The sequence below is a fragment of the Centropristis striata genome, chromosome 3 (assembly GCF_030273125.1).
Source record: "Centropristis striata isolate RG_2023a ecotype Rhode Island chromosome 3, C.striata_1.0, whole genome shotgun sequence".
In the NCBI taxonomy this organism is placed as follows: domain Eukaryota; kingdom Metazoa; phylum Chordata; class Actinopteri; order Perciformes; family Serranidae; genus Centropristis; species Centropristis striata.
The window spans coordinates 9,165,052-9,451,735 of NC_081519.1; the positions used below are offsets into that span (position 1 = coordinate 9,165,052).

At 38.5% G+C, this 286,684-nt stretch overlaps 19 protein-coding genes and 1 long non-coding RNA gene across 33 annotated transcripts; 8 read left to right on the forward strand and 12 right to left on the reverse strand.

The window, feature by feature from the left end:
• Window positions 1-21,781: 21,781 nt before the first annotated feature.
• ccdc174 (coiled-coil domain containing 174) lies at window positions 21,782-27,020 on the reverse strand. 2 transcript variants are annotated; one of them, XM_059328720.1, is made up of 12 exons: window positions 26,903-27,020; window positions 26,581-26,688; window positions 26,365-26,465; window positions 26,215-26,273; window positions 25,978-26,134; window positions 25,345-25,440; window positions 25,113-25,249; window positions 24,913-25,007; window positions 23,748-23,895; window positions 23,474-23,626; window positions 22,424-23,042; window positions 21,782-22,213 (listed from the first exon to the last, which is right to left on the reverse strand). In XM_059328720.1, exons 1-11 carry the CDS (start codon window positions 26,942-26,944, stop codon window positions 22,468-22,470), a joined length of 1,671 nt encoding a protein of 556 aa, XP_059184703.1. In that variant the 5' UTR covers window positions 26,945-27,020; the 3' UTR covers window positions 21,782-22,213; window positions 22,424-22,467. The 2 variants fall into 2 exon arrangements, with proteins under 2 accessions (XP_059184703.1, XP_059184702.1); XM_059328719.1 differs by lacking the exon at window positions 21,782-22,213 and having other exon boundaries at window positions 22,324-23,042.
• A 2,135-nt stretch (window positions 27,021-29,155) lies between these two features.
• On the forward strand, window positions 29,156-30,922 carry ghrl (ghrelin/obestatin prepropeptide). The gene is made up of 4 exons (XM_059328724.1): window positions 29,156-29,518; window positions 30,183-30,260; window positions 30,334-30,448; window positions 30,546-30,922. Exons 1-4 carry the CDS (start codon window positions 29,405-29,407, stop codon window positions 30,563-30,565), a joined length of 327 nt encoding a protein of 108 aa, XP_059184707.1. The 5' UTR covers window positions 29,156-29,404; the 3' UTR covers window positions 30,566-30,922.
• A 1,711-nt stretch (window positions 30,923-32,633) lies between these two features.
• Window positions 32,634-39,041, reverse strand: tatdn2 (TatD DNase domain containing 2). 2 transcript variants are annotated; one of them, XM_059328717.1, is made up of 7 exons: window positions 38,764-39,041; window positions 37,143-37,453; window positions 36,639-37,028; window positions 35,308-36,312; window positions 34,250-34,377; window positions 33,678-33,861; window positions 32,634-33,197 (listed from the first exon to the last, which is right to left on the reverse strand). In XM_059328717.1, exons 2-7 carry the CDS (start codon window positions 37,440-37,442, stop codon window positions 33,057-33,059), a joined length of 2,148 nt encoding a protein of 715 aa, XP_059184700.1. In that variant the 5' UTR covers window positions 37,443-37,453; window positions 38,764-39,041; the 3' UTR covers window positions 32,634-33,056. The 2 variants fall into 2 exon arrangements, with proteins under 2 accessions (XP_059184700.1, XP_059184701.1); XM_059328718.1 differs by lacking the exon at window positions 38,764-39,041 and adding an exon at window positions 38,193-38,529.
• Window positions 39,042-45,293: 6,252 nt separating this feature from the next.
• Window positions 45,294-49,292, reverse strand: vhl (von Hippel-Lindau tumor suppressor). Its single transcript, XM_059328722.1, has 3 exons — window positions 48,827-49,292; window positions 47,853-47,966; window positions 45,294-47,358 (listed from the first exon to the last, which is right to left on the reverse strand). The coding sequence occupies exons 1-3, from the start codon at window positions 49,011-49,013 to the stop codon at window positions 47,165-47,167; spliced, it is 495 nt and encodes a 164-aa protein (XP_059184705.1). The 5' UTR covers window positions 49,014-49,292; the 3' UTR covers window positions 45,294-47,164.
• A 1,841-nt stretch (window positions 49,293-51,133) lies between these two features.
• LOC131967844 (oxytocin receptor-like) lies at window positions 51,134-52,805 on the forward strand. The gene is made up of 2 exons (XM_059328721.1): window positions 51,134-52,026; window positions 52,505-52,805. Exons 1-2 carry the CDS (start codon window positions 51,183-51,185, stop codon window positions 52,711-52,713), a joined length of 1,053 nt encoding a protein of 350 aa, XP_059184704.1. The 5' UTR covers window positions 51,134-51,182; the 3' UTR covers window positions 52,714-52,805.
• A 7,953-nt stretch (window positions 52,806-60,758) lies between these two features.
• On the reverse strand, window positions 60,759-74,881 carry crbn (cereblon). Its single transcript, XM_059328963.1, has 11 exons — window positions 74,789-74,881; window positions 74,383-74,495; window positions 73,036-73,238; window positions 72,695-72,844; window positions 70,922-71,084; window positions 69,918-69,980; window positions 69,735-69,819; window positions 69,484-69,599; window positions 67,819-67,883; window positions 65,347-65,478; window positions 60,759-64,371 (listed from the first exon to the last, which is right to left on the reverse strand). Exons 1-11 carry the CDS (start codon window positions 74,859-74,861, stop codon window positions 64,188-64,190), a joined length of 1,347 nt encoding a protein of 448 aa, XP_059184946.1. The 5' UTR covers window positions 74,862-74,881; the 3' UTR covers window positions 60,759-64,187.
• Window positions 74,882-78,616: 3,735 nt separating this feature from the next.
• LOC131968197 (uncharacterized) lies at window positions 78,617-80,535 on the reverse strand. Its single transcript, XR_009394027.1, has 4 exons — window positions 80,436-80,535; window positions 80,311-80,337; window positions 79,853-79,875; window positions 78,617-78,946 (listed from the first exon to the last, which is right to left on the reverse strand). It is a non-coding gene; the product is annotated as an uncharacterized LOC131968197 (long non-coding RNA).
• A 6,996-nt stretch (window positions 80,536-87,531) lies between these two features.
• On the reverse strand, window positions 87,532-95,857 carry pa2g4a (proliferation-associated 2G4, a). The gene is made up of 13 exons (XM_059329781.1): window positions 95,698-95,857; window positions 94,492-94,620; window positions 94,209-94,314; window positions 93,365-93,434; window positions 93,175-93,267; window positions 92,428-92,491; window positions 92,205-92,283; window positions 91,218-91,296; window positions 90,963-91,096; window positions 90,748-90,842; window positions 90,535-90,662; window positions 90,364-90,417; window positions 87,532-88,013 (listed from the first exon to the last, which is right to left on the reverse strand). Exons 1-13 carry the CDS (start codon window positions 95,777-95,779, stop codon window positions 87,951-87,953), a joined length of 1,176 nt encoding a protein of 391 aa, XP_059185764.1. The 5' UTR covers window positions 95,780-95,857; the 3' UTR covers window positions 87,532-87,950.
• A 2,492-nt stretch (window positions 95,858-98,349) lies between these two features.
• erbb3a (erb-b2 receptor tyrosine kinase 3a) lies at window positions 98,350-132,210 on the reverse strand. 2 transcript variants are annotated; one of them, XM_059329414.1, is made up of 29 exons: window positions 131,890-132,210; window positions 122,045-122,196; window positions 119,124-119,310; window positions 118,672-118,797; window positions 118,135-118,200; window positions 117,394-117,512; window positions 116,600-116,741; window positions 116,319-116,432; window positions 114,863-114,980; window positions 114,285-114,358; window positions 114,098-114,188; window positions 113,908-113,931; window positions 112,156-112,370; window positions 109,583-109,715; window positions 109,341-109,434; window positions 107,447-107,604; window positions 106,712-106,765; window positions 106,459-106,600; window positions 106,264-106,383; window positions 106,074-106,172; window positions 105,052-105,237; window positions 104,780-104,935; window positions 104,542-104,617; window positions 104,288-104,434; window positions 104,063-104,160; window positions 103,364-103,558; window positions 103,131-103,199; window positions 102,531-102,792; window positions 98,350-100,139 (listed from the first exon to the last, which is right to left on the reverse strand). In XM_059329414.1, the coding sequence occupies exons 1-29, from the start codon at window positions 131,981-131,983 to the stop codon at window positions 99,364-99,366; spliced, it is 4,287 nt and encodes a 1,428-aa protein (XP_059185397.1). In that variant the 5' UTR covers window positions 131,984-132,210; the 3' UTR covers window positions 98,350-99,363. The 2 variants fall into 2 exon arrangements, with proteins under 2 accessions (XP_059185397.1, XP_059185398.1); XM_059329415.1 differs by lacking the exon at window positions 113,908-113,931.
• Window positions 132,211-139,172: 6,962 nt separating this feature from the next.
• LOC131968387 (ADP-ribosylation factor 3) lies at window positions 139,173-147,769 on the reverse strand. 4 transcript variants are annotated; one of them, XM_059329228.1, is made up of 6 exons: window positions 147,680-147,769; window positions 142,789-142,837; window positions 142,585-142,702; window positions 142,376-142,486; window positions 142,164-142,288; window positions 139,173-141,260 (listed from the first exon to the last, which is right to left on the reverse strand). In XM_059329228.1, the coding sequence occupies exons 3-6, from the start codon at window positions 142,679-142,681 to the stop codon at window positions 141,099-141,101; spliced, it is 495 nt and encodes a 164-aa protein (XP_059185211.1). In that variant the 5' UTR covers window positions 142,682-142,702; window positions 142,789-142,837; window positions 147,680-147,769; the 3' UTR covers window positions 139,173-141,098. The 4 variants fall into 4 exon arrangements, with proteins under 4 accessions (XP_059185211.1, XP_059185210.1, XP_059185209.1 ...); XM_059329227.1 differs by lacking the exon at window positions 147,680-147,769 and adding an exon at window positions 146,747-146,778; XM_059329226.1 differs by having other exon boundaries at window positions 142,585-142,837; window positions 147,680-147,758.
• Window positions 147,770-153,470: 5,701 nt separating this feature from the next.
• Window positions 153,471-157,540, forward strand: fkbp11 (FKBP prolyl isomerase 11). Its single transcript, XM_059329555.1, has 6 exons — window positions 153,471-153,882; window positions 154,001-154,063; window positions 155,905-155,992; window positions 156,140-156,173; window positions 156,351-156,421; window positions 157,298-157,540. The coding sequence occupies exons 1-6, from the start codon at window positions 153,784-153,786 to the stop codon at window positions 157,504-157,506; spliced, it is 564 nt and encodes a 187-aa protein (XP_059185538.1). The 5' UTR covers window positions 153,471-153,783; the 3' UTR covers window positions 157,507-157,540.
• Window positions 157,541-158,770: 1,230 nt separating this feature from the next.
• Window positions 158,771-160,886, forward strand: LOC131968402 (small ribosomal subunit protein eS26). Of its 2 annotated transcripts, none has more exons than XM_059329254.1 (4): window positions 158,771-158,841; window positions 160,101-160,278; window positions 160,384-160,514; window positions 160,790-160,886. In XM_059329254.1, the coding sequence occupies exons 1-4, from the start codon at window positions 158,839-158,841 to the stop codon at window positions 160,823-160,825; spliced, it is 348 nt and encodes a 115-aa protein (XP_059185237.1). In that variant the 5' UTR covers window positions 158,771-158,838; the 3' UTR covers window positions 160,826-160,886. The 2 variants fall into 2 exon arrangements, with proteins under 2 accessions (XP_059185237.1, XP_059185236.1); XM_059329253.1 differs by lacking the exon at window positions 158,771-158,841 and adding an exon at window positions 159,049-159,114.
• A 3,329-nt stretch (window positions 160,887-164,215) lies between these two features.
• Window positions 164,216-170,512, reverse strand: LOC131968400 (zinc finger protein Eos-like). 4 transcript variants are annotated; one of them, XM_059329251.1, is made up of 8 exons: window positions 170,408-170,512; window positions 169,228-169,285; window positions 169,018-169,122; window positions 168,357-168,611; window positions 167,328-167,495; window positions 167,083-167,232; window positions 166,656-166,787; window positions 164,216-166,028 (listed from the first exon to the last, which is right to left on the reverse strand). In XM_059329251.1, exons 2-8 carry the CDS (start codon window positions 169,265-169,267, stop codon window positions 165,142-165,144), a joined length of 1,737 nt encoding a protein of 578 aa, XP_059185234.1. In that variant the 5' UTR covers window positions 169,268-169,285; window positions 170,408-170,512; the 3' UTR covers window positions 164,216-165,141. The 4 variants fall into 4 exon arrangements, with proteins under 4 accessions (XP_059185234.1, XP_059185235.1, XP_059185233.1 ...); XM_059329252.1 differs by lacking the exon at window positions 170,408-170,512 and adding an exon at window positions 169,952-170,203; XM_059329250.1 differs by lacking the exon at window positions 170,408-170,512 and adding an exon at window positions 169,971-170,202.
• Window positions 170,513-172,847: 2,335 nt separating this feature from the next.
• On the forward strand, window positions 172,848-178,325 carry rhebl1 (Ras homolog, mTORC1 binding like 1). Its single transcript, XM_059329924.1, has 8 exons — window positions 172,848-173,249; window positions 174,714-174,785; window positions 174,908-174,975; window positions 175,258-175,340; window positions 175,683-175,739; window positions 175,841-175,888; window positions 176,394-176,475; window positions 176,575-178,325. The coding sequence occupies exons 1-8, from the start codon at window positions 173,198-173,200 to the stop codon at window positions 176,665-176,667; spliced, it is 555 nt and encodes a 184-aa protein (XP_059185907.1). The 5' UTR covers window positions 172,848-173,197; the 3' UTR covers window positions 176,668-178,325.
• An 888-nt stretch (window positions 178,326-179,213) lies between these two features.
• On the forward strand, window positions 179,214-185,819 carry prkag1 (protein kinase, AMP-activated, gamma 1 non-catalytic subunit). The gene is made up of 13 exons (XM_059329599.1): window positions 179,214-179,321; window positions 180,817-180,868; window positions 180,953-181,053; window positions 181,148-181,229; window positions 181,305-181,363; window positions 181,571-181,616; window positions 181,712-181,766; window positions 181,943-182,069; window positions 182,296-182,461; window positions 182,538-182,575; window positions 183,006-183,152; window positions 183,372-183,471; window positions 183,657-185,819. Exons 1-13 carry the CDS (start codon window positions 179,313-179,315, stop codon window positions 183,665-183,667), a joined length of 993 nt encoding a protein of 330 aa, XP_059185582.1. The 5' UTR covers window positions 179,214-179,312; the 3' UTR covers window positions 183,668-185,819.
• A 2,968-nt stretch (window positions 185,820-188,787) lies between these two features.
• LOC131968083 (activin receptor type-1B-like) lies at window positions 188,788-202,418 on the reverse strand. Its single transcript, XM_059328825.1, has 9 exons — window positions 202,258-202,418; window positions 198,734-198,979; window positions 195,629-195,895; window positions 194,817-195,047; window positions 194,504-194,671; window positions 193,469-193,625; window positions 193,184-193,308; window positions 192,935-193,065; window positions 188,788-191,971 (listed from the first exon to the last, which is right to left on the reverse strand). The coding sequence occupies exons 1-9, from the start codon at window positions 202,322-202,324 to the stop codon at window positions 191,846-191,848; spliced, it is 1,518 nt and encodes a 505-aa protein (XP_059184808.1). The 5' UTR covers window positions 202,325-202,418; the 3' UTR covers window positions 188,788-191,845.
• A 1,951-nt stretch (window positions 202,419-204,369) lies between these two features.
• On the reverse strand, window positions 204,370-208,249 carry ankrd33ab (ankyrin repeat domain 33Ab). The gene is made up of 4 exons (XM_059330363.1): window positions 207,938-208,249; window positions 207,699-207,828; window positions 206,897-207,037; window positions 204,370-205,214 (listed from the first exon to the last, which is right to left on the reverse strand). The coding sequence occupies exons 1-4, from the start codon at window positions 208,193-208,195 to the stop codon at window positions 204,370-204,372; spliced, it is 1,374 nt and encodes a 457-aa protein (XP_059186346.1). The 5' UTR covers window positions 208,196-208,249.
• A 9,970-nt stretch (window positions 208,250-218,219) lies between these two features.
• On the forward strand, window positions 218,220-248,349 carry arhgef25b (Rho guanine nucleotide exchange factor (GEF) 25b). Of its 2 annotated transcripts, none has more exons than XM_059328823.1 (16): window positions 218,220-218,756; window positions 231,168-231,481; window positions 231,574-231,672; window positions 236,903-237,030; window positions 238,825-238,891; window positions 239,090-239,193; window positions 239,404-239,473; window positions 241,649-241,738; window positions 241,832-241,924; window positions 242,265-242,315; window positions 242,500-242,577; window positions 242,670-242,861; window positions 242,937-243,117; window positions 243,200-243,405; window positions 243,503-243,643; window positions 246,527-248,349. In XM_059328823.1, exons 1-16 carry the CDS (start codon window positions 218,663-218,665, stop codon window positions 246,614-246,616), a joined length of 1,998 nt encoding a protein of 665 aa, XP_059184806.1. In that variant the 5' UTR covers window positions 218,220-218,662; the 3' UTR covers window positions 246,617-248,349. The 2 variants fall into 2 exon arrangements, with proteins under 2 accessions (XP_059184806.1, XP_059184807.1); XM_059328824.1 differs by having other exon boundaries at window positions 231,171-231,481.
• A 3,063-nt stretch (window positions 248,350-251,412) lies between these two features.
• On the reverse strand, window positions 251,413-266,930 carry b4galnt1b (beta-1,4-N-acetyl-galactosaminyl transferase 1b). Of its 2 annotated transcripts, none has more exons than XM_059330102.1 (12): window positions 266,435-266,930; window positions 264,551-264,652; window positions 262,544-262,766; window positions 262,284-262,460; window positions 260,263-260,369; window positions 258,798-258,835; window positions 258,536-258,716; window positions 258,281-258,373; window positions 257,978-258,165; window positions 256,176-256,316; window positions 255,205-255,442; window positions 251,413-253,521 (listed from the first exon to the last, which is right to left on the reverse strand). In XM_059330102.1, exons 3-12 carry the CDS (start codon window positions 262,756-262,758, stop codon window positions 253,304-253,306), a joined length of 1,596 nt encoding a protein of 531 aa, XP_059186085.1. In that variant the 5' UTR covers window positions 262,759-262,766; window positions 264,551-264,652; window positions 266,435-266,930; the 3' UTR covers window positions 251,413-253,303. The 2 variants fall into 2 exon arrangements, with proteins under 2 accessions (XP_059186085.1, XP_059186086.1); XM_059330103.1 differs by lacking the exon at window positions 266,435-266,930 and adding an exon at window positions 266,207-266,424.
• A 600-nt stretch (window positions 266,931-267,530) lies between these two features.
• On the forward strand, window positions 267,531-285,506 carry os9 (OS9 endoplasmic reticulum lectin). Of its 2 annotated transcripts, XM_059329551.1 has the most exons (15): window positions 267,531-267,728; window positions 268,143-268,325; window positions 271,267-271,330; window positions 271,409-271,485; window positions 273,932-274,030; window positions 274,216-274,417; window positions 274,646-274,801; window positions 275,536-275,651; window positions 276,432-276,492; window positions 276,668-276,750; window positions 277,001-277,204; window positions 277,636-277,837; window positions 278,605-278,772; window positions 279,562-279,671; window positions 283,637-285,506. In XM_059329551.1, the coding sequence occupies exons 1-15, from the start codon at window positions 267,531-267,533 to the stop codon at window positions 283,772-283,774; spliced, it is 2,061 nt and encodes a 686-aa protein (XP_059185534.1). In that variant the 3' UTR covers window positions 283,775-285,506. The 2 variants fall into 2 exon arrangements, with proteins under 2 accessions (XP_059185534.1, XP_059185535.1); XM_059329552.1 differs by lacking the exon at window positions 278,605-278,772.
• Window positions 285,507-286,684: the final 1,178 nt, after the last annotated feature.

A 286,684-nucleotide genomic window follows, 5' to 3' on the forward strand; every position in this document is an offset into this window, starting at 1 on the left:
AGATTAATCATTTACTTTTTCTTTATGGATTGATCATAAATCTTTAATAAGAACAGCTTTTGGCTTGACAGACTACCAACATTTATAAATGCAGACTTTATGGATTAAACATTATTTATTAAAGATACAATGTGTAAGATTTGGCCAGAATTTTAGTTAAAACATCTAAAATAAATAAATAAATAATAACATTATGAACAGAGTGGGAAGAAGTAACAGCTTTGACATTATATTGAAGATGTATCTGTGTTACGGAAGAGGATTAGGGTAGGAAAAAAAATCATTATGCACTTTGAGAAAAAAAGTTTAATTTTAGAGAATAAAGTCAACATTTTTCGAGTTTGGTAAAGTAGACTGCAAGCTACAACCTGATTTATCTCAATTCATCTAATATATGTCTTTAAAAATCACCTAAATTACATAAAAGCAGATTTTCACAACAATAGTTGTAGTAACCTTCTACCAAGAAGAGCTCATTAATGGCAGGAGGATTTTAGTACTACTTCACCCTTAAATATTGTGGCTATTGCTCATTTTATGACATTGATGAAAATCATGTTGTATCTTGCAGTCTACCTAACGCGCCGGATAGACGTGCCATTTAGGGCTTAGTAATCATGTTTTAGGTATAACCAGTTAGTGGCACAGTGAACATGAAGATGGCTGAAGCTCTTAACCACTAGCCAAGAGAACTGGAGACAGCTCTTGGCAGGTAGAGGGATGAGGTTTGATGCTGAACTTGCAAAGTTTCTTCAAGAGTGAAAGTAATGACAAGATAAACTGGAAAACATTCCAAAATGGCATTGATGCATGGTTTTGATGTGACTGTTTTCATGCTAAAACTAAGCTAAAAAAAAGCCATAAAATAAAGTATAGGCTAACAGAACACATGAAGATTGTAAGACGGCTCAAAGAGTTTCAGCAGTTTGGTTGAATTTTGCGGATTCTTCACAGGCATTTAGTTAGTGTCTTTATGGTAAATGGTAAATGGACTGCACTTAAATAGCGATTTTATCCAAAGCGCTTTACACTACAGACTGCGCTCATTCACCCGCTCACACACACATTCATACTGGTGGCCAAGGATACTTCGACATCTAGGCTGCCACGGTCAAGGATCAAACCACCAACCTTCTGATCAGTGGGCGACCGCTCTACCAACTTTAGACTGTATGGACCCAGTAACAGACCAACTGAAATAAAGGAGTAAAGAGAGGTGTACAACAATGAACAGACGTCAGATGCTTCCTCCTATTTGTTTCGAGCATGTGACCGAGCATTACACCTAAAACATTTATATTAGCACTTTCAATGGCTCATTAAAGAGTGAAAAAAAAAGTTTTGATGAATTACCAACTTTAATTACTTCAGTTTTAGGAAATAGGATGTATAAACATATAAAGTTGTTCTCACTAATGTCTTAAAAATGATCTATAAAGCATTATCAAATAATCTATTGACCATAAACAAAGCCATTATTTAAAATGTATATACCATTTGTTAAAATTCTGACCTTAAAAAACACAACATAGGATTACCTCCTTTAAAACAAAGCCTCCCTTCATGCTGTTTTTACATGTCCGGCATCAGTTTAGATCAAGTGAGATTAGGTGGGAACAAAATTATTCTCAGTTGTTAATGTATGATATGGTCATAAAGCTACATATCTCAGTGTTACTGATCACGTCTCATTAAAACAGTTCAGTACATGTGATGTTAAATCAACTCTCCTTCATCGATGAATCAGCGTTGTTTCCCTGTGTGATTAGTTCACAACAGGCTCTTTTCTACATAACAGGAAACTGCTCTCCCTGTTTCCTGCACAACCCAACTTCACATCCTTCAGCTTATGGACATCATTCTCACATTTAACCCCTCGGTGAATAAACTGTGACTCACTGCGGGTGAAGTAAGGGAGGCTATTTTTATGCTCGACTTGTGGTCAGCTGGTGGAGATTTATTAGACTGAAAAAAAGATCTGTGCTGCGTGCGGCTCTGAAGGGGTCCTAGCTGTTTTTACTCCTAACTAACAGTGTCAAAGAAGTGGATCAAGCCTTCAGGTCTGAAACGTGAAGCCAATGAAGAAGTGGTTTAAACCTGCATACTTTCTAATGGCCAGTGGGGGGAGACTCCACTGGTTGCAAAAAAAAGTCTAATTGTCTAATACTTCTCACTGGATTTATTACCTCAGTATGAGGTATTATTAAACTCATAATGAGTTTATGATCTCACTCACTTGTTTCAAGTCTTCTTTAATCTTCTTCTAGACTACTAGACTGAGGAATTATGTGCAATATATAACACTATCAAGCAGATCCCCAACTGTATGTGCAATACTCCTTCTTACTGCTTATACTTTTATAGTGTTTATACTTTCTATTTATCAATGTAATTTCCTGCACAGTAATATATTGACTTATCTTATCTTATCTTATCAGCATGATGTTCATTTTTTAAATTATGGTCTGATTTAGAGTAAAATATACAATAAAACAGGGTATGCTTTAGGGCGTGGCTATCTTGTGATTGACAGGTTGCTAGATTAAAGGTGTAGCAATGTGTATCTCTGGCACTTTGTGAACTTGTTTTTGATATAACTCAAATTATGGACTGGATCAACTTGTTTCTGACAGTCTATGCTCCAAACCAAACACACCACCAACACATAAATCCAGTTTCAATTTGCACTGCTAAATGGACTGACCTCACAACTAAAAATGACCCTTTTCAGGCCATGAAACATGATTAGATATAATCCCAATAAAAACACACCGTGCATTTTACACTGCTGTAAGAGAGGCTGATCCTGGCCAAACAGCACAGAGAAGCATCGTCCTGGTGAACTGAAGCTTTCTGCCATGCCGAGGCTGATGAGTCCGTACACCACCATGATGAACGGTCTCCCCATATTCTTGTGCGTCACACTTTAAGGTCAAACACCAATACACAGCTACATGGGGAAATCTAAGCAGTCCACAGCCTCTGGCCGGGGATTGTGAATTGTCTGTTCCCACTGTCTCCGTCTGTCCTACGTGACTCGATGCAAAAGACAAAAATAAACACACTAACTCTTCATAATTAGTTTAAACCGTAAAGTACCAGAATGCTTCTCTCAGTGTGCAGCTCCTGAGACTAAAAACAACACGGTCACTAACAGAGCGTTCGGCTCATTGAAAAACATTATGTGGCTGCACCTTTGACCACCTCTTGGTCGGTGCAATAATTGTGTTTTCATATTGAGTCAATAAAGGGGAGGAAGGTGGCAGATGACAGATCGTCTGAGGAACACGGCCGGTATGAAAACATGTTTTGGGATGAGGGGATGTCCCCATGCACACACACACACACACACACACACACAGATACGCACGCACGCACATTTAAGGCTGCCAAAATGTTGATATTGTCAAGAAATCCAATGTAAATACTTTGGGAAAAAATGTGTTTCTCCTGAAATACTTTACGACTTCACCCCTCTGTTGGTGGCTCTCAGCAGTGAAATGGATAAATATCGCTAAAAAGAGTGCATTCACTGAATGTGCCCATGTTTTTGATGAACAGTGAACCAAATGTATCAGTTTGCAATTAATGAATGTTAGGTTTAATTGAAGTTAGTTAGTTAATTAAGCTCAAATGTGTGTAACGGCACCCAAAGATTTATGGCACCCATCATGCTGGTGTCGAAGACTGTTGACCCATCGATTTGTGTTTCATCATGCCTAAATCTGAACTAAAACTGGGGTAGCTTACTAAAAAAAAGAAATGAACATAAACTAGTTCTTTTTTTGGGACTGTGAACTAAGTTCAAAATGATTAACAATGAGAGCGAACTTGTTTATTTTAATCTATGTGAACTGAACTTTTAGCTGGCTAGCTCTCAGCCCATTTGTTCTTAGTGAAGGCCAAAAAAAAAATCCTCATATATAAACTTTCATTTTTAAAAGAGTCTTTCCTAAAACAATGTTCTTTTTACTCAAACAGGAGTAAATTTTGCATTTGTTTTTATGCAATCACATTGTTACAGTGTATATGTGCTGTACTCATAGACTTTATAAAATATACATATATAATAATGTACTACAGTGAAACGGACTGAGCCGCTCCTCAAATAAAAATGAATGAGTGTTTTCATTGATTAGGAGTTCAACACATAATCAATAAAATGCCCGTTATCTATGCAGATCTCTGTCATAAAGGGCTGGGACGTATATGATCCAGGGCAGACAGGTTCACAGCCCAGTGATATATTGGATGTGTACAGTAGCAGTGTTGTACAATGTTTTTTTGGTAACGGATTAGAAAAACAAGGCGAGCAGTGTGCAGTGTGAACCCTGAGGTCCATCTCTGTCTGTGTGTCACCTGTTTGCGTCAGGCGAGGAAAGAGTGCGTCTCCTCCTCTCTCCTGCTCTGAGGTGAAACAATAAGACTGGGGCTTAAAAAAGGAACTCCATCTTGATATACTCCTTCCTGTGACTGTTTTCAAGTCTTTCAGTAAAACTGGAGCACGCAGGGCGTAACCACCAAACTTAAAGGATAACTCCAGTTATTTACAACCTGGGCCTCATTGTCCCACTTTCTGACATTATGGAGAGTTTATAAAGTGCTTTGAAAAAATGGCACTTTGACATTTTCTGACTCATTCATGGGCTAATTTTAATCACATTATTTTTATATGTAATAAATCAGAAGAATAAGGGTCCATGAGAAGTCTATTAGACTTCCCTTTTTGCTTTTGTTTCATCTTGTTGTTTCAGATTAGCTGCAAATAAACTTATTTAGTGTTTTCTATAATGTGGTTTAAAACATGTCAGTGTATATCATCTCATTTGTGTTTTCTTATTTAGCAGTAGTTCAGATTGAAACTACTTTCCCAAACAAAACTAAATTACCCATTAGAGACATCTTTTGGATTTAATGAGGAAAAATGAAATAAAAAAGTTTCTGTTACTTTCACAAAATATATCAGCAAACATAAAAGAGAAAAATAATTTGTGTATCCTTGGAAAATGTTGTTTTCTTTGGCAGCATTGAACCCTGTAAACTGTCGAGTATTTGAACCAATAGGATACAGGAACAATTTCTTGTGTCATGGCTGTCTAAATTTAGTTTGTCGTCACATCGTGACAAGGAAGAAAACACAGCTGGAGGGTTGTTTTTGTTCTTCTGTGAGAACCTTCTGACAAGTGCACAATGGGACGTGTTCTGACAAAGAAAAGCTGTAAGAAAAAAAATTATGATGTAAAACTGGAAAATAATGTTGTTTGTGTTAATGAATAATGTGATTATAATTTGTGTTCTTATTTTAATGTGTTTAATTCCTTGTACAAATGTGAATATGTGAGCTTTTCTGAATAACAAACCTTGAAAGAATATTTCACAAAAGACTAATTTTTGACACAATTGATCAAAATTGTTGCAGCAGTTACATGTATCTATTTATTTCTTCCATTTCAAAACTGACAGCTTGTTGCACCAGCTGTGTGTAAGTTATCTCTTTAGTTTGGCTGTAACACTGAACGATACGCTGGGACATGTTAGGTTGGTCCAACAGCTGTGTCAATGTTTGGGTGCACTAAAGATTAATTGTAACTACTCCCTTAAAATGTTAGTAGCTTGTAAACACAGACCTAAGTTAGAAATTACATCCAGACCAGGCTACATTAAAACTGGTGCTGACAGTGGTAATGTAACCAAGCTGTTAATTTATCAGATTTCACAACTTTTGTTATATAAATTATATATGCAGAAGTACTCCCCACAACGAGTCCGACAGATATATCGGTTGACAGATATTATCGGCCGATATCGGTCTATCAAAGGCATATCGGTATCGGTGTACATGCTGTTGGATATGTGCCACTATAAAAGCTGATTTTACACAATATATATTGCCGAAGATGTTGCTTGGCATGATTTAGAAATGTTGTTAACTATTTTTTTTGGTAATGCTTTATAATAAGGTCCTTAATAACCATCAATTAACAAGTAATAAGGCATTGTTCTCGCTTTAGATCCGGTAGTTGCAAAAAGCATAGTCAACTTATAGTTAACTTATAATAGATGAGCAATAAAGTATATTTTAATATCAATAAGCAAACAAAATAAGATTAATAAAGGCATGGCAAAGACATAATGGGTGGGTCATGGGTGTTTGTAATGCCATTATTAACACTAATATAAGCTTATAAACACACAATAATGTTAATAAGCATCTTGTAAGGACTTACAAGGGCCTTATTACTTGTTAATTAATGGTTATTACAAGGACCTTAATATAAAGTGTTACCCCTATTCTTTTTTTCCCTCAGTTCTCATTTATAGAACTGGCTGACAATGTAATACATCGTTCGTATATTGCACAATCCACATAAAAAAGGTCTATTTTCATTCCGGCTCAAATCATTACTATATCAATATTGGGGACCGTTACAGGATCACTTGCTTAGGGACTGTTTTTGTTCATCTACCTGTCACTAACTCTCCTGTCATTGCAGATCTAGCCACCCTCGTCTGCCCTGCAATCACCTCATTCCCCTCACCTGTGCTTCCCATACCCATTTCCACACCCGGCCCTCATTCTCCTCATCCTCCTCCTTCTGCTAGAGGATTTTTTGGCCTCTCTCCCTCAGTTAAGTTAGCTTTTTGTTAGCTGCCTAAGTTGTTTGCTGCTTTCATTAAACTTTGTTTTTGGACACTCTGATTCGTGCTTTTTGGATTCAAAGCTTCCTGTGATACGTTAACCAATGAATTTCACCCCTCTAAAATCTGTGTCAGCATCATTCTGGCTGTATTATGTTAAGCGTAACATTGGTGGAGTTCCCTTTTAATCTTTTGCAGTCGGAGTGAAGGTAACAAAAAAAAAAAGATATGGTATCTGAAATATAAACAATTTTATATTTATATATACATATATTACATATACATATATATACAACTGCGTAAGTGAAAAGTCCTTCAGAAAACGAAAAAGTTATGATGTCTTCCACTAGCACATTAAAATGTCCAACGTTGAAACCTGAGAATAAACATTAATATTAAACTCTTGACCTTAAACACATAACAATATGAGTATAAAGTTACTTAACACACAGCTGATTGTTGTGCAATAGGCTAGTTTACAGGCCATGGGGCTTAACTTACTTAATTATTTTTACACAGATATTATAGAATGAAACTGACCAAACATGTAACAATATCATAAACCATCGACTGAGGAAATGTTGGAGGGTTTTACTTGAAGTTTCTGAAGGGAATCCAGTAAAGCTTCGACTAACTACAACAAACAAAGGATTATTTGACTAAGCCCTCTGTGCTGTAAGGAGATATATTGACTAAATAGGAAGTAACAGTGTCCATGTTTGTTAACATATCTGTACATTCAGTATTCATATGGTGGCTTCAACATTCTCTGTGCTGAAGGAATTCATAATGCAGCATAATGCACATTAAAACACCTGCTGATTTATTCATTGACTTTGGCTTTGAGCAAATTAATCACTGTTGATTTAAGTGACAGCTTTTAACTGAAACTGAACATTAAACATCCATCAGGTTGTTGTCATGGGAAGCAATAAATCTAATGACCATATTAATGTGAGCATGGATCACACATCGCCATAAAACCACACTGGATTAACCTGAACCGACCTGCGGCCATGAGTGTGTGTGTGTGTGTGTGTGTGTTTGTGTGTGTGTGTGTGTGTGTGTGTGTGTGTGTGTGTGTGTGTGTATGTGTGTGTGTGTGTGTGTGTGTGCGTGTGTGTGTGTGTGTGTGTTTGTATGCAGTTAAACACAAGAAAATCACAGCAACAGCTCAGGAAAAAACTTCAGGATTCATACATGCAGCGAACTTGATATTCCATTGAGCAAAAAAATATTACTATAAAGAATCAGAGATCAATTTTCAGGAATATGTCTTTAAATTCTTTATGCAAAGACAAGTTTCTGTCTACAACAACATGTATGTTAAAGCACAGTCATTTATCAGATGTTAATGACTTAATGTAAAACAATTACTTAGAGATTGATGAAATAACTGATAACAATATTCTCATCTCATCTCAAAAATAACTAATCAGACTATTACTTTAATCACACTTTGATCACATGTACTTCACACTCATTTTGTTTACATAAATGTGAATCCTTCTATCACTATTTGTGCTCGTCAGTCTTAATTTTCTGTGTTTAAAAGTCAAATGTTTATTGTGGCAAACTGCCATTTAAGTTTCATTAATAATGAAGAGAAATGCAGCAGGGATAGAGTTGGTGTTTTTTTTTATAGAGGCAACATTAATCTTCTACTGCAGGACACATTGAGATGCAAGTAGCTCCTTAACAGCCCCTGGATCTAACAATCAATACTGACCATGTGACACCAGAGTGAGCAAGAGTGACATCGCTGCTGCTAAGAAACATCGCCTCCTCCCTTTAAAGCAACTAATCCAGTAGGAAAAGTCACTGACAGTCACATTTCACCATTAGAGCTGATCGGACAACACTGAGCACATTTTGAACTCTTATTATCAAGGCTTCTTCCTCATGTGTGTATCACAAGACTTATAAATCTACCCAAAATAGTTTTATTGATGTAGGGTGTAGTAAACACAGTACCTGCTGATTTGCACTTTATGGATGGAGCCAATTGGGATTTGAAAAATAAATGAAACCAGACGATCTACTGATATCTAACACAAAGGAGTAGGGTTAATCAAGAAAGTTAAAGAGGCATCAACATTTAAAAACTCATCGGATCACAATAATCCCGCCCCCAGCCCCTGAGGTTAGCGATATGTGGTTCTAGACCAGCAAAGAGTTGGTGCCAAGGGACGTTTTTTTCGGCTGTTGAAACGCGACTACGAACCATCTCTTGAACTGCCTTTGTGGCAAAGAGGAAAAACAGATGTTGTATTGCTTGGTACATCTGTCTGGATAAGTAAGGTTGTTTTTAAATTAAACAATCAAATATCATTATATTCAATATCTCTGGTTTGTAGCAGGCTTTAAAAGAACACTTAAGGGCAAAACATTGTGACTTTAACATTATGGCTGGCCAAAATATGGTAGTCCCTGAGCAAGTTGCAGTGCCACTAGGGTTGGGAAATGTCTACCAAATTGGCATATGATGCTGTCCACAGTGAAACATCACAATGATCAAGTCATCCAAACTAATCAAATCATAAGGACAGAGAGCCTACTACAGGGGCTAAATCGATTAATCGATTAAGAATCATCATCTTATTAATTGTTCTTTGAATGTTTAATGGATGTGCTCAATAAAAACATGAAATATTGTAATTGTTTGTGTGGTTAAGCACATTGTGTTTGTCTATACTTGGGAGTTACATGCAGATCAGATCACATATTATGACAAATTAATGCAGAAAACCAGGTAATTTCAGAGGGTTCACATACTTTTTCTTGCAACTGTACATGGACATGAAGGGGGTGTGGCTTATGACCTATACTGCAGCCAGCCACCAGGGGGCGATCAAGGTGTTTTGGCTTCACTGTTTTTGGGAGCAGTCATGTCATTTTTACAGTCCATGAAATAACCATACAAATGCAATAATCATCACTAATCATTTTAAGTACTGAATTAACTGATTAATGAATAGTTTTGTATTACAGATGTATGACTAAAACATAAAGTGCTTAGCTGTATCCTAAATTAATCATCAGGTTCCAAGCTCTCAGATGGTGTACACCACTTCTATGTGGCATCTACTGTAGACCTGCCACCTTCCTCTGAAAATCCCGTCTCCCCCACCGCCTCTATAAAAGGGGGCGTAATGTTAAGGGGGCTAGCTTTGGCAGAACACTGTGTCTCCATGTAGGACCCAGTTGCTGATAGAAACAGCCCGATTGAGAAAATATGTTAAATATGTTTTCAGGATCTTTAAACATCATTTAATGTGTCCACCTGTGCAGCCTGTAAATGCAATATTTTTTACTTTCTGTCGCTTGTTAATGCTCTCCACCTGCTACTTAATGCCCCTCACACACAGCTGCTTTAAAGAAATGTAGAATTTGGCATTTTCAAAGAAACGGACTACATGTCATGCTACTCCTTATACTGAAAGATCAGTGGGGAGATGATCGAAAAGAAATTACTTGGGGCAAAATGTCTCTTTGTTAATAAAATCTCCATTAAATTACACTAAAATACTTTATCTAGTGTATTTATCACTGTGACATGAACATTTTAAATACATCTTACTCAAAGAATGGCAAAATCTGGGTGATAACAAGGCTTTTATCGTTTTGTTAATCGGTAACTTTGAGTTATTTCACTAAATATACTGTATATAGTTCACAGTTATACACTCTGAAGTGTAATGTAAACACAAACATGAAATTCTGCCTGTTTGCTGCAGGTAGGGTGCAGGCTGGCTGGTTTAGAGCAGGCAGAGGGTGAGAGCGGACTGCCAATGAGTCCACAGTCCCTTTCCTTCCTTTTTCACTCTCTTTCTCCCTTTCACACGAACAGAATTTATGAGGCCATTACGAGTGTGCATGCAGTGTCAACAGTGCCCAGCTAATATCTTTGTCCAGCACGGTGAGGAGCAGGAGGCCTGTCAGACAACCCGTACACCGCCCAGGAGACAAACTGCCCTCCCAACTCACAGTTCAGCCCAACACACACGCAAACACTTAATACATTTAACATGCCTCAGCATTTCAAACACATTAGCTGGCTTCTTTAAGGCAGCCAGCAACTGACATAATGAATTCAGCCCGAGCCTCCACTTATTATCAACAAATCTGTTCATTAAAAGGTGGAGACTGAAACCTGGTCAGATGCCCGGAGGATTAAAATCAATGCAGTGAACCTTCCAACACACCAACGTATAAATTTATATTCAGGCATATGCTTAATAATGCTGAGTGTTTTTGTTGTTGTTGCTAAAACCAAAATGTGTCTGTAGCACCTAGTATTGAAAGCTGAATAGTGAATAAATTAAAGAGATCGTTTTTTTGTCCATCAAATAGTTCCAGATTTTAATTACATTTTTGCCAGTGTAGACTGTATTATTTAGGCAAGGTGTGTGTAGACAGCAATTCAAGGATAAGTCTGTGGTTATTCTACATACTTTCTTATTGACTACAAATCCGACGAAATGACCAAAAAGAAAAACGTGTTAGTACTACTTTAAGACTTCCCAGCCCTGTGTGTAGCTCTTAGCCTCTGTTGGTTCAAACATAAGTTGTTTTATTTAAAACTGGAAAAAAAATTCATAAAACTGTTTTTTAGTAAATGTTACTCAGAACAGAGGAACTTACAGCAGCAGGGATTTACTCAAATATAAACCACAGTAACCGTGTTCATCATCCTAATAGAGAAACACGACAGCCAACAGTTGTGGAAATAAACTAGCGGCATTTACTCACATATTATACTTCTGCACAATTTTGAGGTACTTTTACTTGACCTGACTATTTCCATTTTATGCTACTTTTTACTCAACATTTATCTGACAGCTGCAGTTTCTAGTTACTTTTACAATTAGTATTTTACATTTAAAAAAGTGAATAATAACCTCATACAATTAAATGCCTTGTTAAAGATCCTATCTTTAATAGGTTAGGATCTGGTGGTTTCCATTCTTTTTTTTGGCTTGTGACCCCTTTCAACGATGCAGTGTCTGAGGCTTCTTATCACATTTCAGAGGTCTACTGCCAAATTTCTGCATGGTAGTCCATGGAGCCACTCAACTCGACTCGTTCATCTCTCTTTTTTCATTAGCTGAAGTACCAGCTACCCCTCTTGGTGCCCCCATTGTAGATAAAACATGATGAAGCGCCCTCTAGGGTGCCCTTCTAGAGAAAACATGATTAAGTCTAGAGTGGCCTTAACACTAAGAAGACGCAATGTAGTGCTAGAAAACTTTCCGTGCACTGGTACACACCATACAGCTCGTGCCCTTTCCACCCCTTCCCCCAGACGATCTAAGAGAGCATTCACACCTATTTTGGTTGTTTGGTCCGCTTGAAATGAACCCTGGTGCATTATGTCAGATAGTCTGTTTGGTTTATGCTGGTGTGAATGCTCAAACAAACTTTTGTGCGGCAGAGGTCGGTTTCGCATTCTGGCTTGAATTTGGGCGGACAAGGTAGTATCAGGCTTGAAAAATGTCTCGTGGTCTAATGATGAGGTAAAGGCACTTATCGAAATATGGTCAGACGATAACATGACACAGTTCCTTGTGGCTACAAACAAGTCCTCAAATTATTTAGTAACAGAATGGCAGCTAATGGATTCAATCGTACAGCGGATTAACGCTGCATAAAAGTAAAAAAACAATACAATATTACATTTAAGTCCACAACTTGCTTTGAAAAGGTGTCAGCCCTTTCCCCTCACGTTCTGTCCAGTAGACGAAGGACAGCGTCAACAGCGTCACATTTTTTTACAGTGCTTAGTGGGCTTGATAAAGCTCAGTGTGAAAGCAAGCAGCAGTCCACCAGACTTTATATGTGTACTTTTTCTGTATCACCTCAGATGAGGTTCCAAGCAAGCTAAGCCAATATCACAAGGCGAAGTTAAAAGACCACTGATTGGTTAATCATCACTAGTGCGACATAGGAAGTCCTGCACAAACACACAGCTAATCACAACCTTTATTGTTGAGAGTGTCAGCTGCTTTTTCTAAATAACAAAATGGGTTTTGTGGAAAGCATGCTTATATTTCTCAGAGTAATGTATCGGTATCAGGACCAAAAGTCTGGTGCGGTCTGAGAGAGTACATACTAGCTTTAAACAAGTATGTAAAATTTGACATTTTCAAAGAAACTGACTATATGTCATGCTACTCCTTATACTGAAAGATCAGTGGGTCGGGGAGATGATTGAAAGGAAATTACTTGGGGCAAAATGTCTCTTTGTTAATAAAATCTCCATTAAATTACACTTAAATACTTTATCTAGTGTATTTATCACTGTGACATGGACATTTTAAATACATCTTACTCAAAGAATGGCAAAATCTGGGTGATAACAAGGCTTTTATCGTTTTGTTAATCAGTACTTTGAGTTATTTCACTAAATATACTGTATATAGTTCACAGTTATACACTCTGAAGTGTAATGTATCGGTATCAGGACCAAAAGTCTGGTGCGGTCTGAGAGAGCTGAAACATTTCCAAAGATACCAGGCTCTAGTGTTAACAATATGTAGTCAACGCAGATCAAAGGTGTTATTTACAACATAAATTTAGTCGCCCCCAGTTGTGAGCTGAACTTCAGCCAAATGCTGTCATTAGAGACTCCACGGGGCCTTTGTCCCTCTTTCTGTGATCCATCTGCTTCCGGGGAGACACTGCGGCAGGCCTGCCATCACGCTCACTGGCACCAGTCTGTTTTGCATGTGTCTGTTTGACACAACACAGCGGGAAGTGGTATTATGACCTGGTGGCAAGAGCGGCTCAGTAGCTGTGGCAGCATTAGCTCTCATTACACACTCACCAAGTCATTACAGCTCACCGTGGGGCGATGCTGACAGAGGGACCTGGGCCGCCATCTGAACAACATCGTCTCACAGTGTGGAGGTGGCGATACACACCAGAGGAAGATTCTATTCACTGACGGACCATTAGAGAAGCCCACAGCAGCAAAACAGTGCTCGTGTTGAGCAGTGTGGGGTGTTGAGGCAATAATGTGCTTTAATTGTCCGCCCTGTGGACGCTGCTCTGATTTGGTCACATAAGTCTGTCAGATGTTGTGTTATATATATGTTATATCTCCTTCTATTACAGGTGCATCTCAATAAATTAAAATATCATAGAAAGTTTATTTATGTCAGCAATTCAATTAAAAATTGGAAATAACTCATTATATAAATCCATTACACACCGAATGAAACACTTCACGGCTTAATGTATTTAATTTCTTCTAATTATAATGATTATGGCTTACATTTAATGAAGACCTAAAATTCTGTGTCTCAAAAAATAGTTAATATTACAAAAGACAAATTTTAAAAAGTATGTTTAATATGGAAATGTTGGCCTCTGAAAAGTATGTCCATCTATATGACTCAATACTTGGTTGGGGCTATTTGACTTGAACTACTGGAAATGGACTTTTCCATGATATTCTAATTTATTGAGATGAACCTTTAAGTGCATATTTTGTCCTCCAAATCATGAAAAAACGTGCTTTTAATGATGATTTTTAAAATTTGGGTTATAAGGTGACATTATTCCTTTTAATGAGTTGTAGCAGCATGAGTTTTTACTAGATTTTTTTTTTGTGATTACTGTAATCGTAGCAGAAGCAGTTAAAGTCGTAAAGACAGGGATAAGACAGGCTCAGAAACTGTCTGTCATTCTTCTCTTTGTATCTTTATATTTCAGTTCCCCGGTGCTTTTCATTTAGTTTATATCATGTGGCACATCTATGAGGACTCTGGCAACAGATAACAAGTTAAACTCCTGCAGAGCTACGCAGCTGAGATAAGCACACAGTAGAACAACTTGCATCCCAAAGCGAGAATCACATCACGTAGCAAGAAAAATGAAACCAACCAGCCGTCCATCTCAGGTGCAACAGAACAGAAGGTGAAATTAATTTAGATGGATAAACCTGCTTACCTATCAGGAATGTTATAAATGTAATAAGCTCTAATGAATATTCGATTTTCCGCTCGTCTCTCTTTCAGTCTTGCTGGACCTCACAAAAAGCCCCCCTATTGTTTTATGACTTAATTGAAAAACTAATCTGAAAGTTATTTAACTTCTTGTCTTGCAGTTTTCTAACAATGATCTTTTTATTCTAGTATGTGTATCTTTCTTTTACCTGGATTCTGCACGTTTTCAGACATTTCATGTTTAAAAAACTATTTCCTCACAGTCTGTCCTGAACAAATTCTTTGTACAGTGCTCTGCTGTCTCAGTCATGTTTTGGTTTTGGAGCGTCCCAGTAATGTGTAGTGCATGCAAACATCACATCCTGGTTTGAGCAGGAAAACTATGACTTATATATATTGTTGTTTCCTTGTTTCTGAGAAACACTCCTGCTGTAGTAAATACAAAAATAACACATTTACATTTCTGATCAGGACTCAAAAATGTTATTTATGTTTGAGTGTGTGAGAAAGTTTTACATAAAAACGGCAGTAACCTCTCTCATTATCCTGTAGTAGTTTAGCTTCTTTACTTTGTTTGTTCTGATAGAGCCTTAATGGCCTATTACCCTTAATGAAGCCAGTGGTATTCCCTTTATTCCCTTCACTTGTTTTTATGTTAATGCCAGTAATTTAAAGAAGAATACTAAAGTGATCCTATAAACTCAAAATCCTGTCTCTTTGGGCTATTTTTATCTCTTTTGTTGCATTGTAAAAGTGTCCTTTTGTTTAGTAACCCTCTCAATATCAAAGATTCATTCAGCTGAGTTGCAGAATCTGTCCTGGGACTCACAGTTTATGAGTTTGATTCCCTCTCGCAGTTTGTGAGTCCAGTCCCCAGTTGGGTCTTTGAAAAAAACCCTCTTATAGACAAGTGTCTTATCAGATTCTGGGGAAGACCTGTGTGCTGTTACAGTACAAGAAAAGAAGAAAGACTACAAGGAGGGTAGAAAGAGTTTTAGCAGGTGCAAACCAGATTTTACAGCACATGTGTTGTACCCCAATGATATGACACCACTTGACCCAGTGACTCTTCTTCGAGAGACAGATTAAAAAAACAAGTTATACCGTGTTCATTATTAGGGCCACAGGGCAATTGCCCCGAGCACTGGCCAGTGCTCGGGGCAAAGCCCAGGCAAAGCGCCGGCAGCCTCATTGACAGCCATATTAAAAACGCAAGATTTCTGTCAGATCAGATCACTCTTACAAATCTAAACATATGTAGCTGTTCAGGAAGAACTCAGGACGCTCAAAGTGAAGTCGGATCAATGATAGGTATTATGGTTTTGCCAAAAATGCTTTCTGTTTGAGGCCAGAAATTCCAGTCTATTGATTGCCTGTGATGTGATTACAGTTACAGGCATAGGTTGCTGTATAAATAAATACTTGAAAAGGAATGCTTGTTGTAGGTGTGCTCCTTGTATATAATATAGTATCATAACATTACTAGTATTAATTGTTTGAAATCTCTGAAGAATCTCATCATAGTGTACACACACCGGCAGTAGCCCCCGTGGCCCTTTCAGAATTTCCCCAGAGGAAATTTTCTAGTTGGGCATTATGCTACTGTTGGATGGATTTGTTTTTTCTTTGGACCCAGCCAGGCTAGTTGTTTTCAGTCTTTATCCTAAGCTAGGCTGACTGACTCCTGGCTTTAGCTCCACACAAAATATTTAACAGACAAATATGAAAGTGATGCCAATCTCTCTGCTAGACAGTATGGTTGGGTGAATATTTCTATTTCTATACAACACATATAAAGTTACTTGAATAGACATTTACAAAGGAGTTTAACCACATATTTAAACAGTAAAAAAATGTTTTATTCAATAGCAATGTCTCTTCTATTTAAACATCGGTCTCTTTTTCATAGACTGTGTGCCTGTGCTTGGTGCAACACAAGCACAGCATCAGGTTCCGTTTAACATTATTATCTCTAATATCACAATCCGAATCAAATCCATCACGTTCACTCCAATTCCATCATGTTAACTATTCCTATGGAGACCAGAGCAAAGTTTTGATGAGTGAAAATTGGGAAATGTGGATGTGGGTAAAAGAGACAGCAAACTTTTCTTAATTTAAATAAGGTTTAAAATTCACTCATTGTTAATGGAGCTCAGCAGGTGGACATGTTGCTTAACCAGAAACTTCTTACTTAATTCTGATAGTAATTTAGTTAAAATCAACCGAATATTGGTGTAGAAGAAAAACAGGGATCCCTTTGTTGATAAATAATCTGATCGCCAATCAGCACAAGCCCCCTAGAAGTTGCATCAGTATACTGCCAAAATGTCAAACTCTTCATTTAATTATATCAATGCTTCAGTGTCACTTAAAAGCCAAACACCATTTTATCCTTCTACTTATAAGAGCAATTTCAAGAAGGCTTTCCAGGGGAGGTAATTAAGGTTAATTTAATTAATTGGACTAACTTGATCAGTTAGATTGATTAAAGACTTTTTGAGGACAAGACTTGTTCAAGACTCATTGTGGTATCTCAGTGGAACCATAACATTCTGAATGGTTCCTATATTGTTTAAATGTATGCGTGGTCCACACCTACACAGGTATTACAGCTATTTTTTCCCCCCTTTCGTTCCTCTGCTTTGTCATTCTCCATCCAACTGAAAAACCACTTTGCGCTCAAAATTGTTCCACCAACTTGAGGTGTCAACCAGTCCTCGACCAAAACTGGCAATGTTGGTGGTGGGGTATGTGTCATCTAAATGTTGGATTTTCTACTAGTGTCTTCCATAGTGTTCAATACGCCTCTGACCCATAGTGGAAGAGAACATCTACATGTATACATAAATATGTAAATAGTCCCCAGAAAAGGTCAGAACCGACACTATTTTGGCCAAGCCGCCATTGCACGAAATGTTTCCTCATTTGTGATCCATTAAAATGGAGATGACGGCGCATACTCTGATGTTACAAATCAAAATCTCAGTTTTTCCCTTATACGTACACCAACACTGAAAATGAACTCGGAACATCTTCACCCTGCAAACAATTTTACAAAAGCATCATTTTCACTTTTTAAAAAACACCCCTAACCCTTAAAAGATACTCTTCTTTCTTGTATGTGTACATTACATTGTCTACTTGTACGCTACACTTGAAACATTTTTGTTTACTTTGTTTATTTGTGTTAGATGGTTACAGATGGATCAATACAGACACAATAAAAGGCAGATCAAGAGTAATAAAACAAAAACTCAAAAACATGAAATCTCTATACTAGTGTGTATCTGAATATATCTTAATATCTTTCAGGTCTGTGAAGAGATGCATTGGATCTTACCATGTCCAAAGCTTCCTTCTGCTTGTAGAGATGATAAACATTGTCCTGGCCCTTCCTTAGTCGCCTTTCATCCCAGTAAAGCTGCATTAAGGGGCCAGACCTGCTCCTCTCACTCTCTGGATCAAGGACCTGCAGAGCCATAAAGACAGCATTGATTGTCTGCTCAGGACATAAGACAGGATTACTGAGGAACAAGTGTCAGACCTCATAACCTTCCTCATAAAGGCTCCATTAGCTGCTGTGCTATAGTGGCTTTATAGCTGCACTGCAAGAAATATCAACATTAAACTGACACCTACACTGTGTGACAGTAAATCTGAACTGTGCACACGTGACTTCTGGTTAAACAGATAATGTTTTGCAGGAAAAAACTGAATTAAAATAAACTACTTAGAAAAATCGCATTAGATCTGAAGCAGTTTCCACATTCTGAAGGTCATTTAATTTCTATTATGAAAACAGCAGGTTGCCATTTTCCTCCGCCGCAGCAGGATTAAACTGCCACAACTAAATGCAGAGATCATTTGTCAGTGCAGCTAGTCCCTGCAGAGCAGGGCGGATCTGTCAATGAGACACTCCTTCCTGTCCCTAATAAGTGATTAGACTTATGAAAGTGGTAAGTCAGCAAGTCAAATTAAGCTGAGAAGATGCACATTTTTCTAAAGTCTGTGTTACTTATTACTTATTTGATGTTTCTTGCTCTTCTCAGTGCCGGGTGGATGGTCAGTATAGTGACTGAAGCAGCTCTGAGCGCTACAACCACTGTTTGTTTAATTGTTTGTGTAAATGTCAATACATAAAGAGTCTAAAACGCTGATGATTAATTATATTAAAAAAATATGTATAATTTACCATGTTCACCATTTAGTTTACCATTAACATTTAGCATGGTAAATTTGGACTCTTGATATGGAAATATTTGTCTGTACCAAACCTCATGGTCATCTATTTACACTAATTTATTTTCTAATTTAAGTTGTTGTTGCATTTAAAGGGATAGTTCTGATTTATTGAAGTGATGTATGAGATGCTTATCGCACAGCCCCAGTTTGGAAAAGCAGGCAGGAGTACAGGCACATTTTCTGCCTCTGTCCACAGTGATACATCACGATGGAAGATGATATTGTCAGCGAAAGTCATCCAAACTGTATCACATAGACAGTAAAAATAAGTGCGTTCTTTACAGTTTGAATCAATTCTTCTCTACTTCTTCTCTACATCTTTTGATGTGACAGCCAGAGTGTGCACCCTCAGTTCCACAATTGTTAACTAGACGTATACCTGGATAATAAGTTGGACTGGTCCCTAAACACAGACGCTCTCTACAAAAAGGGGCAGAGCAGCCTCTTTTTCTTAAGGAAGCTCAGATCTCTTGACATCTGTAGTAAGATGCTGCAGATGTTTTATCAGTCTGTGGTGGTAGTGTGTTGTTTTATGCTGCAGTCTGCTGGGGAGGCAGCATCAGACACAGAGATGCAAGGCTGTTGGACAGACTGGTCTAAAGAGCTGGTTCTGTGGTTGGAGCCAGGTTGGACACACTGGAGGAGGTGGTGGAGAGATGCACAAGATGTTTGAGGCCATCTTGAAATCCCTGGATCATCCACTACACAAAACCTTTATGGACCAAAAAACAGCAGTGGACGGCTCTAACAGACTAACTGAATTTGCCCTTGAGGACACAGAAAGTAATTTTGGTGACACTTTACAATAACCATCATTTATAAATGGTAAACAGATAGTTTATTAATGGTTAATCATCATTTATAAACCATATATAGGCCATTTAGAATGGTAAATACATAATTTATTAATGTTTAACTAACAACATAATTTATAAATGGCAAATAGATGGTTTATTAATGTAAGTTTAATAGTTTATCAATATTTGCACTCATTTTGACATTTTTAACACCATATTAAGTATGTTTAAATGATTCATATACCTTTAAGAAATTGGTTTAAAACATTTAAAGACTAAATATGTATATAGCACTTTGGAAATGGTTAATAATTGGTTTTTAAACCATCTATAAACATCACTTAGTTGTTATTGTAAAGTGTTACCGTAATTTTGATTTGATTTGATTGATTTGATTTGATAAGCAACACCGCAAACACCCGCACAGGTGTAGGTGTGGATTGTGGGTGGGGCTTTAAATCACAATGCTGGGTTGATATATGTGAGTCATTGCAATGGACGAACCCTTTAATTAAAAACCACAAATATCAGCATCATGGCTGCATAAGAGAAAAGTCCGAAAAAAATGGATTCTGTGAACCATGAATGTCTATTAAAAAACCTCCATGGCAAATATTTCAGTCTGGATCAAAGCATTGGATTGACCAACCATGGCCAAAAAAGGCCTTACTGCCTCTGTGTTATTAGTGCTGAATTATTTTGTAGTAAACCTCATTAAACAAGGCCTTTCTTCATTGTCTGATTGACTGTACAAGCTGACACCCTTAAAATCATACTGTATTCACGCACGCAAGCACACACACACGTGATTTTAGTTACACACACACACACATGCACGTGTAAGCGTGCACACTCCTCCAGATACACATGCTTCTCTCTCTCACACACACACACACACACACACACACACACACTGGGCTGGTCTAACATGAGGCTGCAGGAACAAATAGGAGGAAAAAACACCATGTTTAAGGTCACAGTGGGTCAACAGTCCACAGCAGCAGGAAGAGAACCACCTCTTCATAGAAACTGTCTTTCCTCCGGCCTGAGAGAGGAAACAAGTGAGCGAGAAATCGAGCCAAATATCTAATTAAGAGGGTAATGGGGTGATCTGGTCCTTGATCTGTGGTCAAGTTGTAATTCCAGTTGTTATTAATCAAACTCCTCTGAATAGTTTCCCTCCTGTTTCCTGACGCGTTTCAGGTCTCACATGGTTCCTGTAGACCAGGACCGGAGCGGAGCTCGAAGACAGACATTTGACTGTGTCTGTGTCACTCTTCAACACATGGAAAGTAGCATAATCCACCAGTAGACATTTACCAGCCGTGATCTGTGTGGCTTTCACCTTATGAGTCTGTGTGTGTTATCATCGCAAAATATGGTCCTGGAGACACCCAATATAGTGGGATCTACCACAGAAATGCTTTAGATTTCTGTCTACAGCCTAATTTTCTTACAATAGCGTCAGAAGAGCTATTTTTGTTGCTTTTATCCAATGTGTGATGCCCAAAAACATCCTGAATACTGAAAAAATAAGAAAAGCCAAAATACAGAGGGCAGGTGCCACCACACTTGAAGAGGGCCATACGTGATGATTCAGAGGGATCAGTTTTGTACAAGTCTATAAGTTATTTTTATGAAGATCCTGCATAGTATGTCTTTAATTAAAACATGGCACATGCAGAATCCCATTGTGTATTTAAAGGCAGTTTTACAGTAGGTCTTAATGGTACAAATCTAATAAGACTCTGAAAAGTTATTAAATCATCTTCTGCTGCAATAAATTCTACCCACACGTTGCACAATGCTCTTTTTTTTAAAGATATTCACCAGCCAAGTGGTAATACATCACCACAGAAGACCTTGGCCTTTGAGTTTGTGGCATGTAGCGGAGGATGAATGTGTGCCTCCCTAGCATTAATTATCCCACTTCCATTATTTGGGTACCACTCTGATTATACTGAGAGAAGCAGGAAGGAAGGATGTGAAACTGTTCAAACTGCATTAACAATCTTCCCTGGATTTAGGGACAGAAATTGTTAGGTCTGAGACTCACCAGCTCACGTACTGTATGCATAGGGACTGGAACTGATAGGGATGAGCTGCAGGACAGAGGGAGGAGGTGATGCATAACACCAGGAACTGTCCAGTCAGCCATGAAGAAGTACAGTAGAGGCCTCTTGTATTAATTTCACAGAAAAGACAATCCTGAAATGCACTTATTCACAACTGACTTAACAGTTTGAGAAGTGAGAATACAGATTATTTTACTCTCAGTTGTGAAAGTCTTCCCACATGATAATAAACGTATTATCTTTAGGTTTTGTAGTAGTAGTAGTAGTTCAAGTACAGTTGGACGGACAAATCAAGACATCTGAAGACTAACTGTGATGTACATTTTTCACTATTTTACAACATTTTACAGACGTAGAAATGAATCACTTAATGGGAAAAATAAACAGCAGATTAACCAATGATAAAAAAAAATAATTGCAGCTCTACAACCAGTGTGGTCCCTTGCAGAGATCTTCTCAACATGAAGGTGTACAGCATCATCTGGTGGATGTTTTATAAACTGCAGCTCTATGTAAAAACAGGAGGAACTGCTTCATTTCATGTCCTCTTGCCATAACACAAATGCTTCATGAGATGGTGAAAATAACAAAATAACAAAAAGTAAAAACAATATCCACTTAAATTCTATTATTTATTCAATTCTAAAACTCTAATAAAAGAGTTGAGGCATTGTGTTAATATCTTTACTGTGATTTACTAAAAAAGAGCAGTATTTACACTCTCAGTATGAATGAATTACATCAAATATGATATTTTAGAAATCAAGTAGTGTTCCTGTAGAAGGACAGCATGTCGTCCAGATTCTGTGCAGGCTGGCTGACAGGCTGGGGGGGCTGCTGAGGCTGAGACTGGCTCTGCAGCTGAGGGGGGTACTGGGGGGGATACTGGGGTGGATACTGGGGTGGATACTGGGGTGGATACTGGTTTGGGTAATGTGAAGGAAACTGGGGAAGCAGGTGAGGTGGTCCAGCAAACTGAGGTGGAGGAGGAAACGGAGGATAAAATGGTGGAGGGTGATACTGTGGATTAGAAGGAGGAGCTGACACAGGAGCTGGATCTGCTGGGAGATCTGCTGGTGATGAAGTCTGTGGCTGTGAAGGAGGTGGAGGACTTTGTTGAGGCTGAGGAGGCGAGGGAGCAGCTTGTGGTTCCTCCTTGCTCTCAGACACGGCTTCTGGGGCTTTGGTCCACTTGAAGGACATCTTGGATTTATTCTCCTGAGTTTTAACCTTCCCCAGTCTTTCTCTCTTGTACTCGGCAAAGTACGCAGAGGGAGGTGCAAATTCTGACTCTCGCTCTTCGCGACGCCGTGATGTCCACTCACTAAACATAAACTCTGGAAGAAACAGTAAAAAGGTGGAGTTAAAAAAAGTCACGCATTTAACAACATATTGAAAGAGTAACTTGAAACCCCTAAATCACATCTAGAAGCACTTTTATCTATGGCAGATATAATATAGTTTGAATCAGCCGATTTTGGTCACAGGCCGATCAATCTGTGCATCACTACATTAAACCCAGAGGGCATGACAGTAAGTCAGCATGAACAATACCGGGACACTGAAAATGAGTCATTGTTACTTTTTATTTTATGTTGTCTATTTTACTCAAGAAGCTTTTGTGCCACTGCTACTCCATTATAAAAATAGCAGTAAAGTACATGTCCTGCTTGTGCTGGACACACACTTTTTCCCCAACATACTTTCATTGTAGTAACAATGTCAGGAGATTCATTTTTAATATACTCCTTGAAAAATTACAACTTACCTTTGCCTCTGTCCCATTCTCTGACATGAGGAACTCCTGGTTTGGTGTCCTTCCTTTCCTGGATCTCCACTTCAACCTTCCTCACTGTGCTGACCTCCGGGGGATCCACTGATGGAGGCAAGGGTCCTATAAATTCACCTTCATCCTCCCCTCCTATGACAAAAGATTCACAACAATCCCTCATTAATATTGCATGCAAACACATGTTTATAGGCAAACAATATTAAACCGAGGCCATGGCTGCAATAGGTGTGAAGTAGTTGTGGATTCTAACCTTCATTCTCCTCCTCTCCCTGCTCGTCCTCAGTGCCATCCAGCCCGGACTTCTTCATCTTCCTCTTCCTCACTTTGGCAAGTCGTGCCTGCAGGATGGCCTGCCTCTTGTTCTTCAGTTGTTCCCGCTTGGTGCGCTGCTCTGTTGTCTGAATGACAGGAGGGATGCAGAAGAGAAGAGAAAAATTAACTATTTGTTAAGACTCATACAGAGATTTTATTCATCAAATATAACAAGTGCACAATGACTTTAAGCATGTAGCAGCAACGGCAAAACTGAGAAACAATAATGATGAACTAAACAAACAGCAAAGACGTCACAAAGATGCATTTGGACAACACGTTTCTGTCAGTCCAGTACAGTGGATGTATGTGTTCGATAAACATTACACAAGTAGCAGTATGCTTGTAGTGTGAAGTGATTGGTTATCAAGGGAACTTTTAAAATGCACTGTTATGACTGTGGTCATATTATAGTTATTGTTTAGCAAACTGCATTTGTATGTGTGCCCTGTGTTTTTGTTTTCCTTTTTATATGCAGATTGGAGTGTGCCATAGCCATGGTGTTATTGGTGGAGAGGTTCCACGCCTCAATATTATGCAGATTGGGGGGTGCCATAGCCACGGTGTGATTGGTGGAGAGGTTCCACGCCTGGGCTGGGATTGGCTGCAGCCGGAACCACCTGGTTTAAATGGAGCCAAGATGGCGGCCGTCGGTGGCAGCAGGCTTTTTCCTCATCCTCCTCTTCTCCCAACCGGTTCACACCTTTTGAGTTAACTTGTGGTTTTGGACTTAATTCCCTTGTTTTGAGCAGTAAGGGTGGGTTGCCAGGTTTTGTTTCTCGTTTTCTCTTGTTTAAGTAGGTAGGGAGGTAAGATTTTGTATCTTTTGGTTTTTCAGGTAAATTTCCTATTTTTAAGATAGAATTGTTTTGTTTGTTATTTTGGCTTTAGTCCACCCTTAAGTTGAAGAATATTTGTATTTACCTAAGTTCTCTTTGTAAATAAATATTTACCCATTCTTCAAACTCATCTTTGTTTGTGGCTACTTGGGAGATGGGGAAGATGGGGCCTTTTCATGTTGTGCTCTAGGCCCCTAGACTGGGGCATAACATGCACACATAAATATTTCTGTGTTGATATTTGTCCACTGAAGTGTAGCTCACCTGGTCTCTCAGCATATCCAGAGTTTCTCTCTGCTTTCTGCGCTGCTCTTCATCCTGACCGAATGCAAAGTAACCCACACCAAGATCCCGAGCCTCTGATATGAACAGACACACAAAATGCTTACTACAGAACAAGACTTACAAACCAAAACCCTTTATTAATGTGTGTAGAAATGTTATAGAGATGCTTTAACAGTAACCTTGTCCCCTGATATCCTCGTAGTGGATCGGTCCAACGGGCCTCTTCATAGCCTCCTCTTCCTCTCTCTCCCACTCCTGCCTCTGCAGCTCTCGACGCATGTCTTCTGATAGTAACGTCTTGTCAGCTGAAGCTTTGCTACATGGAACAGTCATATTCAAAAGAGTTGCAGTTCAACGGCATGACAGCATCATCTAGAAACCATCATCAGATTTTATTTCTAGAATATTTACCTATTTCCTTGAAGGTCTAGGTCCATTCTCTTAAAACCTGGCAAGTCTTTCTTCATGCATCTTCGAGATCGGCCCAAAGCGTCCACATAATCCACCCTACAGCACAAACAAGGCAGCAGAACAGTTTACTAACAGGATTTAAATTGTTTTATGCATCCCTTATTCCAAAAAAGATTAAATGTTGTGTGAAACATAAATAAGTGAGTGTATGTATTTACAAAAATATTTTTTGGGGAATCGGGGTTGTACTTCAAACATTACCATCATTATGTTTTCATTATGAAACATTTTCACTTTTTTTTGTTTTGTTGTCATTATAAGCAGTGTTTTTGAGGTTCTTAGTACTATAGTGGTGATACAGGTTTAAAATGATACCTGGGATTGGTCAGTGGTTTTCTTTTTATGTACATAGTTAACCTTTGTCATTTTAAAACAACATACTAAATACTAAACTTTCCTATCTCAAACCCTTGAGCTATTCAGCACACACTTATATTAATTACTTCTACCTCTGCATACGCAATTAGTAGATTACTGTTTGCATTCACTAACATTTTCATTTTGCTTTTAGTTGTATGATTTCCTTTAATATATGTTTAAATGAGCATTGTTGAAATGAATCAGAGCCATTACCATTCCTCATCTGGGTTTTGAGGAGGAGGGACAGGAGACAAGGAGATGTCTCTTTCCTCCTCATGTCTTTCCGTTTCCTTCTGTGCAAGGGTTTCTCTCTTTTTGTCAATTATCTTCTGGGTGAAATCAACCAGGAAAAGCCCCTCCGTCTCTTCATCTGAGAAAAAATGATTACAAAGTAAATAAACTTTGCTCTACAGCTAAATATCAGGAAGATATTATAATTACGACACCAACCTGGAAAGTCTCCTTTTGTCATTTGCTCGTAGAGTTTGGCCTTCTCCTCTAACTTGGTTCTGTTACAAGAAGATAAATGAAGAGTCAGCAGTTAAGGTCACAATTGTATTAAAATGACAGAAGATATCCTGTATAATGTGTTGAACTCACCTTGATTTATCCAGGTTGCTCTGCTCCTCAGACAGCTGCTCTGCATCTTTCTCAGCTCTTGCTGAAACACCAGCGTTTTGTTTGCTCCAGACATTAGGTTTCTACACATGACCATGAAGACAAGACACCCTGCTTAGTGATCTTTAATATGTAATTAAATCTACAAACGGGTAAGAGATGTGCGCCAAAAAACACACAATATATATACCAATATACCTTGTCTTTGGGTTTTGATGTAAATCCAGCACCGGCATGTTCATGCCCAAGTTTCTCCTGTTTGAATTGTTCCTGCTTTCTGTACAGCTCAGCTTTAAGGTCCACCAGCTGAAAGAAAAAAAAACACATTGCCAAAATGTGGGTAAATAATAAACTGCAAAGATTTGCTTTCTAGCTATAAGTCACCAAAACAACTGTAACTCTGTGTATGCTAGAAATATAGCCTGACAGTTAGCTGGCGTTAGCAGGTAGTATCTTTGAATTAAACGCAACACAGCGTATCAACAAAATGTTTGTAAATCTGCTTCACTATACAACTCACCGATGAAGCTGTCACATGAAAAGGTTTCTTCTTTTTATCCATATTTATTGCTTTTTACACCACAATATACCATTAATGTTCCCGAGCTACTGCTGAAGTGTGCCTGACTTCTTCGTTGGTGGTTTTCTCGGTAGTAATGTCGCTTTACCGCCAACTAGTGGCGTTTGGATGTAAACACAGTATCCCATCAGGCCTTGTACTTTTTTGTTTCATGTGCAACTTCTTATTAAGATGAGATACGGTTGTTTTTTTCATGCACTTCTCAATTTTGAGATATTGTCTTTTTTTCTTTTCTTTGCTTCCATAACATGTATGATTGGCAATCACTACACTATAAACTCTATACAATATTTCTATAATTTAATTTATATGTGCAATATGATATGGTCCATATCCAACTGCTGACTCTGTCTACATTTAATATAATGTTCATAAGTTTTTATTTTATTTTTGTTTTAATCGTTAATACTTTTCATATTTCTAAGTGTTTATACTGTAAATTGTTAATAATTTATTATATTTTTTTACTTGTTTATTTGCAAATGTCTTCTATTTCTAGTTTATATTGCTGATTACTATTTATTGTTTTTTTGCTATCCACTTTGCTGAAATTCCTGAAATTTCTCCGTTGTGGGACTAATAAGGAAATCTTAAGCTTAATCTTAATGTTTTCTTTCAGGCTAGAAGAAAATAACACATAAAAAATACACGACTTACTACGTAGCTAATGTTTTATTTTCATACTTAAATCTTTTTTTGTGTGCTAAAAGTTTTTTAAAAATGTTATGTTTGATGTTATCTGTTGACGTTTCATGGTGACATGTTAGGTAAAAAACATTCAACCTATTGGCCTGTAATGTCTTGCAAAATGTAATTATTCCTCCCAATCTGCTCTTCTTTATGATCTGTTCATTTACAATTCAAGTGCAACTTTGTCTTGGAAATTCAGGTGAGATGAAGATTAAGGGTTTTTTCATCCACTGGTCAAGTTTGAAATTTCAGGCTTTTTTTCATCCATAACATGTCTTTTTTGAGACTATAAAAAGTCCAAATTTTTCGAAATTCGAAATTTTTATCTTAATGCAAGTAATCAACTGGGGAGGTTTCATGATGACATTCGTATAAAATGTTTACCCTATTCACCTATATAGTCTTGAAAAAAATGTGGGGACTTGTTTTAAGACATATTTTAAATCTCTGTTTCAGTTGCACTTACACATTTTAAAAGTTCCAGTATAACGCCTACTTATATTCTGACGGTTTTTACACAGATGTTTGTTCATATATTATTCATAGCTTGGCAAAACAATGGCAAAATATATATTTTTTAAATTGTATTTCTTTAGCTGTTAGCTGTTAAAAGGTTATATAGAAAATAACTAACTCCAATATGTCAAGAAAATAAAACTTTTTTACCTGGCTTTATCAAATGTTCATGATTCTGTTCTGGAAATGTTTTCAAATTAGCACATTTAATGACAGAATGGCTCATTTTCATGTTTAAAACATTTCAGGAGCGCAAAGAGCCCTTCTGCTCATATTAGGTCAGGTTAAAATGCTCTGACCTGCATCTCTGTTCAGGATTTAGGAAATTATAGCACTTTCCTTCTTATTTAGTACAAAGAAAGGAAATTAATGCCATGGGGGGCATTCTACTAGTGAGACTCTGGGCTCTAATCTGCTTCCAGGCAATTTGATCACACCCTTCAGAGGGCAGCAGTTCTGCTAAAGAGTTAAAATGATGTTTTAATTGTGTTAAATTACTGTGTGAGGTTTTATCTTCCAGACCGCATACTCATATAACCCAGCATGTACACCCTTAAGCTTTTTGTACGAAAAGATTCTAAAAGGCTTTTAGAGTTTTACAGTTATAAGTAACAATTTCACAGATATCACAAATTCTGAATAGCATTCTACTAAATGCTTTTATGATCAGAATGCTCCATTTACAAAAAATAAGCAATCTTTTGAAAATTGTTAGCATGACCAGTTGAAAAGTTTTACAGTGTAATCTAATTTAATACACATTTATGGTCTCAGAAATCAAGTTTGATGCACTTTAGATGCATTAAAAGTTTACTGTGTTGAAAAAACACTATTTTAATGGTTTCTATCTGTATCGTTTTTATCCACGGGAATAATAGCCCAATATTGTCATTTCTGTGGGCATGTGGTCTCATTTATTTGCAGATCTATCTGTATCTCTATGACAGCAATACTATTAAACCTCCATCACCCCACTGAACAGATAAGACGATCAGCCGGTCTCAGCTTACAACAGAGAAATGCCCACTTTGTTATCAATTTAAACATTTGAACAGTTCAATGCTACCAAGATATGACAGCACAAGTACCTGTTACTATTATATTTAATGGATTTTTAAACCAATATGAAAGGTATATAAAGGCATGAAGCCAAAAGCCCAAACAAAGAGGGCCATTTGATGGAAAGAGAACTGAGCAGATCAAATTGCTTCATCATATTTTGACGTTGATTCAATCATGGTTTTGAAAAGAAACACCCTTTTGCTGGTTTTTGTGCTGTTTTCTCTGACACTGTGGTGCAAGTCGACCAGCGCAGGCTCCAGCTTTCTCAGCCCTTCACAGAAGCCTCCGGTAAGATACTTTCTGTCTGACAACCCTTATTATGCATCCACAGAACAATGTCACCAACTACTGCCAATTTGGGCTTTTTATTTTATTTCAATCACTTTGGTTGTGTTGCATATACAGAAGCAGCCTTCAGTTTTTATGCACCGCACATCTGGAATAAACTTCCAGAACCCTTCGATATGCCCCAACCCTTTTCTTCTTTTTAATCAAGGCTTAAAACTTTTGTTTTCCATTACTTTTCTTGAGGTCACCTAAAGATGTTTACATCTATTATTTACTATAACATATTATTTAAGTCCCTTAAACCTTTAAAATCTACTGTTTTTCATATTATACCGTATGATTTATTTTATGAATTGTCTTTTTACCTTGTTTTTTTTTTTTTTAAATTATGCTAATCTAAAGCTCTTTATAGCCTTTGTGTCTACAATGTGCTATAAAAATAAACTTGGTTTTCAATCTAGAGTCCTGGCTTCAAAATTGTAGTTTTTACTATTTTCTGCCAGATTGAGACATTTTCTCATGTAAATTATACAGAAATAATTTAAATGTTTCATAAAAAACAGAGGTATCATGGAACGGTAGGATATGATGCAGTATTGTGGTACTGTATAGTGGTATTACATAGACTTGTTTTGAATGATGTCTGATCTGGGTTAAACCACAGAACAAGGGGAAGTCTTCCAGAGTCGGCCGTCAAGCCATGGAGGAGCCTCGTCAACCGGCTGAGGACAACCACATCACAGTGAGTGGAGTCACACTCATGACGACAACACACCTAAAATCATTACTATAACTTCTTTCTTTCCTCTGCGTAGATAAGCGCCCCCTTTGAAATCGGCTTCACCATGAGAGAGGAGGAGTTTGAGGAGTACGGTGCAGCGCTGCAGGAGATCCTTCAGCGTCTGCTGGGGAACACAGAGACCGCAGCAGGTTGGCCTCGATGTTGTGTTCACTTCAGACAATTTGGTAAAATAATAAAATCTATAATCTTTAAATATTGTTTTAAACATGTTTCTTCTTGTTTCAGAGAAACCATCACAACTTTGAGGATCACGGACAAGAATTTTAAATTGTCTGTCTCAATGCCTTCAAACTTTATTAGATGGTAAATAGATAGTGAGGATTAGCCTGTAGACATGTTGGGCTCATTTCTTTCTAAACTTATGTTCTTTAGCTCAAGCCCGGTACAACATTGTTACTCAGACTGTGGAGAAATAAGGAAAAATGAAACAGCTTGAAAGCATGTGCAGAATTTGGTAAAATTATCTTAACTCTTGATCTTTAAGGAGCTTTCAACCCCATCCCAGGGTCTTCATCAGTGACTGAGTCAGTTCAGCTGTCATCACAACCTTTGTATGGAGCTCAGTGGAGTAAAATGTGGTAGAAAATTAGTTCAATATAATATAAAGGTTGATATAAGTTGATTTTGGTTATATTTGGATCTTGAGTTAAAATGGTTTTGCTAAACTGCTGTTTTGAAGGTTGATACTATGCTCTCAAATGTGAGAAACTGTAGTGAAATAAATGTCTCATCAGGTCTGTAGTTTATAGTTTTAATACATCTTGATTTTAAAACTGTCAGCAGATACGTCACTAATCCAATGTTCATCAGCACAAACACAAATATCTTGTAATTTATCTTCAGAGACCCACATGTGCCTTTAAAAATAAAGCATCAACTAATCTTTTGTCTTTGTCATTTTTGAGGAGTCTGAGTCATCGTTTCTGCAGTAGTTCCCACTTCAGTAGACTTCTCCAGGGCTGAAGTACTTGATCCCAGTCTTGGCTTCATAATTGTCTTGGTGTCAGGCTTGGCTATTAATCAAGTTATTCCTGGTTATTGACTTGGGATCAGTTGTACAGGACGTGTCCTGATTGGCTGATTTGACTAACAACAGATGAATCTGTCCCCTACCATCAAACTAATGCAACTGTTGGATTAGTTTGATGGTAGAAGACAGACCAATCTTGTTTATAGACAGATTATTTGTCCACCCTAACTCAATATGATCGCTATATTAGCAATGGAAAGACAATATTGCCTGTTATGGTCTTCAAAGGGACTCAATTTACTCAGGTCTTGGACTTGCCATGATGACGTGTGTGTGTGTGTGTGTGTGTGTGAGTGAAAGAAAACCATGGAAAATGGATAGATATCAGCTCTTAAATTAAACTCATATGAGCAATTTTTGTTGTTATCATTATATTTGTCCAAACAAATGTACCTTTACTTGTACCAGGCATTAAAATGAACAGGAAATTGAAGAAAACAAGGGTGGTCTAATAATTTTTTCCATGACTGTGTGCATATATATATATATATATATATATACACACACACACACACACACACACACACACAGGCCATTTTTCTCCTGCTAAATGACATAGCATCTTTGTGTGAAAACAGAAAATGGACTTGAAGATAATAACTCTGTCCACAATAGTATTGACAGTGTTGAAGTCTGCTCTTGAGTGCAGGTTTGACAGCTTAGAAGTGTATACCTCTACAACTGTAAATGTTGTTATTCTATTAATGGAGTAAACTCACAGAACAAGGCTGGAAAACTTCCTGTCCAAGCCAAAAGAATTAGGTCAAACACACGAGAGAGCACATCCTCTGAGTCTGTCCTGCGTTCCACCGTCGCGCTTTTAATAAACATTCATTTACAACCAACAACATAATGTGCTCTGACCTACTTTGAGTAGAGGACATAAAACTCAAAACTACGCTTTGATAAGACCCTGGCAAACAGGAGCATGTATGTATTTTAGCACCTCCTGTTGTCAAACTTGATAAAGGAGACACATCCATTCATCTTCCTCAGACAGCCTACTCTAACCACCAGAAAATGTCACAAGTAGACCAGGATGATCAGTCTCAAAATAAAAAGCACTCAAGCCTAATGTGTGTGACAAACACAGTGCTATCAGAGCAAGCTAATGGACTTGTGTCACTGCTGCTTCCTTTCTCCAATAAGGACTCAGCTGTGCTCACATAACATCCTTCCATCACAGGCTATACTTCACTCTCCTCCATTTCTTCATGTGGTCTTCACTCACATTTATGTGCATTAATGACTAATTCAACAAACCATACCTGCAGCATAAGAAAAGCAGGATCAAAGGCTTTTAATATGTCTTTAGTGTATCAAACCAAACAAACCACACAGCAACCACACACTACCAACATCCAAACAACAATTAATGGATTCAAACACTGCAAAACAACAGCAAACCTAAAACCAAACATGTTCAGGAATTAATTTCTATGATGAACAACAACATCAAAATATAAATCAGATAAACAGTAATTCAAAGAATCCCTATCAAACACGAGATATTTTAATTCCAGTCATTGTTTTTTCCTCTTCTATTTGGATCTAGAGTCTTTCAGGTTGTTTAACATGAGACTGCGCCTCTATATTCCCACATCTTTCCCTGGAGAATTGATCAATCTTAAACAAAAAGGCACAGAAAACATTTGTGTCACAAACCAGCTCCTGAAACTGGTTTTCTTATCCACCGCCTCTGAAGCTCACACGCCGTAGAGATGCGTGGTGTTGGTTCGGAGGGTCGAGAGGACTGTGGCCATGTCTTCTCCCTTCAGTAGGCTCAGCTCCTGCACCGTATGGATGCCCATTCCAGGGTGTGAGAACTGGCAGACTTCTCTACTAACCTGTGAAAGAGATAGACACACTTATCAAACGTATGCAGTCAAAATGTACCCCCATTTGTTTGAGTGTGCCAGTGCTGTCAACTGCACAATACTGGCCATTTTGTGGAGAGCACTTCAAATCTAATAAAAACGTGTTCATACATTTTTTTTAACACAAATAACATCTGGCCAGTTGTATTGTCTATTCTTGACACTCAACATTTCTCAGGCAGTCCACCAATGTACACCAAAACTAAGGCTGGGTCCAAAATACTAAAATGCTGTTTAGTACACTACAAGAATATGCAAGATTACATTTGCATGTCAGAAACCAAATAAAGCAAGAAAAACTAATGAATTGCATAATATTTCCATTCACAACAGACCATAGCGGACAGTGACGGCAGCTCTGTGCATCACTAATGTTTCAATTTCAGTTTAAGTATAAGGTTTCACTGATCACATTTGGGTGTTTTTTTGGGTGACTCAATGGAAATGTACCTGTCTTGGCAGGAAATAAGGCGCGTCTGTCTCTATCACAATGCGGTTCAGTGGGATCTGGCGGACAGCATTTCGGGCCTCTGCGGCTCTGTTGTAGGTGATTAGAGCTGTGAAACCCACATACAGGTTGGGGAACTCTGTCAGGAAGGGCTCAATCACTGGATAACCGTTTGTGAAACAGTGCCTGGAAACCACACAAATGTCCAAGAAATAAAGTTCACAGGTTAATTGCAAAGCATTTCACACTTTGAACGTACTTCAAGTTATTATTCGTAAGATTACAGTCCTTGCTGATTCAGCCATTTCCAAAAATCACATATTTTATTGCAGTCAGCCCTAATCACAACATAAAATATACTTTCCTGAGACTGCTTCACTAAATATATTAAATGGCTAATGGAGAAAAACACAAACCATAAATAGTATCAAAAACAGCGTTGAATTTCATCATCTTAATGATTATAACTTTAAACTTTTATATTATTATTTATTTTAATTTTTTTTTTCATGTTGATAAAGAATAAAGGAATTATATATATTTAAAAAATTAGTCCTCACTTGTCGTCACATACCTGTGAATTTTGTGTTCCCTTGGGACACACTTCTTCATGATTGTCAGCAGGTCATCATCTGCGTCCCTGCAGTGGATCACCAGAGGCTTCTGCATGGCCACAGCCAAACGCAGCTGACGCTCAAACACCTTCACAGAGACACAAAACACAGACCATGCCATAAAAATTAACAGAGATTAATCATTCCCTATGATGCCCCGAGCCTCCATACGTCACTGATCAGACAACCATCAACAGTAGCCTTGCAAACATGATGGAAAAAGCAGAAGATAAAACAATGTTCGGCCCAGTAAATGGAAAAGGTTCCTGATGGAATGCTTGATAAAAGCTCCACTCTGTGTAATTTCTACAGTAACACATTATTACACCATCAAAGTACAAGCTTGAAACACAAAGCACTTTGCCGGTAACTCGGACGTCAGACCTAGCAGAGCGCTCTAACGTAGTAAGGGACGATCTGCGTAAGTCTACCTGCGAGAGATTAACCACCTCAATTACTAAATGGATTGCAATGGACTGTAGGCCAATTTCAGTGGTAGAGTACAGGTGGTTAATGGAATTCACTTTTTAGATTTACTCATCTACAAAAATCCATTTGAACACTTTGAATGCTTCAGAATTGTAGAATCGACTTTTTATTTTATTTTATACCTTTTTCTTCTTATGGGAGTAATACATGTTATTTTCCTGGCTTCCACTCAGGTGTTTGCTGCTGTATCATGGAGCACTGCAGTGTTTGGTGCAATGCTTCAAAATCAGTGTTGCTGCTAATAATTAACATATCCCATACAGTGAGAAAAATAAAAATTATTATACAGAAAATAATCAAAATATTGAGTATTTAAAAAACGTTGGCATTATGTAAGCAAACTGGCATTTAAAACGGTTACTTTTCTGAGAAATAAATATTATTTAGTAGGTTAAAAGATTTAACAAAATGAAAGCGGGGAATAATATTAATATATAATGTTATGAAGGTTTTGGATGCACAAGGGTTAAAACAAACCGTTACCAGACTACAAGGTCATATTCACAGACAATATCAATCTTGACCGTACCTCTTTTTGCTTGGAGGTGTTGGTGGAGTTTTTGTGGGAGTAATCCAGGCCCATCTCACCAAACGCCACAGCTTTCGGATGCCGCATGGCCATCAGTATGTCGCGTTCACGAACACTTGAGTAGTCCCTGGCGAAGTGCGGGTGGCAGCCAAACGCCCCCCAAACCATGTCTTCAGCCAGCAGACCTTCCCACAGGGCGTCCTTCACCATGATCCCGGGGTTGCAGAAGTTGGTAATACAGCCTCTGAAGTGTGGGGGAAAGCTGCTCTGGTAGTGCCTTCGAAAGCTGTTGAATGTCCCGCAAAAACCGAGCTTTCCATAGAGCATGTCGATATGGCAGTGTGTGTCTATAAAACCAACCTGATTGTCCAGGTTGGGGTAACTGGTCCAGATAGGTTCTGCCCCCGCGGATAACCTTCTTAAAGGACTGCCACCATGAGTAAAGGAGGAGGGGGACTGACGCATGGAGGAGCCAGCATATGAGTTTCTGCGTGTGGTTGTGGAGTATAGATGATGGTTTAATACTCCTCTTTTTGAGTGCAGTGGCAGGGCAAAGGGATCCGATAAACAGGCCATAATGTTGGGGGAGCGGAAACTCTTAGTCTCTGCTCTGGATGCGCTCCATGGGGTCGTGCTTGTTGGGTGGGGCTGCTTGAGTGAGACAAAAACTGTCCTCTGTGACAGCGAGAAAGGCATCTCCGTGTCCTTCAAGGCTGCTGCTTCCTTAAAGGCCCCATTGCTTTCATTGGGGGAGGAAAAGGTGAAAGAGGGAGTTGTAGCTCTCTGACTTCTCCACTGTCGGCCGTCAGGAGAGTCTTTTTGATGAGTCGTGAAACAAGATGAAGAATCTGGGATATACTCCAGGTCTGGGACGGACAGGTCACAGCACTCAGCTTCTGGTTCATCTTCTGTAGCAAACAACTCGTCTTGAGAGGCTGTTCCTACTAACACAGAGTCCTGAGCAATAAACGTTTTGGGTGAATCTTCTCCTTTTAGCAGGACTCTCTGAAAAATGTTTAAAAAAAATATATATTTAGTTATATTTTTGGAGGTCCAAATAAACATTTTAAGTCAATTTAAACATTAGCTAAATGAAAAAAATCCAGAAGTGCATATTTGCCACATGTCCCCCAAGACAAAATATCTAATGCCAAAACTGAGAAACTTTTTTTTTTTGCAAACATTATTAGCAAACATACACATGCATAAATGCACATATGACAGAAGTCCTTACTCCTGGAGTAGATAATTACAGACAAGAAAACTAATGATTACATGGAACTGTAACTTTAGATATGAACTAAGAAAACTACAAGAAAAGATAGACTTGCCCTTCCGTCTGTGTTCAGCTCTGAGCCGTCATCTTGGGCATCAATGTCCTGAAGAGGGGACCACTGTTCTTCCTGGAAAGTGAGGTTGTCCTCAGATTTATTGGAGGAACACTGAATATTCAACTCTGGACTGGGAGCTTCAGTCTTCCCTGGTGAAGACACAAATGGCAAAGACTGGCTGTTAGTGCAGGTCCTGGGGATATTTGTAGTGCTGTCTCTTGGTCTTGTGTTTCCAAAGGCTGCAATCAATGCCATCCTGCAGATAGCCTTTGACCCCTCCTCGGGTGTCCTTTGTTTCTTTTTCATGATGAAAGAATGGGGTGGAAATGGTGACATTTCCTGGCTCTCTGTGGATTCTAGCTGCATTGATGAGTTGTCTGTAGGTTTCTCCTAATTGTGCAAATAGACAAATAGAGCATTCTTTAAATGGAACATGATGCATGAAAAACATCTGAGACTCTAGCTTTGATAAAAACACTTCAGATGTATCACTGAAAGATTTACCTCTGAAGTTTTGAATTTTTCCATATTTGTTCTTGAAAGCTTCCTCAGCTTAAGTTTGCCGACAGAGGGCGTGCTTTCACCGAGTGCCTCAGCTTTTCTCTTGGGAGTGTCCAGACTCAGCGCCCCCAGGCCGTCAGGTCCCGGAGAGTCACCGAGAGGCAGAGTATTTGAATCTTCACTTGGTGATGTATTCCAGCGAGAGGGTCTGGTTGAGCCATGATCTCTCTCCTGAGGATATGACGGTGAGGTGATCGTGGTCCGAAGCCACTTAAACGACAACTTCTTTCTGCTGCTGTCCATGTCTCAGATTTCTAATCCAATACACAGTAAGAAAAGGAATGAACACATGTGTATGACCATCTAGTACATCATGTGAGAAACAAAGGTAAAACATTAAAACATCTGTTTTTCAAATACTCATGTTGACATATGCAGCATTCTTTATGTACAACAAAAGGATATAGATGGAGCCCAACTGAAGATTAGACCTCAACAATGGCCAAAATAATTAAATATAGCCTACTGTATGGCATGTTGTGTGGAAAATGTAATTCTTACCTATAAGTTATTCTCTAAGCTTAAACTTTTTTTTAAATTTCAGCTAGAATTGCACCTTTAAACTACCTTCAAACCGACTTATATTATTTATTAAACCATTTTGTAACTACGTTTACAAAAGCACTATTAAAATATAGATATTAGCATTTTCTATAATCACACAGGTGGTCTTTATTTTCAGGTGATGGAACATGATAAAACCCCCAAGGTGAGTCTTTGTTGATTACTTCATATAGACCCGGTCTTAAAAAAGGACCCAGTGGCTTTTATTTTGCTTAAACGGTAGATTTTCTTCATTTTAATTCATTTTCAAACCGCCACTGTAAACCTGGGGCCAGAAGGTATTTAAAGAACAGTGAACCCCAGTAAAAGTTTTGTCCACATAAAAGCCCATCAGCGCCACCTACCGAGGCTTTCATCTGCACCAAATAATTGCAGGAAACCCTCAATAATGTGCCGGTGCTGAGCAGCCATGAAATACTAATACTTTACCTGCTCAAACTGATACTTCAAGGATCTGGTTGCCCGGCTTGCACTGCATATTATGAGCCGTGCGTTTACTGAATTAGTTTTTTATTGCTGTGAAATTTCAGAAAAGGTTAACTACCTGGTGCAACACGCTATGGTCACCATTTATTTTTAATATAGCTAGCGTTAGCTGACGCTACACCTGATGTATGTCAATCAAGTTAAGGTGCTCAGGTTTTTGCCGAAATAAAAAAGTAAAACCTAGTTTGGCTTCAGGTATTTGGAAACCAGCTGAAAGTTACAAGTGTTTCAGGGTTTTTCGGACCTCAGTTAAAAAAAAAAAAAAAAAGACAGAGAGAAGCGAGAAGCAGAAAACTTTTTGGTCATAAATAAGGCCGTTAGCTAGCACCTTTATTAGCCAATTAACATTAGCTAACACTAATTATTTTCACGTGTTACATCAAAAGCACAACTGAAAGCAGCTATCGTAATGTTCTGGTTTTCATCGTGACTTTACTCTTCTTTATCACGCACATGGACATTAGCTACTGCTAAACGTATTTAAGGAGCTAATGTTGAAGAGTCGTCCAGTTACCTGCTCATGCTCGGCTCAGGACAAATGGAAGGAAGTCAAAGTAAAGTTTCACTTTATCCGCCTTGGTTCGGTCGGTCCATAGCTAACACGATGTCCAGCTGATAACATTTCTGAACAAATTCAGAAGTTTGATCGACGTTTAATATCTGATTGAATTAAAAACGTTTGTGTTTAAATTCTCCGCTAGATGGTGGTGAAGTTCTGTTTTGGACCGCATGAACGCGAACAAGCTGTCGACAAAATTAGTCAACATCTCGCGAGAACGGGTCTACCAACGAGACTTCACTAATGAACAGTCACCTTTGCACCTTTTTATTAGGGGCAACGACCTGCGAGGTCCCTATTGTATTTCGAATGATTTTTTTCTTCTTCTTCCCAAATGATCACATTTTTCACTGTCTGAACATACCCCAAAACTCATGAAACTTTAAATATAAGTCACACCTGGCGAAAAATTTTATAATCGATTGTCATCCTGAATTTCCACCACTAGGTGGTGCTATAATAAAGGAAAGTGCGTTTTGGCTAATAACTCCCATATACTTTATCACACATTGAAAAACCTAATATGAAATTAGACTGCCACCACAGTGCCACCTAGGGGCCGATCAATAAAACCTTAAAGGGTTATCCTCAGGAGGGCATTGACAATAATTGTACCAAGTTTTGTATAATAATGCACAAACTATCCCTTTAATCCTCATACAGTGTCTGAAGGAGGACTCTTAACTGATATGTATAAGTTAGAAGAGGCAGGTAGCAATGGTGGAAAGTAACTATGTACATTTACTCAAGTACTGGACTTAAAGAACAATTTTGAGGTACTTTTATGTACACTTTATGTAACTTTATACTTCTACTCCACTACATTTTGAGGCAAATATTGTACTTTTTACTCCTCTACATTTAGCTGACAGCTTGAATTACATTTCAGGTCAAGATTTAAAATGAAAAACATGATGCATTTAAAATGATTACCCATTTAATAAATTATACCACTTAAAAGTTTATTAGGTAGTTAAAATGAGTGGGGTCATTTCACAGTGTGGTATTAGTACTTTTACTGAAGTAGAGGATCTGAATACTTCTTCCACCACTGTCATTTTTACTTCTTTAAATTTTTTTTAATTTTTTTTAATTTTTTAATTTTTATTTTTGTATTATTATTTTTTCATTTTTTTATAATTATTTTTATTTATTATTATTATTTTATTATTTTTAATTTTAAATTTTTAAATTTTATATTATTATTATTTTTTTAATTTAATTAAATTTTTTATTTTTTTATTTTTATTTATTTTCTGTGCAATGCGCATGCGCGGTTTTTCCTGGCTTCTGCGCATGCGCGGCCTAATTGTGCTTCTGCGCATGCGCGGCCAGAATACGCTTCTGCGCATGCGCGGGGCAAATACGTTTCTGCGCATGCGTGGTTCAAATACGCTTCTGCGCATGCGCCGCCTCTCCGCTTCTGCGCATGTGCGGCCTAACTACGCTTCTACGCATGCGCGGGTTATCTGCGCATGCGCAGAAGCGTATTTAGGCCGCGCATGCGCAGAGGCGTATTTTAGCCTTAATTAAAAAATTAAAAAATAATAATAATAATAATAATAATAAATAAATAAAAAATGAGAAAAAAAATAATACAAAAATAAAAAATAAAAAATAAAAAAAAATAAAAAATTTTTTAAAGAAGTAAAAATGACAGTGGTGGAAGAAGTATTCAGATCCTCTACTTCAGTAAAAGTACTAATACCACACTGTGAAATGACCCCACTCATTTTAACTACCTAATAAACTTTTAAGTGGTATAATTTATTAAATGGGTAATCATTTTAAATGCATCATGTTTTTCATTTTAAATCTTGACCTGAAATGTAATTCAAGCTGTCAGCTAAATTTAGAGGAGTAAAAAGTACAATATTTGCCTCAAAATGTAGTGGAGTAGAAGTATAAAGTTACATAAAATGTACATAAAAGTACCTCAAAATTGTACTTTAAGTCCAGTACTTGAGTAAATGTACATAGTTACTTTCCACCATTGCTACCTGCCTCTTCTAACTTATACATATCAGTTAAGAGTCCTCCTTCAGACACTGTATGAGGATTAAAGGGATAGTTTGTGCATTATTATACAAAACTTGGTACAATTATTGTCAATGCCCTCCTGAGGATAACCCTTTAAGGTTGTATTGATCGGCCCCTAGGTGGCACTGTGGTGGCAGTCTAATTTCATATTTGGTACCGTGGCCACACTATAACACTTAAGGCAATGAAATTCATAGGGGTGGTATAGACTGGCTCCTGTAACGCACACACCCCGACGGCAGCATGCCCCGACACGCGTGTACTGCGAGGGCCCTTTTAGTACTGCTTGTTTTATATTTATTTTACTGCAGGTGTGTGTAAAAAAAATGTCGAAAATAAATGCATAAAAAAATTTTTACAAAGAAAAAAAAGAATTTTTTAACGTACTTTACAGGCAACACACTGTTTTATAGGTTTTTTTTTTAATTTGGTTAAAATATTTCATAGTTTTTAAGTATTTTTCAAAATCTTTGTTGAAAGAAAAATCAGCCTTTGGCTTGAAAATGTATGTATATATATTTTGCAAGAATAATCTATACAGTTATAATATAAGCATTTTCCTCAACATGGTTGTAAAATATGTCAATATATATACGATAATTGTTATAAAAATTTGTATTAATCTGGGGTTTTTCCAACGTTTTAATCATACTAAGCAAATGTGATCCTGTCTGCTGTATGTAGAGGCACTGGCTTTTGGTTACATCAGACCAGTGCTTCTGCAAAAGGCTGGCAGGCTAGATAAGGTTAACTATATGTTAAGATAAAGGGAAGTACACATGACTGGGGGAGTCAGACACGGGTCAGACGTATTTCTGCTGACCATACCTTTGACTTTGGGGAACTGAGAATAACAGCATCTGTGTGTCAGACAGGTCAACTAGGCGTTGGAAACCTCCCACTATAGGAGGCATATAAGCCAACAGTTTTGACTATCATATTGAGCCTTTTTCTCTGTAACCTTACTCGCTGTGTTGCATGATTTAAACGCTCCTCTTGTACAAGACTTTAATTAAATTCAACTTAAACTTTGATACTTTGAATCCAACTGTCTTTAATGAAGGGTCACTCTGAAAAATTCTTATAACATTAATGATAATACATTTAGAAATATTTTTTCTATAATGTTTTAGAGTACTTTAAATGACAGAAACAATGACTCTTCAGATTGATTTATGCAAAAAATACAATTTCTATTTCTTGAGCAAATGCTTTGCAGGCTTAAACTGGTGTATGATTTTAACCAAAACGTCTCTAACCTTTACATTTAGAAGCAATTATGATAAGGGAAAATGCAAATAAAAACATCAAGGCAAAAATGAAAACAATGAACATTAAGAAGGCAGCAGAGGATATAGGATTCTATCTTGCTTTAAAAGGAAGTATTAAAGTGTTTGGTGCTATACAAAAGTACCCATAATTTTCATTATCCTTTCTAGGTTTGTACAAGTTCACTTCAAACACGTCATAATGTTTTACTGTCTATAACAGCTCCCAAAAATATGTCTATAGAGTTTGATTTTTTTTATTCAGCATACCATAGTCAGTTTTATACATGAAAGTACATTGGTTCTCATTTTGAGGCAATACTTGTTGCTTGCAATACATGTAGAGGAATCAGAGGAATAGCAAACAAACAAATACAACATTGAAACAATCGATATTATAAGGGACATACTGATAATAGCATTGGTCAGAAGGATATCCATCAAACATATGATGATATTAATTACTATCAACAGAGACAACATTCAGGTTTAAGATCCTAAACTGGAGGAGGTAGGGTATTTTACACAGCAATAACACTGAAAGACAAATTACTCTTCATGTAGTGGAAATGGTATCTTAACAACTGTGGGCATGTTCTGGTAAAGTGATAGGGAATTTACATTTTACCCTCAAAATCATATTGTTTTAAGTGATTGAAACTAATTAGTCACACTTTATGTTAGACTTTTGGTAATCCCAGAGAGGTCTTGTAGGCACCAAAGCTGTAGCCCTTACCTGTAAGGAAGGAATGAAGATGCATCAGCCCTCTAATATATATAAACCAATCATTATGTAAAGACACAAAGACACCTCTTAAAATATTGCTTGTGATAGACATTTAAAAGTATTTACATTGCTTGTAAGAAATACAGAAATGCTAATTGTCAGTCCACTTTATAACATAAAATGAAATGTGTGCAGACACAAATGAGGATTGAAACAGAGCTGTATTTATCAAGTGCACAGTGAGAAATCTGATCAGCAGGATCTGCCTTGAAAGAAAGATTTAGGGCGTGTGTGTGTATACGAGAATGTCACAGCAAGCTGATACTTCTTATATAGGTGACATTTAGATCAGTGCTTACATGCTGGGGCCTTTTTTTCTTTGACCCAGTAACAGAAGTCTCTCCTGGCACGATCATTGAACTCATTCCTGTACTGAGGCATGTTTTGAAGTGAGATTTTTGGTTTGACACCTAAAGAAATAAAAAAAAAAATGGTGAAACAGCAGGTAAGTGCATAATAAAATGAGAGATGTTTATGTTTTGTGGGACCTACTGTGTGCTTGTACCATGACAGGAACAGGAACATTAACTGCAGTTTCATCCAGAGTCAGAGCAGGTAACAGGCTGCTGCTGGGGATACGCTGTACAGCACCTTCATGTGATTCTGGGTATTTAATAAAGCCAAATCATGAGAAACATTTTCCTTTACAACATGTGTACAGAACTCTCCGTGCTGTACAGGGTGCTCTTCTGTTCATCATCAGTTTTATTATCTGTGAATTGGATGATTTTCACAAACCTCTGTCCTTCAGTAAGGCAGCTGGAACTAATGCAAGATAAACTGGAACCTATAAGTGGGAATAAGGGTTCATAGTATAAGATATATAAGGAATACAAAAGTAGTTTTGATGCCTTCATTATTAATCAATCGTCATTAGTTTTTGAGTCATTCTGTTAGTAGAAAGGGGTTTTTGTTTCATTTGTTCTTACCATTGTTTTCATTTTGCTCCAATGGTCTGTATGGAGATGCGGAAACGTGACTGGGTGACTCCTCGGCCAAGATGTCATGCTGGTGAAGAATATCGAAGGATTGTGAATATTACCAGCAGTACATAACTTCTGTCCAACAAAGTGATCAAATGCACAACACTGCTGCAAAACAAATGTGTGTGAGAGAAAGAAAGCTCTCAGCAGTAATAAAGTACTTACTTTTCTAACCTAAATCGGCCCGAGTCCCATGTTTTTTTCTTTTCGCCTGCCTGCATGTTGCTGTTTCTGAAGCCAGCTTTCCTCTACGGAAACACACAGAGATGGGTTGTGTTGCTTTGTTGCTTAGCAACATGTTTGGCAACAGTACCTTGCTGTGGTAAACTGAAGCAGGTAATAATTTCAGATTGTGACATGTCACTTGGAATGGACATCATTGCTTTTGTCTGTGAGTTTATACAGTCATGTTTACACAAGATTTATTACGGATTAAACCTTTCTACACATCTATGGAAGTTTGTAGTTGGCAATTTAATATTAAATTCAGTTTGAATTATTTTTGTTTAAAAATTGTAATGAAAGTTCAGTCAATTGCATTCATGGCATTGCTTTAATGTTTTATAATGCTGCTCTGTTGCATTGTTAAAACAACTTACTTGCCCTTGACAGCACTGAATATTGTAATAATACATAATTAATTCAATAGTCCCATTCACTAAAGGCAGTAGTCTATAATCATGGTCTACATGCAACTGTATTTGACTGTTAATATTTTTAATTTTCATCAGTTTGCACAGTCGTACACTAATTTGCACAGTTTGCACTAAATGTATTTTGCACATGCTGCCCTTAGAATTGCCTTTTTTGTTATTTTATCAACTCTTAACTTAGATTTTTTTTATTGTTTGGCATTCATTGTGGACAGCAATGAAAGAATTTCAGTGGACAGGGAAACATGTTTCCTTACTGTGCACTTGACAATAAACTTTTTTGGACTTTGAACTTAAATACACTCCTACACACACAACTGTACAATTACAATTATAGGTATCTTTGGGGTGTCCCCGGGGGCACACCTGGTAGAGCACATACCACAGAGGCTCAGCCCTCATCAAGTGGGCTCGATCCGGTTCAGAGGCATGTCCTCCCCTCTGTCTCCCCCTTTCACTCTGCATTACTGTACTATCAATGAAGTTATAAAATGCCAAAAATGTCTTTTTTTTTTTTTTTTTTTACAATTTTAAGTATCTTTGATGCTGCAAAACACTTTTGACTTTTTTAAACTTTTGAATGCATATTATTTTTTGTATTTGGTAGTTGGAGTGGTCTTGTAAAGTCATCAGACTTAACAAAATAAACAGCAGTAACGTTTCAGTTCTCCACCAACGTAATAACTTGTTTTGGGACCTCTTGATCATAATAGGTCAAAATCAATCACTGAGCAACTAAAACAGTCTTCACAGCTTCCAACCAGTAACAAATATATCTTTTATTTATTTATTACACAAATAAACAATGAAGATATTTGAGATACAGTAGCAACATATAGATTTAAAACATGGTGACAGAAGAACAAAATATGCAAAGAATTACAAAGTAGGCAAAAACAAAAATATAAACTCCTCAATCACAGTGTTTCAAAGCCTAGTCCTAAGAAAAGGTACAATTTAATTGTTTTTTTTTCCTATTGGAAATCAGCTGCAAGACAAAATTTATGATGGTGGGTATATTCTGAAAAAAAGAAAGAAAAAGTTTACATTTAAAGGAATTGGCCAACTTGAAAAATAAACCCGTAATCACTCCATCTTTTTTTCCAAAATTTAAAGTGCAAAAGCTTTCTGATAACAGTTCAGTCTGAGCGGTTTTTGAGGGGGGATTTGCAGGGAACCAAATTAGTGAAAAACAATCTAATCTCAGGCAAACACAATAAGAATATTAATCAATTTGTGCCCAAAGAGTATGAGTGGGAAATGCCACGATATTTTGTCTGATTGAAGTCTGAGATCTGGTACCGACATACTTTAGGTTAGAATCTATCAGTACAGCTTTGAAATCACTTATTGGCAGTAAAATTCTGGAGCATATAGCTTGTTTTGAGTTCCTAGATACCAAATATTTGATTGTGCTCCTTGTGGTTTCTGCAGCCATTGGGACTACTGTATTTGCAATATACTCCAGTATATTTTAGGAAACAGCAGTCCCCATTTGCAGCCAAAGACTAAATAAGATAATATTAATTTTAAAAAATACTTTTCAGCCAAATTGTTGGATAGATTTAGAAATTTTCTTCAGATTAGATGAGCCCAGAGAACACTTCTAAAGGAAATGCAAGATCTTAGTGGTGGGCACAATTGGGTTAAGAACACACATCTCTCTTAAATTCCTATCTAATGGGACAATATACTTTCTTATTTAGTGTCCCTTACATAAACTGTGTTTTAGAACAAAAGATCAACTATAACTCCACATGCATGACAAAAACATTCTTGTACTTTTCTCTCGCTTTCATTTGATCAAACATGACCGAATAGGGAGTTTACTTATACCAGAACCTGGCTGAATGGCAAAATAAAGTAGAGAGTAACGTAATCAGATAGGCAGCAATGGCTCGGGAAGACATTTGTCAAGATCAATGAGGGAATATAACAGACAGCAGATCAAACTCCTCTGAAGCAAATATAAGACATCTGGGGAAGTATTTGCAACTGCTCTCTCGTCCAAAAAGTTTAATCTTATATTTCATGAATTCTGGCTTCTTTGCTTTTGAATAGAGTGCTGCAGGAAAAAGTCCTAAAATGAGTTAGCATTTTGTATTTCTGGTTCCTTTGTCTCAAAGTCAATGGGTTTGTTTTTTGTTAGATGCCTGAAAAAAAGTCTGTGGTAAACACAAGCTTAATAGATTTCACGTTTTGTTCCATGTCAGTATATACCTCACTGCTGAATTTTAAAGCTTCAACGTGTCTAAAAAAAGGCGGTTGCTAACAAGTGGCTGAATAATACTAGAGATTTTCGCTGACATTAAACGTCATCGTCAGCATAGTGGTGGTGATGTTCAAGTCAGGTGACCATGGTGTAGTTTCTTTATAGCCCAATGTCAACTTCCTACTTCTTGCAATTGCATTTATGCTTCAAAAATAATAAAGTTGGTGTTCATTTGTGAAGATTAGAGTTTATAATATGCAAGTGAAGAATCCCATTAGCTTTTTGTCGAGGGAACTAGCCGCGATGCTATCTTCTGGGTTGGCCCACAAAAATACATCGCTCCTGCGGCACTCTATAGTTTGGAATACAACACTGCTGTTCATACATTATTATTTTCCATCCACTTTCATGCCTCATTCCTCCTGGCTTTGGATCCTCTCCAGCAAATGCTGCTCTACTCGCAGGTTCATGCGACGGAGATCTTTCTGTACAGTGGGCTTATCATCCAGCTCCTCCTGGAGACACCGTGCTATTTCCAACCTCCTGAAGTCTTCTGCTCGAACCAGACGCCGAATAATCTGAAGAGCACGATCCTTCAGGCTGTAGACTGTGTAAAGCAAACAAATGTTGAGAAACTCTAAAGCAGAGACTTTCTTTCTTCAACAAAAAAGAAATTGAATGTAAATATAGCCCATTATACTTCATTAACAAATATTTCTTATGTAAAAAAAAAAAGAAGAAGCTTTAACTGAATCAAGATTAGTAATGTAGTACCTACCAATCAATGTATTTTTTAATGGAATATTGTGATTTTGAGCAGCACAAGCCAAATGCCTTTCAGTTTTTTTTGCAGTTTGGTAGAAGTATCAGTAAAAGAAATCTAAAAATCACTGACTCTACCTGATTACACTAAAGGCACAAAGTGGAAAACTATTAGTACTAATTTTTTCCCTTAAACCATTAGACTGAAAATTGTTCACAGCACTGTAACAACACCAGTTCTATGGCCTTTCAAAATCAACAAATACAATTTACTTTGGGTGTTGCTATTTATCAGGGAGTAGTAATAACTCATATTTGAAGTAATGTAGCTAATCTTACCTGGTAAAGTGATATTAGCAATTCTACCCTCTTCTGGTTTAGGAAGATACAGTTCTTTGCCGTTCACTTTCAGGGGCTCATCAGTCTCTGCATCTCTGAACATCCAGGGGTGACCTGGGTAAACATAAACACATAAAACATTTTCCCAAAATGAGTATGTGTAACACTACACCAAGTTATACCATTGCAAAGAGTATTTGTAAACTATGTTATTGCTAATTTTACTTACACGTCTTCAGTGGTGGAATGTAACTAAGTACATTTACTCAAGTACAATTTTGAAGTACTCCATTTTATGTAACTTTATCTTCTACTCCACTAAAACTTGAGGCAAATATTATACTTTATGAATGAAAACAATTCTTTTAATTACTTCTCTGACAAAATAAACACAATATTTCTGAGGTAGGGTGTAACTGCAAAACACATATGCATAAATATACAAAAACTACTAAATTTATCCTCTCTCCCTGATCTTTAACAAGTTAAAGAGAATCCCTTTATATTACTAGGGTAAACTGTGCATACAAAAATGAACAACTGAAATGACATATAATGTTAAATTACAAAAAAAAAAAATTTGATTTTGAAAACAAATCCCACATCAAAATAACTTAATGAATAACACAAGTAAATAAAATACCTTCAAATAAGGCTTGCATAATGTTCCTAGTATTTCTTTTCAGGAAGATCAGCATCAGCTGAGATCTCTGCAAATTCACAATGTCCTCAGTTGGCAAGCTAGCTATATGTAAACAAGCTAATGTTTGCTACATGTTAGCTAATAATCACTTTTGTCCTCTTAAAAGTTCAGTTTTTGGGTTTGCCAGATTGAAACACTTAGTTCTGGTTCTTTAACTTGTTGGTAGAGCATTTCAGCATACAGCAGCTGTAGCTGTTCAAAAAAACAGTGTGGTATTGGTACTTTTACTGAAGTAAGGGATCTGCATACAATATTGGAGAAGCAGCCTTACCGATGAAGGTGTTCATGTCTTGTCTGGTCCCTGGCTGTAGATTGACGTAGTCCCGAGGCTCCCCGCGGTAATCTATCCATAGTGGCCGTACGACACGGGGGCTGCGGTTATGAAACACGGCATTAATGGGTATCCGACTGTTCAGGGAGCGGACCAGGGGCAGAGACTGCTCTCCCTCTTGAGGCATAATTAACGTTTATCTGTTAGCGCTGTGAGATTAGCCGTTTAGCTGGAGCTAGCTAGCAGCAAATTGGCAACATATCCATGTATGTGACAAGTTGTCGACACCCGGAGATTGTAGAATCAATAATGAGTGTATTATTTAGTTTCTACAATTGTCTTACATCGTCTAGATGTATAAAAAAGGACTACGAGCAACTATTTTAGTAACAAAACGGTTAGCTAACCGTCGACTCAACTTTGTTTACAGTCCCTCTTCCTGAGACGTGACGTAACACTGTTATGAGCTGTGATTGGTCGAGAGGCATGATGACGTCTAGATCTCGCTGAGGATGTTTTATATATATATACACACACACATATATATATATATATATATATATATATATATATATATATATATATAGTTTTATCTGTAACAGAGATTAAGACAATACTTTATAGTGCTTTAAGATGAACGTTCAATCAAATATGTTTAATCAAGGTCAATATAAGATTTTAATATGAGGAAAATTCTATAGAAAAAAGGGTCTTCCTATGTCAAAATTGTTATGTTCTTATGTTAAAAACAGACCAAAACAATGTTAAGACCTTTAAGTAATCAAATAATGTTAAAATATAAAAGATATGCTCTATACAATTAAATGTAATGTTACGATTAATCTGCCCCACTATATAAAGTTATCTTAATGACTACCTCTATCAATACGATTATGCACGTCGTGAAATAATATGAAATTAATGCACTTATAATATGTTTAATTAAACAACAATTGAGGTAATTCTATCCTGCCTAATAATCACTTATCCCTTAATCAGTTCTTGTACTGCCACCGTACTTTTAATTTTCACAACTGTTAATATAGGCTACATAATAAAAGTGAGTAAACAAAGAATATTATTATTATCTAATCACCTCACACCCCCTTCAAACACATTGCCCGAATAAAAATCATTATTTTTTCATTATATCAAACACAATGAGCTCAGGCTCTTTTTTTTCCACCTTTAAAGAATAATAAGACTTGCTCAAAACAACAGTAGACACATTTTTAAGATTATTTCAGTTAAAGATTATTTATAATTTTTTATCTACTAGGAAAATGCTTAAAATGTGGGGTATTGTTGAGTCGGATGGGTATCGTTTTTGTTCAATGGAACCTGAATCAACAATACATCTTTTTTGGTATTGTCATGTTGTCTCTGTCTTTTGGAGGGAGGTTCAGAGGATGTGTACTGGATTGAAGTTGAGTTTTGAATGTGATTTCTTTTCTGTTTTACTGTTACAGAGACAAGCAGTTATTTTATTAATTCAATTTATTTATTTTTAAAGCTGTCAATGCAGATTCTTTGAATAATAATCAATTTAGGATGCTTATTAAACGCTATTTTTGTTTTGGAAGGTTATATTGCTAATAGGAATGGTGATGTTGGACGGTATTTGGAAAGGTGGGAAAGGTTTATTGAAGTCGAAGGCTGGCATTTAACTTAACCCTTTATTATTTTTCTCTTAGGTTATCAAGTTTACTGATATACTGTATGTTTTATGTGGTAATTATGTTTGATGTTTGTTTGTGTCTTGTTTAGATTTAATGTGTTAAAGTTCTTATTTATTATTGTAGTTTTATTTATTTATTTAGGTTGGTTTTGTGATTTTGTTGTTGTTGTTCTTTTTTTAATTATTATTATTATTTTACTGTGTTTGTCCATTGGTGATTTATGTTGTGTTTTGTTTAAATTATTTTTTTTTTAAAAAGAAAAAAAAGAATAATAAAACTTATTTTCCTGGTGGTGATCACAGTAAGCTCCACCCAGTTTCATCCTCATATAAAACACAAGGGCACAGCTGTACGGCCCTCCTCCTCCCTTGAGATTATTCCCAACCTGAGCTCGACCACAGCAGCATCAATTCACCTCCGGCAATATTTGAAATAGAACATATAAAAGGTAGGCAGAAATACCTGTCATTATTTAACTTATAGGTAATTTATAACAAGTAAAACTTTTCTCCAAAATTAAAAGTGCTAAAAACCTCAGTTATTACGTGACATACTCACTTCTTACCTGGCAAAAGTTTTCAGATTAATTTTGTTTTGGAAAAATTACGAGTTTCAATATTATTTTGTTCCCAACCATCCTGTTTATCGCCCAGTTGGCAGGTCTCGACCCAAACACAATGTTTCCTCTGAATGACAGTAACTTTGTGGACGCGGAGGACGTGCCGAGAGACGAGACTCTGGCCACGCTGGAGATCGCCCTCCTCAGTATCATCTTTTTCAGCGCCGCCATCCTCAACACCTCCCTGCTGCTCGTCCTCTGGAGACAGCGCAAACAGATGTCTAGGATGCGCGTCTTTGTCTTCCACCTGTGCGTGGCGGACCTGGTGGTCGCTTTCTTCCAGGTGTGTCCGCAGCTCATGTGGGACATCACTGACAGATTCGTCGGCCCGGACCTGGTGTGCCGCCTGGTGAAGTACCTCCAAGTCCTCGGCATGTTTTCATCCACTTACATGATCGTGGTGATGACAGTTGACCGGTACCAAGCTGTGTGCAACCCGATGGTGAAGTTCCAGCGGACAAGTACAAGACTTAACATCCCCGTGTGCTTGGCGTGGGGTGTTTCTCTGCTTGGCAGCCTGCCACAGGTGTTTATTTTCTCCCAGGTCGAGGTTGCACCTGGTGTGTTTGACTGCTGGGCTGAATTTATCCAGCCGTGGGGGCTGCAGACTTACATCACTTGGACCACGCTGGTCATCTTCATTTTACCTGTTGCCACAGTTGTTTTCTGTCAAGTGCGCATCTGCCGAGCCATCCAGATCAACCTCTACCAAAAGACTCAACAGCAGAGCAACGTGGGTCTCCCTCTGCCATCCAGAGCCAGCGGGGTGGCCGGGATGTCCAAGGCCAGGGTGAAGACGCTGAAGATGACGGTGGTCATCGTGCTGGCTTACATTGTCTGCTGGGCTCCTTTCTTCACTGTCCAGCTCTGGTCCGCCTGGGACACAAATGCTCCCAAAGAAAGTAAGTAAGCAAATACAGTCATGGAAAAAATAATACACCATTGTTTTCTTCAATTTCTTGTTCATTTTAATGCCTGGTACAACTAAAGATATATTTGTTATAATAACCAAAATCATTATCAAGGAAACCATGGAAAATGTCTAGATATCAGCTCTTAAATTAAACTCTTATGAGCTATTTTTGTTGTTACCATTATATTTGTCCAAACAAATGTACCTAGTTGTACCAGGCATTAAAATGAACAAGAAAGCAAGGAGAAAACAAGGGTGGTCTAATAATTTTTCCATGACTGTATGTGTAGCTTGTCCTCGGTGTGCTGTGGTTTTACTGTGCTTTTCTTTCTTGTTTTCTTTCTAAAACATGATTAAAGCTATCCGGGACGTGCGCATTTACGCACAAAACCCATAAGATATTCAGAGGTGCCAGATGACACATCTTTGCACTCACATGATTATTTGCACTTCTTCTGTCCTTCCAGCTGCCACATTCACCGTCCTGATGTTGCTGGCCAGTCTGAACAGCTGCGCGAACCCCTGCATTTACCTCCTGTTCAGCGGTCAGCTTCCCAAGAGGCTGGTGTCGCTCCTGTGCCAGCGGCAGTCCGACGGTAAGGATTTGATCCATGAAGACGCGACGCTGGTGAGCACGCTGTACATGAGCTTCAAAAACGTCTCTGAGTCAAAATGAAGGAACCGCGTTACAACCTGGGAATGGGAAAAGCCGGTCGGTGCTCCAAGCAGAGCTGCGTCTGAGCCCGGTGTGCATTAGAAAGACTGTTTGTTCTGAGCAGAAGACATGGAGATAAGACAAATAGTTTATCTATCAGGGTCTCTGACAGATGAAACTGTGGTATGTCATGGGGGCATTCAGCAAAAGCACACCTGGAATGTGTGGCCACGAGTGAGGACTGCGCGCCAGATGTTGCTGGATGTTGACAGATAATAAGTGCTGTTGTGTTGGACTGCGGGGCCAGTGGGCTCTGTAGAGAACATCATTATGATGTGACAATAAAAAAAAATAGTAGAAGCTGTATTTGGACTTCAGGGACCCTTTTCCCTTTCATACAGACTGAATGATTGGATCTCAGACAATGCTGTTAAAGGTATATTATGCAGGATTTTGTACTAATACTTATAGGAGTAATCCCTCTCAGTCATCACTTATGACCCAGTAGAAGGGTGGTCTGCTGTTTGTATTCAAGCAGAAAGTGATGATTCCTGCATAGTATGCCTTTAAGGATAAAGAAAAACTAAGAATCCAGCTGTATTGTTGTTTTGTGTGTAAGAAATACTGGTATTTCATGAACTTTTGAGCAAAATGCCTGTAATTGTACAATATATCACATTATACGACAGTCTTTTGAGTTGAGCTAAGAGACCTTAAGGGATACAAAAGACTGTTATTATATATATATATATATATATATATATATATATATATATATATATATATATATATATATATATAAAACAGCTATAATATAATATATATAAAACAGCTATAATATAATATATATAAAACAGCTATAATATATAATATATATATATATATATATAATATATTATAGCTGTTTTTCCAAAGATTATTATTACAACTTTTTAAATCATGAAATACAACTATTTGTGTGTTTGCCTTTAAAAAAACTGTTGCAACATTACTGTATAAAAATAATTTAATGTTCTCTGTGGTGAAAAACACTGGGTGTTTGTAAAATATTGTTCAGGCGATAACCAAGTGAGGAAGTGAGGAATAAAGTCATATTCTCACAACTGCTTTGCCTTTTTTTTTATGTATAATCTAATGACAAAGTAAGAATATAATTATGACCAATATTTAAACAATATGAAGTAAAAAGATAACTCTGTTTTTTTAATTTATATTCCAGTTTTCAGTGTGTAATAAACAGATTTAAACCAAGTGTGCATGATCTGCTGGTATGGGCATCAGGAGATTTTCACATTGAAGTAGCAGCATACCAAACCCCTGACAGCCTGAAAAATGTCACACATGTTCACATAATACACATAGAGGGAATGTGGCCCATTTATTTTCCACTTCACCTAGACAGTATAAAGCCATCATTTCCTTCCAGCCATTATTTTGAACAGCTAGGGAACAAATGCTCCATCATTAGTGCAGGCTGATGGCAGTTAGTGTCATTAGTGTCTGTTGCAGTGTGACTTTGCTTTGGTGGATTTTTTGTTACTATAGCTACAACAGTGGTTGAACTGAGAATATTAATCGCTCAGTACTTTCTTGACTTCAGGCCGGAGTTTCTAGCTTTTGCTCGTCAGCAGTTATGTAATCTTATTGTGTTTGATGGTATTGTATTTTATCATTTGTGTTGTTAGTTAGTTAGTTAGTTAGTTAGTTGTTGCATCACCTGTTTAAGGCAACATTTGTTTCTGCCATATTATCAGCAGGATAGTGTGACAACATGTAGTTGGGGATTTCTTGGACAGCCACCTGGTGTTTTTGAAGCTTTCTGCTCGTGAGGATTTTTTTTTGGTTGTCCCTTCCCAGACCTTTGGTTGCTTTTAGCCCTAAAGTTTAACAAAAAAAAAAAAAAGGTAAACTGATAAAAAAAACTGAGTTGGCTGAGTTGGAGCCTGGTTGAACACACTGGAGGAGGTGGTGGAGAGATGCACTGTCAAGATGTTCAAGTCCATCTTGAAATACCCGGATCATCCGCTACATAAAACCTTTATGGACCAAAAAAACAGCAGTGGGCGGCTCCTCTCTCTCCGTTGCAGGACGGAGAGATATAGAAGATCTGTTAGAGATTAATAAAATTAGGAATAATCTGCATTATGACCTTTAGCAAAATGTTGGTTAGAAATGTATTTAGCAAAGCATAAAACACACATTTTATATGCCAGGCACAGCGCACAGAAAAAAGAGGTATGCACAGAAAGGACATACTGATAACGCTTTGCACATAACCACATATTTGATCAATTACATGAAAAACTGAAGCAGTCTGTGCTGCAATTCAAGGTCATGAGCCCTGGTGGAGATAGACACTGACGATCACTAGACAAGATACAGAAGTGTGTTGTTAGCTTTTTTCTTCCACAGGGCGGTGACCGGAAGCTGAAACACCAAGAGGCTAGGACTAGCCTGCGTGCCAACAAAATAAGCAGGTCAAAGTTTAAACCAGGGTGCTGCCCCAACAGTTTTTGACCAATCAGATAGTTGCACATTCTCGTTAAAAACTGTGTAAAAGTAAGAATGGGCATCCTTTTCTGGGAGGTAGTTACAGCTTACTGCTTAGCAGCCTGTGATTTCTGAACGGAGATAGTCCATGTACATGCTCACTCTTTCATTATTGTCTTAATAAATAATCCTCTCATCTGTTCTGCAAAAAAACTAACTCTAGCAGATCCTTCACTTCTACATCAATCAGGGCTGTCTAATTATTCAAGAGCTAACAGACTAACTGAAATTCCCCTCAGGGAAAAATAAAGTAATTTTGATTTGATTTTTGATTTTGCTTGAGGACACTTCGGATTTTTAGAGCTACTTTAAGTCATTTACATTAACGGTGAACATGAATTTAAATGCTAAAAACTCTATATATCTATATCTCAGTACTTAATGTCTATTTCATTGCTCTCTTGTTCTCCTCAATTATTGAGTTGTTTGTTTTTCCATGAAGCGAGTTAACCAAATAACCCAGGCTTATTTCTGTTAGTCTGACTCATTTTCAGGTCATTCGGTTCCATAAAGCAAATTCAACTTGAGTTTCTCAGCATGACTTGCCATAGTAACTAAGCCTGAACTATGCTGAATTTGCTTTATGGAACCAAATAAACTGAAAATGAGTCAAATTAACCACAATAAGTCTGGTTTTAGGGATCAGGTAGACCCTGTAGAAGAAAATCTTTTTTCTCTTTTAATTTCAATATAATAGAACCCCTCTTGTTTGATGTTTGAGTTAGACTGAGTTAGATACTCTACATATTCGTAAAACTATTCCCTATCTTGTTTTGTAAATATATATATATTGTATATTTTGCTTGTGGTTATAATAATGAACAAATACATTTACAGAGGTCAGTTGTTTTGCCACAAAGGGTTTTAAAAATATCCTGCTGTTGGAGAGCAACAAGCTACAACTGTACATTAGCCAGCATTTAGTTTCTCTGCCAACATGACAGTTAATCTTTCTCCTGTTGCAGTAACGCTGTACAGCAGAGGAAGAGCGGTCCTCTTATAAATAAAATGAAGTCAAGCACTTTAATGTTCCACAAGCAAAGGAAGTGTTAGAGAGTGACTTCATTCCCGATGATCTCGTGGTTTGACATGGTTGAGGTAAACATTTCTGATATGAACCATACAGTCACCATGTATGTATGTTTTTTTCAACACTGTCATAGAGGTGTAAATTAAATTAAATGTTAAACACTGAGGTCATAGTTAAAGGCAGTGTTATACTGGACTGTTTTATATTCAGAGGTGTTTCAGTGATTACGTTCACATACACAAAGGAGGGCAGAATATTAAACACATCTCTGAAAACCATCACTAACCTCAATGCCAAAATGTGAAAAATCAAACATTATAGGTATCAGTCTTTATATCTGAACAGCTGTATTGGATTACATTAGACTCAATTAGGCTGTTCAGGTGTTCCGATCATTGAGTGTGTGTGTTTAAATGTAAAGGCTTATTTAAAATATCTAGAAATAACATCTGGAAGGAAATCGTGGCTTCGTCCTCACCTCTGTTAGCCTTTAATTTCGAACCTCCAGGCGGTCTGGCAACCAGGGAGGTTTCTTAGCCCTGTTTTAGGGATCCAATCACAGAGCGGGGAGGGACGGCAAGACGATGACGCGTACTACTCAGCTTGTAGTTTTCCGGATCCAACATGGCTACTGCAGACGCGAAACTTTCTTTAGCTGTAGACGGTGTTTTAAATAGTTTAGAGCGAAAGTTGAAAGGCGAAAGGTCTCTCAGCGGCTCCGCTGTCCCCCGGCTCGGAGCCAGATCACCGGTAGCGATGGCTAGCGGCGCTACATAACGCCAAGCCGGCGAGACCGTCGGTCACCGCCGGTGATCTCGCTACGAGCCGGGGGACAGCGGAGCCCCCAGAGACCCGCAGCAGCTTGTTTATTGCCCATAAAATCAGTGGATGTGTGTGGCTGAATGACATGAGGGAAAAAAAAGCGTGAAAATAAATAATCTTGCAGAAAGCGAGAACTGGAGAAGCAAAGCAGCAAGCAACACTCTCTCACAGACACACACACAACAAACATCCATTTCTGTTGCTCTACTACGTCATCTGGTATAACTGATACAATTGGCTAAGAGCTACCTACAGACGCTTTTGATAGACATTCTAAGCGCCCAATAAACGGCTCCGGAGGATCGTAAACCACACCTCCTCTACGGAGAAATGAACGGCAGGTGTCCAGACCAAATCTCAAATGAGATTTGGTCTGGTGTTAGCCAGGCTACACCTCTGTGCCTTTTTCAAATGATTTTGGGGACTTTTTTTTACTGAAAATTTAATCAAGATTGTGAAGCACAGTGGTGTGTTTTTCGTCAAGTTTTCAGGGTTTTGTTTCTTAATTGACTGAAAAAATAAATAGAAGTAGTAAAATTGAAAGTGTGATAAAGGTAACAGGTTTGTGTTTTTGTTGAGTTGCTTGCAAAACTGCTGATTTGAAGGTCTGTGTTGTCCACTGCCACCGTTTACTCTCCAAACAGAGAGAGGCCATAAACACATAATCATTTTTACCAGCCACAACAGTGACGCTGGTGTTTTCAACCGGCGAGTCTATGTGTGTGTGGGGGTCATCATGGTAATTTTTTGGAGTAATTTTGTTTCCAGACACAATCCTCTGTTAATCGTGATTTCTTTTTCATTGTGATATAATTGGAAGAGATTGATTAATAAAGTTTTGATAAGATATACACTTTATCTGTCATTAATAAATCACTGTCACAATCATTCCAAGGAAAGAGGTAAAAAATGTTTTATTCCAACTTTATGAGTGACCGTGTATGTGGTCCTAGAGACACTTACTGTAGCGGGAACACCACAAACAGTGGTGGTTCTACACAGGGGCCTCCAGGGGCCACTGCCCCTGTGAAGAAGCCCTTGGCCCCTGCTGTGGCCCCTGTGTCAAATTAATAATAAAATGATCAATTTATAACAATGAACGACAGAATAATTCTTACCTATTTTTTGTTCAAACAATATCTCATTGTACACAAAAGGAACCCAGAATGTGTACACTGTATAATAGTTTAATTGTGCAATAAAAGCTAAATATAAAGATCATTCTCACTGTACTGCACTTTCAAAGTAAAAAAAAGTAATTGTGCACAAAAATGAGAAATGTCATTGTCGTACAAAAATAACTGTTAATGTTGGTAAGTCTCAGTGTTTCAATCAATGTAGTTCTTCCAAATATGATATTTTAGCTAAAATAAAGGTTTTGAATGCTTAAATATCATTTTTGACGATTTTTAATGTGCCCCTCTGATTAAACACTGGCCCCTCCTTGGCCCCCACAGTAAAATTGGTCTAGAACCGCCACTGGCCACAGAAGTTTGAAAAGTGTAGTAGTCTGAGCAAGAACACGGGAAGTGGCCCTGGCCTGAGTGATGTCGTGGCTGGTGTGATGCCAATGCAGGACGGTCTTTGATTAAAACAAGCAGCACTATTAAACTCATAACCATAACACGATATGCATCAGCGTAAACAGATCCTCCATTTATCAAATGGACCAACATTTAATTCATAACAACAACTCCTGATGATGAGAAATTGAAATGCAGACAGCAGGCATGTTAACTGCTCATGTTTAGAATTATTTTTCACTTATATCAATTAGTCTGTGTTCTCCAACAAAATCAAACATTTTATATTCCTGGAGGAAATCGTCACAAAACAAGTGTAGCATCTAAAGTCTTACTGTGGCCTACTTCAGAAGGTAAACTGTTGCATAACTAGATGGAGATATATTGTACTTTCTGTGCCTAAATACCAAATATAAATTTAGGCAAACAAAATGAATTAATCATTGATGATTTTGATAAATGGCTATTTGTTTTATGTCATTTATCAAGCAAAAACATTCACTGGTTCTGATTCCTCAACTGTGACAATTTGCTGATTTTTTCTATGATCAAAGAAAACTAGTCTTTTGAAGAGTTCATTTTGGGTTCTGGGAGACGGTGATATGCATATTTCTCTGACGTTTTTCCCACTAAACATTAGACGTGGGGGGAAAAAATCGATACAGCATACTTTCTGTGGCAATATTATATCGATTCATGTTCGCCAAGTATCGATATTTAGCATTCCGTTCATCAGTATTTTCGCCTTCCTCACTTTTAGGGATATACTGGAGATACATATGAAACTAGAATATCTAATGAATCTATAGGCACCAGGTGCGTCAGGATATCATGTTGCGAAGTTGTCGAAATAATGCTGCAAAAAATTTGAGAGCAGTGAAGCTTAAAGTTGAGGAAAGTTTGAGAAAATACTGCAGTTGTTGTCGTCCATAAATGTTTGATATCAGTTCAGTTTGACTGAACTTTGTTGGTCAGTCTGTGGGTTTGACTCTCATTGTGGAGAAATAAAAACACTGAAGTGAGATGATTAGACTGAGAATTTTCTCTTATTTGACAAAACAACTGTTGATTGAATTTAATTTTGTCCGTGCAGTTAAACAGTTAAATCACAATATATTGTGTTGCAAAACTCACCATATCGCAAAATGCTTAAAATCACAATAATATCGTATCGGGACTCAAGAATCAGGATAAAATTGTATCCTGCGGCCTCTGCTGATTAACACCTCTAAAAACATTAACTGAACAATAATTAAAGGATTATAATGGTAGACTTAAACACTTTTCAGTGGGTAATAGTTCAAGGTTAAGCAAAATTTTAGAAGAAGGCCAAAACACAGTACAAAACAGATTAATAATACAAGGAACTTTACTAGAGAGAAGCTGGGAGGCACAACGACTGGTCACAAAAACAAGTCAGGAACAACATATTGCATGTCCCAAACCTCGTCCACATCATTACTATGTTGTTCTCAGCAGGACACACACGTGGTAACACGTGACTCCTCTCCCACTCAAGAGACTTATTAGCCTCGTACTGTGCCTGCATGCCAATTTTGGCTCTGCTCATGTGTATCTGCATGATAATTAATTCACTATAAAGTCAATATATGCAGACTCACGGGAGCACACAAACACAATGAAGGCACATGTCCACTTGCCGGTGATTGTGAGGATCTAGATATTCTTGGAGGACAGCACACAGACTTTTACCTGTTAGTTCCTGCTTATTTCTTCGTCTCAATATGGGGTCTTTGCACGCAAACACACACGCACACACACATTTCTCAAGTGTCACATTGATGGCTCTCGATGCACTCCCTGATCTCAGAGTCCTGATCAAACAAATCAGAAAACAGTCACAGCATAACTGCATGAATATTTTATTCTGTGGTACACCTGAATGTCATGGGAAAACAAACAAAAGCCTTCTTTGGAACCAGGACATTGATTTCTTCAGTGTAGCATCCATTTTATTGGTAGGAGGGGGGATAAAAGTCTGATAGCCTGGCGAACATGATATAACAGAGAATATGATCAAGAGGCATAATACGGGATTTTAGATTTTACCCGTTATTCTCAGAGAAGAAACCTTTCTTTTATGAAACAAAATGATATGACACTGATAAGGGGTTTAACAGAGAATTATAAACAAGATGAAAAATGTTATTTAAAAGAAAAAAAATTGTGCACTTTTTTGAGGAAGTTCAGATTTCACAACTCGGATTTTACACAACAAAATCTGTTTCCAGGCCAAAAAAAGTTGTGAAAAGACCTTTGTGGCTGCAGAGGGAGCTGATTCTGAGTCAACATCAGTTGAAAAATAAAAGATTGAAAATGAAAAAGAGGTGTGGAGTTAGAAAGAATTCAGCTTACCTCTGCAGGCACTAGCCCCAAGCAGGGACGAGGAGCCCAGCACTCCCAAATCTCTGTTCTGACAAGGAAGAAGTATGTGTGGAATAAAACAGATGATATCTCTCGTTCTGCTGCTTTGATATTTTTTAACTGTTCATTTTGAGTCCGACAGTTGGTGGAGGAAAGACTACAAAAATATGAAGATAAATTAAAAGTTTCATTCAAAACAAACTGCATGAAACCAAAAAGTCAAGTTCTGTTCTCACTCAAACCTGTACACTCATGACATCATGCTTAAGCCGTAAGAATAACAAGAAATCCCTTTAAATTGAAACCTATCATCTTTAAAGAGAATTCATGACATTTTGAGAATTATGCTAATTTGCTTTGTCAGACGACAACGTGATAAAAGGTCAAGATCCCACTCTCATATCTATACAGCCTGCAGCTGGTTAGCTTAACTTTAATCACTATAAACAGAAATCTGCATAAGAATACAGATATCTGTAGACAACAGGACAAGATTTTGGTATTGTAAACAGTCCGTCTTCCGTTGGTAGCTCAAGTGGTATTGACCAATCACATTTTAGCGGGATTTGGTTGCAAGAAGGCAAAACACCCTTCAGCTATCATCTGATGACATTTAGCTTTTTATTCGCCCACAGACGTTGCATTTCAAATCAAACTCTTTTTTTTTGGCATTTGAAGTTGTTTATCAGACTGTCAAGAACGACAGCCGCATGGACGATGAAGTCTTGGTGCTGACAGCTGTATATCTACACCAGAGCCCCAGAAATACTGGCCCTTGCCCACACATGCTGAATGGTTGTGTGATCGACAGCTGATTGGTTCTGAGAAACTGAGTTTAGGGATAAAAACTGAAAACTGGGGGAAAACAGCTGGCCTGGCTTTGTTTAAAGGTTTAAATCTCACTAAGTTATCACAAGTTATATGTCTTTTGTTTAATCTGTACATTGATGTAAAAACTGGGAACAGTAATGTTGTGAAGCCTCTGCATCCAGGAAATAGCCCACATCCCTGTAAAACCTCACATTGTTGTTCTTGCACTGCAGTTTTGTATAACTTGAATGAATGAGATAACATGTGTTTGTTAGTAAAATTTAGGAGTGCTACACGGTAAATTTTGTTACCTTTAAGACCGAGCCAGGCTAGCTATTTCCCCAATTTTCCAGTCATGCTAAGCTAAGCTAATCGGTGGTAACTTAATATTTTAAAATCCTCGGGCATGAGAGTGAAATCTCCTCCTCTAAAACTCAGCAAAAAAGCAAAATTTCAAACTTCCTCTTTCAAAAAATATTCAGAAACATTTAAATAGACAGACCATTGACTGTATATAAAGATGGACGACATGACGGCTCCCCACAAGTGAGGCCAAAACATCCTGATCGCCCCCTGGTGGCGGGCTGCAGTATAGGTTATAAATTAAAAGCTAAAAACTCAAAGTAGACGTCATTTTTTTCTATAATTTCAGGTGGTTCTTTTCATGCTGTTTAGGTATTAATCTATTCTGAAAAGTTTGGTTTTAATTCGTCATTCAATTCTATGAAACGGGATGTAACCTCATGACTGACAGCTGATATTAACTCGTGATTGTTCAGGCAGGTGTTTAGGCAGGAACTTGACACTCCACTCTTTGTCACTGCTCTGCAGACTCTGGCTCCAAATGATGTCACCAGCACATGATGGCAGCGGACATATCGGGGATATTTTTGCCTCATTGTTGTACAGTGGGAGGAAGTGGAGACACGTCGTCCAGCCTTGATACAGTCTATGAGAGAGACCAACACTTTCACAATCTAGATGATTTCTTATTGCGTCGGATGAATTTGCTCATGAAAATAATATTTCCAAATGTTTTTCTGTGCATGAAGAGAAATGGGAAATAAGAGTCAGATACTACAAACAGCAGAACGCCAGTTATATCACACAACAAATGCTGTAACTGCCTCGTATTTACAGCTACATTTATACAAATATGAGCCAGCACCTTGCAACAAAATTGCAAGAAGAAAAACCTGAAAACTCCAACACCTACAAACAAACAACAAACAAACTTTTAATTAAATCTTAATCATTAATCACTAAATCTTCATTACTTTCACCATTTACAATCTTGCAATGATGTCTGTGGTTCACTGATTCGTCAAACTTATCAAAATACTTGAGCTGGGGCATAGGCACACCATTTTAACACGCCACACAACATGAACAAACTAAATGAAGACGGGTAAATGCTCTTTGCGCTCTCGCTGTTAATTAGCTTTAACCTTTAGAGGAAAACAATCCTCCATTAGCCACAGAGACGTCTCTTTTTTCACTGAAGCACATCGTGACAGGACAATGAGCCTTGGCTGAATACAAAACAGACACTGATTATATCAAGTATATTACACTTTGTCGTTATTGTCACCTCAGTTTTTGTTTATTGCATAAAAAACTGATGTGATAATAAAAAAGCACACATGGATGAGCATTTTAAATTACTTTCCAATCTTCTTGCATACAAAAATACATCCACTTTAATTCCTAGATTCAAAATATCCCCTAAAGTGACAGATCTACACATACGAGAGTGCACTTCCATTCCCTCCAGTGACCTACAGAAGCTGAAATAACACCAGAAGACAGATCTGAGAAACCCACAAAGGATCTGAACGCTAAGTGGTATTGTTTTACGATAGATTAAAGTGGCTGACTCAGCCTGTTTGCCGACAATATCTCCATCTCAACTGCATGCATTCAAACCCTCCATCATACAGAGGAAATTAGTTGAAGGGAAATTATGCATAAAATACAGCTTTTGTGTGTCTGTGTGTCTGCAGCTACCAAAGAATGAATGAGGGGTGCAGATCAGCCAGCTGCATGCTCGGATGTTACAGCGTGTCGCGGAAGCAATCTGTTCAATCTGTTTCGCACTTTATCAAAATGCACTTTGTCGTCTCACTGCTGCCTCCACTTCTCAAGAACCTTTAAGAACAATCACCACCTTCTCCTGTTCACATTTGCTCAAGAGTGCCTTTTAAAGGCCCACTGACCTTTACACTAATATGATGGATTTACTGCCAAGGGTGACAGGCGGCGTGTGATGCATTGATTACTGGAAATAATCACAGCCAGAGAGTGCATGAAGATCCAGGCTTGGGGGGGTTTGCAGGGTTTTTTCGTTGTTGTTGTTGTTGAACGATTTAACGACGTCACAGGCAGAAGAGGCGAGAGCCCTCTCTCCCCTCCTCCCCCAAGGCCTGGGGGATACGGGGGAGCAAAGCTGACCGGGTCAAACCCCAGAAACGCGGCGGAGACAAGTCCTTCTTGGTGGCTGTGAACTTCCAACCCATGTGAGAGCCGCAGGTTCGGCACTGAGCAATCGTCCAGGCGTACCTGAGAACAAAGGAAGAGGACGACAATTTACTAAAGACACTCTTCAGACATATTTTAAAGGTGTTTCCTGTCCACACTGTCAACGTTTCACCTTGTGTAACAACTACATGATTAACTAATTACAGCGATGAAACTCTTGAAGATTGTGTACAATTACAAACATGTAGGGCTTGGTTATATGGTCAAAATCTTCTTTCTCCATGTTTTCTGGTAGCCCAAAATACAAATAACCTTTATAAAATTAACCTCAATGGTTCAGCTTTGCTCTCACGTCAGGATCAGAACGTAAACCGTTGTCCAATTGAATTAAATATTGCAGAAACACAGTTCAGTTACTGGTTGTTTGATATCAGAATATAAAATCCATTCATTTTTTTAATATAGTTTTTGATGATATATAACATCTTATCGACCAGCCTTAGACACATGCAAGAAACCTGCGATGTCCTAAAACATATATGGTGAACTTTCCAAACGGAACCTACACCCGACATCTTTGTCATAACAACAACAATGTGACTGCTGATAATGTTCATTTTTTTAATGTTTTAATCTTAAAATCGGAAATATTTTACACATTGCACTTTTACGATAGAAAATAATCTTCTGAATATATTTTTTTTTGTCTCAACATCTCTCCTTCATTCTGTTTAAAAATCCAAAATCAATCAAAATGCAAATATTGTTCATTTCCTACTTCCCTTTAAAAGTCCATTCTTAGTGTCATTTGCACCCGAGGTTTCATGTTTTTTTTCCTCACACTTACGTAAGCTTTTTATTGAACCAAGATACAAAGCAGCTGTGATGTAACATTGTAATTAGATTTGATACAAAGACAAATCTTATACTTATTAAAAAAAAGACACAGTGAGGAATCTGGGTCAGTCTTTTATCTGAGTGTGTGAAATGTATTTTATCACTGACTTGTCTGAGGGGAAAAGAGCGACCTAAATGCCATAAGTATTGAAAAGTTACCCAGGGAACCAGCTGTGCAGTGTGGATGGCCTGCCGACCAGGTTGAGGTTGTTTGCTTTGTAGACAGTCAGGGTTTCATGGACGTAACCGTGAGGGTTAACGTATGCAGCCATGGGGCCGTACAAAGACAAGCTGCAGGGAGACGAAAGACAAGTGGATTATGTCACCAACAGTGATTACGATTAAAAGATTTGGTTGAGAAGAAAACATCAGAAAAGATCCTTCTAAAGAAAGAATGAACCAGCCAGAAACTGATTACAGGCTTAATTAAAGGTATAAAGGGAGGCAAATTCCTAAATTGTAGATTTATATTCAGCAGCTTCTCTAAAGCCAACAGTGAGTTCAACACAACAGACTCATCTAATTAAAATGGAAAGGAGTCTCAGTCTGTCTGTCTGTCAGCTTTCTCAACAACCATTGATCTGATTAAACTCATACTTGCTGGGTGTTTTGCTGCAGACCCAGTGAAGTGCAGCTCGGGTGCAAGCTCTTGAGATCTACACGACAAATATTTATAAGCAGTGCATTATGTGATGTATTGCATGTTGAGAGGGGACCCCTATTATCTGTGCTGCAGAAGGGCATGCTGGGTACGAATTGCTCTCCGTTTCAGTACATTGAAAGAGATGTTACATAATGCATCAGGCATCTTTGTCCCATAAATAGGCTAGCTCCAAATAGCTAGCAAATGTTGCAAATACGCTGGCATTGCAAAAGAGTAAGTGATTTTTTTTTTTTAAATATAGTGGCTGTCTTAGTGCAGTAGTTATGGAAATACAAAACAGAAACTACATAGAGACCTAAAAACTAAGAATAAGACTTTCAATTTTATAAGATAATTATTTCACCCCACATGCCCTTGTAAACAATAAAACCACAAAGTTAGATATATTTTGAGTCAGTTTCTAAAGCAGCACCTCACTGGTTTGTGTCCCTAATTGAAAGTGCATTAGCAAGTGCGTATTTATGCCTGTCAGACAGTCAGTTAGTCAGAGGAAGTGTCTAACATCAGAAATCATATTAAACACACACTCATTCATTCAGTCAGACTATCTGGATGTCCTCACATAAAATAGTTAATGCACTTTTCCCATAAACACAAAGTGAAGGTCTGGACAGTGGCATTAGTGTTCGGGGATCAGTCTGTGACTCTTAAACAAACACATTAACTATCACACATCATAGACAGTTATAAAATTATGTTACGTAACTGTGTGTCTGTGTGTGTGTGTGTGTGTGTGTGTGTGTGTGTGTGTGTGTGTATTCAAACTGTGAGTGTGCAGATACACTTATGTTCATGATGTAACCCCAGACGCAATGCAACTTCCACACAGACAGACAAATCAGCCCTGCCTTTGTCACGCTTAATTACAGCGATTACAGTGATGAAGGTAAATAGAAAAATTAGTTACAGGGATCTATATATAGTATGTAATTAGTTACTGCTGTCAGAGTGTTTTAACATGTTTTCTTTATATTAACCCAACTGCAGCAGGAGAGAGACTCTATTTCTCTTATAAAAATCTAAAAAGCGGTGCAGCCACGACTTAAATTTCTGCCCCATTTTATAGAGAATTGGAGGGTGGATGTCAGTGGATTTTAAATGGGAAATAAAAGGTCAACAGTTGATGCCACATGGATCATCTGAAAGGTCTTTAATTTGAGGTCACAGCAGCTCGTTTTTACACAGCGAGGTTCACAAAAAATGCTCTCACTACAATGAAATGCTGCTATGAGGACTTGAAATTGGGCTCATTGAATCCACAAGAGTCTCAGATTTCCAGTGATACCCAATGTATACAATTCCAAGACTGTTTAGGGACTCTAGTATGCAGGAATATTAAAAAACAATATGCAGAAATAACATTTTTTTATGCATGACAAAAAACAATGCATGGTCGTTCCCTCAAACTGCATGGAATTTGCATAAAGTGGGCATGTCTGTAAAGGGGACACTTGTTTTTACCTATAGAACTAAGTTTCAGGTCAAGAAGACTATGTCAATTTTTTCCCTCCCAAAATTGTAGCCTAACTTTGGAGCATTATTTCACCCCCTTCCCAAAAAGATATCATGGCATAGTTGGTACTAATAGAGTCATTAGATCTTTTAGATTTAACAGCCTCTGAAAGTCTGCAAAAAGTTAAGGGCTCAAGGGGTTAAAAGCATAAACGGTGAGCAAGAAGCACTTCAAAGAGAGACACTTGTGCATCTAGGTGATTTAAAAATGTTAAAAAAGCTCCATTAAGTGCTTACTCCTGCATCAAATGACCTCCTTTGATGTTGCTAATACTGCTTATTAGATTGTAATATATGCAGCTTTCAGACAGTTTTGGCTCCTTGTTCTGGTTACCTGCCAGGCAGGGAAGATCAAGTGTAATATTCACAGTGAAGATGAAATTAAATGTTTTAACACTGTGCTGAAAATCATTTGTGAACCGAGCTACAACACTAAAAAGTACCAATGTCCTCACCTGAAGATCTCATTTTTCGTGGTGATTTCTGTGTCCTGGCACTGCTTACAGCACAGTGATGTGCACTGAGGAGGAGAGATAATCATGTGTTAAAGGATGTATGCATATCAGATGTTCTCATATCATTGTTGAGGCTCATTAAGGATCCTATAACAATCCACTTCATCCTTTATGCTCCCAAAGAAGCAACAAGCTGGATGACATAAAGGTCTGCAGTGTGTGACATGTGACACTATGTACATTCAGGAGGATTATTATCTAGAACATGGCTTTGAGTGAAACCAACTGAGTTATTTTTCTGAGGTGGACACGAAAAGGATCAAATGCATTTATTATTTAACTGGAGAAGTTTCTATACCACTTAGTATGGCGTTAACACCTTAAATGTATCCTATACCGATGCCCAGTCCTAATCATCACTGGGTTTAGTACGTAAATTAGGGTCTTACTATTTAAAAAATCTGCAGATGGATACAGATGTCAAATTTTAGAAAGCAAAAATAGCAACAAGCCTAAATATTTATCAATAACAGATTTCTGCTGTTGGAATGACAGATGTTTAGTTATTAAAAATCCACCATGTACATAGAACAATGTAACAATTAAATTTAGCTTTTATCAAAAATGACAGACATCTGAGATTTCAACACAAGCAAAAATCTAGTCAGAAAATAACACGAGGAAGTGCCATGGGGTTATGTTTGAATCCAATAGGACGTAGGTGCTATAGTGCAAGTAGAGCACTGAAGGTTATTTTATATTAATTCCCCATTAACTATGTATTTTTTGTGTAAAGATGTTCATGAAAGCGCTGGGTCTTAAGTCTCTTCTTAAAGATTTAGAGGGACTCAGCAGTTCAGAGAAGAGTCTATTGAGACTTTGGGCCCTGCAACAGTGGAGGAGTCAGACATCTTTCACTGGGAGAGTGTAGTGAGCGTGAGACTGTGTGGACCTAAATGAAGGTGTTCAGGGTAGGCAGGAACTGCTTTAGTTGCCATTTTATTCGCAAGAGTCAGGGTTTTGAATTTGATGTGGGCAGCAACTGGGAGCCAGTGCAGAGACATGAGCAGTGGGATGACGTGCTCTTTTGGGATGGTTGATGACCAGACACACCGCACCGTTCTAGGTATTTACACTACCTACTGCTATCTGCTGCTAAAAAAAACAACAACAAAACCCCAAACTATTATACCCAAAACCAATTGTATTTATTTATATTACATTTATATATATTACTCTACATATGCATTGTACTGCCTTATGCACTTCTGGTTAGATGTTAAACTGCATTTTGTTGTCTAAGTACCTGTACTTTTTGCAATGACAATAAAGTTGAATCTAATCTAATCTAATCTAATCTGCAGCGGTTTGAATGTGCATGCAGGGAGATCTGTGTCATTAAAGGTCAAATGTGACAAACATTTAATGTATACTTTACTACAGGATTGTTGTTAATATCCTAAATATGGCCTGACATATCACAGCAACATCTGTTAGCTGCTAACAGGCATCGTTAAATATATTAAAGAACTTCAGAGGGAACAACAGACGCAGTACCAGATCCAGATCTTATCGCACCATGAGGGATATGATGGCTGCTGGGGCTGAGGAGAAATGCTGAGGTGTTTGGGCTGGGATGAGGGCTAAGAGGAGACCTTTGCTTACCCGATCCATGATGTCAAGCTCACAGCGAAGTCTCTGGATGGCACTGCCGATCTTCAGCAGCTGGAGCCGCAGAGCGTCGTCTATGGGCAGACAGGCCGCCACTCTGTAGGAGAAGTCTGACAGAAACCAGGCAGAGGGAAAAGACAGGGATTAAAGGAAGGAAGGAAAGTAAGAGCACAAACAATGAGACGTACGTGCGCATGTGTGCATGCGTCTGCGATCCATCTGTAACACACTGAACACAGGCTGACCTACGGCGTTCGTAGGGAGCGAGTCATCCTTAAGGTTCTCGTCCCATTCATGGAGCTGTTTCTTCACTCTGTTCATGAGCGACTCCTGCGAGGAAGCAGGTTAAACATGGTTTACATTCACTCCTATGTGATGTTTATCTACGCGGGAAATTCCAAGTTATGCAATCGGTCTGCAGCACTCACAGAGTCATAGAGTGCGTAGACCCAGGGTGGCCATGGCGTCAGACTGGCACAGTGAAACTTCCTCTGTGATGAACAACAGACACACCATTAACAAATTAAATGTTAACAAATATTAATGAAATACCCACCGTTTCTCTTCCCTTTCCTCTTCAGCTGTGTACCTGTTGTCATTGGATGTTATTGCATTTTAATGACTGATTGACTATTTGTCATGGCTGCAATTACGTACCCCATGAACTCTGAGTGTTTGTGTGTAGTGATGGGCGTTTGGAAGAAACCTGCCAACTTAATTATCTATAACATTAACGATCAATTAGTCGATTAATGCATGCATACACGGGCAAAATAAAAAATAAAAAAAATAAATAATAATAATATATATATATATATATATATATATATATATACTGTGTACTGTGTATATATAAATATATATATATACACAGTACTCTGCAAAAGCCTGTTTTGATAACGGACGCTTTTATTTTGAAAGGACGAAAAGTGACTCCCTGTCAATTGTAAAACTAACTTTATTGTACTGTAAAGTTAACGTGAAGGAGTTCAATGTTATGTTTTAGCCCCCGAAGAAGCATGAGGTTAGTTTTCACAGTTATTTTGCATATTTAAGTGAGTTTTGTGTTTACATAAGTTTTGGAAAAAAATAAAACTAGTACTTCATGCTAGCAAGGTTTGATACAGTAAGACAGTTTTGCTCAAATAAATACTCTTTTATTTCTCTGTGTTTTATAATTGTTATTGCAACTTTCAGTTTGCAATCTGTAGCTTTATCCAACTTAATTCTCAGCCCAATGGCTCTTTCAAGTAGAATTGAACTGAACTCTCGGCTGTGTTTCAGTTCAGTGAATACTGATACGCAGTCATAAATAAAATTCAAATTTAAAAAACATGCAGATCGATTAAAAATTCCACGTGATCAACCAAATTCTTAACGATCATTAATCGATCATCGACAAATTATTCCCATCCCTATTTGTGTGTCAGACCTGTTGGTAGTTATTCCACCAGCGCTGAGCCTGTTTGCAGCTCTGAGTCGGGGGTTTGGAGGAGGGGTGCATGTGGAGCCTGGAGAGGGGCGCAAGCTGCACGGCAGAGAGGGGATCTGGAAGTATTCGTTCTGGAAGGATCTGTACTTTGGCTTGTCTGATCCTGAGGAGACAAACAAAGGGATACAATAACACAGCTCCTAGAAGAAGAAAAAAAGACAGGCAACGAGAGAAATGGAAAACAGCAGGCGAGTGAAACCGAGCGGATGAATAACAGATTAAACAAATGGTGTGCTGGACAAATGCTATCAGGTGTTTGACAGGATGTTTGTAAATCTGAGAAGATCATAAAAAAGAAAGAGTCATCTGTACATTGTCAGAAACAAAAAGTAGTCCTCAAGCTCTCATCATTCAAAATACACTCCGTGAACTCCCTGGAGCTCAGACAAACAAACACTCACTAAGCAACACCACATGAGCATGAAACACCTTCAGGTGTACACATGAACCAGAACATTCACCTAAAATGGGACTCAATGGGTTCTATCCTGACAAAACACTATGTGCAATGTTTAATTTCTACTTATTTAATGCACAGACTGCAAATAAAATCAATAAAAATGCTGCCATAATGTGATGGCAGTGGCAATGTCTTTCAATATGTTTCATGTTCAGCAAAATTTAAAAATGGTTTAGAGACAGGAAGTGAAGCGATTGGAATATACATCAAATGCTAAATGAATATATATTCAGTACCTCAGCGAGCACATAAGCAGATTTCATCAAGTGGGCAATAATTTCAGTTCTTTGCTTGCTCTGGTCACTTGCAGTGCAACAAAAGTTCAACAGAGTTATTGCAACCAATTTATGTGCATTACACAACAGCAAGAGGGAAATGTGTCTGTATGAAAACACAGTTTAATAGACAATAATCTTCAATGACTTCCTGAACAGTGGAGGATGTGCTTAAACATGATCTATCGGATGACCAAACCAGTTAAATAGGCAGCTTTTCTCCATACATGCTTCCGCTGGTAACTCCAACCTTGAACAAGAGAATAAGCTTTGTATCTTCTAACTCATAAAGATGATAATTAAAAATAATGTAAATCCTCTTCAAACCATAAGACAACCACATAACCTCATCTTAAAAGAGCAGAACCTATAAATCTGGTGCAAAAACCTGAATTAATGCATACATGTACATTTTGAATTCTCCAAATACACAGGTCAGTTCAATATGTCCTCAGTTTACTTTTTGATGACTGTGAATAGTTAGTCTGCCCTCTAGCTGTGAACTAAGAGAGCACCACTTGAGTCATTCTGAACAATAGTCCTGCCTGTACGTATATATCTGATGTGGTCATCTTCTTTGCATCATGTATGATGCATGTAAAAAAGGGATATTTCAAAGTTTGATTTCATTGTTAAAATTGACTGGAAACATCTGGAAAAAAAGTCATACTAATACAAATGAAGGGTGAGGCTGTTCAGAGCACACACAAACACAAACAGTATAGATGATGCACTGATCTGCAGGCCAGAGTGCTGTTGCTTTTCTATCTTATCAGGTGGTTATTAACAGATAATCACATTCAGCTTATATTCCTGTTTGAATCCCTGTCTAGATGTTTTACTGAAGACCACCACAGGCTCACTCATGTGAGGACCACGACTCAATGTTTATGTCTTAATTCACAGCTCTCATTCAAATGTGCACGTGCATTTAGCCCTAACCTTTAGTTTAAGTGTTTATGATGTAATTAAACTCACCCGTCTGCTTGAGTTCTTATCTCATGGACCTTAAATCTCTGCCTCCCCACAGCTTTCACTTTGACCGTTTCAATACCATACTCCTGCTCTTCTCGGTATGCATAGATTTCAGCTGTTGTCCCAAACTCTGCTTCCGGCTCACCAGCATCACTGCAAAAGCAAAAAACAAATAAAACCATTAAAATTAAAAGGCACTATGAGTAGGATCCCCCCAAAAAAATGCATGGACTCATACAAAAAGTAATTCCTCTCAATCATCACTTATGTATTACACTATTCGACTCCTGCCTGCTTTACAAAGAAAAGTCTGTGATGGTTTCCAAAAGCTACAGTCAATTTACCCGTGTGCGAGGACAGCAAAGGTGCGGTCTTTCTGGATGACGCTCCGCATCATGCTGACCTCCTGAGGCCTGAAGAGCTGCAGAGGCAGCGTCTGACCCGGCACAAGCATCACGGCCGTGTGCGGCAGCACTGGGATGCTCTGACAGCTGTCGTCATCGTGGACTGTACGGCCGTGAAACTCTTCCATGTCTGCACCCAGGTACTGCCAGCACACAGAGCAGAGTCAACACAACACAGCACTGCAGAAAACTTACTATACAGCTCCCCGACAGTTAAAAAAACAATGGGAAGGTTAAAACACACATGTATGGTAGCCAGAGGTTAAATGTAACTAAGTACATGTACTTAAGTACAAATTTGAGGTACTTGAACTTTACTTGAGTATTTCTGTTCTTTACAACTTCATACTTCTACTCCACTAGAAGGATGGTATGATATACAATTTTATTGTGGACTGCAATAAAAGATACTCACAGGAAGTTGATAGTGGTGAATATCCATCATCGGAAAATTGTGAATGACTTGGAAAAGCCTTCTAGTCAGCTAAAGTAGAATCCCATATTGAGTTCCTGATTTATTTTGAATTTTGACCATGGGGAGCCTGCATTCATTATCTTGAATCGCTTATCTGAACTTGCGTCACAGGGGCTTGAGCCAACCCCAGCTGACATTGGGCAAATGGCAGGGTACACCCTGGACAGCTCTCCAGACTATCACAGGGCTGGCACAGACACCCATTCATGCTCTCATTCACTCATACAGCCAATTTAGAGTCACCAACAAAACTGATGTTTTTGGACTGTTCCATCTATTCCATAATCCTAAGCCTGTAATAAGTAATATATTTTGCTGATTTGGTGATATGTATCTCCAGATGTGTTGATTTTACATTATCAGTTTGTGATAAGCTGAAAGACCTTTGTGGGTTGAGTAAGCTCTCCCACTTCTTAGGCTAAATGAACTCTTTAAACCCCCTCTTGACTGAGCTGGAAAATGCATTATCACCGAACTGAAAAACAGGGCTGATGACACATGATGATCTTATAGAATATGATGCAGTTAAATGATCACAACTTTCAGCACCAACAGCAGTAAGATCCAACATACACATTAACGCAGCAGTAACATCATGTATGATAGTAAAACACAGATGGAACATTTCAATGCACAGTAAGTACTTTGACATTCAAGTAAGGTTTTGAATGCATGACTTTTAATTGTAGTGGAGTATTTTCACAGGGAGGTTTTAGTACTTTTACTGGAGTAATATTTATTACACCACTGATGGTTGTACATATGCAGAGAGCCATTATCTGAGGGATGAGAGCGTTATTGGCATCACTCACAGCATGTGATGTGGGCAGACTGGGGTCAAAGGTGATGAGAGTGGGCTTCTCCGCCTCCTCACTGTCTCGGTCTTCAGTCTCCATGTCATCTTCCTCCTCCTCTTCCTCATTGTCTGTGATGGCACAGCAAGCACAGAGGCTCACACCGTCAGATCTGTCAGTGTGTCCTATCCAAACTACAGATGCTACTCTATCATCTTAATAAGCCACTCTGACGGTGGCAGTGGAAAGAAAGTGAAAGCAGAGGTTCATAAAATATGTCAGTGAGGGTGTGATGTCTGTCAGTGGCCTGTTGTGGAGAAATGTTAGCTAGCTAGCAGTTAGCAAGGCGCAGAGACAATAAACGCTTTTCTTGTTTGAACAGCGAGCAGGCCGAGCAGCCGCTCAGAGCGTTTAACCTGGTTACCTGGTAAAAGCTGTAACTGGTTTCCCATGTTGTCGTTAATGTTGTCTTCACCTCCACCCCTCTCGTCAGCCATATCCTTGTGTTTACAATACTCACTCTTCTTCTACGGCGTCTTCAGCGTGCAGCGTCACGGCGGCTCAGCAGCGCTCCCTGGCGGTGTGACGCAGCTCAAACAATATCATGTAGGGGAGACCATAGACATATATACATATGTATGTATATATGTCTATGGGGGAGACAGTCCAGGATATCGTCACCCTGTTAAAATAATCGCCTAACTCATTTTTTCAAGTTTTGCAGGAGACACAAAAAAACTTCACTAAAAGTGTAACATATGACATTTATTGATAATTTCATTCAAAAAGGATGTAACAAGGGATGGCTATTGGCATAGTAATAACACTGTGTGTAAATTATGTAACTTAAGAGAAATAAATGACTTAGGCAAATTTTTGAACATTCCTTTGTGACTTGAGCAGGATATGGTAACACTTTATTTTGAAGGTGTCTACATAAGAGTCACACAAGCCTGTCAGAAACATGACATGACAAGTATCATGAGCATTAATGTTACTTCAAAGTGTCATTAATGTTCATGACACATCCCATGTCATGTTTATGACACAGTCATGTCACTCTTATGTAGACACCTTGAAAATAGTGTTACCATATCTTGCTCACAAAGGCATGTTCAAAAATTTGCCTAAGTCACATTTTATTTGAATTTAGGCATAATAAATCTGCTTAAGTCACATACTTGACATAGGCCATTATCTTAAAGGGGTAAAATCACATGATCTGATCAACTGAGGATGTAGGCGATTTTACCATAGGTGGCCGGCGTCATGAGGAGATGATTTAGGGAAAAAAAACAATTTTGACAAAAAATGACGTAGGCGAGTGTGACGATGTGAAACTTCCCCGTTTCTTATATACATTAGGACAATTTTTTTTTGCATTATAAGTTTTCTAAAGATTATGTTTAGATATAGACTACAAATGAAGCTCTTTAAATATGTGCTTATTTGCATATAAATACATGACATAAATCTGAACATTGAATAAAGCAAATTTCAAAGTTATTATTTTTATTTTGTTAATATATTAGATTCAAAGATTGTTACAGGAGGAAATCGGGATATTCTTTTCATAAATCAGAAAATACTGTAAAAAGAAATTGGAACAAAATGACATACTAATCAGGGTATGAATGATATATAGACAAGCCCCTCTGTAAAAACATTCCGAATATCATTGGGAATAAAACTGGTGAGTTTGATGTGTAAGTGTGGCTGAGGTTGAGATTTGTGGATTTAAAGTACAAATCCTGCATTGAAAATGTTAATTAACTCTCTTAACCCCACCAAAAAGTGAAAAGTATGTTTTCTTTTTAAATTAAATAAAATAACTTTATTCTTCATGTCGCATTTAAACCATTGCCAAAAAGAAACCGTTTGGAATAACTAGATCCAGTTAAAAGCATTAAATATTGCGCTCCTCAGCGACACTATGAAGCCATGATTGTTTTTTGGTTGAGACAAACAGTCGTGTAACAAATATTCACTGAAAATCAGACAGTAACAGTAGTCTGTTCACACACAGCCGAAAGGAGAGGCTGAAAAATGCAAATAGCTCAATACATATGTGGAGACCTTATGTTTCCACAATGTTCATAACACTTTGTGTATATATAAACTCCATTTTATTCAACTTGCGTTTATAATGCATAACTGTGACTTCTTTTTTTTTACAATTGAGAAAAAGTGTTTACAAGAGAGTGCATACATTTATCGTATCATCTCAATCACAATAGTAACTAGAAAATTTCCTCTGGGGAAATTTTGAAAGGGCCACGGGGGCTACTGCCGGTGTGTGTACTATGATGAGATTCTTCAGAGATTTCAAACTATGCCCTTTAACCTCAAAATGGTTGTGTGTGTGTGTGTGTGTGTGTAGCGAAAATCGCATAAAGTTACCTGTGTGTGTGTTTGAAGCATACGTATGCATGTGTGAGGAGTGTGCGTGCTTACGCGCATGTGTGTGTGTGTGTATCTGTAACTGTAATCACATCAAAGATCAAAGGCAATCAGATCAAAGCAATCAACAGAATTAACTGGCACCTGCTCCGGCTCAGTGACAGCAGAGGTAGAGAGACTGGAATTTCTGGCCTCAAACAGAAAGCATTTTTGGCAAAACCATAATACCTATCATTGATCTGACTTCACTTTGAGCGTCCTGAGTTCTTCCTGAACGTCTACATATGGGTTTTTTTTCAGAAAAATGAAAAAATAGCTTTGTTAGAGCGATCTAAAAAAACTGTTCCATATCCCTTTTTCAAATATCGTCCTGCGTTTTTAATATGGAAGCCAATGTGGCTGTTGGTGCGTGTTGATTGCGCATCTGTGCGTCCTACTCCCAAACTATAACTCTGACAGCTTTACCAGAGGATTGTGAGGGAGAAGACAAATTTTCCTACATTTCTATGTATAAATTATTTCTGTAGAGTGGAATTTGTGGCCTGGAGCGCAGTTTACAAATTTATTTTTTGACAATTTCTTCTCTCCCTCTACACTCTTGCGATGATGTCACACACTGTGACACAAACATTCCGTGCAATACACACCCATTATAATCTCAGAATTTCTCCAAAAATGATCATGGTCTTTGAACACGGATTGATAAAAAACTATATGACCTATCGAAACGTGGATTAATACACCAACACACAAGACTCGTGTCTACTGTTCAAAGTTTAAATGGAGTCTCTAGGTGAAATTATGCCGGAGAGGTAGACGTTTAAAAATCTCCAATTATTGTTCTTTTTCGCTCATTTTCTTCCGGCTGTCCCATTCATTTCAATGCAAAATTTTGGGCAGTTCATTCATTCATATTCTGTAGAGAAAAGTAATAGCACACCGATCCCGATCAAACCGCACCTTTTGATATATAATTTGTCCTGCAAGTCTTCAAGTTGTAGGACTAGTAACGGGACGAAATTGCATCCGGAAGAGGAAGAAGAAAAAATCCACAGTATAACAGTGTGCAGCATTGCCCTGGTCTAAAAATAAATCCCCTAATCTATGGCCCTTTTTTATATTCTACCCATTTTGCCCACTTTGATTGAAATTTCCCCTCCTGTACCCTTCATAACTGTTCTTTACAAACATGAGTTGTTCCAACATCTAGCCATGATTGTACAGATTCCATAGAGGTGCAGGACTTGTATACTGCAGTGAAATTCAAAGCCATTGTGAGTAAAATGTAAGTTAAAAAAAAAAAAATAAAAAAAAAAAAGAACACCCTGAAACAGCTTGAGGTTCAAGGGGGCAAATAAAAGGTTGTTAGTATTACCAGAAAAATGTACTTAATTTAGAATTAGAGTACTCAATGCAGGGAAAAAAATCCTGTGTATACACAAGATTCAATTGGCATTGCTGCTTGACTAAAATCCCAGTTTCTCACTTGAAACACTTTCTTGGACTGTTACTGAACAAAGTGAAAATATTTATCCAATATAGAGCTGACACTGTGCTCCTCTTAAATTGGAATTTGTATGAAGGCAGACAACTCCTTCCCTATTAATTGAATTCATTTTTAGTTGCAAATTATTTGCACTCAATATCCATCTGGGGTCTGAGTGTACATGTTGTATACAAGTGCCATTTAGTTTATTATGCTTTATACAGCATAAAGACTGAATTAAAAGCAGAGCTACAGTTCATCTCACCCTTGATACGGAGTAATTTTTACATTAAAGTTAATGCCATTTATACAAGACATCCAGCATAATCCTGTAATGTCAATGAAATCAAGAGGCTGAAACTAGTGTTAAATTTTTAAACAGTGTTCATTTATTGTTCAGTGCACCACATGTCAGTTGGTAAACAAGATGTATTATGGTCCATGAACAAAACAGCTGCATTTCTGATGTTGAGAGATCATCCAGCATCTTCGCCTCTTCCACTCAGACGTTCACAGCAGCCTCGGAGAGATGCGCAGTCATCTGAAAATCAGGGTTTAGGCCTTTGTTCCACTGATGGAAGGCTCAACTTCAGCCGCATGTGTCGGTCATCTGTGGAGGCTCTGACGGGATCACAGCTGTCCAGGATGAGGGCTTACTTTGACCTCTGCCTCATCTTTCTCCTTTTACGCTTCAGCCTGTTGAAACAAAACCACAGCAAACAGTCAAACATTTAATGCTCAGTAGCTCCAACATGTGCACAAATCTGGGTGGAGTAAAAACAGTTTTTATTGGCCAATTTGCAAAAAAAAAATTAAAAAAAAAATCTGTAATAAGATTGATTGTAAAGGTATAAATATCAGTCAGTGTTAACAGTAACTGTAGGGATCAAATCTGCCTTCTGACAGCTCAAGACTTCACTTGTCCATACACAGCAAATCCAAGTGTCCATTAGATAATTACACACTGCAGCCAAGTTTAACATTAATCCAACTTTATTTGGCATCACAGGCTAGGTATTGAAATGGTTAAACAGCAATTAGACTCCTTTTAAGTGTTAAGACAGATTCTCCCTTAACACTGCTGAATGGTTGTCTATCAGAGCCATGTGGTGGAGACCTTTCTCACAGATTGATTTCAAGGGAATACAGCATCTGTAAATTCATAGGCTTCAACTTCCAGCAGTTTATTAATTGTAAATTATGTCTGCCATGTAGGCATTTATGAATTGGGGCCACTCCTGCCATTAGTACCAGACTGAGTGGTGAAATACAGGTGAGCATTTAAAAACATTGATAATTTACAGCATGGGTATGATTTTTCCTTGTCTGCACCACAGACAGCAATGGCAATTCCAGCTCCACTTCGTATCAAAGCAATGTTAAAACTAAAAATTGTCCTTAGATATAGACTAACTTCCAAGAGGCATTTGAACTGGAGTGTATATGGAGGGTGTAAGTGAATTATGGAATATAGATTACGAAGTAGTTCAACAAATTCGACCATATCAACCATTCGTCTGTTACATGCATGTCTGTGTGCTCCAAAACTCCTCAGAGACCATTTGGAATTTCTACAAAGCAAAGTTAATCAATAATGCTTACCTGCGCATACGCTTCTTCCTCCACTAGAAGACAAGAGGGATATTTATTAGAGTACATTAGTACAATAATTCATTCAAATGAATGCAATTCTGCAATGAAGCCTTCAATGGTACTTTAATAAAAACAGTAATGTCTAAACAGAACTAGACCTCTGATCACAAACACATAAAATAGCGGAGTGGTTTGCTAACATTTGAGCATGCACCAAAGCGGCCTAGCTGCAACACCTGCATTTACTTCACACTGTGGCACTTTCCGCGTTTATTAAATTAAGAGTGTAATATTTTTATAGGTTATTATTGTAAGAATGACTGGAGCACAACTAGTTTGACGATAAATGAACATTTTCAGACAATATACAGCAGGTAAGTGGTTGCTTTCAGATGCTTGCTAGCAGCATTGACTGAGACAGGAAGAAGACATGAAACATAAAAAATAACCCAGGCTGGTCAACTCACCTTGGCTCTCATCGCGTGGAGAAGTTTCTGTGAAAACAATAGAAATAGATAATTAGTAACTGCGGATGATTTGTAATAATTGATGATTAGTTTGGATTCAGTTAACGGCGAAGCGGGTTGCTTACCTCAGAGCGAGGAGAACAACGGAAAGAGGATGTGACGAAGGAAGAGGGCGGTATTTATACAGGTGATTACGTCGTCATGTTCAAGCGCCAACGGTTGTTTTCTCGGCTCATTGGGAAATGTAGTTTATGCGGTCCGGGCCGCTTCTATACGATGTGTGGTCTTTTCTGCTGTAAGTTATTTTATTGGGATGTTTTGTTTTATTTAAACGGTATACGGTAAACGTATATCTAATTTTTAAGATGCTGTTTTAGGACCTTTGACGAAAGCCATTATCCTGGAAATAATAATTATAATTCATTTGTTTTAAAAGGTTAACAGTTTTTTCCATAGTACTTAGCTACATATCTAATTACTGAATTAACCCAAAAGAACCCAGACCCAGTTATTCTTAAAGGATGTGTTCTATAAGTGGACCACATAGAACACATTTCTGATGTTTTAAAAAAAATATATACTACCCCTAAATGTCAAAGATCTGCGATGTGGCATATACGTTAAATTGGGTGTTTATGGTATTTATGTTTATGATATTTTTTCATTTTAAAATAGAAAAAAACTAGACACATTTTCTGCTTACAGAGACACAAATTTGCCTTTTTATTTAGAATCTCCATAACATATATCAAAATTGTGACTTTAATTTGTTCAAGAAATATGGTCAGAACAAGTTAAATGCAACACAGGACGCCCTATTAACAGGTTAGAATTGTTAAATGGGTTTAAATTTAGCCTCGTAACAAAAAATAAGCTTTTTAAAATTAGCTTCTTTTTCACATTTCTGTTTCCAGTCACACACATATTTTGGAGAAGTCACTTCTTGTCAAAGTCACATGACCACCACACCAGGGTGTTGAGTATGTGTTGCTGAGGGATTTAATGAGTTAAGGTCAAGCATAAAGCTGAATATGGGAGATTATAGAAGATTTAAAGTGTTTGTTACACGGGTGTCACCAGTGGTGTAGTCCAGGGTATACGCCGGTATACGGCGTATACTTACTTATTTTTCAGTCAGCATTGCGTATAGCCACTTCTAAATTTTCACCAGGAATTGCTCGACTACCAATCTCTCTGTAACCCCACTTCATGTCTCTGACCACTACTTTGTCAAGTTCTCCCTCCCACTCTCCCGATCGGACTGTCTGTCCTCACCGACAGATACCGCACTGGTCCGCCGCAACATTCGCTCTCTCTCTCCTCCTGCTCTGGCCTCAACTGTTCTCTCATCCCTCCCTTCATCGGACTCATTCTCACTTCTGCAGCCCAACTCTGCAACCGACACTCTCCTTGCCACCCTCTCCTCCTCTCTTGACTCACTCTGTCCTCTCACTCCTCGTAAAGTGCGCAAGTCCTCCCCTGCCCCTTGGCTGTCGGACTCTGTGCGTGCCACCAGAGCTCCCCTACGGGCAGCAGAACGGAAGTGGCAGAAAACTAAACACCCTGATGACCTACACAACTACCAATCTCTTCTTGCTGCCTTCTCATCTTTAATCTCAGCCGAAAAAAGCTCTTTCTATCAGACCAAAATCCAATCCTCATTCTCCAACCTCAAGAAGCTCTACTCCGTCTTTACAAACCTCCTGGTCCCTCCAACTCCCCCTCCTACCTCCTCCCTCCTACCAACCCACTTTGTCAACCATTTCCTGAAGAAGATTGAGGACATACGCTCGTCATTTACCCATCCAGTCTCACAACCTGCCTCTCCTCCCTCCCCATCAGTGTCTCCCTCCCTCTCAGCATTCACTCCACTGTCTCCTCCTCAAATGCTCAGCCTTGTAACCTCTGCCCGTCCTACCACTTGTCAGCTGGATCCTATTCCCTCCCACCTGTTTCAGTCTATTGCTCCTGATCTCCTCCCGTTCCTCTCCCATCTTGTCAACACTTCCTTGACTACTGGCTGCTTTCCTAACTCTCTGAAGGAAGCAAGGGTGAATCCTCTCCTAAAGAGATCCACCCTCGACCCATCCTTAGTGGACAATTACAGACCCGTCTCTCTCCTGCCGTTCCTCTCCAAAACTCTGGAACGGGCTATCTTCAATCAGCTGTCCTCCTATCTGCATGGGAACAACCTCCTTGACCCTCACCAGTCTGGTTTCAAGAAGGGCCACTCAACAGAGACTGCCCTTCTCGCTGTGACTGAACAGCTTCACAAGGCGAAGGCGGCCTCTCTCTCATCTGTTGTGGTTCTACTGGACCTTTCTGCAGCTTTTGACACTGTGGATCACCAGATCCTCATCTCCACCCTTCACCACCTGGGAGTATCTGGCTCTGCCCTCTCTCTGCTCAAATCCTATCTCAAGGACCGCACCTTCCGTGTAACTTGGAGGGGTTCTGTTTCAGAACCCTGTCTACTCACCACCGGGGTCCCTCAAGGCTCGGTCCTTGGTCCGCTCCTCTTCTCGATTTACACCAACTCCCTTGGCTCCCTCATCCACTCGCATGGCTTCTCCTATCATAGCTATGCCGACGACACCCAGCTAATCTTCTCATTTCCCCAGTCTGAAACACGTGCAGCAGCACGTATCTCTGCATGTCTGGCCGACATCTCCCAGTGGATGTCCTCGCACCACCTCAAACTCAACCTGGGAAAGACTGAGCTACTTTACCTCCCAGGGAAAGGCTCTCCCACCACTGACTTCCACATCACTGTCCAGGACACAGTGGTTGCCTCCACAGAAACCGCCAAAAACCTTGGCGTAACTCTTGACAACCAACTGTCCCTCTCCACAAACATCACCGCCACCACCAGATCTTGCAGATTCTTGCTGCATAACATCAGGAGAATCCGCCCGTTTCTCACCCAGAAGGCAGCTCAGGTCCTGGTCCAGGCACTGGTCATCTCACGCCTGGACTACTGCAACTCCCTCATGGCAGGTCTGCCTGCCAAAGCCATCCGACCTCTACAACTCATCCAGAATGCAGCTGCTCGATTGGTCTTCAATCTTCCCAAATTTTCACACACAACACCTCTCCTCCGCTCCCTCCACTGGCTACCAGTGGCTGCGCGGATACGCTTCAAGACTCTAGCTCTGGCGTACTCTGCTGCTAACGGTTCAGGTCCTACTTACATCCAGGACCTTGTCAAACTCTACACCCCTGCCCGTCCTCTCCGCTCTGCATCAGCCAAACAGCTGGCGACTCCCACCTTGCGTGGGTCAACTCGCCTCAAAACCACTTCCAGACTTTTCTCTGTCTTGGCTCCCAAATGGTGGAACGAGCTCCCCACCGACATCAGGACCTCAGACAGCCTGTACATCTTCCGCCGCAGGCTGAAGACCTATCTCTTCCAACAATACCTCGGTTAAGTCAAGGTCACCTAACAGATATATATATTTAAAAAAAAAAAAAAAAAAAAAAAAATTCTTCTTCTTTTCTTCTTTAACATATAGCACTCCTTAGCAATGACAGTTAGCTCTTAAAGTTATGTACTTACTCGATTCCTATGGTCTATGTCTAGTACCATCAGGTTGAATGCACTTATTGTAAGTCGCTTTGGACAAAAGCGTCTGCTAAATGACATGTAATGTAATGTAATGTAATGTAAATCCCCCAGATGCGCACCATTCAGTAATATCTGTGAGCCAGATTGCCCATTTTTTCCTCAAGGATGGTGAAGCCATGACCCGCCCTCCTCTGCCCCTAATTGGCTAGTACTCGCTGCCTTCACTGATTAGATTGGTTAACTATAGAGCATGATGACTGATGAGCCAATCAGAGGCAGAGTAGGGCGGGTCATGCCGAGGAAAATATTGCTAACACCTCAGTGCCACCCCAGTTGATTGACAGGTCACTGCACGTATCCTTGAAAGATGCGCGATTATTGGAAATGCGAACGAGAAAGGCAGAATAAACATCTTTCAAGTGAGAGAACCAACCGTTACTTTCATGGAGAACATAATTCAGAGGTAAGTTTCAAAGTGGTTTCCAAATGAATCATTGTTTTAAACTATTGGCAATATGACTGTACATTTAGAGGAGAAGATATTTTGTCGCCAATAGTTAAGTTAAACTGTGCGAGTCTGCTAACGTTATGAAAGGCTAATGTTATGCTAACGTTACCCTGAAGCTAGCTAGATTGGGATAATGTGGGGAAACCGTGTCATTGTTGGTTTTCAGTAAGTGTTTAATCAACCCAGTTTGCAAGAATTTCATACCAGACTGTAATGTTAGATTAAACTGATTATCTCAATGTCTATGAAGCTTGTTTGCTATTGTAAAGGTCTAAATTATAACGTTAGCCAAGTTACTTAGCCCTAACTAGCCTACATGATCTAGTTTAATTTTATAGTAGCTAGGCTGGTAGTTCATTTTTAAGTAAGTTAAAACACAAGAATGGGGACAAATAGTTTAAGATTCAGCCTAAAACGATATTGAAGTCTTACCAGGCTGTCTTATTTTGTATAGGGACAGATAACAATCCTGTCCTGAAACCAGCAGCGCTGGCAGCTCCCAACCTGAACCTGGAGCTAGGCAGGCCAGTCAGTGTGAGCATAGACCAGGACCCAGTCTACCACCACCAGGTCACAACATACACAGGCAATACATTGCATCTCCAGTTTATTGAAAAGTGAACCCTCACACTGTAACAAAAGGTGATTTTGACAGATTAAGCCTCATTTCAATGTTGATTTAGCTTGTAACAATAGATTAATTTCTGTGTGATGTTATTTCTGTTCTATTTATTTTGTCTGTATCTGTTTTTTTACAATGCCACTGTTATATAACATTTTGTACATTTTTTGTTAAATTTTTTGTTTTTTGTGAAATAAACTCTCCCAAGTATTTCACTCACTAATCTCCTGAATTGCTTCAGCTTTACTTGGTGAAAATATTTCCACTTGGTGATGCAGATTGTTAATGTAAAGAGGGGGACCCATGTCTTGCTGATGACTATTGTGATCACAGTAGTGTGTGCTGGGTTGAGATAGTTCATCTCTGTTGATGTGTTGTAAATGCATATATTTTTTGTTCATTGTTAACTAAATATTTTGTTGAATGATTTAAATGAACATGTTCAAAACAAAGCATTAACTAAAAAATGATGACATTCAATATCTGTAATGATATGTATATATTTATCTATCAAAGTATGTTAAAATAGTGTTCAGCTATTGAAAACCAAAAAATGTATTTAAATTTTTTTGACACTTTTGAGTTCATTTGATTGGTTTTGATGTGTGGAAGAGAATGATTTGTGTGTTTTATTTAAGATGAAATGTGAACAGAGATGCATTGATTACAAGTATTTTATTTAAATAAATGTTCAAAAAATAACTGAAACACCATGTTTGCCTCATGATAAATACATTTTATATTCATCCAGGCTGCTTGTGTAACCAGTAGTAACTACAAACTGCTCCTAATCAAGTCATGATCATTTTATAATACTGAGCAAGTAGAAATGACGGATTTTTGGGTAAACTAAACAGGGTCTCACATGTTACTCTTTCTAAAACGGCTTTTTCTCTGGACTACTTTAAAAAAATAAAGGTGAAAATTGAGAGTATACCCACTTTATCAGGGACCACTACACCACTGGGTGTCACCATGGGTTAACTTTAAAATAATAATAATAATGATAATGGAATAGTATGGTATGATTAATGGAATGTTATTAATCCTAAAAAATATTTTATTTCCAAATTACATCAAAACAACTGGAAGGTTACGTGGAAGGCTCTTTTTAAATCTAATTCAAAGTCGAAAGTGGCTCTATCTCAAAGTCCTCATTAGCAAATAAAGCCTTAGACATGCTCACAATCACTGGAAGGCAATTGAGCAACCTTATGATTGTGTGATATTCAATCGATAAATTCAAAAATCCAATTCAAGTTATTAAACTTAAAATGAAAATATATTTTTTTCTAATTGATAACTTTTCTAATCCCCAAAAGATAATACACACAGACCATCCAAATTCTCAGGAGAGGGCAATATAGACAAAATATGTAAGTGTATTCATAATATCTATCATGAGAAGGTAAATAAATTAGAAAATCAATAAATTAATGAGCCAGAAAAGTCAGTTAAATTCAACAAATTGAATACCTAATGCTGAATAAGAAGTTCTCGGCATAGGTCCCCAGTGATCAATAACAGCAAGCAAAATATCAAATTTATAAACATATATTGGCCAGTGCTACCAATATTTCAATACTGGAAAAAACTTGGACATAGAAAACCAACAAATGTATGAAAATGTTTTTATTTCATCAGATGTAAAGTTCCATCGCCCATTGATTGAGCTACAAAGCAGAATTTTACTTTTCTCAACATATTCAACTGTTGACAAATCTGACCCAACACTAACCCAGCCCTCGAAACGAAACCTGAAATGATGTCTAACTAGTCCAATTCAACTGAAGACACCCATAAAACCTTTTTAAAAGCTTTGCCAGCTTTACATTTCGTGCTTCACAGGAATAATGACATAGTAAAGCAGGTAACAGGTGTCACTAATAGAAAAGTTTGTCAAAAGTGTTTCTATTTTTTCCATAAAATTCATGGGGAATGGCAGTAAATGTAGCAGTTTTGTTCCTAAAGTCAATTACACTCTTTTCTTTCGCTTCATCTTCTGCTCAGGTCAGCGCTTTAAAAAAAAATCTAGTACATCTTTAGTCAATTTTGTGGTCACTTTGATGATATAAGAGTAACCATGAACCCTCACTACATCAACTCTGACAAAAGCCAATTTTGATATTACAGTCCTTGCGATTACCATTATTTAACATCAATTGTGTTTAGTTTGTTCAAATGTATAATTTAACCCTTTACTGCATAGGCTAGTTGAGAAAAGTTGTTTCTAAATTCTAATAGGTCAGCTTTTTTATAATTCAAAGGGTGAGTAAACTCATCACTTATAATTCTCACACTGAAGAAGTGGACAAAGTGCACATGAACCTTCCCATAGAATATCTGAAAATCAATTTTTAATAGCAATCTTTGTTTATATATAAACAACTTGTTGCAACTTTGCTGCCAAAGGGAAAAGACATGTAACAATTCAGTGGAACCGTCCAATTCAAACAGGACAATCCATGATGGCCTCAGATACACAATGCCTTAAACTTTACGAATATGATTTTACGTTTCTTCACCTGCAGCTGGATGTCAAAATTCAGACTGATCCACTCCCATTAATGCCCACGGTAAGCCTCAGTTTTACTTAAAAGTAAAATTTTAGCTTCAAATAATACAAACATGGAGAGGATCGAAAAAATTCATAAAAAACAGGTAATGAGTCGCACACGTACCATTTGGCAACAAGTCTTTTCAAAGATGTAAAACTACTTTCAAATATAGTTTATTTCCTAGCAAAGTTATGGAAGAGCAACATGGTTATTTCAATGAATGCAGTAAAGGGTTAAGCATCCACGCAGGATCTAAAATTCATCTGTTGAATCTATGAAAACAAAGGTGTGTAATGGGCAGAGAGTTGGGGGCAATTTGTCATGTTTTCTCTTGCTTCTCTTTGGGGTCTTGCATGTGTGGAAAAGGCAGTATTAAGTATTTATTATTTATTCTACGGCTTCTGTGTCCTCCGTTGGCTGTCCAGTGGCATTTTCTGCCGTCTTTGAAGCCTGTGGGATGTGAAAAAGGGAAGAGCAGATCAGTGAGGTGACAGAAAACACAAGGAGGTGAATGGAAGTACAGCCTTAGGGTTCATGGTTTCCTTTTTGTTGTTGTCGTGTAATATTTCATTAGAACCCTGAATCTCATAGGCACACAACATTTTGAGTCTTGATGATAAAGATGCAGGAACACATAAAAGCAAGTGAAAACTAAATTATAAGCTGTAATTAGTACTTGTACTGAATGTCCAACTATTTAAATCTAACTTAATAAAGATAAACTTTGCATTTTAATGGTTCACATCAGGGTTCATAGAGTGAACCTAGCTTGGTTTGTGCTCTGAGTGGATGTTAAACATGCATTTAACCATTTGCCAAATTCTACAAATTTTCTAGAATGTGCTGAAAGACATTAAGGATAATTTTGTTGTGTAAACTCAATTCACATTGGCCCTCATTTATCAAACGAGCGTAGAAACGAGCGCAGATCTGAGTGTATATTTCGTCTTACGACAGGGTCCACGTGAGATTTATCAACAGTCGTATCTCGCCAATCACAGCATAAGAACGATCGGCTGTTGATAAATGTGGCGGCTCAAAACAAGCGTAATTTAAATACCACGCCCTAATATATACCCGATTCAGATGACTCGCCTTCAGAGTTTACGACACCGAAGGACGCAATACGGCCAAAAAGAGGATTTTTCCACCCCCTAAAGTCAACTTTATTAGCAAAGTGCACTGTTCCAAATGACAACAGGGGCATTATAGACATTAAAGAAATACGCAGCGACGGAGGTTTATGAAATAAAAGTACTTATAGTTATAAACTCAAACAAGTTCACAGAATATTTTACATTTGGAGCACGGACTTAGAAGTTTTCACAGCTTTTTGGTTTAAGGAGGTAAACAATGTTTTAAAGTAAGTTTTAATTCCAAAAGAAGAGAAACTTCTCAGAGGCAGAAAATGAAACGCTGACGTCCAACAGCAGCAACAGAACAAACTAGTTTTGTTTGGCAGCATAAAAAGTGAAAAAGAAGGAAATCAGTGGTGCTGTCAGCAGAGTAGCGGACTATTAAACTCCCAACGAGGTTTGAGTAATTACATCGTTAAATATAAAGCCTAATAATCTATATAATATCCAAATATTGCTATTATTATGTTGGAGATATATTATTCACCTCTTTACATTTACTAATAATGATGTCCTAGTCAGAGGAGCGTGTGACGGCGCTGATTGGAAATATTTCTATTCGGGCAGCACCGCTGGTGAAGGAGACGCTGACGCTCCGGTGTCGGAGCTGGATAATAATAATAATAATAATAACAGTAAACAGCAGAAGACAACAACATTTAAAATCCTCGGCTGGTATGTTTAAAGAAATTCAGTCGCAGGGTGTATTTATTTTTGGATTATGTTTTAATGATAAATGATGTAGCCTAAACATGTTTTGCTTTGTCACCATTAAAACACAAAACACCAAAGAGTTTTATCAGCTCCAGGCATCGATACAATAGTCTCAGATCAATTTTCCGACTCAGACGTGTGGACTTCACACTGACTCAAATTTGCGTACACGAGCTGAGAGCAAACGTGAGATCTGATCGTACCCTCCGCTCACGTCCAAATTGATAAATGCAGAGGCTTGCAGAGAAATGATCTTACGCCTACTTTGCGACGTATGCTCGTTTGATAAATGAGGGTCATTAAGTGCATGTTCGGCACGGTTATCATCGATCAAATCCTCGACACACAACCATTTCTATCAATATCTTTTAAGTCAACTACAAAGAACTTCAAGTTGTAACAGTGATATTGCCAAATGTTTAAAATAATTAAAAACCGTGAGCTTCATGTTGCAATTAGTTCTCTACAATTGCACTGATTTAGGACCTGGAGATCTAGCTGAAAGATGAAGTAACAGTCATGGGTCTTGCAAGTTGGTATTTTTGCTTTTGGTACATACAGTCATGGAAAAAAATATTAGAGCACCCTTGTTTTCTTCAATTAATTGTTCATTTTCTGGTACAACTAAAGGTACATTTGTTTGGAGAAATATAACGATAACATCAATAATAGCTCATAAGAGTTTAAGAGCTGATAACTAGCCATTTCAATGGTTTTCTGGATAATGACTTTGGTTATTGTAAATGGTGGTTGTTTTCCTTTTTTCTTTATTAATTCAATTATTATTTTACCAGTTTATTGAATTATTGTTAATTCATTTTTCATAATCGCTGAGAATGTAAGGGCACTTGGTTGATAAATATTCTTTGGAATGCTAAAAAACTGCATAAAAAACCCAAATTGCACTGATGATGCAGTTAAGCACAATTAGTATTAAAATGATGATTTACCTTCTTTTTCTTTTTCTTCTGTGTTTTACGGCTTGCAGAGCTCTGTAGTAAAGTCTGAAGAGGAGGAGAGAGATGTGTGTCAGTATTAAAAAAGAAAGAAGATGTTTAATGTGGTCAGTTTCTGCGTGATGAAGGACCCTGACGTAAAGTAAAGTGAATTCACAATCTTACCCTCAGCTCTGGATCCTGAACTTCATGCTCTGACTTGTAGAGCTCTGGGTCGAAGGGTCCGTTGGTGATTCTGTGAGGCCCGTTGGCCATCAGCAGCACTGTGAACTTAAACTGAGCGACACACTCTCCTGAGAACAAACAGATGGCGGTAAATAAAAAGGGAAGTCTGTTAAAAAGCAAAAATTTGCTAAAAAGGAGGAAATAAACACTCACCCTCTTTCTCGTGTAGCACACTGAAGGGCTGTAGCAGCTCATGTTTGGCACACTCCACCACACCCAGGCGGGCTTTGGCCTCATCCTCGAACGCTCTGAGGGAAAATGGACGCTGGTTTTAAGTGCTTGAGGCACAGTTTATTCATATTCAACCAGCTGTTAGCTTGAGCAGGTGGGGGACTATGTATAATAGTAGTGACACAGTGTGTTAATACCGGAGAGTAAAGGGCATGGCATCAAAGCGTCGTTCCACTTCGCTGAAGAACGTACGGGAAGTTTTCATCTTCAAGCCGTACTGCTTGCTGGGGTCCCTCTTATAAATGGTGGTCCTCAGACCCCCATCCCTGGCCTAATTGTAAATGACAGACAAGAAAAACAATAAGTGTTTGTTCTTTAGACTAGAGTGTTTATCAGCTCCACTTTTGGTAGCTAGGTAGGTAATAAATAAAGCAAGAAAAGAGCACACTGACCTTCCCCTCTCCGGTGCTAATCAAGACGTCCACAGCATAGACTTCATGTACCTCAAACTCTGCCTTCTCATGGTCCTTCCTGAAAATGAGCGACAACAACAGCCAGTGAAAAACACAAGCAACATATTTTGCTCTCTGTTTACACAGTACATGACTTATTCATTATAGTGTTCAGCTGGAGACAATTTCTCGTACATTTTCCAAATGTAGTTTGGGTTTGTTGGTTTCATCACCACAAACCAAATTCCATTCATTCCCACTGTACTGGGTCTGTGATTCGAGTCTCAGACATCACCACATCAAACTGAATCTTACCGCCTGGGCAGATAGGGATACGTGGGCTATATGCATTTTTTGTGCTTTGGTTGACCGGCCCTTAATGTGGTCAAGTCTGCAGTCATTATGGTTATATAGTAACAGCTTGTCACACAGTAACCAACTATGCGACATTCCAACGACATTACTCCTGTTTGTAAACGTGATCACACAACATGAGGTTGTTTTGACTTCTAAACGTGTGACAATTTTGGACAAAAAATATGGACTTTGTGTGCAAAGGCCTTTAGACATTACAGGTTAAACTAGTCAACTGTTCACATCCTGCTGAGTGTTCTATCCAATCAGCAACCAGGCTTTTTTCAGGGGAGAGAAACTGCCCTGCTCTTCGACAGGGACAAAAAAAATTCCGGACAAAAGACTGCTTAGGGCGGCTCATATTCAAATTAGGGGCTTTTTCGGCTAGTGAGACCCGCTTCATTCCAGGTATTGGACTGTAATGGAAACACCCCTAATGTGTCTGAACCTTTATACAGTCTATGGTCTGAACAAACAACCAGTGAAATTTGATATATTTGATTGACAGGACTGAATCACACTGTGTATTCAAGCATTATCCATAATATAAACTCAATATGGACACAAAATGAGATTCCAGTTTACTATAATTCAAAAAAGCTCAGACTTCTCTCCCGTGCCTATTGAATGTACCTTTGCTGGTCTGATGGGTTCTGAATGATGGTCTTCTCTCCATCTATGACATGTTGCTTTAGCTGATGGGACAGCATACCTGTAAAACACAGAACCAGACAGAAAAACTAATATTAGAACGGGAAGACTGAAAATGTCCCAATGATTCCGTCATTGCATGAACATGTGGTTGCCCTGAAAGTCTTTTCCATGACACGGCTCACTGAGAGGCTCAGACACTCACCCTCTATAGGCGAGCATTTGAATGACTGAGCGATCTTGTTCCAGGCTTCTGTCACTTGAGTGTTCTGAGAGACAGGAAGAAAAGTACATTACCTTCACATGCAAAATACAGCTTTCAACTGACTGACCAATTCAAATGATGCAGGAGCAACAGAGAAGGCCTGTTGGACATGGGATCTTTGTGTCCAATACAGATATGGAACAATGGAACAGATATGGCAGCTGATATTACTTTTTGAGCTGGAATTAATTTGTTTGTGGATTGTGTACCAATATTACTTTGCAAAGGTACTCAGAGGCTCTCAAACAAATAACGATTTATATCTACCATTATTTAACAGTATATTATATTGTCAACTAATTCTAGAAATAAAAACAGGGAAGATAAAGAATAAATTAAATAGCTATCCCTCTCATTTGTAAATCACCCCAGGCACATGATTATTATTAATTTACATTATATATTGTTTAAAAAACTTTCCATATTGGAAATATCTACATGTTAGACAACTAATATAGTGATACTGATTAATACCATTAGGTTTTTGATAGGCGTGTGTTGGCAGATAATATTGGTCAATCGATAAATCTGTTGAGGTCAGCAGAGGGGAAAAACTACAACTAAGAGAAGCCAGAGTTTCAACTCTTAAGAAATTTTAAAGCCTTAAATGTTGTCATGAGCTGTAGTGAAAAGAACTCATTACTATGGCCGACAGGGAGAGGACTGTAAGGAAGTGGATCCATGTACCTGGCTACCCGGTTTAACAAGGCGAAGAGCTGCTTCTGCACACAGATGAGCTGCTTTGACTACGTCAGCTTTCCGGCCTGTGATGGGGTTCTCCTGCAAAAATTAGACACAGTGAGAAGGACTCCAGGGTGGACACAAAATGGGGACCAAAGCAGCTTCAAAAATATAATTTAAAAAAAAAGGTTGTCACCTTACTGGCGCCCACCACAAAGCTGTGAGCAACGTTAGCAATGAAGCCGTCAACATGAGCCCCGAGATCTCTACACAAAATAAGGAGAAGAGATGAGAGTATGAATTAACAATAAAACAAGCTTTATTTATCATGTGTCAAATTATTAACAAGTTTAACTGCCACCCAGCTTTCAAGGTTACTAATGTTGATACAGGAACCAATCAATCAGATCGACTCAAGAAGGACGAAATGTTAACTATCATCCACTTTGGAAATTGAGACTAATAAAGACTAAACAATAAAACAAGGTCAGACAGAAATAAAACCGTTTAATCTGTTATGGCCATTAAACAGAGGATATACTCCAAGGTGAATTTCTTTTTGGCTGTACATCAGCTGGAATACAGTGAAGGACTTATTGTGAATTTAAGGGAGCAGCATGACACATTGTGTTAGATTGAACGGACAAAAGGTTAGGCTGCCAGCATGTGAAAAGTGAGAAACATACAAACCTAAAGAGCAATCACTTCACCACGAGCAACAAACACTGCAAATCAACACGCAGCACAGAAGACGATACAGAAGACGAAAAACACACAGCAAGTGGCAAAACAACAACAAGGAGAAGATGAGCAGACTTCCTTTTTTAAAGCAAATCACCTTTTAAAAATGTGATAAGTTTACCACACAGGACAGACATGAAGACAAGATCATAATGATGAAGCAGACAATCCACAGCCAAGAGGAAACCGACACATACAAGCCAAGATGTCACAAAGACAGAAGGGAGGACAACACACTGAGAGACTCAAGACACACGAGGAAGAACAAGAGGGTGACATTACTGCAGAGCGGTGCCTACATTTTGACCAGATCCCCATCTTTGAGTGTGTAGTCAGGGTCACTCTTCAGGGGAGAGAAGTGGCAAACACAGTTATTGACTGAGACGCTGGTGGGAAAGGCAATGCCTAGAAGAGGGAGAAGAGAACCACCAAGTCTTCATTTGGAAATCATCCACAAGTTTAGTAAGAAAACTACACAAGGATGTGGAGTGGATCAATAAGACTGCATCTAGACTCTTCTTGATGGGTCCTCCTGAATTCACCAGAATAACAACAGACTCACTACTATCGTCTTTGGCTCACCTTTCTTCATTTCCTTTTCCTTCTTGAAGACCTTTCCTGTCTCAGCCATGATGTAGGCATCCCCCTTCTCACAGAGGCTGAGCACCGACACCCCCGGCTTGGCTGCTTCCACAACCAGGCGGAGAGCCTCTGAGTGACACAAACACCAAATGATTAACAGGCACAGAAGAGGAACTAATTTTGCTTTTACATTCATGTTGTACTGATAGGCCCAGATATTATATTGCCTTTAAGTGATGCAATACAGTTAGTTGACTGTTAACACGGAATGAAATAAGCACTGAATAGCTACACTTAATGATCTTTTTTTCAGAGAAATCATATTAGCTGCGCTAGTTTAAAACCATCAGTTGTCAGGGAACTCACGCAAGAGTGTACTGCCAAATGATATAAAAATACCAATCGTCTATATTGTTTCTATTGCCATGTAAAAAGTAAAAAGGCATCAGCAAAACGGCGTTGCAGCCATTTTTAAATAATTTGACAACATTTCATTGTATTGGATTGTCCCAAATAACATGGAAGTCTTTAACTCAAAATAGTTCCTGAAAATCATTAATAAGTTATCCATGATTAGTGAATGTACAAATATTTTCATGAGGATTTTTGAAAAATTCCCCCAAAATGTCAAACAAATAGGACTGCAAATACATGAATCAAGGCTAATGTCATCTGAATAACGTTACAGCGACATGAAAGCTGTGACTTAAACCTTACATTGTTCCTGTAGTAGACACATCAGCTTGCCAGTTAAATGTCAATTTAACAGATAACCATCAAAAGTAAAGAATAAACTAACACAAAGTGGTGGTGATATAGGGAGGACAGCCGTGAACTAATAACTTACACAGCTGCCTGCTTATCTTAAAACGTTTGCTTATCATGTTGTAGTTCACTGTGCTGGGCAACAGGCTGAGTTAGCAGGTTAGCTCGTTAGCTTCCCACGTTACCTGAACGGACAGACAGCTCCCTCCAGTAAAGCTTGCAGCGTCAACGTTAACCAGCAGTAACAGAGGAGCTAGCACTGGCTAACACTGACCCAGCTGTACATGTTAGCTCGCTTGCTGGGTAGCTAGGGCAGCATATGTGTGCCTCGCATGTGAACCACATGGCTGCTGCTGTGTGTGGAGAGCTGGCTGCACGACAGGCCGACTACAGCAAGTCGCCTCCCGAGACACCAGCCGCCACTCGGTAACAGTTACTTACGGTTGGCGATGTCACCACCCATCTTGTACTTGGTGACCACCAGGTCCTCGGCTATGGTCTGCTCTTGCTCATCGTCGGACATCTTGGCAGTGAAGTTTCAGTCGCTGGTCGTCGGCCCTGAACAGCGACAGCTCCCAGAAGCTCCGCTCCGCTCTGACGGCTGCTAACACCGGCCCTCCTCCCGCTGCCCGCAGACCCCGCCCACTTCGCCGTGACGCTGACGACGTCACGGCGACCGCGACCCGCCAAAATGCCGCTCACTATAATATTCTGTGAAGCTGGCTATAGTATCATCTGTTAGTCTCTTAAGTTTTTTCTACAACGATTTAAGAAAGACATAGGCTTAAACTGCTCTTTCTGTGAAGGACACCCTGAAGATGTTTTTCATTTATTTTGGTCTTGCCCTTTCTCAACTAAATTATGGGAAGATATTTTGTAACCTGATTTCTTTTTCGATTAAACCTCATTTGTCCCTGTGCTTTGAACATATACTGTTTGGTTTCACTGACTTTCCTTTTGCAAAAGAAAAACAATACTATATCATATCATCTTTCTTGTCATTGAAAATGAAACCAAACAATGTATTAAGTATATTAAGAAATCTACCAACATGAAAGCTATAAAAACTTTGAATTTATGTACACTTTACAATGTTTTTGTATGAAAGCTTGCCTCTGTATTGTTGAAACCCCCTGGCGGTGTTTTGTTGGTGTATTGTCTTGTATTGCACCATGTTGCCTTAGTTTTTCAAAGAAAAAAAAACAGCTGTTAGTCGTTATTCTAAAATTTTAATGATGTATTAATGGGCAGGTTCAAAATTTTGCATTTTTTTGTCTAAAAAGTAAGTTATGTGCTCATTTGATCCCTCCTCCTGTGTGCAAGGCAGGCACAAGGGCATAAACTTATCTCTCAACTTGTGGCGGTTCTAGATCAGTTTTACTGTGGGGGCCAAGGAGGACCCAGTGTTTAATCAGAGGGGCACATTAAAAAACGGCAAAGATGATATTGAAGCATTCAAAACTTTTATAATAGCTTATTTAAAAATGTTATTTAAATATATTTGGAAGCTACAAATACATTGATTGAAACAATGACACCAACAATAACAATTATTTTTGTACAACAATGACATATCTCATTTTGTGCACAATTCATTTTTTTTATTTTGAAAGTGCATTACAGTGAGAATGATATTTATATTCGTATTTAACACCATCCAACCCAACTTGCTCAAAAACAAGCTCACAGAGATGGGAGTGGATCTTTCCTTCTCCTGGATCACAGATTACCTGACAGGAAGTCTACAGTACGTCAGGTTGGGGAGCTGTGTTTCTGGGACATTAATGAGCAGCACAGGGGCTCCACAAGGGACTGTTCTGGCCCCATTCCTGTTCACACTGTACACAGCGGACTTCAAATACACTGCTATTGTGGCATGTATCAGGAATGGACAGGAGTCTGAATATAGGGATCTGATAAAAGCTTTCAGTGACTGGAGTCTCAAGAACTATCTCCTACTGACCACTGGTGGGGGCTTGGACGCAGGTTCAAGCCCCCTCTTCAGCCAGTGAATACCTGTGGGGTGGACATCGAGGTGGTGCCAAGTTATAAGTATCCTCGATAAGAAGTTGGACTGGTCCTAAACATAGACGGTCTCTACAAAAAGGGGCAGAGCCGCCTATTTTTCTTAAGGAACACAGAGATGCAAGGTGGTTGGACAGACTGGTCTAAAGAGCTGGTTCTGTGGTTGGAGCCAGGTTGGACACACTGGAGGAGGTGGTGGAGAGATGCACTGTCAAGACGTTCAAGGCCATCCTGAAATACCTGGATCATCCGCTACACAAAACCTTTATGGACCAAAAAAACAGCAGTGGACGGCTCCTCTCTCTCCGTTGCAGGACAGAGAGATAAAAAAAGATCCTCCGCTCCTACAGCCATCAAGCTGTCTTATTCTTCCAGAGATTCTACCAGACTAACTAATTTACCCTCGGGGATAAATAAAGTAATTTAGATTTATATATATATATATATATATATATAAAACTAATCATTTATAATTTTCTTATAAATTTGTCACAGGGGCCACAGCAGGGGCCGAGGGCTTCTTCACAGAGGCTCCTGTGAACCGCCACTGCTCTCAACCGTCTGATTTTCTGGGGAAACTCACGATTTCATTGCAGAAAAGGGAGAAGCCTTTTCTCCTGATTTATAACAAATTTTCCTTATGAAAACCTGTTTCTGGCACTGTGCAGCGTAAGTTTACTGCGTTACACCTTATCCACTGGGAAGTGTAACTGTATTATTATTGGCCGGCACCATTTAGTTTTGAAAAGGAATGCATGAATAAATTAATGCAATGGAGCCATCAAAGTGATAAAAGTACACCACCAAACTCCAGAGGTTTATGATAGAAAGGTTTATGATTCAAGGTTTATGAGAAAGCTGTTACAAACCAGGAAAAGTCTGGCAGAAACTATTTTTTTAAAGGCGTAGAGATTGTTTTTTTGTTTTTTTTTGTATTACCTGTTCTTACATCATAAAGGAGAGAAAACACTTTAGATCAGACTTAGAAAATAGATCACCAGATTTTGCCACATGCCTCTCAGGGCTCCACGTTATATAGGGTGGGTAAAATAAAAAGTTGATGCTTCATTATAGTTATTCAAAATATTTTTATTGAGTAGAAAATGTATTTCAAACTGTATATCATCATTAAAAGAGGTCTCAAGAAATTAAAGTCCAAACTCCAAACAAACGTATTTGTTCTCAAGAGAAAGCTTTGTTCATTTAAAAATGTAAACAGGAAAATATAGCTTGTAATCTGTTCATGTCTGTCAGTGTTTTAAACACTCAGTGCCATTTTTTCTGGAAATACCCCCAAAACATCAGCCTGAATACAAGACATAACGTCAGCCTGTAACAGACAACGAAGCTGTAAAAAAGTCACACATGTTGGGTATTTAAATCTGTCTCATATAGGCTACATTATTGAAGGTGCAGTATGTGATTCTGGAGAAGGTTGTCAAATAATTGGGTTAGTAGGACGGAACATCAATGTAAAGCATCAGTATTAACAATCTGGGAATGAGCAGACAACTCCTTTTACAGAATTGCATACTGCACCTTTACAGGAATACTTCACATGTAACATGATATATTAATGACTCACCCTGTGTTACCTTTAATTCTTAAAGAAAACTTTTATTCTTGCATGCCTCCAAGGAAAACAAGAAAATAAATTAGATACATTAAAGTAAATGGAGTAATAGTCGTATTTTCACTTATTCCAATCACATGCATTTCACTAAAACCTTACTATGTAAAATACTTTCATTATAAACTGTCTCGCGCCTGCACAAGTGTTTTTAAATAGTATTATTTTAGCAAAAATGCGTGTGTTAGGGAGAAGGGAGTATACGACTAGATAAATGAGACTTGGATTATATTGCAAAAGTTGTATGAGAAATTGTAAACAGGTACTCAATTCATCAAGGATTTACTCTGTTTTGCAGACAATGTTTTCTTCAAGTATTCCATGTAACACCGGGTGAGTAATTGATCATTTTGCAAGTGAATCACCTTTAAAATGGCTTTTGATTGCATTTCCAGTTATGGGTCCTTCATGAATACATCTCAGAGGTGAGTTCTTGAGATTTAAAAAGTTCTTCATGTGGGCACTGCTTTGGGCTTCAGAAACATTCTGCTGTGCCAGTAGTCTGGATTGTCAAAAGATCTGTCGGCACCTGCAGGTTCCCCCACCGTGACTCCAGCTCGCACTTTTACATACGGCTCAAACCCGGATCGATGTGGCCCCATGCCCCCGACCGCTCCCTCCCCCTCCTTCTGCAGATTGTGGTACACCACCGTGTCTCCAGGCTGCAGTGCAGCAAAGGAGTCCATGTCCTCATACTCATAAGCCTCCTCCTCGTCCTCGTCCCTTCCCTCTACCTTCAGCTCCTTCCTGTCTCTGAGAGCTTGACGCAGCTTCGGCTGTCTGTTGGTGTAGTGATAGTTACTGTCTTCCACATATTCATCTTCCTCTTCTTTCTCCTCCACCTCCGTCCTCGCTGGTGTCGGAGGAGGGTCAGGCGCTGGAGGGCTTTCATCTTTCTCACTGCCCCTGATGTCCATGTATTCATATTCGACTTCATTAGATCCCTGCTGCTCTGAATCGGAGTTGTTACTGCTCCTCGTGTGACCTCCCCTGACCTCTACATACGGCATGGTGTCGCTTGAGCAGGCTGTTGCTTGTGACGATACCGAGGAGGTGCGCTTCATGTTTGGCTTCAGCCACTGGCTGCTGTGCCGGGTCGGGACAGGTGTTACACTCGTCTGCTTGTTCATGTACTCATATTCTTCTTCATCTGGGTCATCCAAGAGGTTTGACGAGTGAGACTTGGCCATCCTGCCGGGAGCGGCTCGAGATGAGGAAAGTAGGGTCTCTGAAATTTTTTTAAAAAATTGATAAAGTTAATGAATTCTCAATGACATGTTCATATCATATCTTATATATGCACAATGGTTTCTTTGACATCCCCTGAAATATGACTGTTCTAAACCAATTCATTAATGTTGAGGCACAAAAGAACAGGGTTTGTGTTAAAAATAACTTCTTCCCTTTGTTACTACTAAACATGGTGGCGTAGGAGACATACAAGGTGATGTGTTTATTTGAAAGTAAAAGTTCAAACAACAAGTTGACTTGTACTTTCAAACAGGACACAAACAATAGTGTCCTGGGTCAAAGTCCTGTATTTGTCCATGTCCCTGCCCTAATAACCTTGGCAGAGTTTTTTATCTACTGCGTCACCTGCTCCTGTCATAACAACCATGGCCACTAGAGGTCGCCACCTGAAATCAAATAAACAGTTGTGTGGGTTTCCTATGAATTTCAGTGCAATATTTTTTGCAGGTATACCTATGAACAGCGGATAAGAGCAGCCTGATGAAGTGAGGTTTGAATAAGAACGATGTGTTAGGTAGTAAGCATTAAGAAAATATTAATTAACTAATATTAATATTAGAATTAACCCCGGTGCATAGATAGCCTGGCTGATGCCAGACTATATCACAAACGAGATATAGTCTGGAGACCACCTATTCATTATTCCGTAGAGGCGTGGTTTACGATCGTCCAGAGCCGTTTATTGGGTGCTACAAATGTCTATCATAAGCGTCTGGACCGATCGTATACTTATACCAGGTGACGTATGAAAAGCGACAGAAATTCGACAAGGAAGCATCAAGAAAGAAGACGACTGATGTTTACACGATGGTGCCGCATCATTAGCCATTTGTGCAAAATATATATGAAGGAAGAAGGACGCTCCACACTCAGACATGCACACTCTTCAGACATATATTTTATATATGAAGGCAATCAATGGCGAGACGACCATAACGACCGGGGTCTTGCTAAACCCCATTAGCTTATCCACTAATGGGGCTAGTTGGTAGATTAGGCTTTTGCCAAATCCTGTTGGAAGCAAGGCTAAGCTTTTTGGTGGTGATAAAGGAGTGTAAAGCCCATTGTTGTTCTTCTTTTAAAATAAACTTTCGCTCTAAACTATCTAGAACACTGTCTACAGCTAGATCGAAAGAGAGCTTCACGTCTGCTGCAGCCATGTTGGATTCATAAGCAAACTACAAGCTTCCATCTGAATAGTACGCGTCACCGTCTTGCAGTCCCTCCCCGTTCTGTGATTGGATGCCAAAAGCAGGACTAAGAATCGGCCATGGACACCATGCCGCCTTCAAAACGAAATCGAGCAAGCAAGGCAGCATGGGTATACCCAGGCTAGTGCATAAACCCATTTTCATTTAAAGTACAGTCATGGAAAAAGTTATTAGACCACCCTTGTTTTCTCTAATAAATTGTTCATTTTAATGCCTGGTACAACTAAAGGTACATTTGTTTGGACAATATAATAACAACAAGAATAGCTCATAAGAGTTTAATTAAACAGCTAATATATAGCCATTTTCCATGGTTTCCTTGATAATAATAACCAACATCTTTATCAAGAAAAACATGGAAAATTGCTAGATATCAGCTCTTAAATTAAACTCTTACGGTGTGTTCAGACCGGACACGTAGCGAATATTTCGCGCGACAAGATTACATACAAAGTCAATGCAAACACGCGAATAGACGCAAATTTTTGCCGGCGGCGCGAATCGCGGGTTTCGCGCGACGCGAATGCCGCGATTGACGCGAATGTCGCGGCGCGAATGAAACAACGCGAATTCGCGTGAGTTCAATAAATTCAACTTTGGCGAAATATTCGCGTGACGCTGTGTCGGGACAGCCTATCAGCGTTGAGATTCTGGACAACAGTGACGTCATGCATCCCGGGAACCCGTCTATTCCGGAAAAATGGAGGAGAAACTTATTGTTGCGGTCTGTGGGCTTCCCGAGCAACCGGAACCATAAAGATCTTGCCTGGAGGAGGGTGAGTGAAGTCACCGGTCTGCCTGGTAAGTTGTGACAATGTGATTTCAGCTATCTGTTGTGTCATGGTTGATGACAGAATGAAATGGAGGGAATTATTTGGCGCTAAATAGTCTTGGGCGAAAATTCGCGAGTTATTTACTCGCAAGAGTGACGCGAGTAAATTCAACTACTAACGCTAGTAACGCGACGCGAAAATTCGCTACGCGTCTGGTCTGAACACACGGTTATGAGCTATTTTTGTTATCATTATATTTGTCCAAACAAATGTTCCTTTAGTTGTACCAGGCATTAAAGTGAACAAGAAATTGAAGAAAACAAGGGTGGTCTAAAAATGACACAATGTAATTTCAATAGAAAACAACATAAATAAGGCAGTCACCTCTCTCTGGGCTGTCTCCAGGAAGCACGTATCCATACTGGTCCTCTTCCTCGATTTCTGGTGATGGAGTCTCTGGTGGACCTCCAGACGAGCTGTCCCTCTGCGACATGTAGGCGCTGTCCTCGCGCTGACGTCGCCTCTTCAGGCTCCCTGACAGAGAAAAGTCCTCACTGATCTCCAGCTCCACTGCTGTGCCGCAGCCCTCCGAGCTCTCGGACACAGTGCGGGCTGAGTTTAGTCGAGAGCGTGACTGCCACATGGCCTACATGAGACAACACAAACAGGCCTGCATTAGTAAAATAGCAAGAGTAGGAATGTCGAATCGGATGATGTTGATAATATCTTTTATTTTTTAAAGATTCTTTTTTTGGCATTGTGCTGCTTTATTAGATAGAGACAGATAGAAAGGGGGAGACAGAGGGGAAGACATGCAGCAATGGGGCCTCAGGCCGTATTCGAACCCGGGTCTGCCGCAGCAAGGACTCAGCCTTAATGGTACGCACTCTACCAGTGTGAGCCACCAGGACGCCCGATAATATCTTTAAATAGTTTTTCACACACATATATTTGCATGCAGAAATACAACACAGTTTTAGTTACCTGTCCTGGGTTGTCAACACCTGGAGTCATAGGCAGGTAACCAGCCACGTTTGATGGATTCAAAGTCACCTTTACAAGAAAAGACAAGACCGAGATTAAGTTCCAGGACGTGACAGAAAAGACATCTCTATGGAAATAAATCTCTATGGAAAGACATCTCTATGGAAGCCCATTTCTGGCAATGTGTTGAAAAAAAAATGGCCATAAAATTGACAGAAAGAGACATCTCTTACTCTGTTGTGAGTTTCCATCCTGGAGAGGCGACTGTGGCTCCTGGCGGGTGACAGGTAGTGGGGGGCTGGAGTCAAACCATCGACCACTACCTCCTCCTCCTTCACCAGCTCAATGTCCAGATCGTCCAGGTCGTCCAGATCTGCACTCCGCTGGGCGAGTTCATCCGGAGCTGAGTCCTGTTGGCTGCAGTCCTCCTGGTGGAATATAGTGAGACATAAATAAGCATATTGCATGTGTGGTTATACTTAAGCCACAGCTACTTTATGTCGCCAGTAGCCTTAAAAAACAAGTGCTGCTACTGACTCGCGCGACCTAAAAGCACGGTCACTCAGTTTGTGAGGGCGGCCAGCTCTAGGCAGATTTAAACAAATGCTACACTCCTTCTATTTCTTAATGACGGATTTAACTGAACTCTGTGCGATGTCCAGTGAGTTAGTTGGACATTTTTTTGTTGCCATCTCCTGACTTATACTTTTCAATTGTCTTTTCTGAGTTGCTTGGAGTGTTATTTTTTCTTTATGTTGCAATTGTAGCAGGAATGGCGATGAGACTGGACCTCTCAGACACTTTGTATGTCCTAATGGCCCTTATACTTAACCCATGGCACTTACTCTTGTGCTGTTTTTTGACTTCATGTTTGCTTGTTTTGTATAAACTCTCAAATGTAGAATTGTAGATTAAAACACAGCCTTTCTTACTTTGATGACCAGGTAGCGAGGCGGGTCTCTAGCCATCCTGGTGAATTCATTTGCCAGCTCTTTGAACGTTGGACGGACATTCTCATCGATCATCCAACCTGCAGGTTAAAAACAAGAGTTTGCCATTCAATTCTGAACTAATACTCAATAAAGACCATCTGTTTGTATTACTGCTGCTATTTTGTATTTCTGTCCAGATGTAAAAGAAGGATGGACAACACTCACACTTGACCATGACCATGTAGACGTCAATTGTGCAGATTTGAGGCTGGGACAGACGCTCGCCCTTCTCCAGCAGATCAGGAACATCCTGCGGACGCATCGTGGTGTACGGCTCTGCCCCGTATGACATCATCTCCCATACCGTCACACCTGAATGAAGGTGACAGGTTAGCATGGCATGAAACAGAACCTCCGGCACATGTAAAACATCCATACTACGACCAAATCATTGACGTGTAAGCTGGTTCACAACTCACCGTAGCTCCAGACGTCGCTCTGATGTGTGTATCTGCGGAACAAGATGCTCTCTAAGGCCATCCATTTGATTGGTGTCTGCAGATGTAAATAGAGAATGTTACTTTGATGAAAATGACAGAATAAGAGTTCAGTGCATGTGAGTCAACAGAAGCAGAGTGCAAAAATATATTCATGTCAAAGTCTTGGTAAATGGACTTTGATCACAATACTGAGTATCTTTACTGATGGGCTACGGACCTTGACCTCATTGTAAAAGTACTTCTTGTCGTCTGGGTACAGTAGATCTGCAATGCCGTAATCTGAGATCTGGGCGGTGTAATTATTCTTCAAGAGTATGTTTCTGGCGGCAAGGTTCCTGTGGACCATCCTGTTCTCCTCGAGGTAATACATACCCTGATGAGAGAGGACAACAGTGTCTTTAGGTGTTTTGGATACCACTTTAAGAAACCAGACAGCATCTAAAAAACAAGTCTCAACACACAAAAACAAAAAAAGGGTTGGTCCCTTACCTTTGCGATTTGAACACACCAGTTGAGCAGCCTCTGCGGGCTGAGTTTGTTCTTGCAGTTCCTGACGTGCTCCAGCAGGGATCCCTGACTGCTGAGCTGGGTGACGAGCTGCAGGCTGGCTCCGGGACAGATGCCCAGGGTCCTGACAACGTTAATGTGGTCCATGCTTCCAATGGTCATCATGTGCTGCAGTGGACATGTAGAATAAATCATTATGGAGTTTTAAAAGAAATATTAACCTGTCAATCTGGATTTAAAGGAATACTCCGAATGCAAATCTTAAATCCTTAAGAAAATGAATCTTTTAAAAAGGATTTAAGATTGACATCAAATTGCCCTCTCTCGAGCCAGTATTTGTTTTGTCTGTTCTGGACTATGAGTCTAATACACTAGTGAAAACATCATTTATTTATCATTATATTCCCTTTCTCCCAATAGGTCTCCTTAAATCCTCCCCACTGCTCCTTTCAGAATCAAATATTCACTTCTTTTGCTCAGAAAACTTTGCAGATCACTTATTCATGAAGACTCCACAGTGAAGGGAAAGATTTAACAATAAATCCACATAAACCTCTCACATTTCTCAAGCTACTGCAACATAATAGACTTCTCTGTATGTTCAATAAATTGCAAATAAATAATACTCAAATTGCCAATAAATAGTGGATTTCACTGAAGGGCAAGAATCTTATAGAAAGAAACATTATACAGGGGTTATGATAAAACATGTTGCGATAACGTAAGCAGGCGATATATTATGATTTTTAAAGTAATTTACAGAAAACTCTTATAGTATGAGTTTGCATAACATCTGAATAAAAAAGTTACATTTTTAATGCAATTAGAAGAGTGGGATCTGCAGGAGTGATTTGAGAAGTTTCTATAGAAGAGTTGCCAGTTGTATACTTTTTTATTTATTTTGCATGACTCTGGGAACCCAAAGAAAGGCAAGCACCAAGCTATAAATCTTTCAGTGCCACTTTTTCACGAAAGCTGTTTTTCTTTAAGTCATATTTTCGTACATCAGTCAGCTCATAGAAAGTCTGCCGTCCGGCGCGATCATGAATCGTCTTTATGGCCACAGGAAGCTTCACTGTGTCGCCCTCTGGGATCCAGATGCCCTGTGAGGTAACAATAAGAGACAGATTTGTTAAATGCATATCAAATGTGCATGAGTAGGATTGCATAAATCACTGGCACAATCACCATTACCTTATGGACTGAGCCAAACACTCCGTTACCCAGCAGCTTGATTTTACGCAGCTCAGTGGGCTTCAGGATCCGAGCGTGGACTTTAGCACCTTTCTCTCCAGGATCCAGAGGCTCAAAACTCTGTGGGCACACAGACCATGTGTTACCTTTAACTGAAGCATAACAGCATCATGAAGACTTCAGACTGTGACTCACCTCTCCGCTCTCCATGTATCTCCTCATGGCTCGCTTGCGACGGATGGCGAGACCTCGGCGGTACAGAACAGTGAGCACGAAAACGGAGAATGAAACAAAGAGAAGGGCGATCACTCCCAGCACGATGGCTGTGGTCGCTTGTCTGATGAAAGAAGAAGAGATAGAAGAGATGCCATGATTTGATGATGGATATGTTTAAACTAAGAAAACAACAAAAACAAACAAACAAAAAAGATTGAGAAGAGAAACTAACCCAGTAAGGTACCGTGATGAAATCCCACAGTCTTCGATTCCTGGGCCGAAGCACCTAAACACACAAAAGATTTTACTTTTTTTTTTACATGAACACTATCATGAATGATGTAGTGACCTAATTGGGTAGTAATGGATTACATGTAATCAGGATTACATAATTGCAAAAGTGCAATGAGATTGTAGTAACATTTTCAAGGATTACTTGATTACAAAACATATGGCAATATTAACATTATAAAACCTTTTCTCATGCTAATGAATGCAATAAATCATGAAAAGTGCATCTGACACACTAGCCCTTGATTTAAAAAGCAACAGCAACAAAATCTTCCACAAAAGAAAGAACTGAAGAATTCCCAAAGCACATCTGTCGTTTGACCTGTTTTTCTAAGGGTCATTTAATTTGACCAAATGCTGACAACACAAAATGCATTTTATTTGCAATGAAAATGTTATAAGATGTTTAAAGAGAAAAAATATATATTGGATTTGAAAAATATTACTCAATTTCTTGCAACTGCATCCATTTCCTTTTCATAAAAGGTGCAGTATTTTATTCAATATTCAAAATATCCCAAAAGTAATCAGATTATATGACCTATTTTGTAATCCAATGGATTGAGTAACTGATAACAAAAAATGCCACATAATTTGTATTCGGTAACTGACTACATTTCAAAGTAATCTGACCCAAACCCTGCGTATGAAAACACATGCTCTGCACATTTCTTACCCTTCGGTGCAGTTGACGTGGCACGGTTCACAGAGGCCTTTTTTGTTGGCGAATTTATTATAGATGATGCCCTCCTCATCAGGAAAGCCTTGAGGACATGAGGAGACACAGTGAGGACCGTCCTGCATGGTGGCACAGGCTACACACTCATCCGCTCCCTTTAAAGACAGACGGACGGTTTAGTTAGTGGCAATATGATAAAGAAACAAGTAATGACAAAATAAAATGAATTAATTTCCGAACAATCATAGAGAAAATGGACTAAAAAGTGTTTAGAATATAATTTATTTCCCTTTAATATTATACTTTTTTTTCAATATATTTTGAATTATTTATTTACTTACTACTATTTTTTTTTCTTCTTCTCTCAAATATAACAAATGTTGATATTGATGGTTATGCTATGTTTTGTCTTGTTTTATTTATATTGCGTGGTAAAAATGAGTTCATATCATTGTGAACAAGGTACATGTATGGGTCAATAATGAGTCATTAAATAAAAAGTAATTTAACCCTCCTCTTATGTTGTGGGTCAAATTGACCCATTTCAAAGTTAAAAGTATTTTTTAGAAAAATAAAACAAATAAAAAATGTAAAATAAAAAAACAAAACAAAAAACAAAACAATGTCATGACTGTCATGTAAAACCATTGTATTTTATATGTAGGTCTTTCCAGTGTACATATAAAAAGTTTTAACATGCATTTTTTATGAAAAACGAGTGAATTATCCTCATTGAACCATGATCAGTGAGAGGTAAGTAACACCATTGCATTAGATATTGATTGAAATGGTTAGTAATGGAGTTATTAATGAAATGTAAACAATGTTTATTGGGATTTTTTTGTTTCTGACACTTTTGGATAATTAAACATGCCCCGGGTTATTGCTGTTCCTGAAAAAACGAACATAACAGGAGAGTTAAAATATATGATGTGATGCGCTTTTCTAGATGTGTTTGAAAGGTAAGATAGTCGAAGAGATTTGAGTTCACTGCACAGGATTTAATGCACAAAACGTCGGATTCGTTTCTCATGCAGCAGAATGAATACAAGTACAAAGATGTTGAGGATATTTATACAGTCGTGGCTCACTGCCAGATATTTTGGGTACATTGACAGCCGCTTCACATCATGCTTACATGGTAAAGTTGTCAACACACGTAATATATTACTCTGGTGTGGTCATCTTATATCAACCTGTTAACATAGCTGAAACATCTAACTCAAGTGGTCAGAGGCGCCACAAGTCTTCTTCCTCAAATACAGTACAGGCCAAAAGTTTGGACACACCTTCTCATTCAATGCGTTTTTCTTTATTTTCATGACTATTTACATTGTAGATTCTCACTGAAGGCATCAAAACTATGAATGAACACATAGGGAATTATGTGCTTAACAAAAAAAGTGTGAAATAACTGAAAACATGTCTTATATTTTAGATTCCTCAAAGTAACCACCCTTTGCTTACTAGAATATAAGACATGTTTTCAGTTATTTCACACTTTTTTGTTAAGTACATAATTCCACATGTGTTCATTAATAGTTTTGATGAATTTACAATGCCAATCCAAACTTTTGGCCTGTACTGTACATATCAAGTTTGCACTGAGCTTATGAATGAAAATGTTTAATTTATCTGCACATTATTTTTATTTAAACGGAATTTAGATTTAAATCTATCTATGAATACATGCTGAGCAGGAACATAGAAACACAGAATAACAGTATGGAGTGTAGTACATATCAGTAGGTGGCAGCAACACACACAAGGATATTACAACACAATTAAGCTGGTAGAACTTGTTTTGTGAATGTTGCTGTAAAGCACGCAGCTATTCAGCTTGTTGTTTGGCATCGGTTAGTCAGTGAAAGAAAGTGAGAGAAAGACATACTGGGCCTGTGCAGGTCTGCTTCCCCTCCTGCACCTTACAGTCCTTGTCACACGGCAAACACTCCCCTGATGGAGAAGCAAACTCCCTCCTCTCCCTGCAGTCAGAGCCAAAAGTCAATCAACATCTTTCAAAAGACTTCAGATAAGATTGAACCTCTTGGCACACAGCAAACATTACAGTCATTAAGACAAACACTGTGAATAATATTATTCATTCCATATCTTATTTTTATAAAGACTCACCCAGTTAAGAACATGCAGTCTGGCACGCACGTCCCTCCTCGGCTGTACTTCTTACAGGACACACACTGGTTGGGCCCCGGGCCCCAGCAGCCATCAGAGGAGCACAGGGGGTCGCACACATGGCCCTCACGAACTACACAGTGATGGAAGAAAATCCTTTACTCAAGTAAAAGTAATGATATACATTTAACCCTCCTGTTATGTTGCGGGTCAAATTGACCCATTTCCAAGTTAAAAAATAATAACAATTAAAAAGAAAACAGTAAAAAGTATTTTTTCCAAAAAAGAAAAAAATTGAAAATGTAAAAAAATAAATAAATTAATGTCATGTAAAACCACTGAGTTTTTATGTAGGTCTGACCAATGAACATATAAAAAATTTTAACCTGCATTTTTTAATGAAAAATTAGTGAATTATGCTCATTGAACCATGATCTATGGGAGGTAACAAATACCATTGCACTAAATATTGATTGAAATGGTTAGTAATGGAGTTATTGATGAAATATAAACAGCCATTTCTCAACTTATTCTAAAATCGAAACCCTCCACCTGTTCGCTCGATCCACTTCCCACTACTCTCGTCAGAACTTGCCTTCCTTCCCTTGCTCCCCTCATCACCAACATCATCCATTCTTCACTTACTTCTGGAACTGTCCCCCTCTCACTAAAAACAGCTACTGTCACACCCATTCTGAAAAAACCTGGCCTGGATCCCACAAATTTTAATAATCTGCGTCCCATCTCCAATCTACCATTCATCTCAAAAATCCTCGAAAAATCTGTTGCCTCTCAATTACACAACCACCTTACCACCAACATTATCTACGAGCAGTTTCAATCCGGTTTCCGTCCCCTCCACAGCACCGAAACAGCACTCCTCAAAATCACAAATGACCTTCTCATAGCCTCTGATTCTGGTTTACTCTCCATACTCATCCTTCTTGATCTCACAGCCGCTTTTGACACCATCTCACACAACACCCTCCTGGACAGACTTTCATCCATAGGCATTACACACACACCCCTCGCCTGGTTCACTTCCTACCTTTCCTGCCGCACACAATTCATCCAACTGAAATCCCACAAGTCCCACACTTTCCCTGTTCCTGCCGGTGTGCCCCAGGGATCTGTCCTGGGGCCCCTCCTCTTCATTATCTACTTACTCCCTCTCGGTCAGATTTTCCGCAAACATAACATACTTTTCCACTGCTACGCGGATGACACCCAGCTCTACCTCTCTACCAAACCCTCCTCATCCCTTCCACCGACCTCCCTTACCCTCTGTCTTCAAGAAATTCATTCTTGGTTCTCATCCAACTTCCTCAAACTTAACAGCTCTAAAACTGAAGTCCTCCTGGTAGGCACCTCTTCCACTCTCTCCAAATCTAACAGCGCCCCCATCTCCATCAACAACTCCATCGTCCCTCCCTCCCCTCAGGTTAAGAGTCTGGGTGTCATCCTCGACAGTACTCTCTCTTTTCACTCACACATCAATAACTTAACCCGGTCTGCATACTTCCACCTACGCAACATCTCTCGTCTCCGTCCCTCTCTCACTCCACACACCACTGCCATCCTCGTCCACAGTCTTGTCACCTCCCGGATTGACTACTGCAACTCCCTGCTCTTTGGTGTCCCCAACAAAACCCTCCAGAAACTGCAGCTCCTCCAGAACTCTGCCGCACGCATCATAACCCGGACTCCCACCCTTCATCACATCACCCCCATCCTGCAAGAACTCCACTGGCTTCCAATAAAACACCGGATCAACTTCAAAATACTCCTCATCACCTTCAAAGCGCTTCACAACCTGGCTCCACCATACATCTCGGACCTCCTCCACGTCTCCACTCCTGCCCGCTCACTCCGCTCCTCCTCCACCCTCCAGCTCTCTGTCCCTCCTGCCCGCCTCGTCACCATGGGCAGTAGAGCCTTCAGCCGCTCTGCTCCCCGGCTCTGGAACAATCTCCCTCCTGACCTCCGCACCATTGACTCTTTGCCACTTTTCAAATCCAGACTCAAAACTCATCTGTTCAGACAAGCATACACCACCTAGTCACCCACTCACCATCTCAATACTGTTCGATGTTTTATTTTGTTGCCACTGTTTTTAAATTATTTTATGCTTTTTTGTAAAGTGACCTTGGGTGTTTTGAAAGGCGCTTATAAATAAAATGGATTATTATTATTATTATTAACGTTTATTGGGATTTTTTAGTTTCTGACACTTTTGGATAATTAAACATGCCGCGAGTCAAACTGACCCACGAACATTATTGCTGTTCCTGAGAAACAAACATAAGAGGAGGGTTAAATACATTCAAAACCTTATGTACTAGTAAAAGTATTAAGTTTTACCAACTAAAAGTACTCACTGTGCAATACAATGTTACCTGTCAGGGTATTACTGTTAGACATGATGTTTTTTTTAATTAAAATAAGGCTGCATTAATGTGTATGCTGCATTTAACTGCTGTATATGTTTAAGGTAAGGCTGATTTTAACTCCTTTAAAGGCACGTGCAGAGAGGGTTCAGCTGAAAATGATGATAAACACTGTCTGATACTCACCACACTGACTTCTGAGTTTGTTCTCTTTGATGTTGATGAGCTTCTTGGGTGGCGCAGGAGGAGGGCTGGTGACGATGCGTGTCCAGTTCACGGTGTCATGGTAGCAGAGATTCTTGTTTCCCATGATGTAGACGCCGCCCCCGTTTATCTTTCTCAGCGACCGTAACCCCAGGGTGGTCAAAGAGCGGATCCTCATCACCGAAAGAGCGTTGCCCCTAAAATAGTCAGTAGTGAATAAAAAGTTTAAAAACTCATAGTTGCAAATGTTGGGATTGTGTTTTAAGATATTGTGGAAGCAAAGAAAGCGCTTTATAATTTGGATTTGGGCAACTGAGCAGAGACGGCATTAAGTCTTGTTTTTGCAAGTCACAAGTAAGTCTCACGTCTTTGCCCCAGTCCTAAACTTTAGTTTAGAGTAGTAAACAAGTCGTAAAATGCTCTTTATCAAATGTAAAGGTATTTTAACAGCAGTGAAACTGGCACCAACTGGTCCTCAGTAGTGCTTCATGGTTCTCTACTTCAACTTGATTGGCTGCTGTTAAATTTAGGTTCAAACAAATGAAGTGTAGACTTGCTGGGACTGAACAGCATTAGTTAATTCAGTAAATTAGAGGACATGAATTGATTCACGGTACACTTTTTAAAAAACATTTGGCTTGGGGAAAGATGTCAAGTACACGGTCGCCCATAAAATTGGAATAATTTTGTTTTCAGACACAATCCTCTGTTATTTATGGTTTCATTTTCAACTGTTTTGAGAAGATATACAATTTATCAGTCAAGAATAAATCACATTGTCAGAATAATTTCATGGAAAGAGGCCAGCAATATTTAATTCCAACTTTTCGGGCGACCGTGTATTTGGAAGTCAAAAGGTTCAAGTCCAAAGTGAAGTCAAGTTGAGCCTCAAGTCATCGAATTTGTGTCTCGAGTCCACACCTCTGCAACTTATCATTTTACTTTGACAGCAATGTCTGAATTTTTATCCTTTTTCAGAAGCTAATATAGTTTTGCAGTTTCAAAAACATGATATTAGGTGCATATATATATTTTAAGGTTCACAAAGTCATACAAACAAAATAATTAAAAATAAGTGACCAGCACCTCATCAGAACCTGCTAGTAGTAGTAGTTTAACTTTGGGGTCTGAATTTCACCAAATCAATTTGAGAAACCATATTTTTTATACATTATTTGAATTCAGAGGACTTTCAGTATAGCTTCTCTGATTATTTTTTAACCCCAATAAAATATAGGACCTCTAATGTCATGTCTTTGAGACTGCATAACTTGTAATGCACCTGAACTTGTAACTGAACCTGCTGAAAAGGTCATAGAGGAATACAAACCACATAAACTAAAAGCTCAATGCTACATTATTAACTCTGTGATACAACAGGTATACATTTCAACATTTTGTCATTGGTAAGAAGTGATTAAACTTTGCAATAAGGGGTTCAGTTGCTTACAGATTTGAAATTCTTGCTGTTTTTCTTTGCGACCATAAAATACAACCAGACATCCCAAATTTTCCAGCCAAATACAGATCAGTTTTCAGAACGAGCATGCAAGAAAACCATTTAAACTCTTTTAAGAGTTGCACCCACCACCAACTCAGTCACACACCACAGTGCTGAATATGCCCTGTAAGAATAATGTGGTATAATAATATCTAAACCAGGGAAAATAATTTAAAACTGAGATGTTTATGTGCACGAAGAGGCGGCTACAGTCGGGCATGTGACATCTTTACCTGTGCTTCCTCGAGTTCACTCCTCTACACGGGGAAAAAATGAGATATAACAAGAAAGCAAAGAGATACAAGACAATCAGGTTCATGCCAGTCAAGGTTTAGTGATGGAAACAACAACATGATAGTAACACGTCAGCAAGTAAAAACAAAACAACGGTACAACAAAGAGAGAAAAACAATTGCTGCTTACTTGAAAATTGTTCTGCCCTCAATTGTTTCCAGGTTGGAGAAGACTGACAGGTCAGACATGTTTTCAGGCCAGGACTGGATGCTGAGGAGGTCTGAAAATAAAGACATTCCATAAGCTTTAACCAGCCTGAAATCACTGACATGACAATAAAAGAGTACACACAGAGTTTAAACACACACACACATACCTGTGATCTCCCTCACAGTGTTGAAGATTTTCAGTTTCTCTGGATCAAGGGCTGGCACACCATTGTATTCATCACTTTGAGGGAAAAAAGGTGAAAAAAATAAATGCAAAAAGAATCCACAAAGCACAGACAAAAATACTTATTAACCTCCTGGATAGAGTAAAATATACAGGTGCATCTCAATAAATTAGAATATCATAGAAAAGTTTATTTATGTCAATAATTCAATTTAAAAAGTGGAAATGACACATTATATAGATCCATTACACACAGAATGAAACATTTCATGAGTTAATTTATTCAATTTCTTCTAATTATAATAATTATGGCTTACATTTAATTAAGACCTAAAATTCAGTGTCACAAAAAAAAATATTACAAAAGACCAATTTTAAAAATTATGTTTAACATGGAAATGTTGGCCTCTGAAAAGTATGTCCATCTTTATGACTCAATACTTGGTTGGGGCTATTTGACTTGAACTACTGGAAATTGACTTTTCCATGATATTCTAATTTATTGTGATGCACCTGTATGTTGTATTTTAATAAAACTAATAGCAACTTGTAGAGGTTTACCCTTTGATCCCGGTCACCAGGAAGTGCAAACTGCCCATGATCTTAGTGCAGTTTATGAAACTGTCGATGTTGTGAGCGTCGACAGTCTGTCTGTCCGGACTTCCTGTGCCAATGCAAGCTGGTGAGAAGATGAAGAAAAAGACGAGAAATTAAAGGTTAAAAGCATATGAAGTTATTTTGATCAGTATAATAACAGGAAAGTTAATTATATTCAGAAATATATTGAGAGATGAATGTGGACAGATCTTGCAATAGCCTCCTGCGTCACCACGTCAGGCTTTATTTCACAATAATGACCCTCTCACTGTACATTACCATTTATGTATTATATTTTTGTATTCAGATACATTTATTTGACAGCTTTATTCACTTTGCAGATTTCCAGAAGATTTTACATATAAAACATGACATTGACAAATAAAATCTGATACTTTTTTGTAGATTTAACTACCAAACAATATAGTAAAGCAATTAAATCAGATCCATCTCAACCAACTAGACAATATATCTATAAAAGCAAAAAGCGTCTGTGAGTGTGTGTGTGTGTGTGTGTGTGTGTCTAGGGCATATCTCGTATATTTCGTATGTGGCTTGCGCATGGCACAAAGGTGTGCATCCTCAATTTTGAAGATTTTTTAATTCATTTTTCAAAACATCATTATTTATGCAGGACGTGTTGCGCCATTGGACTGTTTCTGATTGGACGCCCCATTGTGTGATAGGCCTACACCTGGTCAGAAACCCAATTCGCTTTGGATTTCCACGGCTGACTCATCTCATCTGTAAGTCTATTTAGCCTACTTATTTTTCAGAGTTTGATGTGCGCTACAAAGTTCGATTTTCCAATAATATTCAAATAGTTTCCAGCGAATATCCCTGTTCAATGTGTATGTGCTGGATGGTGTGCGTGTACCTTATGAAAAGTAAGTGTTTTATAGAGTTGCAGACGTTGTCATGGTCTGCATGTAATGTGCAAATTCTGTTATTCAAGATTAGCATGCTAAGCGGAGATTTAGCTTTATTCACTTCTTATGTTGCATTACTATGTAATTCAGGTATGACATTCATGTTGCTTAGCGTAATGCCCATAATCATTCCATATTAGATACGTACATGCAATATAGTATATCAGCTAACTGGGTTCATGTTAATGTACTTTTAGTGCAGCATACTGCGTAATGTGCTATCTCAAGATTAGCATGCTAACGAATACATACTTCCTAAGGGCACTGCACTAGTATATAATAATATAATGCACAACAATACAAAAAAAATATAAAAATTTTGCACAATGCAGAACTCCTACTTGCAAAACGTATTTTTACATTCTTTAACATTGTAAAAGATAGTTCTGCTGTCCAATGTGGGACACTGTTAGCTTAGCTTATCCCTCAGTTGCATAAAAACAAACAGCCTTTAGTGAATTGTGAACAAGTTGTTAAATGATCTTAAATACCTTTTGGACAGAGGCCTCCACAGGGTTCACATCTTTTCACTCCGTTTTTCGGCACTTCCATTTTTCCAGCCGGGCAAGTGCTGACACATGAGCTGCCGTCCACAATAAAGTTAGCTGTAAAAAAGGAAAAAATATTTTACAACTGTGTACACTACCAACTGCTGCTTTATGAAAAATCATGTAGAAACATACAAACTGCATTGGTTCTTTGGAGATAACAGTAACTGTATACAAACTGTGAGTGTGTGTGCATGTATAAGGCAGCGTTTGTGAGGACTCACGTGGGCACTGGGTCACACAGATGGAGCCATACTGGTACTTGGCGTTGGGGTTAGGCTCCAGCTTGAATGTGTGCTTGTTGTAGATGAGGGTCTGTGGACACAGAGGCACGCAGGCGCCCGAGTTGTTGAAGTTCCTGCAGGCCTGTAAAATGTCACAACATCAGCAACACAGCTCATGAATTTGTTTTGTCATGAATTTGTCATAATCAGAAAACTGCAGATGTGTCTAATAACATTAACCATGGCTCTGTTCTATACAAATGTCTCAGTACGTCATGACAGTTTGAGTCAGCATGCACAATACCAGGACACTGAAACAGAAGCAGCTAAATGGAATTCAGCAATTATTGATTGTTATTATTTACAGGTGCATCTCAATACATTAGAATATCGTGGAAAAGTCCAAGTCAAATAGCCCCAACCAAGTATTGAGTGCATATAGATGGACATACTTTTCAGAGGCCAACATTTCCATATTAACTTTTTGAAATTGGTCTTTTGTTATATTCATTTTTTTGAGACACTGAATTTTAGGTCTCCATTAAATGTAAGCCATAATCATTATAATTATAAGAAATTAAATGAATAAAGATATGAAATGTTTCTTTCTGTGTGTAATGGATCTATATAATGTGTTATTTCCTCTTTTTGAATTGAATTACTGACATAAATAAACTTTATATGACATTCTAATTTATTGAGATGCACCTGTGCACCTCCAGCTGTGCTTTTTCCTCCTGTGACAAGTCAAAGTGTCTTCTGTGTTAAAAGGCCATATTAAAGTGCAGACTCACAAAGCAGTTTGTTTCCAGCGGGCCGTTGCAGCCGCCGGCACACTCGATGTTACAACACTCGCTCGGGCTTCTGCCGAAGCATCGACTGTTACACTGAGGGGCGCACACAGTCTTCGTCACTGGAAGAAAAGAGTTAAGAGTATGTTCATCTGCATTAATTCATAGTGATTTTACCCTCCATACCCGCTCTTACAACATCAATACAGGTGCAACTTTTTCAGCTAAAAAGAAGGCCATGGTTATAAGATTTTAAATGCATGTTACATATATGCACTGACATTAATATCATACGTTTCATCATGATACAATATTAGATAGATTCTTTAGACAATGATATCCTAAAGTCTGCCAAAGACAATTGAATTCATATTAATTTATGATTTATATTAACTCACAAAAAGCAACTATAATATGATTGAGAATTCTATTTCTGATTTGAATGAAAAACCATCTATTTTTAAAAATAAATAGTAAGTAATACCAAGTGGAAATTTCAAAATAAAGTAATAAATCTTAAAGTTCATGCAGATATGTATCAACAATTTGACTCTGCATCACTGATATTGATCCAGATTGATTTATTGTTCATCTGCTAATTAATATTACATTTAAATAAAAATATTACAGGCCTCAGAAAAAATGTATATATATATGTACATCATGTTACTATAACAGCAACAACAAGAACAACTAATAATAATAATAATAATAATAATAATGATAATGATAATAATCACTCACAGATTTGGCATGTGTCATTTCCTGGACCCCAACATAAAGGGCCTCCACATGCTTTGTGACAAGGCTCTAAAACAAAAAGTGTATCATTAGCAGATGCATTTTCACATTTTAAATATTTAAAATGAAATGTCCAGTCATGGAAAAAATTATTAGATCTCCATTGTTTTCTTCAATTTCTTGTTCATTTTAATGGCTGGTACAATTAAATGTACATTTGTTTGGACAAATAAAATGATAACAACAAAAATTGCTCATAAGAGTTTAATTTAAGAGCTGATATCTAGCCATTTCCATGATTTTCTTGATAATAACCAAAATCATTATCAAGAAAACCATGGAAAATGGCTAGATATCAGCTCTTAAATTAAATTCTTATGAGCTATTGTTGTTGTTATCATTTTATTTGTCCAAACAAATGCACCTTTTGTTGTACCAGCCATTAAAATGAACAAGAAATTGAAGAAAACGAGTTGGTCTAATCATTTTTTCCATGACTGTAATTGACTCTCATACATGTATTTATGCTATTCCACTCACTTTCAGGCCCATTGTCGTCAATCATAATATCAGCTGATGGATCCTTTACTATATCCAGCCACTTCACCTGCGGGGCGTAGCTCAGGTACTTATTCTGGATGATCTTGACTCCTCCCCTGAGTATCTCTGTGGGCGGCACACAAACATTTAAATGGGGAAAGATAATTAGCAACGCAAGCCCAAACAGGTCCATGACTCATGCTATCGTACTCCGCCATTCGCTGTTTACTGGGGCTCAAAAAAACTCTGTACAATGTGCTGGAGCTCATGTTACACTGACAGTTGAGACATTCCAGCGACTTCACATCACTGTGACCGGTACTCTGAAGGTGTGGCCGCGCTGTGTGGGCGTGGGAGCTCCAACAGTCAGTAACCGAGTGTCACATCCTTATCTGCTCCACTCCGGCAGCCTCCCACACTTAAACACACTAACCCAGTGATTTCCTGTGTACCTGTGAGGTGTGTCAGGCCCAGCTCCCGCAGGCCATGCTGCCCTTCCTTTATGTAGTTGACCGCCACAGCCAAAGCGTACTGGTCCTCGTACAGCGTGGTGCCTCTGATGACACGCAGGTGGTCCAGGGGCAGGTGGCTGAACTCGTTGAGGGCGAACAGGATGTAGCCCGTCACCTCTCTGATTGACTGCAGGGGTATAGAATAACGATAAAAAGAAATTAAAGGACATACAGGGTCTGTGTATCTTTTGGTTATTGGAATTGTTGTTCACAAAAGTATTAAATATTTAAAAAATAAAAAACGAGTGGTTATTTGATTTTCGATTCAAAATACAATACATCAGGGTCAGAAAGGGACAGGCGGATAGATAAAATGTATTTGATTTTTTAGTTTCTAGTTATGATAACAAAGATTTAAATAGAAAAAACGCTTGTTATTTCCAGGCGGCAACCTCCGGGTCTGAGCAGGGAGGCAAGCCAGGAAGTGCCTTAGGCCTGCATTCTGCCAAAAAACTTCTCACTTGATTTATTACCTCAGAAACACTATGGTCAGAAAAGCTAGTAAAAAAATCTTCTTCAAGACAATATGATGTAGAGAGGCGTGTAGTCAGTGTCGTCAGATCCCTCCACAGTCCAAATATGGTCTGCTCCTCGTATTGGAAACAAGATGAACTCAGGCAGTCAACAAACCAATGGGTGACGTCACGGTCACTAAGTCCATTATTTATACAGTCTATGATTATTTCATATTCTGCGACCGGAAGTTGTCATTTACAGTATAAAAGCGCGAATGGTCGGTAAATAAAGTTTATTCCTCTTTTCAAATCTTAGTAAATATGCATATTTGTTTTCTCGTTGTCTGAGTAAAAAAGCTCAAAACGTAAGTTTGTTCGATTATCTAAGTCGTATGATGAAAACTGAAAAAGGAAGTCCAGAGTCGGTAACAGGGACCACTCCCCTTCAAAGTAAGAGTCACAGGGTCTTAAGTGAGCTGGCTGCTTGGCGATGTTTTGATTTCAATTTTTATTATTATAACTACAAAACAAAATAAAATCATGTTTTAAATACAGTCTATCCCCCTCAGATCCGGATGAATCAAAAAGCCTTGTATTTCAATTTTAATGTTTGTATTTTAAAACGAAAATTACCACTTGTTTTTTACTATCCTTTTGTGGACCAAAAATCCAATGACCAAAAGATCAATACAGACTTTCCTTTTGATTTTGTTAACCGCAGTGACTTATCAGAGTCACGACCTGGCAGCAGAGGCGTGTTTTGCTTGTGTTGTTAGTCACCATGACTGTAGTGCCGTGATTGATTTACAAAAGGACTCGGAGGGCGACATAAATGAGCTCATTGTGCATCTGAGACAGAGGATGATGAACAGCTCAGATGTGGGATTTTGTTTTTTTGGCATCAGGTTAATCCATATCCCTGTCTAGACTGGTTACCATGAACTTTTTCTCAGTGACACATAATCTCTCTGACTTGTTGTGATGTCTCCATCTCACTACAGTGGAAGAAGTCTCTGCCTGTCTGTCCTTTTTTTCTCAACAACTGTTCATCCGACTTTGCACTTAGCAGAGTCAATATCACTAAAATAGTGCCCTTTGGTGTCCTCATCGGAATCGCTCAGTCATCATGAAAATGTACCAAAATAATGAAACTCTGTGGTCTTATTATAAATGGCCAAGCATTTAAACACATATCAGTACAATGATAAGTCTCTTCAAATGTGTTTCCTTCATTTAATACTGTTTTTTTAATTATATGTATGTGATTTTGGCATGGCCCACACATTGCTTCGCTTACTACAGTGTGTGTAATTATTGGTTAAATTGTACAAATTCAGGAAAAAACAACAACAAGTAATTTGTAAGACCGTTGCGCTCTTCCAATTATTTTTTTAAATAATTGCTTTCGTTACTAGAAATAGCCTGGTCCCAAATAATTAGCTGTTAGCAAATGACTAGGGCTGCGATTAATGATTATTTTCATTACTGATTTGTCTGCTGATTAATTTCTTGATTAATCGTTTATAAAATGTAATAAAATGTGAAATCTTAGAGTTCAAGGTCTTAAAACGTTTTGTTTTGTTCAAAAGATATTCAGTTTAATATGATTTAAAACAGACAATAGCAGAAAACCCCATATTTGTGGGGCTGAAAACAACATTTTCTAGCCTAGAACTGACAGGTCAAGGACTGAAGTGCCTTTGAGCAAGGCACTTAACCCCCCACACAGCTCCCTGGGTGCAGTAACGTGCTACCCACTGCTCCTTAGCATGGTGTGTTCACTGGTGTGAAAAAAGGATGGGTTAAATGCAGAGGTTGAATTTCCCCATTAAGAGACTAATAAGGGAATCTAAATTAATTAAAGATTTATTGATTATCAAAATAGGTGGGAGAAATGTTTGTTTATCAATAAGTCAACTAATCGTTGCAGCTTTTCAACCATGTTACGACAGGTGTATTACTCAGGACTCAAGAAAGAAGTTATTAAGATGAGTGTTGCAAATGCCATCACACTGTACAATAACAAATAATAGTCTGGTTCATTACATACTGTCGCTATGCACTTTATGTGTTTTTTATGCACACTGTTCATTGCACCTTATTTGTTTCATAGCACCAACATTTTTATATTGTATATTCATATTTATTCTGCACTGGAATTCTATTCTATTCCTTAATACATACTCCTTCTTTAGACACTTTATTTTTTATTGTATTTTTATTTACAATAAAACAACCTAGGCATACTTGACGTATGCCTAGTATCTAACTATCTATCTATCTATCTATCTATCTATCTATCTATCTATCTATCTATCTATCTATCTATCTATCTATCTATCTATCTATGATCGGCCCGTTTTGAACAGACACGTTTTGAACTGGTACTGCACTGATGTGTGTTACCCGCAGAAAGGAGAAGTCTCTGGTGTGATCCATCATGGTGATCTCCAGGTTTCCCATCACGATCTCACAGCCGGTGTACGTCTCCTTCATCTGGTTGTACCGTTCCTCTGGATTTCCTGTATAGCTCAGTAAGTTCTGGGTGCCGAGACAAACTGAAAAAGTAAAGAATGACTCTCATTAATGACCGTCTTTATCACATTTCATGTTTTTTTTTTTTGGTAGACAAATCAATTCAAAACACCAACAATGAATTATGCCTGCATGTTTTGGCATGAATATGCTACATATGATTATACAGCAATATATTGTGATCCTACAAACAGGTGATATATCATGATTTTAACCTAATTTTAGGAAAGCTGTCATAGTATACAGAACACACCACCATCTGCATAAAAGCAGAGTAGAAAAAGTTGGGATCTGAATTTGCATTTATCACAGTCCCTGTAAGATCATTGCAATATTTTATTGTGCAATCTGACTGCAAATAATTGTTGCACGTAAACTTTAAATTAAAAACTGATATGGTGTTTTTTAAAATCAGTACAGTATTATAAAACTATACTCAATTGTACCAATATTTTCTTGCACCCCTTCACCTCTATAAATGGGTTTTTATTTTTAGTGTTGTTTGTGTAGTTGGCTACTTGTAGAGCTCATAGCTCTACTTTCATCCAAAAGATATCACTAAACACACACGAGTCTCACTGTTACACTGGCATGGCCCATATCTTCAAATACAGTCGAGGAAAAATTATTAGACTACCCTGGTTTTCTCTTTGCTTTCTTGTTCATTTTAATGCCTGGTACAACTAAAGGTACATTTGTTTGAACAAATATAATACAAAATACAAGAAAATATGAGAGTTTAATTTAAGAGCTGATATCTAGCCATTCTCCATGGTTTTCTTGATAATGATTTTGGTTATTATCATGAAAACTATGATAAATGTCTAGACTAAATTAAACTCTTATGAGCTATTTTTGTTGTTATCATTATATTTGTCCTAACAAATGTACCTTTAATTGTACCAGACATTAAAATAAACAAGAAATTGAAGAAAACGATGGTCTAATATTTTTTTCCATGACTGTATGTATCAAAAATAATTCCCAGCAAATACACGATTTACTCTTGCTTTAGTCATGTTTGATACAGTGCCCAGCAGGTTAAGGGAATTATGCAGCCCTTAAAAAAACATGAAAGTATATAGAGACACCAGTGGAGAACTGGAAGTCCTAGGTTCTGTTCCAGCAGCAAGAAATTCAATTTTTTAAAACAATAATAACAAAAACTCACATCTTGGAGTAAACACAGTAAGTTGTACGGCTCATTTCATGACTTGATGATGATAATTTGATTTGTTGTCAGTGAGAAAAATACACAATAATTTCTTTCACTCACTGCATACAGACAATGTTGCAGTATCATCATGTTGCAGTATTTTTTATGCATCTTTGCCGCATGTGAACGGGTAAAGTACAGGTCAACAAGAAAAGCTTTCACTGATGTTTACACACTGGTTTCAGAATACAAATAAAACTGTGCGTATTCTGTTAAATCATTTATGAAGCAGCAGAGTATGTCCTTTATAAAGACTGTTTTATGCTACTTACTACAAACCACTGTGTTCTGCTCGCACAATTTCAATGAATGTACTGTAACAGTGCGAAACAAGCTGAGGATTGTACGTCCTTCTTTGAGACAAACATACGAGGCCTTGTTTATGGTCTGTGGGAGTTCAGCGTCACTCGAAGGCTGCTTTGCTATTCAAATGTCAGGCAGCAGAGAAGCAGCAGAGAGGACAGAGAATTAAACGTGACTGTTGACCTAAAACATACAAACACCAACTTGTTTACTGTACATATTGTGACAAACACAATATCCAATGCTTTTGGTCTGGAGATGTTTTTTTTTAAATGGTCAGGGCCCTCAGTTTTACTTCACGTAAATCTTAAAGGTTCAGCATAAAATTATATTTTTTTAATAATAGTGTGCCCGTGGCAGTTGAGATCTGCTTCATAAATAAATGGTTAAATGGTTAAATAAATGGGCCTCATTACCCAGCATCAGTGTTACACCTCACCAGTGGTTGAATGTAACTAAATACATTTACTCAAGTGCTGTACTTTAGTAAAATTACGAGGTTCTTGTACTTTGAGTATTTCCATTTTATGTAACTTTATGCTTCTACTCCACTACAGTTTAAGGCAAATATTGTACTTTTTACTCCACTACATTTAGCTTTAGTTACTTCACAGGTCAAAATTTAACATAAAAAAACATGATCAGTTTAAAGTGATTAGACTTTTTTTTCATAACAGTTTATTAAGAAGTCAAAATGAGTCCTATCTTTAAACAATAAAACATTGCTTTTATAAATGCATCAATACAAATATTCTAATAATGTATTTAGAATACATTTTCTTTAAATGTTGTAACTTGTCACTTTTTATACTGCTTTCTTGGCCAGGTCTCTCTTGGAAAATAGATTTTTTAAATCTCAACGAGACTTTTATCTGGTTAAATAAAGGATATATATTTAAAACAATCCGAGTGGATCCATTCTGCATAACGAGTACTTTTACTTTTTATACTTTAAGTACATTTTGATGCTGATACTTTTCTACATTTACTTCGGTAAGTTTTGATTTCACAGTGTGGTATTAATACTTTACTCAAGTAAGGAATCTGAATACTTCTTCCAACACTGAATCTCACAAATTGCTGAATGTAAGTAAATCACTCAAACAGCCTCCAAAATATTGTGGAAAGGCTTTACAGAAAAACAGAGGCTTTAACAGGCACAAATTAAACTCCAATGTTCAACAATCAAATCCCTGCAACTATACAAATTGAATGTATAAAACAGACATTCAAATAGCAGGATGAGCAGGGTGGCAGTGTTTTTCATGTGAACTGCTGCCATTGCAAATAACTGTGACTGAACTTCTGTATAAATGACTGTATAACCTCAAATGCAGCAAGCCTCGGACTCACTGAGGTGAGTTTTGCCAGTAACAACCAAACAAACAGCTGCTTGAGAGGAATTGAAGATGACCAGGGGGGGTCATTCCCACCCTGTGGCCCCCCCTACACATGCCAATGCTGATAGGATTTCATGTGACAAATGAATCTTTGTGCATCACACATAAATAAATCCTGTTGGCCTCCATTTTCTTTGGTGGTGGCAGAAAACTCAAAGACTAATGTCTCAAAACCTGAGTGGATAAAAACAAAAAGTATCTCACTAAAGGCAATAAGGATTTTTCTTGGTTACTGTTGTTGGTATTTGGGTGAAGTGACCCTTTGACCTCAGTCTAAGCACCACATGAACTCTCGTTGAGAATTGACTTGCTTGTTGATCTTGTTGTTAGGATCTGAGGAATGTTTTTGTTAAACCCCACACAGGTCAGACCAGGAAGTGCTCGACACACATTCACATTCCTTCTGCTGACATCGGAGTCCAAATAGAGCCCAGTAGAACAACGGGATCAACAAGGGCATAAAAAGGCTAATGATTATTAACCTCACAAGGCCCAGCAGGGGGGTCAAAGCCCAGTGAGTGTGTGTGTTTGTGTGTGTGTGTGTGTGTGTGAGAGAGAGAGATGATGCAACCAACATGTCTTACGTCCATAAAGTCCTGATAAGAATCACTTAATTGTGTTTCTGGGAACATCGGGTTCACATGAATTGACTCTGTGCCAAATTATCGGTCACTCAAATCACAAAAACACATATTCTCATTTTGGTTTTATTTAGTTTAAGTCCTGCCACCACTGCAGTACAACAGAGGAATCTTGTTTATTCTACTCGAGGCATTCTTGTCAGATATAACGTCTTAGGATTTCTTTAAATGTAATTTTTCAGTTTTTTGAGCACCACAATTCACATTCAGTGTTCTCAGTGACTCAGAAGTGGATATCCACTGGATTTTACCAACATATGCTCATCAACGGTCCGTGAGATAGTATCTTCAGAAGGAAGACCGGAGATATACTCGCTGTTAAATACACGTTCACATGTGCACAATATGCTGCCTCGCATGTCCTGTGTCTGTTTGGAGTGTCACTTATGCATGTCACCAGAAATTAACACTACATGTCTGCAAGATGCCACACATACATGAACAGTAGAGGCAGTGTAGGAGTAGTACTCTTTTTTTCTATTTTTTCTGGCCTGATTTCAGAATTAACAATAGAAGTGACAGTTTAGAAACTTCTATAGTATCTTTCGAATATAGTAACCTCCTGGTGTGTTGCCATGTTTGTTATTTACATCCTTCAAATCCAGTATACGGCCTAATTTCCTGGAGTGCCCTCTAGTGAAGACCTCCAGTCACACGCTTTGTACACAGGGAAGAATGTGAACAGTTCAGTTGTGTTCGTGACAACATGGTTAAACAACAAGCATATCTTCAGCCTAATGCTGTTACGTGATCACGCACTAACTGCAAACGATAAAGAGACAAGACATCTGTTCCACACACACAGTAGTCCAGTCCAGTGGTTCTCGACCTTTTTAAGTCTTGCAGAATAATCACTTTGATGTTTGAGAGAGAGAGAGAGAGAGAGAGAGAGAGAGAGAGTTGCAAACCTGGTGTAAACAGCCGTTGCATCACCCTGCTGAGTTTGATTGATCATTTTAAATCAAAATAATTATTTTGGATGACAGTTTAGTTTTACGTTGCCAATGTGCTCCAAATATAACACAGTGTCCAAAGTCAAACATTATTGTGTGTTTTCTTCAGAACCATCTGGTGTCCCACACAAAATTGTCTTGTGACCCCCCTCAGGGGTTTAAACCCCCAGTTTAAGCACCACTGGTCTAGCTGAGAGGTAATAAAAAGCATTAATAACTCTCTTGAAATATTAAAAGATGGTGATGGGCCTTAACCTTGGCTAAAAGTGAAACTGAAGAAAGCTGCTTTTGACAACTGAACTAATCTGTTTATCCAATTAAGAGTTGTTGTCAAAAATCACAGCAAGATTCCTAACGAGTCGAGATTATAAGAGGCTGAAGAGTACCCGCAGATCTAAATCTTTTTCTTGCAAGTCAGTCAACTCCTTAAACCACACACGACATGATGTCTTTAAGAGTTGTGCATGATGTTAATCTTGTCTTGGTTATCACAGTGACTTGCAATGACTAATTTTCTTTCAGGAACTTTTGCTCATTAAAAAGCAGTTCAGTTGAAATTATGTCAGTTTACGAGCTGCTCAAGGGTGAAGCTCTTTATCTACCCCGCCTTAGTTAAGCTATCAGTGGAGGACTGGAGCTGTTGACTCTGCACCGTTTGAATTACCTGTTGGGAAATACTCAAGAACCTTCCACAAGCAACATGTATGTACAGTATGCATACAGTTCAAGCATAGCCCGCTGTAGAGTGGGGCGAACCGGTTTGCACACATGCAGCATGTGTCGGTCATATAGACAATGCACAGGCTGCTGCTGAAAACCTCAACAGGCTGAGTGGGTTTTTTCTGTCAAAGGAGGACTTTCAGTGTTGGCAGATGGATGATGGGGAGAAAAAAAGGGAATGGGTGGAGGGTTTAGAGTCAGAACACACACACATTTACACACATACATGCACACAATGGCCCTATTTTGAAAGTGTGCAAAACTAGTGCATCAAGATGTGAGGCCAAGCTTGTCTGTCGTCTGTCTGCACTGACACTTTACTTTATGTCTGCTCACTCTTCACACACTCTGCAGTATGCCTGCCTTCCTACTTTATTCCATCACTAACAATCACATACAGCACATGAACTCATAGAAAATGCCCCCATTGTCCTCTGCACCAAAGTGTAACCCAACACATGACGAAAACACAGATCAGGTTCTGCTGTTATTTTCATTGGTCTGCTACCAGGGTTTCAAACAGATGAGAGGGAGAGAGAGAAAAGAAAAGAGGGAGGAGGAGATAAACAAGCTGAATAAAGCAGTTGAGACGATGACTGAGGTAAACAGAAACTTGGCACACGATATGCCAGAGATTACTGCATACCTCTCAAGTGAGCGCACCCACACATGCACGTTCACAAACACAAAGACAGACACCTGATCACATTAACTATTTCATTTCATGGTGCATTCGTTGGTCCACAGGTTGAGTTTGGAAGATTTATTTTCTGCGTTTCCAACATGCTCAAACTTTAGTGAATGGACTGAAAGCGACTCAGAAGTGTTGCAACACAGTGTGCTCTGCCAACAGGAGCGGCAGCATATTTGCATTTTGACACATCAGTTATTTAGACGTCACACCTGCAAAAGTACACAAGATATTTAAAAAGGCAACACCTATTGTTGTTTTTACTTTAAAAATAGGAAATCAGATTTAACAAAGAGGTGCTGTGCACATACAATCTGAGTCACATATTTAGCATCTGAGACATTAAACTGATTTAATGCACTTTATCATATTTTTGTCATATATTAGGATACATGTGGACATTTTTTTTTACTTCCTCTTGGCACAACGGCTGTATTTGAAAATGAAAGTGCTGTAAGTTGGCAGTACCTGTGTTGTTCATTACAACGTGAACATGTTTGTGTTCATCTTGTGCTTTATAAGCATTTCCTTGTAATAATCAGCTTGCTGCAGGAAAAGTGCAGTAAGGATCTAAAATGACAGCCATCTTTAAAGGTTAACATGGCCCTTGCAGTTCACCTCACATATCACAACTGATATGATAAAACAAAGGTTGATGTACAGGTTGAACATCAACTGCATCAACATAACAACAACAACCACTTTCCTAATCAGCGGTGCAAGAAGTGCTCCGATCCTTTACTCAGACTAAAGTATTCATACCACACTGTGGAAATAAATAAAAGATTTAAGTAGGCAAGTATTAACAGCAAAATGTTCTTAAAGTAAGAAAAGTAAATGTACTCATTGTGCAGTATAATTGTTTTACTACTATATATATATATATATATATATATATATAAATATATTCTTGGACTAATATTACTCCTGCATTAATTTGTACAATACATTTTCCTGCTGCAGAGTGTTAGGTTTTGCACGTTTTAAGTCCTTTATACACTGTAGAGTAGTCATTCATTTATTCTCCTTATCCGCTTATCCGCACTCGGGTCGCAGGGACATTGGGCGGGGTACACAGGTCGCCAGACTCTCACAGGGCTGACATAAAGATGCAGACAATCACACTCTCATTCACACCTAAGGGCAATTTAGAGTCACCAATTAAACCTAAGTGCATGTTTCTGGACTGTGGGAGGAAGCCGGAGTACCCGGAGAGAACCCATGCTGACATGGGGAGAACATGCTAACTCCCCACAGAAGAGCTGCAGGCGGGAGGCGACCCGGCAGCCCTGTTGCTGTGAGGCGAGAGTGCTAACCACTAGACTAGACTAGACTAGATAATCATATGGCTGTAGCGTCACACTCCAGTGAGAACCAGGTATCTCTAAAAAAGTGTTCATGGTTTCAGAAAAACAACTGTTTGCAGGTTTGTGTCAATGTATTTTGTATCTATTTGGCTTAAGAAGGAGGATCATTTTTCGACACATAAAGGAAAACTTTATCCAGTTTATCATGAGAAGTCACATTCAAAGTCACCATTTGAGTAATAAGGGTATAGCAAATTGTAATTTGAAAACTTTCAGATAAATGTAGTGGAGCAAAGAGTACAGTATTTGCCTCTGAGATGTAGAAGTATAAAGTTGCATGAAATGGGGAAAAGTAAAGCACAAATACTGCAGATTTGTAATGAAGTAGTGCTTGAGTAAATGTACTTTGTTACATTCCAGCACTGTTCATAACTGCCTGCTTACTGCACAACAAAATCCCGTTCAACAACTGGCTCAAAGAGCAGAACTGATGAGAGAAAAACATCAAAATATACTGAAATTACTGAAAAGTTCTTTTTTGAAGGACTTGACCAGTAACTGAACAAAAATTTAAAATGTAAAATTAAATTCTAAGGTTTGCCTCACTGCTCCTCTTCAATGTAAAGAATGTCTTTACACAAAGCAAACATGGTATATATGTGCTTTGTTATGTTTTTAAAAATGTAGGAATAGTAGTTAAAAAAACTTTTGGCTGAAGTAAAGACTCTCTTTCAAACAATCAAATGTTCCTTCTCGTGTGATCAAACTGTTTTTCCACATGAGTGTTTTTGTTGTTTTAGTGTTCCTGATCGAGGTGCCAGAGGCTTTGTCACCTGAGCATCAGCTGCCACGTTGTTGTTCTCAATCTCAGAGTGCCACTCGACTCACCTGCGGCCAGGTGACCGCAACTGGAGCACAAGGTCAAAGTTCACTCTGGGATTCAAATCACAACTCTCTCTGCCTCAAACACATCACTGAGTACATACAAGTTAACCTCAAGACATTTGTTCAAATGTAAAAGTAAACCTTTGAGTTACATGACAAATATTATACCTGTAATGGATGAAGCATAATATTTTTCTGACATTTTTGTACATTAATGCTTTAACCCTTATGACAAACAAAAAGTGCACACAATGTTATATTTTGAGGAATTACTTGACCTTTGGCTACCTTTTAAAAAAATATATTTAATGTTATATTTACAAGTAATTTTACCCAGGTGCTGTACTTGAGGATTTCCATCTCATACTTTTAACTGCATTTTTTGTAACCTCACCATATTTATTTAAATCACAATTAGCAACAGCAGCAGAGTTTCAACAGAAAATGAATCTGCAGCTGTTGTGATGATCTGTTGATCATTTTTCAAATAACAAAATAAAAGTTGCAACCTCTTAACTGTGAGGATTTGCTGCTTTTGCATTCAGATCACCAACCAGTACATTTAAATTGGGACCAATAAATGTATTTGACCGGAGAACAGGTGAGCTCAGCAATAAAAGTCATATAAAGATAAGACAAGAATAATAAAAACAAAATGACAAGTATAAGATAGAAAGACAATAATAAGATAAAATGACAACAAACTATAAGATAACATGGTTATGTGTTTGTACTTGAAGCAGGACTTTTATTATTTTAACAGATATTTTACTTATTTTGCTTAATACATCAGAATACTTCTTCACTGACTGCAGTGAGAAAATGGATATTTGGACACATCAAAGGTTTCCATTTAATTGGAAATGCCTTATGGGCTGACAGTCGGTCAACAGACGGTGTAAGGTTGGGCTCCTCTCTCGCAAAGCCTTGAACAATTGAGACAAACATGATAAAGTATACACGCACACGCACACACACACACACACACACACACACACACACACACACACACACACACACACACACATATCCTTGTACTTCTATCTTTATGAGGGCCCTCATTGGAATAGTGAATTCCCTAGCCCCTTACCCTAATTCTTAACCTAACCTTCACCATCACAACTAAATGGCCCATCCTAACCCTAACATAAACCTAATTGTAACCTTAACCCTAAAACAAAGTCTGAACTCTCAAACAAGCCTTTAAAGAAGTGAGGACCGGCTTAAATGTCCTCACTTCACAAAAATGTCCTCACTCTGTTGGTTAAAAACCTGTTTTGGTACTCACTATGTAGGACGTACATGAACAAACAAACACACACACAGAAAGAGAAAGAGAGAGAGAGAGAGAGAGAGAGAGTCGTGGGAGAGGTGCTGGTGACTCATTACAAACAAGTTTTACGTGTGCGGAACAGGTTCTCGTCTCTGCGGTTTGGGAGGGTAGACAGGTGTTTCCCTTCATCAGAGCAGCTAATGTACTGTAGGTGTTCAGGGGGAAACATACTCTGGGACAGTCGTACGTAATAAAAAAAAAAGAAGTGATGGACAGAAAAGTTGATCGTGTGTGTGTGTGTGTGTGTATGTGTATGTGTGAGCCCACCTCCTTCTGTCTGCGCGCCGCACAGTTGCAGAGTACACGGCAGCAGCAGGACGCACAGCACCTGCTGCACCCTCCTCCTCAAGAGAGCCTTCATCCTCACACTGATATCCTAGCTGGTGACGCCTTAAACAAACGTGGCCATCACAATAATAAAATCCAAGTTTGTCCTTTTTCTCTTAAAAATCTTCCTCGGTCGTTTCAATCCGAGAGAGTCCATTTAGAAACAGTAGCTGTTGAGTTAATCCAGATGTTTATTCCTTTCCTTCGCGTCCTTTTTCGACTATTTAAATTAAGAAGTAAATCCGCCCTGTTGTGACAACCTGTTTGTGTTTTCTCTGTTTGACTTTTAACTGAGCCCTAACATTACAAGCAGGAATCACTACAGCTCAGTGATTGGAGCACAGCGCGCAGCCAATCAGCGGCCGGAGCGTCTGTTTCTCTGGCACTGATTTATGTGGGCGGGGCCAGCCTGCAGCCGCAGCGCTCACTGTCCTCGGAAGACTCAAGCAAACCCTGAAAACACCTGGAAAAGGTGGAGGAGCACGTAACTTTCATTTCCTCACATCCACATGGGAACATATGGGAATGATTTTTGCCATGAAACACGTGGATGGATGCATTTAGCAGCAATACAATCTTAACATTCTTCCAAAAAAGTGATTTTTCTCTTTGTTGATTTATGTTTTCTTGCAATAATTTCGTGTGGAAACATTTTTAAAGAACTTTTTTTGTAAAATAAAAAATATACATACCTATTTCTTTATATACAAAGTCAAATAGTTTTGGTGTAGAATAATTTATTGCCTAGTGCGCAGTATGTCTGTAGAATTTGGAGTTAAGTAAGTTATTATACTGCAGTTTTCAAAACAAAAAATGGCCTACAAAGTGTTTCACAATAAAATTATTACACATTAAACACAGGATTAAATTTAACTGTTAGATTAAACAGAGGAATATGAGCTCATTTTTATAAAGTTTTTATTGTTTGTTTGTTTTGACAAAAACAGAACAGACAAACAGACTGGGTCATAATAGTTGAAGGTGAAATGCTGTGATGAAAACATTGTAACATTGCAGTTTCGGGGTCCGTGGGTTGTTTATGTCCATGATTGTAAAGGTCCTCATGTTCCATAGCTTTGGTTAATACAAAGCCAAAATATTTTTAACTAAATACATTCATAATAAATGAATCACTTCCGATTAAAATTAGGTTTCCAGTTTCTCAAGTATTTCCGACATTTTCAGTGGCATGTCTCAGAAGAAAAGTAATTTGTTCCATTATATACATTTCCTGAACTATATTTATCCATTCAGGGATTGTAGGGGACTCTTCACTCAGCCATTTCCTGGTGGTTGCTTCTTTTCTTTTCTTTTCTTTTCTTTTTTTAATCCTACCTGCTGTTTGCAATAGATATTTGTCCTGCTTTACAGCTCAGTTGGCATATTTCCCAAATACATAACACTGAATCTAAAATCAAACTCTGAGCTCATTATTGATCTGATATCTTTCAGGACACTCCCCGAAACTGTGAAAATGACCGGCAGACATATGACCACACACTCTCCAACACTGGCCAAGTTCGGAGTTAGAAAGAACCTTGTTCTTGGTGTTTTTCCAGGTGAATTCACTCAACACACCTTAGCTTGAGGTGGTCGACTGTGACCAACATACAGTATATCACAAAAGTGAGTACACCCCTCACATTTCTGCAAATATTTTATTATATATTTTCATGGGACACTTTGATACAATGTGAAGTGTATAGCTTGTATAACAGTGAAAAATTCACTGTCCCCTCAAAGTAACTCAACACACAGCCATTAATGTCTAAACTGCTGGCAACAAAAGTGAGTACACCCCCAGTGAAAATGTCCAAAGTGTGCCCAAAGTGTCAATATTGTCTGTGGCCACCAGTATTTTCCAACACTGCCTTAACCCACTTGGGCATGGAGTTCACCAGAGATTGACAGGTTGCCACAGGTCGACATCACAGAGCTTTGATTGCTGCTTTGATTGTTGCCAGCTTTGGTGCAGCGGTTGAAGGGAGGGGGGTTGAGCCTGTCAGTGCTCAGACTATACACCACACACTGCATCAAATTAGTTTGCATGGCTGTCAGAAGAAAGCCTCTTCTAAAGATGATGCACAGAAAAGCCTGCAAACAGTTTGCTGAAGACAAGCAGACTACTGTACTGTACTGGAGTACTGGAACCATGTCTGTGGTCTGGTGAGATCAAGATAAACTTATTTGGTTCAAATGGTGTCAACCGTGTGTGGTGGCAACCAGGTGTACAAAGACAAGTGCGTCTTGCCTACAGTCAAGCATGGTCATGGTCTGGGGCTGCATGAGCGCTGCCAGCACTGGGGAGCTACAGTTAATTGAGAAAACAATGACTGCCAACATGTACTGTAACATTTTGAAGCAGAGCATGAGCCCCTCCCTTTGGAAACTGGGCCATAGGGCGTTATTCAAACATGAAAACAACCTTAAACACACCTCCAAGACAACCTATGCCTTGCTGAAGAAGCTGAGGGTAAAGGTGATGGACTGGCTAAGCATGTCTCCAGACCTAAACCCTATTGACGGGCATCCTAAAAAGGTCTCTAACATCCACCAGCTCCGTGATGTCCACCTGTGGTTACCTGTGAAGCTCTGGTGAACTCCATGCCCAAGTGTATTCAGGCAGTGCTGACAAAATACTGGTGGCCACAGACAATATTGACACTTTGGGCACACTTTGGACATTTTCACTGGGGGTGTACTCACTTTTGTTGCCAGCAGTTTAGACATTAATGGCTGTGTGTTGAGTTACTTTGAGGGGACAGTGAATTAACACTGTTATACAAGCTATACACTGACTACTCTACATTGTATCAAAGTGTCATTTCTTCAGTGTTGTCCAATGAAAAGATATAATAAAATACTTGCAGAAATGTGTGGGGTGTACTCACTTTTGTGATATACTGTATGTTAAACCAGTCATCTTCTGTAAACATTGTTTTTTTTAATGTAAAATTAACGTACATTGTGGGATGTCCCACCTGTAAAGACAAATAAACCCTCTTTTACCTTATGTGTGTCAATAAATATATAAGTAATACATTCAATTTGATGTTATGGTAAGAGGTAAACTATACCAAAGTTTAGAGGCAAAGACAGCAAATGCTTCATCTTACTTAAATTGAAGTTTATCTCTAGAAGGATCCAGAAAAAAACAAAGAACAGAAAAGAAGAAAGAAGTTCATGTTACAAATGTACAAAAATATAGGAAATGATTCTCAAAGTGAAATTAAAAAGTAAAACTGCAACATGCTGTGTACGGTCTAAATGCACCATTGTGTCCATTTACACAACAGAGCTCATTCATAACAATGTTGCCAAAACCTGTAACAATAGAGATGCAGAATTTTTAAGCCTTTCTTTGAAAAGTTTGACAATTTAGACGGATGGGGGCAAGTGTGATGACCTGCAATAAACGTCCCCTGTCACATTCAGAGCAGGAACATTAGGATTACTGGGCACTTTGTGCTCCAAGGCCTCAGCAGAGCGACATGTCTTATGTGAAGAGACTAAGAGCTGTCAGGCACTTTGACCCCTGTGACACAGTACCACATTTCAAAAAATGTTCTCAAAACCTGCACTGATTCTCACAGCAGTGTGTGTGTGAAGCTGTGCAGAGGTGACATTTCTGCACAATTTGTCACACATTTAACAAACAATGGTGTGTTCTTACATTTCACATTTTTGTGCTCAATCACTGTGAAAATGCAAACACAGAGGGAACATATTACAGTCAGAACAGGCGAGTCATTTCCTCTTCCCCCCTTGTAACCTTTTATAATTAATGGACCATTTTTACTGCCCTGAAAAAAATCACATCCTCTCCGTATCTTCTAAAACAAATAACCTCCCAAAATCAGCTCTCCTCGTGCTTCCCTGTGTGTGTCACTCTGTCACACATGATCCTCAGGAGCATTTCTTACACCTAAGTTGGGCTTTGACCCGTCCACTCCTTTATGGCTTTGTGCACAGGAAATCTAAGATTATTTTATTGCTTTTTCATTCTATTGCTGCGTGATTTTACTGATGTACTTTGGACTAATTTGTGTACGAGTTGCACATAGCAGCATTGGCTAACTGCTTGACAAATGGGTGTTATTATAAACAAAGTCTAGTTTCACATCAGGAAGTCTTGAAGCCAATCTAACTACAGGTTTGGTCAGAAAATCTTATCTCTTGACATCATGTTATTTTTTGTCACTCAAGCTTCATGCAAACATCGGCTCTAAGAGTGGGCGAGCCAGCTGAACTGCTCCACATAAACTGGCTCTGCCTGCAGCCCCAGTCTCTCTCTCTCTCTCTCTCTCACACACACACACACACACACACACACACACACACACACACACACACAAATCAGGTCTAATTACATAGAATTATATATCTGACAAAAAGTCACCAGAAAGACTTGTCTTCTCTTTTTCCCGTCACTTGAAATGTCAAAAGGGTTAATATTTCACCACTACCAGGAAGTTTTTCTCCAAAGTATTTCCTCACAAAAACAGCCTGCTGAAGAGTGCTAGAAGTTTAAGGAAAGACAAAAAGATTGTAACATCACAAGAGGTGCTGGCAGGAGATCACCAGAGTGTTACCTACAAGAAGAAGATAGTGGGGAGCGGCATAGCTTAATATATTATACCAATTGTTCATTTTGTGATAAAAGCACCAGATTTGGCAGATAATAAATATATTGGGATCAATCATTGTTGAGTAAACTCAAGACTTAGGTACTCACCAGTCCACAGTTAGACAAATTGTTCACAAATAGAGGCGATTTAGTACTGTTGCGACTCTTCCTAGAAGTGGGCGCCCAGTCAAGGTCACTCCAAAGGCCCAACGCAGAAAGTGAGGAAAATAAGAACTCCAGAGTAACAAGTAAAGACTTGAAGGAATCATTGGAACTGGTTAACATCTCTAGACATGAGTCTATTCTTATATTTACATTTAGTCATTTATTTAGCAGACGCTTTTTCTTCTTCTGGGAAAATGCTTCATCAGTCCACAAAAAAAAAAGGCTGAATTGTTAATGAAGAACACGCAGCACTATGTATGTTTTAAAAAGGAGTCTACTACACACACAAGATTGAAAAGGTATAGTGTCCTTAGGAAAACCAGGAGGAAGTCGCTGATTTCCAAAGAAACATCACTGCACACCTGAAGTTTGCCAAAGAGCAACCTGACACTCCATGACACTTCTGGGAGAATGTTTAATTAATCCACAAAACAAAGGCTGACTTGTTCATGAAACACATGCAGCACTACGTATGTTGTAAAATGGACCCTGCTTTCCAATATGAGAACATCATCCCAACTATAAGTATGATGGAGGGAGCATGACTTGGGGCTCAATCCAATAGAGATGCTGTGGAATGACCTCAAGAGAGCCATTCACCCCAGACATCCTAAGAATATGGCTGTGCTGAAGCAGTTCTGAAAGCAAGAATGGTCCAAAATTCCTCCTGAACACTGTGCAGGTCTGATCAGCAGCTATCAGAAGTGTTTGGTTGAGGTTATTGCTGCCAAAAGAGGTTCGAACAGTTGTTAAATCAGGGGTTCACTTACTTTTTCCACCATCACTATGAATGTTTAATGGATGTGTTCATAAAGACATGAAAAATTATAATTGTTTGTGTGGTATTAGGTTAAGCACATCCTGTTTGTCTATACTTGGGACTTAGATGCAGATGAGATCACATTTTATGACAAATTATTGCAGAAAACTAGGTCATTTCAAAGGGTTCACTTAATTTTTCTTGCAACTGTATCTATCAACACATCTGCCAAATCTGATGCTTTTATCACAAAATTAACATATTTTTTATGATATATTAAACATCTTCTGAAAGCCCTTCATGATGCTGTGATTATCCTAGAGGTCACAGTAGCTCATTTTATACTGTACAGTGAGGTCAAGATTCAAGAAATTCTCTCATGGGCTCCTCTGGGGACTGACATCATCTGACATGAATTAAAGTAGGCTCATTGAAACCACAAGGGTCTCAGCTTTCCAGTCATAGCTAATTTATGTAATTTAAAGGAGCCCAGTATGCACACATATTCAAAGACACGGTGCAAAAATGAAAATGTTAATGCATGAGAAAAAAAACGTGGTTTTTGCCTTAAACTGCATGTTATCAACATACAGTGGGCCTCTCTTTATGTCTGTAAAGAGGAGACTTGCGGGAACACAGAGAGCCCATTTTCATACAGATATCATGATGTCAGAGGTCAAATGACCGCTTTGAAAATCACTATGCCAAATGGCTCACTTTGTACTGTATTACGTCAACTTCCCGATATGATATCCTTGCATGCTTTTTACCAAATGATTCCTTAGATCTTCTAGTTTTATAAGATATACATGATGTGAAAATTAAGCCCACTACAGCCCCGTGAGCCGGCGGCTGGCCAATGAGTCCAAAGTGCAGCGGACGGAACATCGGAACGCCAAGGAGCCATTTATTACTGTACCATGCAAAGGAAATCTCCGCAGGCTGTTTGCTGCTTAATTGTGTTCCAGCAAACTTAAGAAAAAAATAAGACTGTCATGACTTTTACTTATTTTGAGAAGCTGTTAAATCTATAAGCAGTCATCTCCCAGAGATTTTCTTTTTTTTTTTTAATGATTTACAAATTTCCTTCTTTAATGCCGCAGTGATTCTTACAAACACTGGTATTTCCCTTTAAATCCTTGAGTTTTGTTAACAGCTTGACATTGGCTTTACTTCCTCGTTGTTTGGGGTCCAACAGACTCCACTGCTGTATGTGTAAAAAATAGTAATACCTACTAATACAACAATTTAATATTCCTTCAAATATATATCATTTTTTTGGACTGTAGTGCTGTGTAAAAAAAATAAAAACAGAACTGCCAAAATGAATCACAATATTTAAATCAGATAGAAATATTTTGTATTTATCCAGGATTTACGACCTGGGCCTCTAGGAAAAGTCAGGAAGTATGAAGATTAGAAAACAATGTCAGTGTTGATGTCTTTGTGCTGCTAAAGAGGGTCAACAAGAGAAATTAAGAATGATTAATAAAATGTAGACACACTAATATCCATAGTTTGAACGACAACAGAAACTGTTGCCACACACTGCCTCCTTCTGGTGGAAACTTGTCATAGAATTCCTTTTTACTTGTAGACATGGATATAAAATATGACGTGTGAATAAGAAATCCACCAGAAAGACTCACTCACAGTTGATGAGACATGTCATACAGAAAATGGGTTTATTTGTAATACAGCAGGATTTTGTTTGTTGTCTTACATCACATACAGATGCCTCCTTGCATTCAGCATTGAAACATGGTCTTCACCGTTTTTAAATCTAATTGTGTAACTATAACGGTACAGAATGAATCATCAGAAGTTTTTTTTTTCTTTTTCTTTTAGTTCGCACTGATTATCATTGTTTCACAGACACAGTCTACATCAAAGTTTCTTTACACCCCAAATAAAAAAACAAAGAAATCTACCACCAAATATGAATCAAGTAAACAGGCAGAACAAAAAAGGACTAAACCTTTGCTGAATCATCTAGAACTGTGGTGCAAAACCCGCCTTCTGAGGGCATAGAGAAATAAATCTGTAAATCATTCTTTATAGATAAATATATGTGACTCGAAGTGAGAACCGAACAAGCTGAGAGGAAATCAATTAGAAGTCATCACTAAATATATAAGGCCACAAAACCCAAATGATTAAACTGATTTAACATAGATGCTGATTATGAACAATGCACTCATAACTTTGTGGATTTACAGTATGTTGTACTGTCACTGGTATATGAGTAGTAGTACCTATGTATGGCACACGAGAAGTGTTTTATTGAGTGATTATTAGTCTGTGGAATCTGCTGGTATCAGTGGTGACGCAGTCATGGATGTGCTGATGAGTGAATTGATCCGCTTACCCTGCTTTCTTTCACATAACAATCACTGAAATAAAGGAATATGCCTGTCAAATAAATATTACAGCCATTTATAGATTCATCAACAATATTCACATTCAGTAACACAGAGTTATCAACCCCGGATATGCAAGTCTGAGACAAAAACACACAAATCGAGAGCAACCTGATGCAGTTTGAGTACTCATACGGTGGACACACATGGAGGCAGACGAGCAGCAGCTGTGCAGGTCATGTGTGTCGTATTTAGTATATTACGTTCACATTTTAAAAAAAGACCATAAAGCTGATTATACTGTATGTAGCGCGATTTGGTGGTTCGGTTAGTTTCTGCATCCTACTGTTAACAGCACGTGTACACAATGAGGGCAGTTACAAACAGCGTCAACATCCATGCAGCTCTGAGGATAGAAAAGTATGCAACAATGTCAGCAAGATCTACCGGGATGCATGCAGAATGTGTTGTGCGTTTGAAAATATTTAAAAAGGCCGGCTTCGATGCTCCGGGTTGCCACGCAGGGAGTAGAAACACGCCACAGATATCAAAAGATTCCCAAAAGTAAGAGGACGTGTGACAGGGGAGACTCCAGTCCCGGTGTCTCTTTCATGATTAATACTGACTGGCCTGCTTGCACAAAGACATACAGTATCTGCACGCACTTTATCTGAGTATCAAAGTGCCTCAGCATTGCTCACAAATCAAAAGGTAGAATTATGGTGACATGAATCTGCCAGCTATGATTGTTCCCAAACGTGGCTCTGTTAGGAAAAAAAACAGGAAGTGCAACTTCCACAGAGCAGTTCTTGTGTGGACTGACAGTCAAAAGACATCAACAAAAAGTAATATCTGACTCATTGCTGACTCAGTGGAGTCACACATGACTTGGTACAGCACCTAGAGACGAACATACAGTACATTGCACCTAAGGACAAGAGGTGGACACAGGAAAAGCAAGTGTCTGCTGTGATTGCTTACGGTTAGTGTGCATTTGTGTGTGTGTTTGAGTGGTTAAATATGAAGTACATGATAATCTGTTTTTAATAAGCATTGAAAACTATTAGGAACCTCAACAGACTGAAAATTAAAAGCCTAAAATCTCCTCCCTGAACCCTGAATCTTGCTTTTCACCAATTCATCGAAACCCCTGTACCTAACTCTCGCCCCCCGCCCACACATTCCCAAAAGAAATAAAAAAGTTGGACGGGTGTGGCTGCGTGTCCCAGTTTTCTTCTTATTTCTTGTTCTTGAGTTGATTGGCCAGCCAATCAAGACCCTCATAGAGGCCGTCGCCGCTGGTGGCACAGGTGGCCTGGATGTACCAGTTACGGTGGCGCAGGGAGTGTAAGCCCAACTTGTCTGTGATCTCGGCAGCATTCATTGCATTCGGTAGGTCCTGTCGAAGAGACGAGAGCTCAGTAAGGAGAGAGTATGTAGATTCAGTTTGACCCTAAAGACCGCCGATGTCTTCTTTCATTGTTTGGGTAAAATACTGTATGTATGTATCCTTACTTCAGTATTTATTTATTTTATTAACTTTTTTTAAATAAACAGCTGTGTAGGAGATCTTTTAGATGAGAGGGGACCAAGAACTGGTGTGGGTGACAGTGGGGTCTGCCATAGACAACCAAAGAATACTGTAAACACACCAGATTTGAATTTTTTTCAGCATAGACCAGCCTATTACACAGAATATCTAATGTTAAGTATAACAGAAAACATGAATGCTGACCAGGGTCCAGAGCTTGCTCAACTATTACAGGAGCACAGAGTATAAAAAGTCTTAGGATCAGTCAACATGGTCAGCTGCAGACTAAGTGAGGTGGCTACAGATATACTGTGGGAAATTAAAAAGGTAAAAACTAAATGAATCATTTTTTTATTTTGGGACTTCACTTATTTGCTTTCTTGTTGAGAGTTTGAGGATGAAACTGATACCATTTCCATAAATGTATGGAGAACTTTAAACTACAGCCAGCCTGCGAACAGCTTAGCTTAGCATAAAGACTGGAAACAAAGGGAAACCGCTAGCCTGGCTCTGTCCAAAGGTAACAAACATCTGCCTTTTTGCACCTCAAATGTACAGAGGGTTATAAGCCAAAGCAGGCACCAACAGTGTTTCTTAAGCTTATATCGTGATTTAATTTAGACACAAAAAAATACACCAGCTTAAAGTGGAGTTTTATCTCAGAGATACTGTGAGGTGGGTTTAAACTTCACCACAATGCCTTTGTGAATTAATTTATATGTGCAGTGTATGACATATGTGTGTATATGCAGATCAGCTGTGGTTTCTTACTTGTTTGTTGGCAAACACAAGGAGGACTGCATCTCTCAGTTCGTCCTCAGCCAGCATCCTCATCAGCTCCTCTCGTGCTTCGTTCACACGCTCTCTGTCATTACTGTCCACCACAAAGATTAGACCTGAAATAACGAGAAGAACAAACACATTTTTTTTCTGCAGCAGGAGAGGAAAGTTGCCGGTGTTCCCCCTTGATTAGCTCTTCTCACCCTGTGTGTTCTGGAAGTAGTGTCTCCAGAGAGGGCGGATCTTGTCCTGTCCACCCACGTCCCACACAGTGAAGCTGATGTTCTTGTACTCCACCGTCTCAACATTAAACCCTGCAAATAAGAGCAGTGTCATAAAGCACAGTGGTCCACTCATTAGTGTGCATGACAATACTTTTAAAAATAATGTTTAATTTTGACTGTGTACTGACCAATAGTTGGGATGGTGGTGACTATCTCTCCCAGTTTGAGCTTGTAGAGGATTGTTGTTTTACCCGCAGCATCGAGGCCCACCATCAAGATCCTCATCTCCTTCTTCCCTATGAGGCTCTTCAGCAAATTCCCAAAAATGTTCCCCATGATTCAGATGAAGTTGTTAAACTTCAGTGTGTGGCTTCAATCGTGATAACAGATACCTTTTTGCAAAGTTTCACTCGTCCAGTGCAGATAGATTTTAAAGGAGGGCTGAAAAGGAAACACAACAAATAACACGCTGAAGGATGCTGGTTGAAATCACAAGCATGTTGGAATACTGAGAGGATTATTAAACGTACAATATGTAATTTTCTGACGCTAAGGCTGCGTTCAGACTGCAGGCGAATCTGATTCCAATCAGATTCCTACTTAAATCTGATTTTTAGGGCTGACTGTCCACACTGTTTTTAGCAAGTGTCCAAATCGGATATGGCTCTGTTCAGACTGGGCCACATTATTGACTGATCTGACAGGTTGCTGTAGTAACGGCGTCAGAGCGCCTGACGTCATATAATTGCAACAGTGACAAGAACAACAACAAACATGATGGAGGCAGGTCACCTCAGTATATTGGCCTTATCACTGTCCAGTAGAGGTGCAGAACATCTCAGACGCACCAGGGGAGAAACCGGGCGGATGGACGCCCCCATCGGGCCCGCATGATTCGGGGGCGGCTTCCGGTCAGAACCGATCTGAGCGCTTGGATCGGTTCAGACTGAGACGCATCTGTCCAAATGCGATATGAAACTACCTCCTTAAGGTGGTTTCGATCCGGTCTGCAAAAATCGGATTTCATGTGATTTGTGACTGTTCAGACTTCAAAAGAGCCATCCAGTTCCAATCTGGATGGGCTAAAAATCGGATTTTGGCTGGCAGTCTGAACGAGGCCTAAGGGGCTAAGAGACAGATTTTCAATATGGTCCAGCTGCGGCCTGTAGCACCTGCACACAGTTTTTACAGATTCTCTAAGGATTCCTTTAATGTTCATCGTTTAAGGAGGTTTTTGCCGGGAGCTGAATAATCCAGAGGTCTCATCTCTCCAAAACAAATGAACCAAAACCAGTTAAAACATTGAATGAAGAAGTTCCACATTTAAAAACAGTGTTTTTCTAATTGTTTGGCGGACACAGGACATCCCAGAGGGGCTGGAGCTGAGCTGCTGCTTAAGTCTCCTCAGCTTGTTTCTCTGATAACTTAAAATCCAGATATTCAGGTGGCGTTTTACTTGGAGCTCAATTATACAGAGAGGTGTCCTCCTCTCCAAAGCAATTGCAGCAGGTGATTCAAATCGGTAAAATAACGGAATAAAGCAGTTTCACGTTAAAAAATAATTGTTTCTCTGATGCTGTTTAACAAACACAGGACGTCCCAAAGTGCACAATGCTGATGCATTCAGGCAACCAAATTAAACAGACAGGTACCTTAATTGAAATAAGGTATTTCTCTACTCAGTTTGAAAATTTAGATTTTTTTTGACATTTTAATGCAGAAAAAAATAACATACTATTCCTTTAATAACCTACACTGTCAGTAAGGCCTTTGTCGAATCACAACAACGGTAATGCTCCAGCTCAAGTTCTTTCACATTCCTGAAAAAAAAACAGCACAACCTGCTAGAAACTCTCACTTCTCCATGCACACCCCAAGACAGGTGCAAGCTATGCTAATTGCCCACAGTCATTATCACAGAGAGGGTGAAGGAGATGCATGTCAGTGCCATGACTCCAGGCTGCAGCACAATCTGTTCAGACCCTTCTCGCTGTTTTTTCTCCTTCAAATGTTATCCTGCAACAACGCCAAGCCCTCAGAGCACATGCAAAATGTCCTACATTACCAGGCCGGGCTCAAACACACTCAGTTATACTTCAACCAAGAAGCCACCTGGACTAAAACAGGGACAGAAGAGCACGTTTTCACAAGTCTGCAGTCTAGTTGTACATTCTGCATATCGTAAGAGGCCAAAAATGTTTTGCAGACAGTCAACAGAGCATGGGAGTAAAATACTACTCCAGTGTCCAAAAATACTCTCTTAAAGTGGAACTGCACAAAATAATCTCAGCTCAAAGATCCATTTTCAACCACATATTTCTAGCCTGATCAGATTTCAGATTTGAGCAATATGGCGATATGTATCGTCAAAAAGACATAAACATAACTATTATATATATATATACTTAAAAAATGTCAAGATGCTTGGTGAATCACTAGAAAACATGCTTTATCAAGAAATACCGGTTTGGGATAGAGGATTTTGCCCATATTGCCTCGCCTTATTTCAAATTGATTCATTAATTTAATTTTCATCATTTGAAATACTGAACAGGTTGGACATCATATAGAGATCTGAAACCAAATGTAACTATAAAGAATGTGTTGAATGATGCTACCAACTAATGTCTTCCAAATGTACAAGTATTTTGTGGTTATTCAGTTCACTCATTTGTAAATGCTGCTTACACAATTTACACTACTTTATTTTTAGATTCCATTTATGTTAATTTTTTAGCCCTAATTTAACCTGCAGTACTTTATCTCGTTTTAAATGCATATTTCATGAGCATTGTTGGAGGGAGCATGAGGTGAAAGAGTTTCATTGCCAGTGACTGCTTCTTTTAGTTGTTGTGTGCATAATAATAATAATAAATTAACGTGAACTATATTTTAGGGTATGTGCTAGGTGAAATGTCGTAGTGATTGATGAAATATAACGTCACACTGTTAAAATAATTGCCACATCATTTTTTGTCAAAGTTTTTTTTGCCTAAATCATCTCCTCATGATGCCGGCCACCTATGGTAAAAATCGCCTACATCCTCAGTTGATCAGATCATGTGATTTTACCCCTTTAAGATAATCGCCTATGTCAAGTGTGTGACTTAAGCGGATTTATTATGCCTAAGTTAAAATAAAATGTGACTTAGGCAATTTTTGGAACATGCCTTTGTGACTTAAGCAAGATATGGTAACACTTTATTTTGAAGGTGTCTACATAAGAGTGACATGAGCATGACATGGATGTGTCATGAACATAAATGACACTTTGAAGTAACATTAATGCTCACGATACTTGTCATGTCATGTTTCTGACAGGCTTGTGTGACTCTTATGTAGACACCTTCAAAATAAAGTGTTACCATATCTTGCTTAAGTCACAAAGGCATGTTAAAAAAATTGCCTAATTCATTTATTTCTCTTAAGTTACATAATTTACATATAGTGTTATTACTATGCCAATAGCCATCCTTTGTTACATCCTTTTGAGTGAAATGATCAATAAATGTCATGTGTTACACTTTTGGTGAAGTTTTTTGTGTTTCCTGCAAAACTTGAAAAATGCGATTATTTTAACAGGCTGACGATAAAGTAGGCTACATGTAATTTCAATGTGGAATAGAGGTATCATCATGTGCCTTGGCTTGATCATCTAACGACACCGGTGAGTGGTTCAGAGACTCAATTTATGTGGAAAAATGGGAGATAGAATAGAAATGAATAAAGTGTTTAGTAGATATGAGGCTCGCTGCAGCCCTGTCCATGGTGCTGAAGAGGATCACCACACTTGTCACAGCCTGACACCAGCTCCTGTCCTCTCACAGAGGCGTTCACAGATTTACATATGAGCTCTGAAAATGGTGATTAATGCGGGAGCAGGGCCACGGTGTGCCGGCCTGGTGATGTACATCCAGCTCCGGGTGACTCTGGTTCCGTTAGCCGGGGATGCTATCCGGTAGGTAACGGCTATCCTGCCGTTATTAGCCGTTAACATCGGCCCTGCACATCTCCCCGCTTTAGCTAAGCATTCACGCTTAATTTCAGCTACAAAACGTCATAGTTTCCTCATTATAAAACATGTTGTAGAGTCGTTTATCAGTCTAGTTTAGTTTTAATCGCTCGTATCGATCAGACTTAACGGTTGCTAGCGTATCTGCCGTTCCGATCCACCCCACTCATCCATCAACTCAGCGGGCATCCTGCTGCCAGCGAGCCGCCCGCCGCTGCCTCAGCCCGGGCAACACCGAGGCTACACAACCGTCACAAAGTCAGCCATCAAAAACAACATCATTTTATCACCTGCGTGGATATTTTCGGGGTGATGGTGGTGCCAGTATCCTCACTTACCTCAGCCGAGTAGTCCTCTGCTAAACGTCTCACGGTATTTTCTGGGGGACAACTCAGCAGTAAATGAGATCTCGCGAGATTTGAGATTCAAAGCCAAACTATAACGTTTTGAAAGGACGCCTGAGGTTTGTATTTCTCAGTTTGTTTAACATTTGGAAGATTTCTGTTGCTTAACATTTAAGTTTTTGGAACATTGTCACTTCAGTTGTGATTTTTTTATTTTATTGTATTTTTTAAATGTAGAACAGTGTCGCAGTAAAGAGTTGCTCTGCACAGGTAAGTGACGTTGGTCTCCCTTGTTTTAACTGTTAAATTAGACTTAATTTCACGTTTGTGTTTACACATTCACGATTCATATACTTTTTTTTTTTAAACTTAATTTCAGTGATTAGTTATGGACACATCTAAACAAATACAGCAGGTCTTAAGGGCCTAAACATGATGTCATGACCATCGTTTTTGCCCTTTAAAGTACGGGATACCATTTGACTCAATGCTAAATAAACACAAAAAATTAATATGGCTAAATAAAACAAAGCAAATAAAAATTGCAATAAATAAATGAGGCAACAAATATTTAAATGCATAAAAATATAGTTTAAAAATTGTATTGTTTTTATTTTTAAATAATGTTTTATATAGGGGACATTTCATAATTCTGAATTTATTCCTATTCCAGTCCTTTGACAAATGTATTTTTTGATTATTAAAACCTATTCATTTATGTTGACAAATTTATATATTTGTATTTACATATATTTATCTTTGTATAGCCTCATTAACTAATTTCAGGATTTATTTCACAAACATATTTTATTTCATATTCATATCTATTTATTTATTTCAAAGGCACATTTATTTAATTATTTTTGTATGGCATGTAAAGGCCAGCACAGGTGATTTTCCTTATTCAGGCTAATAAGACCTCTATACCTCTCAGGACTTTGTTGATTGGCAGCTCCCTCACTCTCTTGTTATCTTGGAATAAATAATTAATTAAATCTTTACAATCTTATTGGTATATGAAGTTCAGGGACCTCACTTCATTTGCAACAAAGCTGTGCTCGCCGACATTCGGAGCAGAGAAACTAATCAACCAGATAAAGTGAAGACACCTGTGTGGATGTGCACGGGCATTAAATCTCCCTAGAAAAATTTTTGCACTTGTTTACACGTACAAAAAAATGTGTTTTCGCTTGTCTTAGCTAAAACAATGCTTATCAGTGATATAATAAAGTTTGTAAGCAATTATATGAATTAACACATTTACATTTGGTGTTGTCTAAAGGCATCCCAGGTCAGACATATCCCTCTGTTTTGGGCCTGCGCCCCTCCCATTGTACACAGCAGAGGAGCAACCGGTGCCAGATTAACAGCTTAGTGGGGCCTGTGGTCATAGCAGGAATACTGCAGGTGGAATTTATGGTAACAATGGACGCCCCTGAGGGTCTGGGGACTTGGTCTTTGCCTGCTTAGTAATCCGGCCTTGGTAACAACAGATAAATCGTGAACAAGCTGGTGTACCCTATCAATAAATGCTCCATGCTGGCCTGTTTAGTTCTGCTTTAAATGTGCTACTTCATGAGATAATTAAGTTTTCATAAAGTTGGAATGAAATAGTTTACCTCTTTCTATGAAATGATTGTGACAATGTGATTTATTATTGACAGATAAAGTTTATATCTTCTCATAACTTTATTAATTAATCTCTTCTGAACATATCACAATGAAAATGAAACCACAACTAACAGCGGATTGTGTAACAAAAGTATTCCAACTTTATGGGTGACCGTGTATTTTTAATTATTGTCTACGACACTGCAGCCATAAAAAAAAAACCTTTTCCATATTGTAATGTATAATTGTATATTTTTTTTAAATAAAGAATATTTGAAGAGTTTATTTGCAAAAACAGCTATAACCATTTTTATTATTTTCCTAAACAATGGTTGTTGTTGTTGTTGTTGTTTGTTTGTAGTTTGTTAATTTTATTAAATCATCATAAATTATTTATCACACTGGTTTTGGTTTATTCATTTTAAGAATGGCATTTATCTGTTTTTGCAAATGAACAGATGCATGCAGGATGTGATCACACAACAGTCACACTGTAAACAGGCTCAGGAGGTTTTCAAAGAGATGACCACTAGCTACACATTTCCCTCACTGAATTTTAATTAGCATCAAGTTCAGCTCCAGTGTGTTAACTGGAAACAAACCGAAATTACAAGAAGTCTTTTGGAAGTTGCAATAATAAATGTAACTGAGCCTGACATCCTGTTATATAAAGTTCTTGTTGTATGTGTGAAGTTTTCAGGAAATGGTGACTTGCTCTTCTCTGTTGCATAACACTTGTGCAATATTTTTTATCCACAGATGGAGAACAAAGTAAAGTTATTGAATTGAATTACTTTAAAACGATCATGCAGTCATTAGTATAAAGTATTATGTAGATGGTAGGGAACATTTCAGTCCTGATGTATGATGTCACTGTAATCTGACTCATAATGACAGATCAGATCATAATCACATGTTTTAACAGCTATTACCACAGAAATCTCTCGCCTATAAATCTTAAAACCTAAGAGCATTTAGATGCAGCATTGAAGGAGGTGATGGGGTCAAACCAGGTATTTAAAAACAAATACTGTGGTTTTAACAGTATATATATCTACTTCTGTGATCTGAGGGAGGAAGCAGGTTTCATCTCAAGTTTGCATGCAAAGATGAGTCACCTATTTCTATTTCAGTGCTGCACTGTGACACCGTGTTCAATGCCTTTGATAATTATCATACTGCTATTTGTACACGGGGAATCTATATTTCCTGTAATTACAGCCAGGTAAATTTATATTGCTCAACATAATCAGACATGAAGCTGCACAGTAATTTAGCTTAATTATTTTTAGATGAGGTAGATGGTTATTGAAGAACAAGTAGGTAAACATGCCTATATTCCAACATTTTTTTGGTTGATGGGTGGGTAAACTGCCAGTTAAATTGTATATCTTCTCAAACCTTTATCAATCAATGTCTTTCAAATATATCACAAAGAAAATGAAACTGCAATTAACAGAGGATTGTGTATGAAAAAAGGTGGTTCTACCTGTGTATCCCCTTCACTACACCACTGTTAGCACCCTCTGTCATAGCTTATTACCAGACTAACTCGTCTGCATGAGAAACTATCCTTTGTCTAATACATGAGCATGTGGCACAAATACTGCAATCTGTGCCAGTGATACTTCCACAATATCCTGCTGGCAAACAGAGGACTTGAGTCAGTCGGTGTTTCAAATTATTTTAGTTTTGCAGTTCTGTCATTGTTGAGACTAAAGCGAATAGAAAATGCAGAGTTGATGAGGTGAAAAGAACAGAGTCCCTGGGAAATAATGCTTTTCTGCTCTTTCGCAGATTTGAGGTTACCCTGTCAATCTATTAGCTATTTGGCATGTATGACTTTGAGATTTTAGAGGGTGACAGAATTATAATGTTGCATATCTGATAAGACCGTAAATGAGAAAATGTTACATTTATATTAATTCACATTTTGATTATTTGATCTTGAATAGCCATTTTCTTCTCCTTCTAATATAAATGATGTGATTTGTGAAGAAGAAATCAATTACTGTTGAATTTACAATGTGTGAACAGTTTTCTCGGTTGTTACTTGTACTTGTAATTGAGAGAAATACTGTTAATTAAGTTAGGTCTATATTTAATCTTCTTTTGATTGCATCTGTGCTTCATATATGCAACTCGCTGACATTTCATGACCTTGTTAACAAGTCACTGAGCGATTCTGCCTGACAGGATCCGTGACTGCACTCACTGAAACGAAATATCAGTGATGAAAGTGAGTCATAGGTGAAGAAAATCTGTCTCAGTGTCAATGGCAGTTTTGGTAGCATCTCCTTTTCTTACTGCTAAATAAGAATCATACTGTATGTTATTGAATATAATCAACTTTGTATGTGACTGTGTGTTTTTTGTACATCTTTATTTTATGCTGTTTAAAGGCCCCCAAAACACATTTTCTGATTGCTCAGATTATCACACTCTGCATCGCGACCCTGCATGAACACAAACAGTTTGGGTTGTTAGATTAGATTTGGCTTCACATTTCTTAACGGTTTGAAGCCAGCTCATTTGGAAAAAGGTGATGTAATGCAGGCCTATTGCCAACATGCACTAATCACAGCTGAGCAACATTTGACAGATATGGGGCTGTTTGCTTTTGTTGTTCTGTCAATGCAATCTGATAAAAACACACCCACACAGTCCTGATGAAGCAGATCAGATGACTTTTCGAGTGTTAAATTCTCTTTAAACAATCAAACATGAAATAATTGCTGCCTTTTAGGCATAAATACTTTATGTTACAAAGCAATGCTTTAAGAAATGTTTTTTTTTATCAGATATTTGACATAAAATCTGGGCTGAAACTGTTTTGTTTTCCTAAATATTATGATACAAATAAATACATACACAAATAAAAATAAAACAATAGTCCATGCATTTTTAATGAAAATAAAGGCATGCTCACATCCCAGCAGTCAATGTAAATGTCCTTAACATTTCTGCACATAACCAAACATTCATTGCATCTCACCTAATTTATATTTTGAGCCCTTATCAACATATCATATAGTCAACCCACATTGCAGCAGAGCCAATTAAAAACATAAACAATACAAAGCAAACACATCCTATCTTGGTAAAAACTCCAGAAATCGTGACTTAATTTGCATGTTTTTGTATAAGCTGGTGTATATATTGTTATATTAATAGAGAAAAAAAGTTTTTCTTCATTTATTACCTAAGTTAGTGAGTGTTTCTGATTACTTAAATTTGATATTTAATTATAATTATGATGATATTGACCATATCAGATATTTCTGATTTTTTTTTAAGTTATATTTGTATATGAAAAGTTGGTGTGCATCAAATGGTGTGACATTCAAGCTGTGATGTGACTGGACATGAACGAAAGAGATGATCAGTAGGTTAAGGTTTAACGGTGACATCACACATAAACATAAGAATTGTAATATATATATATATATATATATATAAAGCTCAAATTTTCTATCATAGCGTCTTGTTTTCTTCAATTTCTTCTTCAATTTTTTGTTCATTTTAATGCCTGGTACAACTAAAGGTACAGTTGAAACCAGCAGTTTACATACACTATATAAAAAGACACATATGCTTTTTTTCTCACTGTCTGACATGAAATCAGACAATCACTTTTCCTGTTTTAGGTCTGTTAGGATTACCAAAATTATTTCTATTTACTAAATGCCAGAATAATGAGAGAAGGATTTTTTTAGACAATTTTTTATTACTTTCTTCAAAGTCAGAAGTTTACATACACTAACATTATTATGCCTTGAAACAATTTGGGAAAGCCCAGATGATGCTGTCATGTCTTTGGAAGCTTCTGATAGGTTTATTGGCAACATTAGAGTTAATTAGAGACACACCTGTGGATGTATTTTAATGCACACCTGAAACAAACTGCTTCTTTGTGTGACATCATGGGAAAGTCAAAAGAAATCAACCAAAATATCAAGAAGAGAATTGTGGACTTGCACAAGTCTGGTTCATCCTTGGGTGCAATTTCCAGATGCCTGAAGGTGCCACATTCATCTGTTCAAATAATTATACCCAAGTATGAGCACCATGGGAATGTCCAGCCATCATACCGCTCAGGTATCTCTGTGTCCCAGAGATAAACGTGCTTTGGTCCAAAATGTGCATATCAACCCAAGAACAAAAGCAAAAGACCTTGTGAAGATGCTGGCTGAAGCTGGTAAGAGTGTGTCATTATCCAGAGTGAAACGAGTACTGTACCGACATGGGCTGAAAGGCCACTCTGCCAGGAAGAAGCCATTACTCCAAAAGAAACATAAAAAAGACAGATTACAGTTTGCAAATGCACACAGGGACAAAGGCCTTAAGTTTTGGTCTGACAAAACTGTAATCTGTTTTTTTAATGTTTCTTTTGGAGTAATGTCTTCTTCCTGGCAGAGTGGCCTTTCAGCCCATGTGGGTACAGTACTCGTTTCACTCTGGATAATTTGATAATTGTTTCAAGGCATAATAATGTTAGTGTATGTAAACTTCTGACTTTGAAGTAAGGAATAAAAAAATTGTCTAAAAAAATCCTTCTGTCATTATTCTGGCATTTAGCAAATAGAAACAATTTTGGTAATCCTACCGGACCTAAAACAGGAAAAGTGATTGTCTGATTTCATGTCAGACAGTGAGAAAAAAAGCATATGTGTCTTTTTATATAGTGTATGTAAACTTCTGGTTTCAACTGTACATTTGTTTGGACAAATATAATATAACAACAAAAATAGCTGATAAGAGTTTAATTTAAGAGCTGATATCTAACCATTTTCTTGATAATTTTCTTAATATTGATATATTTTGGTTATTATCATTCATGACTAGCAAGACTGTATGTATATATGTATTTTTTATAGTTTTAATCGATTCAAAAAGCATTATAAATTGTTCCTGAATGGTATAAAGGATGGCGAGTTTTGGAGAATTTAGATTTATGGGTATGAAATGCCTATGTCCAATGAGGGACTGGTGAGGGACTAATCAGCAGCGACGTTGCGTCCGTGCAGCAGACAGAAAGACAGACAGACAGATGTCTACTACTGTCTGCTGATGGTCTCCAGCACGGAGCAGAGCCGAGCACGGAGCTGCACTGCACCGCCCCCCAGCGCCTCTACACGGCGCCACTTCCGCCTCTCACCCCCGGCAGTCTGATGGGATGCTGGCGGAATGTTTGAGGCGGGATCTTCAGGGAGACCCAGGTGTTGGGACAACGTCCACGGGCCGCGAGTCCTTATCGCTACAGTATTATAACACATCAGCATTAATCGGAGCTGAGCCATTTTGAACGCAGGGGCATACTGTGCAGCTCTCTCTCTCTCTCCTCGCTGCTGCTGTGTGAAGAAGAAAGCCCACACGGAAGTTGTTGTTGGAGGGCAGCTGCTGTTTTCCAGAAGTTCACAATGAAGAGCAGCGTTTTCTTGCTGCTGCTCGCGGCTCTCACCTGCGGGCTCGCGCTTGGGCAAGAAAATGAAATGGAGGAGCTGCAGGTGGAGACCCTGGTGAGTGAGACACATGTGTTAGCTACACAGTCACGCTGCACTAATACAGCACAATAACACACACAGTGACTGTCAGATACATGCAACAGTGTTAACAGTGAACTGTTCTGACCCAAAGGTGAAGCCCGAAACTTGCTCTGTACTTTCCATGATGGGAGACACGCTGCAGATACATTACACGGTACGACACACACACACACACACACACACTGATTAAAAAAAAACAACCTGCCATGTGTGTGTTTTATTATAAAATGTGGAGCAAGTGGCCAAGCTGCTGACGACAGCAGTTGTTGTCTATGTGGCACTGTGTGCACGCTCCGCGGTGCTTTTATGAATAATAACACAGAGAGCTGCGGCCAGCAGCTGGCAGTCATGTCTGTTTAAACGCGGGGCAGATTGTGGTTTTATTGTCTCTTAGTGTGTTTTATTTGTCTTTATCGTGTGCTTTTATCTCGCCCCTGCTTTTACTATGGAGTGATGGGGGCGGTGCAACACGTCAGCAATAAACCAAGCCACTTCATTCATGCATGCACGAGACAGGAGGCTCGTGGGCTTCACAAACTCAGTTTTACGATATGTTTTGTTAATGTTTAGGACAGCAGGAGGTGTTGTTGGACTACTGTCCGGGTTTTTGAAATGTTGCCGGATATGTACAGCAATACAAAAGACACACAGCAAAAACATAAATAGTAAAATATGCCTTATGTTTCGATCATTGTTTATTCAGGTCTCTTATTAATTAACTCTTCATATTAAATATATAATGATAAAAACAAATGTTAACATGTACATTACGCTTCTTACAGTAAATAATGACGTTATAGTTAGTTAATAACACAACTTGATGATCGTGAAAAAAATAATTCAAAATAAAGGTCTTATTACAATATTTATAAAAAAATATTGAACAAAATAAAATAATATATTAAAAATAATAATAATAATAAAATATTTTAAAACATTTTTTTCTTTGTTTATTGTGTATTTTGTATACAAGTGTACAAAGGATTAAAATAAAGGATTTTACGGTCACTGGATTTTTTGTTATTTGATTTATTCATATTTAGACTGTTATGTTACCAGTACTTAATATTGAAAAATATTACGGTCACAGAAAATATCACAGTTTCACAACACACACCTTATTAGGTCCACTAGTATCACCTAATGTGATACAATACAACATCTCAATCCATTAATTCTGCCTTTACAATAATAATAATGTTCAGTTTTGATTGGCACAGTCAGAGAGTTAATAATTTAACCACACCTTCATTATGGGGGTTGTAGTTTGCAGTAGTTTTGAACTGGAGTGCATAATATTAAGAGGTTTTTCGGCCACCCAATGTACATACATGGTAGTGCCAGAATATTAGAAACACCTGTCAATATAATTCACTCCAGTGAACCACCACCACTGTGAGCTCAATGATAAACATAAAGTAGAATTATTACCTTTCTGACAGTGTCAACAAAACCTGAAAAGCTACAATCTTTGTAACTGTAGAATTAATGGCAGAGCTGTTGTATTACATTGTAGTGGTGTACCTAATGAAGTGGCCAGTCGTTGTGTGTGTGAATGTATATAATATATGCCTGTTGGCACCTTTTAAAGTTTAGTAATTTATACATTACATGTCATTTTGTTTCATCTGTACTAAAATATTAACAGAGAGGGTAGGCAGATTTTGTTTGTTTCGTCCTGTTTCCAGTCTTTGTGCTATGCTAAGTTAACCTTCTGCAGACTGTCACTTTAATGTACAGACATGACAGACTCTTGAAAAAATGCAGATATAACAAAACTATTCCTTAGATATGCACCATAAGTGTATTTTTTATTTATCAAAAAATCTAATACTGCATAGATTGTCCACTAAAGTAATATTTGCATGTATCTTTAAGGTAATAAAAGAATACATCGAACAACAGTCAAATCCACCTCTATAAAGCATGCACTAAATGCACAAGTGACTAAAATATGACTGCATTTCCCCCCATGTTAAATGTTTCACTGTGCAGGGTAAGCTGATGGATGGGAAGGTGATCGACTCATCACTGTCTCTGGACCCTCTTGTGGTTGAGCTGGGAAAGAGGACGGTTATAGCCGGTAAATTAACAGTATACCCTTTTGTGTTGCTCAGTCACTGACACTATGACTTGCAGACAATAGAGAGATAACTGCAGCCTGTTGTGTGCCGGTTGGGGAATGAGTTCACTTTGTTGATTGACTATCTGTGTGTGATTTGCTTATCAGGTCTGGAACAAAGCTTGGTTGGCGTGTGTGAAGGGTAAGTGAAAAGTGAAGGTCCATTTGGAAGAACAGAGTGCAGCAATAGAATTACTTTTGAATAGCTGCATGGAGTCTTGAATCAATTAAAAAACTACCACAGTAAATCGTTTTGTGATAGAATCTGAGAAAAGCTTCCACCTTAAAAGTCCTTCTTATTTCTCTTTTTTCCATTCAGGCAAAAAATCAAGGCCACTATTCCATCTCACCTGGCTTATGGAAAGAAAGGTTACCCTCCAACCATTCCAGGTACTGAAATCATGCAAAAACAGACACATGAGCATAGGGCTTGGTGATAATCAACATCACATTTTTAACCTCTTCCACTCCATCTCTCCCTACCATAGACCCATTTTGTCTTTTTACGAGGAGACAGGGGGTCTTTTGGGGGAGATTGCAGGTCGGCATTAGATCTCACATAGAAGTGATGTACAGATGTCCAGGATGTTCTGGTCATAAATCTGTAATAAATATTGTGTCATGGTGCGGCATCGATTTAAACCTTGAATAAAGTGTATAAGGGCGGAGAACAGAAATGGCATTTGTTACACAGATTTTGTGCTATATTGAACTATTTTAAACATTTAAGAAGTGATGAAAAATTGTCATAAACCCTTCTCAATATCACATCAAGACACTTCCAAGAAAAATAATGCTGTGACATTTTGGAGATTTCTGCAAGAATTGCATTTTTGGTGATTGGATGGGAAAAGTGTTTTCACTATAATAAATTGCAACTATGGGTTGGGATGACTAACGTCATCACACATTGATAACAGTGAGCTCATTCAACCCACAAAATGTTAAGCTTATTTAGGGACCACAGTATGCAGAAATATTCAAATCCATAATTTTTAGAATATGTGAAAATAAGACATTCATACTGCATACAAAAAAATGCATGTTTTTCCCCAAAAGTACAGGGTATTAGTGTATTAGCATAAAGTGGGCACAAATGTAAAGGGGAGACTTGTCGTGTGTGCAACTAGAACCTATTTTCATTCACATATTTTAGGTGGGAGGTCAAAGGATGCCTTTGAAAATAGCAATGTCAGTTTTCCCTCTCCAGAATGTAAGATACACCTAAAGTGACAAAACACTGAACATGAACTTGATCTGTCGTAGGTGATGCTGTCCTTGAGTTCGAGGTGGAGGTGGTTTCTCTGATTCAGCAGACACCTTGGCAGAAAATGGTCAACGACGTGTTCCCTCTTGTGTGTTTGGCTCTGGTGCCCACCCTGCTCGGCCTGGTGGGACTTTACCTCTACAGAAAGGCCAACGCAGAGAAGCCGAGCAAAAAGAAGGCAAAGGATAAGAAGAGCAAGAAGAAATAAGGACAAGGCACAGAACTATTTAAATAAAAAATGTAATTGTAGTTTGTGGTCTTTGCATTTTATTTAATATCAATGCATGTTTTTTGTATCTGTGTTGAAAATACAACAGGTAGTAGAGTTCACTGTGCGGGGTCAATGAGAGTGAAACTTCCCGGTACTGCCAGAAAAGCTTTTATTCAAAGCACTTTACAATTTTCCTCTCATTGGCTCATTCACACAGCGTGCAAGGAGAAATTTGGGTTCAGCGTCAGGAAACTTCCACATGGAGACAATACGAACTTGCTATTAAACCATCAACCATGGCTCTTCCTCCTCAGCCACAAGCGGCCCTATTACAGTGCGGCCACAATTACAATAAATAAATAAATCAACCCATTATTAAAGCAGGGAGATTACAGTGTAACTTCATAACGTACCATTTAAGCAACAGTTGTGATGCATCGACAGAACCACAAAATTACAAGCTGTCTTCGTCATTTAGATGTGGATTAATGACACAAAAAAATCTTTCCATTAGGCTACAGTAAACTTTTTTAACAGCTCAAGAAGAGATTGTGTTTAAGTCCAAGGACACTTAACCAGCCTGCAGAGAGCTTCACAGACGCTCAGTCTCTTTGTCAGTCTCTTTGGTTCTAAATTATTGCTTGAGCAAGATGACTCAAAAGCAATGTGAATTATCCGTTACTACAACTCCAGTCTTTTGAACCTGATGCAACAGGTGCTAAAGCATGAACCAACACTGCATCACAGTGTATTTCTTGAAGGATCTTACTTTACTGGTGTTTCTGCTTGACTTGACCTAGTCAATATAAGTGTACTATAATCTGGGCTACAGAAAATAATTCTTGTAAATATAACACACCCATAATATTTTAACCATATAATTTGAATTTTTGATTTATTTATTCTATGCCATTATTTAAACAGACTTTATCTCTCCTGTTGATTCTGTTTGTAGAGCTAAGAGATCAGTCGGTGCGCTTGTTTTAATATACGGCGCGGGTCGACGGCACTGCCTGGGTTATTCGTTTAATAGCAGAAATATATAGCTCCGCTCACTCGGGTGGCGCTTGGACAAAACCTTGCCTACCATGATATCCCTCCGCGAATAAAAGTTATCAATGATATTTTCCTGCAGTCACTTGGTGTAATATATATATTTTTAATTTAACAACATTTAAACACGTAATTTCTTTTTTTTTTTGAAAATAAGAATAAAAAAAGACACCGAACAGCTTGTAATTCGGATAAAAATATTTCGAGGGCGGAGCGGAAGGTACTACTTCTCGGGGCACAACCTCTTCCGGTCCTCTTTCCAGCTTCCCGTGCAACATGGTGAGTGTGTTTCAGCGGCGGCCGTGTGGCAAAATCAGAATAAACTGTCATTCTATTCGAAATATCACACATAATTAGGTCTTAGTGGGTGTTTTAATCACATATATAATCAACAACGTGTAGAAGACTGTTTGGATGTTATTTAATCGTATTAAAATATAAGCTTGGGCCTAATGCTAGCTGTTAGCAGGCTAGCCGTTTTGTGCATGTGTTCCTGTGAAGATGATTCTGCTCTTAATGTTCCGAGAACAACAGAAAAGCCATCTGAGATCGGTATATCTTAGTTTCTCACGATGGTGTACACGAACCGGTCCGTTAAATGAAACGGGGACGTTTTTAACTATACATATTTTTTACTCATATTACAATGGCAGCCGGTTCGAGACACCGCAGCCATTAAAGTTGGTCCACTGCCTTAAATCAGGTTTCCAAGCTACTGAAAATAATGCACAGCAGTCACTCCACCAAACATTTGATAAAACGTATAAATCATTTCAGGTCTTCATTGATGTGATGAATTTGAGTACTTAAGAGTCGGGTTTAGTCTGGTTAATATCCTTGAAATGTCTAACATAAATCGTGATGTTGGTGAACTGTCTTTTTTTGGAAGCATGTGAGGTGAACATGTACCAGAAATACTAGTCACATTTCATGTGATTTGCTCAGTTGTTAGCATTAAGGAATTTGTCCAGGGTAATTTACTGTATTATGGGGTACATGATGAGGATAACGATGCACCACTGTTTGAGATGGTAGGGACCTGTTTCCCTAAAAAAAGCTAATTTATCAAATTAAGTTAAACTTCTTAAATGTTGAATTTTGTCTTAACACAAAGAGCCATGTTAAAACTTTGCAAAACGTTTAATTTGATGTCAAGGTTTTAAATGCTTGGATTTTAAAGAAGTGTGTTTAAGTTGTATTCCTTTAATTTTTCACGCTTCTGTGAAGGGAATCAGACCAAATTAGTTTATTGGACATTTAATTTAACATGAGGACAATAAACTGTATTCACTATGTATCGCATATAAATATGTATTGTACCACAGCTGTGAGATGGTTTAAAATTCTCCCTGAAAGCTGTTTGAATTTGACTTGAAAAAGTATAAAATCCTTGTTGGTAGATGCCAAATTTTGGCACTTGACAGTTGTTGATATTTAATGCTGCCAACCCTTTGTTTTGCAACAAAGAAGTTTTGACATGAAGTTGTCAGGCTGTAATTTTTATCTTGTCTTGTCTAACTGTGGCACTTGTTTTCCAGACCAAGAAAAGGAGGAATAACGGTCGTGCCAAGAAGGGCCGTGGCCACGTGCAGCCCATCCGCTGCACCAACTGTGCCCGCTGTGTCCCCAAGGACAAGGCTATCAAGAAGTTTGTCATCAGGAACATTGTGGAGGCGGCGGCTGTGAGAGACATCACAGAGGCCAGTGTCTTTGACTGTAAGTGCTCTGTCTCATGTCATGCATCAACATAAGTTGTCGCAATATTTTGACTCTGGTGGCTCATCCTCATCCTCATCTTTGTCCTCTGCGTTCACTCTGCAGCCTATGCCCTGCCCAAGCTCTACGTGAAGCTGCACTACTGCGTCAGCTGTGCCATCCACAGTAAAGTGGTGAGGAACCGCTCCTGTGAGGCCAGGAAAGACCGCACCCCACCACCCAGATTCAGGCCCGCTGTGAGTATTATCTACTGCACTGACCTATCTGTTTAGTGACACTCTACAAAGTCATATTTCGTAGCAGATAATTTGATTTGTCATAGCAGCAAAAGCTCAGATGTAACTAATAACTTAAGTTTTGTCACCTACGTCAATAAGCAAAGTGATTTAACTGGCACACCTGAATGCAATGCAACCATTAGTGTTACACAGGTGTTTGACATGTGACATTGTACACAGTGAGAAGGGTCTATCTCAGATATTAACCTACATCTTTTTCTTTATTTTCACAGGCCAGTGCACCAAGAGCCCCTCCTAAGCCCATGTAAAGCAGAATTCGAAGATGCTGTTCACTTGATGAATAAATTCAAAGTCTTTACAAAATCTTGACTGTGTGAAGCTCATTATTCTCAACTAACTCATTAATTCTGTAGTTTTAGGAAAGACAGGCCTGTCAAGTATTTTATTTGGAATAGACTTTCTTACAGTACAAAACTTACAGTAGTTTAAGATCAAATACGCAAATGCGTAATTACAATATGATACATTTAAAAAGGCTCTGCAGTTATTTAAAGCGATATCAGACCATATACAGTATGGGTAAGTTAACAAAGATAGTAAAACTGAAGGAAAATAAATAGTGCAAGAAAACATTTGAACACAAAATACCACAAAACTAGAGTTTTCTCATCTGAAGTAGAGTCTTGAATTGGAGTAGACAGTTTATTTGGTTGTCCTTGTGTCTGAAACAGGAAGGTGGCTGGGGTGTAGGTTGAGCAAACGGCTTTGCGATCACATGCATCAGGTTTAGAAGCAAATTACTGTCTAGTGTTGCGCACACGAAGAAAATCCAACCCAAACTTTCAAATTGTGTACAGGAAAGGGATGAAATCTGTAGGATTGTGAGGTGCTTATTTGCAAAACGTTCAACTTAAATACAAATTATGCAGCGTTGTCAAGTCATAAACTACTTCTGTACAATATTTGTCACACTTGAGGTCAGGTTTATACATTTGCCGCGTTCCAAATGGCAAAGTTTTTTCCCGTTAGTATGTACTGCTACATGCAGTATGCAAATGATTGGGACATACCACTTTGTCATAATTCAACATCTTGAACTTTGACCCTCTTGCTCATATACTGTGGTGAGGATTTGTGTGCCAGAAAAGCATGCTGTGTTGTAAACTGCAAAATATGGTGGTATGCAGTAGGACCTCCTGGTATTCTTGGCATACTGCATCAGAAATGCTATGTATAGGGAAGTCTTTTCTGGCATACTAAACAGTGGTAGTATGGGTATTTGAACGCATACATGGTTTTTCTCATTAGTTCTTTGGCTCCTAGCAGTCTGCAATACCAAAGTCCTTCTGAAAGCTAATATGATGTAAAAAATAAACTTAGTTCTGGCAATTGTCACTGATTACTGGTGGTTTTAGGCATACTCTATACAAATTTCAAAGATGATTAAAATGTGTAGACCTTTTGTAACCTGTAGTACTTAGACAACATGATTCATAAGCTTGATTTTGCTTTAAATGTGAGTATTTTAACAGTTGAGAGAAAACAAATGCAGGAAAGACCTCAGGCCAAAGGCACAATTGTAAAATCTACTACACAGAAATCACACCAACAAGAGGAGAATCACACCTGGGTCTTTGTGTAAATACAAGCTGTACGCTATATCAGAATATACCCAGTGAAGTAAGATGGACTCAATTGATCAAAGCATTTTTTGTCCATGCAAACTGACACTGACAATTTCTGTGATTTGCAATGACAACTTTGGTGTCGAATCATTTTAAGTCACACTGTTGATATTTTCTTGATTAGGTTGAAGGAAACTACATCTCAAGACAACAAACCTCAGTCCCACACAACCTAACAGTCTATATTCTTGTATTAAGGCAAGATAATTTGATTATTAAATAAAACTACAACTTTGGAAGAAAAATATTAAACCACCTATGTAAGTGTATGGGTTTTCAGTACTGGTGGGAAGATTGCCACAATACATTTTTTCTTGTCTTTAACATGTCATACAACGATGTGCACCAAAGCCAATTTTCTTACCACCAATCAAAACAAATGCAACTTGTAACAATTCTAAAATCAAAAGTAAATTAGGTAAACTTTTACAATATTTATTTTGAAAGGGAAACCCAAAATGGTCTTTTCTTGTCTCCTGCAAAACGTGTTTTAAAAAAGAAAAAAAAAACATCTACAAGGTTTTACTGACAGCATGGAAAGAGAAATATTACCCCACAGCTTTTTCCTAATTCAAACTGTATGTACAAATATATTCATTTATTTTAACTAAATTTCATTTTGCAACTGTAATAGGGAAAGTGCTTAACAGTAGAAAGTAGTGGTTCTTTGGTTCAGCCATGGGGGAACCATTATTTGGTACTATACAGAACCACACTCATGGTGTTCTAAAATAAAATGAAAACCATGTACTTTTTTTATTCCTCTTCATAAAACAATATTTAAGAGCTTCTGTGAGTCTAGACCACTAAAGGTTTAAATTCAGTTTAAGTACATGACAGAACCAAAGAACCATTAACAACACTAAAAATGACCTTCAAAATCAATTTTTAGCCTTGAATGGTTCAGTGATTTCTGTTTTAGCCTGCAAAAAACCTCCAAAACACAACATATTTTGATAAGAAATAATGTTGAAATGCCAGTTATAATTAAACAGGGGCAATCATATTCAATATGTAATTGTTCTGCACTATACAAACATTAATGGGCTCAAGTCAGCTGATGTTTTTGATATTTTTCCAGCGTTTTTGGACATAAGTGTATCACTGTCTCCCCCCCGCCCCCAAGCGTATTTTCGCGACTTTTCATCATGGGAGTACATTGAGATAAATATCACCTACAAATGTTCTTTTTATCAACCCAATTTAGGTATTTTGTGCCCAATTCTGAAATTTAAACTTAACAAGTCATCCTGCTTAACAGTCTAACTTATTGTGCTTAAAGTGTATAAAGTCAAATATGAACAAGGAGTTTCTACAACAACTACCTATTGACTTAACATGTAAACAGTTAAAGACAGAATCAAGGGCTGACAGTTTTCTTTTAGCCGACACATTTCTCTTGACATACATTTCATTTCTGCACCATATTTCTAAAAACAGGATGTATTATAGGTCACAACGGTTGGTTGTGACTGAAATGTGTTCAAAGATAATTCAAATAAAATATATTTTTGGGATTTAACCAGTGAGGACGGTAGTAAACTGCCACTCCACATTGCACTCATTCATGTCATAGCAGCATGTGCCAAATGCCATGCACATTAAGTCTTTGATAAATGAGCAGAATTGGTTCTTTGCCAACATATTTTTGTTGAATAGGAGAATATAAATATTGTGCAAAGCTATAAGCCAGAGACTAAAATTATTTTGTAACTTATCTCTAACATCACCCACAATGATCTGATTCAAGATATGACGGTTGGTCAACAAGGTGTGATCAGGGTGAAGAAAGGCACAATACAATGATATAATGACACCAAAATCATTTTTAAATATAAATAGATTAGTGTTGGTTTGCAGTTTGATGCGGTTATGGAAGGGAAAATGTTAAAGACCCTAACCTCATCAGTCATCTCTAAGATTGTGGCAGTGATACTCGTACTCCTTTCCTAGTGAGAAAAAAACATTACAGAAGTTTTTCTCACATTTTTAGAGAAATGTGCAGGTCATTAATGTATTCCATAAAATAGTTTAATATAATCATAGTATTCTGGCAGGTATCAGTGCAACAAAAGCAGTCATAGAAAAGAAAAAACAAACATTTCATACACCACGCCTCACAGCATTCACACAAAGGCCTTCATTTTCCGTTTTACTTATTCAATTGACTTCCATAAGACACACAGACACACAGACACACAGACACACACACACACACACACACACAGACACCCACCCCTTTCCACCCCAACCCCGCTAAAAACAAAAAGTGCATTTCTAATTCACAGACAACCCCCCAAATACATCTATTTGACTTGGACCTGGTTTGAGTTTGGTCTGCACTTCATTTCTCATAAAAAAGAAAGGAAAATCTATTACAGTCAACCCTAAGCGAAAAAAACCAGAATGTTTTTTAGGGAATCATTTCATTGAATAAGTGCTTTTAGAACAAGGCATAACATCTTCATAAATTCCATTGTAGGTGAGCCTATAAACTTCACATTAAGATTTTATACGTTATTTCTGTTAAAGTGCACAAGAAGGGACAGTTTTCAGGTGACGGACTAAAGTCAGATTTGTCTACTTAACTACAATTTGTGCATCAGGTTTGAATCCTGAATTTTGGAGCAAGGCACATCTGCAGATGATAAAGTGCATTGGCTCTTCATCTACTTTAGAATACATTGAATTAAAAGTGCATTTTAAGTTGATTAATTGTTCAAAGTGCATTAAAAATCACAAGGACCACAATTTTAGTTTTAGAAAACACACAAATAAGCTTGCTGGTGCATGCCTCTGTGCTAGTGACCGTTTAAAATATTTATATCAGGATCAAGTCATCAGTGTTTCCTATAGCTTGTGTGCAGACCAAACCCAGCCAGGTCCTTGTCTCAGTGTAAAAATAGCTCTAGGTGAAACAGGTTGGCCATCCTTTATCCTCAGTCAAGGATGTGCTCCCCGCGGACGATGTGTGACGAAAATTCATAGCGGTCCTGGCTGCGGTGGCCACAGATGTTACACTCGAAAGGCTGGCGAAAACCGTGGCAGCCCATATGGATGGTAAACATGACATGGTCCAGGAAAAGCACGCGGCAGTGCTCACAACGAAAAGAGCGCACAGCTCGCCCCTCCCCGTCTACAACCCGAAAAGCCTCCCTAGAGGTGGAGGAGGGAACTGTAGGTGAGCTTGGAGTTGGCGCGAGGGCAGGAGGTGGGAGGGCTGAGTGGCCTCCATCCTCTCTTTCCACCTCCCTGTCTTTGGCGTGGCTGGGACTGTGCCTATCCCGACTCCTGTGGTGTGCAGCGGGAGGAGGTGCTGGGTGATGGTTGTTGGAGTGTTGAGGATGATGGCCGTTGTTACTGTGCAGGGTCGGAGTTGGATCGGTGCTGTTGCAAGGCTCGTCTGGCATGCTCTCTGTGTCTGTAGAGTCCTGGCAACCGTTGCTCGGTGAGGGTGCGTGACTGCGACCCGCAGGCAGATCTTCGTGACCCTCTGCTGCCTCCCTCCCTCCCACACCTGCAACTCCCAGCCCAGCTCCAGTCCCTGTGCAATCCAGCCTCGGGCCGAGAGCCACAGAGGTGTGGATGGAGCTATGGATTGGCCTGAGTTCTGATAAACATGAAGGGTGAGTGGTGGGAAGGTGTAGAGGCCTCAGGGTTTCTGACACCCCTCCGCCTCCATTACCTGCTACACCTGCGTATTCTCCTCCCAGACCAGTAAAGTGCGGGGTGTCGAGGTCCCCTCCGTGCATCTCACCATCTTTATCCAAACCAGTGCTGAGCTCATAAGGTGCATCTGCAAGGTTGAGGCGTATGTGCTTCTGTCCTGCAATAAAGAAACACAATCTCATGATACTGCGCTGTGGAAGGCTATGGCAGACGTCAAAATTTTATTTAAAATATGATATATGGGCAGGCAGCTTGCCCAGGTATGTGAACAACAACAAGCCAAGGTACTTTGATTCATTGTAGGTGTCATATTTAAGTTGGAGGTTATGATGATTGAGTTCTAATCGCTTTTGGCAAGTCATGAAGCCGCCAAACTTTGTCAAAGTCTGATTCACCATTTGGTTACAGCCTGCTAACTTTTGTAAAGTTAAAACTAAAAATTTACAGGTTACAGTTGCAGGACAAAAGAAAATCTTCACTTTGGAATCAATGTCAATACGCATTTGTTATGGTACTTTTGTCCATAATAAGGTTAATCACTGCTCACTTGTGAAAATTTGAATTATACTGTTAATAACCCTAAAAAATAGCACAGAAGCTCCTGATTCACTTTTTTTGTTAGAATCAAAGGAAAATGATTTAAGTTGGAAACATAAAGTTGTGAAACGCCTTGGTCATATCGCTCTCACAAAAAGGTCAGTACTAATGTTTGAGGTATTTAATTCACCCAATTAATGTGGCTTTGAGTTTCTTCAACCTGTCCACACTGAGACCAAATGCTCACCTACAAATTTTTGGGGCGTGGATCTCTTGCGTTTGGTGATGCTGTTGGTGAGCCGATCAATAAATGCCATCTTGTCTGAGGAGGGTTGCAGTAGAGAGTCTGGTATAAACTCTAGCTCTCTCATCTCCTCTCCTGCACAAAGTACAAACAAATTGTAATGTTATTTTGGGGGTTTTCGTATTACTCGGACAGCATTTATCTCAAGTATTTAAGTTGTATGTTTGTTTTCAACGTTTGGATAGAAAAAAAATTAAGTGGGGAGTTGTGTGAAATACCTTGTTATGTCGGTAGACTACATTTCTACACTAGATGCCACTACAATCCCTTTGGAAATTGATATTTATGACACCAAATTGTGATGTAAGTTACTGTCTTTCTGTTCTTTATTGCTGAGATATCATCTCCATCCATGCCATAAAAATCGTACCTTGGTTCTGTGCACTGGATGGCTGCTGTGACTCCAGACTCTGTAAGTAGCTGTGACAGCGTTCGCGGTGCTCCTCCAGGGTGCTCTGCTGTTTGTAACTACGGCCACAGTAACTGCATTTATACGGCTTCCCTACAGTTGGAGAGGACACTGGGGACAAAGAGGAAACGTAGCATTATTATCGTCACATTATTACACACTTAGATAGGAAAAATAACACTATCATCAGGCTTGATCTGTCCTACCTGCATGAGTGCGAAGGTGGCCAGTGAGCGCATCTCGTCTTCGGCAGGCGTAGCTGCAGAAGGGACATTTAAAGGGCTTTTCCCCCGAGTGCAGCTTGATGTGGCGGAGCAGGTTACCCTTTTGAGTGAAGGAGGCGCCACACTGATTACACTGGAATGGTCGCTCACCTGGGGATAGATCAAACCTGTCAACCAACTTCTTTAATTACATCTGTAGTGTCTGGCTTCATCCAAGAATGTATGGACAGACTTGAATGGCAACAATTTGTGGCATTCAGCAATTTACTCAGACAAATAACCTTTTCTAAGGTATGAACAAAATTGAAGAGTGGTCCAGACATCTCTGACTCTCTATGACGAATAAAAACACTTATTTCACCTGAAATCATAATGCCTTTATCTGAATGAATAGGAAGTTTAAATATACAAGTGATATTCACAAAAAATAACTTAGATAACTCAGAAAAACTTTCATTTTCATTTCATTTCAGGATGCTAGTAATATCTTCGCATTCTGACAGCAGGCTCCTTATACCAATCATGATTTTCCTCTGCTGCACCTAACAGTGAAGCATCACCTACTGTATCCTCTCATCTAAAATATCTTCATGACTGTTACATCCCCTTGACCCATTCATCATTTTTTTTCATTTAAACCATTCCCTCTTCATTTCCATCACAGTATGTGGACACTGCTCTGATGACAGCTGTATTATCAATAATAATCACTAAAAATAGCTTTGTTTTGGGTCCTCTAAAACAATTACTTAAACTGCTTTATTTTTTATCTTTTTGTGTGCTGATTTCTGTCATCTCAACTCTTCTAACATTGTGTTCAGTACTTGTGTCAACCAGGGAATACAATACAACCAATGTGTGCAGAAAAAGATGTGTAGGTTTCATCATAAAAACTTCAATTCCACTTAGATGCCAAAACGGTCCTGTATCCACATAACCTCTTTCACACAAAAGCAAAGTAAATTAATATCTTCTCTCAGAGATCTTATCTGAACTAAACTGTTCAGTCACCTGTATGGCTGCGTTTGTGCACCATGAGAACATTAGGCCCGATGCAAATCATTCCACAGATGTCACACTTGAGCTTTCCATTTGGCAGCCTGGTGGCTCCAGTTTGCATGGTTTCGGGATTGGTGAGCTCTCTGTAGCCTCCAACAGCATCAGATCCCTGCTCTGGACCTCCTTCCTCTACACGCTCCCCCCTTTCATCTTCAGTGCTGCGGCCTTGGTCTTCATCACTATACAGCTCCACTTTAATGGAGTTTGCTACAGAAGCAGAAGAGTAAACATAAAGTTACATACACATACAAAACTTAAATTATATAATCTGTAAAACAGCGTGTTGCCAGGCTGAAGACAAAGATGCGACAGTGTGTATTAGCTTATATGACATTGCTTTTGTAATAAAAGCAGTAATGTGCGAGTAATTATTAACTAAATTGATACTATTTCAGATATAATGCAATCTATATTACAAAAAAAGAATCATAAAACACCTAGGAACACCTTTGCACATCCTTTGAAAATATATATTATATTTTACTATGATATACAATGTTATATATTTTGAAATTAAAAAAACAAGAGAACTGTGGAATAATTAAGATTTTCAGGACTTGATTAATCATTACATAATATATGTTGTAGGATTCACATTTATTTTCTCACTGACCACTGAGGGAGCGACTAGGAGACGTCTCCTTGCTGTTTGGGGTGCTCACAGTTGGACCTCCAAGGGCCCCAGAAAACTCTCTTTCCATTGAAGAGTCTCCACTAGCTGCAACCAAAAAGAAAACAAAATAAAGATTTGTCATTTGAACAGCATGCCAAACATTGAAGGTAAGTATATCTGTGATGAAAAGAAAACAAACATCAGTTCTACCTGATATGTAAGACCGGCCATTGCAGTCATCAACATCCATACTAGTTCAAGCTGAATACTGAAAAGACAGTTATGTCAGATGTTAGGATTAGATTCAATGATTTCTCTAACACATTCATAACTAAACATCACGTCAACTGAATGTGCATGCAGTAGTTACAGGTACTGGCCCAATTTGACATCCAATTATTAAATTTTAAAAAACCCTGATGCACATCACGTTCAATTGGTAAAGCGTAAGACCTAATTAAGACCAAAATAAGAATACTCAAATGTTTTGATATCACACACTGTCAATGACAAAACCCAATGAATGCTAGCTTGAATGCCAGTTAACTACCATTAACTTGTCAATGCAGTTAAAGTAAAGCCATGTTTAACTAACCATTTCCTCCTAATTTTAACAAAAAATTCGCTTAAGATTAACTGATGTATACTAATTAATCGTACCAAAAGACAGTTAACTAGCAGCTAAGTTAGCGCCAACTCTAACCTCAGCAGCCAGCGATCAGCTGATTGACTCAGTTACAAATAGCTTAGGCAGATCCATTTAAACACCGATAAAGCAAATGTCAGGCTAATCTAACGTTAGGCTCATCTCAGACAAATGAGTCTGACGCCCAGAACAAGAAAAAAAACAAGAAAAATGGTTAGCGTTTACATAACGGTGGCGTTGAGGTAGCCTAAGTTAACGGATCGGCCTTGGTGGCTAACGTTAGCTTACTGTATGTGATGGAAATTACCGTTAGCCGAGTTAGCTAAACTCAACACAACACCGTTACAACAGTCTGTCATCCCCGACAGCTTCAAATGCATAGCAAAGTTACAGCCATGTAATATGGGCGATGACGCAAGGTAGATAACACGGACTTGTGGCATTAACTGGCTGACTGGCGCTAAAATGGACATTGAAGCCTCTGTGACGTCTTGTTTATCGCTAGCATAACAAACGTTAGCATGAACTGTCTCAGCCAGCTAGCTTCAACGGTCAATGTTTCCTAAACGGTTGCTATGGCACCCACCCCCTCCCAAATGCCACGGCTAGCCTGCTAGCGGTTAGCCTGCTAGCTTTCTCCCACTGAAGCCTTTAAGCGGATTTTTACAACACAACACAGTAAAAACAGTCAACTATGAAAGTACTTTGAAAGTTGACCGATTCTTCAAGTAGCGGTGGCAGTACCTGTCCCTGTCAGGGCCGTTTCACTGAGGTTATTCTGTATTTTCATCTGCCTGTTTATGACGGCAGCATCTCCCGGCAGCGTTTACCTCCAGTTCCAAACAATTTCCGGTTAGACCACCCGCCCCTCTTTTTATTATTTAATTTATTTCTTGCACAATTAAAAGGGACATGCCATATATCGTCACCCTGTTGACCCTGTTTTGCAGGAAACACAAAAAACTTCACCAAAGGTGTAACATATGACATTTATTGATCATTTCACTCAAAAATTGTGTAACAAAGGATGGCTATTGACATAGTAATAACACTGTATGTAAATTATGTAACTTAAGAGAAATACATGGCTTAGGCAATTTTTTAACATGCCTTTGTGATTTAAGCAAGATATGGTAACACTTTATTTTGAAGGTGTCTACATAAGAGTCACACAAGCCTGTCAGAAACATGACAAGTATCATGAGCATTAATGTTACTTCAAAGTGTCATTGATGTTCATGACACATCCCATGTCATGTTTATGACACGCTCATGTCACTCTTATGTAGACAACTTAGAGTAAAGTGTTACCAATATTAGTGTCAACAATAAAACACTGATAAACTAAACTGATAACTAAACAATCTCCCTCTAGCTCTTCTTTGCTGGGTTCTTATCTGATGCCTATGAATGTGGCAAATTGTCAAAGAAGTGATGATCTTAAAGGGGTAAAATCACATGATCTGATCAACTGAGGATGTAGGCGATTTTACCATAGGTGGCCGGTGTCATGAGGAGATGATTTAGGCAAAAAAAACAATTTTGACAAAAAATGACATAGGTGATTATTTTAACAGTGTGACGATATATAAGAGAATACAGTTCTCAATATCAAAACATGAATGGATCTTTCAAATGCAAGACTTTAAAAAAAAGACTTATGTTGTTTTTAAAGTGATACAGTCCCAAGTGTTCTTATAGGGAACAAAAAGATCTTCACATGGAAAGGTAACCAATATCATTGTAAGGATATACATGGAATACGCTGTTACTGTCAGGTTACAAATAACATTAATAATTCTATCAGACATTTTTGGTCTTACAACACTGACTATAACAAAACTTTTAAGATATGTAAGTCTGGTGCTATACTGTGTCAACAAATCCAATGAAAGGAGCATATCCAACAATAAATTAATCCTTAAACCCAGATTCCAAAAGTTGGGATGTTGTCTTAAATGTAAAAAAAAAATATATATAAATCCTTTGCTGGTAAAAGGCACGTCATATTTATAAGACAGGTATATAAGAGAAATATATAAGAGAATACAGTTAACAATTTCAAAATGACTGATTTAGCATCAACAATAAAAAGACAAAAATAAAGAATAATTAAATTAAAACAGCCTACGGGTGGTAAATTAGGAATTAAAGTATATTAAAGATAAGACACACACACACACACACACACACATACACATATATATATATATACATCTGTCATATATCATATATCATAGATATGCAACAAATATAGGAACAGGTTAAAAAACATGTGTACGAATTTTTTGCTATATATTTAAAGAATAAAAAGTCTAAGTCTTTTTGAGCATACAGGTCATAGTTTTATGCTGAATTGTGTGCACTTATAATGCTCCTCTTTGTATTTCACCTTTATTATCAAGAGATTTAAGTTACATTATTATATTATTTCATTACATGTTGGTGCAATGTGATAAGACGATGATTAAGCTCAGGGTTCTCACCAAATATATATACAATATGTATGTGGAGTCATCCCAGTAGATGGCAGGCAGAATATACTAATTTATTTATTTAGCTTCCTACACCAGTGATACTCAATTTACACCAAAAAGAATGGTTTTCTAATTCACAATCAAAATAACTTGCTTCACACTCTGATTCACTGATTTGTTTTAAAGTAGTCTTTGTGCATAAAAAGCATAGAATTGGAGCTTGAACCCTTTGTACCCCTAACCCTTGTGGTGCAGTTTCAAGTTAATTATAGCCCTTTTCATCTTTTGTGTCTAATAAATATTAAGACATCAGACATATGAATGTCTCCAACCTTCTGTAGTGTCGTGAAAGAGGCCCCTGTGCAAAGAAAATTGAGTATCCCTGTCCTACACACTAATCCCAACAGCATCTGCTCCAACTGAGCGTCTGTCTAGGTTATTTACATTCAGCCCCACTGACAAACATTTGCCACACTGCTGCACGCTGATACAACGGAAACACACACTTGTTGATATGAAGGACTGTAGACTTTTTTTTTAGATTGTGCGCTGAAGGTCACGTCTGGAAAAGTCTAAAAGGTCTGGCTGTCAGAAAAATGCTGGGGCGCACAAAGAGTGACCTCTACTGTACAAAATGTCCAGAATAATGCACGTCCATGTCAGTTATGACGTATTCGCTGGTTTTACGACGGTGTGCTTACACAACGTCAATTTCCGTCAGTTTGACTTGCGAATCGTAACCGCGTTGAGCAAGCGTTTTTTTCTTTTCCAATTTCAGCTGGAACGACAATTTCCTAATTCTAAACCACCGATCGACACCGATTACACTCCCAGACACAGAAAGAGATCGTTGTTTGATAAAAGTACAAGTTGTACTTGCTCTACTTAAACTGTGAACTTCCAGCTCGCGGCCCAGCAGAGAGCTCGAGCGGCAGCTCCGAAAAGTTTGTTGTTGTCACGTGATGCAAGACGAATGTGGCGATAAAAGTTTGTTTAGATAGTAAAACTAGGTGGCGAACTACATCATTACAACCTACTGAACACCGTTTTCACCAAAATGCCTCAACCAAAACATCGAAAGATTGCAGTTATAGGTTACAGGTCTGTAGGTGAGTAAAGCACACGAGCACGGCTAATGTTAGTCAGCAGCTAGCTGGCTAACAGGCTAACGTCCTGGCTTTGTTTTCTTCTTCCCTGTATCCGACCAGCACCACTAACGACAAATCACCTGTGTTCCTGTTTCATTGTGCTGCGTGTGTTTGCCGAGCATCTGTTTACTAAACCACACTAAAACCAACATTATCGCGTTTTATAGCTGTGACATCTGTTACTAGTTGTATCGTGTTCCGTGAAAACAAAGTTAGCTGAGCCGGGTCACATCCTGGTGTAGAGCCAAGTGGTGTATCCCGAAACTTTTAGTATAGCATATCTAATATAACAAGCACGTTACGTATGGAATTAAAGAAAAACAACCTGTAACCATATTCGACCTGCTACAAAATGAATACTAGTTGTTTACATTATAAAATCCTTGTGTGGCCGGTGTTGCGCCACATTATATGACACGTCTGATTAGCCGTAAAACAAACCTTCCAGCTGTACTGCCTTTGCAAACGTTTTCAAATAACTCTATCACTCAATTTATAATCTGATAGCAGCCATGATGAAAAATGATGCATTCATACCATATAGATGATGTAAAGATTAAAATGACTCCATAGATGCACAAATGTTGATATCTGTGGTAGCACAAACTGTTTATCCAAAGTGCACTATCCCCTCACCTGTCAATATGCATAATCTATTCCAAAGGTTATTAATTGTTTTTCAGCCAAGGACCCCTTAAAAGAAACTTAATCAGGGACCCCCTCATGAATGTCCCTTGGAATATTTTGATGTAGCCTTTGTTTTACACTTTTATAGTGTTAATTATGCGAAAGAGCAACTCAAGAGAAACATGTTAGATGGATATCATACATGCATTAAATTATTTGCACCACCTCAACACAAAATAGCCATAAAACAATACAATCGTGATTTAAACCATGTAATTCGCTGCACTGTACCTACCTAAATATAACATAAAAGGCAAATTTAAAGAAAGGGCTCATTTGGGGTGCCTTTCATAAAACATACGCACATCAAGTGTGAAGTGTGTCACTTTTACCTGTACTTTTATACAGGCTTCTGAGTATGGTATTTAACGTTTTATATCATGATCATTTCACCAAAATCGCAACTGTCGAAAGTCCCTATCCAGATACTACAGAGGAATCATGTGTGGTTATGGCTAGTGCGTGATTTAGTATGATGAAAGCATTCACTGTGGCAATATAGGTGAAATTCCTGATCAGGTCACATCATTTACCTGGTTATGGAGTGTGTTTTGTCCAGTGTAGGTTTTAATGTAAAAGCTTAAAGGCATTAATAAGCCTGCACACTGACACAGTATTTGTGAGTGTTTGTGACAGTAATACTTTTTAATGTGGAGGATTGATATAAAGAAATAAATTGTTTTAAAATTCTATTAAAATGGTCATAAACTACCATGTAATTTTCTCTGCCCTGCACAGGAAAATCATCTCTTACAATACAGTTTGTGGAAGGACAGTTTGTTGACTCCTATGATCCCACCATCGAAAACAGTAGGTGCCGCTATTTTTAATATCTTTAAAATATTTTAAAGATATTGCAGCAATGAAAATCACAATTGATTTGGCTTTATGTCAAGAAATGTTTTTTAAAAATAGTTCATGTCTCTCCTCAGCCTTTAACAAATTGGTCAGTGTGAACGGTCAAGACTTCAATCTTCAGCTGGTTGATACAGCTGGGCAAGTAAGTTTTTCTTCTACCGCAATATCTGACACAATCCCGACATTGTCTGTTTTAAATTAACATTTTTGATCTGTCCAATGACCAATTTAGCTTTAGTCAGCCAGTTAAGGACACAAGTCAGACTTTTCTATTTAACATGTAACTCTGATGCTAGTCTGTTGAATTAAAAGAGCCAGTTATTCCAGAAGCTGTTGTCTTGTATGTGTGACTCTATTTAATAATATGTTGTGTCTGGCAACAGTCATAGCCAATAAGATTATAATGCCTCTCCTCTGTCTTTAGGATGAGTACTCAATTTTTCACCAATCCCACTCAATGGACATCCATGGGTATGTCCTTGTCTATTCAGTGACTTCCAATAAAAGGTGAGTGGATGGTTGTGTTTTCATGTCTGAATAACGAGGCACACACTGTTAGAATTCTTAAAAGACTATTAAGTAGAGTGATGCTAACACTGTGTTCCACTATCAACTGACTTTACTGTTCATAACTTCAGATGTTTACAAGGCTCAAACCCATTGTTGTGTATACCACACTGTTTTCTAATGCCATATAAAAAAAAATTCAATTTTTGAGAAGTTCATGTTTTGTTTTTGAGTGTAACTTCTTTTGGTGACTGTTGCAGTTGGTAACATACAGGTTAGAGTTTCATACTGACCACTCTCAGATCAGTATCTACAAGTACTTTGATGTCTGTCTCTGTTCAGTTTTGAAGTTGTGCAGGTTCTACACGACAAACTGCTAGACATGGTTGGGAAGATTCAGTAAGTTTAGTTGAATCTTTTGAAATGCAAAACTTTCAAAACTGTTGCTTTTTTGTTGTTTTTAAGTATTTTTTTTTATGTCAACCATTTCTTTCTTTTAGAGTTCCAACTGTTCTTGTAGGGAACAAAAAAGATCTTCACATGGAAAGGTAACCAATATTATTCTAAGGATATAAATGGGCTATGATGTGACTGTCGGGTTACAAATAATACTAATAATAATATCAGACCTTTTGGTTTTAGAACACTGAATATAACTAAACATTTAAGATATTAAGTCTGGTGCTATTCTGTGTTTTCTTTAGTGTCAACAAATCCATTGAAAATGGCAAAACCAACAATAAATTGATCCTAAAACCCAGATTTAAAAAAAGTTGTGATGTTGTTTTAAATGGAAATGAAACAGGGTGTTCATTTGCTAATCCTTTGTGACATACTGTATATTCCAATTATGTATAAATATATTATGTTCAAACTGATAATCTTGTTTTTATAAGCATGCACTCAGAATTCTGAATTTGTTCTGAATGTTAAATGTATTTACATCTTTCATACCATCCCAATGTTGTATAAATATGTATTGCCTGTATAGCAAAGTGCAATAAAAGTGTTTTCTGTTTTCAGTAAGTGAGGTTTCCATTTAATTTTTCCCAGGGTTATCAAGCCAGAGGAGGGAAAGAAACTTGCTGATTCCTGGGGGGCTGCGTTCATGGAGTCCTCAGCCAAGGAGAATGAGGTAATGACAGATGACATCTTCGGACACCAACTCATTGATGCAGTCCAAATTAATTCTGAGACAGATTCACACTCTGATGACAATGCTCTTGCAATGCAGACTGCTGTGGAGGTTTTCAAGCGGATCATTTTGGAGATGGAGAAAGCTGATGGAAATGCACCCCCAGAGGAGAAGAAGTGTGCTGTGATGTAAAAGTGTTTCCAGGACACCAGTAAGCTCTTTTGCTGAAGACAGGGGGCACCACTTCACCAGCTTGCCAATCGTGACCTCACCGACACCAAGACACTGCAGTGGAACGTTTCTGCTCCATTGTGATACCTGATTGATTTACATAGCAAGGCAACTGCCCAGACAGTTGATTAACTATCTCACTAATTGTAACCACAGGGAGAAGTTTCTAAGAGCAAGATTAATCTTTGTTTTAGACAAAGAAGCACCGTCGGTGAACACTATCTTTAAATAATGAAATGTAATTATATCTGGGTAGAATTTTGACTTTGAGTTCAACCAAATGCTCAGAAAACAAAATAATATTTCCAAACATATTGGTCCCAATTATTGCATCTTTTTTTTTGTGAACGTATTATTCTAATTCCTACTTGTGAATTTGATGTTTGAGACATCATTGGCCCATGTCTCATAATCTTTGAGTAGTTGAATTAATGTACAGGTAGGGATGGTTAATAACCTTTTTAGAGACTGGTATTACTTTCTTTTTATTTGACAGTTGACAGGGAGTGAGAGTCACAGTTCACATTGCTTTAAATGTGGTGTTAATATATCAGTATCTCTCACAAATGGTTGATTTCCTTGAATACCCTGGAATGAGATTTCAAATGAAATTTCACTGGTCTCACAGCTGTCACTGTAATTTCTATCAACTCATCTTCAGGTACCTTTCACCAATGAACTCTTGAACTGTGTCTTCACGATGGAGGAAAATATTCGTTTATCTAACAACTCACATTTTCAGCTCTTCTGCTAAGCAGTTTAGTCCTATTTGATTGTTTCTACGGTTTAATTTCTCCTTATTGACTGTAACAAAGATGTTATCTTATATACCGTCAGAAATTTAGTATAGATTGCAATAGATCTTTGGTATTTACCAGTTATGGCCTTTTTATACAATATAAATAGAATCTTAGAAATTGGTTTGATACTATGGGTTATATTTTGAGTGGTGCAGGTTTGCTCTCCCCTAAATACTCTAAGTAGAGTATATTCTCAATAGTGCGTCATGAACATTGAGTTGCAATTTTTAAATTGCATTTTAACATTGTGTAAGACTATTTAAGTGGCTGAAGGCTACAGAGTTAGCTTAGTAATCTTTTTGCTCATGGATTTGATTTGGTGATTCATACAGGCCTGATAAAACCAAGCCAGGGATGACATGTAGTCCATTTAATTCATATTGTGGATCTGCATGATCATTGTCAGACGCTTGAGATCCTTAATGACTTGTTTTTCTTAGATCATGTAACCTTACAAAGACATGACACATTGTGGACCCCCCTCTCTCATAATCCTCATGTTTTACCTGTAGTGGGTAATTGTAACTTTTTATCAAGTGCTTTGCTGAGTAAGTAGTTTATTGATTGATGATGGCTGAACAGAAGCTGGTGATGCTGTGTCTTGTGCCTTACAGTTCCTCAAACTCCCTCATCTGCTTCCCTTCATGATTTAAGGTGCTCTTGAAGGGTTTTTTTTTCTCCTTTTCCTTCTGTTGACTTGATACCATGGTGCAGGTGGTGTTGTGCACCTGAACACCAATATCCCCTTGTGGGTCAATGTTAATTCAGAAATCTTGCTGTAAACAGTTTTGTATATAAATAAATCTGTTACTCATTTGATGTGTTGTGCTGATTTTGGCTGGATTATTTTGGTAGCTGAACATGGCAAACACAAGGCCGCTTATAAAGTACAGTTTACAGTGGTTGATGTACTACAAAAAAAACGGTTGTCAGTTGTCAATGGGCTGTCATGTAACTTCACTTTCACTTCTCCACGCTACATTACTGTATAAAGGTATTTAGTCAAACGGCATTATATCATCACACTGTTAAAATAATTGCCTAAGTCATTTTTTGTCAAAATTTGATTTTTTCCTAAATCATCTCATGATGCCGGCCACCTATGGTAAAATCGCCTACATCCTCAGTTGATCAGATCATGTGATTTTACCCCTTTAAGATAATGGCCTATGTCAAGTGTGTGACTTAAGTGGATTTATTATGCCTAACTCAAAATAAAATGGGACTTACACATAAGAGTGACATGAGTGTGTCATAAACATGACATGGGATGTGTCATGAACATTAATGACACTTTAAAGTAACATTAATGCTCATGATACTTGTCATGTCATGTTTCTGACAGGCTTTTGTGACTCTTATGTAGACACCTTCAAAATAAAGTGTTACCATATCTTGCTTAAGTCACAAAGGCATGTTCAAAAAATCAGAAGTCATTTATTTCTCTTAAGTTACATAATTTACACACAGTGTTATTACTATGCCAATAGCGATCCTTTGTTACATCCTTTTGAGTGAAATGATCAATAAATGTCATGTGTTACACTTTTGGTGAAGTTTTTTGTGTTTCCTGCAAACCTTAAAAAATGAGTTAGGCGATTATTTTTAACAGGCTGACGACATTGTGGGGGTTTATGGTTGCCTCAGACACGAAATCCTGATGCGGTAACACTACACGTACTACGGTAAGACTACAGCTATTCAAGTTGCTCATTGCAAGTTGCAGCGGAAGACCTGTGCGTTTCGGCAACATCCTGCTAGTTGTAAACGAAGCCGGCTACAGGGAGGCGATACGGCGAATGGAATATGGAGTGTGTAAGTTAAGCTAAATGAAGTGTGTATAGATCTTGAGCTTTCTAACAAACCTTCTTTACTTTGTCACTTTAAGTAACGTGGTTTTCCAAAGCATGCTAACGGTAGCAGCTAACTAGCTAATTCTTGGCAGTAGTTCAGAGGCTAGCTCATTTGTTAGTAACGGTAGTCAACCGTCACACATATATGTATATAAATATATTTACCTGTGGTTTCAGAACCGATATCAGTGTCCATGTGTCAATTTACTCGTAAACAAGACAATATATAATATAATGCCCCACCTGGGTAAGCGACCTTAAAGCCAGAGCTGATATGAAAAGTCACCTCGACTGGCTCGTTAATGTCAACACACTGTTTCGCTAGCTAGCTTCATGCTAATGCTTCGCTAGCGTTATTGTTATGGATTTATTATTAATTTAAGTGGTGTTATTCAGTTTACACAACTTCAGTGGCGATAACACGGCCTGTCGGTTAAATTGTAGCAGCGAGTTACTGTCAAATATTTTGAAAGAACAATGGGTAAAACAGTAACCATGTTTAAAATGCTAAGTCAGTCAAAGTGCTGAGCTGAGCTGAAGTTCCTCAACTAGCTGACTAACAGTTACAGTATAAGGCTGCCCTTTAATCCTCGTTTTGGTCTTATTCGACTAAGATTTATTTTGTTGAGGAAGTTTTTTTCATGCTAACCGAGTCATGCTCCCAAAAAAGCAGCATACCTTTGGTAGACAAGGTGTAAGGTTTTGCTTTTGCCTGATTCTTTGTGGATTTAAAAAAACATTTTTTTTTACAGATGTATCGATTAAATTAACTAATCGGTTTGTCAGCAAATTGTATACGTGTTAGTTGACAAATCATTTCTTAAGTTGTGGACAGCCCTGCTGCATTGTACATCTATAGGTTGCTACATCCTGCAATTTAAGTTATGATGTAATGTATCTTTTGTGTCATATATTGTGAGTAATAATGCAGTGGACCAGCTGTCATTGAGACCATAATGAACACAACCTGACATCAGGTTAATACATAACGTTAAATCCGGTTTAGGGATTCATGCAGATCTACACATTCCTACAGTAACTGCTTAACTCATGGGTGTTAAACTGGCCCATTAAAAGGCCATGTGGCTGCAGGTATTTGCTCCAGCTAAGCAGGCTCACACCTGAACAATAAATCTGAGTGAGATTGAGTCAGCCACTTGCAACCAAGTGGCCCCTAAATATAACAGCCTTGTAACAACATTATACTTAAAAGTAACAATGTCTTAATGGTTGACCGAAATGCTAATCACAAACATTTATACTATATGACTATTTGGCCTCACTTGGCAGCCAGTCAGTGTTTCTGCACATAATCCCTTTGGGATCAGTGAATGAGCAAGGATTGGGATTATTTAGCCATATTATGCAGGCTTTTAAGTAAACACTTGAGCTTACAATTACCTTATTTTGAAGGCTGTCTAGACAAACCGACAATGACCTTTGACATTTTATTTCAGATTCCAGTGACCATTGATGATCTTGAGGGCAAAAAAGAACCAGTCATAGAGGGTAAAGGACTTAAATATCACGAGAGAGCAATAGTGATGTTTATACAAAAACAAGTGTCCTCAATAGTCTCTCTCATTCCTTCAGACCCAGAGCACAATGTGTACACCAGGTTTATGAAGTCCCACCGGTGTTATGACCTTGTACCCACCAGCTCCAAACTGGTTGTATTTGATACATCACTTCAGGTAAAACAAAAGACACATTGATTTAAAAAAAAGACATCTATGTCTCATTATCTTATTTAGACTGATACATTTTCTTTATTCATTCATTATTCAGGTCAAGAAGGCATTCTTTGCTCTTGTTTCTAATGGGGTAAGAGCAGCGCCGCTGTGGGACAGCAAGAAGCAATGCTTTGTTGGTAAGGGCAATTTTCATTTGGCACACTTTCACTCTGTGTAAGACAAAACTTCATTCTCCTTATGCGTCTCTGTAGGTATGCTGACCATCACAGACTTTATTAACATCCTACATCGCTACTACAAATCTCCATTGGTAAGATGGTGAACACCAAATGTTTATAGTTTTTGAATTGTAAGATAAAGTGTAATGTATTTAATCTCAAAGCAGATTAAATTTAGTTATAGGCAGGGTATGAGCTAATATGTTGCTGAAACTGCATTCATTTGTATATACAACTTGTCTAAATTTTCTGTCTTAGTCCCTTTTAATGTGTCAGCCTTTCCTTTTGTAATCTTTCAGGTTCAGATATATGAGTTAGAAGAACACAAAATTGAAACATGGAGAGGTGAGAAAGTTTAATTGACATGTAATGTGTTTATTTTCATTGACTCGTGTTATCTTGAAGGCGTGACTACATTGTCTGTTCTTGTTTTTAAATAGAGTTGTACCTTCAAGACTCTTTTAAGCCCTTGGTTAGCATATCTCCCAATGCGAGGTGAGTTATTTATTTTTTATTAACGCTTGGTTGTGCAAGGCAGTCTGGGTATACCCAGGCTAAAAGTCAGTAGGAAATTTGACGATTTATTTGTACCCACAATATTTATCATAAAACATCACACGTCCTGAATAACTTGATTAACTTGTTCCTCTCTTAATGTCACTATGTCACAGTTTGTATGATGCAGTATCATCTCTGCTGAAGAATAAGATCCACAGACTGCCTGTAATCGACCCTCTGACAGGGAACACACTCTATATCCTCACACACAAAAGGATTCTGAAGTTCCTGAAGCTTTTTGTAAGTCCCTCTGGTATCTCTTGTCCTCACTACTACTACATGACATACAATACTTCAAAAATATTTTTATTGTGTTTGAGTTTGATAATTACATGGCAGATGTCTTGTACAGGAGTAAAGACTGTTGGCAACAGTTAAGAAAAACAGTGAATTGTAAAACTCAAACATCCATTCTCCTATGGATTTATGGTACTAAGTGTTCACAATCTCTTGCTATTGTTTTCAGATATCAGAGATGCCAAAGCCCTCATTCTTGAAACAAACCTTAGAGGACCTGAACATTGGAACATTCCAGAACATTGCAGTGGTCCGCACAGACACACCGCTCTACACGGCGCTGGGGATTTTTGTTGAGCAGCGAGTGTCGGCGCTTCCTGTTGTGGATGACAAAGGTTTGTGGGCTGGCTGAAATGAAGAGAGACTTCTTGAATTTTGTTTGTGTACTGATATGCTGCCTCTCTCTTGCAGGTCGAGTGGTGGATATATACTCAAAGTTTGATGTTATAGTAAGTTGTTTTTATTTAGTTTGTTATAATTTCCAATGCCCAAGACGATCCATTAAAATGTCAGTTGACCAGTTCAGTTTACAAACAGATGTGACAAAGAAGCATCAAATCATCACATCTAAGAAGCTTGACCAGCAAATTTTTGGATTTTTTGTTTGAAAATGAATAATCTATTATCAAAATAGTTCAGTACTATAGTTAGAAGACAACCAACATTTTTTCAACTTGTTTTTTTTATAATCTCTATAAACATGTATGTCAATAATGGTGTATACAGTTCCATATAGCCTAATAGAAGATTTATCCTTATGATCCAGTTTACTTGAAAGGTCCATTTGTACAGGGATTTTAAGATATGAATCTCATGGCAAAATTATTTGATTGTATTTCTTTTAAACTATTTTTCTGTGTAATTTCTGTGTTTATGCAGAATCTGGCAGCCGAGAAGACGTACAATAACTTGGATCTGACAGTGACCAAAGCCTTGCAGCACCGCTCTCAGTACTTTGAAGGAGTGCTGACCTGCAACAGGCATGAGACCCTGGAGGCCATCATCAACAGACTGGTGGAGGCCGAGGTGAGAGTTGGATGTCAGCATGTGTCATGAAGTAGCCATCTCTTGTGGCATAATTGCCCTCCTGTTGCTTTTGGCTATTACTGAGTGTAATGAGCTATAACCTATGATGAACAATGAATGAAATGTTCCTCCACATGACTCTATGCATTCATCTGGCCATGGAAGAAATACTTTTTTACAGAGGTAAAGCTAACATTGATGGTCCTGTGTGTCCCTCAGGTGCACAGGCTGGTGGTGGTGGACGAGCAGGAGGTGGTGAAGGGAATCGTCTCCCTTTCAGATATTCTCCAGGCATTAGTGCTGACTGATGGAGATGAGGGTGAGTACAGTTGTGCGGCTGTCTTTTAGATTTCTGGAGCTTACAGAATCTTAATAGTAGCGACATTATATTATGAACACAGATGGTACTTAAGTCGGATTGAAAGCAGTGTACGTATTGCACGCTTTCCAAAAATATTTTCATGGTAATAAACTAAGTGATGGATTTGTTTTTTCTGTCCACAGGCACAGCTTGAGGATGGAACTTAAACAAGGAAAGGCTACACAGTTTTAAGAGGAGCTCAAAGCAAAGGGAGAAAGAACAGGCATGTGAGAGCAGAATTTTGACAGTATATTGAAGCATCATCAGCACATCTCCTGTAATCAGACTTATTATAATTACACATGAAGACTTTTGCCTCCCTGCAGAAATATGAAGCATTGGCAACACAGCAATAAACAATTGTAGTAGCACAATACATACAGGAGCTTCTGCAAATTGAGCTAAACTCATGAATCACAAGAGATGTAAAAGCACAAGAGAGCTCTGAAGAGGAGCTGCAGCCCCCAGCATTATCAGGCATCATTCCCACCTCAGTGTTCACTGATCTTTGTAAAGGATGACCTTTAACTATGGCATTGATTACAAATGTATTCCTGATAGTATAACATATGTAATCAGTCACGAGATGAAGGAAAACTGATTGACCTATATTGCCTTTGTGTTGGCAGCATTTCATTTCTATAATAAGGCTAAAATCGAGAAGTACATAAATCCGATGTAAGAGTAAAACACTGTTAACTTTGTCAGATCAAGATTTGGTGTACGTTGTTGTTCTGGAGCGTTCCGACATTTGCTTTAGGCCTGTTTTTTTTTGTACATAGAAGTAGTATTTTTTCCAGCTTAAAATATCTTGTTATCCAGCTAATTTGATTATTTAAAATTGAGGTGGAGGATTGATCTGTAAATCATTTTTATCTTGAACTACCAATTTGCAAAAAGCATATTGATAGTTGTATGAAGTGTTTATCTGTATGTATGCGTCATACATACTGAACATAAATACAAAAGCTTCTTTTGTGTGAAAATTATAAAATGATAAAGAAATCATCACTGAAACACCAGACATTGGAGACCTCAGAGAGCGAGGCAAGCCATCTGTACTGTCTAGTAATATTTGGGAACGATTCAATTAATTATCCATAGCCATTATGCTAACTCTGGTCGCTGAGGGGGGCTGGAGACAATCTCAGCTGACATTGGGCGGGGTACATCCTGGACAGGTTGCCAGACTATCACAGGCTGACACATAGAGACAGACAACCATTCACGCTCTCATTCACACCTACGGGCAATTTAGAGTCACCAGTTCCCCTAACCTGCATGTCATTGGACTGTGGTAGGAAGCCGGAGACACTGGGGCGCAATGACATGGGGAGACTCCAAACAGAGAGGCCCCAATTCAAACCCAGATCCTTCTTGCTGTGTGGCAACAGTGCTTCCACTGCACCACTGTGAAAATTATTTCACAGATTTAAAATTAAAAAGACCTGGTCATGGTTTTACTAAATTTGAAATAAACTTGGATTTTTTAAGGTTTTAGCTTCAGGACCTGTTGCTAAAAAAGTGGAATTAATCCAAGCCACTTTTGATGAACTAAAAAAAAATGGATTTATGTAAATTTGGTAACTTAAATCCAGTAACCACAGTTACCAGTGCGCAAAGAATTCAAGGGCTCAGGTTTTAATGTGTTGTGTAGCCGAACAGCATCGTAGCAAACCTGAAAGAGCACTTTAGGCTCTCAAGACAGATGCTGCTATTAGAGACGGCCGTTTATTGTGCACACACTCTGGATAGTTATGGATTTTATGTGTGGCCATTCTGTCTGTGTTGTCATGTATAACAAAATATTTAACAGCTTGTACATGTTACTTAAGAGACATGTTTATTCATTTTGTTACTCACACTTTTCGTTTTTGGCATTATTAACGTTAAAGGGACTTGCTTATTGCTTTAATGCTGCAAAATCAGTTAAGTTTTCTGAGAAGTGGTCCATTGCTTGAAAACAGATTGTCGAAGCATTTCTGTGGTATTGTTCGTTTTCTGATTTCTAGCTTTTTTTTGTGTGTAATGTTGATGGAGTTTCAGTCAGTGATGACTTGACTGAACATCAAGTCTTGTTTATTGAACCATTTTCTGTTCATTGTCTTTCGGGGACTTTATCAAAATCACTCAATACCAGCATTACCTTTCCATTTTCTGAAGAGGATGGGCCAGGAACGTGTCACAATTCCTGTTTTGGTATATATGAGATTGAATGTGTACAACTGTGTGTAAATGCAGTTTTTGTAGTAATGTGCATTGAGATTATGCTTGAAAGGATGAGCAATAAAGGTTATTTGAGAGTCTGTTTTAAATGGTATTGTTAAATGCATGTATCTTAGACATCACATACAGTAGTGTTCAAAATAATAGCAGTCCAATGTGACTAACTAGATTAATCCAGGTTTTTAGTATATTTTTTATTGCTAGATGGCAAGCAATTTACCAGTAGGTGCAGTAGATTCTCAGAAAACCAATAAGACCCAGCATTCGTGATATGCACGCTCTTAAGGCTGTGCAATTGGGCAATTAGTTGAAAGGGGTGTGTTAAAAAAAAAAATTGTGTGGCATTCAATCAGTGAGGTCATCAATTTTGTGAAAAAACAGGTGTGAATCAGGTGGCCTCTATTTAAGGATGAAGCCAGCACTTGTTGAACATGCATTTCTCTTTGAAAGCCTGAGGAAAATGGGTCGTTCAAGACATTGTTCAGAAGAACAGCGTACTTTGATTAAAAAGTTTATTGGAGAGGGGAAAACTTATAAAGAGGTGCAAACAATTATAGACTGTTCAGCTAAAATGATCTCCAATGCTTTAAAATGGAGGGCAAAACCAGAGACACGTGGCAGAAAACAGAAGACAACCATCAAAATGGATGGAAGAATAAGCAGAATGGCAAAGGCTCAGCCAATGATCAGCTCCAGGATGATCAGAGACAGTCTGGAGTTACCTGGAAGTGCTGTGACAGTTAGAAGACGTCTGTGTGAAGCTAATCTATTTACAAGAATCCCCCGCAAAGTCCCTCTGTTAAAAAAAAGGCATGTGCAGAAGAGGTTACAGTTTGACAAAGAACACATCACCTGGCCTAAAGAGAAATGGAGGAACATTTTGTGGACTGATGAGAGTAAAATTGTTCTTTTTGGGTCCAAGGGCCACAGACAGTTTGTGAGACGAGCCCCAAACTCTGAATTCAAGCCACAGAACACAGTGAAGACAGTGAAGCATGCTGGTGCAGCATCATGATATGGGAATGTTTCTCCTACTATGGTGTTGGGCCTATTTATCACATACCAGGGATCATGGATCAGTTTGCGTATGTCAAAATACTTGAAGAGGTCATGTTGCCTTATGCTGAAGAGGACATGCCCTTGAAATGGGTGTTTCAACAAGACAATGGCCCCAAACACAATTGAGAACTTGTGGGGTGACATCAAAAATGCTGTTTTTGAAGCAAAACCAAGAAATGTAAATGAATTGTGGAATGTTGTTAAAGAATCTTGGAGTGGAATAACAGCTGAAAGGTGCCACAAGTTGGTTGACTCCATGCCACACAGATGTGAAGCAGTTATATAAAAAAACTGTGGTCATACAACTAAATATTAGTTTAGTGATTCACAGGATTGCTAAATCCTAGAAACAAAAAAGTTTGTACAAAATAGTTTTGAGTTTGTAAAGTCAACGGCAGACACTGCTATTTTTTGAACACACCCCTTTCAACTAATTGCCCAATTGCACAGCCTTAAGAGCTGCATATCACGAATGCTGGGTCTTGTTGGTTTTCTGAGAATCTACTGCACCTACTGGTACCTTGTTTGCCATGTAGCAATACAAAATATACTAAAAACCTGGATTAATCTGGTTAGTCACATTGGACTGCTATTATTTTGAACACTACTTTACACTCAACGGCCACTTTATTATGTAGACCTGTTCAACTGCTTGTTAATGCAAACATCTAATCAGCCAATCACATGGCATAAACTCAGTACATTTAGGCATGCAGACATGGTGAAGATGACCTGCTGAAGTTCAAAGCAGCAGAGTGGGGAAGAAAGGTGATTTATATGACTTTGAATGTGGAATGGTTGTTGGTCCCAGACAGGCTTGTCTGAGTATTTCACAAACTGCTGATCTACCAATCATCTTTAGGGTTTACAGAGCATGGTCAGAAAAAGAGAAAATATCCAGTGAGCGGCAGTTCTCTGGGCCAAGATGCCTTGTTGATGCCAGAGGAGAGGCCAGACTGGTTCGAGATGATAGAAAGGCAACGGTAAGTCGTTACAATCATTCAAGGAACGCTAGTCCATCTCTGACCACACAACACATCCAACATTGAAGCAGATTGAGTACAGCAGCAGAAGACACCGCCACTTTTTTAGGTACACCTTGCTAGCTAATAAAGAGGCTGGTAGGTGTATAACCTTTGTCTTAAGATGTAACTAGGTAGCATTTATGACATTCATGATATTCTGACCATTGTTTTCTTCAATTTCTTGTCTATTTTAATGCCTGGTACAACTAAAGGTACATTTGTTTGGACAAATATAATAATGTCAAAAATAGCTCAAAAGAGTTTAATTTAAGAGCTGATATCTAGCCATTTTCCATTGTTTTCTTGATAATAGCCAAAATCATTATCAAGAAAACCATATTTGTACAAACAAATGTACCTTTCGTTGTACCAGGCATTAAAATGAACAAGAAGCTAAAGAAAACAAGGGAGGTCTAATATTTTTTTCCATGACTGTACATGATTAATCCATAGACTGTATAGATAATTGATCACCTTGTATTGTCAGTATGTGAATGGATTGCAACATAAAAAACGGACACCAGCTCCAACTTTTATGGTAGCCTATAACATGACTGATTCTAATGTGAAGGACTCAGGACTGTTTTTCAACAAAACGTGACATTTCTGTGTACTCTTGGGTGCCTACACTCACCACAGTGTGAAACATCAGCTTAGAAATGGAGTCTACTAACATCAACAAGTGACAAGCATCCAACAGTCAACATAAGCACACACAAATAAGTTTTATATAGTGAAGGCTGTCTGGTTACATGAACATGATATCAATATGTCAGTTAATCATGTTCAGTCTGGTGTTTGTCACCTCACCTTTAAGCTCTTCATTAAACCAGCATCAACTGAATTTTGTGGCCACAAGGACCAGCGAAGACACACTCTAAACACTGACATATTATCACCTGAAAACTCCAAACAATTACATTTTTTAAACACAATGTTGAGATTAAAATAAAGAGACACCACATAGGAAAACAATTGCTTTTATTACTCTATATTAGATGGTACACGATTGGAGCCCTGAAGGGGTTTTTACATGGATGCCGTTGTCTCTTTGCCATGACTGGACAGAGACATAGGAATTGTCACAACATGTAGGATAAATCATGTTCATTTCTTTCATGGGGATACTTGGAGGAACGTATTAAAACCATCGTAAGGCAGGTACAATTTTACAAACGTACCCCATTCAGTGTATAAATATGGTCGGCACTCAGCCACCTGTCAAACAGTAGAGCTCCCCGGTCTTTTCAGCCCAAAACAACAGCATCTGTGCAATCTATTCGTTCTTACATCATCCTGTAAGACTTAAACTATACGGTGCAGTGAGCTAATGATTTTAAGATAAAAAGTATTGGTCAAACACATTTATGAGACAGCACTGAGACATTTCAGTAGTATTTAGTTTAAACATTTTTTCTCCCAAAGAAAAAATCAGATTCTCTGTACAGTTTCCAGTCAGACGGAGTGTACTGGGGCTGGTTGGCATGATTTGTATAAACATTCTCATTTTCAGTGGCGTGATCTTAAATAAACACTCGAGGCCATGACCAGAGATGATTCTGAGAACAGTTTGGTTTAAATGCTGCGAGGTCAGTAGTAGTGCACATGTGGCCTTTCAGGCTGTTTATAGGGACTCACAGCATATAAAACATAAATAACATGGGAAAGGCTAGACACAGTACCTGTTGAATTTGCATACAGCTAAAGACAAAAGTGCATCTATTTCCTGAAAACATAAAAAATGTAGACAGTGATTTATGACAATGTTAGCTCGACGGACACAATCAACATATAATTTGCACATTGAGGAGGTATTATATGGTTAACAAAGGGAGCTGTGAGGGCAAACATTGATTGAAAATTAAGTACCTCTGCAGTAATAGAGGGCTATAGGAGAAAAAGTCAACACAGACAGTGTCTGACACGTACAGTGATGTCACTTCAGAGGTCAAAAAGCAGATTGGTACATAATTACAGTTTACAAGAAAAGTAATTTACTTCCCACCAACCAAAAAGCCGATATAAAAGACTCAACAATCTAAAAAATGACCTAGGTATCAACAAAATAATGTCATATTTACACAAGTATCACATTAAAAAGCTAGTTTATGTGCAGTAGTTATACTTGGCCAGGGAAAATGCACCCTGAGGGGAAAGAACATTGGACATGCTTTGACAATATTAAAAAAAAGAACATTAAAACAAACTCTTATTCCGATTCCTGGAGTTAGTGTATTTAAAAGGGATTAAAATAAAACATTCTGCCCCATATTTTAAGTGCAGTGTAAATAGGATTGACTGCTGCAAAGGGCGAAAGGTTTATCTGAATGTCGTGTATACCAGCTTATCTGAGGGGCTGGAGCAACGGTTACTCTCCTGGCAGGTTACAGTCTGAGGGTGGACAGAGAGACAGCCGCTGCTTTCAGACTGTAATACTCGCATTAGGACTGTACCTCATAGTTCAAAGTTTCCAGGCTTCATTTATAACGTTCAAATTCTGAATCAACATTTGAATGCTGTGCAGCCTTTTTTCCACCCATGTTTTTGCATGTGTATTCATTCAGCACAGTTTGAGATAAATATTAGATTCCCATAGTGGCTGCATAGGTTTGTTTCTCATTCCTGTTATTCAACAATTATTTCCAACATTCACAAGATGTTTTTATCCAACAAAATATTCTGCTTTATTCCATTTTAGTTGGCATTTAGCCTTTGAAAAAACATTTTCACTTCAGTATAAAACCTGTATGCTCTCCAGCTTGCAGCACACAAAGGCAGACTGACACCTGTACAAACAGGGTGATCCGCCAGCACCTAACATGTACTTATGTTGTCAAGTTGATTTATTATTAATACTAATAAAAAAGTATTCAGTCAGATGAATCACTTTTTTAAATTAAGGATTTTGTTGAAGGATATCTTTTAGGGTGATGATGACAGAAATTTGAAGCTTAATTTTAAAGCGCAATAGAAGCTTTGAATATAAAAAAATAAATAATTTGGTACAGCCCTAACGGCTATTTAAATATTTGACGTGTTTTGTAAGAAGTATCCCAATCTGAAGCCAGCGACTGTGTCACATAGAAACAAATTTCTGCTTAATAATTCCTAAATGTGTATTTTTGCTAAATATGGTTCTAAAACAGACAAAAAAGTGTTGATTGGTAAGCATAAGAAAAACCTGAGGTTTACGACAGCTTATGGGAAGGGCTCCAGGCAAGTGGTCCAAAGGCTAAATCATGTTTGGCAGGTTGCCCTAATGCTCCAATGACTTTGAAGTTTTAAACCACCTTGTTGAAAGTAAATGGGCTGCACTAACACAAACTGCCTCAGCTGCTTTGTACATGCTTACATAGTAATCAGCAGACAACTAAACAACACAGTTGTAGCAGAACCAGATGGATTATTGTCTTTGAAGGGTTTCTAAGCAGTTTGTGATGTGCCTGTATGCTGTAGGTGGCACAGAGAAACCTGCACAGTAGCCTCACAAACACCATACATTATTAACAAGATCTAGGTATTTAAATAACAGAACAGGTAAAAAATAAGTTAAAAACACCCCGGCCCCTCCCAGCTTGTCCCCTTTCAAAGACAAAGGAGCTAATGATTAACTATTAAGCGACTGTGATCAAAGAGACTTTGAGGAAATATCTGAAACTGATTTTCAAAATTTTAAATAGTTAATTACATATCCTGCTATCAATTGCATACAAGTACACAGAAAATCCAAGGATCCTTGTTAGTGTAGAGAGGAACAAAAAGGGCAGCAGTAGCTGAGGACCAGACAGGAAAGGTGTTCTTGGTAGTTTGGCTGGGTAAGCGAGGTAGGGTTTGTCAGAAATCAAGTGGCTTCAAAACTGGCAGGAGTGTCAATGGAGGAATATTTTACAAAGTGCCGCTCTCCATTGGATTCTCTTACTTTGTGCGTTCTGTGTAGAAGGCCCGGCTCCTTCTTCTCAGTGTCCTACAGTCTGGAGTCGGATCCTACCGAGTGCTCTTTCTCAGCGCTCTGCTGACTTAGCTCAGACTTTAATGTCTTCTTGAATGCTGAGCTGGGAGAGGGTCTTCTTGATGCGCAGGGCCGTCAAGCGGGCAGCTCCATTCGCATACCAACACTCCCTCATGATTTTGCCCATAACCCGCAAGGCCTGAGACAGCAAAGGGAGGAAACAAAAAAGGATTAAGAGCTTACAATACAGTATAAATGACAATGATGATACAAATTTAAAGTATGTTTCGTGTTCAAGGCCAAATTTGATCTACAGTCATGAAAAAAAATCATTAGACTACCTTTGATTTCTTCATTTTCTTGTTCATTTTAATGCTGGGTACACACAAAAACAACTCATGAGAGTTTAATTTAAGAGTTGATATCTAGCAATCATGGTTTTCTTTATTATAACCAAAATCATTATCAAGAAACCCATGGGAAATGGCTAGATATCAGCTCTTAAATTAAACTCTTATGAGCTATTTTTGTTGATAGCATTATATTTGTCCAAACAAATGTACCTGTAGTTGTGCCAGATATTACAATGAACAAGAAATTGAAGAAAACAAGGGTGGTCTAATAATTTTTTCCATGACTGTATAACTTTTTATCTACTTTACTCTAAAAAAAGAAATAAAGGCTACAATAAAGAAACTTGTCAAGCTCTCTGGTGGACAAACTATGTAGGGGGAAACACTGTTTCTAGATTACATAAATCATATTCTCTGCATTTACACCAATTATCAATCACCTGACATGCTCCTCTAGTAATTCCGGTTGATACAGCTGGCTCTAGTTGTAAATAAATTGATCAGCCTGATTAACTGAGAGTGAGCACAGGAAAACAATGAATGGAAGACAGTCTGTAGTCTGTTGGAGTAAAACAATGTGACCATATTAAAATAATTTTGCCCTAGGTGATAGACCTGATAACATCTTGGACTTCTTTTTCATGTTTTTAAAGCGTTCCTGTTTCTCAGCAATTAACTTAAAGAGCGTGATGTTCTGGTTGCACAAATTAATGAAATGTGACTTGTGTCGTTATAAACTGGAAGTGCAGATCTTAAATGGGAACAAAACTTGAGCTGTAAACAAATCTTATTATTATCATTTTTTTAACCTCATAGCTCTGCCACCAGTTGGGGATGTTGGGTCGTAGCTTTTGGTCACACACCAACTTTCTCATCTCCTCTATGGACGGGTCAGAAGGTACCAGGTCATAGTAGGGCAGCTGGTACTCTTCATGGATACCTGATAACACAGGACAGTGTGGGGGTCAGATAAGTGCTGAGAACTCAGTTGTTAACGTCAATAATAAAATCAAACAACACAGGTTGAGTATCCTGAGTAAAAACAAAAGGAGTCTAACCTCCACTATTACAGCGGCGTGCAATCTCCCAGTAGACCAGCCCCAAAGCATAGATATCAGCACATTTGAATGAGTCAAAATGTCTCATGTTGATAGTTTCATCCAGAACCTCTGGAGCCATGTACCTGAGAGATGGAAAAACAATCCCAGTTGGTAATTAGGTGCAGAGTTAAAAGAGTTTCTGGGAAAAGTGTCAAAGATATCTGTGAGAAAGGACAGTAAGCATCTCCAGTGTGTGTGTATGTGTATGTGTGTGTGTGTGTGTGTGTGTGTGTGGACACAGACCTCTTGGTGCCCACCCTCTGATTGGGCGCGATGTCGATGGTGTCTGTGGCAGAGTCGTGACGGACAGCCAGGCCCAGGTCAGCGATGGCACAGGTGCAGTTCTTCTTCACGAGGATGTTCTTGGATTTCAGGTCCCTGTGTGCGATGCCTGGCTTTCCTACCGAAACATAATGTACACAACAGACACTTGTGAGTTCTCATCTCTTAAATGAGCTTTTTAACATTTCCATGTCAACTCTCTTTTATGAAAAAACTAGAAACTTTATCAAGTTATCCAATTTTCATTTTCTGGGCATCAGTTTGGTTGATAAAAATAGATTGCTTCTCCCTTTGTGCAACAAAATGTCCTCAGCTGCACTTCAATCTTCCATGATGGGTAGTTAAGCAGATGATTCGGTAATGATCTACTTTCACAGATAACCAGTAGATTACAGATATAAGCTCAGATGACTGAGACATGAAAGCAAAAAACTATTTCCCTTTGCCCATACCAATGTTGTAGATTCCTGTCATGATAACCGCTTTTTGTTGGATGATATATTGTCCAGCAGATATATTGCAGATATGTCGGGAAACCAAAAGTCGTCATGTCTGGAATAATAATATCATCCAGAGGTGCACACAGTTCAGAAAATTTCCAAGCAACTGTATGGCTGCCGGTACAGTGCTACTACAGAGGTATGTGCCAAAAATGACAGATATTGGCTCAATTTAACTGCAACAAACTGATCAAAAGTATGCCGAAATAACTACAACATGTTGCAGATCTGTAAAAAGTCAGAATTCATGCTTTATTAGGTGTGTCCACCAACAGCAAGCAAACTTTTAAAATGCTTCTTTTTCTTAACTGAGTTCAGATAAATCAGGGCTACGCTATGCAGGACATCCTTAACGCTGATTGGGACACTGCGTCACACACATTTTTCGTTAAAGTGAAAAAATTCCAACCCATTCGAGGTTGCTCTCTTTGCATTAACTTTGCATGTGATTGCCATTAATATGATGAGTGTAAATGGTGAAAGGTGTTGATGTCACCTTGTGTTCCTAGTATCTCCATGTGCAGGTGAGCCAGGCCGCTGGCTGCTGACAGCGCCAGTTTGATCATTCCTTCAGTCGTGACAGAGTAGCGATTCAGGTAGTCAAACAGAGAGCCGTGCTCATGGTAGTCCGACACCAACCACAGCTGGGTCCATGTGCCGTTGTCTGAGCAGGAGACAGAAATATAGAGATACACAAGAAAGTTTACTTAAGAATGATGAATAATTACACAAACCCACACACATCAATAAGCCGAAGATGTGACTTAATAATCCATTCTTTAACATGTTGTGATGTCGCAGGTGTGCACCTTTGTTGTCAGCAGCTATAAAGCCCAGGATGTTTTCATGGCGGAGCATGATGGTCTGATAAATCTCAGCCTCACGGAACCAGGATCGCTCCTCTCTAGATGAAAAGATCTTCACCGCCACGTCCCCGCCCCTCCAACGTCCTCGCCACACCTCCCCGAAACGCCCTTTGCCAATGATCTCTTGGAGGACAATTGTCCTGGCTACAGTCCTCTGGACAAACAGAGGCAGGCCTGCTTAGAAAAGATGAGAACAGTGATCAGCAGTGTTCTGATAGATAGATAGATAGACAGACAGACAGACAGACAGACAGACAGACAGACAGACAGACAGACAGACAGGCAGGCAGGCAGGCAGGCAGGCAGGCAGGCAGGCAGGCAGGCAGGCAGGCAGGCAGGCAGGCAGGCAGGCAGGCAGACAGACAGACAGACAGACAGACAGACAGACAGACAGACAGACAGACAGACAGACAGACAGATAGATAGATAGATAGATAGAGATAGATAGATAGATAGATAGATAGATAGATAGATAGATAGATAGATAGATAGATAGATAGATAGATAGATAGACTTTATTTATCCCAAGCTGGGAAATAACAGTGTAGCAGCAGCATTACACACAGAGACAATAACAACACAATTAAATAAAAAGAACAACCTAGGCATACTTCAAGCAATAAAATATAAAAATACAATAAAAATACAATAAAAAATAAAGTGTCTAAAGATATGAGATTGTATTTAAAAAAAGCCCAAACTAATATAATGTAAACTGAAATATAAGTGCTCCATTATGAGGTTTATCCACTGACCAGAGCCTGAACCAGACGTGGACAGATCGTAAATGAGGTCCTGCAGGGTCCTGTCTTTGGCCATGTAGATGTGGTCACAGGAGGGGTCCTCCACCTCTAACCTCTGCCTGTGGCTGTAGGCTCTTTGGTGGTACTGATACAGGAACAGAGCCATGAGCAGCAGGAGACACAGTAGGAACAGCGGACCTGCGATCACAGCGACCAGTTCCACCAGCCCCCATGTTCCACCTGGGCCGTAGCCTCCCCCGAGTCCTGACTGAGTCGTGACTGAAAAGAGAACAGTGAAAGATATGAAATCATTCATAGAATATACTATAACCCTGACAGGCTGCACAGCATAAACCCTCAGGACTCATTGTATATGTACATACTCATGGAAGTTATTGCTTGTATATGAAGGTATGTGTGGGTGAGATGTGTGTGTGTGGGGGTGTAATGGGGGGTGTGAGGGGTGTGTGGGCTGATCTGACATGTATGTAATGATGCTCTTGTACATTGTTGCTTTATTCTGCTGAAGGGCTGAAATGTTACTTATAAAATCAATAAAGATAATGTTAAAAAAAAGAAGAGAACAGAAGAAGAGTGCGAAATTTAATTAGAGTGCAACATCTGGCACTCACACATTAAACCGATTCTCCTCGCTGTGTCCACGAGGGATGACAGTATAAAGCTTTTGGCTCAGCAGATGATTAGAAAACTGAGTCAACGTTTGACTCTTGCATTAACTTCTATTGATTATTTCCAGTTATTTAAGTAAGACATGCTCAGTTCTCAACACTGAAAGGCTTTTACTGTGAAAAAAGTGTTGGAATTGCATTAACAGCATACTAACACTATAAAAGGTCTTCTTATTCTGTCTCTAGACGATGCTCATATTTTTCAGCATCGCTTTGACTGCGGTGAGGCTCGTGTTTTTTCCTCAACTGCACCCTCTATTGAGAAAAGTTAATGATTTTCTGGATCCTTGAACGTCTAGCACATTTTTAAAAATTAAATAATCAAGATTATACAACACGCATACTGTGGAAGGGAAAACTTTGTTGTCTTTTACACCAATTTTTCATACAGTTCACAGTTTTGATGATCACAGTTGGGATTTTTGCTATGTGAGCCAGCGAACCAAGGGGAGCATCTTTGAGTTAAAATATCAGTCTCTTTGATTATACCGGCCTCTAACAGTGCTGCTTTTTGGTAAAAATCTTTCTATGAATTTGTGTTTTTTTGCCCATGCGGGGGACGAATACTGTTCCCAATTTCTTGTCACAATAGTTTCACACTGAAACTCTTCTCTGCACATGCTCTCTGCAAAATATTTTTTGGACACTGCACAAGACACCATAGGAAACACGTACTGCATCTTCCCATCAACTATGAGTCACAAAACTGTGGAAGAATCAGGAGACATGTTCTGGCTTTGGGTTTGCAGACTCACTGTATGCTAGGAGTGGAGGTTGGAGCTTGTGTTACTCCAGGTAAAACTTTTTTTGTATTATGTATTTGCTCGAAGTTGTATGATGGATAATTTTTTTGATAATGTTTTAATTTGTCAGAAAAATAAATAAAAGGGGCGGGTTGCACAAACCACCTGAAGCTAAGATTTTCCTTAAAGTTCTTAAAATAAAACCAGTTGCACAAAACACCTTTAAGTCTTCTCCTGGAGGTTTTATTAAAATGTTCACTAAAGTATTTAATGTTTTGTCCTTATACTTATTATCCCTTAAAATTATTAAACCGATGCACAGAAGACCTTGTGGCAGCCAAAGTAAGGGAAACAAATTATGACTATAGAATAAGAAAATGAATGTCTAGTTTAACTAAACTACTTTAATGTGTAATAAAATCCACAATAATAAACAACTCTTATCATTATTATGAAAGCTTTCTTTACAGAGATTCTTTCACTGTCAGCCCTATGAAAGTTAGTTACCTTAATGGTTACTTCAAGTAAACATTTAAGTTATTCTCATCAGAAACATTTTAAGGGATTCTATGCAACACTTTTAAGTAAGTCCCTCAAAACAAATGAGAAATAAAGCCTTACGTGTCATGCTTAACCCATTGACGCCGGGAAAGCATTACCGCATTTCTACCATTAAAACCGGGAGCGATGTTGTGTCACTCTACCATTAAGGCCGGGACAGCGGATATGTCCTTTTGTAGTATTTGTACTTTTTTCCACCTATTTTTGGTCTCTTGGCCAATGAAATGCATCAGAATACATGCGGGAGTGTCGCAATGCAACATCGGACATTTCCAGAACTTTGAAATCATGACGGAAGACGACTATATCGGAGGAGCTCAGCAGTAAGTGACAGAAGAGATCTGATGAAAACAGCGCCGATGATTTAATTGCTGATCCGGACTTTGAACCCTCGGAACCAATCGACCGGGATTTATGGATGAGGAATATGTTTTTAGACGACATATTTTCACCAAAGAACAGACAGATTTGTGGCCATCTGGAGATAATAATAATATTATTAATAATATATTAATATTAATAATAATAATAGGCTAATTGATTGTGATGATGATATAAGAAATCATGACTGTTTATGTCTTTTATTACTTTATGTGTCGTTGAGTACCCTGAAAAGTGCAATATATAAAATGTATTATTATTATTATTTATTATTATTATTATTATGATATTTATTATATTTTTTTTATTAGAGTAGGCTAATGAGAACTATGTCTTGTTCTTCCAGTGGTCATATCATGTTTGCATCTTGCTAATGGGCATGTATTAGTATTATGCATAGGATTTTTTATTCAGTCAAATGTAACATTTGCGGAGTTTGTTGATTTTTTAAAAAAATGTATTGAAGGTTTGGACAAATAAACTCAACTTCGTATGAAAGCCACGGGTATAAGCTCTCAAATACTTTTTGAATTTCATTTTTATCTGCTACAGAGGCTGAAAAATCTATTATTTAGTAGGTGTTGAATTTCCAGAAAAACTTCAGGTTTTAGGGGGTCATTTGAAAATCGCCCATAGGTTTTCCAGGCATTTTTTTCCAGGCGCTTTAGGCCTGAATGGGTTAAGGCGAAAATGTGAGGTGTTTCCTGGTGACAGCAGCACTAAATGTACATCCCATTTCTCACCTGAGGGAACTTTGAGGTCAATGCTGTTGCAGTAGTCGGTGTAGCAGCAGTGGATGTTTAGCAAGCCCTCTGCACTGAGGCAGTAGAAGGGTTGTCCGGGCGGCACAAGCTTGTCCCGTGTGATGCAGATACGGATGTGCTGCTCTTGGCCGTCGATGAAGGAAGTGGAGGCCATGCAGGCTCCATCGGTCTCACACTGGGAGCCAGTCTTCTCACACTGGGCAGTGGTGCAGTTACACCGCAGAGCTGCACAGAAGAAGAAACAAAATGTGAAACTTGTTAGCATGATTTAAAACACTGGTTAAACAATAAAATGTATGAACAATGTACTTTATTTTCTTCTCAGCAGTGCAGGAACATACAGTAAAGTAAATATAATTTGCAGTAGAGGGAAATAATAGTAACAATATGTATAAGAGTATGAGCTATGGACCTACAAACTTTATGCCACCAACTTAAAACTCCCAAACATATATTCAACATTTTGGTAAACCATATTCAACACATTCCAGTCAGTAACTCAGCAGAAATGGGCGAAAGTGCACCAGTATCAAGGGAGTTGTTCGCCGAATTTATAACAAAAGCATCATTGTTAATCGTTTCTCGATTAACTTGTTTCCTTATTCATTGGAAGCCAAAAATAAAATTCAAAATATTGATTAATCTCCCGGCGTTAGGCTAGAAAGTAAAATATTCAGCAGCAGCCCTTAAATATTTAAAGTATTAATGGAAAATTTGCAAAGACGAACTGGAGAGGGTAAGGACAGATTGATGGAGGATGGTTCTGGCGGGGTCAGGAAATAGAGGAAGCGTTAGTGGGGCGTTAGGCTGGCAGGGGCTTTGGGAGGATGGGTGGAGAGTTTATGTGAGGGCATGTCGGAGATTAAATGACCAGCTGTGACTGTGATTTGTCGCACAGGAGACGGAAACTTCCTCTGTGAAATTGAGTAATATCATTAAGACGCAGACATGATGTGACATTCCAGTAAATCTGAAAAAGTCCCCAGTGGATTCTCCGTAGAAAATGGCCTTGTTAGAGAGCCTGTGTGCTGGATGTGTTTGTTAGAAAACCCCCACACATGCATCCTGAACTTCAGTGTCATCTGCGTCAAACGGGAAATTTAGAGTTAATGTGTTACAACATCTTTTGTGGCGCTGACTCATACAATGCCAACACCTACTTGGCAGATGCTGGTGGTCAAATACGCGAAACCAAATAAGCAGAGAAGAAATAAGGAAGATAAACACTGACTTAACATGAAACAAGCCTGACAATTCATAATTTCCACAGCTATAAATGTCACACAACTCCGATCCACATTATGCTGACTGTTTTAAAAACACTTCAGAGGAAAAATACAGCCAAGATACTGACCACCGCAGTTCAACTGTGATAAAAAGGCAACAGTAAAAACATGTGTTTAAGTCTAAAACAAAAAAAATCAGTGGTTGAAATAAAAAACAATATAGAAAACTTACATAGCAATTCATATCACTACTGTAATTCAGCTGCTTGAGTATTGAAACATTTTCTTCTGTTTTCAACCAGATGAGATTGGAAGTTTTATGAAACAGATAAACAACTTTATTATATTATTTTGATAACATAGTAATAGTGGTATTTAACTTATACTGCTGGTTTTATGCTTCTTAAATGTGAGAATGTGATGCTTTCTATGTTGTACATGATAATAAACTAAACAGGTTTGATTTTTTTCAATTGGATAAAACCTTGACGCTGGGAAAATACACAGGATGTGTTTCACTATTTTCTGACACTTTATTGACAAATTGATTAATTAGATTAGCAACTACTTTGATAAATGACTAATCATTTCATCATTCTTGAAGCAAAAACACCAAAGCTATGTAATTTTTGCTTCTCAAATGTGAGGATTTTCTGCTTTTCTCTCGAACATTGAAAATTAATGAATAATCAGTTCAAATGATGATGAAAATGACTGTAAACTGCGGCCTTGGCTACACTGGACATACAGGGTTTTTGCATCAATATGTTCTCCCATCTGCTTATTTAAATAATATGGATGATGCATAACAATATTACACATATCATCCACCTCTACTCTGCCCCATCAGATAACAAGCCACACATATTATCTTGCTGCTGAATACTTCCTTATCTCTTTTACACATAAGTAAAGGTTGCGAAAAAACAATACCAAAGAAATCACTTGTGTCACTGAGTGTACCCACCAGACACACTGTGCGATAACATTTACAATTCGGAGGTATTTGAGTATTTTCATTTTATGCTACTTCTTACTTTGACTCCACTACATTTTGGAGGTAAATATTGTAGTTTTTGTTCAGCTGCATTTATTAAGCTAATACAAAATCAATTATCAAAATCAATTAAAGTGATGAACACATTAATGTATCAATAATTATAATCCAATGATATAATATATATTGTTCTGCATAATGAATGCTTTTACTTTTGGGACATAAAGTATACTTTTGTACTTTTACTTGAGTAAAATGTAATGCATGACCAAGCAAGTATTTCCACATTATAGAATTGGTTCTTTAACTTTAGTATTACCACTGGTAATAATCTACTATCAGACACAGGTATACTGGTTGTCATAAACGATGATAAACATCTGTTTTCCACACTTATAAGACACTTAAAAGAAGCCTGATACTGTCGATATGAGACTACTAATGTCTGCTATTTGAGTACATCCGTTGTCATTACATCAACATTCAGGCACTCTGAAATATTGACACCAACAATAATATCATCATGCCATCATTATCTTTGTCAGGATATCATTACTATGCTGTAAAGAGATAATTATTATTTTCCATTTATCAAGTTTCAAAAGCAAGGGTGTGTGTTTTGGTGCATGATAAGCTCCAGAGACATAAACATAGAAGAAAATTTCAATTAATAAGAAAAAAAACTATAAAAATATGTACAGCATATGTAATTGAAATTGTATGAGCGGTGTAGTATGTAGAAGTAGTAGTTTTGTACTGAAATGTGCAAAATTGTCCAAGAAATGTACAAAGATTCACAGTATGAAGTATTAAAAATATATGCAAACTAATTAAACGCTTACAAAAAAATATTAGGCAAAGGCTGTAGGCCTACACACCAGAAACAAGCATCTCTTTAGTTGTGCACGTTTAATAAATAAGCATTACTACACAAAGCTAAGTGAGGCTGAGCAGACTAACTCTGTTTACTGCAAAATAATTCACTGAGCTGTCACTACCTAAACACACCTTTAACTGCTGCTTCAGACCTGCGTAACTCGCTCGACAGCGACAGAAAGACGGTGAGATATCATGTTTTGTCACATTTAAATGAACAAATAAGAAAAAACACCCCGGTTAAAAGAAATAAGGGGCTGACCTGGTTTTATGTCAAATCTGTCAGTTGAGTTTGTCGCCCGGCTAGGCTAGCTGAGCTAAGCTAACGCTAGCTCACAGCTAACTCCACATCGATGATGGCAGCAGCAGCAGCTCATGAACAAAACAAACAATAAGTCACTCACCCTCACTGCTTCTGTACAGGACGGCCTGGACAACCACGACGGCTATCGATATCCGCAGGTTAGCCATAATCAATGAATTCCCGGTTCATCGCATTAAGACGTTGAGTTACCTAACGTTAGATGTGGCGAGGCGTGATGGGGACAGCTAACCAGGCTGTCAGTGCACACAGTGAACAGTTTACTAACATGCTCCACCAGCAGGCTGCAGCACACACACGCTCACTCACTCACTCACTCACTCACTGGATTAAAGAGTAATCTATCTATCTATCTATCTATCTATCTATCTATCTATCTATCTATCTATCTATCTATCTATCTATTTATGGTCACAAAAAAACATGCATATCTGGTCAGAAAGGTCACTCACACATGGTGATTTATTAAGACTGAGCCAGGTCATTAGGCTCTCAATACTGATTGATAATCCACAAATTAAATAGAGGAATGAAGAAAAAGTTGCTTCTACAAATATGTTTTTGTCAGTATTAGCCTATTGCAGCTCTATGAAACAGGATTGTTTGTTATCGTTAGTTATAATATTCAGTATTCACTGCCTTCAGCCTTTGAACATTTAAGCTGCATTGATTGAATTAAAAAATAAAAAATAATATATGTATGTATGTATGTGTATATATATATATATATATATATATATATATATATATATATATATATATATATATTTACCTCTTAGGGACAGCAGAACAGGCTCAAATGAAAATAAGACACTGACATGAAGGCATTGTCACCTTATAAAGTTAACTCAGAACTTGTTATCAAAATAAAGCAGATATTAACAGCATTCATTAGAGAAGTCCAGTGTTCACTTTTCTTTCACTTCTGGTTTGGTCTCCACAGCCCTCTAAAAAAACATCTACACCAGCTATGGCTCAGAAGCATCAACTCCATTGACAAAAACAGTAATTTTACTACTGCTGCTTTTAGCAGTCAGTTTGTTTGTGTTATTTGTGACATTGGTGTTTAAGTCACAAACTAACCAATTGAAGCAGCAGTAGGCAGCAATTGAGTCTGGTTGCTTTGTCAAGAGCATAGAACGGCTAAAGTTACCACCCTGTAAACTTAAATAGGGCTTCCTGATAGACTGAGATATAGTGTACACTTAAACTGATATAGATTTTTTTAAGGTGGCTAAAAAACGTTTTGCCTCTGCCACCGTCCACAGCAGTACATTGCTTAGGTCCTGCTTCTCCAAACTGGAGGCATGTCGACTGTACTGTAGGTTATACTGACTATGGATAAATACTTCATACAGCCCCACTTCAATACATCTGAACTACTATAATATACAAATATTGACTAGTGCAGCTTCAAACACCAATGAATGAACGGATCGAATTAAAACTTTCACTGTCCTATATTTATTTGTTATTTCTCACAGAGGTAATAAAAGCAGGACATATCATATGAATATATTGTTGGCAATATCAGAAAATGGCAATAAAATTGAACTAGAGGATTCAACAGATCATTCATTGTGTTGGATGTTTGCACACTGTACAGTATTTACAATTGATTACTGGCTAGCTATTTACAAAAGTATATAATACATAAAACAATATTACATAACTAAGCTTTGACGTAGCTATGTGCTTCTATATTTACATCTTTCATAGTTAATTAACATGCAGGCATACACATAGTATGTTTTTATGTGAATGATGAGGTAGATACCATAAAAGCTTTTATACTGCATCTGTGACGCCGTATGGGTTTCATGCCTTGTCATCATAATCATTAGAAAGGTCAATTTAGTCTAAATCTATGCAGTTTAAATATAGTCATGGAAAAATATTCTTTTTTTTTCTATCCTTACTCAAAATATATATAACATTTGTCTCAACCTTTAGACATCAGAGGCTAAAAGCTTCAAACTTCTCCAAAATAGTCTCTGTAGTGTTCGTTTGAGCTCCTCTGTCACTCAGATTGAGGAAGAAAAAAATATCTCCTCTTTTATTCGTTTTCAATTTATTAGTTTGGTATTTGCTGAATAATTCCCAGATATTTAGTTTGCAAGTGTCATGCCCTGAGTTGAACACATCTTTAAAAAGCACATTTTCTCAAAAAGGATGATTCAGGAGACTGAAATTGTTATTTTTTGGCTTTCTTGCTTTCTTTCTTTTTCTGCTTTTTCTCTTTCTCTTTCTCTTCCTTTTCTTTCTCTGCTCTCTTCTGCTCCCTCTTTTTCTCTTCCTTGGCCTCCTTGTACTTCCAAATAGGTGGTTCCAGGAAGCGCTTGTCCTTCTTCTTCTTCTTCTTTTCCTTCTTTGGAGTTGCCTCTGTTGGCCTGATGATATCGATCTTGGGGATGCAGCCAGAGGGGAACACGCTGTTCCTTCTCGCCATATTGCGGGAAATGAACGTAGGAGCGACTTTGGTGGAAGTCAATGAGAGCATGCTGCCTCGCCGCTCGGCCTCTGCACAGCACATTGTAGAGATGGACTCTGCAGACTGGATTGCGGGAATGATGTGTGATACTGAGCCGTTGCTGTGACAAACTGAGCTCTCTTCTAATTTCTTATCTGGGTGTTTCTTCACCAGCTCTGGCACAGCCATGCGCCTCTTCCCCAACTCAGGAGGACTCGTAGGGCAGAGTGGACGGCATCCAGTTGCGATTAGGGGACTGTGGACACTGGTGGTAATGCGCACCATGTGGTCCAAGACCCCGTCGTCCTCGGGGTCACGAGGAAATCTGATGACAAATGTGTTTTTGATCCGCTGGGTGATTTTTTCCCTGGCACTTTTCTCAGCTGTGGCCTTGGCAACCCTTTCCTTGAGCTCAGGCCACTCAGGGACGTAACTCTCACAGAACTGCTCGGCTTTAGGCCGCAAAATAAGACGGCGGAGACGATTAAGGGTCTCATAGCGACCTGTCTTCAGTGCCCAGTCCTTAGCGCATTTTCCTTTTGTGGTGTCTACTGCATGTATGTCAGCCCCTGGAAATAAAGACAGAGCAGAGGAATTAGAAGAGCAAGGGTTATTTCAATTAAAAAAATAATTAATTAATCAATATCATCTTTTTCATGCCTGGCATTTTGGCTTGTCATCGAGGTTTACAGTATCATACTCATTAATGATGTCTGGACTGCAGTTCACAGGTAAATGTTCCAATTAGGACAATATAGAGAAAATCAAATATATCCATAATAGTAATTATAATATCAAATTGGCATATGACGATGTCCACAGTGAAACATCATGATGGATGATGATATTGTCAGTGTGTCATCAAAACTGATCAAACCCCACTACAGGGGCTAAATCCACCATCAAGAATCATCATCATCTTATTAATTCTTTCACCAGAAAGAATTTAGTGTATTACATAGATGGTAAAAATAAGTGCGTTCTTTAATTAATTCTCATCTACTTTGGATCCATTGTGCACTTGTGAAATCAGTCTGCGCACCATTAAATAAATCAGAATTCTCACTTATGAGAAATAAATAAATATGTTCCAACGCAAACACGCGCCCAGGTGTAGGTGTGAATGGGGGACGGGGCTTTTAAATCACGACGCTGGGCTCAGTGGTCGATGACTATATTTGTCCATCAGCCCAACCCTATCTAATATCTGTATCAAGTACTGTAGCATAGAGATGTCCTGGCCGAAAAATGCTATTCTGTTGACTTAAGAAGACATTTTTGTTCAATATATATTCATGAAATACAGATTCATTGAAAGCGTGATGTTAAAATTTCCATTTTGTTCAGCCCTAATTGAAGACGTCACTGTGTATCCTGACACCATTGCTTCATTACTTTTTAACATTTCACAGAATAATCAATTAACCAAGAAAATAAACAGCAAATTAATCAATACAGAAAAGTCACTATTTTCAGCCCTATTGAAATGGTAAACAATAAATGATGATTCGCAGAGACTTTAAGAAATGTGTGCTGTCTACAAATAGCCCTGCAAGACTACTATGTTAAGTCACAGGTGACTGCAGGGTGTACTAAGATGGTATAATGTCCCGAGAATGATCCCTTAAACCGGGCTCGCGTCACTGGCACACTCACTCGCGAACAGACTTAGCTGGCTTCAAATATGGACGGATAAACCGTGGGCTCAGCTATTCTCGCCACCAGAATAGATGTAACTGTTCATTTAGAGCTGTAAGAGTCCTGGCTAATGTCAGGGTTTCAAAAAAGACCAGATAACATATTACAGCAGCTCCTGTACGGCTTGTTTGGGTAAACTGTACTATTAGTCATCTTAGTATTATTTTGTACATCCTTTTAAATATGCATTTATTTACTCACGATTCAAACATGATTACATGATGTTTTAATATAGAAATCTATGAATATGCAATATAAAATTACATCTTTGGTTCAATTGTTTTGCATTAGTAAACATGTGATATTTAGCTTTGATGCCAACAAAGTCCTAATACATAATTTTCCAGAAATTTTGCATATGCAATAAACTTTTCAAAATTAATGACAAACGAAGAATCCATTTGCAAAAACAGCTACTTTAGTTTTTATTTATTTTCCTAAACGAAGTTTTTAACTTTTCAAAAATATCAGATTTTCAAGACACTATTACATTATCAACACTCTAATCAAAATAAATGGGAAATCAAGCAAACAAACGTCGAAAAACACATACCAGCCATAACAAGGGCGGCCATGACGTCAGTGCGGCCGGTCATAGCAGCTTTGATGAGGGCGGTGAAACCTCGACAATCCATGATTTCAGTGTCTATGCCAGGGTAGTAGTTTAGGAGATACATGACTGTGTTGACATGACCTGCAGATAAAAAACACAGAATGTCAGGAAATGTGTAGCATTTGAAAGCTGGACAGTTTGCAGAAAGATCAAAATAAGACATTAAAGTTTACCATGATCTTTTTTCTTAAGCTTAACTACCTACCTTTGCCAATTTATATGTAATTTTTAGGTTATTTTAACCCAACCACGATCACTTTCTCCAAGTGCCTGAACCTGAGGAACTTGAAAGTGAAAGCTAAAGAAAGAGCGACCAGCCATTCAATGTGCTGATAATGCCGTTTTGGACCTACTTGTAGGTATAGACTGACCCATATGTATTGGACTGAAAACAACTGATAATGGTCATTTATTGGGCCGATAACATTCAAAATGGGTGACTTAAAGCTCATGAACACACAGAAGTTGAAAAACCAACTTCCGGACTCGGGACATGGGACCACCTGTGGAGCACGTGAAAGCACCACATCGTGTTGGAGGTCTATGCTCTCCAAGGGTTATACTGTATGTAAGAGGTAAACATAGATTTGTGAAACTCTCATGACATGGTTAAGGTTAGGCATTGACCCTAAATGGTTACGGGCATTTTTCCCAAATCTAGGGTCTTGTAGACACGACCCTTTTTGAGTGCCATTCTAGTTCTGTTTGTTTTGGTCATGGTTGTTGTATGGGGACGACTTACCTGCTTGGGATGCAATCATCAGAGCAGTGTTTCCTTCATTGTCTTGGTGATTTATGTCCATATAGGGACAGCTGTGAAGGCCATATACAATGTCCACAAAACCCTTGCAGCACGCCACCATCAGGCCATTCTGTTGGTTAAAGTCAACAATAAGGGTCAGTGATGATAGGAATGTTTCAGGCATTATGAGATATGATTTACAGGTTCTCAATTATCATCAACATGAATGAGACTCTCACCCAGCCATTGATATCCAGCTCGTTGACCTCCTCTTTCGTTACCCCTCTTTCCAGAACTTTCCGCAGAGAGGTGAGGTCATTACGGACGCATGCTCGATACAGTGTTGATGCCGTCTGTCCCCCACTTGTCTCCGGTATGTAGTCTGGAAGCACCGAGTCATCAGAGAGGATGCTGTCTGAATCGGAGTCTCCCTCTGACAGATCATCGTCCTCACCGGGGCATGAGCCCAGGTGGGGGTCCTCCGCTGCAGTGGCCATCTTCCAACAGCAGAACAGGTGAGACGGTTTTATATCCTTGCCTACATCTACAAGAACATTTTAAAAAGTTGGGCAGAGACTACTCGATGTTGTCAACCACAACAAAGTTGCAATCAGGTTTGCTTTAGAGATGCAAGAGATCCTCTCTGAAAAGTTCTCTGCACCTAACGCCAAGTTAAAATCATCTCCTCCCTGTAGGCAAATATCACAACATGCTGTATATAAAAGGCTTCAGATCTGCCACACTGAGAGATCAAAAGTTTTCCTATTGTCCGACTGACGAAGGGAAACACGAGTCTGTCAGTCAGGGATTATGACTGTGTCTTGGAGTGGGTGTGGTTGTATGAGCTCAGTGTGCCTTTACGGTTGAATAACTGGATCAGCATCTAAAAGCCCTGCTGAACTTACAGGGGGGCTAAATAGGGAACAACCCACCTCAGAATAACTTGAGTCACATGCGGCTCCCGTCAACTCATGTTTTGGTTCTGTAACTGCCTCCTGAAGCCAGCATGACAATTGAAACTCATGTCTACTGTAATGTAGTTTTATATGTCACCACATACAAATGTTACACTTATACTCAAGTGTACCTGACACTGTGAAATCTGAATATTCAAAATGTCTAAAGAGGATGAATGACAATGGTTTTCCAGTTATTTTTACACTTTTTACTTTAAAAAATGTTTGAGGATATTTGAGTTCAGACATGTACTGCCCAATGTGCAACCACAGTTCATGAAACAGAGAAGTAAAGAAGTGAAAATGCAGAACTGCAGCATCTACCATCCCTCACCAGTACAGACAACAACAAATTAACATAAAGAACACATACTCACCATAAGAGTAAATTAATCAGCTGTAAAATGTATCCACATGTGTCGGTCTGTGTTTGTCACACCTCTGCGACTTCTTGTTAAGACGACTTCTGACTTCCTCCTAACGCTCCTACAGGGCTTTCAGAGCAGCCGAGAGGTCACAGTTTCCTCCCGGGCCTGTAAATAGAGGTACTTTACCCATTTCCATCCCACATATTGTCATGATGACATAAAACTGAGAGGAGGAGTCTTTGCAGAGTCTTCACAGAGACGCTGTATGTTCAGCTCCTGTGCTTAGCTCATCCCACTTACAACAGCTTTATGGAGGATTACTTTCTGCTCGGGCCACTGTCATCTTTGAACACAACACCAATGGGATCCATACTATCTGGTTCTTATACCTGTTTTTAGTTGGATAAAGTAAAGATAGTTTCTTTAAGTAACATGATTTTTTTTCTCCAATTTTTGTGTCTTTATTGTGATATTTTGTTGATCATAAACCGTCACAAGTACATTTGACCCTAAATTAAATGCACAGTTTAAAAAGTAAAGATGCACAGTACCTTATTATAGCTTCAAACTACTTGCTAACACAATAAAAAACAATATATATGAGAACATAAACATAAGAACATGAAAGAAAACATTACAATCACACATCAACAACAACCACATCGAATTTTCTGTCAAATATGAATAAATATACAGTCATGGAAAACATCATCAGACCATTGTTTTCTTCAATTTCTTGTTCATTTTAATGCCTGGTACAACTAAAGGTACATTTATTTGGATAAATATAATGATAGCAACAAAAATAGCTCATAAGAGTTTAAGTTCAGAGCTGACATCTAGCCATTGTCCATGGTTTTCTTGATAATAACCAAAATCATTATCAAGAAAACCATGGGAAATGTCTAGATATCAGCTCTTAAATTAAACTCTTATGAGCTGTTTTTGTTGTTTTCATTATATTTTTCCAAACAAATTTTTAGTTGTACCAGGCATTAAAATGAACAAGAAATTAGAGAAAACAAGGGTGGTCTAATAATTTTTTCCATGAGTGTACATGCATCTTATCAAAACAAAGAAACAGCACACAGTATATTATATTCCATCTAAAAATGACCATGTAATCCAATTGTAAATGTATAAAATGTTAACTTTAAGCTGCTTAAGCCAGAGGAATCTAATTAATTGTTAAGACTTACAAGCAGACGATCAAATCCCATCAGAGGTGACTGACGTTCTCTAAACAGATGGGACAGATTACATTCTCAGCAGTTAAAACAGCAACAAAAGTGAGTTCACAGAACCGTGGCTGATGTTTCACAGATGAGCCACAGGATGGGGATCTCTCGCAAAGTTCACAGGCTCTGATCTCAGACTCCAGCCTTTATAATTTGGTCCTTATAGACTGAGACTGAAGAGTAGCTATGCATGTGTACTAAATATTAGGAATGCATAAACAGCATTTACACGATTTAATGGTACAACATAACAATGTATTAAAAAAAACAAAAACGTGATATCTAAAATTTTTTGAGTTTTGTTCCAACAATGCACATACAGAGAAATACATACTTTTATTTAAGTAATGGTGCCTTTTATTTGATCGCCTGTCAATGGTGTAACCCCATAGTTTCTCTAAGTTCAGGGAAATTTGAGAAACATCAGATGATACTTCAGAGAGTAACTGTTAATCATACAGTGGCACAGAATTATACTCCTTAATAGTAATACAGCAGGTTTTTTTGCCACATCAGATAGATTTTTATCAACATAGTGGTTCTTTAACAATGAAGACAACAACTCCCACAATCCCACGCTACTTTGAAACATCATGTCTCTACTGTCAATCAATATGTGCTGTGTGTGTGCGTGTCTATGTGCATGTGTGTGTACATACAGATGTGTGTGGGGATGGGAGGGGTGGGTTTTGTCATTTTTATTGTCTGTTTTTATCCTTATTTTTTGTAAAGCACTTTGTGTTACATTTCTATGTATGAAAAGCGCTATATAAATAAAATTTGATTTGATTTGATTTGATTTGATGATCATTAAAGTCATCTTTTGTAACTGTTTTAATTTAAACCCCCCAGTTTGAAGAAATTACATACTGTGCATTTAAATCTGAAATGCATCTCTGTTCTCAGAAATGAGGATTTAAATATACTTTTGGAACATGGAAAGGGTGGTCCGCTCTTCTAAATGACAATCATAAAGCGCTTGTGTATATGAAACTATTTTGAGTTAGTGAGAACAGTCCTGCTTGAGGAATGGTCACAGACTAAAGTTAGCCTATGGGACCTATGGGACATGGCTGGACCTGTCTGAACAGATTGACTCTCCTCTTGTCCAGAAGGGCCTGAGGACAGATCCCACTACAATTGAACAGCTGTCCTCATCTGCCTGAAGGAGAAAAAGATCTGGTGAAAAAAACAGATTGTCCATTTTTGTTCTTCTGCTGGACGTTGAGCAGGACAACAGGGATCTTCTTCTGAAGCTTTTCAACTTGTTTTCCGTATTTTGATGAAAAAAAAAATCTATCGACCCATCCTGGAGGCTTACATAAAGGGAGAAGACTGAATTTGAAAACATAACAGTAAAGAGAAAGGTCGTGACATTCGGACAAAGGAAGAGAAAGGGATGCAAAATGAAGACTTTGGCAAAAGTGCAAGGAAGGACTGAACAACTTCTGGGATACAGGGTTGATATAGTGAGTGTCTTTGGTCCATGAGGACAACAAAACGACGAACTTCACTGCTAAAGACATATATCAATTTGGAATTACTCCTAATTATTGTACACGTACACAAGTGTTGAGTTGTGTGAATCGTATTGTAGAAAGACACATTATTAATAACAAGAAGACACCTGAAAGTGAAACTTAATATGCATTTGTTAATGCCAGATGATCTTAACTTTGCTTTAGTCAAATCTTTCGCTCTGGGCAGATTAATAAAGTGTAGGTTTTTATGCATTATTGTCAACTGACTTACAAAACGAGAATACATTTTTCCATTATTTGTGAATTTGAAAGTAAACAAACATTGCTGCAGCTATAATCTGAGCCTTGTCATATCTATTTGTCTTAAAGACAGGGCTGATTATAAGTCGATCTTTAGATATTTCTTTGGCTCACGTGTTGACAAAATTTTGGAAAGGTTTATGTGGCAGGACTTCCTATTTGAGAATGCACAAACAACCAGATGCAGACGAGTGTGAGTCCATAAAAATTAAACAAGATCTGGAACTTTTCTCAAACAAATTCTCCAAACCTTTTCAGCTATCTTGCTTTCATCAAGGTGATCAATATTGTATGCGTGGCAATAATCAGAAGGGGGGAAAAACATGCCCTGATTTATGTCTTTCAGCGTTTTATAGGTTATAAATCACTTTTAAAATGAAACTAGTAACTTATTTCCTTCACAGAATCTCTGGTGTTTGTTGGTGTTCTCTTTATCACTTTAGTCCTATCTGGGAAATTCCTTAGATAAGATAAGACACCACTTAGGCTGAAGCAAAAATAGGAAAGAAAGACGGGTGGAGATGGATTAAATAGGCTGGAAAATTGGTAAATTAGTTCAATCTCTCTTTATGTTCTGTTAGGTCCTACCTACCCCTAAATCTGCCACACAAGAGCTACAGATAATTGGTTTAAAGATGAAGGGGTTTTTAATTCAGCTTTAACTTGTCTAGCTGTTTAATCTTTCTTTTGTGTCAGGGTTCAGACACCAGCTTGGACAAACTGCTGTTGGATGAAAACAATCAGGAAATCCAGAGGCAGTTCAAGTGGGCCAGGAAGTCCCATGTGGCTGCAGGATGCAAAGGTAACACAGTGTATTTGCTTTTCTATTTATTAGGGTCGCCATTAGCTGATGCGGATACATCTACTCCTCCTCCTGGGGTCCACACATAAACATAACACAGTAACAAGAATACTCATGAAACAAAAAAACCAGGACACAAGATAAAAGTACAACCATCAAGCTTGTACAATACACAAATTACATAGATTTTCATGAGTGATATACTCTTTATTTACCTTGATTTATATGGAGTAAGACCGCTGTCAAAAAGACGTGTCCATGTTATAAGCATTCGTATTTGTAATGATAAACATTTGTGTGTAAATAAAAAAGTTGTACCCAAAATTCTGCTGTCACACACATGAGTCTGATAAATTATTAGGGTTAGGATTGTTTTTATGTGAGTATGAATCTAAAAGCTGTGAGTGCAAAGTCTTGTGAATACAACTCTAATTTCTACGACTACGAGTCTTCACTGTGAACACGAATTCAAGTTTGTGGGTACAAGTCGAAAAACTGTTGAAATGACGTCACAGGTAGGTCACAGGCAGGTCACAGGGGAAAGCAATCGAACCCCGAAAAATGCGCCGAAGGATGGCTGACAACATGGACACCGTCGGGGAAGCATCATCATCATCATCACAGGTAAAGTAAATAACACATCCAACATTATTTATTTTTATTTAGTTGTTTCTTTCATGAAATTGTACTGTTTTAAATAATATGAAGTTTATGGACGTTAAGACATTCTGCTTTAGCTTACAAGCTAACCACATGTCAGTTACTGCTTGTGTAACCAAACAATAGAATTAGTCAGAGTCCTGACAGCAGTTTACTATCAATCCAGAATTTATTTATTATATACGTGTATATCTGAGATCAGACACACAAGTGTGGTTTGCATAGGTCCAGACTAGTAATATTAATTAATAATTTAATAATTGATATTTGTTGTATTAACTTGCATGCTAATGATTGGCATACATTATTTTGCTAAAAATACAAAATTATTTTTTATGTCTGTCCAGCCTATGTGGGATAGAGTACTGTATGTTGGTAAATGACTATGTTAACAGTGGCATTTAGCCTAATGCATCAAACTTGTTGTTTACAAGGACCAGTAGCTGCTCGGTTATTGGAACGTCTGAAATCAAGGATTACAGATGTGTTGAATCAACCACACTTGAATTTGGACTATTTACAATACATTATAAATCAAGAAACATTCATTGTTGTCCTCTCCCTGCGTTTGTTTGCGATATTGACGCGAATTTCTCCACTTTTACAGCAGCGGAGCGGCGTAGGTGCGTTCCCTCGTTTGATTCTCCGGTCGTTAGCTTGTAAGCTAAAGCAGAATGTCTTAACGTCCATAAACTTCATATTATTTAAAACAGTACAATTTCATGAAAGAAACAACTAAATAAAAATAAATAAATGTTGGATGTGTTATTTACTTTACCTGTGATGATGATGATGATGCTTCCCCGACGGTGTCCATGTTGTCAGCCATCCTTCGGCGCATTTTTCGGGGTTCGATTGCTTTCCCCTGTGACCTGCCTGTGACGTCATTTCAACAGTTTTTCGACTCGTACCCACAAACTTGAATTCGTGTTCACAGTGAAGACTCGTAGTCGTAGAAATTAGAGTTGTATTCACAAGACTTTGCACTCACAGCTTTTAGATTCATACTCACATAAAAACAATCATAACCCTAATAATTTATCAGACTCATGTGTGTGACAGCAGAATTTTGGGTACAACTTTTTTATTTACACACAAATGTTTATCATTACAAATACGAATGCTTATAACATGGACACATCTTTTTGACAGCGGTCTTACTCCATAGATTTAGGCCCCCCTCCCCCCACACATTTTTGGATGTTACTATGAGTCTGTGGTGCACATTAAGATCTCAAATCTAATCCGGAACTTGCTTTATTTTGTGTTGTGTTACATCTGAAATTTTCAGGAGAGTACTGAATTATGAGCAGTCGTTTTGAATCCTGAATCCTGTCCTGTTTGTTCCAAAAATTTAACTAAACATGAGTTTTTTAACTTTAATAAAACATTATAAATGGATCGTTGTGAAACAGTATTTTTGTGTCCCAGTTCTATCCATAACCTATGTAAATTACTGTACAATCAATGGAGTCGCCCCCTGCTGGTCTTTACAACAATTGCAGATTTAAGGCACTTCCCCATTATCTTCACTTTTCAGAGCCAGAGGTTGCCGCTTGGCTCTAGAGCTAAGTTTAAGCTCATTTTATAAACAGATTTTCATCTGATCTGTTCTGAACCAGCATTCACATCAGGGATTTGGCTGAAAATGTTTCACAGAATATGAGTGAATGAATTTGAGATTTTAAATACTAAAAGCAACACCAAAAACAAAAAGCATTCATTATCCAAATGATTAAATACTGGCTAATTAGGTGTGTGCACGCACATACACATGCATGCACATACAGTAATCCCACATTGTGGAGAGATCAGTGCTTTACAGCTCACATGGATCATCATGTTGGCAGAGTTTTTAAAAGCTTAACTCGATGGCCAAGAGAGCAAAAGCATTTTGATTTTTTTATAGCTGTAATCTGTCCTCACTGGATTGAGATTCCAGGGTTGTGTTGGTCGACCTGTGACGTGAATGTATGCTTATCTATCTGTGTGTGTGTGTGTGTGTGTGTGTGGAGCTCTCTAATATATGTGTGTTGCATAGAAACAGCAGCAGCAGCAGCATTAGAGACACTTCTTGTTCTGACTTTGTTCTTGTTTGGGTTCGTATGAGTTTCCGCATAAATCCACACACTTGCGCTGTCTCCACACTTGCGGCTGCCACAAGCCTGAACAGCTGTGCTCAGAAGATCATCTAGTCGTGAATACTTAATCTTGGCTTTGAGATTAAATCGGTCTGCCTCCATCCTACCAGCTTAGTGTGCTGTGTGTTGGATATTTCCACATGTTGGTTTTTCCACAGCAGAGGAAATGCTTCAGTACCTGTGATGACAAAGGAGAGCAGTCAGCTTATTGATTAGAAACATGAGGTTCTTTACCAGTTTTTAAAAATATAGGATATGTCATCTTTGCTTATCTGACTGGATTCAGGATTTATCTGAAAATACATGTTTTTATTGTGACAAAGCGACAAAGAAACTGCCAGCTTCACAGTGGCAGTGTCATGGTGTTTGTGTACACATTTGTGGTTTTTGTGTTTTATCTGCACTGTATCTGCTATTTTCATAGGTTTGTGCCCAAAGGCTGATACCCGGAAATAAAAATTCAGCGAAATGAAAAGAAAACAGAAAATGCGGGCAGGGGGCAGGTTCTCTGCAGATACAGACATCTCCACACATTCCTAGTGGGTCATAGGTGATGATTGAGAGAGGTTACTATGGTCTTGGTCTATACATTCTTTTTTGTTTTTATTTTTTTTAGGAAAACCCTGACTTATATTTCCTTTGAGAAGAAAAAGTCACTAAAAGAACATTTTCCTACACTGTTTATCATCTAATGACTCCTTAGGCTACGACTTCGATTCAGTTCAATTCAACAGCCAGCGATCGAGACAATATCATATACATATCATATATCATGTCATATATCATCTGCCCATTTAACAACACAATTTGTTACATTTATCAACTCACAAGAAAATGTTTTCCAATGCAAAAAACTCTCAAAATCTTGGTGACGCTGCCTGAAAATGCTCAAGACAGCACTATATACTATTTGCACAGCCATTTGAAAACTACAGTAAAGTTACACATTACTGTATTTAGTGAGGTAACTGAGTACAACACACTGAATATGTATGTTTCATATTTTATTGCACATGCTCTTTGCAATTCTAATTTGTTTACAGCATTGTGCAAAAGCAAAAAAAACACACCGTTATTTACAACAAACATAAAGTCCCTTTGGGTAGAGCTGTGCAAAGTACAGTGTCACAGTGTTGTAGAAATGGTCCACATTATGTCCTCAAATTGTTCAATTTAGGAGACATTTTAAGGAGGAAAATTATTTTATTTTTTAAATATATAAAATAAGCTTGACAGATTTTGACAGCTAGTTCAACATTTTGTATGTAATGACAATGAACTTAGGACTGTTAGTTTTATATGGAATGACTATTCAGCATTCACAAGTATAGTTAATTTTGACTGATATGACATAAGCAATGATAATGTTATAAAATAGCAGAGAGTTGTATGAAAGTAATTGATGCATGTCCAAATGCATTTGTAATTTGTTATAAGGAATGAGAAACTGCTACTCTGATGAGCACAAATGACTAAATGTTGTGGAGGTCGAACTAACTGCTGTGCAAATGTTAATATTGATGTGAGAAATGCACCAAAGCGACTGAGAAAAACTGTAAATACAAAGAATAAAAATTGACCTGTTCACTATAAAGTGCCACATTGCATTTAAATGCAAATGTTTTTCTATGGGTTAACTTAAAGAGCCTGTGATAATCTTTCAATTCTATAGACCATTCCCAAGATGGGTTCTGTCTGTGTGATCAGTTTACTTCTCGAAACAAATCAGGGAGATTGTCAAAATAAAAGCGTATATTAAAGAGAGCGATATGCATCATTGTTTGGGCACTGCATCGATGCAGTTAGATTGTTCTCCCATCAATCTATAACAATGTTTGTTACACCCTTAGATGATAATGCTGTCACTCAAATAATAGTCTGCGTACTACCTATGAAGGGCAGTAGTAGCAATATTGAATGCAGAATTTAACTGCACAACAGCTGCTAGCATAAACAACAAGGTTAGCAACGGCTGTTATCTGTTATCCAAGCTGAATTACTGACTGGTCGTCAAGGCTCGTGTTTGTTTTTATCCCAGAAAGGGTCAGCTGATAGGGGTGTGATAAATTAGGAAAAGACACATCCTGACTGATTAGAGCCAATCATGAAGTAACAGTGGGTGTCTGTGTCATTGTTTTCAGACGTTTTAAACAGGGTCAGCATCATTTTCAAGGATGCTGAAACACTGGAGTATTGTGGAAGCTGGATGTAAACAGCAAAGTTGTGCATTTTTAACAGAAATGTATTAGTGTTGATGTTGGTTGATTTTGTGGCACCCTGAAGGATTCCTGGGGCCCCATCATTGCCTTAAAATCTATAAATGTGGATGCTCATTCTGTTCAAGTTTGCACATCTGCAGCTTTTGGCGTGTTAGTGGGTCTTTGCTTGTAACAATGCATAGCTTACATTTCAGTTAAATTCTAGTAATTTAGCTTGTTGTGTGGCTGAAGAGAAAGTTGTTTGCAGTTTGATTATTTCATATGAAAAGGTCATGTTTGTCATTGTACTTGAGGGTCCCACAGAGCGAACACTGAGAGGAGAAGCTGCTGAGGGAGGTGTGAAGAGAGAGGGGAGAGGAAGCAGAAGGGGAGGGCAGAGGAGTGAGAGGAGGTGGGACTGGGAAACAGATGCTGGCACAGCAGTGCAGCATGTAAGCCCCCACCCCCTGCCTCATCACAGCCCCTCCCACTCCCTGCCTCTCTGTCGCTCCCTCACTTAGTTTTGGTCCCTCTCATAATCTTTGCCCACTATCTGACCACACAGAGAGGTTTGAGAGCGCTGTCTCTCTCTGGGTTCTTCTGCTGTTATTCTTCGAATCATGGGATAGAAGCAGCTTTTTATTTTCGTCCCAGGGGTTTCTTCTCAGATTTGGACTATGACTGTGGAGCTCTCTGTACACTTTTCCTCCCCTCTCCTCTGGGTATTACCACAGGAATAGTGCGTGTGCTTCTGTGTGTGTCCGTCCAGCATGATGCCTGCTTCTGATAGTCTTGATTTGAGCAGCAGGATTGGATCATCATGAGAGGGGGCCACCACCAGCGAGGCTGTGGGTGTCAGCACCTGTTCAGAAAACTGCTCAGCAAATGTGGCTGCTGCTTTGTTCGAGTTAGAGGTATGTGGATGCTGTAGCTGTTCTCTGACTGCAGAGTAAAGGTTTCAAAAGACATGTTGGAAAAGTTATTTTTGATGCTTGTGCACAGTGTTTTGTAATGTTAGAAGATTCACTTTGTTTTTACTTATGCATCGAAGTTAGTTCCTCTAATTCAAAGTAAAACACATTTTGCAATTTGCAATGTATATGAATTATATTCTGCTTTTTATCTGTTCACTTGCCAGTCTCATTGAGCTTGTCATATTGAGAGGACAACGGCATTAAATGGCCAGAAAACAAATGACGGCACTTTGTACAGTGTGGCCTTCACGGTCATGGCATATTTAAAGTAAAAATAGTTAGAATAAAAGCAAGTAATATATAAAAATCAATGAAATATGCATGGATGGAACAGAATTATTATTTTCTTTTTTTTTTAAATCATTTTTTTATTGGTTTAAATACAAATTTCACAATAGTACAAATTGAGTATTGAACATCACAAAATATATTTTATAGAAATAGAACAAACATCCCCACTCTCCCCCAACCCATGTCGACCCCTAATGATCTCTCTACCTCCACCGATGGATCAGAATTCTTAAAGGCAAAAAAAAATACAGTTTCGGGCAAGTAAATCTAGCAACTCACTGGCCAGATTGGGCATGAAGTAGAGAAACAGAATTAAACACACAGTTCTTTCCAGAGCTCATGGTGGAAGTAGCTAAGGAGTGAAACATCTCGCTTTCTTCTCATCTCTGCTGAGAGAGTTGCACATGTGCAGTAATGGTACTCGCAAGAAAATGTTGGCGATTAAAAACAAAGTTTATGAGCATTTCAACTATCCAGGATACAGCAGTTTAGGTGACTTTACAGAATTTGGGCGAAGCAGTTGAACCACCAAACTGAAGATGACAATTAAATAGCCTGCACTTTAATTACGCTTTTATAGTCTTTGCGGTCACTCAAAGCACTTTACACAACAGACAGCGCTCATTCACCCATTCACACTGGTGGCCGAGGCTAATCTAAATGGTGCCACCTGCCACCATCAGGAATTCATTCACACACTGATGAACGCAGCAGCTTCAGTATCTTGCCCAAGGATACTTCGACATGTAGGCTGCCATGGTCGGGGATCATGCAACCACTCGACCAGCTGAGCCACAGCTGCCACTTTAATCTTGTGAGTTATGGGATAACCGCTAATAAATGAAACACTTTATATAGATGCAGATAAAAAGGACTTCAGTCAAGAGAAAAAAACAATAATGTGGAAGATATACTATTCTTAAATAACTTTTTTGGCTAAATTTATAGATGCAACAAAGGCTGAACTAAATAGATAATTTCGCCTTCTTGTGTCAATCTGAACACACCATGAACACACTCCTAAGCATATATTCTTTATTCATATTTTAAATCCACAAAGTGGTTGCCAGTCTCCTGAGCTACCAACTAATACTACCATCTTTATGTTTGCTTTTTTATGTTTGTTTCTATTTGTTTATTAAGACTAAAATTGTGCAGTTACAACATTGTTTGCATTGTTGTGGTGCACAACAACAAAAAAAAATGGCTACCTTTTTTTTTTTTTTTTACAGTAGGGAAGATTAGCTGACTATTTTAACTCTGCTAACTACTGTTAGCAACAACTTTAGACAGTTTCGTGGACTACTCTGTTTCTTCTCCCTATATATTGCTTTTTGTTGTGTTTGTCTTGTTGACAAGTGGCTGGGCAATATGGAGAACATCAAATATCACAGTATTTTTGACAAAATGCCTTAATATTACGACAATAATGCAGGGTTGACTATTGGTGTTTCACTTCGTGGCTGAGTGGGAAAAGACAAATAATCGAACAGGTAGAGCTAAGTCTTATGTTTCTTTTAATGCTCCGTTTTAACGATTTAACCAACAATATTGTTTAATTTTTGACCATACTGTTAATCTTTTACTATATTTTGTCAGTTTCGGGTTTCCATATGTGGCAGATTTGTGGATTTGAATACCAGAAACTTACGGTGAGATGAAATCATAAGCTTATATTAGTAAAGACTTTTCTCCTTTATCTGTTTGTTCCTGCACAGTTTTAGTTACTGTTTTCATATCAGATGCATTTTTGGCTGCATGTAAAAACGAGTGATTGTCTTAATCTGTACCCTTACAATACTGTGCAGAGGAGGAGGCAGCTGCACACACATACACACACACACACACACACACACACACACACATTTGAACATCCATAGACACACAAACATGTCCCATTACTGCCCCGACCCTTAAATCCTCTGTTGTTCCAGTTGCCCGGGGAGTGATTACAGAACAGCTCTCCTGTGAGCAGCACTGCTCTGACAGACCCTGCAAATAGACGTGTTAAATTTATAAAAATGAACACAGCCCTAAGTGGAGTTGCCTTGCTTCTCTTTTTGTTCTCTGAGCTTAACCCTTTATCAGGCAAAGAACTATATTTGGTAACTTCAGGTAATATTTTGAAAAAAAAGTTGGAAATTTACTAGATTAAAGTAGCAAATCTTCAAGAAAAAAAGTCGCAGATTTAAGAGATTTAAAGTGACAAATCTGCGCGAAAAAACGGTAAAAAAAGTCAGATTCACCACTTTAACCCTTAATAGGGCACTCATTGAAATACTTGCAAATGTCAAATTTTAACCCTAGAGAATATTGGAGGATATTACATACTGCCAGAATGTGTAAAAAAAAAAAAATATATACGAAAATAATATTTTGAGAAAAAAGTTTACAAGATTAAAGGGGCATATCTACGAGAAAAAAATGCACAGATTTATGAGATTTAAAGTGGTGAATCTGTGAGAAAAAAGTTGCATTTTTCACCACTTTTTTCTCGTAAATCTGCGACTTTTTTTCTTGTAGATTTGCCACTTTAATCTAGTAAATTTGCAACTTTTTTCTCAAAATATTACCTGAAGTTACCAAATATAGTTCTTTGCCTGATAAAGGGTTAATAGAACATCTCAGACACTTTTCTTTGGGGTACACATCGCCTGATGTGGTGTGTCAGTATAGCTGTTATACACGGTGTTTTCTTCCCATCTGACTCTAAAAAAACCTTTCTATCTGTTTGTGGGTGTGTGGATGAGTTTGCTTTGTGTTTATATAAAGCCGAGCATTCACAGATTGCCAGCTCTTCTTTTTTAATCAGATCTGTTTGTCTCTTTCTTTAATTTTCTTTTTCTATTCTTTTGGTTGCTTCAGAGCCCTTTCTTTCATTTTCAAGTGTTGTTCTAATGTGGTTTGGGGCCTTCTCCTTTTTGTTTTTGTGGCTTTCTGATCTCCCCCTGCTTCCCCTGAAGACTTTATTCTTATGACTCCTTCATTCTCTTACATTGAGTGTTTCATTTCATTTGGCACAATGTCCACCAGCTATTTATAAAGGCAGAGAAACACCTCCAGATAAAGTATGTTTGGGGGAAATTACTTGGAAATCTACTTAAACGTTCTGCCAACAATCTCACTGTCTCATTACACATACTTCACTGAGGCTCAGAAGCTGCCATGACTAACAGTCCATTAGTCCACCAGTGTGTGTGAAGTCATCGCTGCCAGTATGTGAAGAAGTAAACACAATGAATAACAAGCACAAACGTGTTTATTACCACAGAGCACCTACACATGCAGAAGCTTATCAGTCGGCTCAGCCATGTTGCACTTTTGCATTTGGTTTTTGTGTTGTTGTTGTTTTTGGTTTATTGTTGCTGAACCACTGGACTGCCTGACCTTCATTTGAGCTTGGTTTGCATTATGCACACAACAGGACAAGTAGACACGGTGCTGTGTCCTTACAGGACAATCATCCAGCAGACACAAGACAAATCAAAGTGCTATAAAACAACACACCAAACAGGAAATATAGATTCAAATATTATAGTAGATAAGATTTTCATTGTCTGTTAAGTCACCATCTATTGCTAAATGAGGTACCACAATGTTGATTGATCCCACTGATGAAAGCCCTTCCATTTACAGTATTACCGAGTGTGTGTCCGTAGTGACCTTCTCAGGAAAAATCACAACCGGCGCACAGTTAGTGACCGTTTTCCATCTACTGCCACACACTCTTCTGCTGACATGTGTGTGAAGCGGTATAGTGTTTTTTCTGGTCTCTGATATTTTTAATGCAAATAATTGGTCATTGTGGCCAAATGAACAAAGAGGAGTGTGGAATACAGCTGTGAAACTGCCAAAAAGTAAAAACAGGTTCAAACCAGTGGTGGAAAAATTAATCAGATCCTTTACTTCAGTAAAACTACTAATACCACAATGTGAAATTACTCCACTACAAGTAAAAGTCCTGCATTCAAAACTTCCTGAAGTAAAAGTACAAAAGTATCAGCATCAAAATGTACTTAAAGTATCAAAATGTAAAGTGGACCCACTCAGATTAATATATATTCCAAATACATTATTGGATTATTAATATTATTATTATTATTGATGCATTATTTAAACAGTGTTTGAATCTTCTCAAGGTAGGACTCGTTTAAAATACTTAATATACTGTTATGAGGTTTCATTTCTTTTTAAATCTTGATGTGAAAAGTAACTAAAACTGTCAGCAAAATGTAGTGGAGAAGAAGTATAAAGTTACATAAAATGGAAATTCTCAAGTAAAGTACAAGTACCTCCAAATTATATTTAAGTACAGTGCTTGAGTAAATATACTTAGTTACTTTCCACCACTGGTTAAAACACACTTTGGCAATATTTGCTGCCAAAGAGAACAAAACAGAAATCTTCAAGATTATAACTTTAATATGCAAATTAAAAACATTTTAAAAGATGAAAAAAGAACAAATAAATACAAGATATGTAAAGATGTTAGTGCAAAGTGCACAATAACTGATTAAAGCTACTATAATTAATATGGTTATATTAACAATATATCAAATGACTGATTATATAAGCAATGGTTGTTTGCACAGAGAAATATCAACTCAGGCCTTCAGCTCTACAGGTCTTTTTTAAAGCATTTTTTGCAGCTTATTATTTTGACATCATTTCCTGAAGCTGTTTTCAGCAAAAAAAAAAAAAAAAAAAAAAGTTTAATATTTTAACTTATTCTGTTTTTATACTAAACTCAAGCCTAAACTCTGACCTTAACCAGATCCTCATTAAAGGGAGATGGCGTAGACTTTTCTGTGTTCTGTGCAGCAAACAAAACTATGAGGAATGACAACAGAGTACGAGTAAGAAGCCACATCAGCAGCCTGCAGTGCCGTGGGAAAAAGGAAGTGGTGGCAGGAAGATTAAATGTCCTGCTACACTGGGGAAACTGAAACTGGGCCAGTTGTCAACACGCAGGATGTATTTGCATGTGATGTGAAGGGACATTAATCATAATTATTCCTGTCATAGTTTATAAGCCAATACAATCAACCTAATAAGCTCAGGTCACAGACGCCAAGAGCAAAGTGAGTAAACAAACCACAGACATGACAATTATATATCCAGTATATACTGATATCTGTGCACATATGGCAGCAGAGAGGATTAACTCTATATTCAACTGCCTGATGTATGTCAGTTTGATATGAATTACTGAAGCGTTCTGTGATGCAGCGGTGGCAGCTGACCAGCAGCAGCAGCAATATTTAATCCTTGAGAAAAACTATGGACATGTTTTATTTTTAAATGTTCCCAATCATTCACTTAAAATTCTGAATATTTGGTAGTTATCATCAGTCCTGATGTTAGTTAAAAATAATCAACAGTGGAAGTTAAACACTGCACAATTTAAAAATAAATACATTTTGTAGCTAACCCATGACATACAGTATCCTAGACTTTAAAAAGCTATTCCCCTGAGAGTTTAGTGTACAGAAAATAATATTTTTTGTGGGCGTTTTTATTAAATAAAAAAACACATTGTATTCAAAGGGTTAAAATTGTAAAATTTGTGAATATTCTGTATATTATTATTATTATTATTATTATTATTATTATTATTAAAAATGCATCAAAATCAATGTTGCTGCTAACCATATATATATATATATATATATTTATTTTCATAACACCAGGGGCATTATGTCAACAAGCTGGCATTTAAAGGGTAAAAATACAGTAGTAGTTAGTAATTGTGATCAGGACTGAAGTTGGTTAGATTAATTAACTACAGTGCCAAATAACATAATCTTTAAAAAGTCTTTAAAAAGAACCACAACTGTAATATTTTTACCCACATGTTAAAAGTCCTCTCCCATGTTTAGTAATGAAACAACTCATCAGTTTATTGCGGTGCAAAGAAGATGATTAATTAATGTGTGTGTGCATGTGTGCGTTTTTAATTCTATTAATCTGTCACTCTCCTGTATTGATGAACTGTGTATCAGCTCTGTTTAGGACTGAGTGGATATATGAGACGTTAAAGTGTCTGATTTGTAGTTCTGGCAATGACAGCGGTGCGGCCTGAGAGGTATTTTCATTGGCAGTATTTCAACAGGAAGTGGAGCAGGCCTTTTACCCTGAAAAGACTAGGCTTGATTACAATCATGATATTTATAATAATAAAGCACCAACAGTAATCAGCTCTCAAACACATATAAATACCTTCCTGGCAGTAACATGTGCAAAGCTTTAGTCATGAAAGTGTTATCATGCTGTTGAAGCTCCAACAACTTCTCAATAATTCCTGCTGCTGCTGCTGACCATGACCATTTATGGGGTTTAGTGGGGGAAGATGTAGTTAACTGTCTCCCAACCATCTGATTTAGCAACGAGAGGGACTTGGTTGTTAAATAGGTCATGGAGGCCTCATTCAGCACAGTATATACTCTTCTTTTCATGCAATAAATTACATATGTTGATATACCATTACCATAAGAGAAGAATGATCTCATGATAATACCGTAGGGTTAGTTTTGTTCAAGGATTTTATACTGTTGTTGCAAATATACTAGCTTGTTTTTAACAATAATATGAAACATAAAGTTGTTAATATGGACTTTAGGCAGCGACAGTTAAAAAGCACAGCTACTGCATTAGAAAAAAAAGAGCCCACTGTCCACTACTTGTTTGCCGTACTCACTTCTAATGGCTGTAGTGGTCCTTTCAACAGCCGCTTCTTATTGTCCCAGTTATTCACTCTTCTACCCCTGCAGTTCAGAGTATTCTATATCAGATTACGTCATATTGTCCATTGATGAAATGCTACTGTCATGTTTTAATCAAAGAATTAAACAGCAACTTTACTGATAAAGAACCTGAAATTACGCTAGGGTGAAAATAAAATGAGCTACTCAGAGAATGTATAAAATACTTAATCACTTTTCAGAAGAATATTGCCTGGACATGGTTTTAACAACTTCAGCAAGCCGAGAGGACAGAGCTTAAACTGTATTTATTGTAAAACAATTTGCATGTCTCAGACAGATGAATAAAATGTGTGTCAGAGGTGAACTCCTGCACGCTGTCATCATATTGATCAGTAAATTAACTATAGGAATAAAGAAAGTGTGAAGAAACACTTATTTTAAGTGTAAATTACAAAATAAAATGAGTAAACAAAGTTGAATTTGATTTCCTTTATGAACTTACGGCTGGATATGAACGACTCAGTTGTCTATTTGATGATGCTTTGTAGCTTTGTAATCATTGATGAATGTTCAGTAAAAGCCAAAAACTATACAGTGCTACAGTGCAGTGCATTTTTGCTGACAGTGTTTAAGATGCCGATGTCTCAGTGCAACACACAGGATTATTGTTGAAGAGACAAACCCTTACGCTGGTGTTTCGTTCCGGTTTACAGCTATCTTTTTCCATCTGGTTAGGTGTGTTGTCTGAGCAACTGGGGTTGCTGCGACAATCAACCCTGCCCAACCTTAATCCACCCATCAGTCTGATTGAAATAGAGAATTTTAGTGTCAGATAAAGCCACCTCCATCACAAGTTACATAAATATGCCCCAGTTATTTGTAAAAAAATTGTCACAAAAGGTTGTTTTCTTAACATTTAAATGTAACTCTAACATCTGTCATTTACTGTTTCAGGGACAGAGGGTTAACACAAGAGGAAAATGTTAAGTAAAATGTGGATGTCCATGAAGCCTGCATGCAAGGATGCGTTCACAGCATGCATGCTTGCAGGCAGACTGCTGACACTCCCTGCAGCCCGGCTGGTGGCCCAGCTGTTGCTCTGTGGGAAAATGACACATTACATAAGTGTCTCAAACAAACATGACAAGCTGAGTGGCCCAGCTCAGCGGTGATTTGGACGTCACAATGACCATTACGCACCATTAAGAGTCAGTTCATAGAAAATGTTGATGTGTTTTTGGAAAACGCTGCAGTAAGGGGCACTTTTTGTATCATTTCGACAGATGGCTAGGTGGTTGTTGGTCCTGTATGACCTGATCTTGATAGATAAAAAAAGGAGACCAGCTGTCTGTCTCTGTTCAGGATCATGACATGAGTGTATGTGTGTGTATGTGGGCATCTGGATGTTTGCACCAACTGATTCTGTTGAATTTTGTTTCGTTAGGTTATGTTCTTATAAGAGTCACAGAGATGAGGATCTGGTGTCAGAAAGTAATATTTAGTAAAGCCATTCTTATGGTTAATTGTAGGGATTTTGTTGGGCTGTCTTGGCTGATACGTCTCTTCAGTGTTGGACGGCGGTCAGGGACAGTGTCAGTGTGACAGTGAATGGAAGACTGGGGTGGTGGTTACCAGTTTTAAAAATGCCAAGGAAGCGATTGTTGAACCTCAGATCTAGGAGGATTAATGTGGATTTATTCTGGGGCACTGGGACCATTGCTATGAGCCCTCTGGTCCTCATATAACTGGAGTTTGTCCAATGCTTTGATTAAAACCAAATACCTGCAAAACTAATGACATACCCAGCATCCTCAGCCATGCCTTGTTTACCTTGTGCAAGTACTAGTGTTAGCATGCTAACATGCTAGAATAAGATGGTAATCATGCTTAACATCAGCATGTTAATATTGTCATTGTGAGCATGTTAGCACACAGATGTTGGCTTTTAGCCAAGAAACAAACTCCCGGTCTCAAAAATGAAGCCAATGCAGAAGTGCCTTAAGCCTGCATTATTTGTGATCACCAGCAGGGGCAACTCCACTGGTTACAATAAGAAGTCTATTTGAATAGAAGTCTATGAGAAAATGACCCTACCTTTCACTTGCACATCCATCACCCCAGTAACATTTTCCTAGTGAGTTTATGGTCTCAGTGGTTAGTTTCATGTCTTCTTCAGTACAGCATGATGCTCATTTAGTAAATGTTGGTCCCATTTAGAATAAAATAGATGATAAAGGGTAACCTGTGCAACTTCCACGTCTGAAATGTGAAGCCAATGCAGAAGTACCTCAAACTTGCATTCTTTCTATTGGCCAGCAGGACTGCACTGATCCGTGAGCAATTACCCTACATCTCTCTTGATTTATTACCTTAATTAAATGTTCTCATAATGAGTTTATCGGCTCAATCTCTAATTTCAAGTGTTTTTCTATACCACATGATGCTCATTTAATAAATTATGATCCCGTTTTGAGTAAAAAAGACAATAAAGCAGGGCACGGCGACCTGTCTATGTTTTCATCTTTGAACTTTGACCCTTCCACAATGTGTTTTCAATTCTTAAAAGGTAACTGTTACATTTATGTTGCCTAAAATATTTTTTTTGAGACAAAGGAGTCGGTTGTTCATTTTGAATGAGCTCTGAGCTCATCAAGCTAGCACTAGCATTAGCTGATTCAACATCCACCTCCACAGATCCTCTCATTCAATTATCTTCAAAGCCACAATTCATTGGATGATGTTGACTGATGCTAGCATGACTAGACTTCTAAATGAAATGTCTCGCAGATGTGCTAATTCGGTTTTCTGCCATTCTCATTCTCTCCATCAATTATTTGACTTCACTCTTTTAGATTCCATAATTTTTCTTTTGGCTCTTTCTTTCTTCTTCATTCCTAAACTGGTTGATTACTGTTGCTCTATATGGCTTTGGATTACATTAAATTGGAAGGTTGCTGTTCCAATAGTCCACTGGTTCAAACCTCGGCACTGTGCCACACAAACACTCTTTCTCACGCTCACCGACACACACACACACACACACACACACACTTGGCGATAAATTAGGCGATAAATTAGTTTAAATACAGTCTCGATTGGATTTAATCTTCTTTACTTGTCTCGATTGTTTTGTAGGAGACTAAACTTTTGTCTGACATTCAGCATGTTAACATGATAAATATACGGTACATGTAGTTGAATAGAATCACCACAAATGATGATCATCAATGTTCCCAACAGTGCACTTTATGTTTGTGTATTTTCTTATTTAAAGATTTTGAAATGAAAGGAGAAATGAAATGAAGAAGAGCAAATTATTTAGTGTTTCACTGTCAATATGGCATCTTGTTTAATGGCACTATCAGGCAGTTTGGCAAATAGCTGACCCAGATTTCCACTGGCTTCTTGAAAGCTGGTTATTATGATTACAGCTTACATAAATGTGCTGACAGGGAATAGTGGCTTCTGGAAAGAGTCCAAAATGACAAAATGAGGTTCCTGAAAGATTCTACTTCGCTACGATCAGCAGAACTGAGTGAAATGTTAATGTTAGGGTGCTTGATTAAAACAGTATGGCAGAGCATTATGTACCAGTTTCCATAGCTGAGAGACTTAAAGCTGGAAACAAAATCCAGCTGTGGTGTAAAACAGTGTCAGCTCTGGTCTTGGTCCAGCCTGAGCTGTAGAATGAGGGCAGTTCAGTGCAGATGTGACAACAGGAAAAAAAATCACTCCAGTTTATATCCTTCTCCAATCTTATTTTTGAGAGGCGGATGGTTCAACATCCATCTCTTAATTAGATTCAGAGCAATGCTTTCTTTAGAAGTAGTAAAAATTATGAAAGACTAATGTCACGTTGTCCACATGTCACAACCAGCATTGGGTCAGATCATTAAAAGTACATATAATCATAAATTGTTTTGGATTATTTCAAAATCACTCACTGAAAATAAAGGTGAAAAAAAGTGGTCACCGGTTAGTTACCTGTCAGGTCACTCGCTTGTCACTCAAAGCAGCCATGCCTTAATTATGCATACCTGTAAACCCTTAATATAATCAAAATGGGTTGGATAAAAAAAAAAAAAAATCACCCTTGTACAGTTGTCTAGCTACAGAGACCTAAGGAAGGACTTTTATTTTTAATCACATGGGTATGGGATTAGAACACTGACATAAATTGCGCAATGAGTAATGAGACCCGCACGCGCGCAAATCAAACATCCGCGCGCGCATATTGTTTTTTCGAGCGCTTTCAAATCACTCGTGAGCAATTTTCTATCCTGCATCTCTGCTGCCGAGAGCAATATTGTAGCCTGCAAGGAGAAAAACACGCGAACATTTGCACGCGCGCGGGTCACATTACGAGTGCACGATTAATGTCAGTGTTCTAATCCCATACATGGGAGTGAATGAGAATCGACTCCTATTTCTGAGTCAGCCTCAAGTGGCCAGTCGAGGAACTGCAGCTTTTGGTACATCCGTGATGGCTTCACTGTTCATCTCCAGAGGTTGCTGCTTGGTTCAAACTTGTGTGTTGGGTTTCCACCAGAACATTTTCACATATTTTAATGTTGAAAAATGTGTTGTTTTTTTAATACTGTATTCACTCTGTCTAAAATGCTCCTTTTAGTGTCTGTCTCTTTATGACTGTAGCAGAATAGTAGCAGCACTTTCTGTAAATACATGGTCACCCGTAAAGTTGGAATAATTTTGTTTTCAGACACAATCCTCTGTTAATTGTGGTTTCATTTTCATTGTGATTTGTTTGGAAGGAATTGATTAACAACATTTTGGGAAGATATAGACTTCATTATCTCTCAATTATAAATCACATTGTCACAATGCTTTCATGGAAAGAAGTAAAAATAAAATATTTTATTCCAACTTTATTATCAATCGTGTATATATAAAGCTAAGTTGTGGCATCACAAACATATTAAAGTCCTGGTGGCCGTTTAAAGGCAGTTTCTGAATACAGGTGGTTTTCTCTGTGGATTGAGCCTTTTTAAACTCTCACAGTATTTATAAAGCATCTAGACCTGCTATTCAATCAAAAAGACATGGACATTTCTCTTTTTAAGACACTGTCTAACAAATGCATGCAGTTAGCTGTATTATATAATCTTCACTTAAACTTATGAGTCCTTCCTCGTGAGAACAGATGTGTTTATAATGATTTAGGACCGGTAGGTACAGTAGCTACAGCTACTTAAGTTACAGTTAGGGCTTAACGCAGGAAATTGTCCAACATTTTTGTGCAGAAATCTGTCTGCAGCATCTGACCTGAGAGGATGTACCCCACAATTAGCTGCTGTATGTTAACCCAATCCCCCCCACCCTCTCTCTCCCCCTGCAGCAGAGTCTTACTCTGTGGCGGGCAGCACCGGCAGTATCACCCCGTCAGTGGGCCCTGTGCCCCACCAGGCCTCAGGCAGCTCCAGCCCCTGCTCGTCTGGAGGATCACGGCACCCTGTCAGCGCCCTCAAGAAATGGCTCACCAATCCCGTCCGCAAGCTGAACTCCGATGCCAGAGGAGGAGCGGGAAAAGTTGAGAAGCAGATGTGCAGGTCAGACAGGAGACGAACGCCATCGCTCCTTTCCCACAGTGAAACTCAGCCGAGGCCTCTGGAACCGCACAACAACTACACTATCCTCCCGCCTGGAGACACGGTGAGACTGAAAGACAGACGGCTACATTTAAACCTCCTGAGGAAACGCTTTTTGTTCTTGTTTTTCATGTTTGTTGTGTTTGTGTTGTACAGGTGTCGAAAGACGGACTGTTGAGTCCAGAAGCTCCTTCTCCAGCACAACCACCCTGTCAGAGCTACTTATCTGACCTCCTGCAAGGCACACGGACTCTAGTAATGTTTCTACTCTACTCTACTCTACTCTACTCTACTCTACTCTACTCTACTCCACTGTACTCTACTCTTCTCTATTCTAATCTACTCTACTCTACTCCATTCTACTCTGCCCTACTCTATTATACTCTTCTCTACTCTATTCTACTCTACTCTACTCTACTCTACTCTATTCTACTCTGTTCTATTCTACTCTACTCTGTTCTACTCTACTCTACTCGACTCGACTCTTCTCTACTCTACTCTACTCTACTCTACTCTATTCTACTCTGTTCTACTCTACCCGACTCTTCTCTACTCTATTCTATTCTACTCTACTCTACTCTACTCTACTCTACTCTACTCTGTTGTATTTTACTCTACTCTGTTCTACTCTACTCTACTCGACTCTTCTCTACTCTATTCTGCTCTAATCTATTCTACTTGACTCTTCTCTACTCTATTCTACTCTAATCTATTCTACTCTACTCTACTCTTCTCTAATCTACTTTTCTCTATTCTACTCTGTTCTACTCTATTCCACTCTTCTCTATTCTATTCTATTCTATTCTATTCTATTCTACTCTACTCTACTCTACTCTACTCTGTTCTATTTTACTCTACTCTGTTCTACTCTACTCTACTCGACTCTTCTCTACTCTATTCTACTCTAATCTATTCTACTTGACTCTTCTCTACTCTATTCTACTCTAATCTATTCTACTCTACTCTACTCTTCTCTAATCTACTTTTCTCTATTCTACTCTGTTCTACTCTATTCCACTCTACTCTACTCTACTCTGTTCTACTCTACTCTACTCTACTCTACTCTACTCTACTCAACTCTTCTCTACTCTATTCTACTCTACTCTACTCTGTTCTACTCTACACAATTCTACTCTACTATACTCTATTCTACTCTACTCTGTTCTATTTAAAGATAGTCTCAACAGACACAACAGTTGTAGGTGAAGCTGATTGACTGAAGATTGATAAACTGTAGACCTATTTATATCACCCCTGATGTTTACACAGTCCACCAACCCGTAATAAAAGTTGGGGAAGATATAGTAAACATTATTACTGCGATATTACAACTATAAAATGAGAAATTGTTTAAAATAGTATGTATTTCTGATGGGACAATATAATTACGGTACAAAGTAGTTTAGAGAATCAAATCAAATAAAAACAAAACAAACTAATCAACATTTATCCATTAAAACAAATATTTTCTTATGAATGTAGAATCTGAAGGCTTTTGTCTGATGACAATTTTGTTTTTTTTTCACATTTAAAAAAATGTATCTAGATTCAAATACAGAGAAACACTTGACGTGGATGTTGTCTCTTAACTTCAAATCCTTTCTTCTAACTGTAAAAATTGAGCGGCAGTCACTTGTTAGGTAACGCAGGTCTCATGAGTTAATTATGTACAGATGATGGAAACACATGCACCTAAACGTCAAAATAACACACAGAAACTATGAACATGCCCGTCCTTCTGCATCCTGTTCAGTTGTATTTCCATGTAAAAGGCTTTTTTCGCACACATTCTTTGACTTCCACCAATTGTGCCAAATAAATAGCAAGCATTTTCACATTTTGCATTCTACATACGACTACTTTCTAGTAAACCAACTCAGTAGTGAATACTTTTTGAAAACTGCTGCGGAGTGGAATCAATCCTGTGGCCTTTTCTAGACAACATCTGGAAGTTATCAACGAGCAAAGCAGCCTGTAACAGGCTGAAACCGGGTCAGGGTCGAGGGTGAGGAGTGTACTGTCACGACACCCAAGCAGCCTGAGCAATAAAGGGCTAATTAGAAGGGGGAGCTTCGGGGCCGCCGGCTGTACGTGAACGCTGTTAGAGGAAAGGGTTTACCTCCGCGTTCAGCTCAGCATGAACCTGTCATTCTGGTTCTCCTTCCTTTCTTGGCCGTCGACTGCTTCACTTCCTTTAGTATTGTTTGACATTGTTCTGCTTGATAAATGACTGTCCTTATTTGCAGCCTTTGTCAATCCAGTGGCCCCTTTAGGACAATATTATTCCATAGACACCTGCAGCTTTATGTTTACTCTGGCTCGTCAACCCTTTAACGCTGTCCTGCATGGATTAAATAGAAAGCCTTATCATCTCTTTAAATCAATACTGTGACAATTTGAATGTATGTTCATTTGCTTTTTGCTGAGAGTGAAGTGAGAAGTTTTTTTTGTAATTTAAAGTTTTATTGAATTAAATACTCATTGGCCACTTTAGTAGGTAGAGATGTTGAACTGCTCGTTAACGCACATATCTGATCAGCCAATCACATGGCAGCAACTCAGTACATTCAGCATGTAGACATGGTGAAGATGACCTACTGAAGTTCAAAGCATCAGAATGAGGAAGAAAGGTGATTTTAGTGACAGTGACTGTGGCATGGTTATTTGAACCAGACGAGCTGATTTGTGCATTTCAGAAACTGTTGATCTACCAACCATCTCTAGGGTTTACAGAGAATGTATCACTAAGTATGTAACAGGGAAAATATCCAGTGAGTGACAGTTCTTTGGGCCAAAATGAGGAAAATGGCCTGACTGGTTGGAGATGATAAAATGGCAACAGTAACTCGTTACAACCAAAGTATGCAGAAGACCATATCTAAGCGCACAACACTTCCAACCTTGATACAGATGGGCTATAGCTGCAGAAGACCACACCTTGGGTACATTAGGTACACCTTGCCAGCTAATGACATGGCAGGTGAGTGTTTATCACAAAACTGTTGAAGAGGTGAGCGAGTGTGGTTGGAAAATGATTGGCAAATACAGATTTATTTCATATTTGTTTCATAACAACAGTTTGAATGTCTGTAGTCCAGGGTCTAACAGTTTCCCTTTTTGAGTGGCGGGTACAGACTACCGCCACCTGCTGGTATTAAGAGTTATTTCCTCTCAAGCAGGCACAAAATGTACGTACTAGTTGGCCGCTGACTGTAGTCTCTGCAGCGTGTTCAACCTTTTGGCTCAGACAAAATTGACGTAAGGCAATGCAACAGCCTGCCTTTGTCACCGCCGATGTTGATATGGTGTTTTTGGGCCTTAAGAGATGCTATTAAGCAGGTTTTGTTATGTTGGACAGAGCCAGGCTAGCTGTTTCCCTCCATTTCCAGTCTTTATGATAAGCTAAGCTAACTGGATGCTGGCTGCAGCAACATTTCAACCCTATGCACATGAGAGCGGTATCAATTTTCTAATCTTACTCTCAGCATAGAAGTGAACCCATATCTTCCTTCTGGTTTCAGAGGACCTAATGGATTCCTAGCTAATGAGAAATTACTATAAGAGACAAGGAAAGATTTTCGAGCAACAGGCAACCCAAGCTAAGTTTTAGTGGCTGCTGACTCGTGGATCAGAACCAGAGAGGAGATGAGGTTTAAATCAGCCTCAGATGTTTCTCATCGACAGGATGTCTGCTGGGTGAAGACATGAACAGTCGACTCAGACTGAGCGAGAGAGCAATAAAGAGTGACCCTGAAAAGAAAAAGAGAAAATAAACAGAGTGCATATTTGACCTAAAAACTGACTCAGCAGAAGGATTATCATCCGATGCACTGAGGCAGAGAACAAAATGTGGTGAGACTACAGTATGTCGGGGGGATTACAGTCAAATTCATATTAGATTATAGAGCTTTTAGGTGAAGAGTGATATTTGTTATATAACATATCTCCATACTGTGGCCCGTTACCATGACCTTTATTATCTGACTGGACAAATTGTTCGAATGGAGCTAATTTTTCACCTTCAGCTGTCAGGCCTGAGTCTACTTTTCCAAATTTCTCTGCCCAACAGTCTCCTTTAGCAGCGAGGGGAGACATTAAAAAGTGATTATTACTCTTAGGTTACTTGGGATTTAGGAGAGGGCATGACTTTCCAAAAGGCATCATAAAAGGGAGCATAAAATTGCTTTACTGACTGTTCCCCACCATTATATACATCTCTATATATTCTACATATGTGTGTTGGTTGGGTCAGGGAGTGCAGTAGATGAAGCTTAATAATTTAATAATAACTCTGCACCAAAGCACTTGGAAGAGGTTCTTGGATCCTTTACTCAAGTACCGATACAACAATTTAAGGATACTTCATTAGTCCCTTAGTCCTTCAATTCCTAACTTTTATTGGTTTGACGGGTTGTGTAATTTTAAAATGCGCACATGCGTGTGGTTGTTGGCCAGATGTTGTCATAAACTGACTTTTTATACTGTTTTTAGGACACATTTTTATAATAACTTGGTCGTTTTTTAACTTTATTTTTTTGCAGATGACTGATTTTAATTATTGAACGTCTGAATCTTAAGTTATCAAAGAAACAAGCTGAACAAATGTTAGTGGCGGACCGGCTCCAGGACATCATTTGTCTGCAGAACACTGTTGGAGAAATGCTGATTTTTTTTTTATCACAAAACTGCTTTATTCAGTGTTTATACCAACATCAGCTCCCATGATCCCACACGACTTCAAGATGTCACGTTTAAAGACCCTTGTGGCAGAAAAAGTAATATCAGCAAAATTTACTTAAAGAATCAAAACTAGAAGTACACATTATGCAAGAAAAAATATATATATATTATAATTCATTATGTGGTATTTTAGTTTATGAATACTGATGCCTCAATCTGTAAGAAGCATTTTAGTGTCGTAGTTGGTCTAGTCCAGTGGTTCCCAACATGGGGGTCTGGCTCCTCCAAAGGGTCACAAGATAAATCTGAGGGGTCAGTCTGGCACATATATTTCATATATTTATTGAAGTAATGGAAAACTGAATATCTTGACCCTTTAAAAAAAGCCTGACAGGTTTAGAGATCAAGTCTGTCTTTGGTAAAACTGCTAACAACTCAGACATCTATATTTTAGCAAGGGGCCTTAGGTTTTTTAAGGGGTCACACAAGGGTCAAAAAGTTTAGGAGGCATTGGTTTAAACTTTAGCGATTTAGTGTATTTTATAAGATGATAATGTTTTTAATGAATAATCATAATCTGATAAGTAACTATTGCTATCCAATACATGTAGTGGAGTTAATGGAAATACTAGTTATGTACCTCAAAAGCAATCCTCCGTACAGTGCTTGTGAAAGTTTACTTTTCACTGTGTTTCACTGTGTTCCACTGCTACAGAGAACATGATGCCTCTCTGTCTGTCTCCTCTTACATAACATGTTACAGTGATGTTTACAGATGCTGCACTGTGTTGTTTGTGTGTTTTAGAGTCAAAAATCGAGCATCAACACTCTCCAAGGGGAAGACAGCAGCAGTGTGATGGATGACTCAGCCAGTCAGTGGTCGGCCACAGTGGACAGTGAAGAGGACAGAAGCATTGCCTTAGAGAAGAGCATGTAGGTGTCGGCCTCGAGATCAAAGAAGAAGTTTGACATTTTGGGAAACATGCTTATTTGCTTTCTAGCGTTAAAGTTAAATGTTAGATGAGAAGCTTGAAACCACTTTCATGTCTGCTTAGCTCAGACTAGGACTGGAACTAGGGGACTAACTGATTAACACATTATATCAAATCAAACGCAGTTTATTTATATAGCACATTTAAACACACAGCAATAAAGTGCAAAATAGACATCAATAAAATATTAAAATATTAAAACCACTGGGAGGAACCAAAGGCCACAGAGGGGGATAGTTTAAATGAAAGGTGAGGCTATTTCAGAGCTTTAGAGCTTCCTCCACTAGGACACGCTGTCTCTTAACCCCATTAGCCTTAATTGTTGAGCAGTTAAAAGTAATTTTATCTAAGAGGCTGAGAGTTGAATAGGTAAATGGATGGTAAATGGACTGCACTTATATAGCGCTTTTATCCAAAGCGCTTTACACTACAGACTACACTCATTCACCCGTTCACACACATTCATACTGGTGTTAGGGCCTACCAGGACACACTGGTGCCACCTGTCACCATTGGGAGTTCATTCATACACCGATGAACACAGCATTGGGAGCCATTTGGGGTTCAGTATCTTGCTCAAGGACACTTGATCAAACCACCAACCTTCCGATCAGTAGATGACCTCTCTACCAACTGAGCCACAGCCGCCCACTATACGAATAGGGGCACAGAAGTTCTGAAATTTACACAGGGAAGCCCCTGTATGGCTTTAAAAACAATAAAAAAAAAAAATTAAAATCAATCCTGTATTTGAAAGGTAGTCAGGTATGCAGCTGCTGGTGTTATTCTGTGTCTTTTTCTGGTACCAGTTACAAATCTGGCTGCAGCATTCTGCACCAGCTGCAGGCAAGATAAGGACGACTGTTCAGCCCCGAGGAGATAAGTGCACTGGTATCTGTCTTTATGTCTATCCACTCCAAAGTGGATATGTCTATACAATTTTTTTATCCATACAAAGAACTATTTAAAAACAGCAAGTTGTGTCTTACGAGCAGTTTTCCGGCTTGAAAAAGTGACTTCCTGCAGTCTGGATGTCACTGTGATGATGTCAAGCGCCCAGCGGAGACTTGAGGAAGTCACCGCGCCCAGTGAATTGTCTGTTTTTGTGCATATTAGACAAACAAGATATCATGTTTGAATTAGAGATTTTGAGAGGTGCTGGTTGGCAGATTTGATTTGTTCTGGACAAAGCCAGGCAAGCTGTTGCCTTCTGTTTACAGTCTTCATGCTTAAGAAAGCTAACTGTCTCCTGACTGTAGCTTAAAGTTACTACAAGGAGTTTAACTGGCTACAAAACTGTCTCAGTTTTATACTGATGCCTCTATATAACCTACAAAAACAGACTATGAGCAAATAGATTGACTATTTCTATATTCTTAATGCCTGTCCTCGACTCTGATTCTGTGTGCTGAGGCAGAATGTCAGACCTTGCGATTAAACAAAAGGTTTTCTAAAGGGAGTCTGGCAGCTGCAGGTCTTAACCACACAAAGCTGTGGTGCTCATGGAAACAAGACCGCTGTTGTCCACAGTGGCCGCCAAAATCATCACAAAATTAAAGTTCTTCGGAGTGACTTTAATATTTACCAGACTAAACATCACAGTGGTATCAGTCTACTTCTTTAAGAAAGCTAATAAGCATATTTCCCGACTTTTATTAGCATTTATTTACATTTCTGAAACGTACATTTCTATTTCATGATGTCCTTTATTTGCTGTTTTTAAAATCTCTCTCAGATATGTGCTGACAGAGCTGATAGAGACAGAAAGGTTGTATGTGGAAGATCTCGGACTCATAGTGCAGGTGTGTCTTTCTTCCAGCTGTTAATAATCTGCTTATGACATTTATGCACACAATTGAGATTCCTTTATCAGCAACATTCTGCAAGATTAATGTCTTTTGTTTTCCATCTGGAAACCTCTGATTTGATTGGTGACATGTGTGCATGTGTGCATGTGCGTGCGTGTGTGCGTGCGTGTGTGTGTGCGTGCGTGTGTGTAGGGCTACATGGGCACCATGACCAATCAGGGAGTTCCCGAGGACCTGAAAGGGAAGGACAGGATTGTGTTTGGAAACATCCACCAGATCTATGACTGGCATAAAGAGTGAGTCAGTCTCTTCTGTTTTTCCTCCCTCTCTTAGTTCCTCAGAATTTTAACAGTTTCTTATGGTTTACACATATTATTTTGAGCTCCTCAAATTTCATGACGGTTCAACATCCCCTGTGGCTGTTTGTTTCCTGTGCGTGTGTCTATGTGTGTGCGTTTGGCTGGATGACTGTTCCTGCCTGACCTTCTCTGCTTTGTGCCACACAGTTATTTCCTGGGAGAGCTGGAGAAATGTGTGGGTGATCCAGACAGCCTGGCCCAGCTCTTCATCAAACATGTGAGTCTACAGATCAGTGAGTTATAAATGTGGCCGAGAAGTTCTTTTTTAGTCTCTCTGTGTGGTTTCAGTCAGGTTGCAGCTGCTTCTCAGATCAGAGCTCAGTGTGTGAAGCCTTGGACCCCCGGCCCGACATCCAGATGTGTCTTTATAATGCAGTTCACGTCAGTCTGCAGGTGCTGCTGCAGAATAAACGGTCTTGTAATAATCAGCTCTCAAAGCTGACAATCAGTGTTAAAGATGCTCCACAGAGAATGCGAATTAGCTGGAATTACAGATCTCAGACCTCTTTAAAAAGTATTCACGCACACCTCAAAGTTTCATAGGTGGTGATTTAACACTGAACTTTGAGAAAACAGACCATTTAACCCTTAAGGACCCAGCGTAGACCTGTTTTTGTCTTTTTAGGCAGCTACAGGGGATCTTTAGGGGCAGATTTCAATACTTCAATGCTTTGCAGATTGCTGAGCTGCATCTGAAAATCTGCAAAGCATTGAAGTATTACAACAAAGCAGGAAGAGATGTTGAAAAACTGCAGGTACGAGATCATTACAGAATGTCCATACATATTCAGTTAGCTGCCACTTTATTAGGTACAACTCACTTAAACCAGTTCAGTGTGTGTGTGTGTGTGTGTGTGTGTGTGTGGGGGGGGGGGGGTTAGGGTTAGGGGCAATAATTAGAGCAGGGTGCATGGGGGTCCTTCCACAAGAAAAAAAGGAAAATAATCTCTCTGCAGTTTGACATAAATATATTCAAATACTTTGGGAGTATTATTTTGTGTCAAGTTTTGTGTAATAAACATTTTGTTTAGGTTAGGCACCTTTTCAAATGTTGAAAGATGAGAGTATATAAGAGTTTACTCATTATGATATGAGTATATGAAGGCCATTTCCATGCTTAATTACGTCTCATAAGCGATTGCAGCCTTTTTTGGGTTGATACCATTTGTTACACAGATTTTGTGCTAAATTTAACCATTTTTTACCACTCGAGAATTCGAGAAAAAACCCAGAATGCCACATTTAGACACCAAGACCTTGAGGAACATCATAGCTATGATTTTCTTTGCTGAGAAACCCCCTTATTGTCTACATGTCTAGGAAAGCATAATCTGAATACTCTAGGTCTCTTTTTTGTGGTTTTATGAAGCTGTGATTATCCTAGAGGTCACAACAGGTCATTTTATACAGTGAGGTCAAGTTTCAAAAATGCTTTCACTATAATAAAATGGCTACTGTGGGGTCTAACATCATCACACATGAAAAAAACTGTGACTGTTTAGGGACCACAATATGCAGAAAATAAACAAATACAAAAAGCAAAATATCACATTTTACTACATGAGGAAAACGGCATGATTCTTGCACACAATTGAATGCTGTAAAGCCCGATTTCCACCGGGCTCGTTACAGCCGAGGAATGGCTGCGCCCCGGTCACAGTTGCTGATCGATGCCACTATTAAGCATATAGTGGTCTGTATATAAAGGACAGACATGTGTCTACCCATAGATCACATTTTTATTCAGAAATCGTCAGGTCAGAGGTCAAGGGACCACTTTGAAAATGCCCATGTCAGTTTTTCTTTCGTCAAAACCTAGCCCAACTTAAGTGTTACATCAACCTCTTACTGACATGATTTATAAAATCATCAGTGCCAATGGGAGCTTTAGCAATATCTTCACTCTTTGCTCTAGTTTTAAAACAGAGCTCTTAAAGACAGCAGTGAGAGTCAGTGTGGGGTCTCTTATAAAAGGGATAACATACCAGAATTTCCCAGGGGAATTATAAACAAAAACGAATAACTGCCGATGAGACACATAGATTCAGTGTTGTTAAACATAACAAAAACTTGTACATTTCCCTTTCAGGATTTACAGTCTTGTTACAGGAGATAAATACTGGAGAAAATTTGAAAAATATTTTGATTTGGCACAGTTTTTCCAGCTCAGCTTCTCTATCCGCTTCACTCAGTCTAATTAAGCCACAACAAATTAAACCATTCTTTCTCAGCCACTGGAACTATTTAATGAGGCAAGATTTGGTTTCACAAAACTCCCCCAAAAATGGGTACATGAGAAAACTGAGGGGCTTAATAGTCCCTCTGTCTGTTCGTCACGCTGCCACTCACACATTCAATTTGAATAATTGTCACATGATTCTTTAATTTTCAGGAACGCCGTCTTCACATGTATGTGGTTTACTGTCAGAACAAACCCAAATCAGAGCACATTGTCTCTGAGTTCATTGAGACATACTTTGAGGTGAGTAATCCATAGTACTACAGCCAGTTTTACTGGAGTTCTTTAAAGACTTTCTAATGTGACCCCTTTCTCTCTTTCTCTGTCACCCGGCAGGATCTCAGGCAGCAGTTGGGTCACAGGCTGCAGCTTAATGATCTGCTCATCAAACCTGTTCAGAGGATCATGAAATATCAACTGCTGCTCAAGGTTTACAGTTTGACATGACTCTGTATTTGCATGCATGGTGCTGTGTCTGCAAGAAAGGAATGTGTGCATTCAGGGATGTCAACCATTAGAAACCAAACTGATTGCATTGCATCAAACACTGCAGTGCCCCATAATACAGCAGCATTTGATAGCATGTATTTGCCTCATAGGGCAAACATGAGAAATGGCTTACTTTGGTGGAAACTAGTAAAAACAACAATTTTGAAGCCAGGGCTCTACACTGAGAGTTTGATATAATAGAATGTATGATTTTATGCTGTAATAGCTGCAGCTGTGATTTTTTTAATGTGTTTTAATTCTCTCTGACTGACGACTCCAGGACTTTCTGAAGTATTACAACAAAGCAGGAAGAGATGTTGAAGAACTGCAGGTACGAGATCATTACAGAATGTCCATACATATTCAGTTAGCTGCCACTTTATTAGGTACAACTCACTTAAACCAGTTCAGTGTGTGTGTGTGGTGTACATAATAAACTGGCAGCTGAATGTGTAAAGTACTATTCTGGGCTTATCACAAAATTGTGTTTCCACTCCCTGATTGTTTCCCATCAGAGGGCGGTGGAGGTGATGTGTTTCGTGCCAAAACGCTGTAATGATATGATGAACGTGGGCAGGCTTCAAGGTTTTGAGGTGAGATGCAGATCATTTCCTGTCCTTCACCGCAGATGAAACATATATCCAGGGAGACTTACAGTCTGTGATGGTATTTCTGACTGATTCAGGGGAAAATCACGGCTCAGGGGAAGCTGCTCCAGCAGGATACCTTCTCGGTCATCGAGCAGGAAAGCGGCTTCCCGTCCAGAGCGAGGGAGAGGAGGGTCTTCCTGTTTGAGCAGCTGGTCATCTTCAGTGAGCCGATTGATAAGAAAAAGGGCTTCTCTTTGCCAGGGTACACTTTTAAAAACAGCATCAAGGTGATTGTGACACTACAATGTCTTTAAAGCCTTTTGTGTTTTAGTGTTTTTTCTGAACAAATCTGTGTGCTTCAGGTCAGCTGTTTGGGCGTGGAGGAGCACTCTGAGAATGATCCGTGCTCTCTGGTCCTGACCTCCCGCGGGACTGACGGCAGCGTGACGTGCTTCAACATGCAGGCATCATCTCCGGAAATACAGCAAGCTTGGCTCGACGACGTGGTGCAGATCTTAGAGACTCAGAGGAACTTCCTTAATGGTATCCGAGCTCAGCGTTTCTTCAGTAAACATTAAAGATTAAAGAGTTTGAGTAATGTAACATCTCTTCCTGCCCGATGCAGCCCTGCAGTCTCCGATAGAGTACCAACGCAGGGAAAGCAAGTCAAACAGCCTGGGCAGGAACGTGAAGTCTCCCACTGCGTCAGCACCCGGCCTGCGACCTCACTCTTCTGCATCCATGGAGCGACGACAGCCGCCCTGCCTGCTGACCTACAACACCTCCCTGCCCTCTCTGCATCCTCCACACCACAGCCCGGCCTTGAAGGTGGTGAGTGTGCAGCAGCGCCCTCCTGCACATTCCTGCACGTTTATTCAGTTTTACTTCTCTGATATCCCCTTTCTTTGATTTCTCTGTCTCTTTTAAGCTTTCTAATCCCTGTGCTGCGACACCTCGAGCAGCTCTCCCTCCACTTCCCTCCCACCAGCAGCTCAGTTTGAGCACAGAGGTGACACCCGCCCACCAGACATCCAACGGCCTGCCAGCCTGCAGCCAGCTCAGCATGCAGGTACATCAGTCTTACCTCACACAGCAGTGAAAGGTGTATTAAAATACATAAGTAGAAGTAGTAACATCACAATTATAGTGTTTATTTCACCACAAAAAAAAACACCTAATGGTACCTAATGGTATGAAATCAAATCAAAAAATCTAAATTACTTTATTTATCCCCGAGGGGACATTCAGTTAGTCTGGTAACTCTTGAAGAATGAGACAGTCTGATGGCTGTAGGAGCGAAGGATCTTTTGAATCTCTCCGTCCTGCAACGGAGAGAGAGGAGCCGTCCACTGCTGTTGGATGATCCAGGTATTTCAGGATGGCCTCCAACATCTTGACAGGTCATCTCTCCACCACCTCCCCCAGTGTGTCCAACCTGGCTCCAACCACAGAACCAGCTCTTTAGACCAGTCTGTCCAACCGCCTTGCATCTCTGTCTGATGCTGCCTCCCCAGCAGACTGCAGCATGAAACAACACACTACCACCACAGACTGATAAAACATCTGCAGCATCTTACTACAGATGTCCAGAGATCTGAGCTTCCTTAAGAAAAAGAGGCGGCTCTGCCCCTTTTTGTAGAGAGCGTCTGTGTTTAGGGACCAGTCTAACTTATTATCCAGGTGTACACCTAGATACTAGATACTACCCTCTCTACCTTTAAAAAACTCCTGAAGACCCATCTCTTCAGAGAGCATCTTCTCTCCTAGCACCACACGATAATTCTACTCCTCAAAGAATTGTCACTAGCACTTATTGATGCACTAATAGCTCTTATTGCCGTATACCTTGATTGTTTGCTTTTACTCTTCCTGTAAGTCGCTTTGGATAAAAGCGTCTGCTAAATGACTAAATGTAAATGTACTTTATCAAACCACTAGAATAGTTTTTGGTTTCATTTACTCTTAACAAGGGAAGGGAAATTTTCTTTTTCAGCCTCCTTTCACAATAATAACTTGCTCTGTTATATGTAAAACCATGAATTAATTTCGAAGAGTTTAAAAGCCAACAGTAGGTTATACTGTGTCAAAACTGGAAATAATTTTGAGTAAAGTTGTTTCACTGATTCAGTGATGCGCATTTATTAAGTTTAGGACCGATACACACTCTATAACTACCCTGTGAAGTCTTCGTTGTACACAGTAATAATAACATTAACCCTGTTTTTTATATCGGTTGGATCAGATTCTGTCTTTGTGTCAGCAGCCTGAGGCAGTTTGTTGTCATGATCACGGTGATGAGGGGAAACGACTCTCTGGTTGCCTTTGTCAAATATCCTGTTGTTGTTTCTGCGTGGATTTACAAACCAGGTCGACCTAATCTTTAGCCGGTGTCATTCAGTCGTCCAGTTTATGGAAAAAAACACTGACCTGCTGTTTTATCTTATTCTCTCAGACTTCCACCAAGAAGAGGAAATGGTGATCACATATAAGACGAGCTTATCTGGCCCGATTCCACAAAGTTGCTCTCTTGTTGTCCCTCTTTGTGTTTTTGGATCAGCAGTGTTTCCATCCTGCAGTAGGTGCAGGAGACCAGGCAGGCTTCCCATTTAGATACAATCTTTTTTTTTTCCTTATTCCTCTGACATTTCTATACAGCATGACATTTTTATTTCATAATACATAGTTTTATCTCTGCAAAATCCAGCACCAATCAGGTTTAAACATAACCTTGATGTTGTAATGTATTGTTGTGTTTTTTGTGTTTCATTTCAGAATTTGAGAACAAATAGACACTTTTGAACCTTATACATCATTTTTAAAACTACGCTGATCAATATTTTTATATCAACAACTGATCAAATGGCCAGGTGTTATATCATAGGGGTCACATGAAATAATTATCAGCCCACACCATTTCCTTCAGCTCTAAGGAGATTTTTGTTTGTCATTTCGTTCATTGTTTTAGTTTTACGCAGAGACAGTTAAAAAGAAGTGAACATAACCACCATGATATAGCTCATTGATTATTGGAGGACCATTTTGAAGCCCTGTGTTTGGCATTTTTACTGTTGCCACTTTGTTTTTTGGAGCCAGAAGTGACCATATTTGGATGAGAGGGCCAAGATTTAGAGGTTATACAGGTTAACAGACCAGTAGGGCCAAGTACTATTAGCATAGTAACCTCTGAATTACAACATAATGGTAATGCCACCGACCACGCCACGTTAATGGTTACAGTTTTGGTTACAACAAAATGTAGTAGCTGTCTTTTAGTGCATCTGAATGCTAAACAACAATTTTAGGCAACCAAAATGTTGTAATTCACTTTGATGGACTGAAAACAAACTGTGAAAGAGTTTAAAGATGAAAACACGGACAGGTCGCCGTACCCTTCTTTATCGTCTTATTTACTCAAAATGGGACCATCGATTATAAAAATGATTATCAAGCTGTATAGAAAAACACCATAAACTCATCATGAGAATGTTTAATCAGGTAATACAGTTTAAGTTGAAAGTAGGGTCAATTTCTCATAGATTTCCATACAATCAGACTCCTTTTTGCAACCAATGCAGGCCATGAGAAATAATGCAGGTTTAAGGCACTTGGTTTCACGTGGAGTCTGTTGCTTGGTTTTACACCCAAAACTTAACTGTTTTGGTTCACTCTCAGCGCTCTTATCAGCCCAGTTTCAGTCAAAGAAAGGCGGCTGTTTCAGTGGAAAAAGGAAAAAAAACTCTAAATCAGTTAGATCGGTTCATAATGCACCCCTTCAGAATGATTCAAGCCTTCTAACTGCAGCAACCTATAAGGATTTATTTCCCAATAATGACCCACTCACTGTACATGATCCTCTACTTAATCTTTTTGAAGCAATGTACAGTTGTAATATAAAGCAGGAATGCACATTTAAACCACACTACTTGTAAAAATGAACTTTTTTTCCTCTCAGGGTGTGATGGCCAGTTTCCACGAGACCACACTACACGAGGGTGCACATCGGCTGAATAGCCTGGATCAGCTGAAGGAGAGCGAGCAGTAAAATGAGCTGCGGTGACAAATGGACTCACTTTACCTTTCAGGAGAAGGAGTGCCTCGACTGAGTCAGAGTGCTCTTTGTTTCACTCCTGTACATCAAGGTCTCAGTGTTTTCTTAACATTTTGTCCTAAATTTTCCTCAAGATTTCCTTCAAATACCACCATAGTTTGGACAAACCTGGATTTGATCTTGTATAATCATAGTGTTTTGCTGGTGTGTGTGCGTACTCTGCATATACAGGTGAGATTAAATGTTTGAAAATATGGTTTTGAAGCACCACAGAGACAGAGACTATACTTCATGTTGTATATGTATACATTTCTTACTTTTTCCATTGAAAACCCATGGATGGATATTTTTGTAATGCATAATATTTTCATAAGGGACCAATTCCACTTTATTCCCTCTGAGATCTCAAATCCCTTTACGCAGTCTGTGTTCTCAGATGACAGCGTCCTTGAAACCGCTGCAGGTTCCAGCTCCATGGTGGGATCTGAATTCATACGAGTCGTTCTGTTTGTCTGTGCGTTCCCTGCAGATTAGCAAATAGCTGTGTTTTCCCCTTTGGTGGGCTATTTTAACCCCACCATTGTTAGACTGTTATCTGAACCAAACACATTTGCAAACTCACACAGAGCATGTGTCCTAATCGAGCAGAAAGAGGAAAAAGGGAACAAAGATAGAACAGAGGTGCTCACCTGTCACTGTCATCTTGAATGTAAAAAAATCTCATGTGGGATCGAATCAATAAAGCTTTTTGACCTGTGGCGTCCTGATACATGAACCAGAAATAAAGAGAAATGCTATTCAGATATTTGTCATCCTTTTTTGAAAATATTTTAAAGATGCTGTATGTTGCAGAAAAAGCTTCCTCACATGCTTTCCAGCCATGGAGGGATGAGACAACAGGCCCCTTGGTATTTAGATGTAAAACAACCCCCCAACCTTCATACAGCTGCATCTCAATGCATTAGAATATCATTGAACAGTCCATTTCCAGTAGTTCAAGTCAAATAGCCCCAACCAAGTATTCAGTGCATATAGATGGACATACTTTTCAGAGGCCAACATTTCCATATTAAACATACTTTTTAAAATTGGTCTTTTGTAATATTCAATTATCTTTGAGACACTGAATTTTAGGCCTTCATTAAATGTAAGCCATAATCATTATAATTAGAGGAAATGAAATAAATTACATCCAGTCTGTGTGTAATGGATTTATATAATGTGTTATTTCCACCTTTTGAATTGAATTACTGACATAAATAAACTTTTCTATGATGTTCTAACTTTTTGAGATGCACCTCTATATGGGAACAAGACTGTGACTGTTTTTCTTCTCTTTGTGTCTCTTTTTTGCATTTATTTTCAGTAATTTTGTGCGTGTATTAGTTGTCTTGCACCTCTTTGTAATCATGCAACATTTTGTGTCTTTTGAGTTGTTTTGCATCTCCTTGTAGTCCCTTTGTGTCCCTTTGCGGTCGCTGTCCATCTCTTTGTAATTTTGCTTCTCCTGGTCGCTGTTTTGCATCTTTTTGTTGTCATGCAACATTTACATCTTGTGTAGTTTTTGCATCTCCCTGCAGTCAATCTGTGTCTCTTTGTGGCCCCCTTTGTGACTCTCTATGGTTGTTTTGTGTCTCTTTGTAGTTGTTTGAGTGACTTTGTAGCTAGAAATATTAACATCATCCATCTCAAGCAGAGGTCCTGCCCAAAGAGCCCTTGGGGCTGGTCAGAAAGCCATCCATCTTCCCAGTGTACCGTACATATAAATAGATGCATTAAACATGTACATCAGAGGATATAAATCACAGTGATGTGCTGGCTGACTAGTCACTGCATGGAAACCAGGATAATGTAATTCTCCTTAAACTACCACTCCATAACTCAGTGAGGAGATTGAAGCCTGATGATTTTTTCGTCCTGTTACCCTGTAACCCTCCTCTTATGTTGCGGGTCAAATTGACCCATTTCAATTTTTTTCATAAATAGAAAAAAAATAGAAATTTACAATAAAAAAATCAATATCATGTAAAAAAAAAAAACCCATTGTATTTTATATGTAGGTATTTCCAATGTACATTAAATAAGTTGGAACATGCATTTTTTTTTTGTTGAAAAAAAGAGTGAATTAGCCTCATTGAACCATGATCTGTGAGAAGTAAAGAACACCATTGCATTAAATAGTGACTGAAATAGTTAGTAATCAAGTTATTAATGAAATATAAACAATGTTTATTGGGATTTTTTAGTTTTCTGACACTTTTGGATAATCAAACATACCTCAGGTTATTGCTGTTCCTGAAAAAACAAACATACCAGGAGGGTTAAGTCAATTCTCTTACTGTAATCTGTCAGGCTCCTGTTAGCACCCCCCTTACCTTCTGACAATATTCAGAGTATCCTCCTGGCTTTCTTTGCTTCAACTGCCTTTATACAGTAGATGTTCTATTCTGAAGTATGTGTATTTTGCCCCATTTCTACTGAAACTTATGAAATGAGATCTTTCCAGTAGATCAGTGTCACACTAGGCAACCTGTTTGTAGACAGCGTCCTCTAGTGGAGAGATTGAAGACACTCATGCTTGTGTTGATGAATTGATCCATAACATTGTCAATTGTCAAACCTGCCTTGCTCAGATAATTACCTGTTTCTTTGCCTGGCTGCTGTTCTACACGACAACAAACTGAATCAAAAAGTTAGAGTTAGTTGTGACCTCTGTGTGTCCGACGGCCCCCGTGCTCGCTGTAAGTCACATCATGTCCCAGAGGCTGTGAAGTTGGTGACTCACACTTTGTATTCACTGCATGCAGCAACAACTCCTCCTACATCTTCCACAACATGCCTCTTCTCTTAAACACCTAATGCACGGCTCCACATGAGCACTATGCAGACACAGGCAGATTATGGGACATGCTCCCGGGACAGACATGCAAAAGGCTGCTTTACCTCTCTGACATCGAAGCAAAACACACAGACTATGTTTAGCCTCTAGCTATCGCTTTGAAATCATTCTGCATCTCTCTATGGTTTGTGTCTGTTTGCAGCTGTTTTGCATTTCTTTTTAGTTGTTTCGGTCTCCTAGTCTTTTAGGGTTACTTTGTAGTCATTCTAAGTTTATTTGTAAAGATTTTAAGTTTCTTCCTCATTGGTACGTCTCTCTTAGATTGAGAATTTTGCATTTTATGACACAGGGCCCCCCTTTGCACTCCTGTAAGTCTGTTCAATAATCCATCAATGAATGAAGTCCTTGTAAATATGACTTAAATTAACATTTTCTTAAATTCTCATATCATTTGAATGTTTTTTTGAAACATTATACAGTCTATTTAAGGAGATTCATGGTGGCTCACAGGTTACAGCAAAGTTTTCATTACATTTGAACTTTGACCCAGGTCAAAAAAATCACAGCTAACCCTAGTGAGACTTTATCTCCTTCAGTTGTTTTCCTCATTCCTCAGACAGTTTATAGTTCTACTTAAATCACACAGTAAATGTAAGATATAAAAAACTGCTGACTGGAATGAGGAAACAAACTATGTATGACCATTGCTATATACAGTCACGGAAAAAAAATATTAGACCAATTAATAAACCAAAAATACCAAACCATTAATAGACCAAAAATAAAGACCAATTTTCTTCAATTTCTTGTTAATTTTAATGCCTGGTACAACTAAACGTACATTTGTTTGGACAAATATAATGATAACAACAAAAATAGCTCATAAGAGTTTAATTTAAGAGCTGATATCTAGACATTTTCCATAGTTTTCTTGACAATAACCAAAATCATTATCAGGAAAACCATGGAAAATGTCTAGATATCAGCTCTTAAATTAAACTCTTATGAGCTGTTTTTGTTGTTATTATATTTTTTCAAACAAATGTACCTTTAATTGTACCAGGAATTAAAATGAACAAGAAATTGAAGAAAACAAGGGTGGTCTAATAATTTTTTCCATGACTGTACATTTTGGTGTTTCACACTTTTGGAGCTGGACAGGGCTGCCTTTATGGACAATGGATAATCTTTGTTTTCACCCCTCATCCAAACCCCCAAACATATTTCCGTGCAGTGACAATGAGTTTTTTCCACAGACATTTTAATATGTCAACATTTGAAATAAACTAAAAAAATGCTCATAACGCCGTGACCAGACGACTCACACCAGTGTTGTTTGGGTGAAGCAGGCAAGTTAAATTTCTGTGTTAACACAATAAATATCACTGTTTAAAAAAAATAATAAAAAAAACAGGTTTTCAGCTCAGCTATAGATCTGTCGATAGTTACAAATCCTAAAATGAGAAATTTTTAAACACACAATTACACTAAAGCCTTTATAATACTGTCACTGATGAAGTTTCGTTCTGACCCCTGTCCACAGAGCCGATGTCACACTTTGATGAACAAAAAAAAAAGTCCATAACAGACAGAAACATCACACAAAATAGTTTTAAAATATTCTTCTGGAGATTTAAAAAAAAAAAGGCTGATAAATCTCTGGCACCTCTTTGCTAATTACAAACAACTGTTAAAAACTAATTTGGGAAACCATAGAGAGATACAAGGGCACCATCTAAAGGCCATGGTACAAAAGAACAGCATCGTCACTTCAGCCGTGAGTGTCACTCTGACATACGGTAACTCTCCACAGAGTCGGTATAAAAACAAGATTTTTAAGCCTCGATGCTTCATCGTCTCACCTCGTCTCATTGACTTTGTCTCACTCAGTTTTCCTCTCATTTTCTGACCTCTTATTCTGAGTTTCAAGATGTTAAAAGGAAAGTTTGGCTTTTTCTTTTTTTAAAAAGTGGGGTTATATGGGATACTTGTCCAGCACAGAAGCTAAAAATCATGTTTGTTTAAGTGTACACTATATTTAGAAGATTTTCACTGCTTTGCCTTGCCGTCCGACAGTCCTGTTTATTTATTTTATCTTATTTATATTTTTATTTCTATTTCCCTGTTTTAATTGACTGTTTTTACTGTTTTCAATTGTGTCTTGCTGTTTTAATGTGTATGTAAAGCACTTTGAATTACCTTGTGTTGAATTGTGCTATACAAATAAACTTGCCTTGCCTTGCCTTAAGTTTATGATGTGGGAAACCATTCTATGAACCAGACTTTTTAGACAAAACATTTTACCTTGCAGCACATGGGAGTTGCCAGTCTATTGCTGCCCCGATCAGTTAGTTTATTTGTTATTGTGTGACTTTGGTGAATCTGAACTAATCCTAAAAAACACCAAAGTCACACAATAACACAAACAAAATAACAGATCGAGGCACCGGTAGACCAGCAAGGTAAAATTTATATTTTTGTCAATGGAATCTGGTGGCTTTGAAGAGAGCAAAGAACAGCTTCTGTTTCTTGTCGAAAAGGGCTCTGTCAGGGCAAGATAATGAGGGAAAAATATTCTGAATATCGCATAAACTTTTACTGATATCAATTATTTTTAAGCGACTACATTTTTTTTGCTGTTGCCCCTCTACAGCAGTACATTACTTAGCTTCTGTCTACCCTCCTGCCTGCTTCTCCTAACTGGGAGAATCCTACAGTAGCCATCTGCTGTAAGTGATACAGTGACTATAGATAAGTACCTCATACCTCAATTTATCTGAACTATCCCTTTAATTTATTACAAAACTCTCACTTCTGTCTCAATGTGTGTGTGTTTTTTTCTCTCTTCTTCTCTTGTAGTGAGGAAAACTCAACATGCACTTTGGTTCATTCAACTTTTTCTTTTTAGGCAGCATGTAAAGATGCAATCACTTTCACTGTCATCCATCAGCGTGCACTGGACAGAAGCACTCCTCCTCTTTAGATGTTTGTTGGGAGTGACAGACAGCAGATGACAAAAAAAAAAACACAACAAGGCAGCTCCCAGATCAGGTAACACCAGTTGGGGTGGGACTGAAAGTTTCTCCTCAGACGTGATTAACTGCGCATAGATGACACACAGGATTCTGGGGAAAGGTGGGGAAAGCAGAACCATAACACAAAGAGATAAAAACACCCAAAAGCCAGCAGCCAAACCTTTGGCATAGCCGCCAGTCATGGAGCGTGGGCGGGTACCTCAGGCGGTGAATGCGTTCTTCATGTGGCGTTGGTGAAGAGGTTACCTACAGGACGCACTGCGTCGACAGGATTGTCACTTTACAGAAGTGTCCCCTTGTCCTCAGGCCCCTCAGATGCTTTTTTCCAAGCTCAGTCTGTTTTGGATAGTGCAAATTGAAGGAGGACAGATGTTTCTCTGCTCACATCTAATGGACTGACTGTGAAGATGCTACCTGTTGGCTTCTCCCAAAGCTCGGTCGTTGTGAGAAAAGCCAGATAAACTTTGACAACCAAAAAGTAATTAACAGAGAAGATGCTGTGATTTAACTGGGTCTGAGTAAACAACATGATGTGTTTGTTACAGCTGATTCTCTCTGGAGATCTTGGACTTTCATATCTGGCTTCTGGACGTGGATAAGGACTTTCTCAGCACTGACAGAATAAACATGCTAAAACTGCTCTAATGGCGCATTTTCTCTTCGCTGATTCCTGAAACCTCTCGAAAAGGTTTTCAAAGAAAAGGCAAACCGAAGCGTGTTTCTGAAATCTTATCCGACAGAACGAGACGGAGGAGAACTTCTTTGGCAACTCAGGAAGAGCAGAGGAACCCTCAGGACAGAGAGGAGCTAATTATGAGTCAAACACTGAAATCTGTTCTTAAAGAACAGGAGGCCGTTTTTCGTGTGTGTGGCATCGGACGAGGCCGCAGGGTAACGGAACTTGGCATAAATCTTGTCACTCTCTGATTGGCTCGCCCAGGGAAGTCTGATTTTGGTGGCATGATTCACGATGACATCATCACAAGAGCCCACGTGGAGAGATCCGAGGCCGTCGATGAAAAACTCTGCAAAACAAACACAAAACAAAATGATTCAACAAAATACATTCAAAACATCAACTTATTTTAATCTTAAGTCATTTGATGAACTATGGTGCCTCACTAGGGACATTTGGGGATTTTGAATTTTTATTTGTTGATGCATATGGTAAACATTTTGGCAAGCATGTAATTAATATTATTCTTTTTTTATTTTGAAGTTCAAGTTTAGCTATTATAATAACTCTATAATAAACTGTAAACTGATTTTAATGATATTGAAGTTATGAGATAAATATATAGAATGAAACAAAAATAAATATAAAGTGATTATAAATATTTCAATTGCTTCAATTTGGTGCAGCCATAAAAATATGACAGCAGAGTGACAAAAGAGGTTTTTACAAACTAAAAGCTAAGGGGTAAGAAGTGAGACACTGGATATTAAAGGACTAATTTAATTCAAGTTTATTAAATGTGTGCATGTAATTTAATTACAGCAGATCTCTGATTCTGGGATGTTGTGCATGTGCTGATTAGAAAATTTCACACTATTATTTCTTTGCAACTAAAGTCTTGGTAAATGATACCATCTCTAACTAAAATAAGATACAAATCTTTAATACATAAATTACTAAAACACTTTCCTGTTTAGCGTGCGTTGATGATTATGCAGCTGAGTCTAATGATTACACCTTGCTCTGATAATGTGTAGTTACCATCATGTTACTGTGTCTTCTCTACATATGTGGCATTAGAAAATATCTATATTATGTTGATTGTTATAATAATGATAATAAAGGGAGGTCTGGGCAAGCCTGTGAGTGGTAGCTCAACACAGATAAGATCAAACTCTGAGTCTACATCCAGAGGGGATTAGTCCTGTTGTGGATTGTTAAAATAATCAATTTTGATATTGGGCAAGATCAGGAAGTGGATCTGTGTTCGTCAGGACAGTAATGGCTAATACATACTAGCCGAGTAAGAACAGAGAAATTTGGTCTTTTTCTCGAGGTGGCAAGAGCAAAAACAAAGTTAGTTCTCGCCAGGACATTTCATACTTCATGAGAAACTCAAGTGCAGAACTTCTGGGAAGTCCTCATAGGGCCCTCCCACTGTAGCAAACGTCAAATTCAAATTTCTGACCAATCACACAATAGTTGTAGGACACCACACAAGAAAAAAGTTCTGCCCAGATGATGTGTCAAGAACAGAGAAATTTGCTCTTTCTCCTAGGGCTGCAAGAACGAAAATGACGTCATTTTATTCTTGCAACAAATCTCTCTGTTGTTGCGGGGTATGTATCAACCTTAAGACTCTATTACACATTTTAAGTCTTTTATCTTTCTTTTATTCATTTTAACTCTGTTCTGCATTTTGTTTTATTCTTACTCACTCTGTAAAGCACTTTAAATTGCAATTGTGTATGAAATGTGCTATACAAATAAACCTGCTTTGCCTTATGCCTCTTGTATATACCCTTGTTTTCTCCAGTTTCTTGTTCATTTTAATGCCTGGTACAACTAAAGGTACATTTGTTTGGACAAATATAATGATAACAACAAAAATAGCTCATAAGAGTTTAATTTAAGTGCTGATATCTAGACATTTTCCATGGTTTACTTGATGATGATTTTGGTTGTTATCAAGAAAACCATGGAAAATGGCTCGATATCAGCTTTCTGAAAATAAATCTCTTGCTGTACTCACCCAGGTGAGCGACCCTGGCGAGGCGTGGGTCAAAGCCGACCTGCTGGACTTTGTCTGTGCGAGCCAGGAAGAAGTTAATGACTCCGTCAGTCACGACACAGTTGGGGAATCCTTGGATGACGTGATGAAACCCTCTCCTCATGTGTAAACAGTCGCCCTCCTCCTCCCCCGACTCGATGGAGATGGTCTGTCTGTAGGTGGCAGTGTAACCTGTGGCCTCCCGCACTGCACCACCCACCTGCACACACACACACACACACACACACACACACACACACACACACACACACACAAGGTCAAGGTCAAGGTCACGTTTATTTCTAGAGCACCTTATATACAACCAAGGTTGAACAAAGTGCTTTACATAAATGAATAACAACAAAAAATCCAATCCAATACAAGATACATAGTTGAATAACAAGAAACTCACAAATAAAAATGAAAGACAATTTAATCTAATAATATATGAGATGAGATGTACAATACAACACACTAGTTTCTTCTCACGCAGGTTCGAAAGCCTGGGAGAAAAAATGAGTCTTAAGAGAAGATTTAAAATTGTCCAAAGTCTTTGACGACCGGATATGCAGCGGTAAACTGTTCCACAGCTTCTGGGCAGCCACTGCAAAAGAGCATTTAGGCACATCCAGGTAGGACTCATTTGCAGACCTCAGAGCTCTCGTCGGTCTGTGAACGTATATGAGTTCGGTCAAATATGCTGGAGCCAATCCGTTTAAAATTTTAAAAACAAACATCAGGATCTTAAAATCTATTCTGAAACGGACAGGAAGCCAGTGTAGAGAGGCCAGAACTGGGGTTATGTGTTCACGTTTCTTTGTGCATGTTAAAAGACACGCGCGCGCACACACACACACACACACACACACACACACACACACACACACACACAATGACATCACTGACAGAAAACACACCAGACAGTCAAAGTCGTTTGATGTTTTATCCCTCACCAGATCCAGAGTGGTTTTCTCTAAAACATCCACCAGTTTCTCCAGCTTGGTGTAAGCGGTGAAGATGAAGTCGTCATCCACCCACAGCACGTATTTTGTCGTCACCTGAGAGACGGCGAGGTTTCGTCCAGCAAACCAACCCTAAAACACACACAGTGGTGGAATGTAACTAAGTACATTTACTCAAGTATTGTACTTAAGTACAACTTTGAGGTACTTGTAGTTTACTTGAGTATTTACATTTTATGTAACTTTATACTTCTACTCCACTACCCTTAGTTACTTTTCAGGTCAATTTTTAACATAAAAACATGATCAATTTAAAGTGATTAGCCTTTTATTTTTAATTATTAATCCTCATAACAAAATTATAAGTAGTTAAATGAGAATGGGAATGTCGCAGAGCCGAATTCAGGTGGAAGAAGGACAAGCTGTAGATTTCATTTCAGATTTTAAAGGACTGCTGGTGCTCTAATCAAAACATTGTAAAGGTATCCAAAAGAGAGTATCTGTCAAGCATTGTCACAAAAAAACTACAAGAACTCCTGTGTACTGTTCAGAACAATTGACTCTGTCCTGAATGTCCCACAGCCTGTATGTTTAGAAACATCCATCGGTGTGTGTAACAGTTTTCTGCACTTTTTTATTGACAAAGTTGCTTCCACAAGAGCTCTCATCTCTCCACCCACCTTATCCACCCTTCTGTCTCTTAGACTTAGACTTTCTTTATTCTCATTGCACAAAAACACAATAGTGAATCTGGCAACGAAATATCGTTGCTTGGCTACCGCAGTACACAGATCAGAGAACTGTTCCTTGCCCATGTGACTCTATCAGTGTTAGAGGATGTGGTGGCCCATATGAAACCATCTGGTTCCCCTTGTGATGTGATCCCTCCCCACTTCTTTAAAAAAGTTTTCTCTACCTTAGGGCCCTCGGTTCTGACTATTGTAAATAGCAGCCTGTCCTCTGGTGTTGTCCCCGTAAGCCTCAAACACGCAGTTGTACAACCCTTGCTGAAGAAGCCTGGCCTTGACAGCACTGTTTTAGCAAATTTCAGGCCCATCTCATCTTTATTTGTTTTTATCTGTTCTTTGTGGTTTTTAAAGTTAACATTAATTTTAAAACCCACTTTTATTTAGTGGTTTTTACCCAGCATGAGACTCACTCTGTTTTAGTTGTTTTTATTTGTCCTCTGTTTTTATTGTTGGTCTGTCCTGCCATGTACAGCACTTTGTAGTTATGGTTGAGTTCTTTTACTTTGATACCTTTAAGTACATTTTGATGCTGATACTTTTGTTGGGGATCTGAATGCACACAACACAGAGATTAAACAACCAAAGAGCCTCAGAGTGACATTGTAACATAAAATAAAAAATATCAAACTCACCACTAACATGAAGCAATTCAAAAATATTAATAAAACAGTATTTATCAAAATAAGAAAACATGGTATATTTATATGTATGTAGTATATTTCTATAGATATATGAAATGTGTTATTATAACATATATGCTGTAGAACGAATGTATATACAACATATGTATTATGTGTTAGTAGATTTTGTAATGATGTATACATATATGATATGTAGAAATGTGTGTAATATGGATTAATATGTGAATAATTTTTGTTTTGTTTTGTTTTTTATTTTCATTATGTTTTGTGTTTTCAACTGTATATTTGATGCTGTTGGACCCCAGGAAGAATAGCTGTGGCTTTGCTGCAGCTAATGGGGATCTTAATAATAAACTAAACTAAACTAAACATTGTGTGTGTGTGTGTGTGTTACTGCTCCTACCTTTCCAAAAGGCATGATGTAATGTTCGATGTAAGGCCCAGAAATGGTTTTGGGGTTTTCGCTGTCATCAGCGATCACTATGGTGACAGTGGGATAGTATTTTCTCACGCTGTCGATAAGATTTTGAAGCTTGTCATATCGAAGGAAAGTCTTTGTAGCTATGGTGACGAGGGCACTCACGTTGTACTCTGCAGAGAAAGAACATCAAACGACTGTTAGAAGACACGTTTTTCTTTTTAGCAAATCATGATTTTTCAAATATAAAAGGCTTATTTTAAATAATGACATGATTTGTGGTTTTACCTCCTTTGGATCCGGTGTTGTACAGTTTGGGTGTAACACCGTGACGGATCTTGATACTGAAGCTGGCTTGATGTCCCTCTGTCTCAAACTGCACTAAAAGACACAACAAAAAGTACTTTTAATAAATCTGATTAGTATAATAAGATCCCACTATGACTGACGGCTCCACAGTTGGTAATATGCACATTCCTGTACTAAATGCCATTTTTTTAAATCCACAAAAGTACCAAAAATGGTTTTAGCTTGAGACCTCACCTGTGTCTGCTGTGCTGGGGTGGAACAGAGTGTTTGTGTAGGTGACAAACTGCAGCTGTCGGTTCAGGTTGGGCAGCAGGCTGCTGGACAGAGTCATGTGCATCTCACCATCACCTTTGACTTTCACCTTGTCCACCTCTGCTGCCACGTTCAGCGTTCCCAGCGTGGCAGTGATGTTTATCTAAAAGAGAGGTAGGTGAGATTAAAGCAAAGCTATATCTCCAATACAGAAATTAAAAGACAGACACACGAAAAGACTTACTGAGTAGTGGTCTTTGGGAAGGTCGTGTAAGGCCAAGCCTGAAAAAACATGACAACAATTGACAGACTTAGTTTCTACAATCATGTGATAAGATAATAAATATTTTTACTGAGGAATGGGCATTGAGCAATTTTCCACTACCCACTGTTACTTTAGTGTTTTTTTGTTTGTGGTTTAAATCACTCTCATTTTTAAAAATGTATAAGTGCTAAACACGTGTTAAAAATGCTCCCCATGTCATGCAGATGAGAGAAATCCATTGTGCTTTTTGTGCATCAGACTGACAGGCGGTTCAATAGAAGACAAATTCAGTGGTGGAATGAAACTAAGTTCACATGCTCAAGTGCGGCACTTAAGTACAATTTTGAGGTATTTGTACTTTACATGAGTATTTCCACATATGTAACTTTATGTGTCTGCCTCACTACAATTTAGGGGCAAATATTACATTGAGCTGACAGCTTTAGTTACTTTTTAGGTGAAGATTGAACATGAAAAAAACTCCATCAATTTAAAATGATTATGCTTGTTTATAAATTAAACCGCATAGAAGTATGTTACAGTTTTTCTCAGTCGCTTTGGTGCATTTCTCACATCAATATAAACATTTTCACAACAGTTAGTTCAACCTTGAACCATGACTGATTTTCAGTATTATGTTTGTTGTATGTTCAGTTCCAATATGTACTGCAATATTGTTTACAGTTGTGTACAGCTCTACATATCCAGTGTCTTGTACTCAGTTACCTCACTAAATACAGTAATGTGTAACTTTACTGTAGTTTTCAAATGGCTGTGCAAATAGTATATAGTGCTGTCTTGAGCATTTTCAGGTAGTGTCACCAAGATCTGACTTTTTTGCATTGGAAAACATTTACAAAGTAATGAAATGAAAACATGACAAAGTCATTCGACTATCTTTTTCATAGACAATGGTGTCAGGACTTTTCATCTTGATGTCACTGACACTTGACATGAATGAGCTATCCATTTTGAGAAAGCGACACGCTTTTGCAGGTTATCAACTAGGTTTTGCAGGTTGTACTAATTGTTTTGAGAAATGCATTTACTGTTGTGCAAATGTAAATAGTGATGTGAGAAATGCACCAAAGAAAACTGTAAGTAGTTAAAATGAGCTTTCCTGGACAACAGTAAAATGCTGCTTACATAAATGCATCAATAATAATGTTTCAATGATGTATTAAGAATACATTAAAAAGTGTAAGTGGGGCCGTTCTGCACGATCACTGCTTTTGATACTTTAAGTACATTTTGATGCTGATACTTTTGTACTTTTACTAAAGTAAGTTTTGAATGCAGGACTTTTAATTGTAGTGGAGTAATTCGGCAGTGGGGAATTATTACTTTTACTTACTTATACAATCCAGTCTATTTCAGAAACACTGCAATCTGATTAATGACTAGTTTTAAAGCATGTCCCACTCTGTCTCCATCTCTGTCTTACCTGGGATGATGATTGTTTTCAGGGGTCGCACCTCCACCCCCTGTGTTGGATACTGTAAGGGATTATTAGCCTCTGCAATGATGAGATCATCTGCAGGTGTCTGTGACCTGAGGGGGGAAAGATCACATCACAAAGATGCACACTGCAGCTCACACTAAACATACATCCAGAAGAATGGACAGGACAAGATAAGTGGGTGTTTAAAATCCAACAAGTGTGTGTTTGTTCTTTGAAAACACAAATAGTAATGGATAATTCAAGAGCCGCTATTAATAACAGGCCCTTTATGGTTTTGTTTTTCACTGAAAAAAAACCCTAAACTATTCAATGTTAAAGGTATCAAAGGAGCCAGTATACGGAGGAGTGCATGTTTTGCTCTTTGAAAATACAAACAGAAGAGATCTTTCAAAAGCAGCTATTAATAACAGACATTATCTCCTTGTGGTTGTGTTCTTTGCTGAAAAAACCCCAACGACACTTTTCAATGTTAAAGGTATCAAAGGAGCCAGTAACTGAGGATAGATACTGAGTCATATGATCTTTCTATTTTATCTCTTTAATAGTTATTTGAAGATGTGTTCTGGAGCAGTTGAATGAATCCTTAGTCGCACCAGACTAAAAGAAGAGGAGGTATTTGAGAGAGTACCAATTCCATGGACCCAACTTTTCTACTTCTATGATCATTTCATTGGGTGTCTATAAGCTAATCACGAGGTTCCACATCATATAAAGTGGTAGAGCCACGCCCCTTTTTCAGCAAGCATGGCCCACTGGGAGGAAAGGGGAAAAATGAGGATGACGCACAATTTAATCTATTATTCATATAGTTAACGCACATAATTAGCATTTAAATGATCTTTAAATTAAACTAGATGTTATATTATGTATAATTATGTATCATATAGATTTACAGCTTTTACTCGAATTGGACTGGACGAGGGATCTGAATATCACTGGAAGGTAAATACTGTTTATTTACTCTGACTCTTGTTCAAACAGTTTTAATTTTCATTAAGTTTATAAAACACATTTCATATATATTTTGTATTATTTTAATTATATAAACATGAGGTAAGTCCAGAGTGGTTTGTTCAGTTCATCAGTAATGCTTTTAAAAAACATCAGATATTTTGTTGTTTTAAAGCCTAACTTTATTCACGATGAGAGTAAACTATATATATATATATATATATATATATATACATATATATAGGTATTGTATGTATATAAGGTGTATATAATGTCTGTGGGATAAAAAAAAATCATCTTATCTTAAATGTAATTTTAACAAGTAGGTGGTTCACATTCAGGTCAGTCAGCCCAGATAAAATATAAAATATTTTAACCTTTTTTATAGACAGTACACAAAGCAATTTAAAATTTAAAAAGGTCAAATGAAACTAGACACATCTAGTAGAGTAAATCTAGCATAAAATCATTAAGCAAAAAGAAATAAACTTTAAGTAAAAGCCCATTTATAAAATATTTATTGAATTATTAAATTATCCATTATTTTTTACAAGACAACTTTAAGGTAGCTTGTCTGATTTCAACAATAGTGGAGCCCGACCCCCTTCTGTCTCAGGCCTCGCCCTGCGAACTGAAAACATCTGGTCTGCAAATCTGAGAGTGGGTGTGAGATGTTTAACGGTAAGCAATGGGGAAGAAGGCCGTCCAGTCTTTTCAAAAATAAGCAATAACAATTTTAAATTAATTCTCAAGGGTAACCAGTGCAATGAGGCAAGAAAAGGGGAAATGTGCTCATGCTTTGCAGTTCTCTTAAGAACGGTAGCGGCTGTATTCTGTACAAGTTGTACAGTAATCTGAGTAATTGAAGACAAAAGCATGAATCACAGATTGTGCATCACTGAATGAAAGAATGGATCTTATCTGGTTCTGCATTTCCAGTTTTTATTCGATCCAGCTCATGCTTCACAAGTTACTTGAACAATAAGATGACACTCAGATGACATAAGATGACATTGTTATCTTGCTCTTCTGACAACAATATTTCTGCTCACCTTTTTTGGAAACTCTTGTACTCTTTGGCACGTCTCCTCTTCATTTCCTCCAGCTCAGAGGCCTCAAAGGCGGTGTGCAGCGGGTGAGCTGACACTCGCGGGAACAAGAGTTGGGCGAAGGGCAGGTTCACTCCACCACTCTCACCCTCACACACACACCCGTTACGTGCCAACAAGCTGATCGGAGGACATCAGACGTTAGAACAAGTCATGTGGTGCATAGACGTAAAACAAATGAAGAGAATGTGAAAGTGAATTACCTCGCCACACTGTCCCTCACATGAAAGGGGATGTTGCCAAATCGGTGGTCTGGTTCTGGGAGTCTCTCCTCCAGATGCCTCTCTATATTTTGCCCCTGTCGCTGCCAAACATCCACTGTGGTGTAAGCCCGAGTGGGCCACGAATGGAGCAGGGCCAACACCAGCACCACAGACACCAGGATGGCAAGCAACACTGTCTTTCTCAGAGAGCGCATCCTGAAACCTGACACACATACAATCATGGAAAAAATGATTAGACCACTCTTGTTTTCTCCTTGCTTTCTTGTTCATTTAATGCCTGGTACAACTAAAGGTACATTTATTTGGAAAATATAATGATAACAACAAAAATAGCTCATGAGAGTTTCATTTAAGAGCTGATATCTAGACATTTTCCATGGATTTCTTGATAATGATTTTGGTTATTATCAAGAAAACCATGGAAAATGTCTAGATATCAGGGGTCAGTATGATTAAAGACTCAATGGTTGTTGTGATTATTCCTCATGTGCACAAATCACTTTTTTATATTCTTACTCCCTATATTCACTCCTCCTACTACTGGAAAAACACATACCCAGCTTGGGAACCAATGCATTAAGAAATAGAGTCTAAAGTGCAGCTGAAACTAATAATAACTTCTTCAGCAGTTAGCCAAGTCAAGTGGATATCTTCCAAAGTTACTGCCAATAATCTGTATTGCCTTCTTGTGTGTAGTCTGGGCTCCAGATCTGCAGCACATTATCCACATGCCTTGTGTTTATATTAATGGTAGAGCCATTTAGTGGTGCAAAGGAAAGGATGAAGAAGTATTTCTTCGATAAAGAATGCATTACATGCCATTTACATCTGTTGCTCTCTGTGGTGTCGTAAAACGTTTTGGCATCTTAAGTTTGGTCTGGATGGCGACCAAGAATCAGCAACATGGCTTCTAAACCTCCTATTGTTTGTCTGTGCTCACCACATCAAACATTATGAAACTGGCACAAGCAGAATAGAAGAAATATTCATACAAGTCTATCAACAGAATTATGTTTTAGAGCAGCTAGCTCAAAATGTAGAACTAGAGTTGGCATTTTACAGTGGTAGTAAGTAAGCAAATAAATTCAGCATCTAAAAGTCCTCTCTTCCATTTTCTTCATCTCAGCTTCATCTATTAAATACAGATGTTTCACTTCTCAGGAAAACACAATAACCTCTGGCTCCTACCTCCCAGCTGTCATGAACAAAATCTCTATTTCCGCTCTGAATGCTTTTGAGATATTACTCTGTGTGTGTGTGTGTGTGTGTGTGTGTGTGTGTAGTGGGGGTGGGTTCGGGGTCAGAAGGAAGCTGGTTGTCTTTCTTTCTGCTACAGCTTGAATATCCAGGACCGGTCCTGACATTTTGGCGGCCCCCGAACATGTTTAGCACAACCCCCCAGCTTTATTTACCTGTTTGCCATAGAAGTCAATGTGTAAAACAGCTCATTTAATGTAAATATCCCCCTCTAAAGAGTTTTAAGTTGCCAGTTACTGCAAACACCTTTAAGTGTTTAAAATGTATGAATGTTTGTAGAATTAAAATATTACTTTTTTATGTTATTTTTTGCCCATATTTCAGCTTTACTTGACAGTAGCCCCTTTCAGACTGTCATTTCAAGCCGTGATACTTAAACCTCTGTGACGCTTCACCTTCAGTCTGAACGTCCTAGAGGCGTGATGGGGGGACCAAGTGATCCTGGCTCTGTACCGCCTTCAGAGGTAGTAACAGAGGCTAGATGTTTCAAAGCGGGATCAATGGGAACCAGTGAAGCCGGCAAGACAGAAAATATGTGATGCACATTATTTGTGTGACCAACACTCATGTAATAAAGAAAGGCAGTGGACCATGTCATCAGAAACACGCCACTTGACGCAACTAAGGATGCCCCAAATTAAAAATCTCCTATACCTAGTTAACAAAATTCTCAGCTTCTCTTCTTATCTAGCCCTACCTGTGTGTTTAAAAATAAGTCAGAACATTTACCCAGCTGCCTCTATCCAGTCAGTGAAAGGCCATCCTCTGTAGGCACCTGCATCTCCAGAAACCATGTAGATAGTCACAGAAATGAGTTAGCACCGTCCGCATCTGGAAACAAAAGGAAAAAAGCCAAACGAATCATACAATATAGGGTACAAAAAATAATTACAACATCACAGACTAGCTCCCACAGAGGAATTAATTATATGCAAAACTGCACAAAGCAAATGAATCATCACATAAAAACACAGTCGAGCGTCCATATGGTGCTACATCAGCTGATTGCATGGTCTTACAGCCCCCAAGGGAAATCCCTCAGGGTTTGTGGGGAGTGACCAATGTAGCTTTTCTGTGGTAAAATAGAAAGAAATCAATAGGATAGAATCAGTATGAGCAGCCAATCAGCTGGGCGCTTGTGGACCTGTGCACTTAAACATCTCTCAAAGGAAATGCTTTGACAGTGTCCCTTTTAAAAGCACTACTCTCTGTTCTATTAGTGATGTAGGATGTGTGCATTATATTTAGAGAACTCACTATAGTGTCACTTTCTTCACGAGTGTAGACTCAAAAGAGAGTGATAGAGATATATTTATGACATTTAGTTACTTTAGGCAGCACTCAGCATTTGGCCCTGTACATATAAGATGAAATACATAGAAATAAAAAAATCAAAGAGAGATAAGATAGGATTTCTCTTCAAAACTACATCTTCAGAATAGATTTTGCGCAAACAACAAATTTCATCTTACAACTAAAATCTTTATACAGTCAGACCTTTAGGCTCATGCTTCCTACATTTACCTATAAATTGCATGCCACAGGAAATTAATAATCTCTCATTATCCTAACTGTAACAAACACATGCAACATTAAACAGGAAAATACACTGACCATGAAACAGCAATGCAAAGACCATACAAATCCATTATTATAGCCTACATCACAAAAATGTTCATATGTGCAGATTTTAACAACAATTTAGTGGTTAAAACACATTCAATTACAAAAAGATAGCATGATATGATCATATCCAATACATTAAGTTATTGCTCAGCTCAGGCAAAAACTTAATACGTCTACAAACCAAAGAATCTGATGAATATGAACAATAAGGAATGCTTAATTGTGTCATTATCTTTTCTTTTTTTCCAGTTAATCTGCTAATTCATCCCCACAGTCCTTACAGGGGCATTACCTGCTTGTGTCTTTATACTATAGCTGTGATGGTGGAACCATCCTGAGACATGTAGTAACAAATGATTAAAGTCATGAGGAAGGTCCCTAGCGAGTTAAAATTAACGTGCATTAGTTTCGCTGCTGTTTTTAATTAACCTATAAAAAGACGCCTATGAGGAGAGCTGTGGACATGCTCGAGACACACACAGCTATGCGGGTCCCTCCCAAAGTGCGCGTGACAGATTTGTTTTCTCATTCAGATTCTGAATATTAAATCACCGCAATTTAATTCTGCATCAACAACTCTTCCATACCGCTCTGCATCAAAACATGTCAAAGTAATGCAATCATGTGTCGAGCTGTGCACATATTTGCTGTGCAAAGATCTCGCAGACAGGCCCATTAGCCTAGTCGTGAATAAGACTGCAGGAGGAAAAAAATATCATGCACTCAAAGCTTGTTGTATCTTGCGATCAAATTCCTTACAAGCTGAATAAAAAAATCTCCAACCAAAAACAAAGATCCATTGCATTCAGGCTTTTTATCGACAGATATTTGGCTCCGAAATAGTCCACGCCTGTCTTTTCTTCTCCTGCTTTGCCCCGTGGAGAAACCGTCAGATGTTCACCCAGAGACCGACAAAAATAACGTGCAGAAGACAGAGATACAGGCCCATTTTTATTCCAGTGAAATCACAAGAACAAGGGAGCTCACCTCAGTTCAAAGACGCACAGTATAGGCTGTTTTACCTCCTGCCGGCATGGAGGTCGCCCGTCTTAATGAATTTCCTTCTCTGTGGTCCTCCAAATATGATTAAAAATGGAAAAATGTAGCAGCCAGGAGACAAATAAGGCGGCCGCACATCGCAGCACTGCAGGCTGTATAAGGACGGACGCTCCCCCTGCAGCAGCAGCAGCAGCAGCACAGCGGAGAGCGCACAGCACCTCAACACAACACTCAGCGGTCAATCAGCGGAGCAGCTTCATCAAGGAGCTCTGGCATGCGACGTGCAATATATAACACAATTCTTGAACTGTATATGAACTATTGCACGGATTCAGGAAATTTAGATTTTACAAAAATGCTCATAAACATAACTCAACAATAAGATCTGCATAATTATGTGTGCATGCGCGCGCGCGCGCGCGCGTGTGTATGATGGGTGGGTGTGGGCGTCTGTGCATCTATGTATTTGGTGTGTGTCGTATGTCCAGCATCATGTGTGGGAATGGGTGTGCTCAAGGGGAGGTGCTTTTCTTAAATAGACTGCCTCTATTTCTAGATTAGATTTCTAGATTGGCTGCATTATTAAAAATAAATAAATAAATAACTATATATATATATATATAATATATATATATATATATATATATATATATATATATATATATATATATATATATATATATATATATATATATAAATAATATATATATATATATATATATATATAATTTAGGTATCTTTTATATATACAGAAGAACACGCTTGTAAAATGTGAATTTTATATATCCTAGAAAACAGTAGTGAGGTGTTAGGAAAAAAGAAAATAATCCGCATTACTGTAATTTGGCCAAATTGGTTTGTGACACGCCTCACCAATGTGTGAGTTTATTTAATGGTAAACCCAACGCTGACAGGCGTCATGTGCGTTGATAATAATGATTTTTTTCAATGGCATTAAGGTAAAAGCGCCGCCCATCCACATTGCACCGGCAAAGTAAACTAACTCACCCCAAACCGTTGACAGACTCTAAAAATCAACCAATGACAGAGCAGCTTTTCTCTCGCCGACCAATCCGCTGCCACCATGTCAGGCGTTCTGTGTTTTGTTGCTGTCAGACAACAAGAGTCAATCATGGCTGCTTCCTTGGTACGGTGGCTGAAAAGAGTGAACGTTTTCTTGTTGATATGTCCTCTCTGTGTCCAAGCCTTCTTGAATCTAGAGGAGCTGAATGAGATGAAATATGGGATTCAAATTCTTCCCGATCCCGTCATGTTGGGGCAGGTGAGTGAGGCTGTTTGGGGGAAGCTAACCGTTAGCTTGCTAGCGAGAAAGTAGGCTGCCGTTAGCTAGCGTGAACTATCTTCTTTAAATGTTACTAACGTGAGGAGTGAATAACCTGTCTGTTAGCTAGTTGAGGAACTTCATTAAAATCTACACGTTGCTTACAAATTGCACAATGAAACGGTAGTGTTGAAGTCACTTCCATGTGACCTACGCAGCAACTATCGCTGACAGCTGTCACAACACCTCAGTTTTCTCTCTTCCACTTAGCTAGCTGCAACTTCTTTACACTTTGAATAAGTAACAGCGAAGATAGTTGGAAAACCAGCTAGTTAATAAGCCCAAGTATTGCGCCAATGTCTCTTTGTGGCACTTCAAGATCCTGCAGCTGTCCTGACAGTGTTTCTCCTCTAGACCAAGACAGAGGAGGTTATGATGGTGTCCAGCAAGTACAAGCAGCTGTATGAGTGTCGACTTCCACCCCAGGCCGTCCGATTTCATCAGGACCCCGCCTCTGAGCCTGACTCACAAGGGTACACCGGACCTGACATCCCAGATCTACTCGGTCCAATGCACAATGCCCAGTGTCTGGTGAAGGTTAGTTCAAATACCTATGCTGTTTAAATTCAATTCAAAAATTCAAATTCAAAATTACTTTATTTATCCCCAAGGGGAAATTCAGCGAGTCTGTTAGCTCTGTTTGAACTAGACAGCCTGATGGCTGTAGGAGCAAAGGTTCTTTTGTATCTCTCCGTCCTGCAATGGAGAAAGAGGAGCCGTCCACTGCTGTTTTGTAAAGGTTTTGTGTAGCCGATGATCCGGGTATTTCAAGATGGCCTCGAACATCTTGACAGGTCATCTCTCCACCACCTCCTCCAGTGTGTCCAACCTGGCTCCAACCACAGAACCAGCTCCTTAGACCAGTCTGTCCAACCGCCTTGCATCTCAGAGTCTGATGCTGCCTCCCCAGCAGACTGCAGCATAAAACAACACACTACCATCACAGAGTGATAAAACATCTGCAGCATCTTACTACAGATGTCAAGAGATCTCAGCTTCCTTAAAAAAAAAAGAGGCGGCTCTGCCCTTTTTGTAGAGAGCGTTTGTGTTTAGGGACCAGTCCAACTTATTATCCAAGTATACACCTAGATACTTATAAGAAAGTAAGTACTTATACGTTTAGAAACCCATTGAAACTTTTATCCATCCATTCAAAGTGTGTCAGATGTCACTAAAATGTATTTTGACTGATTGAAGGAGATTGCTGCTAATGCGTGTGTGACTGCACAAAAACACATCCACAAAGTACAAGAAGCAACTAAATTTGAATGTGAATGCTGTTTTGTTGTTGTTGTGATCGTAGAAAATGTTTTCCGTTTCTATATACAGAGAAAGATACTGATGAATGAACACAGCCCCTTTAATTCAAGTGTACAGGACCCTGTTAATTCCTATGGAAGTTGCTTAGTGCTGCATGAAGCCAAAACAGTATTTCTGCATCTGTAGGGCCTGAAGAGCAGGCACACTGGCACTTCCTTTATCCCCGCATCTCAACTGCTCCATCTCGGGCTCATTCAAATTAATGGACGGAGGGAAGTAACTCTGGATTTGGTCATAAGAGCACTTAACACATTTTTAGGACATAATGATTTAAATAATGGCCTTTTATGTGTTCAAAATGGGAAGTTGAGGAAGTTGTCTGATTTACAGACGTCTCTTTCACAGTGTACCCATTGTACCCATGTATTCATCATTAATTATTCATTTTTTGCTGCACAAGAAAGTGGACCACAAAACTGAACCGAAGTCCTTTCGGTATGATATGATGGAAGAATCGCAGGTCTCTGCATTGCTGTTTTGTGTTTTCACTGGTTCATCTTGAAGTTAGGGTTGCTACAGCAGAGATCTTGTTGTAGAAACAAAAAACGGAAAAAAGATGAATCCCTTTTCCTCTCGGTATGGAGCCAGTAAAGCTCTGGAATTTAAACATCTGTTTGCAAACTGTTCTTCAAACCTTCTCTCGTGTTGCTGTAGAAGTGCCCGATAGCCTTTGTTCAAAAACTCCTTGAAAATATGCACACTGTCTAAAGGTTATGTGAGTGGTTTTCTGGCATTCTAAATATGTTTCCATGACCCATTGCCCAATCACAAACATATCTCCTCCTTATTTCCTCATAAGGTACTTTTGTCTGATTGCTTAAAAACAAGGCAATTTTGTTGTCACACCAGGATACTGTGGCTGTGAGGCATACTAAAAGAATCTTGAACGTTTTTAGTCATGTAGATACTCATCTCAGTCACTGATTGCTGTGTGAGGGACAACAGTTCAAAATTAAGCAAATATTTTTGCCCGAGATGAAATCCAGTGTATTGAATGATTCTTCAATACAGTATGAGAACATATACATTTGCTTTTTTCATTTAAGTATTATTTTCCCCCGTTTTGCGGATGAGGTGTACGGGAGAGGATTGGGGCTAGGTAGGAGAAAAAAAATAATGAGAGGATGATTTTTTCTTTTCTTTATGCAGTTCGAGAAAATAATCAAAATTTCGAGAATGATGTTGAAATGTTGAGAATAAAGTATAAATACGATTTTCGAGGAAAATCTCGAAGTGCATAACAATTTTTTCCCTCCTACCTCGCCTTAATCCTCTTCTGTAGAGGGGGCCTGATCTCATGGTAAAATAATAATAAATAAGAAGATAAAAATCCTCTCTCTAGGGCCTGGGGGAGGTTAAATGAGGGTAACCACAGCCTTGTGCAGCATCAATAAAGAATCTAGCAACACTTGGGGAAAAATGGGGAAAATTCAGATGAAGACAACACAAAATGTAATAAAAGGGTTGGACCATAGGATATCCTGAGCCCCCTCTGTCATGGAGAAGTGTGAGGGCAGAGAAGAGGTGCTATTTATTGCATTAGAAAGCACTTTTTATTAAACAAGTGTGGCTGTTGTTCCACTAAAAAGGTCATGAGAACTGAACGCATCAGAATCAATTCTGCTGAATAACTTCCTCAGGGACAGGAACTTAATACAGCCTGTACTTGTTTCTGATTAAAGAAAAACTGTCTTGTCTCCTCCCTATGAAGTTAAAAGAAGAGTGTAGATTGCAATTTTTTTTTGCAATTTATTGCCTTGTATTACCTTGTCTAATCAAACCCCCTTTAAAAGCTTAATTTGATCATGTCTTTACTTGTGTATTTGAGTGTCAGCAATCAGCATTTAGAGGACAAAGAGAGGAATGTTGATGAGCTCATTGTAATTTCATTTTTTTTCCACATGCAACTTTTTTCCATTTACCTAATACTCATTTTGCCTAATACTCTTCTTGTATCCTGACATATACATTTTTAATCAAAGCTCATCAACCAAATTGGACTTAACTAACACCGCCTGTCAGAGGGTCTTTGTAAGGTGTCCTACTAGGCTCATCCTGTTCAAAACCATAACAATATGTGTACAATTTGTTTGAATGTGAGGAAATCTAATTGGGTGATATAGATATAGATAATATTTGCTTTCTGTGTGTCCTGCAGACAAAGGACTGGTGGACGTACGAGTTCTGCCATGGTCAGCATATCAGACAGTACCACCTTGAAGGTAAGAGCTTACCTCTGTGTTTTTAATCTGTGTTTTTCAAGACAATCACTTTAATAGGTATTGTTCTTCCCTCCACAGACACAGAAATCAAAGGGGACATTCTCTTCCTCGGTTATTATGAATCTGAATTTGACTGGAGCAATGAAACGGCAAAGGTAAATTTGCCTCAGTGTTTTATAATTTTTAATCTTAGATTTCTAATCTATCTGTGTAGGTGGTGAATGGATGATTATATGATTTGAGCTGAACATGTACACTATAAAAGAAGTGGACCTAGCCTCTGAGCCTGTAAAATGAAACCATTGTGGAAGAGCCTTTAACCTGCATTTTTCCTAATGGCCAGAAGGGACAAGTCCACTGGTTGTAAAATTAAGTCTACTTGTATAGAAGTATATGAGAAAATTACCCTACTTCTCACTTGACTTATTACTCAGTAAACATTTTCCCAATTAGTTTATGATCTCAATCGCTAGTTTAAAGTCTTCTGCAATAAAATATGATGTTTATTTAGTAAAATACGAAAATATGTTCCCATTTAGAGTAAAACAGATGATAAAGCAGGCAAGTTTGAGGGCGTGGCTGCCTTGTGATTGACAAGTTGCTATCATGGTGATCTGTCAATCAGGATAAAAGGCAGCATAATAATCTGTAGCCAGTTGCAGTCAGGTTGCCAGTGTTGGTTGTGTGCATTGTGTCCTCAGCTTCTCAATCAGATCCATCCTCTCCTCCAAATGTGCTCACTTCTTACTCCAAAAAAAACAAGTTGGCGATGGCCAAAATGGCAAACTCAAGGCTTCAAAACAGGAGTCCACAGACCAATTGGTGACGTCCACTTCTTTTTAGACATTTCAAGGCTTGACCGCTGTAGTCGTATGTAGCAGTTGAAGGCCTCAGGTGTTAATTTCACTGATTACTCCTGGTTTAACTTTGGATGCAGAGCAGAAATTATGTGAAATTTCTCAGTTTTCCAACGTGAGTACGTGACCCTCTCTAACCAATTACAGTCATAACTAACAGCCCTCGTAATTTGCCACTAATTTCATTCGTCACATAAAACAAGAACCAACTGTCTTTAAGCTACAGACATAAAAATCATTTAGAGTATGTGCTGTACATTAGCAAGTCTTTTGATCCTAAAAAAATCCCAGTATGTATGTAGGAGCTGAATGTGTTTGGTTGAGTTTGATGTGTGGTGTAATTCACTCAATGTATGTGTGGGGTCGCTATGCTGTTACCTGGGGAGCATCAGTCAAGGCGAGGCGTGTCAATCAGGTTATTCCGGGACTCAAATACCTCAGTAACTCCTATAAGCTCCTATAATAATAGGATATAATAATGTATCTTCTGCTGGTGATTTGTTTAACATAGAGCTTATGAAGCCTTCAGATGGTGTCTGCTTATTTCAACACAGGAAAGATATTTCAAACAGATTATAAAATTGCTTATGTGTCCATGGCTCATTCAAAATGATCTGTTGACATTAGTAAAAACAACAAGGCAAAGGTAACAAGGAAGGACTGCTTCTCAGTACTCTGGAACCAGTTACACCAGATGCCTCTTAGTGAGAGCCAAGTAAGATCCACTGGCTCAGTCTTCGGAGGGAGACCATTAAATCTCCTAAATAAAATGACAACCCTAGCGAAGCATTCAATTGTTGTTCTAGAATTTGAATATCAGTGTTATGAATGAAGCTTGAACTACTCAGTAGATACAATATGAACCATTAGGAGGCTAGCCTGGCTAACACCAGACCAAATCTCATTGGAGATTAGGTCTGGACACCTACAATGCTTTTCTCCGTAGAGGAGGTGTGGTTTACGATCCTCCGGAGCCGTTTATTGGACGCTTAGAATGTCTATCAAAGCGTCTGTAGGTAGCTCTTAGCCAATCAGATCAGTTATACCAGATGACGTAGTAGAGCAACAGAAATGGATGTTTGTTGTGTGTGTGTCTGTGAGAGAGTGTTGCTGCTGCTTTGCTTCTTCAGTTCTCGCTTTCTGCAAGATTATTTATTTTCACGCTTTATTCCCCCTCATGTCATTCTGCCCCACACATCCACTGATTTTATGGGCAATAAACAAGCTGCTGCGGGTCTCTGGGGGCTCCGCTGTCCCCCGGCTCGGAGCCAGATCACCGGCGGTGACCGGCGGTCTCGCCGGCTCGGCGCAACGAGCCGCAGAAACCGCCCGTGCGGCGCTAATAGCCCCGCTACCGGTGATCTGGCTCCGAGCCGGGGGACAGCGGAGCCGCTGAGAGACCTTTCGCCTTTCAACTTTCGCTCTAAACTATTTAAAACACCATCTACAGCTAAAGAGAGTTTCGCGTCTGCAGCAGCCATGTTGGATCCGGAAAGCTTCCAAGTGCCGAGTAGTACGCGTCATCGTCTCACCGTCCCTCCCCGCTCTGTGATTGGATCCCTAAAACAGGGCTAAGATAATCGCCTCGTTTCCAGACTGGCTGGAGGTTCGAAATCAAATTCGAGCGCGCAAGGCAGTCTGGGTATACCCAGGCTATTAGGAGGCTGCACTGAGCCTTAAAATGTATAAGTTATAAATCAGTTATTGGTCAGTGGTTAAATCCTCTTCTCTGTTTATTTCCCAGGCTTCCAAACAGCACAGGCTGAAGCGCTACCACAGTCAAACCTATGTAAATGGCTCAAAGTGTGACCTCAACGGAAATCCCAGAGAGACCGAAGTCCGGGTAAGACATCTAAATACAGAATATGTTTGTATCCCAGGCGACCTGTGTGGTTTTATCTGTTTTCCTATTTTGTTTTAATTTCTGTTTTGCTACTCCAAACAGACATGAAGTCATTGAAAATTAGCATGCTGTACCAAGCTATCCTGCTAAACACATCTGGCTTATTTCACTCTTATTATTTCCAGTTTGTGTGTGAGGAAGGCTCAAGTGATTACATCGCCCGCGTGGATGAGCCTCAGTCGTGCCGCTATGTGCTGACAGTTCACACCAGTCGAACCTGCCAGCATCCATTCCTGCGGCCACCTTCCACTGCGAAGCCTCAGGGTATTGTGTGCCAGCCAGCACTAAGTGCCCAGCAGTACATGGACTACGTCAAGGCTCAAGTCTGTGAGTTATCAAAAATGAAGGTCACTGTGAAGCAGCATTTGGAGAGAGTCTCACTTCATTACTTTAATGTAATGTCCTGTTGAAGCAGGACACTGGAGCAAAACATAATGTGGGAACGGTGGATTTAAAGTGTGATGCTGAGTTCAGATTGGAAGATAAAGGCATTTGTAAGCAATAAGAAATGTGTGACGTAATTGTTCTTTTTTCCCTTCCTCTGTCTGTTTCCAGCGGACACAAAGCGTAAAGTAGAGCAGATCTCAGAGGAGCTGAGGAGTCTTGATGAGATGTTGGCTGGTAATGAAGAGGCAGATGGAGCAGTGGAAGTAACAGCAGAAGAGACCTCACCTGCACCCAGTGATGACCCCAACCAGTCAGACACAAAAGGTGCATTTTTTTCCACACTTGACCTCATAAAACCTAGTTGCTCTAACTTCCATGGAAACAGCAGATAATACATAAGAGAGTATTTGTAAATCATAAAATGTCACAATTATACTCTAGCAGAAATAAAGCCTATTTTCTACCATAAAGCATCATTATTTTATTTACCGTTGCCATTTTGTCACACAGTAATCCAGTAGAGAGCTTATTTATTGGTATGATATTTTAATATTGATCCATCTTGCTACAATATGCTACTATGGCAAATAAGGTTAAACACGTTCATTCAGTTATTTTAAGAATGATTGTTTTGACCATGGATGACAGCGCAGGGCTACCCCACAACTAAATTTGCTACACTAGCTAGTAGTCGATTCATCTAATGCAAAGTTAGTAAGTAAACATAACATCAGCTAACATTTTTGCGGCTGTTTCATTGGAAATAAATTGCATAACATGAATACATATGACTAAATGTAAGGTAAATACCGCATTAACTCATTAGTTCTGCTTGAGTCACGTAACACAGATTTTAATCAGTTGCAAATTATTTATAACATTTATTTATGCAAATTAGTTCTACCGTAGTCATTTTCATCAGATCCACTGTGGCAGAAGTTTGACTATCAAATGACCTTCAGTGTAATGTTGTACTTTCGTCAATCCACAAAGTAAAAAATATCCACCAGGTTTTATTTCCATAGTGCCAGACAATTGTGCTTTTGATTTTGAAACAGATACTAGTGATGTGTTTGAGGACGCCGGGTCAGAAGAGGCAGAAGACTCAGGCTTCTGGGAGGGAGTTACCAAGCCAGGGAGTTCAAAAACAACTGCTTCTCAACAGGACAATCAGGTACAGAAATATCAGTATATAAAATCAGTTTTCCCCTTTTGGGCTAGGTATCGTTAATAAAGGATGATACTAATACCAGAACCTTTAAAGTAGATATACCAATACCCAGCCTTATTCGCTGGTAAATGAAAGGCTGGGCTACCATGTGGATTGAATTGTGGAAAAAGTTATGTCTGCAAGTTAGAGTCAGGAGTCTTGTAGATTTTGTCTATATTGAGTCAGGAATAGCTACTAAACAGTTGCAAATACATGTTGCAATTTTATAACAGTGCTCTGTAGAGGGTTGAATAGGAAAGATATGGTAAAAAGAGACATATGGCAAGAGGACATAGAGTAATAGTTAAGAAGTCCCCAGTGATTATTTAGTACTAAATGCTGCCTTTGCCTGGCTTTTTTTAAATAAACGGACAGATTGAAAACATTTTTATACTGTTGTCATTCTCATTTTCTTATTACATGTGCATATGAACAACATAACTGTTTACATTGTACAGCCATTGTGAAAGATAATACATTCAGTCAGCTTCAGAAGATTGTAGCTAAGGAAAAGAGGGTCAGTGGAAGCGTTTACCTTGGACCACAATTTGGCACGTATTACTTTCTTCTGTGAAAACTGTATTTCACAAGATAACTAGGAAATGTATAACTACAAATAACAAAACTGTAATTTATATGGGGCTCAAATAAAGACTTGTTTAAGGTAAAAGTGCTTTAGGGCGAAGAAATAACCGCATCTTCAAAAACACATAATGTAATGTTATTTTGTTTTTCTTCCCTCAGGCAGCTGATGATGGCTTTAACTCACTTACAGACAATGAAGTCATAGATGATGGTGATGAAGGTATTTGTGGTCACTGTTTTACAGCTTATATAACGTTCTGCTGTACTAGAGAGCCTCAGACATGGTTAATAGAACCGCAGAGTCTTTTATTTCTGTGCAGTTATGGTATCTGATTTGTTAAATCTTTCTGTTGTTCAGTGTTGGATTTTCCTCTCTTCCCATGAATGTCTTTCAGGTGAAAAATTCAACTTTAAAATAATCACCGACCCTGCAGACCTGATGAAATTTGTCCAACATCTGAAAGAAAGTAACAGGAAGGTCAGTACTCATCAAGATTACTATCACCATGTTTTTCCAGCAAAGCAGTTTGAGGGCCGGTGTAGGAAAACTGGTTCTGGAGCGGCAACAACACTTTACTGGTTTTGAACCAAGAACTGCTTAAGTCAGGGGCTGGGGGCGGGATTATCTTGACCATCAAGACGAACTAAAACCTTGTGATCATTACAGGATTCTTATATTTTCTTTACAATGTAGGGCTCTCTCAGTTCAATGCTGCCTTTTTTTTCAGAAAGCACAAAACCAAGCTAAAAGCCGAGGAGAGAAACCTGCAAGCGTCAGGGCAACAGAGATGCTGGGAGAGGAAGAGAAAGATGAAGATGAACGTCTGCTACAGGAGTTCGAGGATGAGATGGCCGACCTCTCTGTGCCCTCTGACAAGATTGAAGAGATAAAGGAGGAAATGCAGAAGGAGTTTGACAACATCATAAATGAGGTTTCAGACTTGAGATGATATCTAATTTACAACATTTCTGTTTTTTCTTCTTTACATGATCTAGTTAGTGCAAATTATGTTTTCTTTTGGGCAAAATTCCATTTTTGATTAAATATCTTTATTGTAAATTTAGATTTGGTTATTTTTTACTCCTGAAAATCCTTCCTCAGACAAGGTTCATTCAATTCAAATTTGAAAATCCATCAACAATCTCTATTTTAAACGTTTCTGGCAATGATAAACTGTACAATTTTCTTAATTTCTCAAGAAAACATTCCTCCCAAGCTCTCTGGTGGGTTCTGGGGTGTGGAGGTTAAACACAAAGGTTGATGTATAAAGATTATATATATTAAAATGTAATTAAGCAGATCCGACACAATGAAATAATCTAACGATGCTTTGATGTGATTGCCTCCTCTCTTGTGCTTTAGGCGCAGCAGGAATTAGAGACAGAAGGTCTGAAAGGGGAGTTTGATCGCACTCAGGCAACACAGACACTGGAGACGACGCTGGAAAAGATACTTGATCATTTGGAGGAGAAAGACGTCCAAGACCCCGAGCAGCAATCAGCAGGAGTCCAGAGAGCCAGTGACCCCACCAGGGGCAGCCCGAGCCTGGCTCCGAAGCAGCCAGGTAACCGGGCAGCCTGTCCCTCTGTGGTCACGCTCATACAGTCATGGAAAAATGTTTTAAAATTATTGTTTTCTCTAATTTAATGCCTGGTACAACTAAAGGTACATTTGTTTGGACAAATATAATGATAACAACAAAAATAGCTAACAAGAGTTTAATTTAAGAGCTGATATCTAGATATTTTCCATGGTTTTCTTGATAATAACCAAAGTCATTATCAAGAAAACCATAGAAAATGTCTAGATATCAGCTCTTAAATTCAACTCTTATGAGCTGTTTTTGATGTTATCATTATATTTGTCCAAACAAATATACCTTTAGTTGTACCAGGCATTAAAATGAACAAGAAATTGAAGAAAACAAGGGTCTAATAATTTTTTCCATGACTGTATCTGCACACTGTGTGTTCGCCTCCATCATCCTCATATTTCATTCATTCATGTGTGCAGTAGATGTTTGTTGTGACATCTTTCATCCCAGAATAGATGCACACGTGGAGTAAGTTTGATCCACAGAGAATTTATGTTATCAGATTGATATTTTAAGTTCTTTTGGTTAGTTAGTCGTCTTTCTTCTGCTGCCATTGATGTATCACTAATGAAATCCAAATTGAAATCAATCACAGTATTATAGATCTGCAGAAATGTAATGCTCATAAGACCGTGTTGTTTACATTCTTGGCTCTTACCTCCTCCATCCTGTGGCGCTGCTGATGGGTTTTTGAGGTGAACTGTGTTGTTTGTCCCTCTTTTGTCTCGTCACCCCAGACCAAGCGGCTGACGACCATGTTAAGATCAAAATTACTAAGTATAAGACGGGCAGCAGCCCTGATGGGGAGGTCAAAGTTCAGGAGATGGGCGAAGGAGACCCCCAGTGGCAGCACATAAAGGACGTGGTTAAAGAACAGCTAGAGAAAGCAGGACTGAAGGCAGAAGGTATGAGGGGGGAGTGCCCGAAACACTCACGGCCTTTTCTCTCTTCCATCTGTTATCTTGAGCATTTAGTACTTCTCCTCTCATCCTTGTCAAAAAAGCACACAACTCTCTGATTTAGGTTTTTTTGAAAGGTTTAGCATGGTAAAGTCCTTCATTTAATAGAAGATCAAGAAACTGTTTTGGACAGTCCCATTAAGGGATCCATATTGTAAAAATGTAAGATTTCCATGTTTTTTTTTTTAATTCGAAAGCAGGTTTAAGTTCCATAAAATGCTAAATAAGTATCAAAACACTCAAAGCTCAACATGCTCACAGATGATGAAACTGTGCCATTAAAAGTGCCGTCAGGGCTTCTGTAAGGCTGGGATGTTATAACTACACTATATAGGTAGAAAGTGCCGCTACAGTCATTCTCCGGCTGAAGTGACATCACAAATCAGACTGGGGAGCTTAAAGAGACAGGCGCTAAAACGTTTAAGACAGAGGGTTTTTTTGAACACTAAAAGGATGTTAACATGTTCTAGTACAAACCCTAGACACAAATATGAGTATACCATGTCCCCTTTAAATTAGGCATTTTTTAAAAACGGGATAATCTAATTAAAAAAAGCTTGTCTTTAAGGTAAAGGGAAACAAAATGTGTGTCGATGTGTGTCCTTTCTTTTTCATCCACTGTTGTGTTTGTGCCATTCTTCATTATGATTACTTGTTGTTTAAACAAATCTGAGCCAAATGAAAGTACATGTGTTTAATAGGAAAGCCTGCATCTGTGCTGTTTTTCTTTTATAGGTAAAATTGAGGTGAAGATCTTGACGCGGAAAAACGCAGAGGAGGCAGGTGATCAGTGGCTGACTGAAGAAGATACAAAGTCCTTCAGGGAGCTTCTCATAAATCTCCTGGTAATTTAAGAAGTTATAGTGACTTTTTATTGGGTTCGTGTGTGTGTCTGTGTGTCTGTGTGCGTGCACTTGGGAGAGTTTGCTTAGTAATTAAGTTACGCCTGTGTGGGACAGCTGTTGTTTTTCTGTATAATTGTCTGCTTGCATAACAATTATTACAAAGCCACTGTTTGAGTCCATTAAAATATATTATATACAGTGCTCAGCATAAATGAGTACACCCCCTTTGAAAAGTAACATTTTAAACAATATCTCAATGAACACAAATAAAATTTCCAAAATGTTGACAAGACCAAGTTAATATAACATCTGTTTATCTCATAACATGAAAGTAAGGTTAATAATATAACTTAGATTACACATTTTTTAGTTTTACTGAAATAAGGGCGATGCAAAAATGAGTACACCCCACAACAAAAACTATTACATCTGGTACTTTGTATGGCCTCCATGATTTTTAATGACAGCACCAAGTCTTCTAGGCATGGAATGAACAAGTTGACAACATTTTGCTCCATTGATCTTTTTTCATTCCTCAAGAATGGCCTCTTTTAGAGACTGGATGGAGAGTGATGCTCAACTTGTCTCTTCAGAATTCCCCATAGGTGTTCAATTGGGTTCAGATCAGGAGACATACTTGGCCACTGAATCACTTTCACCCTGTTCTTCTTCAGAAATCCAACAGTGGCCTTTAGATGTGTGTTTAGGGTCATTGTCATGTCGGAAAAGTGCACGACGACCAAGGGCACGGAGTGATGGTAGCATCTTCTCTTTCAGTATGGAGCAATACTTCTGTGAATTCATGATACCATCAATGAAATGCAGCTCCCCGACACCAACAGCACTCATGCAACCCCACATAAGGACACTGCCACCACCATGTTTCACTGTAGGCACCATGCATTTTTCTCTGTAATCCTCACCTTTGCGACGCCACACAGTTTAGAAGCCATCAGTTCCAAAAACATTTATCTTGGTCTCATCACTCCAGAGTACAGAGTCCCAGTAGTCTTCATCTTTGTCAGCATGGCCCTGGTAAACTCTAGACAGGCTTTTTTGTGCCTGGGCTTTAAGAGAGGCTTCCTTCGTGGACGGCACCCATGCATGCCATTCCTCTGCAGTGTACGGCGTATTGTGTCACCAGAAACAGTCACCCCAGTTTGGCTTTCTAATTCCTTAGATAACTGCAATGAACTTGCATGCTGATTTTCTTGGACCCTTCTCATCAGAAGACGCTGCTGTCGAGGTGTTAACTTCTGCGGACGGCCTGGACGTCTCTGTGAGATGGTTGCAGTTCCATCTTTTTTACATTTTTGTACCACTTTTGCTACAGTATTCTTGACTGATAAGTAAAGCTTTGCTTATCTTCATGTAGCCTTCACCTTTGCGGTGTAAAGAAATTATTTTCCTTCTCAGGTCTTGAGACATGTGGTGCCATTGCTAACAACATGAAATGGGAAGGGGTTTTATTTAAGTAACACCCTTTTATAGTCAACTGTCTGCTGGACATCTGTGTAATGAATAATTAGACTCACCTGGGGTCGATTATTGTTAAATTAGACATTTGTAGTCTAAAACTTAGCTTTGCTCCCGAGACTTTTAGTGGGGTGTACTCATTTTTGCATCACCCTAATTTGAGTAAAACTGAAAATTATGAATGAAAAGTTATATTATTAACCTTACTTTCATGTTATAAGTTAAACAGATGTTATATTAACTTGGTCTTGTCAACATTTTGGAAATTGTATTTGTGTTCATAGAGATATTGTTTAAAATGTTACTTTTCAAAGGGGGTGTACTCATTTATGCTGAGCACTGTATATTATAATATACTGTGGTCATGAAACATTTATATTAGTAGACTAATACTAGTCTACTAGTACTAGTAAATAGTAGACTTACTATTTAATTTGGCACCTTATTCTTTACTTAAATAGTCATTATTACTAGCCTGGCTAACACCAGACAAATCTCAAATGAGATGTGGTCTGGGAACCAGCCGTTCTTTTCTCCGTAGAGGAGGTGTGGTTTACGATCCTCCGGAGCCGTTTATTGGGCACTTAGAATGTCTATCAAAAGCGTCTGTAGGTAGCTCTTAGCCAATCAGATCAGTTATACCAGATGACGTAGTAGAGCAACAGAAATGGATGGTTGTTGTGTGTGTGCCTGTGAGAGAGTGTTGCTTGCTGCTTTGCTTCTCCAGTTCTCGCTTTCTGCAAGATTTATTTTCACGCTTTATTCCCCCTCATGTCATTCAGCCACACACATCAACTGATTTTATGGGCAATAAACAAGCTGCTACGGGTCTCTGGGCGGCTCCGCTGTCCCCCGGCTCGTAGCCAGATCACCGGCGAGACCGCCGGCTCGTAGCACCGCTAGCGGCGCTAATCACCGGTGATCTCGCTACGAGTCGGGGGACAGCGGAGCCGCCGAGAGACCTTTCGCCTTTCAACTTTCGCTCTAAACTATTTAAAACACCATCTACAGCTAAAGAGAGTTTCGCGTCTGCAGCAGCCATGTTGGATCCGTAAGAAAACTACAAGCTTCTGTCTGCCGGGTAGTACTCGTCACCGTCTTGCCGTCCCTCCCCGCTCTGTGATTGGATCCCTAAAACAGGGCTAAGAAAGCTTCCTGGTTTCCAGACCGCCTGGAGGTTCGAAATTAAATTTGAGCGTGCAAGGCAGTATGGGTATACCCAGGCTACATTATTACAACAATTTTTACAAAATAATTGAAGGTATGTACTCTCTGAACCACTTATAACTTTAAAGCAGTAGTTTGACATTAGTGAAATATCTTCATTCAATCTCTGGCAGAGAGTTGCATGAGAAAACTGACACCACTCTCTTTAACTTAAACAACAACAACAGATGAGGGAATGTTATCAGTGCATTCATCTAATTAAGGAGGAATATATTTCTAATTGTATTTCCCAAAATGTCAAACTATTGCTTAACAGGAATACCTCACCCCCAAAATGACCATTTGACCAGTTACTCTCCCTATGTAACTTTGAATTTGTGAAGAGAACTTTGTTTTTCTTCCACAATGAATTGATAAAGAAAACTGATCATTGATGAACGTCATGTTTAAAATTGGCAAAACTATGTCAAAGCATTTGTTTACAAACTCTCAAACAACTGGTGCTGTATATCTAAGTTATATTCATCCAGCCGTATGTTTACTTACCCAAACAGGCATTTTCTTTTGTGAGTTCTAGGTTCTCATACAAGAGTGACTTTAAAAACACAAAGGAACACAATACACAAACATTCCAATACAGGAAGTATTTTAGCTTTTTCATATGTGCTTTTAAAAAAAGGTTTTAGTATAATAGCCAACAAATGTTGCTTCATTAGATTCAATGAAGCAACATTAGATTCAATTAGATTGCACATGAAAAAAACAGCTACTTTTACTGAAGATTGTCATCACTCACAATTAATGAATAACAAACTAGTCTGTGAAAAATGGGGGAAAGTGAATGCCAAATGTATTTCTGGTTTGCTGTGAGAGCTCTAAAGGACTACCTACCTAATATTTTATTATAGAGTTGGGCTGACTTGCCTAAACAACCTCATAAAAGGTTAATAAACTTTTCACACCATAAAATATTAACCTGCAAGGAAAGGCAGCAGAGGTGCTGTTTCACATGCGGAATGAAGCCTTTTCAATTAGTGTGATTACTGTTTTGGGTTTCCTCTGCTGGATCTGGGTGGCTTCCACTGTACTTAAACCGTCTTATCACCAACAAGTACACTTTTTCTTGTCGACCTTTGCCACCCTGTCTAGAAAACATTAGTATAACATGTTTTTTCATTGTCACTCAGCATATATGCATGTATAATAGCCTTTTATTTTCTGTGAAACAATTTGTACTTTTTGTTTCTTAATTGTCATATTAAATTTTTATCAGAATTGTTGTGGTTGTTTTAAAAAAAACTCCTTTTTTCTCCATCTTGCAGACTGGAGGAACAGAAGAGGTTTACAAAGAGCAAAAAAGGCAGCAGGAGTTGGAGAACAACTATAGGTTTGTGTGGGGAGAGTCCCAGGAGGAGACCCAGTCATCCAGCACCTCTGACTCAGAGGACGTGGACATTTGAGCTCATTCAGTACATTCAGTGCACCTTTTGTGACGGTGAACTCCTGTGGAGACCAACAGGGAGGGGGACTCTGAAGCGCAGCCGCAAGTTTGAAAGAGCCCCAATGATTCAGTAACTGCAAATAAACCTGGCGGATAATATCAACTCACCTGTTTGCACATTCAGAAAATGTGTCTGTGTGTCTTGAATAGGCAATACGTGTCTGAAGTGGGCACCAGTTATATGTTGCACGACGAACCCGCAACGTCTCAGCTGTGCCTGTGCAGCTGAATGAAGTTATGCATTTTCCCCTTTTTGATGGGATTCAGTTTTGATAGATGGTGACGTGTCTTTTTTTCAGAAAGATGTCAGTGAATTTTACTGAGTTTGTGCATCTAGTTCTGAAATTGTCAGCAGCACACTGTGTCCACAGCTGAAATATTAGTTGCATATGTCTTATATGTTTGTGACAGCTGGAGGGGGATTGTGCATGCCTCAACAAACTGGAGGAGTGTTTGCACAGGTTGTTCAGTTTACTGTTAAGAGTATGATTGTGTGTCTGGCTTTGAAAAACAAAGGACAAATACTCAAGGGTTCACATTCAGTTCCCACTTGTCTTTAAACTTTCTGTTGATGCTTTTGGTGATTAGATTAAACACAACTGTAGATTACAGAAGTGTTTGTACACATGCTGTGGCACTTTAGAAAAAAACTCACACTAAAAGGAGTGTAGGAAGATAAATCTTTTAAGTGTGCTTTAATTTCTGATAAGAATTTAATTTAGCAAAGAAAAACAAAGAAAGCTACAATGTCAATCAGATTCAGTGTAATATATAATGAATCTACGCAAAACTTTTCTAAGAATCCTTCAGAGGTGTACTTAAAAGGGCTGAATTTGTATAATTTGTGAATAATTGTGACTCAACATGTACATAATTTTTGTGTTAATATGTTTTGGATTTGATTTGTTGCACAAATTAAGTTGGACTTGAGTTATCTGAGTAAATGTTCAAATTTGTGACGGTGCAGTTTTGTTTGTGAAATTTGATTTCACTGTGGAACTAAGTCGTACAGACTTTTTGAGACACATGATTTAATGTCTAAATGTTCAGAGGCTCAAGAGCAAGCCGAACAAAGCTTCAGGGTGTGTGTAGGTGTGTTCTTCACTTAGCCAGCTGAATTTGTCTTCTTGAAGAATTTAGATAGCTCTTTAGTGTTTTGCATCTATAACGGTCTTATCTGATTCTTTATCACAAAGTGAGCTAGCCAGCTAGAGAGTTAACAGAGCCCAAAGTTAACAGAGCCTCTTTATAATTTAAGTGTTTATCTAAGATCAGTCATGCTAATCCCAGTGAAGCCAGGTAACCCAAAGGGAGTCAGACTATAGATGTTGAAATGTGTGATACAGGCCACAGTTCCTTCATCCGGCTTAAAGGGAAGCAGTTTTAAATCCTCAAACCTTTCCCTAACAAACACAGGTGTGCCATAAAACTCATGTTCCTCTGCATATGTCATTTTCATCCTAACACTTCAGATGCACACATTATTTGTAAACCAGGACAGCACAGTAGAAGCAAACAGTAAAATATATGTTTATTACTGTATTGTTGAATGGGATTCTATTACTGTGTTAGGAACACCATATTGGTTTCATAGTCTGACAAAAGTCAATCTATGCTGCCTTGTAAATAAGTCTTTGAGCGCTCTTTATTTGTTCTTTTGAAATAAATAAAAATGAGTCCTCTGGACATTATCTAGATTGTAGCTTCTTTTTTTTATAGTCCATTGATAATGCCCTTCAGCATCACTTCCTACATTTAAATTGCCTGCTTTAAGATTAACAACTGGTGTGCCATAATGTGCCATACATAAACGTATTTGTTCTGCTGCAGGACCTTAGGTATGTTTGTGTTTTTGTATGCTTAACACATCCACAAACACGTGTTGTATGTGTGTTTATTGTGTTATTGCACGTGTTGTTATTATGTAAGTGCTACAGTCACTGGCTGTTAAAAACACATGCTTTTTTCATGCTTTGAGTAACGCCTGGATTTTCCATCGTTTAATATTTCGTCACACTTCGTCAAGTCATTTTTTGTCAAAATTTGGGTTTTTTTGCCTACATTATCTCCTCATGACGCCGGCCACCTATGGTAAAATCGCCTACATCCTCAGTTGATCAGATCATGTTACCCCGTTAAGATAATCGCCTATGTCAAGTGTGTGACTTAAGCGGATTTATTATGCATGTGACTTAGGCAATTCTTTGAACATGCCAAGCAAGATATGGAAACACTTTATTTTGAAGGTGTCTACATAAGAGTGACATGACCGTGTCATAAACATGACATGGGATGTGTCATGAACATTAATGACACTTTGAAGTAACATTAATGCTCATGATACTTGTCATGTCATGTTTCTGACAGCCTTGTGTGACTCTTATGTAGACACCTTCAAAATAAAGTGTTACCATATCTTACTTAAGTCACAAAGGCATGTTAAAAAAATTGCCTAAGTCATTTATTTCTCTTAAGATACATAATTTACAAACAGTGGGCCTCATTCACCAATATCTTCTTAAGAATCTTCTTAGATTCTTTCTTAAGTCCTTCTTAAGAAGATTTCTAAGAAGACCCTACGCCAGATTCATCAACGTGTTCTTAAGCCGCTGAATTGTTCGCAGCCGTGTTCTTAACTTGATGAATGCCATCTCCTCGTAAGTTGAGCGCGCGTGCCAGGTGAGTCTAATTAACATAGGATTAGCATAGGTAACCACCCATTAATGCCCATAAAAGGACCCATAAAAAGGACTGCAGGGCCGTGTGTAGAAGCCACACAGGAAACAGCAACAGAATGCCAAGCAAAGCGTAAATCCATTGGAGCACAGGGAAAATAAATAAGTAAAATTAGCAGCCTTAGTGCAGGTTG

Excerpts from the sequence above, each read along its gene's own strand:
- erbb3a (XM_059329414.1), bottom strand. The coding sequence starts at position 131,983 with ATGAAGGCTCTCTTGAGGAGGAGGGTGCAGCAGGTGCTGTGCGTCCTG. Across the intron at positions 104,936-105,051 it reads GGTGTGTTCAAATCGCAAAG|GGTATGTATTACCTCGAGGA; the intron begins GTAAGGGACCAA and ends CTCTCTCATCAG. Across the intron at positions 103,200-103,363 it reads GGATGGAAACTCACAACAGA|GTGACTTTGAATCCATCAAA; the intron begins GTAAGAGATGTC and ends TTTCTTGTAAAG.
- vhl (XM_059328722.1), bottom strand. The coding sequence starts at position 49,013 with ATGCCTCAAGAGGGAGAGCAGTCTCTGCCCCTGGTCCGCTCCCTGAAC. Across the intron at positions 47,967-48,826 it reads AGACATGAACACCTTCATCG|GTCACCCCTGGATGTTCAGA; the intron begins GTAAGGCTGCTT and ends ATGTTTACCCAG. Across the intron at positions 47,359-47,852 it reads TGCTAATATCACTTTACCAG|TCTACAGCCTGAAGGATCGT; the intron begins GTAAGATTAGCT and ends TGCTTTACACAG.
- ghrl (XM_059328724.1), top strand. The coding sequence starts at position 29,405 with ATGGTTTTGAAAAGAAACACCCTTTTGCTGGTTTTTGTGCTGTTTTCT. Across the intron at positions 30,261-30,333 it reads CTGAGGACAACCACATCACA|ATAAGCGCCCCCTTTGAAAT; the intron begins GTGAGTGGAGTC and ends TCCTCTGCGTAG. Across the intron at positions 30,449-30,545 it reads GAACACAGAGACCGCAGCAG|AGAAACCATCACAACTTTGA; the intron begins GTTGGCCTCGAT and ends TTCTTGTTTCAG.
- ankrd33ab (XM_059330363.1), bottom strand. The coding sequence starts at position 208,195 with ATGGCCACTGCAGCGGAGGACCCCCACCTGGGCTCATGCCCCGGTGAG. Across the intron at positions 207,038-207,698 it reads GATGATTGCATCCCAAGCAG|GTCATGTCAACACAGTCATG; the intron begins GTAAGTCGTCCC and ends TTTTATCTGCAG. Across the intron at positions 205,215-206,896 it reads GGCCGCCCTTGTTATGGCTG|GGGCTGACATACATGCAGTA; the intron begins GTATGTGTTTTT and ends CTTTATTTCCAG.
- crbn (XM_059328963.1), bottom strand. The coding sequence starts at position 74,861 with ATGGCTGACGAGAGGGGTGGAGGTGAAGACAACATTAACGACAACATG. Across the intron at positions 72,845-73,035 it reads TTTGCTGTCCTCGCACACGG|TGATGCTGGTGAGCCGGAAG; the intron begins GTAAATTGACTG and ends TTGCTTTTGCAG. Across the intron at positions 64,372-65,346 it reads CTGCACAGCTGGTTCCCTGG|GTACGCCTGGACGATTGCTC; the intron begins GTAACTTTTCAA and ends CTTTGTTCTCAG.
- fkbp11 (XM_059329555.1), top strand. The coding sequence starts at position 153,784 with ATGAAGAGCAGCGTTTTCTTGCTGCTGCTCGCGGCTCTCACCTGCGGG. Across the intron at positions 156,174-156,350 it reads TTGGTTGGCGTGTGTGAAGG|GCAAAAAATCAAGGCCACTA; the intron begins GTAAGTGAAAAG and ends TTTTCCATTCAG. Across the intron at positions 156,422-157,297 it reads TTACCCTCCAACCATTCCAG|GTGATGCTGTCCTTGAGTTC; the intron begins GTACTGAAATCA and ends GATCTGTCGTAG.
- LOC131968387 (XM_059329226.1), bottom strand. The coding sequence starts at position 142,732 with ATGGGGAACATTTTTGGGAATTTGCTGAAGAGCCTCATAGGGAAGAAG. Across the intron at positions 142,289-142,375 it reads CTACTTCCAGAACACACAGG|GTCTAATCTTTGTGGTGGAC; the intron begins GTGAGAAGAGCT and ends TCGTTATTTCAG. Across the intron at positions 141,261-142,163 it reads TTGTGTTTGCCAACAAACAA|GACCTACCGAATGCAATGAA; the intron begins GTAAGAAACCAC and ends TCTCTTCGACAG.
- ccdc174 (XM_059328720.1), bottom strand. The coding sequence starts at position 26,944 with ATGGATAAAAAGAAGAAACCTTTTCATGTGACAGCTTCATCG. Across the intron at positions 26,689-26,902 it reads TTCATGTGACAGCTTCATCG|CTGGTGGACCTTAAAGCTGA; the intron begins GTGAGTTGTATA and ends TTTTTCTTTCAG. Across the intron at positions 26,135-26,214 it reads GACAAAAGGAGACTTTCCAG|ATGAAGAGACGGAGGGGCTT; the intron begins GTTGGTGTCGTA and ends ATTTTTTCTCAG.
- arhgef25b (XM_059328823.1), top strand. The coding sequence starts at position 218,663 with ATGAGAGGGGGCCACCACCAGCGAGGCTGTGGGTGTCAGCACCTGTTC. Across the intron at positions 231,482-231,573 it reads TCCTCCCGCCTGGAGACACG|GTGTCGAAAGACGGACTGTT; the intron begins GTGAGACTGAAA and ends TGTGTTGTACAG. Across the intron at positions 238,892-239,089 it reads ATCTCGGACTCATAGTGCAG|GGCTACATGGGCACCATGAC; the intron begins GTGTGTCTTTCT and ends GCGTGTGTGTAG.
- pa2g4a (XM_059329781.1), bottom strand. The coding sequence starts at position 95,779 with ATGTCCGACGATGAGCAAGAGCAGACCATAGCCGAGGACCTGGTGGTC. Across the intron at positions 91,297-92,204 it reads AACCCATCAGACCAGCAAAG|GAAGGACCATGAGAAGGCAG; the intron begins GTACATTCAATA and ends GCTCATTTTCAG. Across the intron at positions 90,663-90,747 it reads TGTGCTACACGAGAAAGAGG|GAGAGTGTGTCGCTCAGTTT; the intron begins GTGAGTGTTTAT and ends GTTTGTTCTCAG.
- LOC131968402 (XM_059329253.1), top strand. The coding sequence starts at position 159,064 with ATGATTCTGCTCTTAATGTTCCGAGAACAACAGAAAAGCCATCTGAGA. Across the intron at positions 159,115-160,100 it reads AGAAAAGCCATCTGAGATCG|ACCAAGAAAAGGAGGAATAA; the intron begins GTATATCTTAGT and ends CTTGTTTTCCAG. Across the intron at positions 160,279-160,383 it reads AGAGGCCAGTGTCTTTGACT|CCTATGCCCTGCCCAAGCTC; the intron begins GTAAGTGCTCTG and ends TTCACTCTGCAG.
- rhebl1 (XM_059329924.1), top strand. The coding sequence starts at position 173,198 with ATGCCTCAACCAAAACATCGAAAGATTGCAGTTATAGGTTACAGGTCT. Across the intron at positions 175,341-175,682 it reads TCAGTGACTTCCAATAAAAG|TTTTGAAGTTGTGCAGGTTC; the intron begins GTGAGTGGATGG and ends GTCTCTGTTCAG. Across the intron at positions 175,889-176,393 it reads AAAGATCTTCACATGGAAAG|GGTTATCAAGCCAGAGGAGG; the intron begins GTAACCAATATT and ends AATTTTTCCCAG.
- LOC131968083 (XM_059328825.1), bottom strand. The coding sequence starts at position 202,324 with ATGGCTAACCTGCGGATATCGATAGCCGTCGTGGTTGTCCAGGCCGTC. Across the intron at positions 193,626-194,503 it reads GGAGATACTAGGAACACAAG|GAAAGCCAGGCATCGCACAC; the intron begins GTGACATCAACA and ends ATGTTTCGGTAG. Across the intron at positions 193,309-193,468 it reads CAGAGGGTGGGCACCAAGAG|GTACATGGCTCCAGAGGTTC; the intron begins GTCTGTGTCCAC and ends TCCATCTCTCAG.
- tatdn2 (XM_059328717.1), bottom strand. The coding sequence starts at position 37,442 with ATGGACAGCAGCAGAAAGAAGTTGTCGTTTAAGTGGCTTCGGACCACG. Across the intron at positions 34,378-35,307 it reads ACACCTCCAAGCAAAAAGAG|GTGTTTGAGCGTCAGCTGCG; the intron begins GTACGGTCAAGA and ends GTCTCTGTGAAG. Across the intron at positions 33,198-33,677 it reads CTTATTTCCTGCCAAGACAG|GTTAGTAGAGAAGTCTGCCA; the intron begins GTACATTTCCAT and ends TCTCTTTCACAG.
- os9 (XM_059329551.1), top strand. The coding sequence starts at position 267,531 with ATGTCAGGCGTTCTGTGTTTTGTTGCTGTCAGACAACAAGAGTCAATC. Across the intron at positions 274,418-274,645 it reads CTACGTCAAGGCTCAAGTCT|CGGACACAAAGCGTAAAGTA; the intron begins GTGAGTTATCAA and ends GTCTGTTTCCAG. Across the intron at positions 277,838-278,604 it reads CCTGGCTCCGAAGCAGCCAG|ACCAAGCGGCTGACGACCAT; the intron begins GTAACCGGGCAG and ends TCGTCACCCCAG.
- LOC131968400 (XM_059329251.1), bottom strand. The coding sequence starts at position 169,267 with ATGGATGTTGATGACTGCAATGGCCGGTCTTACATATCAG. Across the intron at positions 168,612-169,017 it reads TCCTAGTCGCTCCCTCAGTG|CAAACTCCATTAAAGTGGAG; the intron begins GTCAGTGAGAAA and ends CTGCTTCTGTAG. Across the intron at positions 166,788-167,082 it reads ATCCAGTGCACAGAACCAAG|GAGAGGAGATGAGAGAGCTA; the intron begins GTACGATTTTTA and ends TACTTTGTGCAG.
- LOC131967844 (XM_059328721.1), top strand. The coding sequence starts at position 51,183 with ATGTTTCCTCTGAATGACAGTAACTTTGTGGACGCGGAGGACGTGCCG. Across the intron at positions 52,027-52,504 it reads CACAAATGCTCCCAAAGAAA|CTGCCACATTCACCGTCCTG; the intron begins GTAAGTAAGCAA and ends CTGTCCTTCCAG.
- prkag1 (XM_059329599.1), top strand. Across the intron at positions 181,230-181,304 it reads CAAGAAGCAATGCTTTGTTG|GTATGCTGACCATCACAGAC; the intron begins GTAAGGGCAATT and ends GCGTCTCTGTAG. Across the intron at positions 181,364-181,570 it reads GCTACTACAAATCTCCATTG|GTTCAGATATATGAGTTAGA; the intron begins GTAAGATGGTGA and ends GTAATCTTTCAG.
- b4galnt1b (XM_059330102.1), bottom strand. The coding sequence starts at position 262,758 with ATGCGCTCTCTGAGAAAGACAGTGTTGCTTGCCATCCTGGTGTCTGTG. Across the intron at positions 258,374-258,535 it reads CCCCAGCACAGCAGACACAG|TGCAGTTTGAGACAGAGGGA; the intron begins GTGAGGTCTCAA and ends TGTGTCTTTTAG. Across the intron at positions 253,522-255,204 it reads CGCCAGGGTCGCTCACCTGG|AGTTTTTCATCGACGGCCTC; the intron begins GTGAGTACAGCA and ends TTTGTTTTGCAG.